Source organism: Falco peregrinus, chromosome 8 (assembly GCF_023634155.1).
Source record: "Falco peregrinus isolate bFalPer1 chromosome 8, bFalPer1.pri, whole genome shotgun sequence".
Taxonomy (NCBI): Eukaryota; Metazoa; Chordata; class Aves; order Falconiformes; family Falconidae; genus Falco; species Falco peregrinus.
In genome coordinates, this window is record NC_073728.1 from 46,768,870 (window position 1) to 47,054,342 (window position 285,473).

The 285,473-nt window shown below is 45.2% G+C and overlaps 3 protein-coding genes, 2 long non-coding RNA genes and 1 other non-coding gene across 10 annotated transcripts; 5 read left to right on the forward strand and 1 right to left on the reverse strand.

Moving 5' to 3' along the window:
- Positions 1–27,407: 27,407 nt before the first annotated feature.
- On the forward strand, positions 27,408–41,642 carry LOC114010774 (uncharacterized). The gene is made up of 3 exons (XR_003552419.2): positions 27,408–27,513; positions 39,207–39,380; positions 40,027–41,642. It is a non-coding gene; the product is annotated as an uncharacterized LOC114010774 (long non-coding RNA).
- On the reverse strand, positions 35,771–38,704 carry LOC129785100 (uncharacterized). Its single transcript, XR_008748629.1, has 3 exons — positions 37,823–38,704; positions 36,171–36,384; positions 35,771–35,995 (listed from the first exon to the last, which is right to left on the reverse strand). It is a non-coding gene; the product is annotated as an uncharacterized LOC129785100 (long non-coding RNA).
- A 785-nt stretch (positions 41,643–42,427) lies between the features above and the next one.
- On the forward strand, positions 42,428–64,623 carry HSPA9 (heat shock protein family A (Hsp70) member 9). The gene is made up of 17 exons (XM_055812297.1): positions 42,428–42,601; positions 43,778–43,836; positions 45,219–45,306; positions 45,418–45,599; positions 46,092–46,216; positions 47,751–47,824; positions 47,909–48,015; positions 48,818–48,980; positions 49,649–49,741; positions 51,415–51,624; positions 54,005–54,232; positions 55,033–55,137; positions 56,193–56,310; positions 58,756–58,850; positions 61,089–61,181; positions 62,893–63,033; positions 63,843–64,623. Exons 1-17 carry the CDS (start codon positions 42,515–42,517, stop codon positions 63,900–63,902), a joined length of 2,028 nt encoding a protein of 675 aa, XP_055668272.1. The 5' UTR covers positions 42,428–42,514; the 3' UTR covers positions 63,903–64,623.
- LOC114010776 (small nucleolar RNA SNORD63) lies at positions 54,470–54,538 on the forward strand. The gene has a single exon (XR_003552421.1). It is a non-coding gene; the product is annotated as a small nucleolar RNA SNORD63 (small nucleolar RNA).
- A 5,400-nt stretch (positions 64,624–70,023) lies between the features above and the next one.
- ETF1 (eukaryotic translation termination factor 1) lies at positions 70,024–98,468 on the forward strand. Of its 2 annotated transcripts, none has more exons than XM_055812380.1 (10): positions 70,024–70,121; positions 85,537–85,712; positions 86,539–86,678; positions 90,050–90,188; positions 91,144–91,334; positions 91,854–91,983; positions 92,750–92,905; positions 93,446–93,510; positions 94,724–94,871; positions 96,338–98,468. In XM_055812380.1, exons 2-10 carry the CDS (start codon positions 85,550–85,552, stop codon positions 96,418–96,420), a joined length of 1,215 nt encoding a protein of 404 aa, XP_055668355.1. In that variant the 5' UTR covers positions 70,024–70,121; positions 85,537–85,549; the 3' UTR covers positions 96,421–98,468. The 2 variants fall into 2 exon arrangements, with proteins under 2 accessions (XP_055668355.1, XP_055668354.1); XM_055812379.1 differs by lacking the exon at positions 70,024–70,121 and adding an exon at positions 70,226–70,368.
- A 15,652-nt stretch (positions 98,469–114,120) lies between these two features.
- FBXW11 (F-box and WD repeat domain containing 11) lies at positions 114,121–188,751 on the forward strand. Of its 4 annotated transcripts, XM_055811847.1 has the most exons (15): positions 114,121–114,253; positions 122,816–122,895; positions 131,207–131,308; positions 152,882–152,944; positions 154,012–154,237; positions 162,573–162,759; positions 163,592–163,682; positions 175,863–176,000; positions 176,588–176,706; positions 177,730–177,979; positions 179,101–179,219; positions 179,836–179,946; positions 180,950–181,028; positions 182,576–182,764; positions 186,256–188,751. In XM_055811847.1, exons 3-14 carry the CDS (start codon positions 131,258–131,260, stop codon positions 182,735–182,737), a joined length of 1,596 nt encoding a protein of 531 aa, XP_055667822.1. In that variant the 5' UTR covers positions 114,121–114,253; positions 122,816–122,895; positions 131,207–131,257; the 3' UTR covers positions 182,738–182,764; positions 186,256–188,751. The 4 variants fall into 4 exon arrangements, with proteins under 4 accessions (XP_055667822.1, XP_055667825.1, XP_055667823.1 ...); XM_055811850.1 differs by lacking the exon at positions 131,207–131,308; XM_055811846.1 differs by lacking the exon at positions 122,816–122,895 and having other exon boundaries at positions 114,146–114,253.
- The last annotated feature ends 96,722 nt before the right edge of the window (positions 188,752–285,473 follow it).

A 285,473-nucleotide genomic window follows, 5' to 3' on the forward strand; every position in this document is an offset into this window, starting at 1 on the left:
CCCAGGTTGGGATGAACCCATTTGTTTCCTACATTGGCATCCAAAAGGGAGGGCTGGAGAAGCATCTTCCATCCAAGTAGCCTAGGCATCAGTTTTATTTGATCGATAAGGCTGTGTAGCAAGAATGGCAGGATTCAATCTGTCCAGAAGTACTTCTCTTAAAAATGTCAGATGATGCTTCGAGCCCCCGCAGAGCTGAGAGTGTGGTTTTCCTTCTGCAAACCAAAATCAAACCTCCCCGTTCCCCTTTATCCCCACTAATAAGCCCAGAGGAATCACTGGGAACCTGGTAATAGATCATCTTTTCCCTGTGAAGGGAGGAAGGAATGTTCTGCCCCCTCCCGCCACCCCACCCCAGGCCAGCCTCTGTGCTCTCCACATTTCTGTCCATGTGAAATGATGAAGGACACATCCCTGCTCCGACAGCCTGCTTCTGCAGGGCCAGCAAAGCAATCCTGGGCAAAAAATCGGGACGTTTTGTTGTGCCCACTGGGAGTGAAGCAGGACAACATGATTGACACCCACCAGTGTGTCCCACGATCCTTTATGAGTGTGTTGGTCTCATCTGAGTGCAACATTTTTTCGCATGGCTAGTAATATCCTCGGTGACCTGACCCCAATTCTGTCTGAAACTTCTAAAAATGTATTTTATTGGAGTTTTGGGGGAGGTTTATCAGGCTGGTAAAACGATTCCATCCGTCTCTGAAATCCATGTCCCAGCCTTGGGGGACCAGGGATATCGCCGCCTGAAGTGCGGATGGTCTGTCCCTGCCGGGAAAGCCCAGGTGGTCCCACTGCTACCGGGCTGTGCCTCCCCCGAAAGCTGCTGCAGCCTCATTTCCCGAGGGATCTGGTGCTGGAGCAGGCTGCCCAGCTTTACCGCCCAGCTGGCCGCAGCCAGGTCTCAGTGCGAACCACTTCTTGGGTGTTCCCGGCACCGCTGCTGCTGGTCGTGTCCTTGAGTCATCAGTACAGACTATTCTTGTAGCTCATGTGGTGCTTCTCCTGGAACTTTCTCACATGAACATCTCCCTTCTTTCCATGTTCCCAGCAGTCCCTGTCTGCTCGGACCTCTGCAGCACCACAGACCCCATACTCTGTTAGCGTCAGCCTTGAGAGGCAACAAAAAATCAGGTATGTCTGCTTCTCCCCGTTTCCAGCTTGGAGCCCAGGGATGCGCCGGGTGATTTGCAAACTGAACTGAAGGGATTTGGTGGTTCTGGTCCCCAAGAGCTGATGTGTGGGCCATCAGCTGGTGGGGTGCTGGAAGCCCCCGAGGAGCAGCCCTTGGCTGGCCGCAGGCAAGGTTTTGCAGGTAGGGTGATGAGTTTCTGTGGGGACTGGCTTGGCCACGAGCTGTGGGGACCCCATGTGATGCAGGAAAGGTGCCTGGGAGAAGGTGGAGCAGGGCAGCAGGGACAGAGCAGCTCCAAGCTGAGTGTCCATGGTGGATGGCATAAACACCATCGGTTTTCAGATTCTGCCCCAGATCTCTGGTTCCTCCATTTTTCAGTGCCCTGCAGAGGAACCCACCCCATCCACTTAACCAGGTGCCACGTTGGGCCACCCATCTCCACCACCACGGCCAGATGGGCCCAGGCAGCACCCTCGAGAAGCACAGCTCCTAAGAGCACAGGAAGGCAGCCTGGGCAGCCAGCTCATCCCTCTCTCCAGTACATCCCAGGAGAGGGGCGAGGAGCTGGGCTGGAGCCGGGTGCCAAGCTGGGGGCGGCGTGGGGGAGCGGAAGCACAGCTCACCTCAGTCCCCTGACTCACGGCGTGTCCCCGCAATGCCGTGGGGCTCAGCGTGACAGCTCGGCTGCCTGCGGTCGTCTATAGCAACTGAACCACCTTGGAAGGCTGCGCTGCCTGTGTGGGCTTGAAATTATGTGGTTGTTTTTGTTCCCTCTCAGAAAAAAAAAGACAATCTGATTTGTATGTAACTCTGAATAAATTCCTTGTTAACCTTTACAGCCATCTGGAGGGAGAGTCACTCCTTGCTGCAGAGCGCACCGTGGCTGTAGGAAGGAGCAATGCTTCTGCCGGCAGATTTTGCAGGAGCTGGTGTGGAGGGAGCTGGAGGCACCATGCCGGGTGAGAGCCAAGAGCCCCAGCTGGGCCCGGGCAGAGCCGGGAGGTGGAGGATGCTGGGGTTCAGTGTCCTGCATTGTCAGGAGCCAGCTGGTGTTTTGGGCTGCCCCTTTCACTCCCAGCCCTGGGTGCAGGGGAGTGGGAATAGCTTCTCACTGTTTTCGGTAGGAATAGAGACAGAAAAACCCTTTCCGAGAAGCCCCAGGCTGATGGCATGCTGGGGAGTCTCCATTTACTGTTTGGGTCATGCTGCCCCAATGCCACACTCCCTGTGTGCCCCAGCCCTGCTGAAGACCTGAGTCCTGGGGTGTGCATTTGAGAGTTGAGGGTGTAGGTCTGCTCCAGGTACTCAGAGCAGCATCTCTCATGTCACACGGGAAGAGCTGGATCAGACCTGAAGGTCCATCCGATCCATCCACGGTCCTCAGGAGCATGATTGAACTTGCCAAAGACATCTCCCTCCTCACACTTCTCTGCCTTGGAGCAGTCCCTGGGGAAGCCTGCTGTGAACCCGCAGGGCATTAATTTGCCCCAAGGGCTTCTTGCAGAGTCTCACCTCTGCTGGCCCCGTGCCTGGCAGTTGTTACCTACCACCCTTCCTATTCTGTTGACTTTCTGGACACAACAAGACTTGAAAATTTATTGCCTCTCAGCTGGAACTGCAGCATCCAGCCAGGTCATGACTTTGTGCACAAGTGTGGTGCATCCCTTGCCGAGTATGTTTGGAGCCGCCTCCTCCTGCGGTCAGCTCAGTGCCTGCATTCTCCCCCCATGTAGATGACAGCTATTGAAATCCTTCGTCCGAATTCCTCCTGGTGGGGCTTGCATCCTGGGTGCAGCGTTGTCCCTGGGACACAGGCTGAACCAGCAGCTCCTAACAATGACCCTACAGCAGACCCAGAGGACTCAGAAGTATCTGGATTCAGACACTTTCTGGGAGTTTCTATAGCTCCTCAAGCTTCCTTCATTATTCATATCTGACTAAGGCAAGAGGAAAAGACTGCTCCTCCCTGGCGTTTTGGGGTAGCAAGGAGCTGGGAGGGGAGCAGAGGGCCCTGCAAAGGAAAGCTGCCCATGCCGTCCCTACAGGGATTCTCTGCTGCGTGGATTTCCAGCAGCTCCTCTGGGATGTACATGCATCGGGTTGGATTCAGGTCTGCCCAAAGAACTCAAAGTGCTTCCAATGCAACACAGTCACCATAACCTCCTTTAGAGCAGACCCCCGAGGTGCGGGTCAGTGGGCACTAGGGTCTCTGGTCTCTGGTGTGGTGGCCCTTACCCTCAGGTGGGCTCCCTTAGCCCCTCATGCTTGGCTGCATCCCTGCCCGCTCCCCCGGCAGCGCTGCTCAGCAAGGAGGGGTAAGCAGAAGGGAGAGGGGATGCCAGGCATCCATCCGCCTGCCAAAGGCAGCCCCGTGGCAGCCCGGACAATAGGACGAATTGCAGTTCCCACAGATGAGAAAGAGAAGGGGGAGCGCTAGCCAAATAAACACAATGCAACTTTATTTTCTTTCTTTCTCTGCTCCTTTTAAAATTTATAAATATTTTGAAAACTTTCCAAAGGGAGGGAAAAAACAGCAAGTTACACATCAGTGACTCAATGCAGTGTCACTCTGTTCATTAAGAAAGAAGGAAATCACATCATTACTGGAATTAATAAAGAAAAATCTCTTGGTTGACTAGGAGAGGGGGAGCAGGATGCACTTCAAACGGGTTGGGTACAACAACAGCATGGCTGGTTTCCAGCCATGCTGAGCTCTGTCTGAAGGTCTTAATTATAAGCAGCTCAAAAAAAGCCGACAAGAAAAGGAATTTACAACACAAAAGAAATAAATTAGATCTCAGATGCCTCTATACATATTTAATCATTGGGATGCTGATGAAGGGGAATCTTAAACATTAGCTGCCACAATCGAGCTTTGCTCACGGAGGGCTCTGGGGCAGGCACCGTGCCTGGATGCTGGCAAGTCTGGCTGGTGGAGAGGATGCTGCTGTGGTGCATGGCTCTCGAGGCACAGCTGGCAGCCAGAGAGGAGAAAATCCTAACCTTTGCAGCTTGGAATTCATCTGGAACAATGGTGGGATCGGGCACCTCCTTGGAGTGCTCCTCAAGCACGATGACGTGGCCTTCACAGATGCTGAAGGTCAGTGATGTGCTCGCAAAGTCCAAGAGCACCGAAAGCCCCGCAGGCAGGGCACCCGGAGATGTTGGCTGAGTCCCCGGCTGCCGCAAGGCACAGCGGATCATTGCAACCCTCTCCCATTTTTAAGCCAGTCTCACTAAGTCCTCTCTGAACTAATTTAATTCATTTTGCCATCTTAGCTCTGATAACCGCAAAGATTATTCGCCTTTACCTCACAGCAAATTCTGACTCTCCTGAACCTTCTTTTCATTTATTGATCTCCTGCAACCTCCTGGGTAACCGTTTCCACTGTATCTTTTTAAGGCTGAGTTTAGATATTATCTCTCTCTGGTTCTGTTTGTGTTTGCATAGCGCATCCTCATTAATTAGGATGTCTTGTTGGACAGAGTGTAGTCTTCGGGGAGTTCCTCGAGTGATTTGTTTACAGATGTCAAGTTAGCAATAAATGGGGAGAAATAATTGACCTTTCCTGTAAGACTTTGCTAATCCTGTTTCTTCTTAACTGTTTCCAATTTTTAGTGTACTGCGGTGTTTTTCTTAATCAATTGTTCAGACTGTGAGAACATTAAGGGAGATGCGATCAGGAACACATCGCGGTGATGCAATTTTAATGATTCATTCTCTGTTTCTCATTAATTCATTGCATTTCATGTTTCTTCAAGTGCTGACTTTGGAAGTTTTCAAGACTTTAAATAGTTGAGGTTTTTTAAAAAACAATTACAGTAGCCTTTGTGGATGAGTTGTGTTGCGGTAGGGCTGTGGGCAGGATCGGCTTAGCGGGCAGAAGGCGGGTGCGGAGCAAAAAGCTCGTCCCAGCCTCCGGGACCTGTCATTGTGCCTTTAGATTCCAGCTAACATGCAAGCAGAACAGTCAGCAGAACATTTCTATTAAAAACTGTTACTTTTAAACAAGTTAATTTCCCCCATGAACCAAGCCACTGTGAAGGGAAATCCCACGTGGCAGGCCAAGTATAATTGTGATACTCTCATTAGAAGTGCTCAGACTGATTTTTTTTTTTTTTTAACTGAAGAATTCAAACTTTTGGAAGTTAAGTGACTTGGAAGAGATCTAGCTTTTGTTTTAAAGGAAATTGTTCTGTTGTTATATTGCATTTCAGAAATTATAGAAATGTTTCAGATTTTTGAAAACAAAACCTGGGGAAAGAGAACATTGCATTTCATGAAAAATTAAAAGATTGAGGCTTTTCTACATCAATTATTTTGAGTGATAACATCCTTGTTAAATCAGCTGCGCTAACATCTAATGCTGCTAATATGCAACTGCAGGTCCTTACTCCTGATCCTTGACAATTGCTGAAACAATGATTAAGTGTTCTGCAAGAAAATCCTTTCTCCAACTAATTCCCTAATTAGAAATTCAGAGATTGACTTAAACTTATCAGATACAGTCTATCCAGTGCAAAAGCATCTCTCCTACCAGCTGCGATAACCCGCAGCCAAGTGGTTTCTGCTGGGGTGGGGACAGATGTGACGTGAGATCAGGTAACGTGTGCCCCTAATCTGCCTTTACACAGGCTCTGATGTCATGCTAAAAACACTGTTAGACCCATCAGTTTATAAATTACAGGTTCATTAGAACAAGCTGTTATCTTGTTTCACACTAAGCTGTCAATTTAAGGCAACATTGCAAATTACGTGTTATCTCCGGGCTGTAATTGCCTTCGGGATGCTCTGCGTTATTATTTTGCAGCATGGGATACAGCAGCAGTGTCCTCTGCCAGGAGCACTGGGATGAGGAAGTGTGATGAATTTTCCAGTCCCAGCACTCAAATCACCACCAGTGACTTTGGGCATCCTGGGTGCAGGTCATGCAGGAGCAGAAAGACACGTGCACATCTAAAACATTCAGTCTTTTTAACCCAGCTATGCCCTCCATAAGGAATATTTAAATGAAAAGCCAAGCCAGTGGAGTAAGTGGCAGCATGTGCCATTCATCAGGTGGAAGGAGACTCTGGATGTTTAGTTTAGAATTAAAAAGTCATGTTTGTAATTTAAAAAAAATAAATAAATCTCCATGCATTTCAGGCAGCCTCTTGCCAACGGCATTCTTGCCCCCTTGGGTTTTTAAGCAAGCCTTGGAAAGATGAGCTGGTGGCTGAGCCTTTGTAGCCAGGAGGCAAATCTAGTTTTCTTGCTCTCATTCAGAAGCTTTGGGCTTATGAGGTGCAATTTTTTGAACGCCGCTGCCCAGAGCGCAGCAGCATTGCCCAGACAGGGACCAGGCTGGCATGTCCAGTGTGCAAAGCCCCTCACTTGGACTCACTTCCCAAAGCACTTCCTTAACTGGTCCGCACTGGGCAGCAGTGCAGGTGTGTGCCTATTTGCAAACTCCAAGTCCATCAAAAGCCAGTCTCCCCGGGGCTGAGCACCAGGCTGCTCTGCACCGGGGCAGAGGCTGCTCATCGTGCTGCAGCCTGCAGGCAGCAGTCCCTCCAGCTACGGCTTTAGCCAGGGGGAGACAGATGCTAATTAGTTGCCGGGCATTTTATTTGATTTTATTTTATATTTTATTTCATTTCATTTCATTTCATTTTCCCTTCTTCCTTCTTCCTTCTCCCTTTCCCTTTTCCCTTTTATTTTAAGACATGCCCCCATCCCAGGTGCAGGGACTTCCCATGCAGCGTGCACACAAAACCAGGGCTCTGACAGCACCTCCACAGTGGCTGTGCCCTGTCCCCAAGGGCAAGGCAGCCTCCTGGGAGATGACAGCACAGCTCTTCCAGTGGGCCTTGTGCACCAGCAATGGTTATCTTCCTCCGTCCTGGGAAAACCTTCTGATCTGGGAATATTTCTTGTCTGTTCAGGTTGGCTGTCACCACGTGCATTTGTGATAGCACTCTCCCCCTCTGCCGAAAATCACTGTGAGGAGGGATAGACGGAGAGACACATCACTGCATGCCTACTCAGAGGGACAGATGGCATCATCGTCACAGAGATTTACGCTCATTAGGACCAAAAAAAAAAAAGCTAAACGTGTTTAAACTGAGGCCATTTCCAGCTGTCAGGATAATGGAGCGTGCTGGAAGGACTGCGAATTCCTCTGTCTTTCTCCAGTTGCTCATGGCTTCGTCATGCTGCTTCCCTTCAGCAGCAACAAAACTCCCCCTTGCCAGAACACAGCCTGGAAAGGATCTCCTGCTCCCTCCCCAATTAAACAGCATGCTCACACTCCCATCCAGGAGGGTGAGTTTAATTATAAGCTAAAAACAGATCCATCTAGTTGGGTGAGTGTGGGGTTGGCTTTTTTTTCCCCAAACTGATGGGGTTTGGTCATTTTTCTCTTAATTTTAGGTGCAAAGAAATAAAAATGATTAGACTCTGGCATGAGTGAAGGCTACTGCAAACTGTACCACACCGAGCTGCCTCACTGGCTTTGGAGGTAGAGAGTAAACGAAAAGGGTGATGAAACCCCAGTCCCATGTCTCCATCCCTTCCCTTCTGTTAATTCTCACCCTTCCATCGTGGTGTCATGGTGAGCCATCAGGTTCCCATGGGCTTTGCCTGGAAGAGCACAGTGGGAGCCATCCCCCTTCAATTCTGGGTTCATTCAGGGTTATTTTTATACATTTCTAGTTCATACCTGTTAATGGGTTACACTCCTCCCTCCCCTGTTGGTCCATGCGGTTAGTCGTACCACGGTTATTTAGGTTTGTTTGAACTTATCTCTGTACAATATGATTTCTTTGATGGATGAGAAAGTCATGCAATTGCACAAAGCTAAGCAATGCCTAAGCTAAAAGAAGTCAGTAATAATATAACTAAAATAAACCCAAACCAACAGGACAGATAACAGACACCAGCTCGGGCAAGCTGCGCTAGTCATCTGAATGGTGCAGGCATAGCAAAAGTTCCTGGAATACTTTTTCAAAAGTTATTAAAGCTAAAATAAGTATATTTTAAGCTAAAATAAGTTCAAAATCAGACCAGACCTGAAAGCTCCTGAAGCTGGTATGACTAATTTCTTACCAGCGGAGCGGCTGGGGCAGGGGGCTGCGCTTCCTGGGGAGGTGCAGCGAGGTGCTCACCACCCCCAGGCAGGAGCCAGGAGCTCCACACAGGAGCACGGCAGAGGGGCAGAGGGCTCAGACCCAGCCGGTGCGAGCCGGAGAGCCGCCAGCTTGAAATGAAAATGAAATGGGAAAAGCTGTTCTTCACAGGGCTGCAGGCGTCGTCCCCGTGCATGCACCAACGCAGCTGAGGCCTCAGGTCTACCCAGCTGTTCTCACCGCTTGGCAACTCCTTCGTGATGCTGCAGGCTCCACTCCCGAAGGGTTATTCCCGCCTGAGGACTTCAGTGCCTACTTGCCAGCCAAAAAAAGAATTTCCGGGCCTGTTGAGGAGAAGGATGTTGACTGAAAGAGGCCGTTAAGCACTGCAGGTGGAGGGGTCACTCCATCCATCCCTGGCTCCGCAGCAGGATTGACTGCGCTGTTACATGGTGGAGAACCACGATCTCTGCATAGATTTAACCGCCTGACAAATGGAGGGCCCGAGTAAAGGTATCTGAGTTTAAAGCTTGTTTTATGAGATTGACCATACAATAAATCAAATAGCGCTGAGCTCAGCAGCCTTCCCCAAGCAACTGCAACTAATGACTACCTCCAGAATTGATACAAGTGCAGCACGGTTTGATGTCTGCAAGGCTGTAAAACCAGAATCTGCAGAAGTAAAAACTGCAGCGAGCTGGCGGTGGGAGCCAGCTCTTTGCCAAGAACTGTTAGCAGACCTGGGAAAAGTGCCTGAAACTCTGGGGCATGCACGGTCAGAGAGAGAGAGAGGCAGATGGGCCATCCTGGGTGATGTTTGACTGAAAAGTATTGGGAGTGGATGTGGGGAAGGCACAGCTCTGTCCTCGTGATAACTGTGCTCCACAGCTTCTGGTCCCCAGCCAGCCCCACCTGAGAGATCATTTGAGTTTGACTTGCTTGTGGGTCGTCTGCTGATTGGAAATAACTTTTTCTGCTGGTAGTGGTGGTGGTAGGAAAGGTACTAACCCCCTCCCACATCAAAATGTCGACTGGCTTTGGGGGGAATGGGGTTGTGTTGGGGCTTTTGGGGGGTGGTGATTCCTGTGAGCGGTGTCTGTTACGCACATGGCGATGGGCACCGTCTGCATCCTGTAAATGACTCTCAGTTGTTTTCCTCTTCCCCTGTCACTGTAAGGGTTTGTAGGATAAGAGAATGAGAAAAAAAAAAAAAAAAAGGGCCAATTTCTGCTCTAATCCTGTCTCTGCTGCCGATCCCATGTGTGGGTGGGGATACCTCTCCATCGGTTTGGTTCCTGCAGCCTTGCACCCCCCTAAGCAACCTGTAACATCTGCTGTTTCATGGTCTAATCGCATTACAGGGGCAATCTAACACCATGCTCCAGGTCGCAAGTTAATCTCCTCTTCCCCCTCCAAGGAAAGCCTGGCACAGCAGCCATGCGCGATGGAGACTGCGCTTCTCAGGAGCCAGGGTGGACCATTGCCCAGGACCGGACACCCCTCTGGCAAACCAGTGCCCTCACCCAGCATGGCAGCGACCCCCTGAGCTGTAACATCACGATGAGTGAGGCCTGGCCAAAGGAACAGAGAATCCCTCAGGCAGAAACAAACTTTGCAAACCCAGCTACCCTCCATGCCCCAGCGGCGGGCACGGCAGGGCTCCTCCTTGGGTCACATACCGCTTCTTCATTAAGGAAAAACATCTAAAACTCACACAGTATCTTCCATGATACTATGATATCTCTATTCGAGATCTAGCAGACTTGCCCTTCCTTTTCCAATCTAAATTTGCTCATTTATTCAGCTTCTGGGTGCTGACAATCCCTTGTGCCAGTGACTCGTGCCGGAGCAGAGGGAGGCTGTCCAGCACGGCTAGTCCTCGGCCACGAGCCCTGACCCCACTGGTGCAGGAGAATTTGTGCTGCTTTGATTTGTGCTGTGCCTGGCTGGGAGATGTTCTCACCATCCCTCTGTGTCATGGGCAGAAATAGTAATTGGGTGGTTGGCAGGCAATCATCACGCATTTCACTTTTTTAATAAGCACTTGCAAGAGAAATGATCCGTTCATCTTCCCAAGCTTTCCATGAGGAGACATAAAGCTGTAGAAAGCTTGCAAGGCCCTTCAGCCAAATGCCTGAGCAGGAATGCTGCAGGAGTGGGCCTCCTTCACCAGTGAGCAGGAGGAACCAAAGCAAACCAAACCAGCATGGCACATGGCACAGGGACCGGTTCAGCCCAGCGCCGAGGGGCAAATACCGCAGTGAGCTCCTCAGTTCTGAATGTTACCTGCATGTTACTGGAGGGGTGATTTGGGTAACTGGGTCTTAAAAAGCAAGATAATACTGCCTCTGGTTTTAAGAACAGTCAGTAATAATTGTATTAACAGAATAGGTGCTGATGATTTACTAAAAGATGTGAAGATCCCCTGGTTATACTATGGTTTTAGGGTCACAGCTTATTGTACCTTCAGGTTGAGAGTGTGCAGCATGTTAATTCTCTGTGGGCGTGACAGGACCACTTCAGTGATGTTTTGATTCAGCTCTCAGAGAAGCACTGTGATTTCAGAAGGTCCTTGATTACATCTAACTCGAAGCCAAGATCTTTCCAGCTCCTTGTTCTCATGCGCTTTGCTGCCCTTGCGGCACATCCCTGGCTGACCGATGACCCCAACACCAGCTCCATGGCACAAGTTGGACTCTAAGCTATCGTAAGGCTAAGAAAAAAGATATTTTTTTCCTAGAAGAGTCATATATAACCTTTGAGAGGTAGCCTGGCTTTTGGATTGCATCTGCCCCTGCATTCCTTGATGTAACAGTGCATGAAAATTAGAAGCTGAAGACATAAGCAAAGCTGAAGCACAGAAGCAAAGCTGAACTCTGAATCGTGCAGTCACTCAGAGACAGCTTTCCTCTGGGCCCTCTGCATGGTACTGCCTTCCCACCTTGCTTTTCCTCACAGCAAAAATGAAAACCAGGGCACATTTTTATGATCTTATCTCACTGCACAGAGCTTTGGTAGAAGTGACAAATGGGTCTTGTTCTTCTCCTCCAAGGCTGGATCTGAGATTGCCAGGGGCATCACTGTGCATGGCTTGCTTTCCTCACCCATCCTTCCAGCTTTTGTTTTTCTCCTAAGATCCACCCCAGCCCTTTGGTGAGCTTGTCCTGTTTGCCCAGGAGAGGACCAGAGAAGTGGGGTGGAATTTGTGGTTCCAAACAGCATGACCCAGAGAGGAAAATCTGCCTGCCCTTGCCCTTGCCCCTGCCCCTTTCCTTTTGCTGAGCTCCCCCCTGAGATGCTGAAGATCTGGCCACAAGTCCCTGCTATGCCACAAGACCTCGGGAAACCACTGAAAACCAGCATTACATCCATACACACATATGCACACTGCTGAGCAAGCCAGGGATGTTCAGACTCAAGCCTATTTATTTGCTTATAAATGGATGCAGTCATGGCCACGCTGCTTGAGGTGCTTCACAGCTTTTCATTCAAACACATGAAAAAGCACTTGAAGGAGAAGGGATGTGACACAGTGACGGAAAGCAGGGCATGTGGTCTAGGAAACAAAATGCAGTTACAAATAATTTGGGGCTCCCCACCCATTTGGCCACAGTTCACTGGCGAAGGGAAGGCAGCTTTCTCCAGCAAAAATGCACAGGGTGACAGGCAAGCACTGGTGCTGTCAGAAATCCTTTGGCAGGAGCAATGGCAGGGAAAGTTGGTGGACCAGGGGGCATCTCTGCAGCGGAGTGTTGCTCTGAGAGCAGAGTGGGCTACGGCGCTGGCAAACATTAGCTTGCAAGGAAGCAACTGCAGCAAAGCTGTGGCCACATGGACTTTGCAACGCTCTGGCAAGGACAGCGCATCTCTGGGGTCCTCGGAAGTGTTTCCATCTGATGTGCTAATGCTCAGCGACGCCTCTGCGCTCCCCTTCCCTGCCAGTGGTATTCTGCTAGCATAGCTCAGCCAGCACGGGGACCTCATGTGCCTTGTCATCAGATCTCTGCTTGCTGTGTAGATACGGCCACGTACCTAACACAGTTAAATGGGCACAAAACGTGAGCAGGGAGCAATGGCAGGTCACACTTCAAAGGTCAGTTTTGTTTGCTTGTAAAGTCTCAGTATCTATTCACCCCTTTTTGCAGGAACACAGTAATCCCACACATGCATTGGCACAAAGGGAATGGAAACCAATTATTTATTATTTTTTTTATTGCACAAATCAAGACTGACGTAGAAAATGCAGAAGGAGACAAAACACTGAGCAGTCCCCAAGATTTTGGGGCCGGTATTTTCGAAGGAGCCTCATGGAGCTGCAATGCCATGCTCTACTGGCACACATCCCCCCAGGCACACTTTAAAATCCTGGCCTTAAAACTCAGCTTGAACAAAGTGCTGCTGTTAGTACTTTTAGTAACGGCAATAAAGATATTTTTTATTGTTGTTTCTTATAGGATTTCACAGCGTGTCCCTATTGTTATTTTGAGGTCACTCCTCAGATCCAGCTGCTACAGCTGCAATAATTGAAGAGGCCAACACGGAGCATGTTCTGCACAGCATTGGGATGGCTGTAGCCGTCTCTAAAAAGCTGTGCTGGAGCAGAGAAAGATGCTCACATTCCCTTGATGTGGAAGCCCTGGGAGGGCCCTCGGCTGCTTCCAGAGGATGACTGAGCTCTTGGGAAGGAGCTACAAGGCTTCTCCAGCAGAAAGCCAGGAGCGTACAGGTGCGTGGCAATACCAGCCCTCCCAGTTGGCTCTCAGTCCCTGCCATGCCCCCCACCCACCCCACGGTGGGATGGGGAGCTGATGGTGGCTTCGCAGTGTTCATCCCACCCAGGCACTCAGCGGCTCAGCTCCTTTGCCGGAGAGGTCAGGGCACTGCGTGAGCTGCTGCTTTAACATTCCTGAACATAAATCCTCCCTCTAATACACCGACAATTGATGTGCACGCTGTTCCTCTTGTAGCTTTGCAACGACGCCCATCTGCTGGGGTGGCACTGTGCCCACGGGGGTGTAATGCCAGTAACACGGCTGAGGTGCCAGCTAAACAAGCACGGAGGGGAACAGCCTGCGCAACACGGAGAGCCAACAGATCCTCCTGTTTGCAAACAGTGCCAACTTTGGGCAACTCGCTTCACTGCAGAGCGTGCATCTGGAGCGGCTCGCAGGCACTACCCCCCTGGCACGCACCTCGGAGCTGCTGCTCTTCTGTCCGGCTGCCTCCGTGCCTGCTTTTCTGCACGTGGGCGGCGAGCTGGGAGGGGAAAAAATATGTTGCTCGCTTTTCAGACCAAGGGCAAATGATAACTCACTGGAGCAGTGCTTCACAGGCAGTTTTTGCCAAGAGCTGGCTCATCGGATGTTCCCTGTGCTTTACCTCCCTTGTTTCCAGCTAGGTTGCCCATTCTTAGTATTCACTTTCACCAAGAGTTTTTCATGTCTGGAAAAAGGGAAAGGCAGTTCCCGCTATCGCAGGGGGTGAATTCATTGCCCAACGTACAGGCTTTGCATTAAAAGGTGGCCTTCACCGGGAAGCACATAGGGAAACCACTATATTTAAAATGTAAGCCTTGATGGGAGAGTTGCTCAGGTCCTCGTGTGGAGAGCAGCCCCCTGCCCACGGCCAGGGCAGTTTCAAGATCAGAAGGGCTGGCTGATGCTGTTTTGGGGGAGACTTGAGTTTCCCAGTGTGCGGATACCCTCTGCCAGACCTTTCAAGTTCCAGATAATTGGAAGGGATCATCTTGCTGACAGTGCTTGTTCACGGCCTGATGCTCTTCGCTGTCAGCCAAGAGATGGTAGGAGTCAGAGCGAGGATTTGTTTGATATTAGGTATCTGTCCCAAATCATTATTTTCTGCATTTGCACTTATCGTGACTTCTCGGAAAGAGGTAGCGCTATGCAGACATAACGATGTTCAGATCATAGCTGGACTTGGGGAAATACTTGTCATCATGAAATCTATTTTATACGGGTACCAGTTAGTCTGGTCTTGTAGCTGAAAGGCATGAAGGATGAGTAGGAAAGCAACTGTAACTAATGGAAGCTTTTCTCAAATGTATGTAGTCATAGGAGTTAATGAAAAAAGGAAAAGAGCTGGCTCTTGAACTCTCCATCAGGAGAAGTGAAGTGTAACACTATGCAGAAAAAGAAGCTATCATTTTCAGATTCCTTTCCAGCAATTATTTTGTATTTTCAAGTCTCTCCGAGCTCCCAGATCAGCTTAGGAAACTGTATTTTCTGAATATTTCCTGGAAAGACCCAACACTGCTGCAAGAAACCCCGCTCTCACCACATTCCTACTCTTCCTTGCAGAAGCAGCAAGTGCAGGGGAGGATTAGCTGAAGTCCTGTCCTGCTGGATGCTTATCCCAAATGAACTATTTTATCACCCTAAGCCTGGCTCTCGCACCTCTCCCTGTGGTATCTGGCTGCCACTCCTGCCATAAGCAGCTCAGCTACCAATTCAAACCGCTCTTATTTATTGCCTTCAGGAGTGTAAGTTCGAGCGGCTTAACTTAATTGCACTGGGAAAGTTTGTAGGAAAGGCTCCTCTATGAAAGCAAATGGAGGAAAGTAAGCAGCACCGAAAAAACTCTTGATTTATGTGAAAAGTTAGAGCCGGATTAAATATTTCTGGTTCTTTGTAAGAGATGACTATGTGTTGTACAGTGGATTTTGAGGTCTTGCAAAGACCTCCCTGCTCCTCAGTCTGGGCAGCGAGTTTGGAGAATTACTTTTTCTGCATCCGTGGATTAATCGGCACTTAATCGAGGCTCTGTCCTCGGCGGGTCGCTTGGCACATGGACCGAGCACACAGCTTGCAGCCTGAGAGTCTCTCCACTGCTTCCCAGATCCTCTAGACCCAGACCATGTTGCTGGTGTCATACTGATCATTTAGTTAGCATCTGTTTCAGACATTCAAACAGAAAATGCCTCACAAGATGCATTTATTTGATTAATGCAAAATATGTCCTCCAAATTCGGAATTCAGGCAGCCCAACTGGAGCTTTGTAGCAACCCCCCATGCCAAGACAAGCCTTGGGAGTCCACGCTTTCCCAGGCTGGAGGCAAAGCACGGTTTTCTCTGGGATGCAGGGAGAAGAGCACACAACCCACTCAGCACCCAGGGCAGGCTGTGTGCCCCACACGCCCGAAAACCCAAGGCTGCTGCCAGCTGGGGAACCGCAGCCCAAGCAGAGCTCTTGGCACATCCCAACCCTCCAGTTTGTGGCAGGGCAAGGATAAAAGGAGCTTTCTTGAATTTGGCTCTTTTATTCTAGTTACATAAAGCTATTACCCAGCTTCAAGAGAGCTGGCCAATACCCTGCTGGCTTCAGCTTGCGTCTACCCTGACAGATAAGAGCAAAGCTGCCTGCTTCCATCAGACAGCAACCAATCTGGGTACAGCAGGTGCTTAAAATATCTGCAGGAAGAAAAATCAATTAAAGAAATGAAGGGCTGCTGGGGGAGGCCAGGTGGTTAAGGACTGGAGGAGGGTGAGGACAGGAGCTGGAAGGGTTTTTATGGGTGGGGGATGCTTGGGCAGGGTAGGAAGAAGTGGGATGGGATACGATACAGGTTAGGGAAGAGCTGTGAGGTGATGCTGTGCTCTAGGATTGCTGGCTCTGCATGAGGGAGCCATCTCCCTGCTCCTATGTGTAAGCTAAGCCCATGGGCTTTTTCTGTCCCTTTTATCTCCCCTTGATCCTCACTTGAGGTCTGTGTTTGCCCCTGGCTGCCTGGGCTGCTGGTGGGGGAGTAGGGAGATCTACAAGGACTTTCTACCTGTTTTAAGCAAGCTGGTTTTTAACAGGAAATCTCCTTGGGTAAATTCTGGACCTGATAACAGTTAATAGCAAAACTTTATTGACCCTAGAGGAACTAGGATTGTCCCTAATTAGTCTTTGATAAGCCTGTTATTTTTTTCTTCTGGGTCTCTGGAGCCAAGGACCCTGATGGCGCAGCAGGGCTCGCTCATCCTTGGTACCAGGTTTGCTGTACCTCTGCTGGGGCTGCCCAGTGCGTGTCCCCAAGCTGCAGCAGGCACACTGAGTGAGGCCTCGAGCAGTCGGGTCACTGCTGCCCTCCCCGAGCTGCTGCATGTGCCTGGGAAATCCCTGCAGTGGTGCCGGGAGCACCGTGTGCCCTTGGTGCCGCAGCGAAGGTGCACCCCAGCCATCTCGGATCTGTAACTGCTTCATCCCATCCCTGGTGTTTCTGCCTTCCTTGCCAATATGGGTTTTAACCTGCCCCCTTGTTTGCAGTTGCAGCAGCTCTAAAATCAAGGTGTTTGCAGTTGCAGCAGCTCTAAAATCAAGGTTATTGCTGGCTGGGAGGTGAGTGGCAGCAGGAGCCATGGGAAAGTGATGGGTGAGGCAGTTTTGGGGACAGGCAGGGCTCCGGTTGTGTATCACCTTCCTTCGCTCCTTTTTTTTTTTTTAGCGCTGCTGAAAGAGCCAGGCTGAACAAAGCTGGGGTTTTACTGTTGAGGGGGTTTTAATGCTTCTTCCTTTTTTTAATCAATAAGACAGCTTTCAAACAGGCAGCCAGTTTCCCAGCTGGTTTCTTCTGGGCTTCCCAGTGACTGCAATAGCTGTCAGACAATTTTAGTCCTGCATTTTGTGTAACTGAGCCCACATCCCAGTGTATCTACCAGAAAGCGTGCTAGATTCTGGCTGTATATGTTGTATATGTTATATTCTGGCTGGGTTTTGTTTTCTGGCTCTCAAACTTGTGGAGATGCCCATTGAAATCAATAGCGGCAGCAACAGTGGCTTTGCTGTGGATTTCATGGTTCTGGTATTTCCCATGTGCATCTCCTGTAAATTATGGTCTGGGAAGCAACAATGTACCTTTGTGGGTCTCGATGTGAAAATCTCAGTTGGCATTGCTAGGGGGGGAAATCCACAAAATGTTGCTAGCCCTGAAATGAAGGGGGAAGTCCTGGCAGCGTGACCCCCCTGCAGGTCGGAGCTGGTGAACGAGACCCGGATTTTATTTAGATTTAAACATTCTGAGATTTGAGACTCTTGTTTGAGGGGGCAGCTGGGTGATCATTATTGAATGGTCAGCATCAGAAGCTGCCATCAAAAGCGTTGGTCTCCCTGGACCGCTGCCAGTGGTGGGTTGGCGGGGGGCTGCGCTTTGCCTGTCCTCGCCTGTAGGTAGTTATTTACACCAAGGCAAAGTGGGAGGTAAATTACCCCCAGGCATGAGCTGTGTTGGTGTAAGTGACTGCAGAGGTGCAAAGCAGTCACTGGTCTGGGGCCTGCTCCACCGGCAGCTGTGCCCATCCCCCTGCCACTGCCTCTCTGGGGCTCTGGCTGGCTGCAGAGCTGGGGCATTGATCCTGCATCTCGGTGTGCTGGTGGCCCAGCACAGGGGGATGAGTCTGAAGGACTTGCTGTTGCATGGAGCTGTTCAGAATGATGTTGATGACCTGCTACAGCCTGCCCAGCAGCACAACCAGCAGATCTATAATGACCAGGAATAAACATTTTGGTAAAATGCTGGCGTGAGCCTTAAGGACATTTCAGCCCTTTCCCTTTGGGAGATTTTAAGCAGACTGTTTGCCCCGGCAGCAGTTGATGCCACGCCAACCTGACTAAACAAACAGCTGAATCCAGTCCAGATCTCCTTCACAGAACCATCCATCTCTTTTTCTTTTTTTTTTTTTTCCCAAATCTCTGCACTTTCTCCATGCTCTGAAGCAATGCTCATACATCTGGGGGCGGGGGGGCAGCACACCCAGGCTGCAGCCAGGCTCCAGGCCACACAGCGAGGGGCATCTGAAGCAAGACCCCACCCAGTGGCTTCATGCAGAGCCAAAATTCAGCCCACCAAGCACCAGGTGGGAGTTGTCGCCTTTACCTCCCAGCAGTGCCCGGCGGGGTGTGCTGCCCAAAGTCCTGGCTGGGTGTTTTGCTGGGGGTTTTCCTCTGTGTAGGAGGATGTACTGCTCATCACAGCATTGCCTGCATCAGGTCATGGCCTCGTTGGGACCTCATGTGCCCAGGAGTGATGCCCAGAGCTCACCAGCCAGCCCCATTTGTTTAGGGAGCAATCCCTGTGCCGTTTTCTCCCTGCCGGGCAGGCCCCTGACACACTCATCAGTGGATTAATGAATTGACTGCAGCAAATATTTATCTCGCTTTCACATCTGCATGTTCGTACCAAAATAACTTTTATTTATTGCAGCCAGTCTGGGATATCCTGCTGAGGGCTGAGATGGGCTGCAGGAGCTGAGCCTGATTAAACGAACCCTGTGCTGTGGGGTGCTGCCTTCGGCTGGAGCTGCGGGGGGGGGGCAGGTGCTGGAGAGCTGTGGAGCAGCATCCTCCCTCTCCTCCCCCTAACAAGGGGTTAACCCCCAGTCTCACTGACCAGTGAGTGCCCTGCAGCTGTCTTGCTGGTGATTTCAGACTGATCTCGGAGACGCTCAGGTTGGCCTGAGCCCCTGCTGTGGTGCAGGGCAGCACTGGAGCCATCCGCTGGGACAGGACGTGCTCCAGGCTGCGGCGCTGGGAGGGTGAAGCTGCACGTGAACAGCAGGACTTCAGTGGGACATCACCCACACACCACTGAAGTATCTTCTGGCTGTTGTCAGGACCTCTCTGGACTGGAAGAATAAGCATGCTCAAACATTCCGCTGTCATCAGGTGCCTCTGAAACATGTGAAGATGTGTTCTTCGTTGACAGATCTATGTTAAACTGGCCAGGAGACTGAAACCAGGACATCCCCACAACACCTCCCCCATGGCCTGGCCAGTGCAGGTGCTGGACACCCTCTTGCTGCGCCCTGCTCCATCTCCGGGTTTTCCTTGCAGGGCACCTTTAGACATTTCCATCCAGATACACTCCTGACAGCGTCATTCAACATGTAGCTGGAGCACAACGCTTTTGCCATCAGCCATGGATCTGCAGGTCCTTGATGTCTCCTGTGTCTCGTGCCCATTGGAGGCAGCTGCCTTGGCCATCTGGCTCTTGGCTGGTGGCCCCGAGCTGTGACGAGCTGCAGCCTTTGGGCTCTAGGTGTAGGTGAAGCAGATCACAGCAATTGTGATGGATCTTGGTGGCCTGGAGAGCAGAGCAGCCTCCTGTCCTGCCCTGGCTGCCTGTGCTTGTAGAGCTATGGGGGGCAAACGGGCTGGTCACTTTGGGAGAGACCATAACAGCGTGAGGAAAGTTTACTTTCCAGTGTCTTGTTGATTTTTAGGCTTTTGAGTAAGAACTCTCCCTGACACCAGCAGGGACATCAGAGGCATCTTCAAAAGGGGGAAAATAGATATCGCCTGCTATTACGCTTAAGAGAAAAAACTATGGATGCCAAAGATGCCTAATGCTCACTCTGGCCACTTTAAAGCCTCTGAGATGGCAACGTCATTAGCTACACAGCAGGACAAGCATTATCTCTGTATTCCAGTTTCCCCAGTTGAGTCATCCCAAACCACAGAAGCACCAGAAGATGATCCCAGGAGGGTATTTCTGTCGCTCATCCCTGCAGCAAGAGGTGGCGGGCACAGCTGGCTGAGATGTGGGCTTTCCTTGTCCCGCTCCCATCACCAGCACAGAGCATGAAGGACACTAATGCCCTGTAGTCACAAGAATTACTTGGGTTTTTTTCCCAAATTCAAATGCATTTTAGAGACTTTCCACTGCAAATCACAATCATATTAAGGATTGTTTTTCATCAGTACCCACACCGGCTGCTTTGGAGGCTTACAGCATGTAAACCAACCAGCTGCCCGTGAGAACGCGCCCCGCAATTTTGGGTTCTGGTGTGTAGCATTACAGGACATGTTTAAAGCCATTAGACTGAGGTTTCCAAAGGACTCTAAAGCGATTGATTTCCCCAAACCCCTGCAACTGCAAATGGAAATTCTGTGCCAGCTTCCTTTCAGCCAGCATTTTCCCAGAGAGTCTAAATGTGGATCTCAGATGTACTTGAGGAAGGTGGGACTCGCAGTTCTCTCGTTAGCCGCTGTGCCGAGATCTCTTTCCTCCTTAGCGGTAGCTGAAGGACACGGGCTGCTAGCAGCGACATGCTGTTCTGCTCAGGCATGCCATGCTGTAGTTTTTCCTGTGATTCAGGATGTCTGAGCATGTTTTTCCTGTTGGCTCCCTCCATGCATCCTTCATCTTTTTTTTTTTATATATTTTTATTTGACTGAAGGTAAAATCTGGCACCTCCAGCCAAGCTCAGAAGCGCTGGGATCTGGGGCAGGATAAGGCTCCAGCTCCATTTGCACGCTCACAGGAGGGTCAGGCTGGGAGGACGCGCTTGGCAGTCGGGGTTACACAGCGTGATGGTGGAGCTCCTTCTTGAGAGCCTCCACCTCTGGGCACCGCACCAAGCTGTGCGCAACACCACAACCAGCACGAGGCCAGGGCTCAGCCTGGTCCCGGCTGGTGGGCGTCTGGCCCCAGGGCAGAGCCTCGCACAGGGACACGTGGCCACAGTCCTTCCCTGCGGGTGGTAGCAGTCACACAACCCCCGTGACACCCTGTCAGTTAATGTGCACTGGGGTGACATGGCGAGGGGTCTTGCTGCTGTTTGTCAGAGCTTCTTGCAGGGCTGCACCTTGGGTGGTGGCACCAGGAGTTTATGCTCTTGCTGCCAGGGATCCGTCTCCCCTTGCCTTGGGATGTCCCCAGGCGTCATGATGGCTGGTACATCCCAGGCATTGGTTGGTCTGTCTGTCCAGCTCCCCCCATTTCCCTCCCCGGTGGGTCTCTAGAAGTGAATGTTCTACAATGAGAGCTGGTAATCAGGCAGATGATGCACTGGGAAGGGATCTGGGGAGCCTGTGTGCTTTTCCCTACTTGAGCAGTGACCTGATACCTGCATTACTGTTGGTATCTCCCTCCTGCTCTAGTTTCTCACATCCCTGCGTGCCCCTGCCCAGATAACATACACTGCAGAGCTGTGGTGTTTTTCCAGGGTTGGATGTTAACGTTAGTGAGGAAGGACCTGATGCCAGGAGCTCACTGGCCTTCCCAAGCACATGCAGCAGGTGAGGACCAGGACAGAACAGCCTGGAGCCTTCGGGTGGCATCCCTGCCCACCCATTCTGCTCTCAGCATTCCTGGTGCCTACCTGGAGGTGAGCAGCCAGGTGGCACCAGATGATCGCAACACATGAAGCCCGGGGTGGCTGTGGAAGGGGTGGGTGTCCCAGTGTGTGGCACAGAGGGGCCACCAGTGACCTGCATGTGGCACCCCGACCCACTTGGCTTTGAGCCCGAGCAGCAGCAGTGGGGCTTTGGATCTCTCCTCGTGCTGACAGCAATCGTTCCCGTCTCATGGCAGTGAACTCCAATAGTAGTCGCAGTGCTTTGCCTTGCCGGTGCTGGAGCAGACAGGCACTTTCACCTCGGCGGCAGAGAAATGAGGGCAGAGAGGAGGTGCTGACTGGGGGAACTGGTGCGAGGCTGCAGGCAGCTCTCCTGCTCCCGCCTGCCATGTGTCCCCTGCAGCCGCTTGTGCTATAGGCTTGGGAACGTTTCCCCAGCTCAGCCCAGAAACGCTAAAACAGGCTCTGCCTGTGCTTGCCCGAGGCCAAGCTTGCGCTCGTGAGACTCACACACCACGGAAGGCAAACCCCCCAGAATAAGGCCAAGGAGCACTGTCCCCAGCCCGTGTCAGGGAACACTGAAACAGCACTGGCTGAGAAGAAAAATTAGGCAGGATGAAAAGAAGAAACATAATCATGTCAATGCAAATTTGGGCTGAAATGATGTGAGTGAAATCCCCAAAGATGCGATGCCAACAAAAATAAAACCCAACAGAACATCAGAAAACCAAATTGCAACAAATAACATAAAGGCGGGGCAGAGGGGAGAAGAAGAAAAAGACTAATAATGTGGAACAGGCAGAAGAAAACGCAGGCAAGTGGCATCAAACCAGGTGGTGCAAATCCCCAACGCCAGCCAGTCACCAGGGAAAAACCCAGAGGAGACGACGAGTAACGTGAGGCAGAGCCAGGGCAAAGCGATGCTGTGCAGAGCAGAGACGGGGCTGTGTGGAGGCACAACATGCTGGGAGGGACTTGCAAACCAAACAGCGATTCAAGGGCAGGAACAAACTCATCTGAAGAGCAGAAGGTAAACTGCAAAGCCAAGCGATGTCATGCCGAGCACAAACAGGCAGGGCTCCTGGAAATGCAGCTGTTTGAGGTGGATCGATGTTTGGTGACAAAGAAAGTGGAGCTGGGATGGGTGCTGGGGACAGGCTCTGTGCAGGCTGGAGCAACATGACTCCCAGGATAGGGCTCGTGAGGTGCCATTGCCACCCACCGGCATTCCCTGTGGCACTTGAGGGAGCTCAGCCACCCCATTCTGCAGATGGAGAAACTGAGGCATGGGGAGGGCAGGCAGCATGACTTTCAGGTGCCCTCCTTGATGTTCTCCCAACCCTGCTGTCATCCCAGGGCTGGGATGGGAGCAGGAGCACCACCCAGGTGTAGCCCTAATGTCACTGTCCTGTCCCTGCCTCCCTGCTCCCTCAACTCTCCTCTAAACCTCCGCTTGGCTCTTGCTACAACTGAAAAGCAAATTATAGAGCAAACCTCAATTTCTACTTCTGCCCTGATGAGAAGCACCAGTAAGCACCTGGCCTGAGGTCAGGCAGCGCTGGGGAGGTGGGAAGGGCAGCGTGGACATCGGAGCCAGCCCCAGCCGTTCCTTCCCACAGTGCTCGTGCGGCGCAGGCAGCCCTCCCCAGCACAAAGCCCTCAATGTTAAATTCATGCTGCATGCCTTACAATAAATGGAGCTGCAGAGACAATAGCAACCCTGGTACATTTAGTTCATAAATAACTTTAAAATATCAGTATTGTGGAAGGGAAATCTCTGTCATTTCGCTGCAGTACTTTTCCATCAACGCTGCGCACTGCCTGCCCTGCATCTCGCGGCTGGGCAGGAGGGATGCACGGGCAGGAGCAAGGCAGGGCTTGCACAGGTAGGGCCAGGCTGTTTGTCTGCCGCCAGGGAGGACATGGCCCCATCTTCCAGCAACTTCATCTGACCTTTTGTACTTGGGTTTGTGCTGGGTTAGTTTTGTTCTATCACCCTGTAACAAGATGGGGAGAAACCCTCATCCCACCAGTGAGAGAGGATTTGGGCTTTAATGAGGGCCTGTCTCAAAGCAGCAAATATATCGGTTTTCCTTTTAATTTCTCCAGGAAATCTTTGCTCTTGAAGGCTGAGTGAAGCGTGAGAGCTGAGAAGTCACCTGGGAGGGATGTGAACTGATACGGACAAAGCCCAAGGGAAGCCGTTCCTCCTGTCCATTTCCTTCCTACGCTCTCACCAGCCTGTTCCTGGGGGCTTGGGGTCAAGGACCAAACCTGCCCTGTCCCCATCCCATCCCCTGCCTCTCGACCTCCTCGCAGTGGGGACAGACTCAAAGCAGTGCTACCAACGCCATTAGTCATGCGGGGAACGTCACCCTGCAGCGGGATTCATCCCTCCTCTGTAAATAACTCCTTCCTGCAACCTCAGTTGGAGGATTATTTATATCTGGCATAAGTCGTCCTCAGCAGGAGAGTGATGGGAGGCCACAACGCTCTGGAGAACACCTTGGCATGGGGGACGTTGCCATCCATGGGGAGATGTGATGGGGTGGCTCCGGGCTGGAAGCCCCCCTGGCTAGCCCTTGGCTCCGGGCTCGGGGGCACCAGGGCTGAGCCCGCCTGGGATCAGCGCCCGAAAGGAAAAGCCTCTCGAGCAGCCAGGCTTCGCCGAGCCTTAACCCAGGTTAAAGGGGGGGCTGGGGGCTGCATAAGCATGCCGAAGGATGCCTCCAGCGCTGGCACTCCCAGCTCCCCCCACCACCTGCTGTTCGGGGGCTGCTGCTCAGATCTCTGCCGGGGTTTGGGGTCAGCGCTGCCTCTCGGTGCCAGGGTTTCATCCCTGTGGGTCCCTCGGCACCCAGGGGTGTTGCTCTTTCAGACACCACAGGACATGTAGCTGTTCCACCAGCCAGGGAGGGGTCCAGTGGGGTAGCATTTAACAACTAGAATTTACTTCCCTTGCCTTTAAGTGTTGTGCATTGAAGCTTTTATACACCGGTGGCTTCTGCAAATTAAAAAAAATAAGCAGGAGAAAAGGAATAAATATTTAAACGGTAAGAAGCTCATTTAGCCTCTCACAAACATCTATATCCCGGAGCAGTTTCTCAGTGAGCAATTTGCGTTTCATTACTGGGAGAGTGGACATGTGCTAGGAAAATCCATCCTTTGTTTATACCTCCAGTGACCGAGGCGCTAAGCAGCCTTCCTATCTTTTTACAGCAGCCTTCCAGCAAATCAACCCGCTCCATGGCCCATTAAAGCCTTTAATCAGCCACCTTGGTGACTTGCAGCAGCCGAAACACAAACCAACCCCACGAAGGCAGTAGGAGGGCCCAGTGCTGGGCTTTCAGGAGCAAATCCTGCTTTCAGCGGGGTTTGGTGTGGTGGGAGCCCCAGCAGTGCCTCAGTGCCCCAGGTGCTGCCTCGTCTCTGCGTGTGGGGGTGAAGATGCCCCCCAGGAGGTGGGAAGGCATGTCCCCTGTGGAGCCGTGCTGGGACCAGGTATGGAGGGGGCTGTGGACAGGCTTCTCCCGGGAATGAACCCCGTGGTGCAGAACTTGGGCACGTCCCGCTGATGCCACTGGTAGGGCTGGAGGTCAGACAGGAGCAGGCAGTTTCACAGGGCTTGCATCCCTTCTACTGGTTCCCAGCTCCCAAGTGGAGAGCAATGGAGAGGCTCAGGCTGGCAGGGAGGGGACCCAGCTCAAATCCTGCCCAAGCCCAGGCCACTGTGGGGGAAGCTGGAGCCTGACCCTGTTTGTCTTCTGCAGCGAGGATGGGAGAGGTGGGAGCAGCAGGTGGCTGGTGCCCAGCTCAAGCCTGGCTGCGCTTGTCCCCAGCCCACACCCAGCAGCGCAGCAGGTAAGCAACTAAGAGCTAGCTCACACCGATGCTTTACACTGTGATTTCTCCCAGAGCCCGGATCCTCTGCCCCGAACGAGCGGTCTAATTAGAGGCTATGCTATGAGGGCTGCCCACATACAGCTACAGACCCTACGTGCAGCTCCAGACCTGCAGAGGGGCCGGCTGGGTTTAATCAGCCCTCCATGCCGAAGGATTAGCAGCAGCAATCTTGCTTCCAGCCAACCTCCAGATGATACAACATAATAAGACTTGTAACAGCCTCTTGGAAGAAAGAAAGTTATAGTTCCCACAGCAACTGTAACTCAGCCGTATTACACACACATATATATTAAGGCATAAATTTAACAACATATATTTTAATGCAAAATACCAGCAATGCACATGGGGACAAATAACAGTGGTTGGGGGATCCATAACATTTGGCTCTCCCCACTTCCCACCACTTGCATCTCACCAGCAGCGGCACGGCGAGGAAGACGAAGCCATCCCGGTGGCAGACCCTCTTGCTCCTGCTCCCGCGTGCTGGCAGAAGGAGCAGCACAGGGACACGCAGACAGACCTGTCTGCACGCACAGACACCCCCAGCCCTGCACATATAGCTGGTCACCCACGCGCACGGATGTGGCACGAAGTATAGAAAAGCTATAGAATGTAATAGTGCATCTCACGGGGCACCAACAAATGTGCTTGGATGAGGCAAGGATTTCTCCTGTTGCTCATCCGGCTGAATGCAGAATGAGATCCTTTCAACAGATTTCTGGGGGTTTTTCAACTATCTGGCGGAATTGCACAACAGGGATATAATTCTCTATTACATTTTATGAAATGGCTCCAACCCGTGTCGTTTTAGCTCATTTTGCTAGCCATCTTCTGGACGCCGACAGCAAAGCATGCGCGGTGCTTTCCCTGCTAATGCCACACAGGTTGCTCCTGATGGCTTGCTGGGGATAATTGCAGATGCAGTAAGAGAAAACATGGTGTGGGCAAGTGCCAGTCTGATCGCTGCCTCTCCAGGCCCCTTGGAAATGGAGGTCCCCTGCTCTGGTCCCCTGCAAATGGAGTGGTGTGGCCAGCAGCACCCATCCTGCCCACACCATCGCTGCTTTCCCTCCCAGCCAGCTGAAACCCACTGTGGAGGAAGCAATTCCAGCTGGGGAAGGAGCGGGCATTAACGCATGCCATAGAAGTGCCTGAGAGGCTCTGAGCACGAGGGTCCTGGTGTGGCACAGCTGCCCGGTGCTCCTGGGGCAGGTGGGTGCTAAGGAGGTGGGAATAACCTCACTGGTGACCTTCCTCCTTAGCGTGGGAAATGCATTTAAGCTGAACCCCTTGCTCTTTGCTTGAGCTATGGGGTGGCTTTGCTATGTGCCTCAGCAGCCCTGCTTTGTGGGCATGGTCCCCAGGCTTGTCCTTTGTCCTGCTCACAGTGATAACACTGTGGTCGGTGTTATGAGCGGGCTGGCTCTGCTCACTTCCAACAGGTACCATGGGTCTGCACCCCTGGGGGGCTCTGCTGCTCCCTGGAGCAGGGAGACGCCTGCTTCCTCTGCGTGTAGTGTTTTATGCCTATGTCTTAACTCGACATGGCTTTATATCATCTTGAGACTGCAATAACAGCAGCTGAACTATTGGCTGCAGTTATGGCTGATGTTGCCTGAGTGTCTATGGTATAAGCACCTACATTTGCACTTAAATTAGCTTGCTTAATTGCATCATCCCCTATATAGCTGCCTTGTGGGGAGGGCTGGTCTGTGCCACGATGCTTTGCTGCACTGCCACGTCCCCTCTCCTGAGATCCAGCAGGGAGGCAGAGCTGGGACCTCTGCAAGTCTGAATCTTGCACTGCCTGATTTTAAAATATAAATAGATATGTATGTGCATTGTTTACAAAGCAAACCCAGCTAATCTCTCTATCTAGCTAGGGCTTTAGGATGTCCTTCCAGCAGGGATTTGTAGAGTTTGCTACAGTTATTTCCTAAGAATGCATTACCCAGGGTTTCGGATGAATAATGTAGGTCCTTGTTCGGCAAGTTACTTACAAATGTTGAACCTTAAACCACTGAAGTCAATGGATCTACTTGTGTGCTTAAAGTTAGCCACAAGCTTAAGTGCTCCAGTAAATCAGGGCCTTATAGCCTAATCTGGCATTCCTAATGTCTGCTGATATAAATAGCAAATGGTATTGACCCAAGGGTATGTTTGCCTTGGTCAATGCTGTATCCTGCGAGACAAATGCTGATGGTGGCGGCAGCAACACCAAAACGCCTGTGTGGCTCCACTCCAGGTGTCCTCGGCGGATATGTGGCACAGCCCCCTCCCAACAAACACCAGGTAAATTCAGAAGTGCCAATGCTTCCTGTCCCGGGGCTGTGCTTTGCAATCCGGGGGGGGGCTTTTCATTTTAAACCCCTGCTCTGAGGAAGGGGAGGGAGTCCCCTTCCTCCTGGAGGTGACGGATACGTGTGCTGAGCGCCCTTCCAGGAGCTGTGAGTTGACCGAAGGGTTTGCTGCTGACGGGAAGGGGACGGGAAAACTTGAGGGCAACTGCTGGAGTGGGCGCTGCCAGCTGCCCACGGCCAGGAGTGGGCTGACCCGGGGTCCCCTGGCAAGCCCTCTGTGCTGCCTGCCCCTCTTCCTCTGCCATGAAAGACGACGGGGCTCTCCAGGAAGGGGTTTGGTGGCAGAGCTGGGCAGGCGTGCTGCAGAGCCCTTTGGAAAAGCTTGCAGGAGTAAAATCCCAGCTCTGCTCCCTGCAAAGCCTTGAGAGGAGGGTGCCCTGGCGGTTGGGTGCCCCCGACTGCCACTGGCCCCACTTTGGCTGGTCCTGGAGCACATTACTGGGATGGCTTTAACATGTGCTGAGCCATCCCAGCCGCCCCAGCAGCTTCGCCCCGAAGGCTGAGCTGAAGAAATAGCAAGCACAATAGATCTCTGTTGGATGCTCCTGGCTCAGTGCCCTCGGCAGAGCTGGAGCTGCGGCTCTTCCCAGGCCAGTGGGAGCGTGATGTGAACTACTTCGGTCTTGTCAAAAGTGATTTTGATTTATGTTTTTTCCCCCCATTTCTGTTTTTGGCTTGTGTGCGTGCAGCATGTGTGCTCCCGATGTGGTGGCACGGGCAGAGGGACCCATCTCAGAGCACAGCCCATGGGCACAGAGCAGAGGTGATGTTTCAGCAGAGATCTAATCAGCAGTTCTAATTAACCCTGATTTCCTCTCACCTGCAGGACTCAGCTACTGGTCAGGCTGCATTACAGAGCTAAAACATCAAGGGGGACACACAGGCAGGGGATCCGTCACAGTAGAAGCACCCTGGGATGCTCACAGCCCTCCTCACCTCTCCGCTTCCTGCTCCTCCAGCCCAGCTGCAGGGACACTGGTGGGCACAGGAGAGCAGGTGGCGAGGGAGAGGAGAGCTAATTAAACTCTTCTCTAACCTCTGCCATGCTTTGGCTGGCAGGGAGCTACTCCAAGGGGAATCGAGAGTCGTGGTAAAGTAGAAAAATGAGGGCATGGGGTAGAGGGGCAATAAGGCATAAAATCACAGCTGGGCAGAAGAGGATGAAAAACACTTGCAAGCTGTGAGCTTTGCTCTCTTGTTTTTTTATTCCCTGAGCAGCCCTGGGAAGGGATGCTCCCAGGACACAGCCAGCCCAGCCTTCCTGGCACAGCTTGTCCAGTACAAGAAGCAAGAATCAAAGACACATCTTTATCTCACGCCTGTTGGGAAGTGGCTGGGGGAAGTGGCATGGAGTTTGGGAGGCCCTTTGGACAACGTAGAGCAGGAGAATGCAAAGCCAAGCTTGAAGCATATAAACCCATGGTTATGCTGGTGGAAAAGGAGTTGCAGGCGTGGTGCAAAGCAGAGGGAGATTCTGAGCTGCCTTGGAGAGGCAGGTGGGCTCTGGCTGTGGCACTGGGAGCCTGCGGGTAAAAGTCTTCATCCCCCATCACATTCCCTTCCCTGCTCTGCAGAGTCGCTCGTGCTTCCCATGATGGCTTGGACAAATTCTTGTGAGCGAGCCAGCAGCTCTCCTCTTGTCTCTTGTAATTACTGTCCCAGTATTCTCCTTGAGAGAGACCATCTGCTACTCCTCCATCACCAGTCATCTTCTCATCTCCCTGGCGTAGCCCTTTCCCCGGAGAATGTGGGTAATCGTGCTGATGGTGCATCTCCCGAGGTCCCGTGCTGCTCGTTATGCTCAATCAGATCAAAGGCAGACGCTCCATCGGCTGATGGACCAGCCATGTGCACAGGGGGCTCTGCTGCCCACCCCCGGCCTTGGACAGGACACGCTGGTCAAGAAATGAGAAGCCAGGGTGGTGCTCCTTGCTGTGGGCAATGGGACTGGGTCAGCCCATAACCCTCACCCCCATCTCTCCATGCCTCACACAGCTGCTGAGCAGAGCAAGGCTGCAGCTGCAGGGGAACCCCAGGACCTTTTCAGAAGTCATGTGGGGGGGCAACGTCCACAGGGAGCCAAGGGCTGGGTTAGGACAGGCGGAACGATGGGAGCACTGGGGCAGCCTAGGAGCACTGGGGTGACACTGGGTGCTGTTTGGGGGTCTACCAGCTGAAACGAATGGTTTGGGGGTCAGTAACAAGATGCATGTCAGAGAGATTTGCTGCTCCCAGGAGCAGCAGGGCCAGGCTTCCAGTTGATGCCCCAGCAGCGGTGCGGGCGGGAAGCGGCACAGTGCTCGGCTGCACTGTGGTGCCCGGTGCTTTTAGTCTCTTGCTTTTAATCAACAGCAAATGAGTCTCTGGGGGCCTATTCTCTCGCTGCAGGATACCAGAAACTTTCATTGAAGTCAATAGAAGTTACTTGTACCCTTAGGCAGAAGACTGTGGTCTTGGGAAGTTGCTAGGGAGCTGTGATTTATGCTGCGTGTCGCAGACTCGACCAAAGCTAGCGCCTGCCTCTTGGTATAATTCAAAACTAAATGCACGCTTATATAAAAAATACAGTAAAACCATCACATTTTATTAGGGGAGGGCGCGCGATAAATTTTTACATCGAAGCTTCCAGCAGCCAAAGATGAAAAGCGTCTTCAGAAAAATCACTGCCATGGAGATAGGCTTTCATCCTGCCGTATCAGGTGGCTCGTTTGTATTTTTAAGGAATCTTATTAGAGCATTAAATGATCTGTAAAGGGTAAAACATCATTTTTTTTCAGTGGCTCTGGTGCTGGCCAAGCTTCGAGCCACTATGGAGCAGGGGGTGGTGGGCATGCAGCTCCAGGCACATGCTGAGCCCATTGAGGCTCACTGTGCTCCACAAAGCCCTGCTCCCACCCTGCCTTCAGAGCCAGGCACTCGTTGTTTATTCGTGCTGGCAAACATCCTCCTAAAAGCCCCTATAAAACTGATTTTCTGTCTGTTAATCAAAATTATTGTCTACAAAAATATATGTGCACCTCCTCCAGAATTTATCCCGAAGCTTTAGATGTGTATTCATACGGCTGTGCCTGCGGATGAGCCAGGTGCCGCCTGTGAGCCTCCTCCGCCCAGCTTGCCTGTGGCTTTGCATCGGCATGTACGTGATCCCGTGTGCTGAGCACCACGTGCTGAGTCCTTGCAGCAGCCTCCAACCCTCTGGGCTGGAAAACGCAGCTCCTGGCTTTTGCTCCTGTGCTCTCCCCCCAGTCCTGCTGTCCTTGCTTCATTCACTTTCATCCAAGAGCTCATGCCACTCTCCCCTCGTGAAAGCGTCTGCTTGCCCATCTGCAAGGCTTTGAGAAGGGCTTCCCTGGCTCCAAGCGGCCCTTCTGCTCCAGCTCCGGCTCTCCCCTCCCAAATCCCACACCGTGACTTTGTAAGGCAACTGTATGTTGCAAATGAATGATTTTTAAAGACCACCAAGCACATAACATCAGAAATTCTTAAACTGTTGCAAGGCCAGAAATAAAATCTACGCTTGAAATCATGGAAGTATTTCAACGCAACGTTTCAGGTTTAAAACTGCTTGAGAGTTGGTGAGGACAGTTTAAGCGTTTACAAGCTATGAGGCTTACTGTATGAAGGAAGAAATAAAATGATTGGGACAGCAAGAGATGAGCAATTTTGCAGACATTTGTCCCTTCTTTTGGCAGCATTTCAAGGACATCTGGCACCACCTGGACTTGAGCAGCTCCGTGAGTGCAGCAGCTCTGCAGAGGAGCTGGGGGACCTACTGTAGCAAGACGATGCACTGAGGGGTCGCCCCGGCGGCAGGGATCAGCCCTGGTGCAAGGAAACCCTTTGCAATGAGCCCCAAAGCTCCCAGTCATCACAGTGCAGAGTGTGTGGTTGCTGCATCTCCAGCAACCCGGGGCCACGGGCTGGGCCAGGAGGGGCATGTGGAGGGAGTCGATCCGCAAACCTCTGTGATATCTCTGTTATTCTCCACATACCAGTTCCCAGCAGCATGTGGTTAATTCCCATGAAAGCTTCCAATTCATTATTTCATAAGAAGATTGGTTTTCACAAATGAGCGGCTTTTAAAAATGTCTGAGTGTACATAATCAGAGCCTTCTGAACTTAGCCAAGGCTGAACGTAAAATAAAGGTGTGCGGTTACTTTGCTTGCACACCTACTATAATTTTAAAAGAGGAGTAATTCACAGAAAATTATCCCCATCCCTGCACAAGAAGGACTTGCAAAATTTGTGAAGTGCTCAATATTTTTTATGAAGTGTTTCTAACCCTCTTTTTTTTGTGAAGAAGAGCTTGGCAGGGGAGAAGCTTACCTGTTCATAAATTAGCAGGCAAATTGAAGAGGATGTATAGTCTTTTTTTTTTTTTTCTCATTACATATAACCCAGCTCATACTTTTAAAATATTTTTGGGTGGTAGCACTGCAACGGTGCTCCAGGAGGGGAGACTTGGGTGCCGGCGTGAGGCTATGGCTGGCCGAGCACCAAACCCGGCCGTGCCCCCCTCGCCTCCATTGCACCGCCTGGGTCCCTGCCCTGCATTTGCAACACCCACAGGAGAAGCTTCGCTGTATCATTAGTTGCTGAAGTGCTGACTGATGGAGCCTGGGAGCATGCAGCAAGGGCAGGATCATTTTATACATGGCCTGGATCCTGTATTTTTCCACTGGCTTTTGCTCCCCGGGTCTGTGGCACTTGGCCAGGCCATGAGCAGCCCAGCTGTGGCAGCCTTTGCCCTCCAGATGTGCTGCTGGGTTTCACACTGCCTGGTCACCCGTGCTGCTCATCACAAAGCTCTGTTATCCAGCATTTTATCCTCTCATTAAAAAGGGGGAGTAGCTGCAAAAAGGAACCTCAATTAAGAAAGGTGAAAGTTAAAACATCAAGAAAAGCTTTTAATTGAAGAGCAGCCCTGCAGGGAAATGCAAAGGCGAGTTGCCTGTTTGATAGTTTTACAGACGGTGATAATGTCACACTTTTTGGAGAAAGGAGAGGGAAGAAAAGCTAGCTGGGGTGCTCAGGAGCTTTGAAGAAGTAGGACGCATGCAAAAGGAATGAGAGGGATGGGAGAAAGCACCGTGGTGCATTGCCTGCTGGCTCCCCAGCACAGCCCACCTCCTGGGGATGGCCCCGTCCCTGGGACCCAGCACCTCCATCCCCCTGGCCAGCACCCTGGTCCTGGGTGCAGCAGTGCTCCTCAGAGCTGCCTGGCTCAGCCAGACTCAGAGAAGCCCCATTTGCCCCACCGAGTGTGTGCGACTCCCCAGGCTATGGAAAAGTTTCCCCTATTTAACTCCAAACGTCAAGGAAAACCAGGCTTTCCCATAATGGGAGGGGGCAGTGCCGGCCCGCAGCCCCCACCGCTTTGCCGTGCCTGCCCGGCAGCAGGGACCCGCGGGAGCAGGGCTGCTGCTACAGCCCTGCAGCTCTTTTCTGCCCTATCTTCATTTGACCTCCTTCTTCTTCACTTCCCTCTCTTTTATAATTCTAGTGGCATTTTATTGTTGCCCCCATCCTGCCCCTGGGGGCTTGCCCCGGGTGAAGAGATGCAGCCAGCAGCAAGCTCGGCACAGAAGCATCTTCCACATCTCTGTAGTTTATGACCTGGAGGAACAATTAAAGGAAGGTTTGAATCCTCCCTCTACATCCTTAGAGAAACCACCCCCAAAACTTCCCTTTGCAAACGGAGTAGGAATAACTCAGATAATTCAGTCTTTTACCATTACAGGGTTTTGGTGAGCTCAGATTTTTGCTTGCAAGGATTCACTGCTAATAAATCCTGGTGGGCTCACAGCATTCCCTCTCTGGCATCCCAGCTCCCTGATTGCCGCTCCCAGGAGAAGTTGCCCTCCACAGGACAGGGTTGCAATGCCTCTTGCCCACCAACGCAGAACTCCCAGGAAGATCAACACTGTATTATTTTGTCTGGGCTGTGGTCACCAGCAATGAATTTCTCTGGTTAGGAGCACACTGGCACTACCCCAGCCCTGTGCTCGCTTGCTCACGCGCAGAGCACAAAGCCAGCATGGGCTACCGGGTGGAAAGCATCGCGAGGAGCGCAAGGTATGGCTCAACCCCAACTCAATCAGTCTGAGAACATAAATACTCCCAGGGGAGGGAGTTACAGCCGTGAAGGTCCTGTAGCTCTTGAGATTCACTTAGGTTTTATCTCGCCTCCAAATCAGTGGGAAGCATCAGCTGCCATTCTTGTTAGAAAGATGCTTCTCTGAAGCACACCTTGCAGTGAGGAGGTGGGAACCTTGGGGCTGCTGAAATCGAGAGGGTTGCTCCTTTTGGCAGCACCTACGCCCAGGGCTGCATTTTCATTAATATCCAAAAGAACTGGTTTGCAAGCAGGAGCGTCAATAAAAACGGGATGTTTTACCAATCTGATCACATACTGAGAACCATGAGATTGGTGAGGATTAACACTGTGAGGAATAACACTGAAATCACAGAAATCTCAGGGCAGGATGGGAGCCAAATCCAATGCCGAATTTGTAGCAAGTCAACTATTAAGTCATCTTTTCCCTAAAAGCCTTTTCTAGGTTTCACGCTCATTAAATCAAGGGAGGAGACCTTCACATCTCACCAAAACTAACCAGGCTGGCTCAGTTCTCAAATTCTGGCTGGCACACTCTTGAAACGAGATGCTGAGGAACAATCTGCAGCTGGGGAGTTATTAGCAAAAATTATTCGGTGAGTAGTTTGGAACAAGGAATAAACTTGAGAAACTTCAGCACTTGTTGGCTCATCACAGGGAAAAAGAAGAGAGAGAACTCAGTGCCTGAATTATTTGTGATGAGTTAATTATGCTGGCAAAGGATGATGGAAGACAGGAACAGCAGTCAAAATTTTCTGCCTTTTTCCACCTACGCGATTTTCTTAGATCCACTCAAAATTAATGTGGTGTTCAATATTAGACCCTCTCAGGCGCCAGGTGACTCTTAGCCTAAACATTTTTTGATTTACTACTCTGTCCGGTAGCACTGTGCCTTATGTTTTTTGATCTCTCCAAGATGTAAATCAGGTGGGAAGTGAAAGGCTTTGATAATCCAAGGTCCTGCTTCTGCAGGGGAGAGGACAGCTCTCCCTAGATGACCCTAAACACCTCCAAGATGGCAAAGAGCTTTCACCTTGCAGGAGCAGCCTAGAAATAATGCAATCGTGAAATCAGAAAGCAAAATGCAAAGCCCAGGAGGTGGTGGGAGAGGAAGATGTGGCACAAAGACCATGAGCTGAGAGCTCCTGGGGACATTTGGGGCTGGGAGACGTGAGGCCAGGAGAAGCATCTCCCATCACGGTTGAGTTTGGTGAACCAAACCTCCCCACAGCCCTCAGCAGGATTGTCCGTGCTCAGCCCCTCAGGGCTGGCCCTGGGGGGTCTCTTCCCAGGTAGCTGCAGGATTTACACAGCTATAATTTTTCATCCCACTAAAAACTGGAGATCTTTCAGGAAAGCTGCCTTCCCATGAGACTTCCCACTGAATCTCATACATCCCAGGGGGTTGCAGAGCACCCAGCAAGCTCCAGTGTGTGTGGGCTACGCTAAATCCAGAAGCACACAGGGTATTGCCCACGGGGGGTGCGTCACCTGCTCTTGTGCACACAGAAGCTACCATCTGAGCAGAGATGAAAACCCTGCTGGGATCAGTGCACCTTTAATTAATGGCAATTTTGTGGAAAATACTCTATGTCCAAAATGACCCTGTGAAGAATTGAGGCATGCTCTCTCGCTCTGGTTTTTTAATCACATGTATCGGGATTTATTGAGACATCCAGGCTGTGTTCTCTGAGCTTTAGGAGGCTCTTTCTAGTAAAAATCCATGGATTTTAATGCATTTGGTAATGGAATTCCAATGGAATTTTGGAACTGGAAAGAAGCCACTAGCGAGACTCTTCGGGGCATCACTCTTGGCACCTAAAGAAAAAAAATGGAGACGGAAAAACTTAATGAAAATATATATTTGTATAAACAATCAATGAAGATCGTGTTTGTGCGTTAAACAACCACCTTGAAATTGGTCTGTCTCAAAGGACTGAGCAATTGCAGACTACCTTAGCATGAATGATTTATGACATTCATGAACTTGGCAACTGCATCAGTTTTCCTAAACCTGGCAGCAAACACCACCTGCATATTAAGTGAAGATTTATGATTTATAAAACTCACCTCATTATGCAGAGGAACATGAATTGTCTTATGTGTGCAGTCTATAACTCCCGGGACAGATGAAAAGGCAGCTATGACACACAATTTATGTGTTCTTGCTGCTGAAGTTGGTGAGGGAAAAACAGGGAGAATAACTAGGTCTTTGAGTCGCCTATCTTCAAAGCTGTCCACATCCCACATCCCTCTCTCTCCCCACAGAATGATGCTGTGGCTAAAATTGCCTGCTCTCTTGGAGGGGAAAAAAAAAAAAAAAAGTCTTTCAAAGATTAATAGTGGAGGTCATTTGAATCAATGTGCTAAATTATGCCCTCCCTCCAAAAAACACAGGACTAGGAAGCATCCGAGATGCCTCTATGGAAATAACACGCTTGGTGCTGAGCTCATTGCTCATATTTTTCCCCACCTTGTCCTTTTCTGATTTCTCTCACCCAAGGACGCAGGATCCCGGCTTCAAGGAGTGAAGATTTTGGTCTCAAAATGTGGCATGGTTAGGTGTGGATCTCACGTCCTCCAGAAAGGACTGAGGCAGAGAGCACAGGAGCCCAGGGTACAGCTGGTTTCCCTCCTTTTGGGTCAGGAGAGCATTGAAAGGCTTGAAAACAGGCAGGGCTGATGGACTGAAAAACAAGTGACATGATCCAAGGAGAAAACGCTACAGGGCAGAATTTACCCCAATCTATCACATGAATTTCAGCAAATTGTGCTTTGTGTGTCTCATTTCCTCATTTGCTTAAAAAAAACCCCACACACCCAGAGAGCAGATGCTGGTACAGTTTGGTAAGTCGTGCTGTTGGAGTGCCCTGGGGCTCTCTGCTTACTGCTGAGAGCAGAAGTCCCAGCCCAGGGCTTGCCCTGCATGCCCAGGGCACCAGAGGACACAGACACCGTTGCTGCCTTGGCTTGGGTAGGGCTCCCACAGGGTGGGTAGCGGTGTCTGTGTCGTCCCCAGGCTCCTGGATGCGTGCCCATGGAGGGCTGGGACCCCCGCAGGGACAGCAGTGGGGGGGGGGAATTGCTCCTGGGGCGAGGAGCGATGCCTGCTCACCCCCCCGGCCGCAGGCTGCTCCTGGACCTAACTGGTGGGTCACAGGCAGGACACAGGGGTGCCATGGGAGCATCGGGCCCCCTAAGCCCTCCTGCTATGCAGCAGGAACGCTATGCGTGGGTGTATCTGCTACGGCCGGGCAGGACCTTCCCCGCGTCCCGCCAGAGCCATCTCCTTCTGAAGGAAGGGATGCCACCTGCAAGCAGCAGTTTAGAGCAGTAGTTTGAGCTGGCCCCTCAGCCATGCAGCGTGTTGCTAATTACACCCAGGGGTTTTGGCTTCTGCAGGAGAAAATCATGTGCAAAGACTTTGGGTTTGTAATTGGCTGCAGTGCTATTTAAATCAATTTAAGCTGCCTCCATGCCTGGCCTGGTCACTGGTGTCCACCTTGTGCTGTAGCTGTCTGTGGAGGGAAGGGGCTTTGGGGAGCGAGCTGGGGAAAGCCAGCCTGGCAAAAGGCAAAGGTAGGGAGAGCCCTCTGCGACGTGGGTCCCTGCAGCCCCCCAGCTGAGCACCCCCTGCCCCTAAGTAAGCGGGGGCTGAGGGAGCTCCAGGAGATCAAGAGGTGGGTGTCTTGGCTGTGTCCTCCTTCAGCCAGGAAGGGTTTGGCTTGTGCCAAATGTGTCTGTACCCTGGCATGCTGATGAGGCTTGGCTCAGCAGGAGGTAAGGAGCTGAGGCTGGAGGCAGTCAGGATATATTCTCCTGCTGCTGCTTGGGGGGGACATGATGCACTGTCTATTTTCTGCAGTAAAAGCCTGCATTGAAGCTCTTCAAAATACACACTGGTGCTACTGGAAAGGAGGGAGTGAGGGATGTGAATGATTTTGTTTTTCCTCCCTCATTGTCTTATTGCCAAGGTAGCAGAGAAGGAGCATTTCTTCTGTTTAAGCACAAATCAGGAATTCATCTCTTCCATATGTTACCCTTTTGTTTCACACCTATCTTGTGAGGCTGATTTCAAACTGAAATTGTTGTAACTGTATGTATTAAATAAATTGCAGGCTCTACCTGGGCTGGGTGTGTTGGCAGCAGCTGATCCAACAGGAGCTTCTTGGCACAGGCTCTGCCAGGCAGGGAAGCGTCTTTCTCTCCTGGCTCTGTATTCAGTGAGCACAAAGCAAAGTGTGTTTGCACCAGAGGAGCTGCACGAGGTTCACAGCGCTGTAGTCCTCAAAGGAAAGGACGTGTATTTAGGAAGCAACAGAGAAAATAACAAGTATGTATCGACGGAGTGATTTATACTGTTTTCAGAATAACAACCTGTATTCTTTATCAAAAGACAAAGATGTTGCCTTGGGACTTAGGTGCTGGCTGGGGAGTTTTACATCCTCCGAGCTGCATTGGGAATGGAAAGCGATGGTTCTCGGCTGGTGGGTACAAATCCAGAGAGCAGGTTAAACTAGCATGGGTAAAAGGACAGTGGGCAATTGGTGCTGCAAGGAACTGGCTTGGAGGAAATAGTGTGGAAACATACCCTCATAATGGCCTGGAGGAGGGAGTACAGACCACTTAAGTTTCCACGGGCTGTAAATTTGGTGACTCTGCAAATACTAGAGAGCAAAAAGAGCAGAGAGGCTGGGGAGACAGGAAGCTAGCAGCGAGGGAGAGGCATGTGTGCTGCAGGGGAGCGATCCTTCCAAAGCCGTTTAATTAAGGGAGAAATGAGGGAAGCAGAAATGGGGAAGCACATTTGGGTCTCAAGCGGGGATGCTGCAGGGTATATGGGAGAGAAGATGAGCCTATTCCAAGACATCAGGCCAGAGCAGAGGACCGGTGTGTACTGGAAAACCCCTCTGTGAGCCAGGGTGAGAGGATGAATCCAGCCCTGCTCAGCAAAGGGCAGAGGGGAGACTTGTGTCAATGCACATACAGCATGAACCCCTCACAGACGGGTCCCCAGGGGCTTCCCCTGGCTGTGAGGGCAGCTGGCTGATCCTGTCAGCCTTCCCACCATGGCACGGCTTGGCTACAGGTGACCTTCAAGCCTGTGTGTCCTCTTGGCAGAGCTGAGACCAGCCTTCAGAGCTGCAGCATCCTTCCCAAAATGACTCTCCCTTTGTACCTTAGCTGCTTCAGATCAGGGTAAAAAAATCTGCAGAGTACAGCATTTGGAAGTTTTCATTTATAATACGCTAATTGCCCTCATTATTATGGTTCCTGGAGGCACCTCAGATCCTTATTACAGCAGCTGCAATTGTGTAGGGGTGAGATGTGCTTTGCTGCTCCCTCTGGTTGCCTGCATCCTCGGCTGAGTGACAGGTCTCTGCTACATGCACTGTAGGAAGAAGGTCTGATAAGCTTCTGGCAGACTCTCAGGCAGCCTTCACAACTGTCCTGTGGCTGGTTTATTGTTTCTGTGTTGCCTTCTGATTTATTTCGTGATGCTTTACAGGCTGGTGCTTGTTGCTGGCCCCACTGGAATCATGGGGGTGAAATTGGGACACCTGGAAGGATGCTGTCAGCCAGCTCTGTTGAATGCCCACCTCAAACCTTAATGTTCCTGCTACAATCCCCCCTGAGATGATTACCTAGCCAAGCACCTGGCTGGCAGTTCACTGCAACAGTGGTACATATGAACTACTAAATACCCAAGCCAAAGAGAAACGCCTGCATCACTTCCCCTCCCCCCCTTCCCCCCCCCCCCCCCCCCCCCCCCCGCAAATGGGAGGGTTTATTTTTGCCCTGCTGCCCTCTTTTCATTATTCCTGTACGCTGCAGCCTGCCTTTCCCCTGGCCAACCCTTCACTAAGCATTTGGGGATAACCCCAAATCCAAATACAACTTTCTCCACCCACACACCAAGCGCGATGGGGCTTGGTTTGTGATTCACCCTGACTCAGGGTGCAGACTGATGCTATGCTGTGTTTGATCCATCACTGCTTTTTCTACTAGACTCCATTTCGGTGAGCAGTAAAGTGACTGAAGTGCAGCTGTTTTGGCAGCTGCCTCAATGAGCCTTTTCACACCGGGTCACCTAAAGTCATGCCATCATCGCTCAGGGTAACTCCAAGGCATCTAGGAGCCAGAGAGCAGGACTGCCCTTAGATCCCTGCCAGTGGGAAATAATGAAGGTGGAGAAGCTAACACAGAGCTCCCCAAAGCTCTTGTCATGCTGCCGGCAGCCTCAGCCTGCCTCAGCACTGGCAGATGCCTCTGATATGCTGCTTCCACTGAAAACTGTGTGTAACTTCTTGCGTTTTTCCCATTTACAGTGATGTCCTTCTGAGACGGATGCCTACAGAGCTGACAAATGCAGCCAAGTGGCTTGAAGCTTTGTAGGAAAGGAGATACCCCTGATCTTCTCCTACGGGAGTCAAGCGAATGCTCTGCTGCTGATCCCTGTGGGAGTAGGGACAGGACATCCACGTGGAGCCCTGCATTTGCACTGCCAAAGGGCTGCCTCACTGCGAAACCAGCCTCTGCAGTGCTTCAAAGCAGCCTCACGTCTGGCAACAGTTAACAGGAAGGAAGCTAATTGGGTCCCCAAAGGGCAGCTCCTTCACACCGTTTCTGTGTCACTGTTGCAGGCAGCTGCTGCCTGGTCCTCACTGCGGATTGTCCAAGATGAATTGTATCACCTTGCCCTGCAGTCCCCCCGCTACCAGCCCCTCACAGTTTTTCCCCTTTCCCTAGGAAGGCTCGAGGGCAGGGAGGTACAGGCTCGGGAGCTGATCCTGCCTGATGCAGTGCATCCTCCAGGTCACTTGAAGCCAGTGAGCTGAAAGCTCTGGATCTCTTTCAGGGGTTTCTCAGTATGCCAGCTCACTGCCCGAGCACCAAGGGCTACGGCCATGCATTTCGCCAGCACAGTTGGCTACATAGCACAATTTAGGGAGCAGAGGGGAACAGAACATGAGGCAGATAGCTTCTGACGGATCAATGTGCGTAGGAGCAGGGAGGAAAGCTGCAGTAGGTACAAAGGGCATTGCAAATGGTGCACTTGAGGGGAACAACTAACTGTAAGTTGAATCCCAAAGCCGTGGCTCTTAGTGAGCAGACGGTGAGCACCTCACCTTTTGGGAGTGGGGACTGAACTTGTCTGCTGGCCTTGCACCCGGGGGTTCTGAGGGCCCTTGCTGCCTGCGTTCCGCTGTGCTCTGACACCCGCAGTCAGCCAGAGCCCAGGTGCTGTGCCCAGGGCTGCTGCAGGTCACATCTGGCTCCTTAGAAGCAGCCAGAGGGGGATGTTTCGACCTTCAGAGCAGGAGGATTTCCTCGGTCTCTGCTGGAAGCAGAAACTGCTGAAGCACTTGCCTGTTGCTTTGTCGGAGTGGCCGGTGCAGCAGCGCAGGGTGAAGGGCCTGCTGCTGCGGGACGGGGCAGCCTGGCCTCCCCGCCTGAGACGGGGGACAGGGGGGCAGCGCGGGGAAGGCAGGGCTCCCCGAGAGCCACCTCCGAACGCGTCAGTGGTTTAATCGCAGCCCTGCCCGTAGCCGGGACTTGTCAGCCCTGTGAATGAAGCTGTCATTCTCCCGAGCTGGTGACTCACAGGAGCAGCCGGAAAACAGCGCTAGCACGGCTGGCTGCTGCCCCTTTCTGGCGACAGGGGAGGGTGGCACTTGTGCGTCCCCCTCCTGCCTTGTTGCCGGGTCGGGGTGGGCACCCCAGGGCTCCGCATTTACACAAGCAGCGATGCCTGCGGGATGAAGGCAGCCTTGGGGACGGCGCAGGGCCTGGCCCTGGCGGGGGGGTTAGCAGGGGTGTGCGCTAGCCCTGGCTCGGCTGTACCGGCTGGTGGGCACTGGGCCCCAGCCACGGGTCCTGGTCCTGCAAAATGGACCTTCTCAGGTGGCCACAAGCAGGTGGAGCCGTGCCCTGCCCTGCCTGGCCCCGGACCCCGTGGGGCCGTGGGAAGGGCAGCCGCGGCCCGTGGGCGGCCTCGGGCAGCTGGTGCCGGGCGAAGTGACCAGCTCCACGGGCAGCCCCGGGCACAGGCAGCGCCTCAGCGTGTTAGTGCCGCACCGGCGCTGGGCCCCGCGGGTTTAGTGTCTGGGGGCGCGTAGCCGGTCGTGCCTGTGGGGAACGACATGAAACTGCCGTGAGGGGCGAAGAGCCGAGGGCGCAGGCAGCCAGAGGCCTGCTAGTACAGCCCCGGTACAGCCCTGCTCACGGCTGCGCCTTGCCCCGCCCGGGAGCGGCGCTCGCCACCGCCTGCAGGGGAAGGGCCCGGGGTGCGCCTCAGCCGAAGGGCCAGGCGCGGCGCCCCGCTTGCCCCGCCCCGCTTGCCCCGCCCCCGCCGCCCCGCTTGCCCCGCCCCGCTTGCCCCGCCCCCGCCCCTGCCGCCCCCCGGAGCGCACGCGCGCCGCAGCGCTGACGCAAGCCGCGGCAATCGCCCTGCGCTTTATCCTGTCCGACCTTGAGTGCGCGGCTGCCGCAGGCCCCGGGCTGCCCCGTGCCGCGCCGGGCTGCCCCGCGCCTTTCGGGCGCCCGCGTCTCGCCCCTCTCCCCGCCGGCCGCCGCAGCGAGCTCTCTCGCCGCCTTTGAAAGGCAGCGTGCAGCCGTGTCCCCGTGCCGGTAGCTGAGCGGAGCGCCGAAATCGAGCGGCAGGGCCGGGCGATCGGCGGGGCGGCCCGCGGCGGGGGTCCTGCGGCGCGATCTGCCCTCCCCCCCCCGCGGCCCACGTGGGTGGAGGTTTCCAGAAGAGCCGCGGCCCCACGCTCCCCCTGTTCTGCCTGCCTGCCGGCCCGGCCCGCCGCCGCCATGCTCAGCGCCCGCCGCGCCGCCGCCCGCCTCCCTCTGCTCCTGCCGCGGGGCGCCCCCGCCGCCGCCCCCCCCGGGCTGGCGCAGGTGCGTGAGGGGCCGGGGCAAGGCCCGGCGGGGCCGCGGCCCTGAGGGGACGGGGCAAGGCCCGCCGGGGCAAGGCCCTGAGGGGACGGGGGAGGCCCGTCGGTTATGCCCGGGGAGGAGGCCGTGGGGACACCGGGGAGGCGAAGAGGGGGCTATGGGGATGGCGGGGGGGGGGCACTGTCAACCTGCGAGTTCCCGCTGCGGCGGGGACGAGCCCGGGCCCGTTGGGCTGTGCCAGGTACTGAGTAGCTATTAAGAAAGTGTTTAATGGCGGTGCAGGGCGCAGCAGCACCCCGTGGGTGAGGAGAGGGTGGCACAGCGGGGACGCGTGCCGTATGCCTGGGTCTGTTTTCAGGGAAGCATGTAGTAAAATTGTTTAGTTCCTGAGCCTCCGTGTGAAAACGATAGCGGAGATCAGGCTGGGGAAGGCACGTGAAGGCAATTTATGAGCATGCACAGAGACCAAACCGGTGCTGGTGGTGGTCATCGGCACACGGCAGAGCAGTCTCTGTTGGCCTGCTCTGGCCAGGCCCTTGCACCCTTATCTGCTCATGGAGTGTGGCTAGGCCAAGTGTCTTGGAAGAATCGGCGAAATACTCGTGTCTTGTTGTGGTTCTGTCTGTATTAAGATGTTTTGTTAAAAACTCATTCGTAAAACAGAAACATGGATAATGCTTTTGGAGTTCTCAAAGATCCTGATTTGCACACACAAGGTTGTGGCCACTGCAGAAAGCTTAGAAGAGTTGCTGCAAAATCTCCATTGCAGATTCTTCAAGGGATGTAGTGGATTATTTGTTGCTGACCACACACAAAGCTTTGAGAAATGGGGTTAATGTTTATCTGCTGCTGTTCTTTGAAAGCTGAAGGTTCAGAGTTAATTTACTGAAATGTCTTTTACCTGGTAGGATAGCCATTGACTATTTAGTCTGAGGCAAATAGCTCAGTTCTGGTAATACAGATTAGGGTTCTGCCTGATGGATATTTGTAGTAACTGGGTTTTTTTGGGGCAGTCCAAATCTTTCTCAGTTTCTTCCTGAATTTGCACTTCAGTTATTAAAAATTAAATATTGTGGTATGACCCTGTCGCTTCAGAAGTTGTCTTCCTTTGAAAGTCGCAGCTTAAAGATCACTTAATATTTAAAACTGAATTTTCATTAGAATATATTTATTTTATAGACATTCTGGAATGGCCTCAGTCAAAATGTTCTCAGAGCAGCATCCAGCAGAAAATATGCGTAAGTATTTCCTTGTTTTTTTCATGTTTGGTCATTTGATATTTATATTTATTCTTCTCCTGATAACAGTACTGGTTATTTGAGTCGGAGATGGAAGAATGGAGCAAAACCAGCAAGATTAGACTAGAATCTTTGTGTATAACTTTTCTAAGGCTAGTTCTTTATCTCCTGTTTTTTTCCAGGGGAACTTTTAAGAACTGTTCTTCCTCCCTTCTCCCACCACCACCAGCATTCAGAATGTGAATTGTTGACATTTGTTTGGTTAAAAAAGCAGCCCCGAGAAAACAAACAAACAAAAAAATACCCAAACGCTGATGGAACAAGTTGTTTTACACTAGCATGAAACAAGCATGATACATGGCTCTGTTTCACTACAGTTAAAATTTATTTCAAACAGCTGATGCATTTTAATCAGTTGTTTTTCTTGTTGCAAGTTAATGGGAAGAGAGTATCAGTTAGTTGTGTAACACTGTCAGATGTTTTGTGGCTGATGCTGATTCAGGACACAGAATGGGAAATCTGTTTGTGTTAGGAAAACTGCCTCGTTCTGGTTAGTACAGAGAAGCTGAGCAGTTACACATTTTCAAGATCACTGCTTTGTTATTTGAACTGGAATTAGAGTGACTTAGCATCTTGGGGAGTGAGAAGGTGACATCCTGGTAATAAATGTGGTGTTGCTCCACCTTCATCCAAGCACATAGCTTTGTTTATAAGACAAAATTATGATTAAAGAATTCTCTCTAGCCTTGCAAGGGGTAATATGCTCTTCCTAGAAAGGAGAAGGAGGGTCAGATTTGTCTTGTGTAAGAAGCACCCCCATTTTTCAGACTTAATTTAATTTGTTGCTCCTCAGGATCAGAAAGGTGGTTATTTTTTGCTGTGGCTCAGAGAACCTGCATTGGTTGAGTATTTTGTTGTCTTTGTGCATTTTTCTCTTCATGCTAAACAATGATAAATAAACCAATACAATTTATTATTAGCATTCTTAACTCCAGCTGGATGTTTTCAAATGAGTTCAGACATCAAAAGTAACCCAAAACAAGTCCTGTCTGTGTAGGGACAGAATTAGTTACAAGTTTGTTTTCTCAACATCCCTAAAGATTTTGACATATGTGGTAAAGATTACTCTTGTGAAGAATAATATTTTATATGTTTATTTAAACAAGCAAGGATATACCTATGAGCAATCTGATTGAAAACAGAGGCACAAGATTCAGTTCTTGTGTAACAGAGAACACCTTAGGTCAAAATACAGTGTCTATTTACTTCAACATCTAGTGAAAAATCACTTTGGCTTGTCTTCAGGGTAGAAAGTGGGGGTTTTTTTACTATCTGGTTACTTTCCTTTAGTACTAATGTTTTCCCCATAATATGCTCTCCAGCTCAGAAGCAATTAAAGGTGCTGTTATTGGAATTGATTTGGGTACAACAAACTCCTGCGTGGCAGTTATGGAAGGAAAGCAAGCGAAAGTAAGTAAGAAGTGTATACCAGCTTGTGGTTACGTTAGAAGTTGAATGTCCAAATTAGTGTTCTCAGAGGCAATCTTTTTTGATGGCACCCTGTTAACATTTTTTATATAGGTGCTGGAGAACTCTGAAGGTGCCAGGACAACACCTTCAGTTGTTGCATTTACAGCCGATGGCGAGCGCTTGGTTGGAATGCCAGCAAAGCGGCAGGCGGTAACTAACCCACACAACACCTTTTACGCTACCAAGCGTCTCATCGGGCGGCGCTTTGATGACTCTGAAGTGAAGAAGGATATGTAAGTGAGGGTGGAGAGCAATTCAGCTACTAGCAGAAATGTGTAAAATATAATGCTGTATAACATGACCTGTTCTGTCTTAAAACATAACTTTCTTCTGGGTAAAGTAGTTATGCCCCCATGTCTCAAAGTTTCAATGCTTATATTGTGAGGGTCAAGCTGTATTTTGCTGTGTTAGTTGCTGATTTTAAGGTTTTCAGAAAGGAAGAAAAAAAGCCTTGCTGACGCTGTGCGGAGTGGTCAGTGAAGACTTCCCTTTCTTGAGGGTATTTACAATCAAAGCTGTATGATCATATCTCGGACTTGGGACTAAATGATGGAGCTGGTGTAAAGCAGCATTAATAGTTCATTGGTACTTTTGGGAGTCTCGGGATCTGAGGCTGCTGCTGGCAGGTTCACTATTCTGTGTCTAGAATATGCACGTGTTCATCTGCTGATACTAATTGTAGGGGGAGTATGTGAAATTGAGTGTGGAATTCTTCTGTTTTTTAGTAAGAATGTTCCATTTAAAATTGTCCGTGCTTCCAATGGTGACGCCTGGGTAGAGGCTCATGGGAAACTCTATTCTCCAAGCCAGATCGGTGCCTTTGTACTAATGAAGATGAAGGAAACTGCAGGTTGGTACAGTTGGGTCTTTGCCGTCTGCACACACAGGTGTGGCCTTGGTGCTGGGCCTTGGTAAATGGAAGTGCTGCAGCCATAAAGGTACCTTTTTGGTACGGGAATCCTTGTACAGCAGGCCAGATCATGGAAGGGGTGCAGTGATGGGGGCTGTTACAAAGCTTCAAGGAAGATCAGTGCCTACCTCGATTTTGGGTCTTTGGCAAGATGTTAGTGCTTTACTTAAAACATACTCTTACCAAAATTGAATACTGATTGAGTTGATACTCAGTTTTAATTGAACTGGATGCAGACTTGCTCAGAAGGGGGAGCTCCTTTTCCTTGTAAGCTGCAGGCCTTGTGCCGCCCTGCCTGTGGCTGAGCACAGGCTGTGGCAGCCAGGGGTTTCAGTGGCTTTGCTTTGAATTCAGCTGCTAGTTATGTAGCAAGAAAGGGGTTCAAGGGACCCGATTGTGGGGCTGAGTGAATAGCTTCTGAGCCAGTGATGCCTTTAAACCTTCACCAGGGGAAAACATCCATTGGCCTGGAGAATATTTTTTTTTTTTCTCCTTTTCAATTCCTAACGTGGTTTCTGGGGATACTGTATATAATATGTGGAGATAATAGTCAGTAGCTGCCTTCTGCAGCCTCGTTTGGTAAATGTGCGTCCAGTGGTAAGTGTTTGGAGGGCAGGACTGAAGCTTCCATCGAAATGTATTTTTTAATTTTTTTTCCCAGTGATAGATCCTGGATACTTGGTAAAAGGTACACTGAAGAGTAAAATAACAAGTATGTGGTACATGAGCATCATGTGATGAATCTGACTTTCTGCAAAGCAGGGGTTTGTTTCCTGTAGGTCTGTTGGCTTTGGCCTGGATGAATTCAACTATGGAATGATCTGGCTTTGCAGACAACGCAGAGTAATGCAGTGTGTAAAGTCTGGGCAGGACTAATGCATAGGCATAAATTCTGTATGCAGTCTCACTGCATCATGCACGTTCTTAGTTTTTAGCAAGTCTGTGTCTATTTGATGACATCCTTCTTGTTTTTTTGAGGGAAGCTTATGACTTTAAATTAGGGTGCAATACATATTTTTTTCCTGACTTGCTGTCTTAAATTCTTATAAAGTTAGTATATGTCCATTATTTGTACCATATAAATGTTACTGACAGCAGACTAAACAGGATGAAAATGAGTAAGTTTTAAGTGCATCAGATGTTGAATACTACAAAGAAATGGAAAACAGCTTGTCTCACGCACTAAAAAGACAAGCTCTCAGATGAATTCTCACTCACTGGCAGCATCCAGTCACTGATTGAATTGTGGAGATGCTTTGCTGTTCTGTCAGAGTCTACAGACTATCCCATGTTATATGGAATTACATGTTTTCTGCACAGCTCCCTCTGCACCTTTCCAGAAAGCAGCAGGTTCTTGGGCAGCAAGCCTATCTTCTGTTTTTAGTTCAGGAAAAATACTTCAAACTACATAGTAATTTTGTGGCATTTGTATCTTACAAGGACAACTTTGTGTTTTGTCTCCTTTTTCCTCCAGAAAATTACCTGGGACATTCGGCGAAGAATGCTGTGATCACAGTCCCTGCTTACTTCAACGATTCCCAGAGACAGGTATTCACCAAGCTGTAAGATTTTCGGGCTTATAAATTGCATTTAGTTTCTCGCAGCAGTCAGCATTCCTCTTTTTTTCCTCAGGCTACAAAGGATGCTGGGCAGATCGCTGGCTTGAATGTTTTGAGGGTGATTAATGAACCAACAGCAGCTGCACTTGCCTATGGTCTGGACAAGTCTGAAGACAAAGTGTAAGTGCCTGTTCATAACACATACCCTCTCTTAAATAAGCATGCTGCAATTTGCTTTGTAAATGTCTCTCTTGCTTTCTATTTTTTAAATCATTGGTTGGAATTCTGCCACAAAGTAGACTCGCAGCTGTGAGTCAGTGCTGTGTAGTGTCACCTCTGTTTTATGCCAGCCATGCTTGTTAAAGACGGTGAGTTCATAACTTGCAGCTACAACTTAATTATGAAAGTGGAGTGGCAATTATCTTACCCGCTGGTAGCAGTGATATGTGTGGCTAAGGGTAACGTGGTGAGAGGATGTCACCGTTGGTGCTGAAGAGGTCCGCTGAGGTTTGGTGCCTCTTGGCCACACCTTCCATCTTTCCTGACTGCATTCAGCCTTCTGTCACTGTCAAGGGTGGTTATATAGGTGCAGGTATTTTGTTACAGAGTTTGTATTTCTGGTGTACATTATAGTGCTGTGAAAGCCTCACATCTTGAAAAACATGTTTCGTAATGATTCTGGTGTCCCTGTCCTTCTCAGTGGATGAGAGTGTGTTTCCTTGAAGAAGGAGGAACTGCCCTCTCTGAAATAGCAGGCAAGGTTAAATGTTGTGCAGCACATCTTTCGGAGACTTCTACATGGACTTCGGAGTGCTCAAGGAATGCGTATACTGTGTAATTTGTTGACTGCTGTCTTTAGAGAGACTTACAACTTTTGTGGACAGCAACATGAATTCTGCGCGCTTACCTTCTGAGGACAGTGATTTTTTTGAGCCACACAACTTTGTCTAGAAACTAATGTTTTCTGCATCTGTTCTTCCAGTATTGCAGTCTATGATTTGGGTGGTGGCACTTTTGATATTTCCATTTTGGAAATCCAGAAGGGAGTCTTTGAGGTGAAGTCCACTAATGGTGACACGTTCTTGGGTGGAGAAGATTTTGATCAAGCTTTGCTACAGTATATTGTTAAAGAGTTCAAGAGAGAGGTAAGGTATCTCATCAGAACTCAATCTTGTGTTACGCTGTTTTTCAGCCTTGCTTAATTTCTCTAGAAGAATGTATTTTTCCTAAACTATTAGGACTTGGTTTGTAAACTATGACACAGTTGAAATTTAAGTGTGTTAGACACCTGTTAGCCAGGCTTTCAGTTCTTATGCTTGTTTTCTTGAGGTAGAATATTCTCCTGGAAGACATAAAATAGCTGGGCTTCTGCCTTTTTTTTTTCCGTCTAGTGTAGAAGGATTATCCTATACATAGTCTGCTTGCTTTAATAATAAAAATCTGTGGTTCAGTTGAATATGTCAGCATAGATTCTTAGAATACACAGTTAAGACTGTTGGAAACTACATTGTCATTCTAACTCCTTTGCTAAATCAGTCCCGCCTTTATATTCTGTGATATAGCACCTTTTCCAAGCTTTATCTGTAACTTACTGTATAATCACTTCCAGAGCAGAGAGGGCTAGCAGATGTTTTTGAAATGCTAAATACATTTGCCAGAAGTGAGAAAGATCAGCAGAAGTGCACATATCAGGCTGTATTTCTACAAACATCTTTACAGTCAGGGGTGGTAGGAGGGTGAACTGCGGTGAAGAAAAGCTCCCCGTGACTCCTGTGCAAACGCTGAGTGTTAACCCATATTGTTTATCACTTAGATGGGTGTTGACCTGACTAAAGACAACATGGCCCTTCAGCGGGTGAGAGAAGCTTCAGAAAAAGCAAAGTGTGAGCTTTCGTCGTCTGTACAGGTAGGTGGCTGGGTTCAAAGCAGTCCAGTAAAACATTTTGATACACGTGAGTTTTGCATTATTATTATTTACAAAGCTCTATGAAACTGCTGCTTTTTTCCTTGGGGTGGCAGAACAAGCTTCTGAGTAACCAAATGGCATCACTTTAACAGAAAGTCCTTTAGCAGAGTAGACTGTTAAGGAGCATGTTTAGTTGTTGGAAGCTGAGAATGTTAGTGGGTGCTGGTCTTTGCTTTTCTTCTGGCACCATGTTTTCTGACCTTGCAGGGATTGTGAACTTGTTGCCAGCTTAAATGTATTTCAGAAGTACAGTGGGCATCACGGAATTTAGCTGCAGCTAGTACTGCTGGGTTACTGGAAGCGCTTGCAGTTTTGTGCAGGCAGTTCTAAAACCTTGCTGCTACTCATTCCTGAAACAGCTAATTTGTCCAGTAAGAAATAATTTCTATAAAGAACCTGTACTTACTTGCCTATAGAAGCATTGTCTAGGCAATGGGCAACATATACTCTTTTTTGCATCCTCTTTGTATATTAATGTGTTCAAGCATGTCCTTTATTCACTACTGAATAAGGAGCTGGAGAAGCAGCAAGTTGGGGGTGTAATAGTCTTGCCTAAGTGAAATTAGGGTCAATTATATAGTAATTGAAATGGGGACTCTGCCAATTTCTAGGCTCTGAATAAACTTTTTTTTTGATGGTGGTCTTTTTGTTGGCCAGTAGGGAGCTCATAGCAAGGAGTTTAGCCAGTCACAATGGATTCATAGTTCTGCCAGAGACATAGCAGGCTCTGTTTTACTAGCTCAAGAGTTGGCAAATGCAGTCTGTTCATACCAGGAAAAACTGAATTCCTTAACTCTTTAGTAGTGAATGGAAAACAGCTTGCTTTTGGCCCTGTTTTCCCCTGGTATTTTTGACCATGCTATTAATAAAGTGAACGCACACCTCTAGTCAGTAACACAGGTTTAGCTCTTGCTGTGTAAACTTAATCTCTAGATCTTAAAGCATTAATGTTTTTAATTGCTTTGATTTGTAGTGTCTTTTGATGTCAGCATGACTCAGTGCTTGAACAAGATGGTTTAGTGCAAGATTCACTGTAAAAATACAACATGTAAACTTGTAAGATCGTTCACAAATAGCCATGAAAAGTGGGGTTTATGGTCCCTGGCACTGATGAACTTTGGCAGTGGAGTTTTTGAGCATGAGTTGTTCACATTTGGGAAATGGTCCCGAGTTATTTCCTTCAAGTAGTTTACCTTCTGTGAAATGTTAGTCGTTTGGCAAAATCTTGCAGAACTTTGAAGATAGGCTTTCTTCTGTGTTGGGGTAAGGGAAGAGGATTAAGGTGGTCACTTCTAATGTTTCAGTTCTTACCTCGTGGCTGTGATAGAAATTAAATTGTTTCTTTTATTCATAAAAGATCTCAAAATAACACAGTATTAAAATTGGAACTTAACAGTTGTAACAATGGGATATGTAACAAAATAATTTTCCTGTCCTTGTCTGAAATGTCAAACAAAAGTGTGCCTGCTGCAATTACAGACGGGGCTGCAGAGTGAACAGGCATGTAATGCTTTGGTACAGGCAGAAAAGAATCTATAACTTGATCTAAAACCTGTATGTAGCTGCCTTATTTTCCATTCCTGTTTTTTATTCTGTGTCTGTTTGTGCTGCAGACTGATATTAACTTGCCATACCTTACTATGGATGCCTCTGGACCAAAGCACTTGAACATGAAGCTGAGTCGCTCTCAGTTTGAGGGCATTGTGGCTGATCTGATCAAGAGGACAGTAGCACCATGCCAGAAAGCCATGCAGGATGCTGAGGTCAGCAAGAGTGACATCGGTGAAGTCATCCTCGTCGGTGGCATGACCAGAATGCCGAAGGTATGAGATAAGTCCCTGTTACAGGCAAAGCTGGCAGAGCTACTCAGTGTGTTCTGTTAAGGGTGGTCTGTAACAGGAAAGTTGGGAGTCTGGTAACTTCAGAGCTCCAACAGCTGAAAGTTGCCAGGAGCAGAAATGCTAAGTAGTCATGTGAAAGCAGTGGCAAGGGGCTTTCTCATCCTGTTGAATTAGCTCAGCTTGGATCTGGGGGCTGTAGCTGAGTGGCACTTTACAAAGAGAAGTGGGAGGTATCAGGAGTTGAAAATTCAACATAAAATCATGTTTTCTGGTGTGGACTGAACATAAGCGGCATTGTTCAGATACACAGTGTTTTCTCTTGTTGTGAACTTGTGATAAAGGTACCCTTGAATGGCAAGAATCTATCAGTAATCTGGGCCTTCCAGTGGATTTCTTCACCTCTGTAGAGCAATTATAGCTAGCTCTGAAAAAAGTGCACAAGCGGAATGGCTCTGTTATCTGCTGGTAACTTGACTACTTGTTTGGGGCTGGGTGTTGTCAAGCATATTTAATGGGCTGTTCCAAACGCTCATTACCTAATACCTGGCCCTTGTATTCTGTGGTGATAAGCACCAACAGGTAACTTGGAAGCTTGCTCTGCTGACATGCACAGTCTTGCAGGTAAGGCGCTGTCTGCTGGCAATTTACTGTTCTTGTTCATAGCAGTGCATACTACTGCTTAGGTCCCCTGAAGGCAGAGCTGAACATGTATGTACATAGCTGTCTTCAAGAGTAGAGCTTGTCCTTTTCTTACGGAGATCATCAAAATCTCATTCCATAGGGATCAGTCACGCTTGGACCATTAGTTTGCTGCTAAGATTTGTGATTTGCAGGTCCGTTCTCGGATAGTAGGTGTGTACGTGATCCTACTTGGGATTGCTTTGAGGTTTGGTCGTGGGGTCCTTTTCCTTGCTGTGTTAAATGAGCCTGGTGGCTGGAGGTGATACTAGTGTGTGCAGAACATCCCCCAGGCAGGGAGATCGGAGCAACAAGACAAACAGAAGGTGTTGCTCTGGCCAGAGCTCAAATGGAGTAGCTGTGCTATACCTTCCCAACCTCCCTGCTGTTCCAGCTGGATAAAGGAATAATGCTGTGGTTAGCTACGTATAAGTGATGGGGAACACTTCTAGAAGTGGGGAAGCCATTATTGAAACATAATGCATTCTTTGGGAGTGCAAGGCAGTACTTAAATATTGAGTTTATTTTTTAATTGTTACTTTTTTGCTTCCTATTTATAAGTGCCCACATCTGTGGCTTTAAGCTTACAGAATGCTTTCCTGAATGCCTTTAGTTACAAGTTTGGCTCAGATCAGTGCCACTATGTTGCACAAAGCATAGAACCTTCTCTCATGTACTGTCTTTTGGTTCACCCTGCTAGGAGGGAAGGTGCCTTTTTTTGAGCACTCACATGGGCAGTGCTCCAGGAAATGTACACTGGGTGGTTAGAAGTAATGCTTCTTTTGTATTGTAAAATATGCCTCCACAGGGAAAGACTTGTACTTAATTATGTGTTCATACATAAAGTGTCTTCCTCTGTAATGAATGCTCCCGGCAGATGTCTCTTGGCTGAAGTGCAGAGGAGTTGGACATTTGCTTACAGCAGTTTTCCAGGCACATGCTCACCTGTGCTGCTGCGTGCCTGACAGGTGTACTCAGGAGGAAAGCTGTGACTGGGAACCAAGTCCCACACCCTTCTCTTGTGAGGCAGAGGAGTGAACTGCTGAGCTTTGCTTCATGCATACCTTACTGCATTCTCGTCTGGGTATTTCAGCAGCAAATCTGTTGCAATCACGAGCACATCCTTCCAAAAGGGCAGAGCGGTGAGAAGCTGAGTAAAGCGGCTCAGACTGTCTGCTGAGATGGCAAATCTATTTCTCAGGTGAAACAGCCCATTAAGTAGAGTTTGAAAATACTGTACTTGATACAGTCCCCACCCCTGCCTTATTACACATGAACAAGGTGAACTGTCCTGCTCTGGATTTTTTGTGCTCTGCCTCCATAGCTGTGCTGTCCTGGGGAGCAGTGCTTGACTCCTGCTTGATAAGCATGAGTGATCCCTTCTGAATACAGCTTGGCCATGTGAAAAGACTGATGCTGACTTGCAGCTGGCAAACTTGGCTGCAAGAAAGTCTCCAGAGAAAGGGATATCTAGACTGAATGCATTTAATAGGGTCCATGGAAGATAGGAAGTTAAGGAGCCGTCACAGGCCTGAAGTTTGGTACTTCTGTCATGCCACAGGGTTACACGGCAGCAGGAGCATAAAGATACAGACCTCTAGCCAAGGCTGGCATGTTCTTTTGGCCACAGCACTGGGTGTTAATGGTTCACTCTGCATATGAGCTGTGCTTTCTCTCCATTCAGGTGCAGCAGACTGTACAGGATTTGTTTGGCCGTGCTCCTAGCAAAGCAGTTAATCCTGATGAAGCAGTTGCTATTGGTGCAGCAATTCAAGGTGGCGTGTTAGCTGGTGATGTTACTGATGTGCTGCTGCTGGATGTAACTCCCCTCTCCTTGGGGATTGAGACACTGGGAGGTGTCTTCACGAAGCTCATCAACAGGAATACTACCATACCAACTAAGAAGAGCCAGGTACAAATTGACTCTGGATGGGTGGGTCTTTGGTGGTGGTCTCAAACACCCAGTGAGGGCTACCCAAAGCATCCCAGTAGATAGTTTTGTCTCCTCCTCATCTGGCAAGGAGATGCAGCGTGTCAGCCACCGAGTATCTCTCTTGATTATTAGCATGCCCAAGGGGGGAGGTGAGTTGAGTTAATGTGTGCCAGGATACCCCAGAATGTTTGTGGCCTCATCAGGATTGCAGTGTGTGTGCTGTGATGTTAACTGTCAACACATCATTCTGAAGAATTATGTGGAGACCTTCTGTAACTGAGCACCATGCTTGTTTGAGACCACCTTTCTTGGTCTCCATGCCTTGGAAGGAATAATTTATGGGGTTTTTTCCTGAGCTGTAGAGCCCTAGTAGACTTGGGTGTGATCCTTTCTTTCACTGTGCGTTGTCTGGGTCTGCTAGTGTGTGCTCTTACTGATAACACTTGTTCTGTCTGGGGTGTGGGGCTGGGGCAGGAGCCCTGCTGCTTCAGGAGGAAAAGTTTTGGTTATGTGGCTGGCTGCCACTGGAGCCTGCTGCTGGTATGGCATTACCACTTTTTGTGAGCTCATGTGCATACAGGACAAGATGCCAGTGAGCTTGGCTGTTGGCTAGTCTTGGAGCCTCAGTCTTTCGTCAGAGGAACCGGGGGATCAACAAGTTTTAATGATTCTTTACCTCTTCAGTTATTCCTTTCCTTGTTGTTTAGTCGGCTTGTAACTGCATCAGTTCATGTGTTGCAACTTCCTAGTGATACAGTAACTTTGTTCCTTTTCCACAGGTGTTTTCTACAGCTGCTGATGGGCAAACACAAGTGGAGATTAAAGTATGCCAGGGAGAGAGAGAGATGGCTAGTGACAACAAACTTCTTGGCCAATTCACATTGGTACGTCTGCTACTCAGTATTCATGACCTTAGACTTGACCTTCTTTGAGAAGGTCAAAGCCTTCTCCATTTCAGTTGACCCCTGAAAGCAGCGTTGAAGGGGGAGTCATCTTACAGAAGACATTTGACCCTATTTGTAGTAAAAAAGGAGTCTCTAAAGGCACAGCCTTATTCTGGGACAGCCTTTCAGTGGCAGGGGCGCAACTAGCATTTAAGACAGAGCTTAGTTTCTAAGTGGCCCTATGTGGCACAGGGGCTACTATGGCTTTAGAGCCTGGTTACCTAAAAGGGTGCACTCTACTTCTGGGTGCAAAGAGTTAAAAAGATTTCTGTAGTACTAGGCCTTCGCAGCAGATAACCTGAATGCTGGCTTTTCCTTTGGTCTTGCAAAGACGACACTTGGAGCAGGCTCCATGATACCTGCAGTCCCTAGGGTAACCCATTTCTAGCCCAGTACTGGTTTTCTGTGAGTGCTTGTGGAACCCCCCTGCTTACTGGAGAACAGAGAACAGCTGCCTAACCAGCTCCCTGTGCAGAATTGGTTTGGTCAGTGTTGGCAAAGTTTGGCCCTGTTATAACTGTCCAAACCTCCTGTTGGTAGGAGGAGCCCCACAGAAAGGAAGGGCTTTGCCTTTCTTTTGTATTTCAGAAGGAAGCTGTACTGCCTGTCACTCGTAAAAAACGTTTGCCTCTGAGGTAGTCACTGGAGTTTAGTTATGTCATGAACTGAGGAAAGAAAGCATCCTGCCATGTCCATGGAAGAGGGACTTGTTTAGCAATAAATCAGAACCCATGTCACCTTGAAACCAAACTTGGGGACTGTCTCATGGTTTCTGTTTATTTGTTTAGGGTAGAAATTTGTGTCCTGTCAAAATTTGTCAAGGTGCTACTGATTAACCACATGATGCCAACAGGTCTTTAGAGGATTCTGCTCTGAGGGTTAGTTAATAGTTGATTCAACTGACAGATCACTAAGATAACATGGCAACAGCAGAGCCTCACACCTTGAGTTTATGTCCACGTGGGAGCTGATGGCAAAGCACTTCTCGTTCTCAGGTTGGGATTCCCCCAGCACCGCGTGGAGTGCCCCAGATTGAGGTCACTTTTGACATCGATGCTAACGGTATCGTTCACGTGTCAGCCAAGGATAAAGGCACCGGACGCGAACAGCAAAGTAAGTGCTCTGGGGCGCTGCCTAGGATCGAGGAGGAAAGGTGTGGAGCAGGGCTGGGCCCCACATGTGTTGGGCTGGGGGTAACACTAAGTGACTCCGAAGGTAACGGAGTGCTGTCTTGAGCATCCCACAGTCCAGGGTGAGGACTGTGCAGCATGTTACTCGATTAAGGGTAAGGATGACACAAATAATCTGTTGCCAGCGTAACATGCAGTTGAAGTAATCTTAGCCTAAATGCCTCTGGAAAGCAGGGCAAAAGGTTACTGAAAAATGAAGTAGGGAAAAGGAGACAACTGACCTGTAGGTTCATTTTAAGGAAGTAAAGCTTCTGTAAATACACAGCACTCAGCAGCTGCCCTCTCTGTTAGCCTGCTGACAGAGACCGCCACCAACGGATGCCCTCTCCTTGCCCATTAGGCATAGATGAAGCATCTGCCTATGCCAAGGGCAAGAAAGTCCTTACTGGCAAAGGTTTACCATGTTCCAAGTCATTTTGCACTGTATGACAGTCCTTTCTTGGTCTTGCCATCTGCTGTGATTGCTATAGCAATATTTTAGCAGTGCAACTGTTTCCTGGGGTTTCCTATATGTCTTGGCTGTGCCTCAGTCCCCAGAGAAGTGTTGGGCATACCGGTGTCTGTGGAGCAGTGCTCCTGCTGCTTTACAGGGGTGTCCTGTGTCACTGAGGAGCTTGGAGCAGTGACATTCTGCCCAGTGTTACCCTGAAGGGACAGAAATCGGGGGAGTGGGAATCCAGCACCTTGTAGGAGTTGTTCTTGAGCTGTGTTTTTGTGGGCATGCTGTTCCTTTGGGAGTGCCCTCTGCTAAAACTTTAAAAGGTTGCTGTCTGAGGCTGCCTGCATGAAGGTATCAGCTTTTAAGGGAGAAATTGAATTAGGGAGATTTCTGTTGAATCCAAGGCATGTCACGTACAGCCAAACAGATCGGTCCTCTGCTGAGACTCTGTTTTCTTTCTAAGTGCTCTGTTAGAAAGGTCTTGGAATTGAAGTATTTTGAAGCAGCAGGTATTTTGCAGAGCCACCTTTGTTCATTTTCATCCATTTAGGCTGGAAACGTCTCTAAATAGCAGGAGGCTTGGGGGACTTCAAGCTGTCAGTGTTTTTTTTCTCTGTAGTGCAATGAAATGTTAGGCCTGGTGTTTTGGGGTAATTAACAACATGGTTGACATTTTCTAAAGCTCTGTTGTGGGCTCAGACGATTAATTTGAAGCATTTGTAGATTCCCCTGATACAAAACAGATCTCTCTTGTGCCTCTAACTGGGAAGCCTCTATACTGCCCTTCGGTTGTTTCTTGGAGGCAGCTACTTGAGCAATCAAATACATGCTCCAGTTATGAAAATATTGTTAACTTTGTATTGGCAACTTGAAAATATATATATATATATATATACACACACTCTTCATAATCATGTTACTTGGCTTTTGGCAGAAATTTGTTATCAAAACCATGCTGCTTGTTACTTTGATTTCCTGGTAGATTTTCTATGTGTGGCAGCCTTCACCCTCTGAGTAAGTGTTTCCTGATAATAGACAACCAGAAATTTTTAGCTGCCCATCTGTATACCTACCTAATTATAAAGCTGAACTGCTCATCCCACATCTGCACCCAAAGGACACGTGTCTGTATGTGTGTCTTCTGTTCAGGGTTTTGTACCATTGACAAATATTACATATAAAACTTACTTCTAGCAAGGATCTTAGTATATCCTTTTTTGGACTTTACAATATCCTTGATGTTGGACCTCTGTTTCACGGTGAAATTATGCTTTACTGCAGAAATTGGATTAAGTCCAGGCTCTACTTCTTTCACTTTTTTTATCACTAATGGAAGATAAAAAGGGGTGTGTGTGTGTGACACATTTACGAGCATGCCCATGGAGTCACACTATGTTCACTTTGTAAGGGCAGTGTGAGGAGCTGGGTGGGGAAAGTTGTCTTATCCTACCAGCCCGGGCTTCTTTCCAACAGTGAAAGGAATCTCTGTGCCCTGGTAAAACAATTCCTTCTGTTTGGATTTTTTTCTTTTTTGGTTGGGTTTTTTTTTTCCTGTTGGCTTTGGGTTTGTTTGGATTGTTTGGGAGTTTTTTAGTTTTATGGTTTAAAACTTGAATATTCCTTTGGTCTGGGGACTTTGTGTGCACGTGCACTTTTCAAGAGGAGTAACTGAAGAAAGGTCAAGTGACTTGCAGACCAGTGGACAGGAAGTGTCTGGCAGAGCTGGGGAGTTCATAGATCTAAGATGTCAGGCTTTTATCTTGCAGCAGCATCACTGCCTCTTCAAAGACTGGCTGTCTTTGTACTGGCCACAGGGTCTTCACAGGTGCAGAGTTCTGAGCAAGGCTCCTGCCATTGAGAGGGTTTGAGAAATAATACTCTCCTCAAAGATAGAGCACATTATTTATCAATGCTTCTTCTCTAATGCAGTTGTTATCCAGTCTTCTGGTGGCCTTAGCAAAGATGAAATTGAGAACATGGTGAAGAATGCAGAGAAATATGCAGAGGAAGACAGACGAAGGAAGGTAATGTGATCGTTACAGCATCTTCCAGCTAGTAGTGTACCTGCTGGTTATCGCTGTTCTGTGCTAATAACTGTGCCCACCTTTGGAGGAGCTGTAGCTCTGGCCTATATAATCTTGAGCTGCTTGCTTGTGCAATTAGCTGAATATCTGCTTGCTTTCTTATATTCGGTTTACACTCCAGAGTTGCAAGGAGGTGTATGTAGAGGCATTTGGATCTTGGGTTTGGGTTGAATAACTTAACGCTGTGCAACTGGCATTCTGATTCCTCCCTGAAGAATTTCTGGGACGTGGAGGCAGCAGTAAGCAAATTCACCTGCTTGTAACTCATAACAAACAAGCTTTGCAGCTCTAGTTATGTCTTTTGCCATCAGTGCTCTGTCCTGTCCACATGCCTGTTACTTGGCTGTTTATTTAAAGCCAGACTACTACAGCTGGGCTCTCAAAGTGATGTTCCATTTAAGTGGAGGCAGTATGGGGATATTTAAGCTGCTTTCTCCGAGTTTATTTTAAAGCTTAATTAATAGAACCTGCCAAGCAAAGCTGCACCTTGGCCTTTTTTTTTTTTTTCAGAAGTGGGAAGCTGCTTTCTGTAGTGCTTCAAGTCTCACTGTGGCATCCTGAATGCTGTATCAGAGCACAGGGTTTGCCCTCGGTGCAGGTGACGCCATCAGGAGGTGTTTGAAAGCCTCACTGACTTTGTCAAGAAAAGAATGACACTTGCCATGGTTGAGTGACTGAACCTGTAATATAGGATTAATGGTTGGAACTAATTGGTTTAATGAGGGTAATACTAATGAATTACGCCACTAAATATAGAGAATTGATTTTTTTTTTCTTCTTTAAGCAGACAGTGCAGGCCTACTCTGGGATATGGCACCAGCATATGTTTAGTGATTTGCTGAAACCGGCACAATGAACTGATCTACTTTGTGTTCTAGTGTGTAGAAACCACTCTCAGGTGTTCAAGTAGCACTGTAAATCCTCACCCTCAGTAGTAAAGGGATCAGAAGAGGACTGAAGTGGAAAACACATGGAATAAATTCATGTGAAGCAGTATTGCCTTACCTCAGAACCTCTAAAGCCACAAAGTGTTGGTTTATTATCATATGTAGTTTAGATGGGACTTCAGAAAGTCCCGCTGTTTAAGTAACCACAGCATTGACATGAAGTGTAGGTGGTGGCCTAGCATTTGAAGAGGCTGCACTGCAAACTTTTTCCTCTTGCCTTATTTTGACTTTGTATCTTAAATTGGCGAGTAAGTTCTTCCCTGCTGTAATCCTGAAGTGGACTTACCTCAGTCCAGTGACCCCATCGGGTGAAGGTGATCAGGTTATTTTAACTATCACTTCTCTGGACTTGTGTAACTGTAACTGTCAAAATTCCCTTGTTATACCTTTCTGATCATGGTTTTACTGCTGTGGAAATATCACAAATGCACAGTTGCCACTCTGCAGGACTTGGCATCATGTGAACTTTGACATCCCACAAATGGTGAAGATGTAGTGTAGAAACAAAATTATTTTTCATCGGCTTTCCACTGCAAGTGGTTAGTCTCCTGAGAATATTACCACGCCCTTGTTCAGGTAGACAGTTTTTTCAGATGGAGAGAGTTGGATATACCAGAGACTGCTGCTGGTGGAATAGTTCATGTTGACACTGGGACTGAATTAAGTCTCAGCAAGACTGCTCTGTACTTACAGCCTACCTTGTTCCCTGTTGGCTGTCTTGGCAACAGTAACTTAAGGAACTGATATGTCTTACCTAGCACAGTGGGATTTTTCCACTGTTGAGATGTTACAAGCATTTGTAATTCAGGGATGTGAGTAAAACAACCCATTATTTTAGTTGTCTTGAGGGCCCTTGTTGCTGAAGGAGCTGAAAGCTCTGTTGCCTTCCTGAGGAGCAGGGCAGAGCGCGCTGTGCTGTCTGCAGTTGCTGGCTCTTTCAGTGTGCCAACAGTCATGCTGCATTGGTTGCTTCTACTTCCAGGGAAGTGAGTTTGAGTGTGAAAGTGTGAGGACTGACTTGCATAGACTCAGTGTTCAGGCTTTCTGGTGCCAGAATGCATCTAGCAATGGTTTTCCTGCATTTCCTCTTGCCCCCTTGCCAGTAAGAAGGACGCTGGGTGGGAACCAGAGCAGAGTTTGGCAGTTTGAGGAAAGAAATGTCAGCTCATATGTACACAACTTGTATCGCCAGTGATGTGTGCAGTAGGTCCTTATGAGCTCTCTTACCCAGGAACGTGTGGAAGCGGTGAACATGGCTGAAGGCATCATCCATGACACAGAGTCGAAGATGGAGGAGTTCAAGGATCAGTTGCCAGCAGATGAGGTAGGTTGTTTCTGATCCTGTAACAGTAAAGGAGGTAAGATTACTTACTGAATCATTGCTTAAATTCTCACTTAACTCGCAGCTGGCTTTGACCAGTGGCACCAACTCTGTGCATATTTCCATACTGTGCAAAGATGGCAGTCATTGACTGACGGTTTTTGCACTTGATGAGTGCATGAGTGTGGCTGATAGGAGGATATAAGGACATAGAAGAATATGGTTTAGATAATAGCAAATACCCTATTTCAGAGTGCAGGTTCAGTGTCATTGAAGATCTGAGAGCCTGAAAAGCCCTTAACGAAAGGCTTCTGCATGAATTATGTCCTTGGCTTGGGCTCGTGGTGATTTGACAAGAACTGTACTGTGGCATGTGTGAGAGAAGAGTTTTGCTTGAATCCAGAGATTACTAACAGTGCCCACCAGTGGACTAGCAGAGGGACGAAGGCAAAGTTGCTGTGCAGTCCCTGCAATACATGCAGGGCAACCCAAGAACGTGGAGACAGTGAAGATTACTGTACCCACTTAACTCCAGTTTTTCTTCTATCTTTGGAGTGAAGTGGATATTTGGTATCAAAAGAGTGCTTTTCACCCCACTTCTAAGTGGCAGTTTAAGTTCTGTGTTATGAACTTCAAAAGTCAAGTTTAAAATGGAGCACAGAGTCTTCAAGACAGCAAACTCTTGGAAGCAGAATCAGAGGGCTCTTAGGGGCTCTGTGAGGTGTTTGAGGGAACAAGATTATAGTTTACTGGTAAGTAGCCTTTGATCAGTTTAAATGCTGTTTTTCAGCCCGGCTCCTCTCTGGGATACTGGCTGACTCTGTGTTTGGGATTGTGATTACTAGTTTTCTCTCGCAGGAGCACAGAGCCTAAATCCCTGTTACCTGCAGGGACTGTTCCCGGTAACATTTGGGTGAGGGGGAATACCAAGGGGAAGTGGGTGGCAGTGCTTGGAAGAAGCCCTGTGCTGTCTGAGTGGGGCTGGTGGCCTGACACAGGCGGCGTTGATCGCTTTCCCCTTCCTGCGGGTCTGAATGAGAACTCTGCCCACGTTTTGACGGCGAACGCTGCTGAGCAAGCACTGCCGGCACAGCTGTCCCCCAGTAACCTTGCTTCTCCAGGCCTGCCTCTCCAGCAGCGTGCCAGTCTGACAGAGAAATGCCAGACTGGGAGGAGGGTTTGACAGATGGCTACAGGGGCTGGGATGAGACCGTATTGCTTTGGTTTGCCTCTCTGCTCCTTCTCCCACATGCCACTAAGGGATTAAACAGGGTGGTGAACAGCCTTACTTGTTGGCTTTCTGACAGTGCCTTAACTATAGATGAAAACCAGCTTTCTTTTCCCTTCATCCTGGCTCCTGGGGTGACGGACTCACTGGCGAGGTGTGCCAGGGAGAGCAGCTCTCATCCTTGGCAGCCTGTTCAGGCTCTGCAGGGCTTTCTGTCCTTGGCGCCTCTGAGAGACGCAAACAAGGGGACAGATTAATGCCAACTGTGGCACATTTAGTGAAGTGGACAGGTGCCCGTTGGGAGCTGAACACAGTCCTAGTCCCTGCAGACCGTGTGGCTTGGTCTGAGATCTAACTTCATGGCTTCTGGCAAAAGAAAGGTGGTTTTGCTGTGGCAAATAGGTGGGTGAAATGACAGAAAAGACATTCTCTGTGAACAAAGTGCAGGATTTAATCTTTTTTTTATTTTTTTGTGACTTACTGCAGTGCAACAAATTAAAGGAAGAAATTGCTAAAATGAGGGAACTTCTGGCTCGTAAAGATACTGAAACAGGAGAAAACATCAGACAGGCAGCAACCAGCCTGCAGCAGGCTTCCCTGAAACTCTTTGAAATGGCATACAAGAAGGTAGGTTCATGGTTGCTTCCGTTTTGTAGCCCTTGGATGGGGAGGGGTGAGTCAGGACACCAGACGTTCTGTAAGAGCTGTGCTCGGAGGTAGCGCTGAGTCTCAGTGCAGCTCCTTCTGAGTGACACTTGCTGATGGGGCAGCTGTAGAAAGGCAGAGTTGAAGGCCTGAAATCTTGGCCATCCTACTGTAGGTAGCCCACCTCCCAAGCTCTATGTTACGTTACTGTACAGTGTTGCGTGGAAAATGCTGGAACTTCTTAGTAAGGAGCATCAAGAGCAGCACAGGCAGGGCTTTCCCCTAGGTGTGTAGAGTGCCTAAAGAAGTGACGTCTGGATTTATTGTAAGGATTCTTGTTAAACAGGTTGCCTGTTCAGTCTGCCTGAAATTACAGTAGTAAGGCCATTGCCACTGGGACTCCTTCCCAGTGAAAGGCCCACCCATTTGAGCCCTGGCAGAGACGTCCTGTGCAGGGAGGTGTCTCAGGATGGAAGTGGCACACGCTGCCCAGGTGACCTTGGTGGTGCTGAGCTGTCCTGTTTGTGGAAAGCTACTTTTCTGATGTCGAACTGAAAATGTTCAGTGCTGCAATGTAAGCTCGTTACATCCACAAGGAAAGCGTAAATAATGGGAAGATAATTTCCTCCCTGTTAGTAGCAGTCATGCAGAGATGAAGATGGTTTCCATTCTCCAGTGGACAGTTACCCTTTTCACTGAAGGAAGGGTTTCTTCAGTCTAGAAGCAACCTAAGCAGCCAGCTAGGAAAAAAATGTCTAGGACATACAACTAATAAGCCGACTTTTTTGCAGATGGCCTCTGAAAGAGAGGGTTCTGGAAGTCCAGGGGATCAGAAGGAAGAGAAGCAATAAGAAGTCTCTGTCTTGCCTTGACTAAAGTATGAAGAAAGAGATCGATTTTCTTGACGCTTGGGAGAGAAGGGACCTTCCTGAGCAGCAGTGGGCAGAATTCAGACTTACTGTGTTTTTGCAGTATTCTATATATAAAATTCTTTAATGTATAAACTTAGTGATGCGTCTGCTAGATAAATTGCCACTTGATGAAAGTTAATTCATGCCAGATGAAGTTAGGTGTTTGGCCCCCTGGTATTCAACTGAGGCACCTGGGGACTCTGATGATTTATTTCTGATACTTGACACAATGGTGTACTAAATCTGATGTCAAAGTTTGGAAACCATGTCACTAAATTTAAGAGGTGGAGATGGAAGTCCTGCTGGAACTGGGAGAGAGGAGCACCTGTATGGACCCTCCTTGTGGATCTGAGTACTTGCGAGAAGGTAATAAAGCCTGCGAGCGGCAGTGATGAGGCTGGTTACATTGCTAGAGAGCATTCAGATCTGCGGCTAGGTTAGTACCCTTGTTCTGAAGGAGGGGGGTTACTTCAAATTTAGCTGTAACATTATTTCTTACAAAAGAGGCTATGTGGAAGTTAAATACTTTGCTTGTCTGAGCCTTCTGCTCCATCCTGTGTCTGTTCTCTGCTTATGGTAAAGCATTTCCTTGATAATAAAACTGTTATTGGATCCATTCTGGATTTTTTTAAAATAAAAACAGAAAAGTGTCTAACATGGAGTTCTTGGTATCCTGGCCTTTGATGGAGAACATGAGCATGTTGACGGCCTGTGAGAGCTCCTGGGGGCGAACGGCCAGCCAGCTGTAGTGAGAGCAGCTTTCTGGAATTTGTGCTTCTGTCACATGTAGAAAGAAGGTACCTGGTGTCAGACCAGCGTCCATCGCTTCTAGGAGTACCACTGCTGCACTCGCACAACCTGCAAGTCCTGCTGCAATCCGCAGTAGCGGTGGGACTTCACCTTCAGGCACTTTGTGCGTGGTCTCAGCCTTCTGAGACAGGCTGTAGATGCAGAGCAGCAGTTGCCTGCTGCTGCTTCCAACAACCGTGTCTTCCAGGGAACTGCACTCTCCTTGCCACGATAAATTTTATCTGTTTCTCCTCTTTCCCTTCTGTTTGTGTAATGGACTGGAAAGAAAATGCAAAGTCTAGGGCTGCTTTGTCCTGACTGCTCAGGAATTTAGGAGGGAGGAAAGGATTCTTCCTAGGCAGTTTCCTAAGTAGGAGAAGCTATTAGGGAGGCTACAAGCCCTTGTTCATCAACTTTTCCTTAAGTTGGGGATAGAAGGGACCAAGAGCATCTGCTTCAGCCACGGAGCTCTCCCCAGCAGTCCTGGCAAGGACTGGAAGCAGCTTCCACTTCAGAGTACATCAGCCTAGACTGGGGAAGCGGACAGAGGGGCGGGAAGAAACTTTAGAGGGTGGTCAAGCTGTGCAGCGAGAGGAAGCTTGAAGCATTTTGACCTGGGTGTAAAGTCAAATTTTTTCATTTTAATAAATGAGGAAGGGGCCTGGTGCAGCTGTAGGAGCAGGTAAGAGGTAATGCCTTAGGAGCCTGGAGCATGCTTGGTGTGCTGCGGTGGGGTAGGCAGGCATGCAGGGGGGTCTTAACAGAAACTCGGGGTGTTAAGCAGCCTTACTTCTGGTGGACTGAGGGCTTCCAACCCAAATTTTAGTGCTTTTCTTTCAGCAGGAGTGTTGGTGGGATCTCAGGATCCGAACTCTGGTTGCTACAGGGAGGGTGGTGTAACAGCATGCCAGCCTGTGCAGCTTTCATCTGGCTGGTTCTTCCACAAGCAGCCAAGTGACATGAACAAACTGGTTGTGTGTGGGTCTGTGTCCTGGTTGGTTATGTTTTTTTTAAGTGGCAGTGCTTTATTTGTCACAGGCAGGTAATGGCAGGCCGAGGTGTACGGAGATGCTGTGGCTAGTGTGGTTCCTGGAAGTTCTGAGGAATGCGTGGCTAAGGACATGCACGTTCACAGCAGCTGCTGCTCCCAAGAACTGTTTGTGCCATCTGGGTGTGTTTTCTGTGCAAAGCTGTGTGCTTCGTTCTGTCACAGCATAACCCTACTCCTCTCTGTATGTGAGTTTGGTAATGGCAGGGAGCATTTGGCTGGGCATCTCCTGGGAATAATTTCCTTTACAAAACTTGCTTGTAGAGGTGACTTCTGTCCTGAATTTCCCTCTGCTGCTGCTCCTGTCAAAAGTGGTCCCCTGTATGAAATGAGTTTGAACAAGAGAAGGAATTTCCCAGCAAAGCAAGCTGGGTATTTCAGGTGCTGAAAGGAAATGTCCTTAAGTGAAACACTGGAAATCATCCTCTGTGGAAGCTTTTCCTGTCCCTGAAACCACAGCCAGATGTTCTGCAGCAGAGCTGGGGCAGCCTAGGACAGCACTGCTGCGCGTGGGGGCTGCTGCTCGCGTGCTCTTGCCTCTGTTCTGGGCTCGCTGTGCCGTCAGGGCCAAGGCGATGGATCATCATCTCGCAGCCTCCAGGGTCCTGAATCATTGATCAGGGTTGGCCTTTGCTTCTTCAATGAATTATTTTCCCTGTCACGGTTTAAATACATCTTTCATAGATGTTCTTTATTTTTTAATGCACTGTTCTTAGCTCCTCCTTTATAAGCTAAATTATTGAACTGGGGAGGGAGAAGTGAAATCAGGTGATGTGTGTCATGCTGAAAACAGTTTCTTGCTGTGAAAAACTGCCAGGAAGGCAGGAGATGCAGCAGCTGGGCTGTTGTGTTGTGAAAAGGAGTGACTCCTGTCCAGCAGAGTTAGCTGCTGCTGTCCCACCGCTAGGAAGGTATCTGTCAGCACCTGGAGAAAGGAGGTTTTGGGGTTCATTGCCTGCTGTCACTGTCCTTGTAGGCTGATACTCATTTAGGAAGCCTGTAGCCCCAGCAGTGCAGTAGCTCTGGAATAAATTGCTGGTCTGTAGGATAGTAATTAAGAAGTTTTGCACATGTTCTTTGGGGGAAAAAGGTGACCAAGCCATGTTTGTGCTGCGTGCTTCCACCTGTATGCGTCCTCTCGCCATGTCCTCTGCAGATGGGAGCAGGTCTGTGCAAGTCGCGGCCTCCCTGGGCTCTGGAAGTCAGACTGCCTCAAACCCACAACATTCCCTAACACAAACAGGACTGGGATAGTAGATTCCAGCATCACTGCTCCTGCCTGACTGTAATGGGGGAGGGAAGGCCGACATGTCAGTCGGGTGCAGGGTATCTGCAATGGCTTCTTTTCCTTTCCTGAAAGAGTTTTCCCCCAGCCCAGAGCACTGCAGCATGCCATGTTAGGGGAGCGTGGCTGGTGAGGACTGGGACCTACTGGGCTTCCTGGGGGATCGCAGCACTGCACAGGAGGAAAGTGAGATGGAGCCTCTCCCCATCCTCCGCCAGACAGTGGCTGTCAGTGCACTGCGAAGGCACGGCTCCTTTTTAAAACCCCTCTCCAAGTAGCACGGCAGCGTATTGAAGAAGTTCTCTCCAATTCAGTGGCTGTGTCCCCGTCGCTGCTCTCGGCTCCCTCCTCATTCCCACGGAGCTGTGCCGGCTGTTGGAGACAGGCGCTGCTCGGCATCTGTGTCAGCCAGCCAGCGGGAGAGCTGCGGGGGGAACTGATGGCAGCGTCTGTCGCATCGGGAAGGCTGGAGCAGAAAGTGCCATGGCAAAGTGGGTGCGTCGCACTGGGAGACAGTAACTGGGATGCTTAGCAGGTGCTTTCTGGAGTCCAGTCCCTGGGTTGAATTGGAAGGGCAGGATTGCCAGGGAAGCACGGTGTGACTTGTGTGTACGCTGTCCCTGTCCTATCAGGCACATAAACTTCCACCTCAGCAGATCATCTCCTAAAGCCTGGCATAATCCAGTGTCTTACTGTACCGAGGAGGATTATAAAGGGCTGTGTGGGACCAGATGCATGTGGAAAAAATATCTAAGTGTTGAAATTGGTATTTGCTCAGCCTCAGGAAAACAGAACTTTAAATCCAACCAGGTAGTTCAGAAATTCACGGCATCTCCCTGGCATGACCCTGTTGATAGAAAAAAGCAGCTTCAGGCTGAGTCCCAGACCAGTCTCTGCTCAGGTGACCGTGCTGCCCAGCTGTGCCCAGCTCCCAGCAGGGCTTCACTGCTGCCTTACTGGGGCGTGCTGGGCCGGGGAGCCAAGAGGCAGTGCAGGAGGGAGAGGAGGCTGCAGTGGGCTTGGGGGGCAGGGCACAGCTTGGAGGCCAGGCTGCCCTGGGCAGGGCAGTGGTGACAAGGTTGATGGCAAACACCAGGGCTGGTATGTCCCAGGGAGGCAGACTGGGGCTGGAGGGACACCTCGTCCATGAACCCCCACAGCATCCAGCTGGTGCCTGCACAACATCACCAGGAGAGCATCACCTCGGGGGTGGGGCGGGAGGGGGCAACCTCCCTGCTACCGCTTCATAAAAGAAAAAAGTAAATGGCTTCAGCATCGTTTCATGCCCCGGTCCCAGCCAGTCCTGCTTCAGGCACTGCCAGAGGCAGAACCAGCAGGCACTCCCCGGGCCATGGCGCTCCCAGCCCCGCTGCCTGGCGCCTTTGGGGCCAAAAAAGCCGGTTGTGGCCTTCAATACGCTGCCGTGCTACTTGGAGAGGGGTTTTAAAAAGGAGCCGTGCCTTCGCAGTGCACTGACAGCCACTGTCTGGCAAAGGATGGGGAGAGGCTCCATCTCACTTTCCTCCTGTGCAGTGCTGCGATCCCCCAGGAAGCCCAGTAGGTCCCAGTTCTCACCAGGCCCGGGCGGGGAGGCTGGGGCTGTGTTTGCTGTTTATCTGCAGTTCTTGAACCCGTGCTCAGACACGCAGAGGTGGGTCGCCCCCCACTGCCCCGCTGTCCTGCCGAGTGGCAGCACCAAGGGGGGGCCTGCCAGCCTGTCACCCCGGAGCGGGGCTGCCGGGCCAAACCCCCTCAAATGGTGCGTTAATAGGAGAGGCCCCAGCCCCGGGGTGCTGCAGGGGCACACGGGGAGCCCTGCTGCCCCAGCCAAGCCACTGCTGTGCCGGGCACGGGCTGGCGTGAGCCCCCCCGCTCGCCCGGGCCCCGGGGGGCGCTGCAGGAGGTTGCCCCCCGCCGAGCCAAGCTGCGGCCCTACAGGGCACGGGGCCCCCACCCGCCGGGCAGCCCGGTGCTGGCTTATCTCCCCGGTGCAGGACAGGGCCGCAGGGGCACCACCCCCCCGCCAGCCGGGTCCCCTCCACCCCGCGCCCCAGGTCTCTGGCCGCCCCTGAACCCGGCCGCTCTCGCCGCCCGCCTCGGGACGTGGGGACCCGGAGCAGCGCCCCGAGCACAGGCTGAGGCCTCTGCAGACAAGGCCGGCAGGAAGGTGACTTTTCCAGGGAAAGGATAACCCTGCGGCTCCGTAAGTGCACCCTCGCCCCCCGCCCAGCTCGGCTCCCCCCGGCGTGACCCGGACGGGCCGGGGGGGCCTGGGTGGCTCCGAGAACGCCCCGGCCGTGCTGAGGGGCGGCGGCCGCCCGGGGACCGGAGATCCCGCCCGTGAGGGCCCGTCTGGCGCTGCTGGGAGCGGCTGGCCCGGGGGCACAGGTTCCGCTGCCCGCCCCGGCGGGCTGCCGGGGGCACAGCGGGTGGCATGGGCTGTAACAGAGGTGGCCCGCTGCCCGGGGGGGCGCACAGGCGGTCTGGAGGGTGACACCGCCCGGTAGGTGGGTGTGACACAGACGCCAACCGCAGGGCCCGGGGAAGGGGGGGATGGTCCGGCGGGGGGGGGGGGGGGGGGGGGGGCGGGCCCTGAGACGCTGCGGGCAGCCAGGGCCGCCGCAAACCCTGCCCCGGGCCACGCCGCGGCCGCGGGCCCTTTAAGCGCGCCCGGGCTCTGCCTCGCAGCTCTCGCGAGATCCGCCGTGCCGCCCCGCCCCGGCCCCGCCGAGCGCCGCGGCCGGGCCGGGGCGGGCCGCGGACTACGCGACCCATAGCGCCCCGCGCGGAGCGGCGGCCAATAGCGGCGTGGAAAGAGGGCGGTGAGGGGCCGTCAGCCGTCCTATGGTGTGGCGCTCCGCTCCCGCGCGGGCGGGGCGGACGGCCGCCCCCCGCCCCGGTCCCCCGGAAGTGATGTCACAGGCCCCATGTGAGCCGATTGCAACACATGCAGCGCGGAGAGGGGGAGCGCGAGCAGCCGGTGTCCGACGTCAGCGCCGCCGCCAGCCGCGCGCCGCCGGGGGGGACCGGGCCTGAGGTGAGGGAGCGGCGGGCGGGCGGCGGCGGCGGCGGGGCCGGGCCGGGCCGGGCCGCGCCGGGGCGGGGGTTTAACCGCTGTGTCTGTGCCGCCGGCCCGCCGCAGGCCGCCGCAGCCGCAGCAGGAGGAGGAGGAGGAGGAGGAGGAGGAGGAGGGAGAAGATGGCGGACGATCCCAGCGCTGCCGACCGCAACGTGGAGATCTGGAAGATCAAGAAGCTCATCAAGAGCCTGGAGGCGGCCCGCGGGTGAGCGGCGGGGCCTGCGCCGCCTCAGGGGCGGCCGCGGCGGGAGGGCGGGCCGGTGGGCAGCGGGGCCGGCCGCCCCGGCGGTGTTGGGGCGGGGAGGGGGGTCCCGGCCGGAGCGGGGGCCCTGCCGCCCGGGCCTGCCGCCGCGGGGGCGGAGGGAGGCGAGGCGAGGCGCAGCCCCGTCCCGGCGGCCCCGTCCCCGGTGCCCTTTTGTCTGGCCGCGTGGTGAGGCGGAGGGTCCCTGTGGCCACCTGGGGCCCGGGGCTGGCGGAGCAAAGTGGGGCTGGGGTCCTGCGGGGAGGGCCGCGTCCCCCCCGGGGGCACCGGGAAGTCTTCGGCGCGGAAAGGAAGTGTGGCCGTGCGGGAGCGGGACAGCGCCCGCCGCTGAGCTGCCCGCTGGCCTCGGCCCGGTGGCGGCCCGGCAGCCGCTGCCCCCCGCCCCCGCAGCGGGTGAGCTGCCCCCGGCCGCCGCTGCGGGGGTGTCACAGGTGTGTGCACCCGGCCCCGCGCTGGCTGCCGAGCTCCACGTGGGCCCGGTCTGGCCGTGCCCCCGGCCGCCCCGTGCCAGCTGGCACCGGGGAGCGGTGGATTCCAGCGGGAGTAGACTGCTCCGCTGCCCCCCGTGCAGGCTTGGGCCCCTCCCAAGGGACCAGCTGGCCCGGGGAAGGCACCAGGGTGAGGGCAGGGAGGCAGGGGCCGAGGCAGCCCTTCCTGCTTTACTTCTCATATTGACACCTATTTGCTCTTTCTCACCCCTTCACCTTCCAGCGAAAGCGCTCTGCCCCATTTCCCTGAAAGCACGCTCTTCCGGAGCTTGGATAGTGTTCCCTTTAAAGTCTCTAATCCTGCTTATATCAGCCTTGCACTTTGATTTCTTTTTTTCCCCACTAGAAGTTAGACTTCTGGATGTTCTTACAGCCAACAGTGACATGGTGCCTGTTTCCATGGCTAACTCAGCAGCTGCTTGTTGCACTGGTCAGGAACCCACTCTGGCTTGAGTAACAGAAAGAGCTACAGGTTCTAGAGCTGTGAAATAGCGAAGAAGGTGTGTGTCTCGGTGTGCAATGCAATAAAATAAAAATGAAGGGTGACTCCTTAGCTACCCTTGCGGCTCCAGTTTCCATAGGTTCATCTGAACCACTGTTACTCTAGCTGGGGCACCGCTGGCACCATTCTGTGTCCACCCAAAAGGCAGGTTGCCTTTGGACAGCTTGCGTAAGCAGAGCTGCCGTCTTGTTCTTTCTTTAGTGCTCGTGCTTGTTCTTGTGTGTAGAGTAGGCCAGGGGAATCGTTCAGCTGAAAAGTAACCCAGGCAGGATGGCAATGAGGAGGAGAACACAAGCCACAGGTCTCCCTAAATTTTTTTTAAAATCTGATTTATAATGTTGCTGGGCAAGGGATGAGGTTGTGGGAAAACAAAGTGGGGAGCCAGGGTTGTCCTTCCCTGCAGCAGAGTGGACTTTGACTGCCAAAGCTGATCATTTGGCTGTGCCTTCGCACAGCCTTGACAGCATGTGTTGTACTTATGGGGAGGTCCCAGCAAGCATGGGAGCGCGTAAATGACTTCTGCTGTGAAGCTGAAAGGGCTTTGGGAGCTACAGGCACCCATTGCAGCTTGTAAAAACAGCTATTGGTCTCTGCAACAGAGCCAAGGGAGGCTGGGGTGTGTTTTGGAAATGTACAGTTAGCATTTTGGCGCTCTCTGATTCAAAATGTGGTAGCGTAAGCATGTCTACCTTTAGCGGCAGCAGCTCTTATGTTGCTTGGAACAGATGAATGTTGTAGAGGACAAGATTAAAACTGGTATTGGAGAGCTCCTGGGGGAGCTGAGGCTGAAGGGCTAGCTTGGAGCGGGTGGCTGTTAGGGGTAACAGCTTCCTGGGGCCACAGCCCAACTGTCTTCCCTCTTTTCCCTATCGGTGATCCCTGGCACATCTCTACTTTGTGGTAAAGGTGCTGCAAGCGCAAGAAAGTGCTTGTAGGAGGTTTAGTTGAGCCCTCTGGATCCAGCATCTCTCCTAGTTGTCGTGATACTGCTGTTCCTTAATACGTGTGCTAGCTGCTTAAACCGCCACCTGACGAAGGCCGCTGATGCTAGCAATCCTTCAGTAAGCAAGCTTATGCTGGTTATGTGTAAATGTGTGTTGTGCTTCCATGGAGTCCTAGCTAAAACTATCCTACTGAGTTTGGGCCTAGTAAGGGGAAGAGATGCTACAGCTTTTGCCACCAGAAGCTTTCGGCTTCAGGCACAAGAGGTGTGAGGCAGTGAAACAGGCTTTTCCGCCCTTTGGGAGAGTCACTTCCTCTTCCTGTGAAGTAGGAAGACCTGTTCTGGGGTGGGTTAGGGGGCAAAGCCTTTAAATAGGGTGATGTAGAGAGCTAGGGACTCCTTGGCGTCTCCACCTTCCCTTACTCATATACTCCTAACAGTGACCCAGCAGCAGTGTCCCAGTTTCGTGTGCTGGTTGTTCCTGCAGTGGATCAAAGGGACGGGAAACAGAGGAAGCTGGAGCTAGGCGTTCGATTCATATGTGGTGGTTGGGGCACTTCTGCTGTTACCCAGCTATTTTGGTAAAATCTCAATGAAATCTGCAGAATGTTATCAAAATGTTAAGCAAGCAGGAGAGCAAGGAAGTTCTTTTATCGTGTCTGGGATAGGTGAGGTAAGTGGCAGTATTTGCTCAGAAAACCGAGGGAGAAGGATCACAGCTTCAGCTTCACCAGAAGGTGATGGGTTAGAGGCCAGCGAGGGTAAGGCTGCTTCTGAAACTTTAAGGTAACATTCTAGCAAGGAAGTCCTGTGTTATTTTTCCGGCCTTGCTTAGGGAAGCTGGCTTTCTCACTCATCTGGGAAATAAAAAAAATGCAACCTAATTATTGAAACTCTCAAACCCACCTCAAAACCCTGTGTTTGCTGGCAGGGAGTAGAAGGAGTTTTTGTCAGTATCTTGCTGCTTAAAGCCGAAGTGTCTGTTATCTCCTCCTAGCTCTTCCAAAGTTGAGTTGCAAACTGTCTGATACTGTACAAAGCGAATGAGTTGGTCTTTCTGATTTAGTGAGAAAGGAAGGGGGGGGGGGGGGTATGTGGTATCTGCAGAGTATGTATGTATGAGAGCAAATGGGGCATGAGTTCTGCACTACAGGCAATTAACCTTTCTAGCCAGAAGAAGATGAGGGTAAAAGGCTGCTGGTGAGCCAGCCCTTGTGAGAAGTCTAGCCTTGTCATTCATCTCTGGTAGCTTGGAGTGCTCAGACTTTCATCAAGCCTTTCTGCTTCTCCCTTACAAAGCGATTCTGCTTCCAGGCCACCGTTAGTTTTTGTAAAAGAGAGACTTGGTGCTAGACTGTGCCCCCTAGAAGTTGCAGCCATGTCTTTTGATGTGGATGTTGCAGCAGCTCAAGTACAAGTGGTATGAGCCACTATGTTTTTCCCTTGTCCTCTCTCTTGGGGCTTTTCTGCTGTTGCTTCGTGCAGTTTTCCAGTGTCAGTGTTAAACTGACAATCACTCTTTGTTCCTTTGGTCTTTGCAGTTCTGAATAGTTAGCAGGGCTATGGTCAGTTTTTTCTGCTAATCTAAGCTGTAAATGCTTGGCAAAATTGAGTATCAGCAACCACTAGCAGTCTCCTTGCAGGCTTAGGCCTGAGATGTCACATCTCAATCACATTTGGAAAACTTCTGAAAGTCTTGGATACAAGGGTTTTCGTCCTGCAAACAGCTTTGCTCGGAAACTATTTACCAATACCTCTCACCTCCGCTGCCAGATGGACTTTCTGACCCTGAGAGCACAGCAAGTGCTGATGCAGGGTGTGGACCTGCATTAATAATGGTCAAACCTTCATGAACCTGCTCCCTTGAGACATCATCTCTCCTGCCTTGGACTTGCTCTTTCAGAGCAGTACCCCTTATTAGTTATTTTACTGAAACAGGCAAAGAGAATGATGTCTTTGAGGGCTCTGTCTGCAAGGACAACTAAGGCTGACAAATAGAGTGTGTTGAAGAACTTTTTTTTTTTTTTTTTTTTCAAACTAAGTATTTGGAAGGTAGGGGGGAACAGGGCATATGCAGGCTTCTCAGCAAATGCAGAAACTAAGTCTTAACAAGTAACTTACTCTGGTTGTGACTGGAAGAAATGTATCAAAGCAGGAGAATGGAGAAACGGCAGGAGAAGGGAAGTCTTGGTGTCTCCGGAGCCATGGGAAAGCAAAGCAGTGCAGTTTCCTGCTAGGGTTTGGATTCTGCCAAGTTGAGACCTCAATCTGCTATATGGGAGAAACCAAACGTGTCACCGGGAAGGACAGAGGCCTGAAAATCTGTGGGAATTCCTGTGAAGCGAAACGTATACTAGTTCTTCTTGAAGGGTAGAAGAGCTGACCTGTTGCTTGGACATAAATGATTTGCCCAGCTTGTGTTGCAGAAAGCATCATTTGGAACAGGGTTCTCCTGCAGTTCATCTGGAGCCTTGCTGGTCCTGGCAGAAGAGCCCAACTTTAGAATTAGCCTCAAACTGCTACTCTTTCCCAGCCTGGTGCGACAGGGATGGGAGGCCACTTGCGTGAAGGTGGGTGGTAGGCTGTGCATCTCCACACCTTGTTCTGGGGTCTCCTGGGATGATGCCACTTTGGTGACCAGGCAAGTTGGCAAGGCTGAGACCTGTTGGACAACCTGGTGGTTCTGGAGAGCAAGAAGGTCTTGTCCTGTTCTGCTGTTAGGGTGGTGGCCTTTCCAAAAGGGACCTGAAAGCCCACCTTGTGAGTCGACACTACAGCTGTGAATGCTGCGGCAGCGCTAGCTGCTGGGATGCACTTAGGGAATAACTGTGGTCAGTCACAAGCAGATGTCATGTGCAGGTTTGCCTTATTCCTGATTCATCTTGAACAAAGTGCTGGGAAGCTGGCGGTGCGGGGTTGTACTGTGCTGCGTCTGTGAGCTGTATTTCTCTCCTGAATTAGGCAGTGCAAGTAGTCACTGGGAGCATCTGCAGCACTTGACTGTAGATGGCTTTTCTACTGATAGCAGGCACTGTACAGCTTCGTTGTGCTGAAGTTGTAACTGTGCTGGAGTAACTGTTGAACAGTTGAATGTGCTGGAATAGTTGATTCTTTATTCTGGTGTGAATTCTGCTGCTGCACCATATACGCCTGTAAGATACAGTACACCATATATAGTGGTGTACTGTGTCTTACTCGAGCGTAACAATACCACCGTGTCTAGGCAAGCACCAGTATAGCTATCTTGTCTTTAAATGATGTCATACATCAGGAGGAGGATTTGGTGTGGCCTTTCATCACTTTGATTTCTGGATATGCTGCCAGAGATGTGTTGGTTCAGAGGCTCCCTGCCCTGCTCCCAGGCTGGCAGCAGATCTCTTTCCCTACTTTCTTTATCGGGGTCTGTCATTGTGGCTGTGCTTCTGATCTGGGCTCTGGGAAACAGTTTAACCGTTGATACAGGATCTGTTTCTGCAGAACCGAAGGTTTCACCTTAGGACATGGACTATGATGGAGACCTTGAACCGGGCCTGGGTGAGCTGGTCGATCTGTGAAGGGCAGTGCTGCGGCAAGGTACTACTTGGCTTTCCAACTTGTGCTGTGTTAATTGGGTTGCAGGGCTGACATGTCGTGCTAGTGCCAGTCATGGGATAGCCCTGAGGATCTTTTTCCAGCAAGCTGCTGTCTCCAGTGGACCTACCTTTGCTAAAAGTCTTTTGCTTCGCCTGGAATCCGGGCTGGGCCAGCCTTGGGGTAAATAGCTTGTCTTTTACTCTGTGGGGAATGAGAGGCAGATGAGTGGGGCAAGGACTGGAACAGTAGCATCTGCGGGGTGGCACGTGGAATGTTACTGACAAGGAATTCTGTGCTTTGGCTTTATGATCTGTCATTAAAGTGTGGAGTGTTCAGGGAAGAGGTTACGATTTCAGTTCTTACCTAAACCAAATTGCTTCCTCGAAGTAGTGCTTTCTTAGCCCCCTTGTTTTAAGGGTAATTTCTAAAGGAGGTCCATTTCTGTTACAGAGGCAAAGGCTATAATATTAGTACTGCCTTTTGCTTCTGGTAGTGTGAGGAGGAGGAGATGCTGGGAGAGAGGCTGGAATAGAAATAGTAGTCCAGGGCAGAAGTGGTGTCTGAGGGCTCTGTGGCAGGTAATCACATAGGATGTACTGCAGCTGCTTACCTGCTGCTTTCCTGCGCTGACTGTTCGAGTCTCTTCAGGCTGCCAGCCTCCATAGTGCTGGGTTAGAAGCTGAATATTGAGTTCATGTGAGTGGGGCTGATCAGACCTCTCCGGACTAAGGCAGTGTTTAAGAGTTTGTCTTTCAGTGCTGTCAAGGGTGGGTGGTGTGAGAAAGCTGCCCTCTCTCTGCGCCAGGTGAGAAGACAGCCAAAGCCGGGGGAGAACATCCAAAGGGTTGTTGACATCCTGCTGGTTGCCTGTGTCTAATTCTTGTAAAACATTTCCTGGGCTTTCTCATCTGCCTGCTCTACCTGTTCCTTTTGAATTATAGCAACAATTAGGAAGTGCTGTTTTGAGAGTACACACTAGCAAGTGGCAGAAAATGACCTGATCTGGGAGAGTGGTTACATGTCAGACAGGAACTCTAGTAAGTGGTTTATAGCCCTTGGTAGTTCAGCAGCCTGATACCCGCTTTCACAACTGTGTGAATCATTAGTGAACAGTGTGATTCATACACAGATCATCATTCACATAGAGCTAATGAATGAGCCCCTGACTGCTGAAGATAAATGACGTGGTGGAAGACAGGAATGAGCATTTCAAAAGAGGACAGACTTTTTTGGCTTTGTGGCAATTGGATTTCTTTTTTGCCCCTGTTAGCTACCGATTCCCACGTAGCTCTGAGGCATTAACATCTTAACAAGCAAATCTGGATTTGTTGGTTCAGTCCCTCAGTGTACATCTTGTACCCAACTGGCCCATTAGCATAATGCAACAAGTCTTTTAAACTTGGAGCATTAATAATTGGAGAGGGAGGAGGGAGAGCAGGGGAGCTGTCGCAAAACTAAGCCGGTGAGTCACAAATGTCTGAAGTGCAGAAATGTCTGTTCCACTTACCAGTAATTGGGCATCCGGGCTTTCTGCATGAGGTCAGATGCAGCCAATAAGGCCTGTTCAAAACATGCCTTCACAATTATGTTTTGTGATGTGTTGCCTTTGATCCAAGGATTTCGGAGTGGCATTAATTCACCTTCCCTGTGGGGTGTGCTGTGTCCACTGGTGCTGATTCACTGCTCTTCAGCAACAGGGGATGAAGTCAGCCAGGATCTGCTCCTGGAGCTGCAGAACTGAGTTGGGATCTGGGTGCTGGTGTTGCCTGAGCAGCAGCCGCAGTGTCGGAGCTGGGGACAGGTGGAAGCTCAGAGCATGGAGCTGCTGCCCTTGGCCTCTGCGCAGGTGGTGCCTGGTGGACCAATGGGCAAGGGCTTGCTGTTACCTGCTACTTGTGCAGCCTTCAGACATGCGATACCTGGCCAAATTCTCTGTGGTGTGGAGGAATAGAGGTCTGTGACCTGATTCTTCTTTCACCTCCTTTCTGTCCCTGGGGAGTGATGCATGCTGAGCTCAGGAGGCATATCCTGGCAGCAGGCCCGTGACTGCTGAAGTGGGGAGAGCACTACCTTGTCTGACCCTTGGTGAGACACTAGCCAGGCTTGCCTCTGCTCCTTTGCTGAAGCAGCCATTTGCTGCCTCCCTCTGGGAAGCTTTCCCTTGCTGCTGAAGCAGGGGGTGCACTGAGGAAAGCAGGCTCACTTCTCTTTTCCAGGGTGGGTTCATGCTCTGCTCCCTAGCTTGCACTTGGTAAGCTTGCTTGGCACCTGGGGCTTTGAGAAGGTCAGTGGGTTAGAGTAAGAGGGCAGAATACCTTTCCAGGACAATCTTAATGTCTGTTCAAACTGTGTCTGGTTACACAAAATGCTTTCTGCCGCATTTGCCAGCGTTACAGGAAGATGATGTACAAGATTCCTGTCCAGGGCTCTGGGACAGAACTACAGCGTGAGAGCTTGGCATTGTGTGAGCCATGGTGGCAATAGCTGCATGGCCTCATGCTGTGCAGCAAAGTGATTTTCCTTTGTCCAGGGTGGAGGTGGCATTCAAAGACTTGACGGGGAATTAGCTGTCTGGAGTGTTTCTTGGACTCGGGGGAGGGGGGCTGGCTTTCTCCAATTAATGCTTATGCTGAAAAGTATTCTTGGGGAAAGAATTACTTGGTCTTCTGGCTCTGCAGTCCTCCCTTCCTATCCACCCTGCCCCCACCTTGTGCTTTTTTCTGGGCTTCTGAGGTGGCACTGGATCCAGAGAGGTCATCTCTCTGCTATACTTTTGCTTGGGAACCGGTCTCTTCCACATCTTCATACCCTTCTTTGCATGACCTGGAAACATTTGAGGAGCAACTTGTATTGATGTTGCCTTTTAATAGATGATCCAGAGTTCTGGCGTGTGCTGTGGTGAAATGCAGAATGCCTCTGAGGTGGGAGTTGTGAGGTTCTTGCTGAAACAGTGCTGTAAAATGTACTGCCAACTGCATAGCTTTCAGCTCAACTTTGCGTTAAACTTCAAAGGAGCTAATGGTAGATCCCATTGCCAAGCTAACTGGTGGTGTGTGGTCTGTCTAGGTATCCATGCAGCACTTGTCTCCTGCTCCAGCTGTGCTTTGAGCCCATCATCTGAACAGGGAGTGGGATTTCATCTATTTCTGATGGAGACATCACAAAAAGCTGTTGCTTCTCAAGCGGCAATTATATTGAGGCATGTTGGCTTGTGTTTCTTGCAAAGCATTCAACCAATATTCTCACAGGCAATGCAGTCTTTGGGTAAGCTTCCAGATGACATTGCCTCTGGAAAGTTCTGAAGGGATCCTAGACTCTTAAGATTGTCTCTGCTGTTTCTTAGCAGGCTGACAGGATTTCCAGGAAAAGTTACGTAGCTTTTGCATCTGCTGTCTTCTCTCTAGATTTGGCATCTCAAGTGGACTTGAGCCATTTCCTATTTGATGAAGGCTTTGTCTTATTAAAGGACCTTAAGTCTCTAAAGGGCATGGCTGTGACCTGTTTATGTACTTCACAAGCATAATTCATAAGTTGTAAGAGCATATGCTTAGAACTTCCCTACGGCAAGGTCAGTGCTGTTGCATACAGAGCTTGTATGAATAGGGAGTGTCTAATGGCCTGTGTTTTGTAAGAGAACCTGAACCAGCAGTTTTGTGCTTGCCTATACCAAAGGACACTTACTTTTTATAGTGCTTGATTCAACATCTCTGCTCAGATACAGGATCAAAAAAATGCTCATATATTCTTTACTTGCGTCACTGCTTGTGTGGACTGTGCTCTCCTCTTAGTCCTTCGCTGAAGTACCATATGCCTGCAGTGCTGTGTGGATATTTGCTCAAAGGTAGCTCTCTTCTCCTGGACCTGTGGTATGTGCCTGGTGAAACTCTGCCTTAGGCTAAATAGATATTGCTGGCATCCATCTTGCAGCTGGCTGTGGATGTGTCAGTGATGGAACTGGTCTAGCCATCATATAACTTCAGCAGTCTTGGCTGTCCAGGCAGCTTGGGCTCCTCGGTACATGTAATGCCTGCCCAGTAATCTGCAGTCCTCTTGGATGGAGACCAACAGATGTTACCTTGGGCAGGTAACATCGCTTGAAGCAGTATGTGGCAACAGTTATTTCATAGAAAGCTTCCTAGCTGTGGTACGTGGTTAAGATCAGATTATCTGAAAGCATGTTTGCTCCGTGCTCCTGCCAGTCTCTGGCACAATCACATATAGGCCTTGTGCTGCCCTTGGTTCCTGGGGAAAGCAAAATGCTCATGAAGCTAGTGCACTGTAAAAATATGCTCATTTTGAGTCCGAGGGAATGACTGACCTTCCTTGCCTCTGCATCTCCACATTACACAGTATGCTATTCGTGTAAAATGTTTCATTGTGGAACAACTACAGTTCAGCTGCTGTTTGTGAAGTCTCCTCTGATACCACAGGGTAGGCCAGTAACTGCTATTTATATGGCATGTCTGTTAAATTAACGCTCTCCTTTGCCAGCACATATCCCAGATTCCAGGAGACAGGTTGAGTGACTGTTACTCCTCAGACTTCTGGTTGGGATTGCTCTTGGCTGCCAAGTCAAGCGTAGCTACAGTCAGTGCTCGCTGGTTTGGTTTTGTGTGGTACGTGGCCATGCAGGTAGCCGTTTTACTGACATAGTGCTGTGTAAGATGGTAGAAGTCTTTTAGAAAACCATTAGACCAGTTTCTAGTTTCAGCTGAAAGCTGAAGGTCTGAGGATCTGCTCAGCTGTTCCCTTCTGATGGGCAAAAGAGTAGAAACCGAATCCCTGTGGATGAAGATGGTCACCCAGAACAGGAGGCTTAACTGCCAGCTGTAATGAAAACCAGCCATGGGGTGTACTTGGCAGCTTATCTCAAATGTGACACACAGCTCGCTTTGTGCACTGCCCTTCTGCTGTGGTGGTTTCCTCATGCTGAACCATAAAATGTGTCCGCAGTGGGCACCGCTCCTGGTGCCAGACATGGCTTGGGACTCCAAACAGCAGTCCAGCTGGTGTGTCTTCTGTGAAATCCTTGCTCTTGCTTCTGGAAAGAACCCAGTGGTTCTCTTCTTGGTCTGCAGGTACCACAGCTGTTGTAAGGCACAGTGAGATCTGTCAGATGATACCTGTTAGGCAGTGCAGGAAGATCTTGCAGGGAAAATGAGCTGCTTGGATGCCGTAATACCTGTTTGCAGGATTACTGGCAAAACTTTCCCCTTCAGCTTTTCAGGGCTAGGTTAGTGATGATTCAGCACCGCACGCACTGCCACTCGCTGTGATAACTTGTTAACATTTGCTCTTGGGCCTCTCTGTGACTGGGAAAGCTGTTTAGTTTGTGGTACAGTTCTCTAAAATTCAAACTGTAGTAACACTGAAGTTTTAATAATAGAACAGGCTGTCCTATCCACCTCAATTTTCTAAAGAAATTGCTGTCTTGAGGGTGCAAAATGTGTTTGTGTGTGTTTGTCCACCCATTCCCCCCAACAGCTGTCTGGCAGGTTGTTGGAGCTCACCTGCAGTGGTTTAGGAGCAAAGTTGGAGCCCTGATCATCATCTTCTATCCTAGAGATACCTAATGCTGTACCTTCCAGGCCATGCTAAAGCTGATCTAATTGCCAATTACTGGCAGGGCTGGCACAGCATGAGTAGTTACCGTAGTACCCACAGTGAAGTGTTTCTACCTTTCCAGAGGTCGGTGCTTAATTGCCCCCTTGTTTCTTTGTAGTGTGTGAACAGGTGCCCTTAATGCTTTCGTTTCCTCCTCTCCAGTCCCTTGTGCAGTGCCACATGTTGTGCTGGCCTGTGGTCCAGGATGCCAGTTACTTGCAAAGCAAATAATCTGGGAGCGTTTCGGGTCCTGATGCACATACTTGCGTTACAGTGGCAGCTATTTGGCTGCTGTGCAGGCACTCCTTAGCCCAGAATAGGGACAGCAACTGTCTCTAGTTGCTTAAAACTCCCCGGCTCAGTTCAGTCTGAAAGCATTAGCTTTCAGCTGATCTAGTGTAATTTGTCTTGGGTACACTAAAACGAGGGAGGGAGCCTCTTGCCAGTGCTGCATTTTGAAATCGGGATCCTTCTGAGCGGAATATAATCCAGAGTGCTTCAGGTCCATCCTTCCTGCAGGAGCGCTGGGGATGATTCAGGGAAGAACCAGCTCATTGCACGTTCGATCACGAGCTGCCAGTGTGTGAGCACTGCCTTAATCTAGATTGATTACTTAATTGTTCACTGTAACAATTCTGTAATGAAGTTCTGCCTGGCAGTGTGCTTGCTAGGGGATGCATAGTTGGCCGCGGCCTGCCAGGCAGCAAATGTCCCGTGTGCTTCGTGCATGGCAGAGCCTGTTGGTTTTAGAGGTCTGCTGTTTGGAAAGGCCCCTTTTGGGAGATTGTAGTCAGCGTGATTTGCCCTACCTTGTTCCCAGATTAAATGTACTCTAGAGCCTGGCATGGAATTTTGCAGAAATACCCATTGTCTTGTGCGGGTGCAGTGGCTGCAAAGACCGTTAGGAAACCTGGAAATTTTATTACTATACGGAATAACCTTTTTTTTTTTCCTAGGTGTTTTTGACCAGCAACTTTCTTGGAAACACTGCTACGCTTTGTCTCATTGTGGTGAATTTAGCAGATGCAACCACAAGTTGTTTTATTGTTTTAGACCTTGCCGTCCTGCAGTAAGGTCACATACAGGTACAAGATTGCTTTGAGAGGGGAAAACCACTCTTCTGCGGTAGGGTGACAAGGTCTTAGTGGTGTGTGAGGCAGTTCTGTAGCCATCCTGGTCATTTGGGTGTGGATCTGCTTCAGCTGGTGTCATGCTGGTCTCAACCTCTCTGGGACGTGTTCTAGTTTAGTGATCAGATACTGACAGTGTGCTTGTTTAAGGAAGAGGAAGATGAGCAGGGGGTGCTGACTGTTAACCTTCAATTAGCTGGCTGCCTAATTAACTACTTGGTTGGGTGGATTAGCTGTACCCAGCAGGCAGCAGCATGCTGGCAGGGGCTGCCCCCCTTGGGGTGCTGGGTGCCTGCGGACACAGGGTGACGAGTTGGCTGACTCCTTGTGCTCCTGGCTTGTTGCGAGGTGCTCCAGCTGCTGCTGCTCCTGTGGCAAGCTGCACGCTTGCTATTTTGCTGGATTCTGCAGGAATCAGTTAGTGCCTGAAATAGCTTTGGTGGACTAAATAGTGGTGAAAGCACGTCAAACCCAAGAAATGCACTTGCTGTTGGTAATGGAAGGTGCTTTTGGATGTAAGTCCGGGCTGGGATTTGCTGAAGGGTTGGACCAAGCACAGTACTGCACTGTGCGTGTTAAACTAGCTTGAGACTTAAATGAAGGAGAACACATCATCTAAGAGACCCTTTTCATTCATTTGTTAGCAGTAATAAATCATGAGGGCTTGTGAAGTCTTCTGTGTTACCTCGGGTAGGGTGCTTTGGGCAGGGTGGTCCTAAGGAGCAGTGATTTGACTGGCACACGTGACTCTGCCTTGTGGATAAGATTCTGTGTGTAATACAAATAATCGCCGGTGACGGTGGCCTCTTCACAGTGTGGGTTTAGTACAGTCCAGCTGGCTCACAGTACGCAGAGCTGCACCCTGGGCAGCGGGTGCTAACGCCAGTGTTTCTGGGGCAGTGGAACATAACGCGAGGCCAGGGCTGGGATTCGAGGGGTGGCTTGTATTGCAAAAGTAAAGTGCTCTTTTACTGAAGAACCCACCCTTCCTCCTTGCTATTCCCCCGTGCTCCCCTGGCTTGCTGCCTGCTCTTCCCCCTCCGTCCTCAATGCAGGAAAAACTGCATGGAACATCTTCCTAGCAGGAGAGCTATGGAGTGACCAAGAGGCACAACAGTCCCACCTCCCACCTGTCTGTCACATTGAGAAGGCCTTAGTTCATGCAGCAAGCTGGGCGTGATGTGCAGACCTTTCTCATCTCTGGGAAGTGTGAGAATCTCTTCTTTCAGGGGGAGAAATGAACTGCGTGAGCTTGCCTCGAATGCTACTTTCAGAAAAGTCGGGAAGAGTTGCTTTCATTCTGATCAGCCTCTTGCTCAAAGGAGCCTGCTGGGAATGATAGGCCATTATATCTCCCCTAAGGCTTGTGCCATTCACTGGGGTAGCTAACGGCTTTAATTGAGTGGTATATGGAGTATTCTTGGCTGGTGTGACCTGGAAGTCTGATAGCTGTCAGCATGGCTCAAAGCTCCTTCTGGGAATAATGTGTGCAAGTGTCTCTTTGCGACTTTCTTGATTAGTGTGTATGGGGATCTTGGATATTAAAACCAATTAGTTGTCTTTAAGGTCAGGGACTTACTTGACCTACCAGCATCTGTTTCAACTTGTCCTGAATTGAAGATCTTTGGAAGAGGGCTGTACAACTTTTGTAAAGAGGCTAATGAAGTGATGCTTTTTAAAGCACTTCCCTGCTGTCTCTGTAGCCCAAACACTTCAGGCAGGACGCTAGTGCATGACAAGCTGAAACAGCAGCGCACAGGTACCGTGTTAGTCTTCTCCTACTGTAAGAAATGTAAAAGAGCAAAACCCTTTAAAAAAAAAAAAAAATTATGGCTGAAAAAGCACTTTAGTTCTCTGACTCGGCATCCTGAGTAGAGGCTTTTTTCACTGAGCTTAGCTGGTTTGCCCTTGAGAGGGCTAGAGGACATGATGAGGTATTTGATTTTTATGTCATTACTCTAATGTGAAGTATGAGGTCTGGGTTAAATTTGAGACAATGCAGAAGCAACACTTCAGACATCTGGGATACTTCAGTGGCAAATGGGAGGTACCTGCTGGGAGGCAGACAGGAACTTCCCAATTTTCGTTTTGGCTTTGGATGGATTTGAACCACAAGGCTGCTCTGGGGATTAAGACCTCTGCCGGATCCACCCAAAAGCCTTAGGAAGAACGAATATCAAACTTACTTCCCCCCTGCCATTTAATTTAAGCCTGTTCTGTGATTTGTAGGGTCTTATCTCCTGACTCAGTGCCTGGGGTTGGTGCTTCTGAACTAGCTGTCATGTGCTTAAGCGTGCTTTATTTAAAGCAGCTGCTAGAGGGTGAGCTTCTCTATAAAGCAAAGTGCTAGTGGGAAATTAGGAAGGACTAACTGCTACAAAAGGATCATTCCAGTTCAGTTTTCTATATTAATCGGAGGAGAACAAAGTGTTAAACCAGCACTTGGGCTGGCTAGTGCTCCAGCTGTCTGAGAACAAATGAAATGGGCTTTAAAATATCCTTAAAGTATGTGGCTGCATTGTTTTAGAAAATCTCTGCTAGGGACTGCTTACATGCCTTTAGCTTGAAACCCTTAGCCTGTACATACATTCTTTTCTTCTCAGAGTAGTATCCCATGTTAAATGAGCAGCTTTTGGAGGACTTGGTAGTGGCTAACCTGAATACTTCATTATAGAGTCAAATCCTCCAAAGAGTTTTGTTTTCTTTTCTTTCCCATTATGATCCAGCAGAAGGGAAATTACACCAACAACACTGACGTGAAGCCTCCTTGTGGGGAGGGAGGAGAGGCAACCGTGTGCACGGGATACGGTATGAATACACTTGTTGCTTTGGCCGGTGGCTGCTCACAACCCCTCTTTTTTCCTTTCCTAGCAATGGTACCAGCATGATATCGTTGATCATTCCCCCCAAAGACCAGATTTCGCGAGTGGCAAAAATGTTAGCGGATGAGTTTGGCACCGCCTCCAACATTAAGTCTCGAGTGAATCGCCTTTCAGTACTGGGAGCCATTACATCTGTACAGCAAAGACTGAAACTCTATAACAAAGGTAACTTCTAGCTTGTATGGATGCTGGCAAATTTCCCTTACTTGGAAGCAGCCTTATGTTCCTGCATTATGCAGTTTTCTGCTAATCAAATCTGTTGGCCTGTGCTGCTGTTTTGCACTGATATTCCAGGTATGTTGCCCATGGACGGTTACTTCAGGGGTAGACCTTGGGATTTCAGTAGTAAGGTGGTCCTTGTCTTTAATAAGCAGGGTCATGATTTTGTCCTTGGCAGTGCTGGCTCTTCTAAACTTGGCCAATCTTCTAAGAGCTATTCCACAATAGTGTATTTGCATTAAACTAGTGGGTTTCCATCAAGTGGAAACTTAGGTATGCTTTATGCATGCCACTGTGCCGCTACCATCATTTTGAGAGGAAATAGTTCCAGGCCATCTAAAATAAGTACTGGGAAAGAGTTCATTGTTACTGTCTTTATACTGGCAAGTGGCCTTCATTGAGATGGTCAATCTATAAATCGTTGTGTAAGAACTAGGAAAGCGTCACAGGGCTGTTCAGCCTTTTTCTGGATTCTCTGAGCTTGCCAGCTCATGGGTTTAACAGACAGGCACATGTTCTTGCAGCCCTGTTGCAGGCCTTCCCGTTAGTGTTACCTTTAGCTTCTGGCTCTAAGCTGTTCACTATAGGTGCACTAAGTTAGTTTTCCATTGTAGAGATCTGGGAGGGTACGAGGTGGGGAAAATGGAAAGAAATTGAAGTTCCCAAGCTTTTTACAACTCTGTCTTAAGTCTCGGGCCCTTGCAGTTAGTTTTTGATGGGTCCAGCTTGCAATATTTCTTAGTGATCTAAAATTGCATTATGTCCTTTGTAGTACCTCCAAATGGTCTGGTTGTTTACTGTGGAACAATTGTGACAGAAGAAGGAAAAGAGAAGAAAGTCAACATTGACTTTGAACCTTTCAAACCAATCAATACATCGTTGTATTTGTGCGACAACAAATTCCACACAGAGGTAAGAAGACTCCTATTGCCTGCTGGTCTTGCAGTAGTCAAAATCAGACTGCTTTGCTAGGCTCACTGGAACAATCCTTGGTGTGCTTGAGTCCACAGTCTGTAGGACAGCAGGCTTTCATTAAGACATCCTGCTGGTGAAGCCACTGGGTGGCTTGTGACTGGCCAGTATTCAGAAATGTGTGAGATTTGCTGAATTCAGAAATGTGTGAGATATTGTCCAGCTCCTGCTACAGCTAACTGGCCCAGCTAGTAACTGCTGAGTTTGTATAACCCACAGGCGTAAGCTTTTCTCTGTAACTGGAGGCAGTGGGTTTTCTTAACCTTAGAGGCCCATAGATCTTATTCCAAGCTAGGCCTTAAAGTAATGCCAAGATAATATTAGTGTTGCCAGTCTTGATATCACATGTGTTAACTGAGGCCCGTGATGGAGAACTGGCATGTGCCTAATCTGTCTGCACTAAAGTGGGATTATTTTTATCCAACATCTGCTTATCTTAGTTAAATGAATGGTTTGAGGCATATATAAAGTAATGCGGATTAAACTAGTCTTGACTGCACAAAGTCAGTTTATTGCGTCTTAAGTCTGATTTGGATCTGCTGGCAGTTGCAGAGGTCTCAATATTTGTAGTAATTACTGCCTGCCTTTCACGTCCATGGTGTTCAACTGTGATAAACGTGTAGACTGAGACTTGGTTGCCTGTCATCAAACCCGTATGACATGGGCTTGACAGGCCCTTCAGTGATGTAGTTCCTTGGGGGGGTTTTTGAGATCTTGCAGACGACTGGGTTTCAAAGGGTAGGGAGGGGTACGGGAAGGAAAGGTACGCTTGTTGAACAGGTGAGGCATATCCCTATTATTCTGTCTCCCCAAAAAGGATGAAATCCCAATACATCTTTGACCTACCTGGAATAACACAACTGTACTGCAGGTAGAACTCTTGGGTTCTGCTGAGCCCACGTGCCCATAGGCAATTGAGAGCAAAAGGTAAACAAGAGAATTCGGGAGAGAGCCAGAGGTGCAAAGCCCAGGGAGGTGTTTGTCCCTGCAGTTGTTGGCAGTGGGTGAGCGGCGGTGAGTTGCCTTTGCCCTGTCAGGAAAGGGATTCATTTGGTCTTGTCTGCAGCTACTGCCTCAGGGCACTGATTCAATATTAAAAAAATGATAATAATAACAAAAAAAAAAGTTGCTGCCCAGTGGACTGTTCTCAGGAGGCAGCTGTAGATACGCTCTTGCTGGTGTGTAGCATTGCTCAGCGAGAGTGGAAATAACTTGAGGAATTTGTGGTAATTGCTGCTACTGGTGATGTGATTACTGACAGTACCTTTCCCTGTAGGCTGTTTGCTCTCCTGTGTCTTTCGAGTATGTGATTATTTTACTTGGTATTGTCTGCACTGCAGAATCAAATCTAGCTGTAAAACCCTGCTGTATACTGTCTTGAGCAACGAGATGATGTTAGCGCTGAAGTCTTGATTTGTCTGTCTCATTTGGTTGCGGAGCCATGCTTTTAACCCACTGGTTCCCCCCAGCATGCAGCTAGAACTCTACAGACAGAGCATCTGGCTTGGTACAGACCAACAGATCTCCTGGGAAAGTGAGGGCATGTCAAGGAGCAGAAAAAGGACGCGATCTTCTCCTTCAGGCTGAAGCTGCAAAGAGGAAACTCAGCCCAGGCTGAAGGCATAGAATAAAAGCAATAGTCCCTTTGTTGTGCTTGACAGGTCAAACAGTGGAATTGCTGACATAGAACTTACGAAGGGGAAGCTGAGGGAATCAGTGATCATTGGATACTTTATTAAAATAAGAGGGAATCAAGAACATCAGAGCTGTAGTCATCTGCTGCCTGGCAAGAGTATCTGATAAGATTTCCTCTAGATATTTTATTGCCTGTGTGAAACCAAAGCAACTTCCCAAGAGGGGTATGAACCCTGATGTGTGTCTGAAGGGTAGGATTTACAATGACTTATTTTGATACCTTGGCTGGAGCATTCGTTCCAGTCACACGATTTGCTTGGCTCTGTCCCAGTTAAATAGATTGCAATGTAATATGCCACTTCCTCCTCTCATTCATCCCACTGCTGAAGAATTAATACAGAATATTTATTTTGGCCAGTAGATTCCATTAAACCTTAGTGTCTGTTTCTTTTAAGCTTGAAAGCTGTAGACTTGGTTGTGTGGATTTTGGATAAAGATGACTGATGGGTTTTATCCTTTCCATTCAGGCTAATAATGAAGCTGGCAGGCATGCAGGCAGTTAAAGGTCCTGTGCAGTAAACCAACACCATCACTCTTCCAGTATTAAACTGGTGACTTAAAACAATCCGGAATTTGACAAGCTTTCCATGCTGCTGATGTGTTTTTGCCAGCCAGAGACAGAATTCTTGCTATTACTGTTACTGGGCATGAATTCTGTGAACAAGAGTGTGTGTATATGTCTGCGTGCATGCTGAATGTTCCTGCCTGCTTGGGCTGTCCTTGAGGGAACAGTAGCTGACAGATTCCCTCAAAAAAGGAGTGCAGAGTTTGGGTACTTGTGGATGTCCCAAACCACCAGGACCAGGACTGAGCAGCAAATTAGACAAAAGTAACTCAAAAGCCTTGATGCCAAGCAGTGCTTTAGTTGCTAGTCAACTGAAATGACCTTACAGGATTAATGTAGCTGCCTTCTTTAAAGGGAAGAAAAGTGAAGGATAGCTTCATTTTCCAGCAGATGTTATGGCTGACTTCTCTGTAGCCTGTTATGCACAGGATGATTATTGCTGCTGTTGCTTAATTCTGCTTTGTAAGGCTGAATTTGTCATAGCCACTATAGGTGTCATCATTCTACCTTTGGGACTTGAATTCAGCAGGTGCAGCAAACCAGTATTTGTGATAGTTGGCAAGTTGAAAATCTGTATCGGTGCTTTGTAGTATAAAGCTGAACTGACAAATAGCCCAATCGGTGAACTAAGCAAGTTCTGCTTTCCTGGCTGGAATACTAGGAAGCTTAACTCTTCCAGTTTTGCCAGCTGGAGAGGTGATGCAGCCTCGGAGAGGTGTGATCTGTTTCACTTAACATTTTCCAGAGCCAGTCTTTACTGTGTTGTTGTTATATCTGCTTGTGATGTCATATGATGAACTGGTAATGCTGTGAAAATAGTTATCAAGCTTAAACATCAGTTGCCTTTCTGCTCTTGGAGTAATGTGCAAGATAGTGATCTGGGACAGTCTCAATTCCTGAATCTGCTGCTCTTCTAGTTTATTTATTTGTGAAAAATAGCAATGACCACCTATGTAACTAAAACTGAGGTGTATTGTTTCTGGTAACTGTTCTGAACCAGTGTCCTTAATAAACTGGTGCTTATTGCTGACAGCATCGTTTTCTGTTCCAGGCTCTTACAGCGCTGCTTTCTGACGACAGCAAGTTTGGCTTTATTGTAATAGATGGTAGCGGTGCACTCTTTGGAACTCTTCAAGGAAACACAAGAGAAGTCCTGCACAAATTCACTGTGGATCTTCCAAAGAAGCATGGTAATGCACTAGTCTGTCTCTGGACTGTTTGTAGCAGAGTGTCGTTGGGTGAGATGCGAGGGTAAAAGCAGGGAACTTGGCCTGTAGGTGTTCAGCTCTGCTCAGTTCTTTGCTCCCTTGAAATCTGACAGCAAAGCCTCTAGTCTGAGCCTTCTGTCAAAATTAATGCATCACTGTAATACGCAGTTGATCTTCTTAAAGTGGTGCTTTTTATTTCTTGGTGCATTTGACCCTTTACTTGGTGCAGCCTTAACTAAATATTACTACTAGCACAAGTAGTAATATTCACTTAGTAGTGTCTTTAAAATTTGCATCTGATGGTGTTGCATGCACCACACCGAAAAGCAAGCAGCTGTTCCTTCCAAGAAGCACAGAAGCCTAATGGAGCAAGCAAAATTCTAGTTCCACGGTATGACGCTGTGTTGTAGTGAGCCGCTGATGAATTCAGCAAATTGTCTGTTAGCTACTCCTGGCATACCATCCTTCTTTGTAGCTTAGGATGGGACAAAATGAAATAGAAATGTCTCCCCCACCAAGTTTTTGCAGCAGACTGCTGGGATGCATTGCATCAGCAAGAAGAGTATGTGAGGCAGTGTAGCAAAGGAAACTGCTTTTAATAAAGGTACGGGACATAAAAATTTGCACAGATGTTCAAAATTCCTGTAGAGAGTTGTGAGTCTGTATGGGGGGGGGGGGGGGGGGGGGGGAAGGAAAAAGCCCAACATATTTTCCTCTATGGGGTGCATGGAGAAAAATCTCTTGCTGTGAATGAGCCCTCTTTATTCACGTCATGTTTCAATGAGTGCCCCTGGCTCTGCTTGTGGCAAACTAATTCTGAAAGCTGCATCTGCCCTTGGCTTCGGTTATTCAGGGCCCAGTTGGGACCACATGCTAATAATGTTCCTGAAATGAAATTACTTCCAAATTGCTACCTCGCATCTGTTCTCTCGTAAAGGTAGAGGAGGTCAGTCTGCCTTGCGTTTTGCTCGTTTGAGAATGGAAAAACGACACAACTATGTAAGGAAGGTAGCAGAGACGGCTGTGCAACTGTTCATTTCTGGCGACAAGGTGAACGTGGCTGGTCTCGTCTTAGCTGGATCAGCTGACTTCAAAACTGAATTAAGTCAATCTGACATGTTTGATCAGGTGAGTGGCCTTTTCTGAGCAAAGCCCAAATGTTTAAGCTTTCAGTAGTAACATGGTGATTTTAGCAGTAACTCTGGTATAAGGTGCATCTCAGGAGGAATGTAAGTGGTGTCTGGAGTGACTTGATCAAAACTAAAAATCTGATGTATCCTAAAGAGCTTTCCCTTTTGTAAAACCTACTGCACGAAGGTAGGATCTCCTTTCCTTAATAACGGTGCTAAGAAGAAATGTGTCCTCCCTGGTTTGGAACTGGCATTCACGTTCTTTATGTTGCCAAATCTGAAGTAGAAACTTTATTGAAATTAAACTCCACTGAACCCAAGCTTTGTTGCCTGAAAATTGTGCGTCAGTATTAAGCATTCAGAGGTCCCTCTGACTCAGAACATCTGCTTGCAAGTGAAGAAAAATAGATTAATGCTGTGACTCTTGCCAGGTACTTATTCTTGTGGCGTTATGAAGTAGTCCTTACGGCAGTGCTGTGTAATAGACTTTTTGGTGTCTCCTCTTTCTCTTGTGTAGCGGTTGCAATCCAAAGTGCTCAAACTAGTTGACATTTCATATGGAGGAGAAAATGGATTCAATCAAGCAATTGAGTTGTCAACTGAGGTCCTCTCCAATGTGAAATTCATTCAAGAGAAAAAACTAATAGGTATGTTGACTACATGTTCAGCCTTTCCCGGAGTCAGATGTGCCTGACTGAATGTGCTGATCTTGCTTTAGACCTCCTGGCAGTGCCTTTGTGTGCTACCTCAGCCCTGCAATGCTTTCAGAGTTGGGCAGAGCGTGACTTGTCGTGATACTTTGTGACCTGGGCACCTTCTCAAATGCTGCAGGAGGTAAATGAGACTTTAAGGAGTGGGGTTTTTTACCACCAAACTTCTCTGATCTTCTCTGTTCCTTCATCAGAGGTCACCTCAGTTTCAGGCCTTCTCATGACATTTGGGTAGGAAGGGAAAAAATACCTCCTCAGGTTGTCTGCACCTTCAGCAAAATGAGAGTAAAGATTTATTTTGTTTTAAGATAGCAGTAAAAATGATCCGTTGTTTGATTGTCAGCAGACTAATGTTACTAATTAGAGAGCACTGGAGGGCAACAGTAACAATAGCTGCTTTCCTCTGAAAAGACTGAAGTTCAATAGGGCCTGCTGGTGGGTCAGTCCAATTGACTGTCTCATAGCAAGGTAAGCCTTTCAATGGAGAGAGATTCCTGACAGAGCAGTGTTTGGTGGAGTTGATTTTCTACCAACAAATATTCTAAATTACATGGTTTTACATGTTACCATATCCCTTGCTTCCTTCAGTGGCATTGCAGTCTCCTTGTCCAGTTGCTTCTTGCATTGAAATCAGGCTTGTTTAAAAATCCATGTGGCACGATCACTGTTCATGACAATCTCTTTTGTTGTATCCTGGCTGCAGGACGATACTTCGACGAAATCAGTCAGGACACGGGAAAGTACTGTTTTGGCGTTGAAGATACACTAAAAGCTTTGGAAATGGGAGCAGTAGAGATACTGATAGTCTATGAAAATCTGGATATAATGAGATACGTTCTCCACTGCCAAGGCACAGAGGGTAGGTAGCACTTCTGTGAAACTGAAAAGGTCCATGAGGGTTTAACACCTAAGCTGTCTCACTTGGATAGATTACACCGGAGGAACTCCCTAAGCAGATCTTTAAGGACTTTTGGTCAAGGAGATGTTATGTAGGCAGGTCACTAACTTGCAGTATCCCAGCTAGGCGTGGCAATTTGTCACAGAGCTAGCTACCATGAATCCTGCCTTTCAGTTGGGTAAGTAGAAATGTGATACCAGTGCATCACAGAGGGGAGACTGGCTTGTTCCTTACAGCCACAAACGTAATTCTTACTGACTGCAGACAAACCATATGCCTACAGCAGGACCTCTGCCTTTTTTTGTGTTGACACTACAGTTGCTCTCTACTGGTGTGCCCTGGCTGGTTTCTCATAGAGCTTCAGCTAGGAAGAAAGGCAGTGTCAATGATCAGACCTTTTGTGTTGTAATTACTGGCTGCTGTCAGTTTCTTGCTGTCCTTAACCTGTGTCTGGTAGTCTTGTCCAACCTAATTTTTTTTTCCCCCTCCTATCCTTCTCAGAGGAGAAGATCCTGTATTTGACACCAGAGCAAGAGAAGGATAAATCCCACTTCACAGATAAAGAGGTATTTCAGCTTTGGTCACGTAGCTTTATTCTCTGTGTACTGGTGCAGCACTGCGAACATCTGAGCTTAGTTTGTCACAAGCATGTGAGCACAATGACCTTTCTGGCACTCGGGTGGGACTTGAAGTCAGCAGCTCTTCCTGTTCACCTTCAGTGTAACCCCTGGATTCTAGACTTGCTTTTCTCCAGTCTTCCCTGCTGCCAATTCCAAGGTTGTATAAATGAGCTGAAGTGACAGGCAATATGGAATCTTTCACCACCATCAAACCATCTGCTGGAAGAATTTGGTAGCCACCATGCAATATGCAACCTAAGGTCCCAAACCCATTTACTCCCTACTTACTGTGGGCTGATTTGGTCAATTTGAAGCAGCTGTGAGGCTCCAGACTATGACACGGAGTGAAGCGCAGGGGAGTGTTTGCTTCTAGATATGTTTGAAATGTGGATCTTTGTGTGCTGCCTGTGAGTTTCTTGCCTGCGCAGGTCAGACCCCCCAGCAGGGTTGGGGGTATCTATTACTTGCAGAGTGAGCTGGGCAGAAAATTCTGTCCCTTGCAAAAGGGGTGGTCGTGTCTGCCTCATGTTAGGGCTGCCAGGGGAGCCGTGCCAGCCGCTTTCCCTCCTGGTGCAGTAATTGCTAATTCCTTCTGCGCAGGGAAGGTTTACAATGTTATCTGCAACGATGTAGTGTTTCTATGCCAATAATCACTTGACCTTCTACTTGGGAAACTATGGGTTTTGCATAGGTCAGTGTTTCCTAGAGTATACACGCCTGGTTGGATGAGTGGCCGTGGGCTGTTCGCAGCGTATAAAGCAAATTTAAAGAAACAGTGAAAGCCAGGAACATAGTGTGAGGTAACACCTGGCCAGAGAAATGAAGAAGGCATTTTCCTTCCTGCTTCTGCACTAACTTCCATAGTATGGATGCCCAAAGCAAGGCCTGTCCGTATTTAATTTCTTAGCACCAGGGGCCATCTGCTTGTACCAGCAGTGATCTGGCACAGGTGTGTCGGGAGCGCCCACCGCCCAGACCCTGCCTCTTGGGTGCTCCAGCATGCAGCCCATGAAAGCTGGTGTCTCTCGGGACTAAAAAGGCAGTGGTGATGTTTAAGCCAAAGATAACTTTTGGTATGAATTTTATCAAGACTTTACATGCAGTGACTAATGCTTTTTATTGTTTGTTTGTTTGTTTTTCCCCTCAACTGTCTATATAGACTGGCCAGGAACATGAACTGATAGAAAGTATGCCCCTTCTGGAGTGGTTCGCAAACAACTACAAGAAATTCGGAGCAACATTGGAAATTGTTACAGACAAATCACAGGAAGGATCCCAATTTGTGAAAGGATTTGGAGGAATTGGAGGTAAACTCCAGGAGAATGTTTGTTGCTTTTAATGGTTGATTTGATAATTGTTGCTGACACAAATGGGATTGATTAGTCTTACTCCTCTTAGTCAGGACACCAGCTCAAAATACTGTCCTGTTCATCAGGGATCTCCAGGTGAATTCAGTCCTTATTCAGCAAGATGATGCTGCATGTTAGGCAGCTGCTGCTTTGACTGTGTTCCTCGGATCCCCCTGTCCTCCAGGGCGCTCCCAGGTTGGACTGTCCTTTCTTTCCAACGGCTGAATTTCAGAAGGGCTGAGAGCCGCTGCGCTGTCTCTGCGCAGTTGTTGTTTTGTGGCAGGCTGTGCCCCGCTGTGTAGAAGTGGTGTATGACAAACACCAGCCCAGTTTCTGAAGCAGTTGGATGTCTGTTACTCATCTCTCAGAACCTCCCTGTACTTTGCTCCCTGGTCTTCCGCTTCTTTTCAAAATAAAAGTGTATTTTTAGCCCAACTTCATGGAGAAATGAGGCTTCCGAAATCCTTCTGTCCTTCTCTTGAGCTCACTGACCAGTTTTGACTAAGTCTGGCAGAGGTGCAGGTAGCTTTTGCACTTGTCTAACAAAAATCATTAGCAGGGTGGAGCAAAACCACCTGCCGTGCACCTTACTTTCCCCAGACCGGGGGTTCCAGGGCAAAGCTGTTGCTTGTTTGCTGATAAGCCAGCCGTTGCCATGTGCTGTGTTTAGGTTGATGGATGTAAAACATAGATGAGTGTATGGTAAAGTGGAATTTCTAGGGGCCGGAGAACACCAGTTAGAAGGAAACAAGCTTGAATTGTTTGGCTACATAAGGAGCAACAGGTTTCTAAACTTTCAGGGTCTGTACCCATCCTGCCAGATCCAGCCTCCTTACATGGTGGGGTATACTCTTTGCTACCATGCTCCGGTCCTCATAGACCTGAAAGGAAATACTCCTTGAATACCTTTCACTTAAGTAAATGCTTCTGCGGATAAAGGTTTCCCAGAAGCCCAGGTTGGTATTTGGGGTGAGAAGAATCCAGCAAGACAGCCCCTGAATACTGCTCTTATTCCATTGGAGAAGTTATTTCAGTGCCAGCTGTCATCTTAGTTTAACCGACAGGACTTTTGTAGAGTTATATTAGGACAAATGATCTGTTACTGGTATTTTTTTGGAGGTACAGGCCTCCTAGAATAGGCTTAGCTTTTCCAGAAGAAAGCTGGCCTATGCTGGGCAGGTAGGTTTTTCTTCCTTCTGGCAATAAATCATGCCAGGCTGTAACAGGGATGTGGTGTTTTCACTCTAGCTGCATGTCTGCTGTCAGTCACCACTTTGAGCCTAACTGGCAATACAAGTACTAAGTCAGTTTCTGAAATTTTAATTGAGAAACTCTTGATGTGCAGACAGGGCTCAGTAAACTGTTTAAAATGCCTTTCTAGCTCTTTGAAATTTGAAGAAGCTAAAGCGTGTTGTTTTTACCAGGTATCTTGCGGTACCGAGTGGACTTCCAGGGAATGGAATACCAAGGAGGAGACGATGAATTTTTTGACCTTGATGACTACTAGGTAGTCGACCTGGGTCCGGCAAAACGTGCCTCGCCCCTCCAGCATCCAACCCAAGGAGCAAACTCATGGTGGAAAACACAACAGATCCCTGCCTTAGAATTGGAACATTTCCAGAACTTGATCCACAAGCATTGGATTTAAAAAAGCAAAACCCTACACTTTGATTTGTCATAGTGTCAGTACAGCAGCAAACTACTAAGTTCCTATATGCCACTTTGGACTAATTTAAAAAGAATCCCAGTTTTTACTTTTACTCAATGGTGAAATTGGTTGCTCTTGTATTTTATGAAAATGATTTTTTTAACCTTCATGATACATTAACTGCTGTAAACCTCTTCCTTCAAAAATTAATAGAAGTAAGATCCTACTGGTTTGTTTCTTTTTACTTTGATTGGAGAAATCAATTGCTGCATTTTGCAGCGGCGTGACCCATTTACATGGCATTCTCAGCTTAGACTGCAGACTAAGAAATATAATGAAATGGGAGCCATTCATTCTCTTCAAAAGAATGAGAAGGCACTTACCTAGAGTGCTAGCTTATAATGTGTGGCATGCAAATTCAGATGGTTTGGGGAGGCTTACCAGCCAAACGTGCTTTAATCTATTTGCAGAAGCACTGTTCTTACAAACTAGGAAATGCACTTCATTGATTGCGATGAAAATGCTGCTGAAGTCTTGGGCTTAATTTGGATTTGAGCAGTGCAGCCTTCAGAATTATTTTTTTTTTTTTCAGTCTTGACAAAAAATAAACACGCGATTTAAGTGAAGTAAGGTACACTTTGCTTTGTTTTGTTCCTCAGTAAGGTTTTCTTTTTGCTTTATGACTTTGTAAGGTTTCCTTGATTATGTGAATTTGAACCCACAGTTCTTTAATGGAAGCGGGTGTTTTACAGGAATAATTAGTACGTAGAGTCCTTGCCTGAAACCTTAGTGCTGGTGCATGTGGAGCATTTGATACTAGTCTGCTGAACGTTAGCACAACCCACCGGGGCCATCCACCCCCAGCACCGAGGCGCTCGGTTGTACTGGCTCACAGGCATCCCGGCAATCTGACGCTGAACTCTTAACGTGCCCTTAACGGGTTAAAACTTCTGGTCACATCAAGAAACAAGAAAGCTTTTTGTCAGGCCTGCTATATAGAATGCATTTCAACCTACTAGAAACGGCTAAGGGTTTTTCAGCTGGTCTTGCAGGCAGAGGGTGAAGTGGACATTGGCACAAGATGATGCACAAGTCTTGCTTCTTTTTGGGGGTCACGGGGTTCTCCGACGGGTGTTCTGACACGGTGATGCCTGGCAGTTCTGGTCTTGCTGGCTCTCATCCTGGTGCATTGGTCAAAAGCAGCTTCCATTCCAAGCTGCATACCTGCCTGTTTTTCCAATAATCCTGTTTCACTTGAATGGGGGGGGGGGGGAGGGGGGCTTGTCTTAAAATTTCTGCCACACTGTTCTTTGAGGTCCAAAATTACTGTCATTGTAAGCAATATCATTTGCAACCCTTGTTTCTAACCGGGCAGATGGCTTTGCTGTCGTTTTCACATCAACGCTGGAATCTCTCACGGAAGGTGTGACTGGGTCCACCGCAGATTTGCGCAAACCAAGGTTTGAGCACATTTGTGGTCTTCACAGCGGTATGTTCTGGATTTTGCCATTGTAAATGGGTCTAATGTGACATGACAAGACCAGAAAAATTGGATGTAAATTTACATTTTTGAATATACTGCTTGTTGTTTCACATGATACATTAGGGTATGCAGCTCCTTTTTGTAGTTTTTATTTTTACTATTTAAGTTTGGAAATGATGCCAAATTTTTGTATTTCTTTAATCAATGTGTTCTCTTCAGTGATATATATTGCATTATATATTGATGTGTATATCAATATATACTGATATGTATTACACTTACACATACAAACACATTAAACGGGGGTGAAAAATCCTAGCCTTCGCATACTATATAGCCTCTGCAGAGAGATCCCAAGCAGTGATATCTTGGTGTTGTGATGTACAGAAATGGAGAAGAGTATTAAACCATATTTAAGAATATAGTACGGACTCCTGATTTATTTTCTCTAGTCCAGGAAACACCTGCTTCACTCTCGGCTCGCTGCCAGCTTCAGGGCAGTATTTGAGTTTTAAGGTAGCTCTTTCATAGTTGGGCTTCAGCGTCGTGTTTCTGCATCATTACTGAGCTGCTCTTTTAAGCTGTAGCAGAAATCTGACTTCAGAAGGGGGGAGGAATCCCACCAGCCCGAGCTCAAAGCAAGCTGTGCTGGGAGGGTTACCGGGGTGGTCTTCTGAACAGCCCAGGCAGATGAAAAATACCCTGCAGATGCAGGAACCTGCCCTTGATATTCCAGTCACAGAACACCTGGGCATTTTCTTTTGAAGAAGCCCTTTCTACCCTGCCTCAGCGTGGGACAAATGCGGATCCGAAGCATGGCTGCTACGTGGCCTTGCCGCCTTGCGTTCCCTGCGCCCAAGCTGTGATGTGTCGGTGCCTGGAGAGGACCTGCCTCCTCCCCTAGCTGGGAAGGGATATCTCAAAGACATCCTCAATATCAGGAATTGTAACAGATGCTTTAAATCACCTGTCAGCTGGCCCTGCCTAGCGGTGCTTCTCCGGCTGGAGCTCAGCATTCACCTCATGCTGCAGTACCCGAAGGGAGCAGGATCTGCGCCGCGGAGCTGTAGCTGTCTGCCCGGTGTTGTCACACTGTTGCTCGTGCAGCAAGAGGTGTTCCTGGGAGCTTCAGCAGGCTTCAGGTTTTGTACTCGCTGCCTTGCACTGTCTTGGATCTGCAGCTATAACAGATGGGGGAAGTGTGGCTCACGTGCCTCTGGTCCCTTCGTAGCAGAAGTTTTGGAGATGTGATGTTTCTGCTGGAGCAGAAATAAAAGTGATGCGTAAAACAGCTTTGCTGCATGCATCTCATGCTGTCTACAGCCTAAGTACGGAAAACTGATCACTGTTCAGCTCGTGGTGCAGATAAAAGCATCAAGCTGAGATCAGCACAAAATATATATTAAAAAAAATAATCCCATCAGTCTGTACGTGTCTCAGGAGCAGGAGAAGCTATTGCTTGCAGAAGGCTGCCCATGCAGTCTCACCATTTGCTGTAACCAGGCATGTGGATGTATATACTGTTTTAAAAAAAAACCACCCAGAAATATTTCTCAGTTAACCCTCTACTGGCAGCAACAGCAAACCTGGTTTTTGCTTTTCCCTTTTTCCAAGGGGCAGGGAGGAGCAGTGAAGCCTGGCTGCTGCTGCATCTAGTTCAGCGTCACAAATGCTCTGCGCCAGACACGCTTGGAAGCTGCTCTGCCCTCACGTATTAATCTTGGTTGCTTCTCGTGTCTCTCTCACGTTTCAGTGAGAACACACAAATGCATCTAGTCTGCAGAGCAGCCGCAGGAGGTGGGTGCTGGGGTTCCCTCCAGCTGCCTTGCCACAGAGGTGCTCGCCTCCAGCTCCTCCCAGAGTTATAGAAAGGTGAGGCCACTGGAGAGGAACGGTGAAATGATCTTCCTTACAGCTGCTGAAATAAGGTCGCTGGGTCCCTTCAACCCTTCAGAAGGCAGTTTCTGTTGCAGGCTTGCTCGTGGCTCGGTCGCGGGGGTCAGTGTGGGCTCTTGGATTGTCTCGTATTTGCAAGCGCTGATTTACAGTCATTTTTTTTCACATCAAACATTGCAGAGCATCAGGTGGGTGGGTTCTTCCCAGTGTATAAACAGGAGTGTCCCCTTGCAGTGCTCTCATCCAAAAGACTCGACCACCTTCGGCGCACTGAATTGCTGCGACGTGGGATTTGGAAGGGAGTTTGGCAGGGCCGAGTTCGCGCTTTCGGGCACGAGGGATCAGAAGATGCAGGTTTGTATCTGAAAGCTCGGCAGGGTGGCCTTCCGCGGGCCTGCTGTACAAAGTTATTTCCCTAGAAGGGATCTGATCTTGGATAGCTGGAATCAAGACGATAAATAAAAGTGTCATCTCCAGTATGTTGTGTGGAGCTGCCTCTGTGCTTCTCGTGTCCCCTGAGGGTCCCGTCCCTGTGCGGCTCCACCTGCTCCATTTCACACCTGCACTTGGAAGCAATGGTGTCACTTCCATGCGTGAACATGCACATGCAAACATGAACATGCACGGAAGCACAGAGCATGAACATGTGCCGCCACAGCCGGCTGCGAGGAGGCTCGCAGGAGCAGTTGTAGCAGGTCATCGGCTTTGCTTGCTGGCTGAATACATATTTTTTTTCTCTCATGCCAAAAGTCTTCAGCTGTTCTAAATGCTTCAACCGCATGTGCCTCATGTCCTCAGTAATACCTGCTCAATTCTTATTTTCTGTGTACTGAAGTCCATACCGCTCTTGCTGCATTCCCCAGCGCGGTTTTAAGTTGGCACCACGTGCTCAGATATTCAGCTAATGCTCTTTTTAAACGCTACTTTCTGTATAGCTGTAATTAAAGACAGAATTTGCCCTTTATAACTTGTTATTTTGGGCGCTGGAGCCCAGCCTGCACTGTTGTTGCTAGCAGGCTACAAATGCCATTGTCCTGGGAAGCCGAGCACAGCCGGCGGCACTGAAAGGCAGCTCTGGAATTTCACTCGGCTATTTTTAGTCAGTGGTGAAAAATTGCACTTCCACCACTTTTGAATCTTTGTCAGGGCTTAAATAAATCGAAGGGCAAATCCTGACTTCTTGCAAACGAGCAGGATGAGGAGGTGACCTTAAGGTGCTGGCGGAGGCTGAGCTGGTGCAAAGGTGATGTGTGGGTGTGGGGAGGGACCCCAGCTGCCCGGCGGGGGGATGGGGCTGTGAGGGCAGGAGGGCATCGCTGCACCAGCCTGTCCTGCTTTATGCAGGTGGTCCATGGCCATCGCTCTGCTGGGGTGGCTCCTCACTCTTCTCCCTGTGCCCCTTTTGGGGCTGTCCTGCCATTTTCCTCTGCCTCCCCGGGCGTCACCCTTAGCTCTGCCGCAGCCATGTCGCTCCATGGTGGTGCTGTGTGCAGGGCTGCGCACCGCAGAGCCGCGGTGCTGGGCACCCTGGATGTAGCAGGTCTTTGAAAGCTGGGACCTGGAGGCAGGAGATCCAGAAGGATGCTGTAAGTCCAGGAGGCTGAACATCAAGCTGCCGTGTGTTGCGCTATTCCCTTCAACCCCAACCAGCTTCGTAGCTTGTAAGACAAAAAAAGTTTCTAACCCACAGTTTCTTTTTTTTAATGCCAGAGCAGGAGTTTTCTCAGAAGCTGCTTCACCTGTTTGGCTACCAAGCTTCCACATCGGCACAGAAACCTTCTCTGGCAATGGGATCCTCACAGCTGAGTTTCCTTGCCTTGGTGATTCCTGGTGTGTGCTTGGAGAGTCCCAGAGCCTCTCCCTGTGCTGGGACTGCACGATGGTTTAAAAGAGACCCTGGCTTGGCTTGGCTGAGGCTCCCAGTAGCCTCCAGTTACCTGTGAGCTGCTCTGCACCTGGGCCAGGCTCCAACAGCCCCGTGGAGGTATGAGGGTGCTGAGAACACCAGCTCCTGGCAGGACACGTGCAGTGACCCTGGGCACGCATGGGCTGTGCAGCTGCCAGGCAGCTCTGGGACACCCTGCAGTGTCCCTGGGGAGGGGACCCGTGGCTGGCCCCAGTGGCAGCTGTGGGCAGGACTGACCCTGCCCACGCTGCGGGGTGCACCGAGCTGGGCACCCCGGGCCAGCCTGCAGCCAGCTCCTGCCCTGCCCTGCCCTGGCTGGGGGCTGGGGGCTGCCTCAGCGGCTGGAGGGTGCTGCTGGGTGGGCAGCCCCGGCACCACAGCGGAGAGGGCTGCATGGTGGGGAGGTGGTGGCGGGAGCCAGCGGGGATGGCGGTGACTTGCTGTGCTTTCCTACGCTGCGGCTGGCTGCTGTTACTGGTGCTGAGGCTCCCCCCGTGCCGCTCAGCCCACCCTGATGTGCTCACCCCTGTCCCCATGCCCAAACCCACCCCGAGGCACGGCCAAGGGGGGGCTGTCCCAGCCCATGAAGCCTCGAGCTCTGAATGGGGCTGATGGTTTCCATCTTCGCGGTGGTTCCCATCGTGGTGCATTGCTCACAGAGGTGCTGACCCCTCTCCTGGCTGCTCCTCCGGGGTTATCTTCCCCTTTTTGGGATTCACCTGGGTTTGGAGCTGGGGGGGGCTGCTCTGAGCATCTATACAGGGGCCCTGTGCTATGCTGGGAAGGAGCTGCGTCCCCACTGCGCCACGGGAAGCTTGCCCTGGCACCGGGCATGGTGCGGGGCAGCCCCTGGCAAGCAGGCTGCAGGCAGAGCCGCTTTACCCAGGCTCACAAAACCCCTTTGCTTCCCTCGAGCTGATCTCTTGGAAGCTGCTTGCAGGCCAGGTTGCTGTAATTTAGTAGAAAAGCTCCTGAATGCTCCCGTGGTGCTGCTCACACTTCTTGAACCCTCCTGGGAATACTGGGGCCACACCAGGCAGCCACACTGGAACGCTCCCCTGTTAAGCTCAGCAAAGGGTGTTTAACCGCTTGGTTGGGTGCAAGGAATCGCACTTGCCAGGTGTCACCTCCTGCCCACGTCTCCTGTGCGAGCACTTCTCCCCGCATGCAGCCCTGTAAGAGCTCTGTCACATCTCCCCACCATCTTTGTCTCTCTAGACTAAACAAAGCAGCTCCCGTGGTCCTTCCCCCTGATCCTTCCCCAGGATCCTTCCCCAGGATCCTTCCCCGAGATCCTTCTCCATTGTCCTTCCCCAGGATCCTTCCCCGGGATCCTACCTCGGGATCCTTCTCTGTGGTCCTTCCCCTGGATCCTTCCCCAGAATCCTTCCCCGAGATCCTTCCCCAGGATCCTTCCCCGGGATCCTTCCCCAGGATCAGGCTGTGCCCACGCCTCTGCCCTGGCTGTGTGCCTGCACCAGCACCTCTCGCTGCCCGACATCCCACATGCTTCCCAGCCACCAGTGGGTTTGGGACCAGTTTGGGGTTGCACAGGAGGACTTTGACCGGGTGGGCTGGTGTGTGGGAAGGACATGCAGAGCACAGCCCTCGGGGTCACCCCCAGTGGGGCAGTCCCGCGTAGTCGCATCTAAATTTACCCGAAGTAGCAGAGAAGTTTGTATTGTTTGAGGACAGGAGGAGACGGAGGCAGGCAGCTTGCCCAAAACCTGAAAGTGTGCGGAAAAACTATTCCTAGTGAGGAAAACGGAAAATACAGAGGAAATGGGTGGCAAAAGAGAGAGGGATGGCCGCTCTCACCTGAGTGCCATCCTTCAGGAATACCGGGCGGCTTTGACTGGTCGCAGACATCCACAGTGGAGGGGACAGCGGTCGCGGGGCCTCCAGCTGCACTGGCTGCTGCGGGGTGAGGTGGAGGTGCCCCCCGCCTGGCGCCAGAGGGGACCCCACGGTCCTTGTTGCTGGGTGCTCCACAGGTGCCTGCCTTTCAGCACAGCACACGGCCCCGTGGCTCCCAGGTTGCTCCTCCGGGTAAGACCTGGGCACTGCTCAGAGAAACCGGAGCTGTTCTGAGGCCGGGAAACATCCATGGTCATGTTAGAAAAAAAGCATTTTCTAAACAAATGCCATTCCACAGGTCACAAACTAAATGCTGCCTCCAGGGAGGGGAGAAGTGATGCTCCCCGGTGCTATTAGGGCTTCGATGCCTTTCCCAAGGACTGTTTGGCCAGGATAGACCCAACCCCACGTACACCAGCACCATCCAGCCATGCCCCCGAACCAGACACTTACTACCGCGATATCGGCACCTACTGTGAGCTTCCTAAATGTGGAGCCCCCGCAAACTGGCTGGCCAGCGGTCCCTGCTCTGCAGTTCTCTCCACCACTACCCCCCCCTCACTGGCCTGGTGCTCTGTGGGGCATCGCCATCCCTGCGGCTTTGCTGGACACCAACGGGTTGAAGCCACTTGGGTCAGAAAATAGGAAGGGAAAAGTTTACTTAGAGATTGTCTCTGTTTAAAGGAAGAGGGGTTTTATCTATTTTAAGTAGTGGTTTGCAGGGTTTGCTTAGTGCTTAGCTTACACAGCAGCATTCTGGTGGTGGCCGCAGGAGCCCACCGTGGGGGCAGGTGGTGGGGATGGGCAGAGGGACCACCTCGTGTTCCTGGAGCCAGGGTTCATTAAGAAGAAACTTCATCCCTACCATGCCTGTGCGGCGTGCCTGAGAAAGCTCCCACTGACTCCTTGCCTGCAGATAACGAGCCAACAGGGCGGGTTTCATGCTTCGCACAGGAGAGAGCACGGGGGCTTCCCGCGCAGACGGCAGAGGTGCAGCAGCGGGCGCTGGAGGCCGAAGCCAACCGCCTTCACTCAGGCACCACCTGGGAGCCAAGAACGTCCTTCTGGAGGGCAGGGAGGGAAGGGGATGCTCTGAACCCGCGCCACGGGTGGCAGTGGCCGTCGGGACTGTGGCTGCCGGGACGCCTCGCGTACCTCTGCGCTGGGGTTTCTGCCACCATTCCCCCTGTTTTGTCGCACACCGAGGTGCCCTGCCTCTTCCTCGCTGCTCTGCCTTTCCACTTAACCTGCTGATTTTATTATGCCACGATGGATTTTGGTTGCATCCATGGCCAAGCAAATCTCAAACACCTGCCTCCCGTGTCCTCTGTGCATCTCGGCTGTGACCGAGGTCTGCACGATTTTCCAGAGCACATTTAGGGATGACAGAGCTGCGGGGGGGATGGGACACGACACACATGACTGTCTTTCTGTAGATCCACCTTTGCACTTCTTCCTTGAGATGAGCCTTGCTGTGCTTCTGCCCGTTTGGTTTCATGCCTGGGTCACACTTGTTTGCTCCGGGAGCAGTGTTCCGGGGGTGGAAGGCGGCACTGGGGGGGACGTGCTGGCTCTGGTGCCAGGAGCGCTGGGACCCAAAAGTCCATCAGGTGATGCTCTGCATGGGAAGGGCAGCTCCCACCGGGCTTCTCAGACAGCTCCTTGGCTTTTGTGTAACATCTGACTTCCCTCAAGTGTATCCGAGCTTCTTCGTGAGGAACGCTGGGGCTGGGTTTGGGGGGATGCGCAGGGGAGGTGGGTGGAGATGGTACCAGGACAAGCTCCTCTGCTGTAAACATAGCTGAGGATAACAAATTAAATACAAATCATTCTCCTGACTTTTTCCTTGCTGATGTAGAGATCCTCTCACCCCGTGGGCACAGAGCCAGTGTGCACTGCCCTGATGCTGTGGTTTGAGGGGTGCCCCTGTGCCCCGTCACCCACCGTCTCATCCCCCGCGGTACAGGCTGCCAGGGAAATCAAAGAGCTGCCGTAAATATGTAAAAGTACAGCCGAGGCTTGGAAAGAACTGCTATTCCTAAGCCTCCATCTGCACAGAGCTACGTTTCCTCTGGTGTCTGCCTGGAGAGGGGGCGTGGGGGTCCTCAGGGCTCTGTGTTGCTGTAGCTCCAGGGGCTCCCGAGCAGGTTTCTGCAGCCCTGGCAGTGCTGCCTGGGGCAGACACCCCGACTGGGTCTGAGGGGAACCCCAGTGCACTAATCCTTCCCAAAATCCGCACAGTTGTAATGTGGGGTAAAAAATAGCCTGGCAATAAATTCTAATTAAGACCAACAAAAGGGCTGGGGCTTTCCCTTTCACTTGCAGAACCAACGGGTGGTTTAATCCCTCGCTGCCCAGTGCTGGGAATAGAAAAGACGTCACGTGTGAATTGCTTTTGTTCTCCTGTTCTTACTAACGGGGCGACAGAGCTACTCACAGTACCTTGCTGCTTCGCTTAGGTAGGTGGATGTGCCTGAAGGATGCGGAGTGGCGAAGCAGGTCTGTTAGTGTGTTCATAGGGTTATTGTCATCTCCCAATTAATTATTGGCTTCAAGAAGTTGTCTTACAGTCGGCAGGACGGCAGCTGCCCAAATGTCCCCTCCTCCCGTGCAGGATCGCCACTGCCTGCTTCCACACGTAGGAGCTCTTGTCCTGCTCTTGCAGTCAAACTCTTGCTCTGGGTAAGCTGCCTGCTCCCCAGCAGCCCGCTGGCAACTCTCCTGGCTTGCCGATGGGTCTGTAGATTTAATTAAACAGTGAGGACTGAGCTCAGCAGCGGATTCACCATATACGATCCAGTTCTCAAGGGCAACAACCACATCACTGCACGAACCCAAAGCGCAGCTGGGGGTGCAGCGGCCGCTTGCTGGCCTGACGGTCCAGCAGCCCTGCCGATGCGGCGAGGAGAGCTCGTTGCACCAGTGGGGGATGTGGTCCAGTTCAAGACGAGCCAAAACAAGGGGAGGCCAAGAGGAGTCCTTAGGGTCTGTGTGTGGCTGGTAGTGACTGCACCACCGTGCTTACTGCACTACAGCCCACTGCGGGACTGACACCCCCAGGCTGAGCCTCAGTAAAGGTCTGGTTCTGTTTGTGCATCGTGCAGTGACAGCAGAATAGAGGGTGATGTGCCAGGCGAGGGATGGAGGAACATATTTTGTCCCACCTCAAAATACAGGTGAGAGCCCTGGGAAGGCTGCAGGGCAAGGCTGGCTCTGAGGTTAAAGTAGGGATTTCAGTGCTGGGTTTTGTTCTCTGCATCCACCACAGGGTGAAAATACATTTCACTTTCCTAAACGTCCACAACGCACTGAAGGCATCACGAGAAAATAAAAGATGTTGCTGGAATAACCTGACGGCGTGTCTACAGAGAGTGTATTTGCCAGTGAGGATGGAAACACATGTATTGCAGACAGCCAAGACATGGAATTAATAATTAGAAGGGTGCATAAGGTTTGGGTTTATTTTGTTGCTTTCTGTTTTCTTTTATATTGGGACACCAGCGCTCTGGAACAGCACTTTGATGGCCCCAGGGTGTCTGTGAATGCTGCCAGTGAGTCAGGGGAGAAGCCAGAGTGGGAGCCGAGGGTCCCCCTGGGATGTCTCTCTGCTTGGGGTCCCCCCGCTGAGGCCAGAGGGGTTTCTGACAGGGAAGGGCAGGTGCACTGTGGCTGGGGGACACCAAGCCAGACAGTGCAGTTTCCACCCCAAAAGTGTGATTATTTTGAACAAAATGGTGTCAAAAAGCTTAATTAAGGGGGTGCGACAGTGTACAGTAGTCCTGGGGCTTGGCAGCTCTGGTGAGCCAGCCAGTTCCAACTATCATTTATTAAAAATTTTGGGGTTTCTTTCCTTAATAATCCAAATCTGACATTCTCTAAACTATTCCCACCTTGCAGATATCCTTCTGAATTGTATGAGCTTGCAAAGTTTTATGTAGTTTCGTGACAGGCAATTTCATTCCACGTTCAGGACCCAGTGCCATCGTACTGGGCAGTATTATATTACAGGCTTCACCTGTCTGCATGTGAAAAGAGCAACGATGTGCTGTTCTCTTACACGTGGGAAATGGTTCCTGGGGTTTTTGGGAGGCTTGAGGAGCAGTGCAACTTGTCCGACCTGGATGAGCAGTGGTCTGTGAGCAGAAGACAAGGTCAGTGGAGGAAAACGAGGGAAAGCAGCGATCCTGCGGGGTGCAGAGGGCCAAACGTTAAACCACGCTGTGGAAGGGGATCTTCTGGCTCTCTGATCTTTAGATCACAAGATCACGTCAATCACATAGAATGTGCCAGCTGAAGCAGTGCAACCCATGAGCTGTGCAAGCAGCAGGGGGTCGCTGGGGGGTGAGCTGAGCCCTGAGCCACAAAATGGGGGCACAGCAGCCGGCAGCCCTGCCTGCCCTGCCCGCACCCGCTGTCCTCCTCCCTCCATTCCTTGTCTCCAAACCTTTTATCAAACGAACAAAACCACAGGAAAGTAAGATCGGGGTGCTGGATCCCACGCTTGGGACCCTGTGCCCTGCAGAAGCTCCGTCCTGCCTGTGGGCGCCCTGTGCCCCGTCACCCCACAGTGGCAGTGCTGGGAGCCCCCTGCCCCGTGCCCGCAGCCCCCTCAGCCGTGGGGGGGGCAGTCCTGGCCCCCCAGACAGCCCTGGACCCCTGGACAGCCCTGTGGGTTTTGCTGCTCCACATCCTGTACGGTCCTACGGAAGGCAGCACCTCCTCCTGCACCCCAGGACATGGGGGCTTTGCACTGATTTTTTTTTTCTTCTTTACAGATATTGGTATTCTGAGCCCCCCTACTCCTGACCTTGTTCTTTCAGGTGCCATAGCGGGGCTGGACGAGGACCAGCTGACTCTCCCCAGGTAGCTGCAGTCAGTGCATCTCTTACGGGGCAGGGGTAAGAATCGTTGTGGATCTGCTCCATTTTTTCCAGATCTTCAAAAAAAAAAATTATGAAACCTAGTGTCAACCCCATTTTGGCTACAAAGTATTTCTTTGAAGCAAGAATAAATGTTTACATACTGGAGGTGCAGTCATCCCTGCCCTAAGAAGAATGTTGATTTATATCTAGCTGTAAGTTCAATAATTATTCTCCCAGCAGCAGCATATGAAATGAACATGCCCTCGCTTTCCTCACGCTGCAACTTGTTAGTGGCCATTGAGTAACCTCTGCTCCCTATCCCAACAGCCAAAGAAATGAGCGTAAGATCCCAAGATGAGGGGTTTGGTGAGTAGACTGTGTGAGGCTGGGGATTTCGGGAAGGCATCTGAAGTTTGGGAAATGAATACCCACGGAGCTGCCGGAAGGTGTGAGCAGCTAGCTCCCGCCAGCTCTGCAGCAAATCCCAAAGACTGTGTGGTTTTACTACTGCCTCTTTTTTTTTTTTTTTCCCCACCTGTGTGCAGCCCTGCCGGATTGGCAGTGGGGCTGGGGGCAGCCTGTGGGCATGGAGGAGCCTGTCGGGGATGTACCCATGGCCAGTTGCTTTTATCCATCTCCCATGGGAGTTAAACATCAAGGAGGAGCTCTGAAATAGGGAACAAGCTGGCAGCATGATTGCCGTCCCACTGGGCTATCCAAGGCCTAAAAATATTGCAAAAAATGGACATAGGCTCAGAAATAATTCACTTTACAGAAAAGATGCAGGGAGGAAAAAATTCAAATTGTGTTGTAACTGGGAAATATTTCTATATTGTGTCGGTCCTAATATCCTGCTCCAGGTGCTTTGTGGTGCTGGTCCACAGCAGCAGGAGCCACTGACAGACCTACCCTGTGGAGTGGAAGGGGATCAGTGAGCAAATCCTTCCCTGGAGCTGGGCAGGTTCCAGGGCCAGTGGGGGGCTGCCGGGGGGCTCCCCTGCACTGCCGGCCCACTGCCGGTGTGGTTTTCCCTCCCCACCTGTCTCTGCTGGGAAACACCTGCTGGAAGAGGAAACTGGGACATCATGCAATGAACATACAGAAAATGTGGATTTAAATGACCGCCGGGTTTCGGTAGAGGTCCCGCTCAGGGGTGGGGGGTTGGGTGGGGGCTGCATCCTGGCACATCCGGGGCTCATCGGGGCAGCCTCTCACCCCCTCGCAGTGCAGACACGCTGGCTCGGATGCCCACAGCTCTCGGGTGTCAGGATCCACCATACAAGCTTCCCAGGGCTTTTTAAACAATTGCTTTTGCTTTGATTGACATCAGCCTCAATGAATTCTTGCCCTGTTGCACAACGCGGAGGTGTCTCCAGTTCGTTGGCGCTGGGGCTTTCCCTCTTCCACTTCCCCCTCATCCTTATCCTCATGGGAAAACTGGCAGAGCCAGTCCTCTTAGGCTGAAACTGCCCCACCGCCCTGGTGTTCTTCTGCCTGAACAAGGTCATCATTAGGGCTTAATTACCAGCCTTGGCCCTGCCTGGCTGATGTGCAGATGGGTGACAGGGATCTGTCAACGAAGGGCTATACGCACGGAGGAGCTGCTGATACGGCGGTGTGTTAACCCCAGCTCAGTGCACACGCCCAGAGACGGGCTCCTCAAATTATTGCAGTCACATAGTTCAGGTAGCTGTGGGAGTACAGCGCTTGGCTTCATCAGGTTCCAAGATTTTTGTATATCAGAATAAATTTATCAAAAATCTGTTTTTTCATCCACCTTACTAGACCTTGCCTTGGACACGTCGCTCAGTCCCCATGAGCTCTTAAGTCATGAGTTGCTCAGAGATGATTTTACTTTAATTTACAGATACAAGGATCGATATCCCCTGCTCTTGCTTTTCTTGGTGTTCTGCACTGAAGCCAAAAACCTTAATTTTTTAATAATGCTTTCCTTAATTACTTTCAACATTCTTTTCTTTCTTTCCTATCATACAAATCGTTATTTCCAAGTGATTAAAAGCAGAATACAGGAACTCAAGTTCCATCTGACAGCTCATGTCACAGTTTCAAAGACCCACGCCTGCTCCTGTAACATCCATCGTTGCGATGCATTAACCATTCAGAGTGCCAGAATGAGATCACTGATTTACTCTTTCTTCAAATAAATGGAGGAGGTTTTGCCTGGTTTTCTCTTCTACTTTTCCTTTCCCTTTCCCTATGTCTTGGGCAATCCTTCCTGTAGCCAGAAAACCAGACTGACCGTACAACTGTACTTTGGAAAGTGCCACATGAAACAGTATTGTGCTGGTCAGCAAATTTCTCCCCAGCATATATTTAGACTGAGACATGCTGATTTTTTACTTTGGTGTCACAAACAAATATCTGCTGCCTTGTTTGATCTCCAGAGCAAGCATCTGATTACAGGGAGAGCAGAAGCAAGTTGGATTTTGTCCCACCTTATTCTCAGTGACACCTTTGTGAGCTTGTCGAGGTCGGTGGCGTTACACAATGTAGAGGACAGGGTATAATTTGACCTGAGTCCTTTGTTACCGGTCATGATGCGAAGGTAGAAAGAATTCAGCTCAGCTGTCAGCCCGGGTGCCCAGGTTTGACAGGAAAAGCCCTTGGGTGTTTGTCCACATGGTAATGGAGTGTGTCTGGGTAAGGGTCGGCAGGTGCTGGCACAGCCCAAGCTGATGTTTGCACCGGTGCGTGAGTTTGGGCTTTGTGGTCCCAGTTAGAGGGGCTCTGGGGCAAGGGCATGTTTAGTATTCACTTTGTCCAGAAGAATGTGAATGGGGCAGCTTTTGGAGCACATTGGGATTTCAGCCCCAGACTCTGAGCAGCAGCAGCTGTTTGATGGGGAGAGGGACCCGCTGCTCTTGGTTTATTTTTTTAAATTCTATAAAAAGAGTTTAGACCTTGTGATAAGCATTCTTCTAAGCATTTTTGAATGAAGAGAAATACATTTCTGCTGACATAAATGTCCTGCAAAGCAGGTGTGCTGTCAATAAGAAAGGATTTTGCACCATTTCCATTTGTTCATACTCCATTTCTTAACCATTTGGCAGAGATTTAAACAGGTAACAGAAAAAAATGCTTAGCATGAAGATACTGAGTCCATTTTCATCGCAAGCACAGAAGCCCTAGCACTGTGCTGTTACACCAGATTGCTGCTCATGACAGTTTTGCTTCCAATTCCCAATGCCTACAAATGCATTTGGTCCCTGCTGCATCATCAGACTGCAGCCTGTGTGCCCTTGGTCACCCACAGCACCTGAGCTCGCAGTGTCGCCGATCCTGCAATCCCTCCTGGCGCTCGCCCCAGCTGGCTGCTGGCAGCCATCGCCTGCGGGTGCTCGGTGCCTCCTGGCGCTGGTGGCAGCGGAGGAGGGTGGCAAGTTGCGGTTTGCCAGCAGGATACTGACCCTAAAGGTTGAAAAAGCTATTCATTGCTAAGGGTTGTGACCTGCTAGCTGGGAATGCCACTGCCTTACCCACGTGTTTCCACGTTTCCTTGTGAGTACAGCATATCTCCTTTGCAAGCTTTTTTATTCAGCCCTTTCTGTCTTCATTTAACCTAGACCAAAAGTTTCCTCCAGCCAGGACCTTTTGTTTACTTCCTGGATGCTGCACCTGCTGTTGCTCAGCATTTGGTAAATCATCCATTTCAGCATATCCATGATGGGGTGGCTCTTCACCTTGTGCAGGGCTGGCCCGCTGAGCAGCTGGAGCAGCAGTGCAGGCAGAAACAGGTACAACTCCGCTCCAGAGCAGCGACACGATTGCCTGAGCAGGTGATGCCAGCAAGACAGGTCCGGAGGCACATGACTGGACAGAATGGGGCTTATTAAATAGAACTGTTTATTAAATAAACAGTACAGCCTGCAGAAATCAGCACGTGATTCTGCATATCATAATGCTTTCCTAATTAAGTAGAGTTTGCAGAAGCTGGTATTTTTCATGGGTTCTATTTTCATTTCTTAATGCTACTTAAGGAAAAAAAACACTAGGAAAAAACCAACACCGCTTAGCACTTCGGCAATTCTAAAAACCCCTTTGCTAACAAGTTTCTGCGTATTCACAATTTTATGAAGAAGAAAAAGGTAAAAATAAAACGCTGTTGGTGCTTTATTTTGTTAAACAGATGAAGTCGCATTCTCCAGCCCCGAGTCCCTACAGACTGATTTGGAGCACTGTGACGCAGAGTCCCAGGTGGCAATGCCTCCTCCCTGTCACACCGCAAAGCTCAGACAGGGAAGTTTCTTATTTCCCAAGGTACCATCACGTGCTGCAACGTTTCTTGGGGTTTCAGCTGTGATTTTGGACTGAGTCATACCCAGCTCTGCTGCCAAGAAGAAACTCGGTCAGAGGTGCTGTAGCAGCTTGCAGCAATTAGCTACAAAACCAACAAAAGTACCGGTCTTTATGAAAACGTTACTTTTCCTAAACCCTAATATAAATATTACTGTGACATTGACAGGTCTGCCAGAGTAGTGCCCGACTTTTTCAGTAGTTTTGAGTTTGGCTCTCCTTCCTCCCCAAGTGTTTCTGATTTTTTAATTAAAAGAACATAGTCCTCAGGTGTGGCACAAACACAGGGGCCAGTTTAGTCTCCAGGTAAGTCAAAAGGATTTGAGAAGTTTCCTCATGCATGCTTTGTAGCTGGTGAAGGGACTGTGCTAGGGTCCGGCTGCCACAAGGTTTCATCTTCCCTCCACTGGTCTTGGTACCAAAAGCAGCAAGACAAAATCAAGCCAATTCCTGGTTCAATACTAGGATATTACAATTGTCTGGGTCAGTATGAATGTATTGAGAACAGGATAATCTATTTAAATGTGGTGATTTGCCAAGCAAGTCAGGAGAGCGAAAGGCAGGAGGCCAGCAGAGCAAGCCAAGGCAGCAGAGCACGGGGCGAGTGTATGGTGGGTTCTCCAGCGCTCCCGATTCCCCGGTGCCTGCGCCAGCCCCCAGCAGGCTCCGTGAGAAGCAGAGCTCGCTCTCTTGGACCCTGCAGCCGCCGAGGAACCCTAGGCAGCGTGGCGAGAGAACCCCCCGCCGTCCTCGGCCTCTGCTGGAGGGGGGCTGCCCCCGTCCCTGGGTCAAGGCGCCGCTCTGCCCTGACGGAGGCGGGGCAGATGCAGCGCCGGTGCCGCTCCCGCCAGTGACGGGCCCCAAGCGACACCCGGGCCCCTCGGCCACTGTTGCTCAGGCCGGTGCTGCCAGACAGCGAGCCCCGGGTCTGCGAGGCCCCGGGCCGCCCTTGTGCGGCCCCGCGGCAAACCGGCCCAGTAAGGCCCAGCCCGGAGAACTGGGCCCCCGGGCGCTCCCGGCAGCACCCGGGATACCCCGCGTCCCGCGCAGGGGCTGCCGGGAGCCGCCCGCAGCCAATGGCAGCGCGGGGCCGCGAGGGCCGCCGGGAGCTGTGGTCGGTTAGCAGGGGCGGCGGGGCGGGGGGCGTCTCACTGCTTCTGGGCGCCGTGACGTTACGGAGGACGCAGCGTGCGTGCGTCGGCGCATGCGTGCGTGCGTGCGGCCGGCGCGGGGGGGGGGGGCGGGCGGGCGAGCGGCGGCAGCGGGGCCTGGCGGGCGCGGGGAGGCGGCGGGGGCGGGCGGGGCGCCGCGGCGGAGCTGCCCGCCGCTATGGAGCCCGACTCGGTGATCGAGGACAAGACCATCGAGCTGATGGTGAGTGACCCCCGCCTCCCGCGCAGCCCCCTCCCCACAGCCCGCCCCCCCTCCCCCCCCCGCCCGCCGGCAGGCCCCGCTGCCGCGCCCGGGCCTGCGGGTCCGGCCCTGCCGCCAAGGTGAGCTGGGGGGGCCGGGCCCGGCCCACCCGGCCGGTGGTGCCCACGCCCCGCGGGGGGCCCCGCACTGCTCCCCCCTCCGCCGTGGCCGCCGTCGGTCCTCCTGCTGCAGGCCGAGCCGCGGCGAGCGCTTTAATTTCAATAAAAATAAAATAAATTAAAAAAGCCCACCCCAAACCTCCCCTCCCAGGAGGCAGAGGCGGCCTGGGGGGCGCGGCGGGTCGCGCCCGGTGCGCGGGCAATGCGGGCACGCTGCAAAAACCGAAAGCGAAATGCGGCGGGGCTGGGGCCGGGGCTCCTGCCGCCCCCGGGCAGCGCCGTGCTCCCGGCAGAGCCCCCCTCGGGCATCCCGGGCCCGCCCCGCTGGCGCTTGCGGGGGGCTGGCGGGCCCGGGGGGGGGGGGGCGTATTTAAACTCCCGGCGTGAGGCTGCGGGGGTCCGGTAGCGGCGGTGCCGCTGGTGTCGGTGCTGGGGCAGGGCCCGGCTCCCCGGGGCAGCACCGGTGCTGGGGCTCCGGTCCAGCGCACAAGGTATTATCTAACTAGACCTAATTGGTGTTATTTGTTATAACCCCGAATTAACGCTTACGCCGCTAAATAAGGGTTAGTGCAGTGGCGGCCAGATAGAAGCAATAGAAAGAGGAGGGTTTTTCTGTTTAATATAAGCAAATCTTGGGTCTCTGTGGCCAAATATTAGGGGGCCATAGTTTTGCTGCCTTTAGGGATCATTAACATAAAGTAAAAAAATTAGGAGCTGAGAAAGGAAGATAATCAGTAAATATCTTGTGAATTTATTTGTCATAATTTTCTTTTGCATACAGCGTTTCATGTAGTACTGCAGAATTGAGCAATAAAATGAAAAAATATGCATTTAAGGGTCTTCAAAGGTGAGCTGGGTTCAGTGGAGACATTAAATGGGGTTTTTTAGCCAGTAGAGTTCTTGCTAAGCTACTGGATTTGGAAAATACGAACTTTCTTGGAGTGTTGTCTGCTCTCAAAAGGAAAAATGAAAAAAAGAAAAAGGAAAAGTGGGGGAAGCCCAGAAAACCTTTGATTCTGCCTGTATTTGTTTCTGATCACTGAGGCCAGTAGCTTAAAAGCTGTTCTTAGCGAGACTCCTTTCCTGATCCCTATCGATTCAGTGATCTTGCACTTAACCGTGGGTGACATCAGAACTCTTTCCGCGTTAGTGGACTGCAGCATCGAGGATAAAGGCTGGGGGCAGCTGTGCAGGTATCCGTTACAGGACGAGTCATCTACAGAAAAGATGTCTGCTGAATTTCCAAAGTGTAAAGTGAGTTCTAGTGACTTTTTTTCCTACCTGGAACAGAGGATTACTAATACTCCTCAGCCTAGGGTTATGCGAAGTGCTAAAATAGCATTTGAGGCTGGAAGGTATGTTTACCTCGCTCCACTTTCTTGCTTGTCTTTTTGTAAATGCTCTTCTGTTTAGAAGTGTCTTCTATTTGAGGCCAAATCATTAGCAAGTGGATGCAAATGTAACTTTTGCTGGTAACTGTTGTACCCTTGGAAATGTGCTAATCAGTGCAAATATCGATGGGTTATTAAGTTTTTTTATTACCTAGTAGGAGGTTTAAGAAACAAATTTCTTCCACTTGTATGACATATCTTACTAAATGTTTATATTTATCAATAAACTATTAATTCTGTAGTTTCCAGTAGGAAATGATACTCTTTAAAATGTAGTTGGTAGTTGAATTTAGTTTTAAGCTTATAAAGGCTTGCATAGAAGCACTTGTGTTTAAATGTTTCACTAAAATAATTGAAAGTCATTCCTAGATGAAGACATGACTTGGAGATTTGCCTTCTCGTGTGTTGTAGAAGATAAGATTCTTCAGATTGGTTTAAATACACAAAGCAGAAGCTGTATTGACTGGGTTTCAGTCAGCAATTTCAGTATTCCATGCAAACTCTTGTATCGGTTGTTAATGCTGGTGGCAAACATGCCTAAACCAGGGATCATCTTGGCGTGTCAGGCTTGGTGGGATACTTTTCTTTTTAAGAATGTTATTGTTTACTAAACCCAGGATGTTTTATGCCTCTCTTTGATACAGGAGACTGTGTTTGATGCGCTTTGGGTACTCGATCACTACCCTCCCATGCCAAGGATGAATCTGTAGTAAACACAGGAGCAAATTTGTGATGCAAAAGTTCTGAGGAGCAAATACAATGTAATTCTGAAGTGGCTGATAAACAAGAGATAATGTATCAACATGTTAATTGCACGGAAGTTTCAGAACACCATGTTCTAGCCTTCAACTGTGCCTTCACTGTCTAGATGGTTTGCATTTATTTAAAGAAAAATCAGTCACTGAAATAATGCTGTTCTATTTTTAAAGCTGGAATCTAAGAGAAATATTTCAAGGTTTCAGAGTGAACTTTCATTTGCTGTATGAAGTTTTAGCGAGTGTTCTGAAGTCACTGTATCTTTTAGGACAGCTTAAGGCTTTACATGTCTTATTCTAGTTTTGCAAATCATATTGTCTAGCCATTTTAACGGTGATGAGCAGTTGATTTGGTGCTGACTGTTCATGGCTTTCATTTGCAGACGGTCTCTTAACTCTACAGGCAAGGTACCTGTTTCCTATAGAGGTGATTTCAAGAGGTGTGAGGCCTCAGAGTTTAACTTGTGTTGACTGCGGGAGGTCCGGATTTAGGCTAACAGCAGATCTGACAGGGTTGTTTTTAGTTCAGATACCTTCATACTTATGCTGTCTCAGTTAAATGCTTTGCGTGAGTGGGCAAACTATTAGAAAATGAGTAGTAAGGAAGTAATCCAGAACAGATGGAGGGCTAGCCAAAATGATTGAAAGGGCTCTTTCTTCCCCTGGTTTTGATTTTCTCTGTGAAATTAGATAACTGTAACCTTTTTAAAGAACCAAACTTTTTTCTTTCTTAAGGTGAAGTACCAACAACAATGCCTTGTGAAGTAGGTTGTTTTTTTTTTTTACCTAGAGATTCTGCGTTGCATATAAAATCTGTGGTGTTCAGCCACATCAAAATGGTTCTGTGCGTTTGCCTTCGATACCTTGTGTTTCTCATTTTTTCAGGAAGCTTCATTGAACCATACTTTTGTTTTACCAGCAGGCTTTCAAAGTAGGGGGTAGTTAGCTGCTTAGTTTGTATTAAAGTGGTTGTGAAAGTAAACATAAGTATGGCAAATAATGGTTTTTGTACCGGTTAAAAAGTTACACATTTGTGGAGTGAACTCCATGCAGCATAAGATGTGGATAGTAAAAAAAAAAAAAAAAGTGTTGCTCCCAGACTGTTGTGCCCACCAGACACCTATGGGACATGGTTACTGAAGCAGGAAGCCAACTGTGTGTAAATTCTCACGCTTACTGAGCTTACAATCATCAGCCTTTCCACTGTGTCTTTGATGCACGTGCTGCTCTCCAAACACAGATCCCCCTGCTGCAGAGTTGGCAGTTTAAATTCAGTGTAACACTTCTCCATGGTAGTAGCATGAAAGGGTTATGGAAAGACCATGCGTAGGAATAAAACTGAGAAGCACTTGTTTACACTGTATCATCATTTGTATCTTAAAGTCATATTTATATATATATGGAAAATATTCTTCCTAATACACTACCTTCACCATCTAGAATGTCTCTCTCATAAAAGTGTCCAGTGTTTAAGTGCTTCTGTAAATAATAAATGAAGAACTATAATTTAACATCTTGCCAAAAGTCTTTCAGTTTCTCCTGGCAGAACTTTGATGTGAGATGAAGGTCTTCAAATTAAAAAGGTAATAGTCTCAGAATAAAGTATTTCATGCAGGCATGCCTTGCCAGCAGCAACTTCTTCTGTAAATCATGCCAGCAGTACCTGAAGTTCCTTGGGTTACTGCAACTGGAGATGGCTGTGCCCCCAAACTATTTAAAGCTTTACAGTGCAAAATAAATCTTAGGATTCTGTTTGGAAACTAAAATACAGCTGCTGTATATATATCTCAGTAAGGCTGTTCTGGCTTTTTTTCTTCCCTGTCTCAGTCATTGCAAGCCAAGTAGGCAGTTACATTTTTGTGCATTTTTTTCTGCATGTTCTTAGAGGAATCCTTCAAAGAGTTTACTTCTGTAGCAATAGAGATACAGATGGACTAGTTGGTGATCATCTCTGCATCTGAAACAAAGGAGGGATTGTTCTAGCTAAAATGTGATTGGTTCTTAAAGGCTGTGAGTAGATGAGAGTTAGTAAGACATTTGTAAACCTGTGTGTAAACTAGTTGTGCTTTATTTGACCAGATAACAATCTATCTGCAATTATCCTTTTAATCTTCAGTAGCTAAATTAGCAGGTTTGAGAGCTGTGTGTCAGACATTAAAGCATGCAGTTGATGGCATGCTGGACAGTTGCATATGTGGGGCGGGAGGCGGGGAAATGGCTAGAGCAGATATCTGAAGAGGTGGTGGTTAGATGGCTGTTGGGAAGGCACAGATGAACCTTCGGGGCAGGGGATGCAAGATCTGTGCTGCTACATAGGCTATCAGAGTGACAGTCACATTTCAGAGAGTGCTTGTTAAGAGGAAGGATGCAAAAATAAAGAGAATAGATTGCTGGACTTCGGCAGCAGTGCAGAAAACGGGAAGGAAGAGCTTAAGAAAATTAGTTCAAGCAAGGCAACTGCATTTAGAGCCAGCAGAGTGATGATGAAATGAGAGAGGCGGACAAAGAAGTGTGGAAAGTGGTATCTTTTGGGAAGGGTTGGATGAAACAATAGACTGACTGGGGAAATGGGGTGGCAAAGGGAAGAAGGAGAATATGAAGTTGCAGAAGAGAGGTTGTAAAGAAAAAGTTATCTGAAGTTTGTGATAATTATAGCAGCAGCCATCAGTTTTTACAAGTAAAGGAAAACTGCAGATGCTTTATATGTAGAGAAAATTCAGAAACTGAATTGCTTTTAGCTCTTAATAGAAAGATGTTATGGTTTCATGGGGAGGCTAAAAACTGGTGTTTCACCAAAGGCTTTTTAAATCTCACTTGAGATTCAGAGATGGGTTTTTTTGCTTCACAATGCAGTTAAATTTTCTACCACTGCTATATTTTCCAGACTTTGCAACAATGCTGAGCAAGTAAGATGCAGCAGAAAGTTCCCTTGCTGCCTGAAACACGAATTTAGCTTCCTGTGTGTGAGCACTGCCGGGTAGTTTTCAGGGTGGTGCGTTGCCTGTGAGCTGTGGTGTGGAACCTGGGGCTCCCGAATTGTGCTTGTAAATCCAGCGTCCAGGTGTCACTGTGGAATGAGATCACATCTCCGCAGGCATGCTGGTATGCGTGCCAGCTGCCCTTTCTGAAGTGCTGTGGGGTTGCTCCTTTAAAAAGTTGTAAAGCACATGTATGCCATTTCTGCATTTCAGACTGTGCTGACTGTATCCCTTAGAGTTGTTGAACGGTGCTGAAAATTTGGGTCACCGATGAGCGTTGCAAGCAGCATCTCAGCAAAACAAGCTGCCTTGTTACAGGATGTACCCTTAGAGAGACTTGGGAACATTCTTTGAAGGATGATGTACCTTTTCATTTCATGTGTGTTTTCTAAAACACCTTCGCTACTTGTTAAATCCACTTGATGTATGTCTTTTGATGCGTTACATTTTATTGCTGTGAAGTTTAGAGGTCACTGTTGCTTTGGCATTTTCAGTTTCATCTTCCTGTGCTGCTCTGAGTGCTTGTGCAGCAGTGTGCAAAGTGAGATTGCTGATGGGTTTAAAATGAAATGGATGTTGCAGCAAACGTGCCAGAATGATGTGTGGGAGTTAAGAGACCATGGTCATAAGAGGGCTGCTCTGTGACAAGTAATTTTTTTTTTTGTTGCAAAGGAGAAAGTAAATTGAAGGGAAATGAGAATATTTACTGAGTTGTTTAAATTAATGCTGATTAATAACAATACTTACATTCCAGCTTTTTTCTCTGGTGATGTCTTCTTTATACTAAGGCCACTGTTTATGTTGTTATATAATCTGATTTCTCGGTTTGATTTTCATGGTACTGCTAGTACTTAATTATTTGCAGAAAATCCACTTTTTCTGGAAAATCCCTTCCTTCCCCAGTTTATTGGTGTATTCATGAGCTCAGTGGTGTGACATCTGACAGCCTACTCTGTTTTCCTGTGCTACTTCCACGCGTTTCCCAGTGCGAGTAGTGCACAACAGAGACCAGATAATGCAAAAATAACACAATGCCATTTGTATTTTAATAAAAAAAAGCACTGACTCTTTTTGGAAACTTAATTTGCTTCTCATGCAGGCTAAATTAACAATGGGGAGCGTTTGAAGGCATGTTGTTTCTTCATTGCTTTGTTAATCCAGGTCCCCTCAGGACTTACATCTCTGTACTTCTACCCCAGGGAATTACAATTGTTATTGGAGATCAAAGAGTAGTTCAGCTTCCTGGGCCCATTTTTTGTATGAATACAGTCAGAAATTTTTAAGATGTAGGTAGGTACCTACTTGTTAGGAATAAGGACTGATGTGCTTTGTGGGTAAACGCATAAGCTTTTCGGGTCAACTTTTAGCTGTGGCAATGCTGCAAGATTTTGTTTTGCACATTGACTCAGAGGAGAACCACAGTCATATATTCAGTGTTAGGAGCTGCGGGGCTGCATTCTGAGTTTCATCCTGTTGAAGAGTTCTTGAATACAGAATTTTGGTACAAAAGAAGTTACGACAACTTCCATTGTTTGCCTTTTCATGAGGCGTGTGTTTGTATTTCAGGATGGCTTGCACAATGTGATGTGTTCAAATCTTCCATCCTTTTCAGTCAAGCCAGTTTAAAGATTTCGGACAAAAATACTTACAGCTCTTTGAAAATCTATACTCAGAATCTATTTGCAAAGCTCATTGTTACAATTATAGCTTGTATTTGAAAGACAATCTTTTAGGCAATACTATTTGGGCAGGGAAGGACTAGCCAGGGAAACTTGATATTCAGGCTGTCTCCATCACACCAACGCTTCTTGAGACAAAAATCAGACCTGTGCTATAACGCAAATACTTTTAAGGAATGCCTTCATGGTGTAGTGCCTCTCCTTCCAACACCCCGCTGGCTCTGTTGTGACTTAGCAGATCAGTACATTTATATACTTTTGATAGCTGGCTTCTTACTAAGCTATATTGTACTCTTGAAATTCTGAGTCATATGCCTTGACATCTTATCGCATTACTTGGCAGCCTTAAAAAAATCATAAATTGGACATGGTATCAAGCTGACAGTGCTGCTTTGTCCTTGAAATGTCACCCTATAATTGAGTATTGCTTTACCAGTGGTAGAAAAACAGAAAATCGCCCCACAATGAAGACGCTCCTTTCTTTGGGTAGCTCTGGTCAGTCAGGGTCATGACTGTCCTCATCAAGAGTTTCTTGGCACAGCTGGGAACAGTGGCAGTTTCTCCCACCCTTCTCTGAGCTGCTGGTGCTTTGAGACATGGGGCACAGTTGTGGAGGCTGAAGAATGCTTGGTTCTGCTCTCCAGAGGGCTTGCGCAGCAGAGGAAAGGGTGAGAGACAGCGGTGGCACGGTCTTCTGTGTGTGTTGCAGCATTGTGTTCTAGAAAACATTGCTGTTGCTTCTGGCTCCTGTTAGAGGAAACTTTGTAGGCCTTATCTCAAGCTTTCTGAAGATCTGACTGGAAGGCACGCAGTCTGGTTTCTCTAGGGTATACTTTCTGTTGCACACATAGTGTGGGTTTTCTGCAGACTCCATCTTCTCTTAGGTTTATTGTTAAAGCTGCTTTAAATTAGTCACTCTACGTGTACTGCTGAAGGTACTGGATAAAGGCCTTTTATCATCTTGCTCAGTAAGAGGTGACTTTTTCTTGAGTAGCACACCTTGGCTGGCTTACTTCTAATTCTTTTCCAGAGGCACAGTGATACTGAACAGTGCAGTTATTCAGATCATAAGTGTCTTGAAGACTCTATCTTTGTGCTGCAGACGTGTAAGGCAAGTCAGGTCATCTTGAATCTGGAAACAGGGAAATAATCGTTGCAATAAAATGCTCTAGAGCACCTATATGGCAAGTTAGGAGAACTTGGACTGTTTTGAAAACCTGTGTATTACTGTTCTGGCAGTTAATGGAGCAGGCTTGTGAGGTGAAAGCTGGTGGCTGAAGCTTTAGGATTCGCTTTGTTAATTTGCAGTGTAGGTTCTTCTCATCTTCCTTAATCTTTGCAAAGCAAGCTGTAGTCCCAAAACTCTTGTTGTCCATTGGGTGATTCAGGGTAGGGGAAAGAGCAAGTTCTTGTCCTTAAATCCGTTTCTTTGTCTTAGATCCACCAATCCGATGACCCTGCTAACGTAGTTGTTACCGGACTGGTAAGGTGCCTAGGCTGCCTTGTCTCTCTAACAGCATTAGGAGTACGTAATTGGGATTTCATTCAAGAAAGAAGTAGATACACCAAGCTGAAGATGATTGGCTGCTCTCTTTTAACAGACAAGTCTGAGAAGGAAAACCCATTCGAATCCCCTTTCATTCTGGATTGGTGGATCTGAAGCCCAGAAACAAAGTTTCAGGTAAGAAGTCACCCTGTACTATATCTTGCTGCTTCTGCTTAGATGAGTTTGTCCGCAAATTCAGTATCTTGCTTTAACTGCTTAATGTCCCTAAGGTGTTAGAACACACCAAGTTAGCTGCTGAGCTTAGAGTAAGAAAGGGCATATTCAGTAAATACATGGGCTGTTTATTAGGAAATTGCAAGTGTACTGGGAAAAACAGACCTAGGAGCATAAGCTAAACTTGCTTTCTGTGGAGCTGGAAAGCAGTATCTACAGGGGCAGGGGCACGGGCACTGAGCAAATGGCTTATAAATCCTGCTTCTGAAAGGAGAAAGCAGCCTTACCAATGACTTTGTTGAATTTCTCAGTCAAATTCAGGAAAGTAATAGCTATCTGCTCTGATTTCTAGCTGTGTCCTCTGGTGAGTTCATCAAAAATTGAGAGAACTTGTCTAGTTGTTTGTAGTACAGATTCCAGTAGCTTTATCCTGCTGAAATGCCATTTGAAATTCTGTTGTGGGAAGCACTTGGAGTCAGCCTTTGAAATCCTTCAAGAGATTTCAACGTAAAGTTCTGTTCCTAGTTGTTTTCAAAGCGTAGCTGAGCCAGTTGTAAGGCACAGTTTTCCAGAGGCATTTTAAAGTTACAGCAGATTTATTTCAGAGTAGGGGAGTATGGTTGTATTTTGAATGATGTTCATCTGAGCTTTCGAGGTGGCTGTAAAAGGCTGTAACATGTTACCCTAGAGACAAGTTTGGAAGGTATTTGTGTGGCTTAGGAAGGAAAGCTGGGTTCCTGGCTGGTAAGAAAATACAGTAATGTGAGTTAAATACCTGGTGTGAACGGGAGACCTGCACTTCTCTCCTAATGCCCAGCTTTATTGTAAGTTAGTGCTTTAAGGAACTTGGCAACTTATTTCTAAAGTTAGTACAAAGCAGTATACCTCCATTTCTTTTGATATTAATAGCAATAACACTAAGCTGCTTGAGTGTTCTCTTTTGTAGACAGCTATTAAAGTGAATGTTAAGGCCTCAATATTTACTGTAGAAGAAAGTGCTGTAGATCTTATGTATTGTTTTAGCTGTCTTTGTTTTGCTAGCATGGTATTTTGTGCAAAAATTATACTTGAATTTAATTGAGTACATATAATAAATTGTTTGTGTACAGGGTACTGTTGGTTCCTGGTTTGATTTTTTTTTTGAGTACTTGAGTTTTATTTGGTTAGGGTGGAGACGTCTTGGGCATGCTTTTTTAGCATAATTCTTAAAAAAACCCACCAAAGGGCAAATCTAATGGAAATGCTCATTAACCTTAGTCTGACACATTTCTTGCAGTCTCATCCAATACCAAATTGAATTTGTCCCACGTGCTCATCAGCCCCCCCTTGGAGTTAACACTGCAAAACAACATCTTCCTGTGGAATATTTGCCGTTCAGGCTGTGCCTTTTTCTAAAATAAGAGAATGGGGAGGCAGAAGTGAACTTGGCATCTTTAATGATGGAAACTGAAAAGAGGAAATAATTTAAAGTACACGGGGGGCGGGAAGAGGAAGCATAAATGTGTGCTCCTGGTGATTAAGATCACTGATATTATGATACGTGATATTGCTTAACTTCTTGAAACCTGGAACAGTCCTATCAAAGACGGTATTAAAACTAAGTTGAACTGGAGTGCAAGTGTATGCAGATTGGAGGCTTAGTTCTTGCCAAGGTTTTGAATCTTATATTTCTAAAAGTCAGATGTAAGTCAGCTATCAAAGGCTACGTAAATATTCCTCTGCAGCATTTGATGTACAAACCCTGAATGCGAAGCTAGCTTTTTGTTGTGTGCTGAGACCAGTCTTCATATGCATTTAAACTCATAAAGTTAAGGTGCACGCTGCCTTGTCTATGCTAGATTTTTAGATGGGGTTAATATTATTTTTAGATTGTGTTAGGCCTCACCCTTGAAAATACAGAAAAGAGTCTAAGACAACTTTTAGCATCTTAGAATGTGACTGAAACTTAGACGTCTGTTTAACTTATTTTCTACTATTTCAATAGGGAGTGCTAAGTCTCTTTTCAGCATTTCTCTTTTCCCCCCCCCCAGTTACGATTTACTACGAGCAGGTGTGCTGCTGTCTGTAGATGTCCGTAACACCTTAGTTCCTACTGTGTGAGCATAGGAAAGCTATTTTTATTTTGAAATGGCCTTTTTAATGTGACATAGGATATGTTAATGCAGAAAGGACTATCATAGTTCTGGAGTCTTGAAACTGTGGGAATTGGGGTGTATGTACATAAAGGAAGCAAGGGCTAATCTAAATACTGTGTGTTTCGGAAAAAATTACTTCAGTTAACACTGACTTATGTAAATGTATTAGGATTTTTTTCCTAGTCCTTTGTATCTTCCTGAAAACAATCTAGAGCATTTCATGAGTCTTATCCCAATTAATAAATTATAATGGAGTAAGATTGTTTTATATTCAAAGAAAGCATTTAATCTTTTCTCCGCTGAACTCATATTCCTTTTGTAGCATTCATTTTGTTGTAGCAAACGCATACTTTGATCTTCAGGAGCAGAGTGAGACTGCGTTATCGATCACCCTTCTGTGAATTCATTGTCCTATCTAGAAGAACGGTGTGGTAATGAGGAGAATTTATCTGATAAATTATTTTACCCTTGCCTTGCTTAAAATTTCCTGAATCCTCACTTAGAATTTTTCCTCAAATGCAAGAAGCTTATGTGCAGATCTTGAATGGCTATTGGAAGGTTGTAACATGGAGTGATTTTTATGTTGAATGGCAATTGTTTAGGTAAATGTTTTTTTTTTTTTTTTTTTTTAATGGAAGTGCAACTTAGCTATTGGTAACCTATTCTTTTAGAGTGATCTGATAGCAATAAATGAATAATCAAAACCACTTCACAAGTTAAAATGAGTTTGGTGTCCTGTGGATGCTTATTTTTGAGAAATTGACATTTGCATTTGTAGTTCATCAAAGGACAGCAATGTGAGAGTAAATTGCATCTAAGACAACTTTCTTGACCTGAGAATGTGGCCATTCTTAAATCAAAGTAGAACACTGGAATGCATAGGTAAAACTTCATGGATTTTGGAAATATGTTACATGAATAGTACTTAAACAGCCTTCCAAATCAGACACTCAGGACTGGATGTGAGATTGCATTTTGGACGTGGAAAAAAGGTAGTGATGTGATGGCACCGGTTCCAACAAACTTGTATGAAGCATGTGAATACACTGCACCTCTCAAGGGACAACTTGGTTTTGAAGTGAGAACAGGAACAATACAAAGTACTACTATTGGTCTGATGTTAATTGTTTCTTTGTTTTTGAGTACCTCAGCAAAGATCTTAAAGGTTGTACCAAAATGTGCAGCACAGTCAATGTGTTACCGTGCCAAGCCAGGCTGTCACTTGTGGAACACGCGTATTTGTGTTACGTGCATGCCCCCACACTTTATTTCTGATTAAGTGTTCACGCTTAAGAGTATACTTTGAAATTTTTACTTTTCCACCTCTTGCGAATATTCAGACTACTTCTGATATCTAGTGGGTTCATCACTGCTCTGCTTGTCGCTATATTGAATAAATCACTTAAGGTAAAAACACCAGGTAAGATCTGGATGATATCCCAGCTAGCAAAAGGGGATGGAGTTTGAGTAGTTGGCAACTATTCGTTGCCAAGTGTAAAATAATACTGAAGGCCTTTGAACAGTGTAACTGCTTTATATTTATTTTAATATCTTGTTGTGATTAATGGTGATGTTTGAGAAACTAAGATCTGAGCTTGATATTAAATTTGACTTGGGAGCATATAGCTTTCATAAACAGTCATACTGCCCTTAAGTCTGCTTTTCAGAATACCCCTTTTCACAGCATTAAATCTGAGTTACAGGGGAATGTCTGTTGGTCCCAGCCATAGAGAGGGTTTTAAGTAACAGCAGTTACCCCATGAATCTATCAATTTTAGGTGTTAATGGAAATAAAGAAATACCAGTTCTGTTGGTCCAGAACTAAATCGAAGTAAACTAAACCCTAAGTTACCAGTGTTGACTAGCATGTGAGTTTCTTGTAGCTAAAAACCTGAAGAGAATTCAGAATAAAGGTTGAAGTTTTTGGTTGTACCTTTATTTGCCAGTCCAAATCTCTGTGTAGCCCTGTGGACATCCAGAACGTGAACTAACCTTACTGAGGAGCTGGTTTGTTCTCACAAGAAAATTGGGAAAAGTATTTCAGACTTTAGAATTTGTAGACTTGGATGATTTGTTAGGTTATGTTCAATTTTGTTTTGTAATAAACTGCATAAGAAAGAAGTTGGTGCAGGAGGAGTGAATTAATATAATTAGTCATGCTCCTTGAAAAAAATGGAATAAATTAGCCCCTTCGTTTTACTGTATTCTTCTTCGAAACTACAAAATATCTCCCCTTGCCAATCTTTTTTGGACTCTGTCAAGAGACTGATTTTCAAAAGCAAGCATACTTTTGCCTTAAGAGCAGAATTTCCCAAACTGTAAACATACCAATAAATTTTGATTCCTTACATTATCTTGAATAAATAAAATGAATGCAGTGAAAAATTACAAGGTCATAATTTTAATACTTTATAAAACTTCCAGCAATAAGGCTTGGTTATGTAAATGCTGGCGTTCTTAATTTTGACATTGCAGGATTTCTGTTTCTGGGTATCAAAGCTGTATGTATTTGGTCCACCAGGAACACAGGTGATAGTCCATATTAATTTCTTGAGCATTTCAGTGGGCTTTATCGGATAAATGGGTATTATTTTTTTTTTTTAAGGGGTAAGAAAGCATGAGGATTTCTGTGTGATGTAACTCTGAATTTCGGAGGCACTGAAATGAAGGTTTCTGGACATTTTACAGTGTGTTAACAAAATAGCAGTGCTTTACACCTATGAGAAGTCCCAAGTGAATGAAAACTTCGGATTGTTCAGGGGCTGGTGGGGTTTTGGAGTTAGTTTTTTGTTTGGGCTTTTTTGGGTTTTTTGGTCCTTCTATCCTAAAAGTTACCACCTACAAAGTTAGTTATTGGAAAAACACTGCTGTGTCCTTTAATATAAGAAGTTCTTAGCATCTGAGGTTTAAAGACATGGAAGCATATTCCTTTTTTTATGAAACTACTGAGAATTTATAGCTGTGAACGCAAATGCAAGCATTTGCATAGGTTTCTTAAATTTGAGATTGAACATTGAAATCGATATCTTGAAATTTAATTCCTGAGGCTGGACTACCAAAGCAGTTCTTTTTGCATAGAATTAAAATAAAATCCTAGAATAATAAAATTAATGTATTAATCTTTCTAAACATAAGGCAGCTAAAAGAGCAGGGTGAGGGTTTCTCTGTTTGTCTTTTATTCTTTAGCATCATTTGCTCCTTGTCCTGAAGCTGTAAAGCCCCTCTTTTACCTGCTTGCTCTTCCCTGCAAGTAGGGTGTTCAGAGGAACATGCAGCTATCTTGAGTAGGTTAAAACTCTGCATTGTAAATTAGTTTGTTCCTTAAAATTTAAGTTTTGATTGGTCTTATCTTTACCTGTATGGTTCTGTTGTCTGCTGGTGGGATTGACGCTGGTTTATGTGTGCATTTAATATTAGACCGACTGGCCAGTGTCATTTTCCCTTTCCCAAACTTTATTAAATAGTGCTGTATCGCCCTGGGATCCTGATGAAAGGCAAATGGAAAGTGAAGGAAGGCCTAAGTTCAGGCTCTTGTTATGCAAGAATTAAATCTTTAGTACGCTATTACACTTTTATTTGATGGTTCCTATGCAAGCAGGGTCAAGAAATAACATGTCAACGAAGCACACAAATATTTGCACATTCCTGTTTCAGTGTGAAGTAGAATGCAATATTTAATTTGTAGTGTTGTGCAATATCATTGCTACAGCTAAGTGTCCAGTGATTTTTACAAATCCTTTATTCTGGGTTCTGTAATACTGTGAAAACGTTTTTGTGTGTCTTAAACTTGGCATGGAAATGGCCTCTGTGTCTAATGTATTTTGAACTAAATTAAAAAATTCTTCTCAAGTTACCCATATTTCTCTTTAAGTGCTTAGAATTCAGCTTATTTAGTTGGAGTAGTTCTTGAAAGAAAACAGTCTAATAACCTAAACTTGTGATTTTTAGCTTATAATTTGCAGGCTCCTGTAGGTGTAGATTCATTATATATGTTATACGGAATGTTTTATACATTATCTGAAAAATCTTAGGAGAGGAGTTTGTTGTGTTTCTTGATCAGTGACTTTTACTGAGTCATGTGAGCAGAATTAAAAATTTTAACAAGTCTGTATAGTTAAAAATGCAAAAAAATATTTGGGCTTTAATAAATACCTGCAGTCATGCTCTGAACTTCGATGGTTCAGTGTTGCGGAGACACCATTCAGGTGTTGTGCCACGTAGGATTAAATAACAAAACAGATTAGAAAGGAGTTTTCTTGAATTCCCTATGCTTTTTTGAAGCAGAGCTGTAAGCGGTCTGTATAAGATCTTCCATATTCAGTGTTGTGATCAGTGGGTTTGAATAGTGCATCCTGCCTTTCTTTAAAAATACGAAAATCTTCTTTTTGGTGGCTTGTTGGAATTAAGGTAGTTCCCCTGATGTCACTGGTTGACTATTTTAGAACGATTCTGGGAACTAAATTTCAAGTGTTTGTGTGAGGACATGTCAACGTAAATTATTGCAAAGTGATTCTAGATATACTGGATTAACTACTTGATAGCTAAATAAAAAATCAGTTCTCTAAACTTTAAGAAAATTTTAATAATAGAAAACTGATTTATTTTGATATTGAAGGAAGAATAATACAATATAACATAAATACGTTTATTTTTATATCTGTACATAAGGTATATGCACCCACTCATCACATGACGAGTGTGTAGTACAGAACATCCATATGGAATGGCAAACTTCCTGCTGGATAAGAGGACTCAGAATTCCAGTATGTCTTGGTGTTGCTAGGGTCATGCTTGTCTTGTTTTTGCTTTAATTTCTCTCCCTAGCATGGAGATGAAAATATTAGGCTTTCTTCTGTTCATAAGATATAAAATGAAAAAAATAGTTTTTAACCTCTTCAGTTGCTGTGGCTCCCCCCTTCCCCTCCTTACTGGCACAAACCACTTTCCCTGAGTCTTCACCTCTGGTTATTCCACTTTCAACTTTGGTCTGTGTGGGATTTTTCTTTTAAAGATTTGGTGTGTTTTATAACTAAATTGGAAGTCTGTGTGAAAGATTCTGAAAGCTAAGTTGGTGCCAAATTTTAGAGCTGGGTTTGTGCACTGCTTGATAATGAGAAATTGAATCCTTTTCCCTAACTTGATCTCATGGTTATGTAGTGTATGTACTATTCTGTCCTTAAAAGGAACTGTGAAGTAATATTATGGAGCTATAAAAGGTTTGGGTAGTCTGCATCAAATTTCTTCAGCTTCAGAAAAGAAACAAAAAAGACTTCCAAACTTTTCCTAACTCCTAGTGTCAGCTATGTGGAGTCTGGTAGTTAGGCTTGGTTGGTGCTGTGAGCAATAAATGGAGTTAGGGTATAATTTGGCTTTAGGATACCCTTGACTGGTAATACAAACATTTTACCCATAACCTGTTGAATCAGGATACTGTGCATCTTGACTAAGCAGAACTTGGTCTTGCAGTTTGGCCTTAGCTAGGTGTTGTTCCTCTTTAAAATGCTTACATTTTTTGGTTGTCAGTATCTCAGTACATAGACCGTAACATCAGAAGTTAATGTCGGTTTTGCTGTTGACATATTAAGCACAAATAGAGAAAGCTGAGACAATTCGGGGTGCCAAACCTTAATTACTGAGGCTCCGCCAGGTTGTATTCTAAAGACTTGCCACCCTAATGTTTCAAAGCTCCTGCACTTCTGCTCCCCAAGGGTGACCACGAAGGTGAAAACCTCACAAGCAATTACTGCCAGGCCAGATTGCTGAGTAAGGCATCTTCCCCGGTGCAGCAGAACTTCAGGCGGTAGCAGCCTGTGGATGCATTGCTGAACAGGTGGACCCAAACTGTAACAACTCTAATACTACTGGTAGTAAGTTAAAATGTTCAGCTGGGCACGGAAAGTGCCAGGCGGTTGCAAATGAGGAAAATCAGCTCGTTATCCTTGATAGGATGGAGGGATGGCTTATTTTCTGAAAAGGATCTTCAGTTGTTATTTTACCCTTGGCTGCTAACCTTGTGACTAATGTAGAAATAACATAGATAAGTACCCACGTTAACATACTAATGAGTTGCCTGCCTTGAGTGATTTGTTGTGGCATCTAACTGCTTCTTCTCTTCCTTCCTTTTTGTCACCCTGCAGTGTTCTGTGCCAAGGTCTTTGTGGCTAGGCTGCTCCAACCTGGTAGAGAGCATGTGCGCACTGAGATGCCTGCAGAGCATGCCCAGTGTCAGATGTCTCCAGGTGCCTTTCTTCTTTCTTGTTGTAAATGTTATGCGTATGCTGTTGAACTGTGTTAAACTCTCAGGACTCTGTTTAATCAAATTGTTAAGTCTGCTAAATGTTTTTTGTGCATCCTTTTCTGAAATCTTCTACTTAACTGCATTGTAGGAGTGAATCATAAGAGGGCTTTCTGTACAGTAGGCTCTTGCGGGGGGTGGTGAGCTTTTGTGTTTTATTGCCTGTTTACTGAAGTTGTGATATAAGTAGCATAGTTGTGCATGTTGCCTGCTACATTTTGCTTTCTCATTTAATTTAAAAAATAACATAATGAGCTTTGCCATTTCTCTTAATTGCAATGAACTGACTAGCCTGTAATATTTGTGTGATTTAATTTAGAAAGGATAAACTTTTTATTTTCTGCTAAGCATCATTCTGATTATAGCCTTACATTACAGTTGTTGCGCATGTTTGAATGCAGAAGAGTTAGCATGGAGTCCTGGAGCTCTTTGGGTTACTCTGCCAACTTAGCTTCTTAACTGTTAAAAATGGAAGAACAAGGGATGGGGGGCTTACTCTGCATAGAAGAGCACTAAATGTCAAGTTCTCTCTTGTTTTTCTTCTAGTAAGCTGTTGAAGCTGAGCCTGCGTAATTTATAGAGGGGGGAATTGCTGCTGTTTCTTCACTGGTTTGGGAGGGACTTATAACGTTAAAAAAGGAGATTTTGATACCGGTTAACAATTTTGAACTCTCAGGATATTCAGTTTGGAAGGAAAATACAGAACGTGTTGTAACTGTGTGGCACTTCCTAAGGTGTTTCTGCATGTAACAATTTTAGTACAACATAACTATTCTTTAATATTAGTGTCTTTTATAACACAATAGCATTATTTAGTGGTTCAGTCTTTCACATGTGCAAACTGAATACTTAAACTGATTTTCTGAATGAAAACTTAAACAAATTGAGTTTTGTTTGCTGTCAGTCCGTTTGGGTTCAGACACTCAGAAAACATGAATGTCTTGCCTTAAGAAAGCTCTTGCCTGCAAAATGTGGCCACTTGAGTTCCAGCAAATTTTGACTTTCAGAATTAAAAATTTCTTCAAAATTTCTGTTCACATACAAACATGTTATTCTGTTTGAATGCTTTGTGTTTCCAATCTTGAAATACTATTCAATGGGGAAAAGAACCCATGACCAAGATAAATGTATAGATGGATAATACAGTTTTATAGTAATTGGCATTGCCTCATGGCCAAATAATGGTTATAGTAGATGCTTATAGTCGTGATAGGGCAAAGTCATGGAGGTTTGGTGTCTGCCTTGGGAATATTTACAAGCTACTTCTAGTATAAGATTTTCCTGCTCTCTTTCCCTGATCCTCAGCATTCGCCCCCTCACTGGAAAAGGAAAATAAAACTTTTTTCAGTGGGAATTCTGAATTTTTTTTTTTCTCCTGGGACTTAACTTGCGAGTGTCCAAAGACCATCTCTGAATGTTTCAGCAAGGTATCATAGTTGCTTTAAAGATGGACAGTGATGTTGGGACTAGGTTGGATAGAGTCTTGTGGGATGGGCCAGTAATCATTTCAAGGCTTATTAATGAACCCTGTGAGGGATGTGAATTTCAAGTGTGCTGTTATGAGGCTGTTCTTCAGTGCAGATCTAGGGCTGCAGTCCGTACTTTATTGCTTAATTTTTTTTACCTTCTCTACCCAACTTTTGAATTTGTGACTTATGTCTAACTGTATTGAACAGTTTGAGAACTATTTCAGGACAGGAGCAGTTTTTCTGTTAATAACTGCCTTTTAAGTGGTAGATGTAGATCTTGATTTCATGGCCTGCCAGCCTTGGGGAGGGCTAGCTGCTGGAGCCACACACAGGGAATTTCAGGCTGTGGGGCTCCATAACAAGCTCAGGTTCCCTACTGCAAGCAAGGCATGCATTTCTGCAAATACCTGTTTTGAGAATTGCAGGGACTCCTTGATGATGAATCTGAGAACTTTGACTGCCCCAAGTTTCTTAAAATGAGCTCTTTGGAAATTTCTCATCAGTTAGCACATCACAGCAAATGAAGTGGTTCTTTCCCCAACTGAGGAAACAGTATTTCGAAGAGAAAAATCTATGTATTCTATTGAAATAATAAAGCCTTTTGTTATGAACACTGTTTTTTCTTTCTGTTACAGTATCTGTCAGTAGGTGCATAGTAGTTTAACTGTAAATGGAACAAGTGAAAGCTCAGACCAGGCTGCATGGTAGGTTAATCGATGCAGAGTGCATTGCATGGCAAAATTCTGTTGATAATATTGATTACAGCATAAAATACAAAGCAGCGTGTTCATGAATGTTCTGCTTTATACACAAGATTTTTGGAAACCTGTTACCACACAGATGTGGTGTCATGTATAATTAAAAACCATAGCTAATGTAGCTGTGATGTCAGGATGCGTCACTTTGAGAGATTTCTCAACCCTATGTTGTTTTCAGGAATTGTTACAGATCTGTCAGCTTTCACAAAGACCACATTTGAAGTACTAGTTAGTTTGTGTAGGCTTTTTGCTCCCTGTACCTGTAGGAATTTTAACAAACCCAGAACATTTTTAACTATATAATAACAGGTAACAGGGTTAACAAATTTTAGTAATAAAGTACCTCACTGCAAGGGCAACCGTGGTGGTCAAGCTGGTGGGATTGCTCTGAAGCTGTGGGGAGCTCGGTGTGTGGAAAGTAACAATCCAGGCAGTTGTACTCCAGGAGTGACTGAGAAGGGATTTCACCAGGGTGTTTGGCCGCTCTGTGTTGCAGGGCTGCTTGTGCTTTTCTGCTGGCTGTTGCCCTCCTGGTGGGTTGTTTAGAGAATAAGAGGTTTAACTGTCCTAAGCAGATACCTGTGGGGGGGTGCTGCTTGATGAGGTGTGGAGAGCACCTTGTTCATTTAAATTTTATTCCAAAATAAAGGTGCTTTTAGTGTTGTTTTTTTAAGTGGTTATTGTAGAACTGCAACCAGGTGTAAGAGGTTTTGAATCTTTTAGAAGCATCTGTGGGAGGGTGTGGGGTTTTTTTTTGGGTGGTGGTTTTTTTTTTTTTTTTATTATTTAAAGTAAGTAAGGTTCTCCTTTCAGGCTGGTGACTCAGTGATGCCCAAAGGGGAACTTGGAAGTGAAAGTGGCACCAGCTGCCTTTCCCATTTTTTATTTTTGGTACCATGACTTGCCCTTCATTGTTTCCTGAGCTGTAAGCCCCTGTGTAAAAACAGGTGGGGCATTTACACCAGAAGGTCTTCGTTTTTAGCACACATTCGATTAGTGTAATGATGATTGATAGGATGTTTAAGAAAGGATGTTTAAGGGAAATATAGAAGCCCTGTGGTGATTCACAGAAGTTATCTGGCAGTTGTATCTGTTAACTGTGCGTGTTGTATGTGACCAGAAAGAGGGGAAAAATCTCTAGTCTTAAATTTGGAGCCTTGTAGAATTTCTTCAGAAAGCTCTTAGTCTTGGTACTTCATCAAACATTTAGGCTTCGAGAGTAATCTACCATCAGTCTAAAAGAAGAAAGCAGAGGTTAGGTTTACTCTTGCCTTTCCATAATGCTGTTAGCAATCAGAAAACCTGACTAGGCTTTTTTAAAATCAAGCTGTAACATTTAAGCAAATATCCTCTGGTGCCAGTGGATTGGAGGTAGTGTTCCAATTCTCCAAAACCAGTCTGTGCTTTTTCTCACACAGTAAAATATCTTCATAGTTCCTGTAGTTTACTGGAGAAGTTTTTACTTTCTGCATTCTGTGAGCTGTTAGCAAATGGAGAAGAGAAATTATTAAAAAATATTTGTTCCCATTTGTGGTACTTGATGTTTGCTATCATCTATTCTGATTTTCAGTGTAATTAATATTATTTGGAAATAAAGTCCTTGACACTTATCACTTGTTATTATTGTACTGAAAAGCATAAGTTAAATGCCAGTTCATAGTACTTGAAACTACTACAGATTGAGACCTTTTTTACCTACTTAATTATCTTCAATAATGCTTTTGTACCAAAGAGTTTACCATTATGAACACACCTGGATTCAGATAGCTACTGTTTTTCATCCTCTTTGATATGGATTTGACTGCAAAATTAAAAGCATACTGGTCTCTTATTTAGGTGTTTAGAGAAACTGGTTCTGTAATTAGTTGTGTAATGTAACCATATGGATACATCACCTTCCATAGCTTCATCCTCGTGAAGCATTGCAGTGGTTTCAAATGTATTTTGTCATACTGATTTGAGAGATGGCTCCAACAGTGCTGTCACACAAGGAGAAATGTCCAGTGTTCTCAGTTCTGTAATTAAACATCCCCAGTGTGAATTGAAGGCTAATCATTAAGCAACAGAAGATAAGTGCTCAAACATTGCTTTGAATGATTGCATAATGTACGGTGTGATGAAATAACACTTGGGGAATAAATTATTAGTTCAGTGTAATGAAATTAAGCTAGTAACCAAATACTACTTGACTAACTTTCTTCCCTCTATTCAGTCACACTTTTCCTTGACCTTTTTTTTTTAAGAGATAGTTTTATCCCTCTTTAAAATTCTGCTTATTTTTTTCTTGCTTATTTAGACCTCCCCAATATGTCGTGGGATTTTTTTTCCTACATCTTCCCATTTACTTGTCCTTAAAATTTTCAGCTTAATTGTATGTAGCTCTTAAATGTTTGTCCTGCTCTTCCTTTTATGTTCACACGTAGGATATGTAGCTTGGAAGCTTAACAGAGCGCTGGTTTGCTGGAGGAACAATGAACTTCTCACTTACAGAGCTTCCAGCGTGAGAAGCAGAGGCCAGATCTTACAATTCACGCAGTGGCTTTCTCAGTTGAAGCTATGCTGCCTCCTCCTAGCCCGTTTGCTCAGCGGTCTGTAGGCTTGTGATAGTGCACTTCACTTTGCCTGTCCTTTATTCTTGACTTCTGCCCGGTGGGATGCCCAGCTCTATAGGTTTTCCTTGATCTGCATTTTCATTCTTACACCACATGTCCCGGTGATGGACAAGCAGCAGGAAGGTGACATTGACTTGGTTCCTGCCAGTATCATTCCTGCTTGTAGATTAAGACAGGAGTGTATTGATTTACTCTCCATAACTGGAAGCTATCTTCACAAAAACGTGGTCTTAAAAGCCTTTTACATTGGCTAATTCATAATTTATTACCATTCAGAAGAACTTATTATTTGCCAGTGGCAAGTGGAGTTCTAGTGCATTAAGTTTTTAATATTTATTTCTTACAATAGCATTCCCTGCAAAGGAAATGATTTGTTAGTGGTGAGGAATCTCAGTGCTGTCACATCTGGGCTGAGGCACAGAGAAGGAAGTTTATCTTTCTATTTATTGATAAGATACAATTTAGCATTAACTTTCTTAAGCTTCTATTTGTTATTCTTTACTAACTTTGAGCTTCTGTTGGTTGATATTTCTATTTGCATACCAGAAGGAAGTACAACAATGGAAACTATAGTTGGAAAAAATTGTATTTGAAAACTAAGAATTCTGATTCATTGACATGAAAACTTCATCATCCTTTTTTCACAGTACAGATTCTGTATTAAAATGACAATGAGCGCAGAAGATGCATTCTGCTAAAACCTTTTCTTATGGTGCATGAAATCACAAGTCGGGAAATGATGAATAGCCTGTCGCTGTGTGTAGTCTGCATCCTTTTGAAAATGTTATTCTTCTATGCAGCTGTTAAAATGAGTTGTCATAGCCAGACAACTGCTTTGCTTCTTCTGTTAGGTTTGAAGTAATTTACAAATACTTCGTTGACATGTTGTCTGGTTTTTTGCCTCAAAACAGTGGCGCTGTTACCATTTCTTTTTGGAAGCAGTCCAACAGGTCCATTAAAAAGAAATGGATATTTGATTCCTTTTCTTTAAGGGAACAGAATGTTCTCTCAAAGACCTGAAATATTTGTGCTTGTCCCTCTGTTTTAAACAGACTTCTTTCTAAGACAGCTTTAAAGCTGAGCATAGCATTGTAGAAGCAATGAAAGAGATCCATGCAGTAGGCCTGTTGCCTTTTTGTGCAGTGAGATGCCCTGAATTACCTAATCTCTAGATCTGATGCGAAACTTTCCAGTTTTCCCTCCGTTAATCGGTAGCAGTGCTTCCAGTGTTGTTGCTTCTTCTGGCCAAAGCTGGAGGCTCCTCTCATAATTAATGAAGTTGATTTTGTTTTCAGCAGGTTTTCATAATAGCTTTTTTTCCCCAGTTCTTAGCGTGTGTGTGTGGCAGACTGCGGACTGATGTGACAGCTGGATTTGGTGTTAGTTGCATATATTGCAAATATTTTGCAAAGAGTAACATTGCATTTTACCTTTCTTGGTGCTCCAGTGCTCAGCCATCCTGGTCACCTTCAGCAGATACACTCCAGTATCCCACTGCAGTTCTTGTACTGGGGGGCCCGAAGCTGGGCTCGCTGCTCTGGCTGTGGGCTCCTGAGCACCCAGTATGGCTCTGCTTGTGGCTTGGGGTGCTGCTTCCTGATGGTGTGCCCATGGCTTTTTGCTAGGGCTAGACATCAGTAGGAGAAGTAAATATAATATGGAGGGATTGTTTTTTTTCTAAGCATGATTTATTATCTGAAGGAAAGTGTTATGATAAGCACTTTTTTCAGTCATCCATTGTATATCTGTGTGCTTTCGTTTTTATGACTTTAATTATTAACTAAGCCTGTTCTTTCTCAGGGGCACGAAGAGAGACCTTTTCTTTATGGTCAATTCATATTGTTTATTTTTAAGTAGAAGAGAGTGATTACTTAGTAGATTACTTCAGATGTTCAGCCAGTGAGCTAGTATTGAGCTACGAACCAGAGCTCTTCCTCTTCAGTTTCCTTAGCTGAGGAGCAGAAGCATGTTCCCTGATGTCAGAAGACTAGCAAATGGGGTAAATACCTGTAAGTTTTGGTTCCTAATTATCCCCAGACACGATGTACATCAGTCATTTGTAGCTGCCTATGACTTCGGCCGAGCAAGTCCGTCTGTATTCCTTCTGGTCTGTGGTAAGCACGCAGCACGTGGCAGCTGCGGGCCGGGAGGTGCACGCAGGCTGTGAAAACCACTGCACACGTTGGGGTCACTGCAGTGGCCTCTCTGGGCTGGGGCTGTGTGAGTGCTGCCAGCGCTAACTTTCCTGCTTGTGGGTAGAGGGGTTTGCTAGTAGAAAGAGCTTTGTATCTATGAGTGCTTTTTTTGGATTCTTGTTTTCAGCAGTTTTTAGAGAGCACTAAGGATCATATGCTTCATCCCCGGGCTGCAAGTTTGCTTGAACAGAAGCCTGAACAGAAGCGGTTCTCTTTCTAAACAGCTTTTTCGAGTTATTTCACTTGTGGCTGTTAGTTGGTGTGCGATTCTCTCACCTTTGTCTTCTCTTCAGAAGTTGTTGGTGTTCAAAAGTTAGTAATTTACTCAGTAATCTTTATGACAGAGATTAGGTGGGAGTGGTGATACGACTCCCTCTTGGATATTTTGCTAAGCTGCTGTCTGCTGTAGAAGGCACTTGTGAATGCAGAAAAAGTAATGTGAGCTTAGAGATCCAGTCCTTACTCCCCTGGGTGTACTCCTAGTTATTCTGGCTTTCGCTAGTGTCTCTCTCTTGTACCATGTAGAGATCACAGTCTATTGTCTCTCAGACTGGGAAGGGTATGTCCCAAAGGATGCAAGTATGTTTCTTCACGATGGACTCATTTATCAACACAAGATACTAGACCTTGCCTCAGTAAATCCACAGCCCGTTGCTTATAGCTGCAACAGATGAGCATAATTTCGAACATGGATTTCTGTTCCTCATAAAAGCTAACACAATCACATCAAGCTTAATACATTTCGCAAGTAGTGGGCAGGAGCTGTTATTCCTGATACCTCTTATGATGTATCTGCAGGAGAGTATGTCTTTGAGTGGAGAGATGTTGTTAGCCACTGCTTTGTATTTATGTTTTTTCAACCTCTTTTGGAGAAGAGGGGGGGTTTGCTATCTGATCCTGTTATGGTGCAAAGGAATTTGCTAGGTAATGTGCCTGGTGCTCTGCCTGCCTTCTGGTAGTGCCATGCTTGTGCTGGGAGGGAGTGAAGTCTTTCTTTGGAGAGGGAAGAAAATGCAAGGCAGTCTATTCCTGGTATATTTGATATAGTCCTCTTCCTTGCAGGTGTTTGGTCTGTTTCCCATGGAAGAATTTTCCAGGAAACAGAAAAATATAATGAAAAATTTCTCACTAATGTTGAAATTACATTTGTGTGGTGTCTTTACATAGCACTGTTAAACTTCTTATCAGAAACAATGCTGGCAGGAGGATTGGATCTCTTGCTTGTGGGGAATTAAGGAGCATTTTTGATACCAGTGTTAGTAGTGATTTTGCTGGTCCTAGTGGTTCCACTGTAGGAGTCATCATCATAAGGGCATTTATTCTTTCAGTGTGAAAAGTTCCTGGGGTGCTTAGCAGGCAGGCCATTCCTAGGTTTCCCTGGGCCTCCCGTATTTGCATCTGATAAGTTATGTGAGTCTTCAAGGCTGTGGCATATGAGAGTCTTCACAAATGTGATTTGGGTTTTGTGATCCTTTGAAATGGTGGTAGAATCCAAATCAATCAGAGGAGTCGGCATCGAGGGTGGGATGGCTGTCTACAAACTCAACACCAGAACTGAGCAAATTTTACCAAATCCATCTGTCAGGTATGGAAGAGTGGTACAGCAGAGAAAGAAGGAACTATGACCAAACCCTTGTACTACTTTGCATAATATTTCTATGGCAAAGTAGCCGTATTTGCAAAGCCCCACTAGGGAAAGGCGTTACTTTGTGGCACAGGATGGCCTCCCAGTGCTTTGGACAGGTGGATTTTACATATACTTCAAAAGTTAGAGTTGACATTGTTGCCGTAGAGAAATAATACAGGTTGTCTCCATCCCAGCCTTTCCACTTACTTTGCAAGTATTGAATTCTGTTCAGTGGCATTGCATTGGTGTTTTTAGAAACTCTCAGCTGTTGAAGCCAAACTCTTCACATTTTAATTGTTAAATGTTTTTTGCATTCCTCAATTCACTTGTGATTTTGATGCAATTATTAAGCTAGGCTTTAGGGATGATCCAAGCTACGCTTCTAACCTATTGAGGTTTTTTGGCATCCATTCTACTTTTTTATATTATTTTTGAATAAACAAACTGCTAAATATTTACTATAAAGCATATGAATGCAAACATCTTTTGAATGCACACTTGAACTTTTAAAATCATAGTACTTCTGTCTGCATTTGAACATACTTGAACTAGAGAATTTATTCAAGGCATATAATACTGAAAAAATATTTACAGTAATGTTACAGGAATCCATGTACAGTTCTGTACAGTTGAGCTCAGGTTGTTGGAGCAAATGTCATCTGAAAGTCTCATGCTTATATCTGAGTACATGTTTTGGGAAAAATGATAAGAATTAGGTCAAATGCCTTTAAATTCAGTACCTGAATAGTAAAAATTCAGGATGCTTGCTGCTAAGTGATTGTCATCACTCTACAGTAGAGACTTTTATCTTGTCCTGCATTATCTCTTCAGTTCTTTTTGAGCCCAGCAAACTTCAAAGTTATCCTTCAGTGCAGTTTGTCAGAAGCAAAAGCCCTTTCAGATTCCAGATCAAGCCACAGAAACCATAGCTGGAACTTTGTATAATTCTGTCCTTTTGTTCAGAAGTAAAAGAAACATACAGCAGTTTTCCCGTTGAAGTGACATCAAACCCAGCTGTCTTCAGGAAGTAAGGAGGTGGTTGCTGGCATGCTGCGGTGGTCACAGCTTTGGTTTTAAATCTTCCTTGCACAATATGTTGGTTTCAGCTGTCCACTGCCTTCTCGATCTGCTGCCCCCATGCAACAGCTTACCACCTCTCAGTTATGCTGCTACAAGATGGTGTGCTGTAACGTAAAGTAAGTCACTGATGTGATACAGAATAAAAATAATCTTCCAAAAAGAGGAACCTGGGACATCGGGCAGCTGTTCCTCCTGTTCTCAAATCCTTTTCTGTAGAGTCTTATAATGATGTACTTTTTGTGTTAATCAACTGTAGCTTGAAGTCACAGGGGGAGAAGTAGTGCTGACCTGATAGGTCAGAAGCATTTAGACATCCATTATATAAATCATGTGAAATCTAAATTATGCAATTGCACATTCCTTTTAATACCTAGATAAAATCAGCACTCAAATGCAGAATGTCTGCCTAACCCCAGGCAAGGCTGAGTGAGTATTTGAAAAAAATGATTTGCGCATGGTTTTTTTTAACATCTCTTATTACTGAAGGCTTCTTTCTTTAGCTGAGGTTAGTCTGCAGCCTTTTTTGAGATAAGGTTTTCTCCAGGTTTTTGGTTGCTTGGATATCGGCAATTACAAAAACACACTGAAATTGTGTGTAAGCAAAAGATTGTGTTTCAGGCAATTAATGAGTGATTAGGATTTCCTGAATAGTTATGATGGACTGATAACAGTTTCATGAGTTGCCAAGTCTGGAATATGTTACCGTACGTCTTTGGAGGAAAAAAAAAAAAACCAGACTCACAACAGCATGGGATTCTTCTTGGAGTAGCTGACTGGTTTAAGGCTTTAGTTTTGTTGAATATTTTGTTGTGGTGGCTACGTTATTCTGTATTTCTTTTGTGTGCAAATGCTTTCAATTTTGCAAAACACAAATAATTGAGGGCTATTGCAATTTTATTATTTCAGACTCCTCAGTGTTTTTGAGTAACCTTTTGAAAACCTTTACAGAAAAAGTTTGTATAGAAACCTCTTTCAGAATATTTTAAAGTTTTGCTGATCCTTGGGGAAGAGCAAAAAAAGCCACAGAATGAGAATAAATTCTGATGTAGTTCTGGTGGCCAGGGAAAGCAAGAAGGGATGTAGAGAAACTAGTGCCAGAACCTGGCCTTCAAAAAATTAGGGAAAAAAATACATAAGATGTGCTTGGATGAAAGTATTGAACATGTAACTGAAGCTTGCAGCTTATTTTGGTTCTCCAGTCATCTTGTCATATTATTTAATGCAAGTGAGTTCATAGCTGTGGATTTGTAGTTGTTTAGAGTTACTTACTTTTAATTATCAAAGCATACATAACTGAAGAATATGTGGTATTTGTGTTTGTTGCTCAGCCAGTTCTCTCAAGCTGGAAGTACGTCTGCTGCTTCCATTCCTTCTGTCCCATTTTATTGTTTTACTGGAGAGTTTAAGACTGCAGATCTTTTCTAGATCTTAGGGAAATAATCAGGTAATAAGCACCAATGCATGTGTTAAGCATTAGTGGATATCAGGAAAAAAAAAATAAGGCTTTGGAAAGAATGGCTTATTGATCTGGGTCTTTAACTGGCTGCAGTGTCTGTATTTCTGATGCCTATCAATGTCCTGTCTCATACAGCTTTTTAGCCACCTTTGTGTTGGGTGAGGGTTGTGCCAGTCTTCTGGCTGGCATGTCAAGGTAACTACATTTGGACAGAGCTGGTTTCACATGGAGCTAGTAGCAGAGATCTGAACCTAAATTCCCTCTGGGAATCTAGGAATAACCCTTGAATTATTTTACCTTTACACCAGGCAGCCAAGTTGCAGATGTAGTTAATCTCAACATAGGCTAATTTATTTTTGATGAATCTGAAGTCATCTAATTACTAGCTTAGTCTGAAATTTGCTTGTGAGATGTTACTTATCCTACCTTTAATCTGAAATACTTAACAGGCTTATTAATTGTGTAGGGGAGGGTAATGTGTTTTCTGCCTTATTTACACATGAACATAATGCAGAAAAAAAAATGTACAACTTACAGCTTTTGTATGCAGCGTTGTACAGTGTGAAGCGTAATTTGAATTTTGCCTTGCACCTGACTCGGGGTGTCCACACACTGCAAATGCTTTTGGAAATGGTACTCCATTTGAACTACTTGGCTGGTAGGAGGTGTGTGTAAGCTGGTTCAGGACTTTGAAACATGAATGCTAATGTAGAAATAGTGTGTTGCGGGGATGCATCAGTCAGCTTGAAAAAGTCTTGGCTGCTTATGGAGTCCTTGAAATCAGCTGCTGTTGGCGTGCTTAAATTCCTCGATTAAAGTGGTTATGATGGAGGTGCTAATCTGAGCAGTCAGCAGTGAAATGCAACATTCTAAATTGTTTTCCTTTTATAAGTCCTATAAATGAATAGATGAGTGGATCTGAAGAGGTTTCTTTGCATCTGCTCTGGCATAAAAGTTGCTATAATCTTGAGCCAGTATTTTCCCCTCAAGTTTTTATTTGGGATTTTTTTGTTTATATAGGAAATAAAAACTAAAGGGGCTCTTTACTAGGTATTGAGACAGTTTCTAAGGTAGTAAATGCTACTTAATGTTTTCGTAATAATAATAATAATAATAAAAGCTTGACGTCTAGTCCTGCTAACTGCGTAACAACATCCAGTTATTTAAGGTAGCTTTTGGTGTAGTTGTAGATGCACATGGTCTGAACAAATACGTAGTGTGGGGCAAGTGCCCGTGATGCAGTGGAAGCTCTGAAAACATGTTGCGTTTACTTCAGTAGTTTCAGTGACTTCACTGTATAGATCATGTGATTGGAAGTTTCCCTTGAGTTTTAAACATACAGAAAAACTGTTTTACTTCGTGATGGATTAAGATTAGAGTGCACATAGGTTCTGCCTGAATAGGTTTATTTGGAGGATCAATTAGGTGAACCATTAGTGCTATTGTCAGTGCAAAAGCAATAATAGGAGTTGTAGCTGAGAACTTGAGGTAATTTCTCTTAATTAAAACAGACCAAACCAAACCCAGTACCTTGCTCCTAGTGTCTGTGTATCTTTCTACAGCCAGTTCGTCATAGCTATATTTCTGATGTAAACATTTTACTGTTAAAATTATCATTTGCAGGCAGAAAGGGTTTGTCTTGGGGTATTCATACTCTAGAGTTGTGAAAGCTAATTCGGAAGTGTTTTAGGAAAGTGATTGCAACCATTTGCAGTGCTAGGAACGATAAGCCTGATGACTGCTTTAATATACTATTTAAGTATTGAGATTTTTCTGCTCTGAGCAAGAATGTGGACCGCTAATCTACTGCACACATCCAGTATCTGCCAAGAAAGGCTGAGTGACCATATAGTTCAAGGCATGAACTGAGGCAGCTGAAAAGCAACACTTGTAAGCTGAAGGTATAATTAAACCTCCTGTTAGGCTGGGAAAGGGCTGCAGAGTCCAGCTGGTTGGAAAATAAAGCCAGTTTTCATCTGAAGTAAAACGTGATCAGTAAGCCTCAGGTGGAGCATTGCAGTAAGACTTGCTGGGTTACCCCTTAACTGCTGGCTGCTCTTCCACATCCTAAGATTTTGTTGTTGTTATTATTATTGATTTGTATTTTTTCAACTACCAGCATAAGCTGAACAAGTAGTCACTGTGGAAAATGTTACAGCAAGGCTTAATGTAGCCCCCAGACCTCGCCTAGCTGTATTTAAAACTGCATTTGCCATTTTTTTAGTAAGCTGATTCTGCATAAAATGGTACTTTTGAGGGGCAGGTGTAGAGAAAGTGATTAAATATGTATATATTTGGGACTCAACATATTTATATTCAGCAAAATAATTTGCATGATGCGCAAGTTTAGCAAGCCTTCGTGGTTGGGTACTCGGAATGGTGCAGGGATGAGTCATCAAACTGCTACAATTACACAATTCGGTACTCATTGTCCTTGTAAATACAACATATTAATATAGGATGGATACAGGCAGTTTTGGATTACTGACTCTTTATTCCAGACGTTCAGAATATTAAATGAGAGTTAGGGTGTCTTTGAAATGGTTACGCAAGGAATACGTTAGACGTGATCCCGCAGTACCTGTTGAGGTAAGCCTGCCCCTAAGAAGTAATAAGCTATTACGTACTTACAAAAACCCCAAGACATGGACGACTTGAATTGGCTGAAAGATCAAAAGCATCCTCCCCATCTAATTTTAGAAACTACACCTGCTGCTGAAAACACTGGATGTCTCTTGGGATTGCAATAGTTATATTTTTTTTCTAGTGATGCCAGTTTGCTCAGTGGAAATACAGACATGCTGGAAAATAGCTGGTAACTTGGACAAAAGTAGCACTTTTTTGTTTGTTTTTTACTGCAACCTACTTTTTTTTTTAAGGTTTAATCAGTAAATTATATATATATATTTAATTTTTTTTTTTAAAATTTATGAGAACCTGTATTACACTATTTCTGAAGTTCTAAAAGCCAGCAGAGTGATTTTGCTGTTACGGTTCTTACTTCGTTGGCAATTACGCTTTGCAGGTTGGGGTATGAATTAAGAAATTAACTGCTCTGCCAGGCTTCAGAATGCAGTTTTATGCATATTAAAAGGATGTGTCATCACCAAAAGCTCTGTGGTGGAGTCAGAGCCCTTGCTTAGTGTTTCATGGAATTGGATCAGAAGAATAATTCTAAACTGTTGATCATGTTTTTAAATGAAATTACGTACAAACAAGTTACGTAGTGTAGTCCTATCTGGACACAGCCCATACTGATCTGACTTCTGAGATTAATTTCCTGTTAAGCCAGACATACTGAATATTAAAAGGTATGCAGTTACTTATTTACAGATCAGCAAATAAATTTTGTAATGAGGTTAAGGTGAAGACATACTTTAGAAACAAAGTGAAATCAGTGGTACTAATTGCCAGTCATCAAAGCATTAGTGATTAAACAAGATAACTTGTTTAGTACCTGCTTGTAGTCTTCTGAACCCATAGAAATAACTGTTCTGGAACATTTAGGTGAAGATTTTGTTTCTCTGAGCAGTGACAGGAGCAGGAGAATGTTGGTTTTGGGGGATTTACTGCTCTGGACAAAACTTCCTGATGGGCCCTTGAGAGGTGTCAGACTGGGTATGTGAAAGCATTGGGTATCTTTTAAAAAAGTTCGTATCTACAGCTTGTGGTCAAACTACAGCATTTCTTTTTAGAGACTTGAAACACAAACTAGGTAACTGTGTGCTGGTACTGAATTTACCCCATCTTCCTGTACGCTTTTTGGTGGTTAGTCAAAGGCCAATTAAAAATGATGCCTTATTTTCAGCCTAAGGGTTTCTTTTCTAATTTTGCCTTCAGCTGTTGGATCTTGGTAGACTCTTTTAGTATTTCAAGTCTATTTTTGTTTGAACTTTCAGCAATAACTGCACTAAAATAAAACCTGGCAACTGGCAGAGTAGCTAGCTAGGTAAGAAATGGAGCATATTGAGTTTAATTTGTGCAGATCCCAAGTGCTTATATAAATCAGCTAATTTAAGCTGAAACTAGCAGTTACTAACACAGATGTCAAATATAGACAAGTCCGTGGTCAGCAGAGTTAACTTTCAAGTTAGAATCATAGAATATCTCAAGTTGGAAGGGATCTGTAAGAATCATTGAGTGGGGTTCCTTGCTCGTAGGAAGCTTGTAGGACTACCTAAAACTAAATCAAGTTTAACTGGATGAACCTTAGAGCTTTCTTTTCCAATGCTTTATAGTGACTGTGGACAGCGGATCGAGTTTATCTACCATCAGATATTTTCAGAGTCTTTATTTGGAAAATCATTCGGCCGTGGGCTCTCTTTTCTACTTTTCTGAAGGGATTTTTTTCTTTTTCTTTTTCTTTTTTTTTTTTTTTTTTTTTTTGCATAAAGGTATCACTTGATTATCTCTCTAAATTAAAAAAAAAGATGTGTTTTATCTTAGTACATAATTAATGGAGAAATATTGCAAGGAACCATTTCGTACAGGCAATCTGAGTGAGGTTAAACCCGTAAGCTGGAGCTGGTTGTTGCTGGTGCTGTCTTCTCTGTGGAGCCAGACGTCTGATTTGAATAACCGTCCATACCTTCTTACACAGATTCCTTTGACATGGAATCTTTTATGTTGTTCCTCTGTATATAGCCTATGGCTATGCTTCTGAAGAAATTTTTTTGAAGTGATGAGTCTTTGCAGTGGTTAGGATGCTTTGTCAGTGACCACCTATTTCTGACCCGGCATTTGGAAGCACTGTAGTATTTTTTGTATTTCTTTGCAGATGTGTATCTACAGATTTTGAGGGGTGTGATATGTAAGGGGTTTGGTGCATCTTGTGCAGTTTAAGTAGTGATTTTCCAACTTCATTTAGCTCTTGTGCTACAGTATATTAAGGCTCTCGGTAGTTAAAAGAAGAAAATCCTCTCATATTCCTGATCAAGTGTCAAGTTGTTGTTATTAAACGCTATTTAACAGGTTCCTGGATTGGAAAATAGTGACCATGACATCCTAAGGAGAGGCTTGCATTCATTTTGAAATGCTTTAAACCACCCGGGGTTTTTTGTCTGTACTAAAAGCAGGAAGCCATGAGGGACACACGCTCATTGCTTTCAGATGGTAAAGGTGGTTCCCCAGCTTTTTCCTTACTGATGTGGTCCAGTCGCCACCCAGGATGGTGGATTCCTCTCCTCCTCTGGGTGAATGTGTAATTAATGCCTTCAGGAATCCTTGTGCTGGCAGAGCTGGCTTCAGAAGGCAATGTGAGTTCACGGAGCTCAAGCATAATCTGCTTGGTTTGACTTCAAGATATCCAAGTATGTGTTAATTATTTTTTAAAATTGTTTCTTCAGCTTCTCTAAGGTCAGATGTAGATGTGATTTGTTAAAGGAGATCAGAGTCTGTTTAGCTGAACTGTTTTGATTAGTTTTGCTTGTTTTGTAATTTTAAGTGAAATTTCCTGGTATGCTTTTCAGTGAGTAGGGAATTTTGTCAAAAATCAGATTTTAAAGACATAGCTCAGTCTTTAACTCAGATCAGAATTACTGGTGTAGTCTCAAGGGTAGTGGGAAAATAGTAGTTCTTGTTTTCTATCACTTTCCCTTTCGTTTTAGCCAAAAATACAATAATTGAAGACTGCCTTTTTTTTTTTTTTCCCCAAGGTAACACAGCTACTGTCTAGTTTTGTCCATCCATTCTTTGTATCCTGGGAGTCCATTCTTGGATAGGGAAAAGTTTCTCATCAAAGAAACTTAGCAATGTTCTCTGCCTTGCTAGGTACTATTCCTGCAACTCGTGTGTCTTGTCCCAGTTCCCAGGATTACTGCTATCACCTCTGTAATTGCTCTCTAGATACTGGCACTAAAACTGGGTTAAAGAACAAAGCTGCACCATGCAGTTTCTCTTCGGAGTCAATTAAGTGACTGAAGGCACTCCCAAGTCCTGAAGCATGGTGCAAACCCAAGTGTTACCTGCTTTATAGCTAAGACAAATTTGGTAGGAATCTGGTTAGCCCGTGGAGGATAGATTTCTGCTAGAAAAGACGCAGCTTTTTTTCATATCTGTCATGAGTGAGATGAGCCTTGCAGGCTGAGTGCCGTTCAACTACAGAAAAACTTAAGTGCTTTTGCACCAAATGTTGTACAATCCTATATACATGGAACTATTACGCTTGAGGTGCCGGTTTTAGTTGCTACCAAGTAGCTAAGGATCTTCACTGAAACAGATTCATGAAGTTTTATAATACCTACAAAATATTTTGCCTTTGAGGATCATTCATGGTTGTTCTTTTTTATTAATTTGGAAGCTTTTCATAATCTCCAAAGGAAATGAGCTTTTTGTAATTATGCTTGTCAGTTCCTCTTTCTCCCCAAGTAACTGTTGAACCTGTTTGCCATGTTCATCTGCATCTCAGAAATCCCAAAGACTTGCGGTATTGTGGAGCAGAAAGACTAAAGAAGGCTTGAAGTTACTGCAGAACTAGGCAAGGAATATGAGATGCAAATCTTCAGGAAACAAGCTTTTAAAACTAAAACTACAACTTGTAGAGCAATTTGTAAATTTTACTGCCATTGCTGGTTTTACTGTTAGTGAAAATAAAAGACAGAGGCTTTTCTTGGTGTAACTTTATTCAGTTGGGTTATAACAACTATAAGGCAATGGAAAACATCTCTGCTTAGACCCATTGTTATCACTTCGCTGTTGCTGCCATTCTCAGTAGGGGATGGAGAGCGCTTACTCCAGGCTGACTAATTAAGGAATGACAGCTGGTTGGAAATAATCATTCTACTCTCGCAAGAGCTGTGAGCAACTTAACAAGAATTTCTGGAAAAAATGAACTTATAAACAGGATTAATTGACCATATTTAGAGGCTGTGCTTCCACTGTGAGAAGCTGCTAGGCTCTTGTGTTGTGGGGGTGAAAAATCAGCCATGTTCTTTCAGAGCCTGCGAGCGCAGGTCGCTCGTATTGCCGGGGCTGACGGCCCTGCTAGGGTAACTGGAATGAGAGGTCACAGTTTGCAGGTCTTGATGCTGTTCAGCAGCAGAGCTGCAGGGAAATGAAGTCAAGTCCATGTTAACGCCACCAAAAAGCTATTTGGGGAACCTGCAGAGGTGGGGTGGGCAGCACGGTAGTTTTATATAGAGGGTGGGTGAGGTTAACAACAAGGTACATGTGGAGAGAAGGGACCAGCAGGACGAAGGGAAGAGTTGGACTTGGGGATGCCTATCTATCTTCTTGCACAAGAGCTGGAGGCCTTCCTGAGCAAGGACTAGTGACACCAGCTGTTAGGAATTTTGAAATTATTCTTTTGCCAAGTGCTGTGGATGTACAGGACAGATTAGAGTTGTCTAATTGCTTTTTCCAGGACATGATCCTCACCTGGCCATCTTTTAGTCTTCAGCTAGTAGGCTTAAGTGCTTTAGAGACACATTATAGCCTAGGATGTATGTAATCAGGGGAATGACCCAAAAATTGTTTAAGACAGAAATAGAGCAAATTTATTTGGAAGAGAAGATATAATAGGGAAAACAAACTATATATTTGGGAGCAGAAGGGGAAAGAATGAAGGAAGGATTAAAATCTCAAGCTCTAAAATATGGTAAGAAAATTGGACTGAGTTTAGGATGGGAAAAGAGGGAAAACACCATAAATGAGGTGGTAGTAGATACCATTAAACTAACACAACTGCCTACTTCCTGGTTAAATGCATAAATACAGAGTTAAATTTCCAGCCTAAAAGTCAGTCTGTGTAGTCTGCCCTCATGTTCACAGCCCAGATGTTGAGAGGGTATGGAAATACCAGCAACAGTACTGCCTGTGCCAGGTCACCCATTTGTGGATCTAAGACACTGTCATCTTAGCCAGGAGTGGGCTCTGATGCTCTGAAAGAAGAGGGACAAGCGGCAAGGGGTAGGAGAAGTGCAGTCCCTCCTACTTCTCCCTTGTATCAGTGGACATGCCACGGATGGAGCATGTCCCTAAAGCCTGCCACCCAGTCTTCTTTACCTAGGCAGCAACAGAGCCACGGTAGAACTGAATAGGTGTGCACCAAAGACAAAACTTTGCTCTGTAATCTGCTTAGCGTGGAAGTTTGCTCAGTTTGGTGAAGTTTGTGTTATTGCCCGTTTTGCGTTACAGTGCTGCTCTGCAAGTTTTATTATGGATTCCTAGAATGAAAAAATGTGACATTTAGGAGTTAGTTCTTATCCTGCATCCCAGGGAAAGCTAGCGATGATCTCTGAAGGTACTTCCCAACCAAGGAGCAGAAGAAAACAGTGGTAGAGTCCTGCCATGACCTACCGAAGGGAAGTTAGATTGGAGCTAAGTTGGTATCACGTGAGATTTCTGTGAATATGCTGACCCAAGCCATCAACGTTTGATATTCTCAGTGAGAGGTCCTGTTCCTTGCTCTTAGCTCACAGGATCGATGCATATATTTAGCCTTCAGCTGCAAAAGGGATGACATGCTCTTACTCATTTAAGGACATACTAATTGAAAACAGTTAACAACATATAATCACTGTAATGAGTATTTCTACACATTCAAATTTAAAATAAAATGAAGAAAAGCCCTGCATAATTCTCTGGAGTCATGTTTGCTTTCCAGAATAATGTAACTGGTGTGGGCCAGTTGGGTACCAGTGAGTCTGTGGCTGATGTGTGCTCCTTCTCGTGGCACCGTGTGGCAGGAGAGCATCGTTCGCCCACCATGTGCACATAAGTGGTAGCGCTGGTTGTGAACAGTCTGTAGTTATGAATAACTAGAATGGCAATTGAGGAAGTATGATTTTGAAAATGTGGAATGTGGCGTTTACTTTTCCAGTGTTACTGTTCTGTGTATGTCCAGAAACACTAAAATACATGTATCTGTGGAGTAACACAAAACCTTTGCTGCCTCTGGCCATCTCCTGGGCTTGTGTTTTGTCATTGTCATGTGTGTTGTAACTAGATATACTTAAGTTCTTCCATCACCCAGTGGACATAGTTTTTATAATGTAATCTTTTGTCCACATGATATGTGGTTTTTCATACCTTACTGCAAGGCAGAAAAGGTTTCAAGGTAAACTTCAGACAAAGCAGTGTAGTCAAGTGGTGGAGGAAGGCTTGCCTGAAGGGGTAATACTGGTAATCTTGGGGGTTTTCTGGGTTTGGTGTGGTACATCCCTTACACGAGGAGGAGAGGAAGCAGTGAATGCTTTTGAGTGGAATTGTGTTTTTTGAATGGGGATGGATGTAGTTGTTAAGGAGTTAATCCATAATCTGTGACGGCAAGAGTAAAGGAATTGTGTGACTTATTCCATCATGTGTTTCACTTGAGTGCGTTGTTCCTCTTTCTACTGAGACAGCTGGTAAGAGGGGAGAAGGCTGAAATAAATGCAATGTTTTAAGACATTTAAGGGCTTTTCACAATAGCCCTCTGCCAGTTTGTTGGTGTCTCCTGGGGGCGAATGATAGGGAGGACAGGGTTGGTGGGAAGCTAAATGAGCGGTAATTGCCTAGGTGTGGGGTACCAATGAGTAGGTGGAAATAGATGGTAATTGTGTTATGGACAGCAAAAGGGAGCAGAGAGTTAAGAAAAGGAAAAGGGAAGAATTAAGTTAAGAGTTTGAAAAACGGAGGTAAGCTGTAAAAGAAACATTTGCAGCTGAATGTTTGTAGAAATTCTTACATCTCTTGTTCTCGAACAAAAGGGAAGAAAACAGTAGGGAGGAGCAGTTATAATGTGGGGAGAACACTGTAATTAAGTCAGGGTAAAGAAAGATGGTGACTGCCAAGGGTTATAGGACACAGACTGTGGCAGGGTATTACAAAGACGTTCTGCAAGAACCGTCCCTCCTCCTTGTGGTAAGCTAGAGCTAGGAAACAAAACCAACATATTCTGTTGCATGAAGTAGTGTATAGTGATTTTTTTTCTTTTTCTTTTTCTTTTTTTTTTTTTTTAACTAGATGTATGCAATTTAACTTTGGCAGAAAGTGCTGGTTGATTACTTTGACAGGTTTAATTACTTTGGCTTGAGTAGGATGAAAGTGAATTTATTTCCCAGTGAGAAAAGCGTTGAAAGGCTGCATGAAAACCTGTCAAGGGAAACTGAAGAGGGGTTGGGGAGTTATCTTTACAGTAAATGGAATTGATAAACATGTCAGTTAAAAGGGGAATTTATTCAAAATACCCAGGTTTTTTTGGCCAGAAATCTTTGATAATTCTATTCACTGGGAAAGTGAATTTTATCTGTTAAGTTGATTTGCTTTTTCATAATGCTTGTAGAGCAAGGAATTACCATAGAATAAAGAAATTGAAGTTCGTTTGGTTTTTTTTTCCCCTAGAACACGTCAGTAATGGAGGATCAGAATGAAGATGAGTCTCCAAAGAAAAATACCCTATGGCAGGTAGGGCTAACAGTTGCGTGGAAAGAGAGTTGGCATGATTTTGTACATTCCTGCTTTTGAGAAACTTCCAAATCTTGCATCTGCATAATCGTCCTTGTATGTAGTTGATTGTATCATCCTAAAATTATCTCAGCCTTCAAGTGAAGGATAATGCCAATGAATAATACTTGAGAAATTACTAGATCTTCTCAGATTTTGTAGTTTGTGCTGACCTTGGAAGGCCAATTCTGCATCAAAGGATACCTGAGATACAGTTCAACCTTTCTGAGCATGTGACTGTCCTTTAAAAGGGAAATTTCAGCACCTTCACGTGGCAAGCACTTGCAACCCATTTGCTTTGAAGAAGTTTGGGAATATTTCAGAGCTGACAGTTGTTCCCCAACAGCTCTCTTGGTCTCCTGAAGGGCTCAGAAGAGCCTGGCATAAATCGTTGGTTCTATTTACTAATTAGTAATGAGTCCTGGAGTGGTGTTCTTGTAGCATCCTTATCTGTAGGTAAAGCTCCCAGGATTTTAATGGTGTTTTTATGTGTGTGTCCCAAACATTGACATGAGCTGTGTTTCCAAAACAAAGCAAGCCCTTGATACTGTGTAATTGTCCGTTTTCATTTATGGCCAGGCAGTTTGACACTGACATAAAGGTCTTGAATTTTTGTGTTAATTAGAATATTAATATCCAATGTCAGCATGTCTGTAAATGTGTATTATTTTAACTGCTGGAACCCGAGTAAATAATTTGAAGAGGGAGACTGCAATATGCAGCAGAAATCACTGGTTTAATCTGGAAAAGTTTCTTCTGAAAAGAGTTAAGTTCCTTGCTGTTTAAATGGTAAGAGGTGTAAGAGAATTCAAGTCTTTCAGTGTAAGAAGTGAGTTACAATTACCAGCAAAGTCCTTTCATTGATCTTTTATCTATGGAAGATGAAGTTTATATGGTGTAACTTGTAGCTTTGAGAATGTTTTGATTATTTGCTTGCATCTTCTCACATACTCTTCCTTGAGAGAGTTCTTTATAAAGCTGTTTCTGTTTTTTATGTTTAAATACTAATACTCCTTTTCTAAACACAGATAAGTAATGGAACTTCATCTGTGATTGTCTCAAGAAAAAGACCATCGGAAGGAAACTACGAAAAGGAAAAAGACTTGTGTATTAAATATTTTGACCAGTGGTCTGAATCAGATCAAGTTGAATTTGTGGAACATCTTATTTCACGAATGTGTCACTATCAGCATGGACATATTAACTCTTACTTGAAGCCCATGTTACAACGGGACTTCATCACTGCGTTACCAGGTAAACTAATCCTTATTTTACAAGAGGTGCTTTTATAAATATTTTTTTTTAATTCTTTGGGTGTATGCAGCTTTTCAGAATGTCCTTCAGGTTGAGATTGTCTTGTATAAATAAAGTGAAGCTTCCTAATTAAAAGAAGGGCAGGAGGGTAGCTGAAATCATTCCCTTCTGTGATTAATTGAATTGGCCACTGGATGCCAGTGTTGTTCCATGTAAAAGTAGTTTGAGTAGCATATCCGGAAGACTAGTTTGTGTGTAATTTGAAACTTGAGTTGTTGCTAAAGTTGTATCTCTGCAAGCTCTGGTCTAAATTCCATTTTCATATGGACACCATAGGTGTAGAAAAATACTATAAAGGTGTTTTCATTCATTCATTACATTTTAGTTTTGTTCTGAGTTTCCTAAATCTTAAATAAAAAGCTGCCTGCTTAGATGAGTGAATCTGGTTTGTCTGGTCTTGTTACTGACTCGAGAGCGAAAGCACTTGTGGATTTTTATTCTGTAGTCCAGCCATGATTCCTTCTTTCAGTTGCTTGGAACAACTTTTGTTGTTTTTTACAATGTAAATACTGGGAACTGTTCCCATGCCCAGCCCTTTTTGAAGGTGATGTGGTGTGTGAGGAATATCTGTATAAATTGACCCAGGAACTTAATCTGAGCTGATTGAAATCAATCTCCTCTTGAACTAATGTCACATTAAAAGATAACAGCGCAGTACTACCTTTTAAAAAGATAGTCTCACTTCTTTTAAGCAAAATTCTTTTGTTGTACATGGAAATAGTCTTTGCTTGCTACTATCCTTACTGATTTTACACCTGTGAGGATGCAGGAAAAATGGAAAACGTTTGTGGTATCTGGCTTCTTTTCGCTTCAGTGGAAAAAAGTGATAATTCTGCTGTGCTGTTCCGTAAGTGGGTGGCAAAACGTTTAGTTTGCAGGATCTGTCCTTACAAGTTGGGCAGTGGTTGGGCTTTTTACTGCACATCACAATTGTGGAGTATGGCTAATACTGTATCAGCTGTTGCAAGTCCCGTTGATGAGAGTGACTCAGAAGCCTCATCGATGAGCCTATGCTCATTGTTTTTCCACATCTGTCAACAGTGTTTCCTCTAGCATGTGAAAAACAACTGTCAAAAGACAGTGGTACGTGGTGGACAGCGTAATTGCGAGAGTGACTTAAGTCACTACTGTGCTTTTGATTCTCTTAATTATCTTTAAGATGTTGATCTTAACACTCCTTGCATGGTCTCATGCAACTTCTGCTTCTTCCTTAATCAAATTGCAACTCTGACCCTTGAGCACTACCTCATCACCTTTTATTAGGAAAGAAAGTCCCTTCCATATCTGTTTTGTGTGTTAGAACTATAGGAGCGCTATACACTGTGTCAGGCAAGTAAAACCCTGCCAGGCTTCTTCTGAAATGTGTTTCTAAAATAATGAAAGCCTGTGCAGTTGGATGATCTAAGTGACTGTTTCGTATCTGATGTTAGTCAGTTTTATAGAGTTGACATCCCACATTTGGGTTTCATTTTCATACAAAGTGATATTTACACATTGAGCTTTGAAATCCCTGTGGATTTTAATTGTTTTAATTTCTTATTGAAATTCAACCAAACCTTCATCTGGTACCTATAATCAATAACAGATGTAACTTTTCAGCATTTTCTATAAAACTGCAAAAGCTCTTGTAGAGGCATAAGAATTGAGCATATTTTTCTTTGGAAAATGAACCAATAAATGCTAGATGCATTTTACTGTAGAAAATTGATAGGTTTTAGTACCTGTTGGAGAAACTGTTTATGAAACTGAATGCTTATATCTTTTAATGTAAAATAGGTATGTGCAGCTATTTCAGATCTTAATGCGTCTTAAACTTAGTCCTGTATGTTGTCTGAAATGCTTAGATAGGCCCACTGTAATTACCTGTGCTTTGGACCTGTTTCTACTGTGTTAAGTAGGATAAATATTTTACTTGATTTTTTTTTTTTCTAATGCAAACAATTTAAATCTGTGCACTTTTGCAAGCAGTAAAAATCTTAAAATAGACTTGGTGGCAAAGCATTTGTGTATTTGTGCTCAGTATGCAACTTTCAAGGCTCCGTGTGGTCACAGAAGAAGAGATTGCCGTATTTTAACATCAGGAAACACTTGAGTTTCTGACTTTGTAAAAATCTGGTTTTAACTGTGGCCAGTGTAATACAGAACTGTGAAAATTATGCATCTTAATAAAGGGCTTCTGCCTGGTAATTTGCAGTTGATCCTTAAAACTCAATGGTTTCATAATGAACAAGCTGTGTGTGTAAAGTGTGCAGTCCCAGACCGATGCGCATACGTGTATATGCTCTGGCTGTTGTGGAGATGTGGTAGCTCATTGCAGTTAACTTTTATGGAAAACCTGGATTTAGTTCAGGTAAAGGTTAATGAGCATTTGGTACTAGGATTACACCACAGGCAGGAGCCTGAAAAAGCCTTGGGTTAGTGAAGTGAATAAAAACAAGCGGAGCACTTGTCACTTGGATTTTGTCTCTCCAGACACTGAGTCTGATAGTTCTGTAGATAGGCAGTCAAGTCTAGATCTTCTCAGGAACATTCCTGACCTGTAGAAAACAAAACTGACCTTAGGAAGGAAGATTTTCCTGGTACTTTATTTGGAGAGTTACTGTCCTTGGGAACATGTTCTAGCCCTGTCTCTAAATGTTTGGTCTGATGTTACAGTGAAATGATTTTTTTAAAACTGGATTTTGAGAGGGACCTGGGTGTTAGCCTGGTACTTCTGAATTCTGCACATGCCACAGAAAGGCACCAAACACATTGCAATACCCTGTCCTGTTTGCACTCTGGAGCAGTCTCCGTCACACCGTTCCCCCAGGCGGAGCAGAGGCTTTGCTGCGGGGGGTGACTTTTGTACCTCCTCTGTCTGAGGAAATGGCATTAATGCCCCGGTGCCTCTGCCAGCTCTTCACCTCTGCTTCACATCAGCTTGTTGACAGCCAGAAATGGCAACAGTGATCTCTCCAAGAAAGGCTTAGCTTTTGGATGAATTGGTGGTGGCACCTTGGTCATTCAGGTTGCATTTCTAGACTTGAAGCTTGAGAGGAGGCTTTGGAGCCAGGTTTTCACAACTGTTTGTCAGAGGGTTGTTACTGCTTTTTCAAAGGCAGTTTTGTGAAAGATTGAACAATTGCAAAATGTTCCTGCTTTGTTGTGTCTCATTTTTCTTAATATGGAGTACTATCTTTTTGAAAAATAATAATTCATAAGGAAAAGAAAACAAAGCAGTTGAATGCAAGTTGCTGAGTACACACATTGTATTACATGGACGCATTCATTTCTGTATAGGAAATCATTAAAACCATGGACTTCAACAATCCTGTGGTTGCCTTGTGCTAAAAGGTCTTAAGATGGGGAAAGCAAGCCCTGGTGTATGTTGTCTTGTGATCCAAATACCTTTTTATGGTTTCAAAATTGTAATACAAATCAAATTCTTCAATGCTACTTAAATGACATGTACATTCTTACTCGCACAAAGGATTTAAAATACGATGTGGATTTCTAGTAATGGAATATGCTGTATATTAAACTCCTAAAGTGTTTGTGCTTGATTCAAAAACTATCGAAAAACAAGTGATACGGTAGTCCTAACTCTGAAAAGCATTGCAAGTTCCGCTCTCAAGCTGACCCGTTCAGTGTCTTCTGAAAGATACTAGAGGTACGGTGGAATAGGTGGGAAAACCTCAAACCCACCAAGAGCCAACCACAGAACCATGCACTGGCTGCCTTCAAAGGATGCCTTGCAATGTAGCCTTTTTATTAGGTTGGTTATTGGTAACTTTACAGCTCCTGGGAGCTCTCATCCCTCTTTCGGGAGAGGCTGATTTAGTTTGCTGCCAGGAGATGGCAGTAACAGATAAACTTTTAAAATATTATTTTGTGCGTGAATATAGTTTGAAGATCTTCTGTTTGTCAGTTTCTCCCTTGGGAATTGTTCATAATTTTTACATTTCAGAAACTGCTCAGAACTATAAGTGAGGTGTTTTGCAAGCCAGCATGGCTACTTTGTCCCATAACCTTTCTTTAAATACATGGTTGAAGTAAGTCCAGGGTTATGGTTTGCTTAGTGCTTTATGGCTAAAAGCACTTAAGCATTCCTTGTCTAAGAAGGTTTGTATACATGTGATGATTATTTTACTTATGCCAGTTGGGCAAAATTATGCCTCCCATCTTTGGAATGAGAAAAGTATCCAGCAGGTGGGTACCTGTTCAGCATGGATCCTGTTGTCCCATCTTTACTGGAGAGCAGTAGCAGTTTTGACCAAAAATGTGCTTAAGGGCAGCTGTTCTGTGACTGTACAGGCAGTTTATTGGATGAACTATGCATCATTCATTTGCTCATTCACCTACAACCTTTCAGATGCATGAGTAAAGAATTCTACACCTTAAAAGTGCAGACACTGAAAGATTTGCCTGTCATCAGTGTATCTTGTACTACCGGCTTGTTTGGAGCCCAGGCTGGAATGTGTTTTTTCTTCTAACAAAGGGGAACTAAGGTCAGCTGAAAAGTTTAGTTTGATGTGTGCCCCAGCTCTTCTGCCATGCCACTGCCCATTAAAAACTCCTTTCACATCATCTTTGTATCTCTGGGAGAGCTGGAAGCTGGTGCACTTGTCATTCAGCCACATTTTGCAGAAATACTGTTGGCATCAGGGTGTTTTCCTCTCTTTTTAATAATTTCTGGGTCTGCTGGTTTAACTGTAACCTACTTTGGTTTTTATTCCCAGTTTCTTCTAACGTCTTCCAAACTTTGCAGTCATTCATTTTTGTATTTAATTAGTAACTTTGAAACATAGTAGCCAGATGCTGGTTGACCTGAATTATCAATTTTGTCATTTCCTAGCAGTATCGTTGCTTTTGTTAGCCAGTGATTTGACTAAATATCCATGTGTGGGGTAAACATTAATACACCTTTAGCCCTGACCTATGGTGCACATGCTGGGAGGATAGTGCAGGCGCTGCTCTGGAGAGGGAGCGGAGGGCAATCTAACCTCAGGTGTTGTATGACGGCTGTTGAAAGAAAAATGACACAGTGAAGTGGGAGCCTTAAACACCTTTTATACAGGAACCTCAGCGTGCTGCTCTACTAATACAGAGTTTGTAATTACGATGGTTAATTGCCATATCATCTGTGCTGTTTGCTTTGGGAACTGCAATGATTTATGTAGAAAGTTCTTCCTCTTCAAAACGTAATGTGCTCTGTGCTGGCAAAATATGAGGAGGACTATTGTGTAATTACAGCATTGTAGATGTACTAGACAGTCACTTGCTCTGTATAGACTGATCTTACATTGTTGAATGTGACTATTTTGTACTGAACTGTAAAATAACTGTTAGATCTGTTCCTGTTTAAAACATGGCATGTGCCTTGTTCACACCTGTAACCTTCAAAATCCAAGAAGTGCTTACTGACCAGACTCATTTATTTTCTTTATTTTTATCTGGCTGTCCTCCGTTTTGCACAATGAATTAGTTTGTCTCCATGATACCCAAGGATTCATGATTTTAAACAAACTCTTGAAAATGACCTTGCAATGATTGGATTTTCTGGAAAAACCTTGAACTGTTTCGAATCACATCGCAGTAAGATAAATATATCCTAAGTAAACAGTATTTAGAATCTGAGAGTTATTTACTGGAAAGGTTGGGATGGGGCAGACTGGAAGACCTCTTAACAATGTATTTAAATGCCCTGGTGCTTTCTTCAAAGCAGTGATGTAGGAGATGGTGCAGTTCAAAGCTGCTCTGAGACATGGTGTAGCTGGGAGAGAATGTGCTGGTTTGGAAGTGGCTGGATTTGAGACCCACCAGCTATTTGGACCTTCATTTCAGTTATTTGAATCTGTTATTATGACTGGTATTGAAAAATTTGCGTTAACCCAATTTACATTGTAGGAGCTTTCACCATTTTTTAAAGCCTTTTTATAGTTCTCTAGATTATGTAGAAGAAATGAACAAATGCTCTTCAACTACATGTATTGGTTTCTCCTTTCTACTGCTGTTCATTTTTAGGAAGGCCATGCCAAATTTAGCTTGCAGTAGGGGTCTATATGAGCACACTTTCTTAATTCTTAAAAAAATTAACAGTAGTTTCTTTGATTTTTGAGGACTATTTCAAGCCTAAAGTAGGCTGTTATGAGATAAAGTGGAAAATTAAAAAGGTCATAGTCTCCTAGATTGAAAGAGTATCTCTTTTTTTCATGCTTGGCCAACTGGCATACATTATTCACAAAAATAAAGTTATTCTAGATCTCTGGTTTAGTGGAGCTTTTGGGAAAGCAAAATTGCAGGTCCTTTGAGATAAGTTAACAGATTACCAGTGATTTTTTTGTGGGACCGATGACACTGTAGTCGGAACATAAACAAGAAAAGTGTAGTTGCTATTTTAAATTTAGTGCAGGTATGTTATCTGAGTGGTTTCTGTGTAGGTATCTTTAATCAACTACAATCACATTTTTAAATCTAACACCCTCAGTGGGAGACAAGATCTAGGCAAAGACCTTAAGGGAACACATGCAGCATTCCACCTGTTCTATGTCTTGATAGATCTGTGGTGGCAGCTTACTGTATTCATCATCTTTATTGATGTACTTATGCTTTCTACCAGCTTCGGCTTCAGTACCTGGTGCTTTTGGATAAGTATTACGTGACATTTATGAAATGATACATTGCAGCACATGGCCTTACGTAGACCTGGATCAATGGGCAGGACCCCAATTCTGCTGTATTTGAACTTCTGCTGGCATGTTGAGTGCGTTTAATATGCAAAACTAACCTTGCCATGATATCAAAGGATCACAGGGGTTAATAAGCTGCTTCTGGTAGCTAGGTTCTTCACGATGAAAGTCAGCGTTACCCCAGTCCACTCGTAACTATTGCTTGGTGACCAGCACACCTTGTCCTGCAGGTGAAGTTAAAGAGTATGGCAGTCACCATGGTGATGCTGTTTCTGCAATGTCTGAGTACTGCCAAAGGGCTTTCATTTGCAGTAATGTTGTTTTCCTTGGGAGTTCTCTTGTAGTACATTGTAGAGCTCATTCTTTGGCCTGGTAAAGCTGGCATTGTCACATTAGCAGGACATGGACACACATCACTCCCTTGCTGTAAAAGGTAGTGCGCCCTGAGTGTCGGAGAGCAGCAGACACAGGAAAGATGCTAAGATAATATCTGTTCATATGCCTGTTGTAAATACATTGGGAAATCTTTTGTGAAGCTGAACTAAATTTACTTTGCACTGGAATTTACAGTGCAGAAGCTGAGCTGTCACCACCTCTCATTATTTGAAGGTTACTTGACTCCTGCTGATCCTGGGCTTTTCTTAGCTGATTCTCATACTAGAAGCAATTGTAGCCATCGGTCCCAAAACAAATGCTGTATTGAATGTTATAGTCTGATTTACTCAACTTGAAGATGTTTCAAGAAATTTGTCCCTCTTGAAGTTTTCTCTAGCTGAAGGGAAGCCTCAAACCCACCAGCTTCTGGTAGGTTTGTCCTGCTGTCTCCCAAGTGCAGCAAACCATGAGTGAGGCTAACTGCCTTAAATGTTAAAGCAGCATTTGTGATTGACAAATTACTGTCAAACTCATTGATTTCTCCTTCCTACACTGGGCTGCAGGGCATGGTGTCTCTGGCGTATGCTCTACCACCAGTCCTGAACAAAATTCAGGAGTGGACTTGGCATCTGCAGATTATAGGCAGGGCTTAAATAGAAAATATGTCCTTGCATTTGATGCAAGAAAGTTTTTGCAGAATCCTTGCTTATGCTTCTGCTGGATATGTCTGTATTTGTTCCTGTGGAGTCTCCTCTTCTGCTGAGTTGAACTACCTATTGTTATATGTAGGGGTACAGTAAAATAATCTATATTTTAATTTTTTATTACTGCTGCTTAATAAAATATCAGCTTGAAGATGATCATCTTTTTTGGATCATGTAGCGCAGTACATTATGTGCTCAAAAAGTCCAGGTTCTGTGTGCCCAGAAAAAGCAAAATGCTTTCTGCTACTTGCATACTGTGGTGAATTTTGGCTTGTGCTTGTTCTGACTCAATGGAAGATGGGACAGTCCATTAGGCAGACTGCTGGGAAAGGAGTAAAGCATTAGAGATATTTCGGTGTATCTGTTTGGATTCATTTGTAACTGGTGCTTTTACGTATGGTGACTTAATCATCGTGTTGCTCTAGTGCCTTAAAGCTGTGTTGGCTTTCTCTGAATGTATATTGCAAAGCTTGTTTTGTAGTTTACTCTGAAGTGATTGATGTTTTGATTGCCTTTATTTCTTTGTAGAGCAAGGCTTAGATCACATAGCAGAAAACATCCTTTCCTATCTTGATGCCAGATCACTCTGTGCAGCAGAGCTGGTATGTAAGGAATGGCAGAGAGTCATCTCTGAGGGAATGCTATGGAAAAAATTGATTGAAAGAATGGTACGCACAGACCCGCTATGGAAGGGACTGTCAGAAAGAAGGGGTTGGTAAGTACCTTGACAATAATTAAATTCACCTTGTACAGTGTTCTCCTTTACAAATTTCCCTAATGGTGAGCTCTGCCAAAAGTAAGTTTATAGTAAATTCTTATCGCAGAGATGCTTATCTCTTCTGTGGACTGGTTGGGGTAGCTACAGGAGAGCTGTCAGCTCCTGCTTGCACTTCGGCTTTGTCCCGTCCTTGTGTGCCCTGATGTCTTTTAACACTTGCTTTCTTACGGTAAGTCTGTCTGCAAATTTTTAATTTCCGTTTTGCAGGGAGAACAAACAATTAGAGTCAGCTTACAGAAACTAGCAACAATGTTTTGCAGGGCTTTTTCTGAAGTAAAGTATTTCCAATTAAACTTTTTTTTTTTTTAAAGTTTAAAATAGCTGATAGGGCTGCAGAAGCCTCTCTCGAAGAGAAACCATTTAAGTTTGTGGCAACGGAGTTTTTCTGTCCTTTGGGAATACCTGAAGAGATGAGGTGGTGTTCTGCTTTAGAAACCTGTTTTTCTGTGCTCTCTGGTGGTGTGCCTACGAAAACGCAAGGCATATTGTAAGGAGCAGGAGAACGCCACCCTGCTGGCTAAAGCCTTATGAAGCAGTGAACCCTGATTTGGAAAACTATAAGGAAAACACTCATTTTCTTTTTAAGTCTTTGATATTTTCAATACAGCTGTCAAATTGTAAGAATTCTGAGTATTGCCATTACAACTCTTGTGACTTTACAAGTACTTTATAAGAATGTCATAAGGCTTTGTTCTGTGCAGATTTTTAATTCCTTCAAGGTTTGAATTCTTTGTGGTACATTGAAAAATATGTTTCTGGTTCTTTCTAGGGATCAGTACCTGTTTAAAAACAGACCAACAGATGGCCCCCCAAATTCATTTTACAGGTCCTTATACCCAAAGATAATACAGGATATAGAGGTATGTTTTCTGATACATAATACCCGCGGGAGAAATAATGTTGAATATTGATAGTGTTTCAAAGGTGCTGCATGTTGGGGCAATGAAGTGTATCATATGTATCTGTATCACTACATATGTATCACTACTACTTTTTGAGCTCTGGCTCTTCAGACAATGTCAAAAGCACTCTCAGCCACTTACAGCCACAGTATGTGCATTAAGTGTTAACTTTTTGCATTTGAAGATTTTTGGAACTCTTCTGGGACTATGGATTTTGATCAAATAGCTATTTTAGGACACATTACTCCAAGACAGTTCCACCTATTGCTGAATGTTCTGATACATTGGTTACACTCGCTTAGAAGGTGATCTGAAGGTTAATGCCTTAAACATTTAAAATCATTAATTAATTTAAATTTAATTTATTTGTTTGATTAATTTATTTAAATAATTTAAAACACTGCTTATCTAGTAACAGTATATCTAAAGGGGTGACTGTTGCAAATACAGCTTTCTTCACTGCATGGGGTTTTCTTTTCCCCATCCTGTGCTTTGATGAGAACATTAATTAGTCCTACAGTGATAGACTGTGCAGGAGTATCAGTAGTAAAGAAACTGCAAAAATTACTATTCTTTTCTTTGATATTTTGCTTATCTTGCTTAAGATTTACAAAGTTGGGCTTGCTCCCTCATTTTAAAATGTTTCTGATAAATCAGGATCACCTTAGTGTTCTGCCTACCAGCAGAAAATCTGTCTTGCTCAGTTTGCTGTGTAACCACCACAAAACACTTAAGTTGTACCACAGATTGTGATGGATTTATTTTAACCACGTGATGGATGTGAAATTATTGGTCTGAAATTCATTAGTGGGGAAACACATGTTTTGGTGTTTAAGACAGATGTGAACTAATGGAATCATTCTGCTATGGCAAATGTGAATTTGTGTTGCTTGGCACTCAGTAAACAGAATTATTCGGAACGCTTAACCTATCTGTAAAATGTATCTGCTGGAAAACATAACCCAATCTTCAAGTATTTTTTTATAACCCTTGCTACACAATTTATAAATATTAAAAGAACTAGGTATGAAATATAGTCTAGGCTTGTAAGCTGAATGTTACACATTATGTTATTTGAAGGGAGATGTCTTCTCCCTGTAAGGAATGACGGAGTGATATTGCAATGAAAAGAAGCCCAGGGGATTAAGGAGAATTCTTAATGTGATATTTTCCTGCTTTCCGCAAAATCCTGGTATAGTTCAGTAAAGAAAATGTGCAAAAAGCAGTGTGAAAACCTTTGTGTAGAACACTGAAAAAGTTCAGCATTATTATAACTCACATTTTTAAAGTTACTTTTCTGAAACTCATTTTTTAGGTGTAAGTGGAATGTTTGATTAGGAATTCTTAGAATTAGAGATGGGAATATTCCTTAGAGATGTTCTAAGGACTTCCTGAGGCCTTTTGAACTGTCATAACCTGCCATTTTGTACTTGCTTTAGATGCTGTACATTTGCTAGCACAGAAATGAAGCTGCAGAACTGGACAGTTCTTGGTAGTATGAAATAAGTAGGACAAAACCAAATCCCTCATTCTTCTGTCATCACCAATGTCAATACTAAATGTAAAAAATTTTCAGTCTTTAAATATCTGGGGGTGGGGAAAGGGTGTGCCACTAAAAATGTATTGTAGTAATGAACATGTTTCTTAAAAAAACCTAAATTTCATTAAATTAACAATAAATATATTAAACCAAGACAACAGAAAAACTTGCACTGCATGGCTTGAAAAGGAAGGGCTCATCTATTCAAAATGGATATAAAATGCATTGGTGTTTGGAGGTCAAGAAACAGGGGTTTATAGTACTCTTTTTGAACCCTGATTTTCTTTCAGAGTTTCAACTTACAGATTTTTAATTTTCATTATATAATGCTGAGATGGATGATGTGATCAATGTAGAATATGCAGAGTAACGGGTTATTTCATGACAAGCTTTGAGATGGAGCTGGGACAGTGGAGTGTGCTATATGTAAAACGTGCCATGCCACTAGTATTTAAAAATAGTAACATGAGTAATGAGCGTGGGAAAAGTTGTCTTTTCTGTAGCGTACAAGGAGTAAACTGTGAGCTGTTACCATAGCTTCTGCCCATTCCAAACTGCCTGGCAATCCAGCTACTTTTACATATGATTCCCATAGTTCCTATCTGATGCTTATATCCCTAACAACATTAAATATCACTGGGGCATGCAGGGAACTCCAGTGTGGCTCACTCAGGTGGAGGGAGGCAAGAACAGAGAAGCAGAATTGGGGCTGTTTGGGGAAAATTTCCTGTAATTCCGTGCTTGTGTCTATAAACCTGTGAGAAACTTTTAATCGTTAGTGGTTGTCAATCACTTGGGGTAGAAATTCAGGTATTGGCAACCAACCTTGATGCTGTCCATGGCCCGTGGATGCTTTGGTAGAGCAGTAAAGCTGAAAGGAGCCAGGACCTGTCAGCTGTGGGCTCTTGCCTCTGAACCTCACTTTAGCAAAAGTAAGTGTCAGCCTCTGTTTGCCCAAATTCAGGCAACAAACGTGTCCTTGTCCAGTCTCCTAGAGCGGTGAAGTTTCTCTTTGAAAACTAATGGCTACTTCCAGAATCATCACTGCTCAGTTTATACAGGCAGCGCATTTCCCACTCCTGGTTCCTCGAAATTGCTGAACTGGAGGGGGAGGCAGAAGGACGGGAGTAGTATGCCACGTCAAATTTTTCCCTGTTTACATATTTCATTCAAGCCTTCTGAAATATTGCTGTTTTCCACATTTCCAACCTGGAGTGAGGTTAGTGTTTGTTAATAGTCAAGGGTCCGATAGTTCTTCCACTTCCAAAAGTCTGTTATAATTTTTCTAATAAATCACCCTTTAAAGCACTTTTCACAAATTGCTTCCCTAAAGAACTGTCAAAAGAAGCTTTTAACACTGTTTAAAAATGTAGATAGTGAGTAACAATAACAACAAAACTTAGCTATAAGATTAGGAGCATTTCTTAGATTTTTCCTCCCCTTATACTGTTTTTAAGCCTTAAGTCATGCTTTCCCTCAGTTTCATACTTTCCCCATTCCCTCATTTTTCAAAGCAATGTGCAGAAGCTCTTAAATGAGACTTTCATCTTAACTGTGATGATGAATTTTGTATCTCTGAATACCAAAATGTTTTTTCTTCAAATATTTGCCTGGACCTTTAATAAGATCTTTCTGTTTCTGTCAGAGTGTCAGAGTTTAGGGAGCTATCAATGAGCCAAAGGCTACCATATTAGCATTTATATAATTATATAAATATTTTTATAAGACATTTATCTTGTGTCCAAAGGGCTTGATTTAATACAGTAAAACGTATTTGATGTAGTACAAAAAATTTTGTCATTCAGTATTTTACCTGCGGAGCACAAAGATTAACCAAATTTTGCTAGACTGTTTCTAATGATAAGAATTATTAATTTACTGCAGCTGGTACTAAATTGGATTGTGGATAGAGATAAGCTTAAAGGAGAGTGTGCTCTCTCCTTTGGGTTGACTGACAGAATTTGAAAAATAATCCAAAACCTGAATTAGCAATTGGAAGGAAAGATGAGGAATTATAAATAGCAAATTTGAATTCTTTCCCTTGGGCTCTATTTGCATTTTGGGTCAAAAGTCCGTGCAACCACCAAGTGTCGTTAGCTGCAAGGTAATACAGGCAATGATTTGGCAAAGTGAGGTCCCCTTGCCTCTCTGAAGATTTGTTAGTGTTTGTTTCATGCCAAACACATTCTAGGAACATAATGTCACTTTTGAAATCATTGGATTTGAAAATAAGAGGACATCTAGAGATCTGAAACCAAGTTCTTGGAAAGAGAGGTAGTTACTCTCCACCTCCTGTGAAGCCAAATATTTAATTAGGTTTCATTTCACAAGAGGTGGTCCAGTAAACATCAATGTCTCAGAGTCAGATGTTGAATTGCCAAGCTTCCCTAGGAGCTTTAATAAAGGAAAAACCTGTTTTGGGGCTTATCCTGGAAGACTGACCATGGGTTTGCAAGACCATGCTTGCGGAGGTGGTCTGGGTGGTGCTGGGTGTCCTGTGCCTGGGCGCAGGCCCCAAGCCTGCTGGGGAAGGTCAGCTGGTTTAATGGGACTGTGTTTAATCGGCATGTTGCCAGGATGGGAAGTTTAATACTGCTGATCCCAGAACCCCGAGTCCCTGGATTTTTTCCATATTATTTGTGAAATTTGGCCAACTATTCTGTTTTCCCCTCAGGATTAGCCCAAGTATCTATTTCTTGTGATGAGTCTCAAAGACTTATTTTGTAAATGTTCCCCTTATCTTCAAACACATGGCAAGTGCCCTCATCTTGTTTCCATGGAGACTTAGGTCCACCTAATTAAGACAAGAATTAGAATGTTATTTTGCTGAAGATGTTAGGAAAATGGCACCAGGCCATCAGATTAACACCATGTGTTCTTCTGAATTTTGAAAAAGTTCAGATTTTAGGACTGGAACTGAAATTTCAAAGCCTTGGGAAAATTTGAAAAGGGGAGAATGTCAGCGCTCACCTTAAGTCACCGCCAGCATTGGGAGATCTCTGTTTATGAAAGTTGCAGTTTATAATTTCTGAGGGAATTGGGTACTGTTCTAATTCTGATGCTGGAGAAACTTCTGTGTGCGTGTGTGTGAAGAATCTGGTCAGCATTATATGCCTTGAAATCTTTTCAGCCAGCCTTTGAAATCTCTACTTCACAGGCACTTTCCAAAAGGCATTTCTTAAAAATGAAATTGGCCAAGGAAAGGAGAGGCTTTTGAGTGGCAGGGACAAAGTTCTTGTGGTGCATGACACCAGATTTTGGCTCTTGTGTCTGAGCAGGGCAGAAGATGCCGTTTAGATGCCTCTAGCGTGGGACAGATCCCTGGGTTGGTTTTTGTTGACTTTGCCAATGTCACTCCTACTCTTTTCCACAAATGGGCAAACCAAGACTGCAGCTTTTCTGTTGCAGTTTGAAAGAGGGATTTATTATTCCTGTTTGAGTACTTGAATTCCCCTGTGCTCTGATGGGGGCTGATAACTATCTGTTTAGATAGAACTTTGTATTTTTATGGTGTTGTGCATAAACTTTGTTATTGTCTTCAATGGAACCTAAGAGGTGCAATAATTTTGTTTTTTCAGCAGCGTTGTTCACTGTCAGGTATTGTGTGTAGTCCAGATGTGTGTGTCATTGAGGTGCCTCCAAGGACCGCTCTCTGTGTTCGTTGCTGTTGGCTTGTGTTTTTAAGGTGTCTTTTCCAGATCTGGCAGTAACATCAGTACTTCTCCTCTATCGCTTTGGTGTAAGCAGGAGTCCATTTAAAGTTAATGTATGTTGATGTTGCATCTGTAACCTCAAAGCGTGACATTTTAGTCTTGAGTGTGTTAGAACAGGTTGGTGGAAGTTGGTGGAAATAGGGATCCTTTAACAGAAAACCAGCGAGACCCATCAGCGGGTGGTACTGTGATCGTTGCAGCTGCAGAGATGAAAAAGTTCTCTTCATCAGAAGCTGCCCTTGAATCTCTTTTGGGATCTTGTGCTTTGCGGGCTGGGTTTGCAGAGGTGCTTGATAGAGAAGGCAGACTTTGGGGGAGGAGGAACTGCTTTGTGCATCTGCATCCTCCTGTTACAGGTTCTCCTGAGTTAGGAGGATTCTTTACTCCCTCCCTGGGGAAACAGAACAACTGTACTGGTCAGATCGAAGAGTGGCTAGCACAGCATCCAGCAGCAGATGTGTGGGGCAGAGACCGTGGGGACATGATGCAGCTACGCTTCAGTTCCGTGGGGGTAATCGAAGTCTGTCACGCCCCTCCTCTGCGTGTGTTCTGCCTCCCTCAGCAGGTCAGGCACTCCCACCATCCTGGGCAGTAAGGTGGTCCTGATGTTGAACTGCTGCTCCGGAGGCCTGAAACTTCAGTTGGTTGTCTTTTTTTTTATCTGATTTGTCTAAGCTCTCTCTGGTGTACGCCACCGTTCTGGCACTGAGGGAACATGCTGTCTTGTCTTCGTGCTTAATGAAATGGTCTGCATTGTACCGTCAGCTTTCTCCCAAAGTGGTTCCCTATGGGCCCTGTATGTCAGTGGCCTTTAACCCAGTTTCTACAGGTAGTCTTCTCTTCCTCTGTAAAGACATTAGCATATTCCACTGTCCAGATTTATCTTGCTCAGCATTATAAGGTTGATCTGTTCTTTTTAAATGTGGCTTTAAAAAGGGTTCAGCAAAGCTGCAGCGGGACTTGGGCATAGTTTTACTTGGTGGACCTTTGAGCAACTTCTCACATGCTGGATCAGCTGCATGCAGAAAGAGACAACACTTCATCAATTTATATTGTCCACATTTGGATCTTATCTAAGCAGCTGTAAATATTAGGAACTTAGTTTTTAGGTCTCGGATTCTGCCAAGAAATCATGATTTAATTGTAACACTTAATAGGAAAAGCTTCCTATTCCTTTTTCTCTAGAGTTGTTTAGGTTTTTTGGACTTCACTCTTCATGGCTTTTCTTCTGGTCTTGGAGTTCATACTAAAAGTGGTATTTTACCCCAAACTGATCTGAAAGCCCATGTAGTGTTCAGATGTGTGGTGGCTCTCAGTAGTACACTCCTGGCTTTTTGGTCTCACTTTAATTTCAGACTGTTCTTCAAAACGTAGCCTGGGTATCCTGTGATTTTTATAAATCAAGCCAGAAAACCACTTTTCACTTACTGAAAGTTTCCCCACCCATTCCTGTAGTCTTTCTGTCCCCGCCCCGCCCCCCCCCCCCCCCCTTTTTTTTTTGTATGTGTGTTAAAGTGGTCCTTCCTGCTTGTATTAAACAAATGCATGCTGCAATTTACATATATACATACGTAAGAATAAAAATAAGCATATGTTATATGTTAGTGGGGTGTAATGAATCTCCATTTCTCTATTTGTTAGACTTGCTTCTTTTTTTTCATTATGTTATTTTTTTATTTTTTCATTATGTTCTTTTTCATGAGTTTTATTCTGCCTGACTCTTCTGTTGGCAAGAAATTAGGTAAATACCAAAACCCAGGTGATTGCTGTTTGGAATTAATCTTTTCTTAGGTTTACTTCCTTGCATTTATTTACTATGTTACTGTTTCCTACCTCTTGCCATGTAATATGGCAACAACTTCTTCCATGTAACTTTTTGTTTCCTCTGGGCTTTCACTTAGCTTTAATTGTGAATAATCTAAAATATGAAGAAATCTTGGTAGCGGAAAGCAGATTCTTTTGATGAGCAGTAGTGTATAAATTTTAACTTAAACAGTAAAGAGCTGTCATAGGAGGGAGATGGTGTCATGTAGCTCCCAGTTGTATAGCTGCTGCCTTCTACATTTCAAAGCATTTTGGGAGTAAAATCCAAATCTAGTCACTCTGCTGAGTCCTCTGGTGTAGCATGAGTCATGTTGGTATGGTTTTTTCATGGAACAAGGTAAGAAAATTAATAGGGAAAGGCAATATGCTTAATGATAAAAGTGGGATAATAATTGGCAAGATGTGGTGGTGGATGGTTTGCAGCACTTGGTGTTCTCTCTTCTAATAGCAGTGCCAATTTACGTTCAGGATGTTGGTACGGACATTGTATACCCTGCTGCTCACTTCCAAGACATATTTACTGGTTCAGGTTTGAACATTGTTGAATCATTTGACAATATGCTCAAGTCTTAGTGAATGTATAATTAGGTATACCATGTCTGCAGCCAAAACTCATCAGCTACTCCACTGAGATGTCTTACTGACCACGTAATTTTCTTGTTCATCACTTTAATTATGCAGCTGGTCTGAGGAGTTGTTTTACGAAGGGGATGTTGGATACAGTGCAAGTGCTTTTTCTGCCATACTGCTTTGGCGCTCCTATTGCTGTTCATGTACAATACTTGCCCAGTGCGCCTCTTGTCCCTGTGGTCTGTGAGCTTTTAGCTGTCTTTGCTGCTACATGCCTACCACCAGTGCTTAGTTCCTTAACAACAGTGGTTTGTAGAAGTGATGAGACTTGCAGGAAAGATGGTGATGCTCTTTGCTTGCAGGGTTTTTAGTCCTCAGGGCTGCTTTAGAAGGAGGCTTTGCTGCTGGCACGTTTTGTCATCTGTTGCTGTGAGCCAGTCATCCCTGTGTGTCAGAAATCTTGCGGTTCATGCTGTTGTGGTAATGACAGGACAGCTAGCGCTCTGCAGATTCCTTTTGAGGACCAGTTCAAGCCTTCTAGGTAATAAGTATCATGTAGCCTTTCTTCTTTAGGCTGGTATAGAGACTACAAAAGCTCTTTGGCCCTCACTAACAGCAGCGAGGAGACCCAGCAGTGAATTCTAGTCTCAAGCCAGGATCTAGGGAATCCTTCTTCAAGAGCTTAATGCTGTTTTTACCCCCCTAAAAAAAACCCCACAGTTGCAGCATCTTCAGAGAGTCTGAGAGGTGAAATACCTCAGAAATGCAGGGAGCCTGGTGCCATGACCAAGCTGTCATTTTGTCTTTGCTTATCAAACTCTCTTAACTTCATAATGAATGAAATATTAAGCCCTCACTACCCTGGTGACATAAGTTCCTTTGCTTCTGCCTTTCCTCTGCCACAGTCAGGAGGGATTTTCTTTTTTTCTTTGAAGAAAGCATGTGAAGAACAAGGGCTTGGATTTTAACTGCCCCTGGTGTAAATGCCTAATGCTTCAGCAGAAATCCCTACGTACGTAACAAATGTGTATGTTCCTTTTCCTTTTTTTCTGCCTCATTTATCCTGAAGAACTGTGTATTCAGAGGGAACAAACTCCTTGGTTTATGGGATTAAGATAAACCCATTTACTCTGTAATAACATTCACAAGGATAAAAATGCAATTTTTAGCCAAATTGCTGAACACAGTGTACATTATCGAATGGGGGAAAAAACCCTGTTCCTAGTAGATTATCCTTAATGCTTCCAATGTATAGTTAATGTTCCAACTGTTAATCCAGATGAAATGCATCTTTTTTAACTGTGCATCTTTGTACCAGCAAATGTATTCTGGCATGATCAAGGCTTGGCTATACCTCTGTATCTTGGACTATTTTCTGTGTACTTTTCTCTCTAAATGCCTTTTTTTATCCATTTATGCATTTCTTCAGCTGCCAAATGGCTCTCCTACTGTGGCAGATGCTTTGGCTTCATACTTGGTCTTTATTCCTTGTATGTCCAGATTTTGTTGGTTATACAGCATTTGTCAGCTACTTGCTGCTGTTGCTCTAGTGAGCTTTCAGGAAAGTGTGAGAAACTTTTTCTCTTTGTGTGTGAACTAACGCAAGAGTGTTCTGCAACATCCTGCTTTTCATTGTGAAACCCATGTTTAGAGGCCGTTATCAGAGACTTGGAGGGGATCTGTAGAAAATACAGGAGTGGGTTTTTGCGTGTATTGGTATTAGGTTTGGCGTCATAAACATGCGAATCACCTGTGGGTCACTTCATCATTACCCCTTGATGCCTGTAACAGTCTGTAACACAGCGATTTCTTCCTTGCCCCTTCTACGTGCATGCATACCTACCCAACGTGTACACAGTCTATGGAGATACCTCCTGGAAGGTGGTTGCAGTTGAAGACTTTTACTAACTGCCCTATTCAGTAACTACCAGAAGTTTCCTATAGCAAGAAGCTTTAATGTGGTTTCCAGTATTGTATTAAACATGTTCCTTTTCAGAGGGTCCTCCAGGTTGCCCACCCACTCAGCCGTATTTAGTCATCTAAAATAATGTTATTTCTCTATATGTCCACATCTGTTTTCACTCTATTGCCAATTGAAATGCTGCTGTATATTCTCTGTGTATTGTGGCTACCTTCCCAGCGTATTCAAAATTTACGCAGTGTAAGGGGATTTTACAAGTTCTCGAAAAACATGAAGTATTTTCCCACAGTAGCCACGCCGTATAATGTCTAAACGAAATGACATCTATTCACAGAATTAAAATGTGCACCTGCATATGACTTTACACTTTAGAGTGCCATCACATAGATATACATGATAATTTTTTTTCTTTTATTTGAAGCCAGCGTTTTCTTATGGGGAACTTAAGTAGCTTCCTATAGTGAACCTCCAAGAATTAAGCCCAGCTAGTGTCCCCAGTGGCTGGTGGCCATACTTCACTGACTGCTGTTTGGTTTGGGAGACTGTTACAAGCAAAACTTCTGATTTGTGATGGTCTTAATGTATTCTGTAACTATTGGTAGTCGCTGTCGCGGGAAGCCAAAGCATGAAGGTGCTCAAGTGGTGTTTGAGCAGTCAGCAGCTAATCTGGCATGTGTTCTGTACCACTGCTGATTTCAGACCTTTCCAAAAACGTTGCTTTAGGAAAACTCTCCTGTAAGACTTCTTAGAAATGAATATCTGAACATATATGGCTTCTAAAACTATTTAAATTTGCTAACTCAAATCTGTGATGTTTGTCCTGTGTCTTCAGCGTTAGTATTACATTTTTAAACACCTTGCCTTCCGATCAGCTGTTACATTGGTTCATGAATGTCTACAGTCCTCCCCTGTTTCTGAGGGTCATCTCTGCAGTGACGAAGGAGTTAACGAGTTGCAGTTCTGCCCTTCTAGCACAGATGATAAATCTCGGATAAAGCTTGAGAACTGCCTGTCCTTCTTCCTGAAAACCTCCATCCCGTGCTGAGCAAGTACCACAGCGAGCAGTCTGCTACCTTCAAGGCAGGAGTCCAGGGCTGAACCAGGACGGTGTCAGATTGGACCGTTTTAAGCCCAGTTCCCAGTCTGACAACCAGCAGTGCGCTAGCTGGCCGGGAAAGTTGATCCCAGACTGATGGATGACTTGCTATCTTAATTTCATTAGCTTCCCCACCAAACTGGAAGAGATTGAGGGAGGATGAATAGCTTGTCAGCAGGCTCCTCTAGAAGCATCTCTTAGTACTTATGATCTAGACAAATTCCTGTGGCACATCAGGTTTGTATTATGACTATGTATAGTTCTCTCCAAATTGCCTAATGGGAGACAAATGAAGGAGCAAATGCATGGAATACAAAGCGGTAGGGTTAGTTTTCCCTTGGAGGTGTTTTCCTAGAATTGGGACGTCATAGTGACACTGCACTTTTGCCTTTAATAAGTGTTTCGGTTGTTTTCCAGTCTTGGAGGAGCTGCAGAGGTGCCTGCTATTGCTTTGAAAGTTAGGCTTTGGTTATAAATAGGGTTTTCCAAGTGAGCTGGCAGTCAGCCAGCCTCTCCCCAGGTTTCCACATGGTATTTTGGGGGGATCCCAGGGAAACCGCTAAATTAACGGCCTGTTCTGGTGCCTGCCCTGGAGGATGGAGAGCGTCCCAGCTTGTGTAGGTACTGCCCGGGGGTTCTGTGCATAGATTTTGTTATGATTGTTGTTACAAACTTCTTGTCCAAAATCCTGTATTTCTTTGAGACTGATGTTGGTTGTCTTAAAAGTAATTAAGCTGATTAAAGCATGGTAATCATCCCGATTCTGCTACACAATCGTTTGCAGCTTTTTAAGGTGTGTTAGGTCTCTTTTCTTAAATGTACCTCTCAGAATGAAAATATTGAGAATTACACTTCCACAGAGTTTGAGGCAGGGGGCAGGGGAAATAAGTTTTGATTATTTGGAACCTTACAGTCCCTGTTTGGTTTTATTTTGATCAGGGTGCTTAGAGGAGGCTTTTGTATCTCAAAGTCCCTTTCTAAGAGGTGTGACGGTTAACAGGTGAAGTGGCTGGGTAGGGGAAGGGAAGGTCCCGGAACCCCTTAACCTCCCTGTTGGACTCAGCAGTTCTGTAATGTTCGTTAGTCGGGTGAGGCTGAATGTTGGCACCATATGAGCTCCTGGTTTAATCTTTGCTGCTTGTGTCAGATGATCGTGTAAATTGGGGTGTGGGGGTGGGGAACTGGATTGTTATGAAATGTGTGCCTCTAACGGCTCCTTGGGAAATTCTCAGTGAGGTTAGCTGGCCATAATTTTCACCAGCAAACACAACCTTTGCCATGACAAATTACAGAAGTCCCGATTCATCGTGTTTTGTGTATTTTTATTGGGGGGGGGAGAAAAGATACGTTTAAGTCTTATATACTTCAAATTTAAGGACGACATATGTAGAAGTGGAAAGATTGCTCTGTGTGTGTTGGAGTTGTCAAGCATGCAGCCTCATGCCTAACCCCTGCTTGTTTCCCCTCTTGTTAGACTATAGAATCTAACTGGCGATGTGGGCGGCATAATTTGCAAAGGATTCAGTGCCGCTCTGAAAACAGCAAAGGTGTCTACTGTTTACAGTATGATGATGAAAAGATTATCAGTGGCCTACGAGACAACTCCATTAAGGTAAATGCTTTTTTTTTTTTTTTTTAAGTCTTTTCCTAGAGATAAGTGGGTAATTCTGCCTCGGAAAGCTAGCTGCTTGTGTTTCCTTGATTTCTCTTGTCTCATCATGGGACAGTATTTATCTGTGCAGGGTCAGTGTCTTCTGTAGCCTGGCAAAGTTCTCACCTGCACTTTGCCCTGGAAACTTTGGGGATTCCCAACTCCCAGCCAGAGATCAATGCTATTGACCACAAAGAAATGCTTGGGAAATCGGAGTGCACATAACGTGAATGAAGACTGTGTGTGCCACTGCCCCTAGCCGTGTCGTTGCTGGTAGTGTGCTTTCATGCTAGCACGTTGCTTTCATGCTAATTATCCGTGCCATTTTTTTATTTGCAAACCAGGCTTTTATCTTTTCATGACCATTAATTATTTTGCGGTTCTGTCAAAAACTTCTGTTAAGACTTCCTGAAGCTGGAAGGGAGGACGGGCCAACTGATCGGCCAGGCTAACTGCCCACGGATTCCTCCTGCTCTTTCTAGTTTTCTTCCTTCTTGGATCCGTGTTTTTGATCTTGATAAACTGTTTTTTCTTCTTGCTTTTAACAGATTTGGGACAAAACAAGCTTGGAATGTTTGAAAGTATTAACAGGACATACTGGCTCGGTTCTTTGTCTGCAGTATGATGAAAGAGTCATTGTAACTGGATCTTCAGATTCTACAGTGAGGTAAGTTTTTGCACAAAAACAATTTGAGTATCAGAGCTGGGAATATTTACAATGATCTCTAAATATCAGAAAACATCTCTAATGTGAATGTGATACTGCTATTCCAAAATGAAGATACTCATACTTGGCAAAGCATCACATTCAATAAATTTTTTTTCCAAATCTGTCTCATTTTGTTAGTGTTAAGAATTTTGAAGGAGTATGATCTGAGTGATTCAAGGCGTATCCTGAAGTTGTAGAATGGCTGATGGCCAACTAGGCAATAATTTCTTCATTTAGGGTTTCTTGTACTGCCTTCTGACATCTCTTAATTATGGCCCTTATGAAAGGTTATTTGGTATATATTGAGCACTTGTCTGACTGGAATTTTGATGATACTGAGTTTAAATTCTTGTGTGAATTCAGTAGTCAGTAGATGCCAATGTAAAGGCACTCTGGTACAGATCAGTGGAAGGGCCTTGTCGCTTCCTGGTATCTTGCACTGCTATGCCAACGTCAGTGTCTATAAAACTTTTCAAAAGTTAAGAGCTCATCTTGACACCCTTCAGGTACTATAAATTAAGTAGTGACTTTTCACTTCATGTAAGCTAGTAGGTAGCCCTGGAGGGTGCTGTATCCCAGTTGCTACTGGTGTGTGTGAAATCTGAATGAATGATGTAAATCTGAAAAAAACCCAAACCCCAAACCGGATAGTATTTGTTTTGGCCTGTTCCATCAATTTGTACATCATACAAGCTTCAGTCATCCTGGAAGAGTTGTAGAGTTGTTAAGCGGCTCTTTCTTTTAGCAGTGGTCCCAGCGTAGGCATTTCCTGGTCTAATTGTTGCTGCTGTTAATTTTTGCTTGTCAGTCTGAGACGTGAACTAGGATACTACCCCAGTGCCTGCCTTCCCCAAGCCCTAAGAGATGTTAGGCACCTAGAGGGGTTGTCATTAGAGATAGTGACAGACTTGTGCATGTTTACGCTTTACACCATGCATAGCCATCATCCTTCATTTGGAATAAAATTCTTTTCTTTTGCAGAGTTTGGGATGTAAATACAGGTGAAGTTCTGAACACGTTGATTCATCACAACGAGGCAGTGCTTCATTTAAGGTTCAGCAACGGCTTAATGGTGACATGCTCGAAGGACAGATCAATTGCTGTTTGGGATATGGCATCACCTACTGACATCACCCTGCGCCGTGTCTTAGTTGGCCATCGTGCTGCTGTTAACGTGGTAGACTTCGATGACAAGTATATTGTGTCAGCGTCAGGTGACAGGACCATTAAAGTACGTTGGCAGAGCGCTACCCTAGGGCTGCATGCCTACCGAGCCAGAAAAGCTTCTGAGCAGTTCTGTGTCTTTCTTCAGCATTCAGCTGGCTGCTTCCTCTTGCTAGCTGTTAATGTCTTTATGTGCATAACTAGGCTTGTAACATTTTTGTGGCTTCTGTCGTACAATTGCAAAAAAGTAAAGCCCATTCGCTGTTTGAGCTCTAGTCTCAAGGTATGGGTTGGTTTGTTAAATATGGCAACATTTTGTGCCTTTTTCCAAGTGGTATTTTCTATTTCAATTGGCAGTCCTGTTCCAGACATGAAATTTATCAGCAGTTGCCTTTCCTTGCCATGCCTTCCCAGCAGCTCCACCAGGCTTTGCCATGTTTGAAGAATTAAGAGCCTCTATTTGAAGATTATTACATACCAGAAGATTTGAGTTACCCAGAGCTTATTAATATAATAAAGGTGTTTCCACCCTTCCCTCTCTAGAACCAGAGCTACCTTGGACTGTGCCAAAAAGCTCTTGGCAGTTTAATGTCCAAATACCTGCCAGAGATCCCGCTGCACTCCGTGTTGGAAAATGAGCCACTGGATACTCCACGTTACAACTTCAATTACAGTTCATTAAAAATGGGCAAAGTTGATTGAATCATTTAATATTAAGAAAGAAGCAGCAACCAAACTTTTATGGGCCACAGTTCTGGCCGCCTTGTACTAGTGGATTGCTACCGATTTCTTTGGTAATGTGGTGTTCTTGCGTATGTGATAACTTCCGATTTTAAAAATGATTACTTACTGATATGCAAGCGTAATCAAGATTCTGAAATCATTTAGGGCCATCTCTACCACCTGCAAATTTTATATACAACCGCCCCCAACTTTTCTCATTGATTCGAAGTGCGGCAGCAGTGCCCGTGGCTCTTGTCACCGCAAGGTCCCCACAGCGCCCGCCTTCCGTTAATGCCGGGTAACTGCTCTTTGCCCACAAAAATACCCTCCCAGTTTTTGTTCCACTGTCCAGCAAAGGTCAGCCTCAGACCTCTTCTGTTTATGGATTCATAATGGCTTCTACTGAAATACAAAAACCTTGTTTGGGCGTAATTCTCAAAAGAGCATTTATCTTGTGTTTCACAGGTCTGGAGTACAAGTACATGTGAATTTGTTCGTACTCTGAACGGGCACAAGCGTGGCATTGCGTGCCTCCAGTACAGGGATCGACTAGTTGTCAGTGGATCTTCAGACAATACCATCCGGTGGGTGCCCACAAACTGCTGTTGGTGTGTAACACTGTACATTTCGTGTGGAAAATAGGGTTTCCCCAACCTTTGATGCTGTCCTGCACTATTGCGTGTGAAAACGTGCTTGGTACACCTTGCTATTGGAGCAGATGATGTATGAATGGAACTTAACTCAGTGTGAGAGTGTATCACATCGCTGTGCAAAAGTAGGGCACTGAGGTTTATGACAGAGATAAACAAAACTTCTCTATTGCTGTGGTTTATCACCTTGTCTTCTGCTTGAAGAGATGGGGAAGACATTGGTCACTGGTTTTCTTAACTGCTTTCTGAACCTCTAATCATGGATTTATGCAGAATAGAAAAAAGCCTGCTGAAGTTTCCCAAGATAACACATATCCAGCCTTTACATGCATGTAGTATCAAAATTAATTTTGCTATACTGCAGCTGCAACCCAGATTTATCTCTGAATTGCATGCAAGGAACATCTCGTGGTTCTCAGGCCTTTTGAAGCAAATTATGTGGTATCTCCCACAGAAAACCACTCTAGCATGCTTAAATTGCCGTGCGTGAGGCTAAGGGGCAGTGCTGAACCTGAAGTACTCAAAAGACTTTCTCCTCTGTTCTCTTAAGACTATGGGACATTGAATGCGGTGCCTGTTTAAGAGTATTAGAAGGCCATGAAGAACTTGTTCGATGCATCAGGTTCGACAATAAGAGGATTGTTAGTGGAGCCTACGATGGGTATGTTTTTGGAAGTAATTTAAAAAAAACCTTTTGCCTTTCTTAACAAAGCATCATGCGAAAGCCATTGAGCTTTGTGTGAGGGTTCTCTTCTGATGGATCAATATTTACCTGAGCAGCTTCTGCTTCGAGCATTTCAGCGCAGCAGGCTGCAGTTTTAAGTTGCCAAGAAACTGCTTTTCTGGTGCTCTTTAGCACACTCCTAAACTGTGTTATCACTCAAGTTTGACTTTCCATAGAAAGTAAACTTTTGTTTGGCTGAAGTGACATCCCTTTGTTTCTTCACTAAGGAATTGCTCCTTGCCCCATCCTGTGTACTTAGTAGTTCAGGCTTTCTATTTTTGTAAGACAGCACCCTGAAAATGTTTATTGTGAGTGTAAATGTATCTTGTGGGGCTCTGAGAAGTCTTTGGTGCCCATTTCGGTTGGGTTGAGGGCAGGAGCCCCCACCGTTAGCGCTTCTGACTTGCTCGGTCTTTTCAGTGTGTAGTGGATCCATGACAGCTTACAATGTCCAAATTCTCCATTTCTTTGTCTGCCTGATTTATACCTGTGGTGAGCAGTAGAGTGACTGAAAACAATTTTGGAGCTGTGTTTGTCTCAGGCCTTTTGTTAGGGTTCAGTGTCACACCGGGGTTGGCAGTCCCAGCCTAATTCCCACGGGATTTTTGCACCTTGCCAGTAGTGCTGTGAGTTTTTGAGATATTCTGCAGTTCCAGCTGGCTTGCACATGCGTGGTCAGTTTGTCTTTCATAGAACCAGCCCACTTGGTCCAGCTCAAAGACATCACCGTATTTGCTGCTAAAAAAGAAATACAAAACTATCTGTGTCTTCACGAGACTTAGCGTTAGTATTTTAGTGAAAATAAATTCTAATATTTTGCTTGATCCTGATGAGCTACCTGTAGGGAAGATCTGGCGTGCTTTCTATTGCTTTAGATGCTTTTCCTATGCCTATACTTGAAACAATGCTTTCCTAATGAGCTTCTTACTTTACTTTGTAGCAAAATTAAAGTTTGGGACTTGCAAGCTGCTCTTGACCCTCGTGCCCCAGCAAGTACATTATGCTTGCGTACGTTAGTGGTATGTAAAATTAATTCATTTGGGGTTATCTGAAATTTTTATTTGCAGGTGAGAGGCATTATTAGAGTGGGATAGGTGAGAAACTCGGGATGTTTTATAAAGCCTAGGCTGCTGCTTATTATAAGAATAAAGAAGAATTTATATGTTGGTATATCCTGAATTATTTGGATCTGAGCTTAAAAGAAAGACTGAGGTTTTTCTAGTTTGAGATTCTTGGATACTCTAAAAAAAAAAAAAAAGTATCAGAATGACACTGTATCAAATTATTTCAGTTATTGGTGTGTTCCCCTAATGTAGGGCTGGCTTTAAATTTCCCCTTATTAAAAAGAGGGGAGGAATCTTGTGAGCCTTTCCCAAACTCTTCTCCTAACCCTTCAGTTTGGAAGGAAGAGATGTGAAGAGGGAAGGGAGGTTGAGACTGATTACCACAAGAACTCTAATCGCTTCAGAGAACTCTCAGATTTAAGGCTGTTGCTTAAGTTGGGGGCTTTTTTTGTAATAAGGATTTTGGTTTATGACAGTAGGGCTTATTAAAAATAGATTGGGGAAGTGAGTTCATTGTTCTTTTCACTGAAACGTGTGTGAAATTCTGCTTCAGGAGTCAGTTTGGCAAAGTAGTAGCAACCTAAAGTTAAGGACTGTTGTGATGGAAACTGGTGTATTCAGCATGTGCTTGGCCTTTCCAACACCTAAAGAAGTGCTTACGTGGCTAGAAATGCTTCTTATTTTCCTTTCTGTTCAGTAGTCTTTGCAATGAGATGAGATTTAACTGTCCTTTTCCATGTGAATTCGGTGTATTCAGTTTCCCAGTAGAAGCGGGCTCTTTCCCTGCCGTGGGCATACTGCAGCTCCGGCCACGGCTGGGAGATCAGCCTGAAGTTTTGGTTAGTTCTCTAACGAAGGCAGCCTACTCAGTTTAAACGTAGTAAAAATGGATAAGCAGGGCAAGCAGGAAGAACCCTTTCTGGGCCTCTAAGTGCCATTTTGAGATTTCTTGGAGTTGCCAGGGTGTGCACTCCGCTTCCCTTTCCTACGGCAGCGTTTGAACAGTTGCCTTGCCTGGTGAGCCAGCCGGAGCCGTGCCGGTCCGTGCGGCAGCGAGTCCCAGGCCGGGGCTGGGATGTGGGATGTGCGCTGGGGCTGTACCGAGGTGGAGGTAGCGGCAGCCTTGAATGCAAATGTAATTTTTGAAAAAAAAAAAGGAGACGGAGCCCTGGCAGATTGCCTGTGCCAGCCCATCTTCTACATTGCTGCTTCTCGATTGATAGGCTGCTTTTGGCTGGAATAATCCCAGCCTCCACGGCTGGCCGCTCTGGGGGAGGCGCAGGGTTCACAAGCACTGGGTTTGGAAGCAGTGTGTTTTGCTGAAAAAGCCTATCTACAAAACCAGCTTTTCTTGAGCTCGAGTGTGATTGTAACTGAGGGTTTCTTAACCAGCACTGCAGAGCTGGAACACATCAGCCTGTGCCCAGATACACGTGTGAGTGCAGAGGTGATGAAATGTTGCTCTCTTCTTACCTTGCTAACCAATTCTGTGTTGCTCACAGGAACATTCAGGACGTGTCTTTAGACTTCAGTTTGACGAATTTCAGATCATTAGTAGTTCCCATGACGATACAATTCTGATTTGGGATTTCTTAAACGTGCCACCCAGTGCCCAGAACGAGACCCGCTCTCCATCTAGAACATACACTTACATCTCCAGATAACAGTCTGCACTTTACTACCCTCAGAAGGTAAGTCTCCCTCTTACCGAATGTATTACAAATGTCTGAAATTATCATTCTGCCTGCAGGTTGGCTCAGTCAGAACAGCAAGGGGATGTTTTTCTTAAAGTAAAACCTATTTATGCCACTTCTTTTACCATCTAACCTTGGTATGGTCATGCTTCAGCTTATAAAACTTGTCGTGTTATCTTACCCCCTTCTGTAACTCCTCCTGTTTGTAATTGGGTACTTCAGGTATTTTATGGAAAGTGACTAGCTATTCACAACTTTCTTGGAAATTGAGGAGACTTGGTGTGTTGCACAGGTAGTCCAGATATCGTGTGAAATCGAAGCCTTTTAGAGCCCTTGGTGCATCTGCTCACTATGTGAAGCTTTGTGACGAGCATTGTATTGCATCCCTAGTAAACTGAACGCGCATGTGATCTTTGGGCAAATGCTTATCTGAAATGAGCAGTTTTGTGATAATCACAAGAGTTGGGAAAGCTTTCAGAGCTAAAGATTACGTTGTGTTAGGCAACGTGACAACTCAGAGCTGTCGGAAGCGGTGCATGTGAACTTTGCCTATTTTGTTTCCCTTTTTCTGCAAGTCAGCTTCATTTAATTCTTGAAGCGCTATGGGTAAAAGCTCTGCTGTAGATCTGTTTGTTAGGACGGGGGATTCTTTTCCTTGTGTCATCTATATTACTGCCAACAATTGCACTTCAAACTATAAATAGCTGTGAATGTCGGGAAACGGCCTTACCAGGGCAGTCGCCCCTTTCTCCAGTGCCCCCTCTCTGCTGGTGCTGAGACTGGATGCGTCCAAGGAAGTGGAGACACCGCAGCGTTAAAAAGAGGCGTTAAAAAACAACATTGCCCCAACAGGAAGGATTTATTTTATTTGAAGTAGAAAATTAATAGTTTGCTTAAACATTGTGGGAAAAGTTTTCTGTGTCTTCACGTGAGCATGGATTTCCATTATCTCTCTCTCTGTGTTTATCCCTGCTGTGGCAATGAGTTCCTCAGGTTTTTCTACCCCTTCTGTAGGCTCGTTCCTGGCTGGGAAATAACCTTTCCTTGTGAAGACACACTTTGCTTCTTTGAGATGCTGGTTCTTAAAAATTAGTTTTCTTGCACCTGTAAGCGTTCCTCAGGAAGGTGTTGGCTGCCTTTCCTACTAACTGAACTACTCATTTAAAAAAAAAAAAAAAAAAAAAAAAGCCAGGATAGCGTCCTCTCGGGATATGACACTTGGCTTGTTCTGTTTCGCAGAGGGTCACAGCAGAAAGCTGGTCATCGCTAGGCTGAGTGGCCTGTCCGTCCTCCTGAACCTGTATTTATTTAATATAATCAGGCCCACGGTTAAGGAAAGAAGCCTTACGCTATGCTGATGAGGTAGCATGCAGAATGAGCAGTTAATGGGACTTTCCCTTAAACCTGCATTTTAAGAATGCTGCAAGGGGCGGTAGTAAAACTGATGGACTTCCTTGTCCTGCCTGCAGCGGGACAACGGAAATCTGAGGAGGTGGGACTTGGTGTTTGTGCAGGGTGGGGAAGTGACTGAAAGACACAACTTGCTGGGAGGTAAATCCTGAAATTCCCCAAAGAGCCAGGTCCTACAGCACTGCTTACCTGTGCTTCCCACTTCAAAATTACTTAGATCCAGGATGACATGCTTGCATCCTCGTTGTGGGGACTTGATGCTGTCAGTGACGGTAACGTCCCTAGGGATTTCCTGCTCCTTTTAAGACAGAGAACACTGCCGTTGGCTTCTGTGCCACCTGGGTCCATGCCTAAATGAACTTTAGCTGTGGGAACTCCAAGGCTTATTGAAGTTGAACGGTTTTCCATCTCTATGGAAAGCATTTTTTTCCTCCTTTCCGAGTAATTCTTTCCTTTTTCTTTCCTTGCCTTCTCAAACAGATAGAATAGGATCTGTGCGAAAACAACAGTAGTTTTAGGAACAGTCTCCATCTACCTTCCAGTCCATGTACCAGTGCTTTCTTCTGTTAACTTATAATTTGAGATTGACATTCTTTTTTTGATTTGGTGGGTTTTTTTAAATACAGAAATATGTTTGGCAGGCTTCTTTTATTAGTTTTGATTCATGGAAAAGCTATACATAATGTGTCTTAAGCGCAAAAGAAATTAGGAGTTGAATGAAATTTGTATCGGTTCGCTTGAGCAGCAGTGTCACTTTTTTTTTGCTTGCCACATGTGGCCCACAAGACCCGCTGTCACTGAGATTTGTCAGTGAAATATGAAATGCCTTTGGCAGTGTTCTTGCGTTCAAATTCTGCACACTTGGACAGTTTTGCACAGCTTATGACTGACTTGTCCCGTGACGCACAACGGAAACCATGCAGATCTCCACATCCTGGGAGCTGTCGGGGTTGGTAATGACAGTCCCTTAATTGTTTCCTACGTAGGGGAGATGCTGCGATGTCACTTTTTGACAGGTTTGTCTGACTTCAGAGTCCAAAAACCATACATCTACATGAAATTATGGTCAGACAGCTAATATTTCATTATGACATTTAATGAAACAGTTTTATATGCTTTCAAATGTTATAGTTTTCTGAATTTTGAAGCAGCCCTGTACACTCTTTTTTTTACAAGGCTTGCAATGTTATGCCTCTTCAAAGCGGATCATTTTTGACAGTCCTGGCAGTTGGCTGCGAGAGTTTTATTGCTTTCTGTTGAATTCCTGTTGTTTATTGTAACATGATAAAAATTGTTACCATATGATGGTCTAATATTCTTATATTAAGCACTAGGCCTTGGGCTGGGGGAAGGGAAGTCAAGGGGAAGTACCTGAAGGTGTTTTAACCTTTCATGGGAATTTCGTATCAGAAGAGGGTGGCTCTCCGTAGTCCGCAATAATGGCTTGGGGAAGTGGCAGGTAAAATCAAAGTTCAAATTCAATTACACTAAGAGCTTGCGCTGTCTCCAGGCTAATTATGGAGTCACGTGGCTGGAAAAAGTAACCAGAAGACAAAACCGCTTGAGTTCTTTGTCTGCCTTGTTAAAGCCCCTGTATTAAAGCACCTGAACTCGCATCTTGTGCAAAACTTGCTCCTCTGAAGGGTGGAGAAGAAAGGAGAATTTTCTCGCAGTTGTAGGCAGGTCACTGTTGCAGGAAAGAGCGTTCAGTGTGTAGCGAGACGCTGGTGGTTCACCCGCTGGTCCCCAGGAGGGCTGTTGATTCTTACTGCGTGTGAGAAAACAGCCACCCCCAAGGACTAGCACCGCTGAGAATCTGAACTCCGAGCATACTCTACAGCGAAGACAGTGTCCTGTGGAGGTGCATCTCCTCAAAGGAAGGGCTGCTAGCACTGAGGGAAGTAAGTGAGGGCGAGCACCCCCGTGAACGTGTTGCGTAAGCAGTGCGCTCCTCGCGGGTGTGTTGTCCTTTTAGTGTCAGCCTGGAGTGCACAAGGTGGTGTGAGCCTAACCTCCTCCAGATGTTGCTTTTTGATTTGTATCTTCCGACAGTTCAGCTTGTCTTTTGTCTTTTTCAGGGTTTCACAGTCTTGAACTACTGGATTTTTGGCTACTACATGCCTGAAGATGTTGATTGACAGCTAAAGTCAGAATGGGTTCTAGATGCTGTGTAGATGCAAAGCAGCACAATTCTATATCTAAATTTCTTAATCTTTCCTGCTCTCAGTGGTCGTCTTTGAATTTGCTACAAATTCACTGACTTCGAGTAGATGAATTTCAGAAGCCCATCCTTCCCTGCAATGAGAAATCCAAAGCTTCACATGTAAATTGTCCGTAGAAACTGAACTCTGATGGCTTGTTTTTCAGAAATAAATCAGAAGTCAAGAAAGGACTTGGCCTAATTTATATTGCTTTGCACTTTTGTCTGACTTTAAAGAAAAAACCTTCTCCAATGAAATTTGGGTGCCAAACACATACCCAGAATGTACAGAGCTTTGCTTTCAAAGTCACCATTGTCCTTTAGACTTCATGACAGATTCAGAGCCTGTTTTGTTTGATAGGAGTGTACGTTGGACTCTTAGAAATATTTCTGAATTGCTCAGTAATATTTTTGGATTACAGTTTACTTGTTTCTGCACCAATAATTTCTTTTAAATTAAAGATTACCTGTAATTCAGGCTAGGTTATCTAAACTAGTTGTCTAGCACTGTCTTTTCCTTTTAACTGTGCTCTGTACTACAGCCGTCCCACGCTTCCTAATGTTTGGTATAGTAAAACCTTTCCATGTGTGCTTGCCTCATTTCAAATACTGTATAAGCATGTAGATATAATGTACATAACAGTGTAACCTCCGGGTGCTAGGAGTCAGGATTTCCTGACACTACACACTAATACAAAATGTGGTAGCACTTGGCAGCAGGATGTTCTAACTACTGGCACTGTAGGGGTTAATATGAGTTACCTAGACATTTTCTCTGCAAAAGGAGGTTTTCAGTATTCATTAGGATTTTTTTTTTTAATGGGAACTACATATTTTAAAATGTAATTTCTAAACTTTTTAAAAATTAAAAAAAATGTTTAATTTATGTTCTGTATCTTATATTTTTGTGCCGCAGTATTTACAGGTGTCTTTCTTTGAACACCAGTAGGTCCTCACAGACGCCTGCTGATGTCCTTCTTTTAGCATTAGTTTGGCTGCTCAGTGGAGAAGATGCCATGGGCCAAAGTTAAATTTATTTATGTTTGATTTGTAACACTTCCTTATGGTGGAGTGGAGGTCCCTTCAAGTCAATGCTCTGGTTACGACGCTGATTACCGTGCTAGTTTCCTTTCCTGTACCGGTCACCTGTGACCATGTTGCGATGTCCTGGTCACGGTTCCTCTTCGTTAGCATGCTTGTCTTCTTACATTGTCATAGACTCCCCTCTTAATTTATGTGGTCATATAAATGCTACTGCATTTTTCTTATGTCGGAGTAAGACATAGATAAATGCAAACATGAATATTTTATCTGCGTTAGCGGTGTGTGACTACGCCTGTTGGTGGCTTTTCTTTTGTGCTTCAGTCAAGCTCAGCGTGAAATCCACCTGTTTTCCTGGGGAAGATGCGTGTGCCGCCACAGAAATGTGTTGTCATTCCTTCAATCGTTTGTACATTGTATATTTTTTGTCCTCTGGCAGCAGTTTCTTGGGTTTGCATTTTTCCCTTTTACAGTCAGCAAGGTTAGGGGATGTCGGACTGCCGCGGGATCGCTGCCGGCGGGACAGCCCTGGTCAGATGCATCGTTTCTGTCAAGCGAATTCTGAGAGAGCGTGTGTCAAGGTGTTACCGAGCCGTTACACAAGTGCGACTTAAGGTTTTGTCCTCTTCACCCTTCACACTGGGAGAGGTGTTGGGGTCAGTGTTTAAGTTAACTCCTGTTTACGTATTAACTACAACGATATTTATTTCATCGAGATGACCGAACACGATGAAGTACAGAAGATGAAATACATGCTCCTAAGCGTCCATAAGATCACTTTTTGGTAAGCTTGACAGTAGTTCGTGAAAGTGTCTTACTTTACCCTTCTCATCTAATAGCTTTAATATTAAAATGTTTAAAAAGGAAAAAAATCTGTCGCAGCCCTGAAGAAAAAGGTATTTGTTTCTGAAGAAGAGTCCTTTTTTTAAATGCATGTGTAAGATTTAAACTCCTGTTTTTCCTTGGGAGATAATGGTATTTGAACATGCAGTCTAAACTTCTTTGTGCTTTGTGTAACATAGCAGTGGACTTTTGTGATTGGCACCCAAGGAACTTGACTCCTGGGATTAATGGTAGTGATCCTGGCTGCACTCTGGACTTTGTTTTGCTAACCATAACTGAGCAACTGTACATTACTGCTATATTAATGTTTCAAAGCACTGGGATAGTCTAATTCTAACTTGTAATTATGTTTGCCAATTATCTGTTTGGAAAGTTGGTGTATGAACAGCTTCTTGAAACTGTTAAATTGTACAGATATCGTTCATGATCTAAAGCTTTGTACTGTGGAATGTGCTTAATAAAAAAAAAAGTTTGAACTTAATTTGTCAAATAAATAGATAAGTAATGTCATCTAACCAGGCGTTGGTATTACGCATTAGTTAACGCAAGCTGAGCCGCAGCCATGCTGATGTGGAGCGGGTGTCGGTAAGTGTTCGTTACCCTGCGGGCCGTGTTGGCTGCCTGCGGCTACTGGGTGCCTTTCCCCAGCCGCTTTTCAGCACCCAGCGTACGGCGTGTGGCTACCGGGCCAGAGCCCTCCGAGCCCAAAAGGCATCTGCAGTGGCGCAGCTCCCCGCCTTGGCGGGGCCGGTGGTTCCCGGTGCTGCTTTGCCCATCTCCGCACTGCAGCACGTGTGTCGGCAGGACGGGAGAAATGGGGCTCACCCGTCTCGGAGGCACTTGGCTGCAGCACTTCCGTGCCACAGGTCAGCAGAAACGTCACAAGAATAGTGTTTTTCTTACTTTGTCAAGAATGCAGATAGAATTTTTAAAATACTACCTGTTTCCCTGGTTGCGAAAGCAGCCTGTGCTCATGCCCAGAGCCCCGCGCAGGGAAGGGGCTGTGCCGTGCTAGCTCTGCCTCAGGAAAGGCTTTTTCTTGGGTTTTCTTTTGCTAATGTGCAGTGGCTAGTGAGAACGAATGATGGAAAGTTCTTGTCTTTGCCTCTAACCCCTGGTCTTCCGTCTAGTTTTATTTGTAAGTTCAGTTCACTTTTAAACAATTTGAGAAGCTGCTGTCCTGGGGGGTTCACGAGTTGCTCCTGTTTGTTTCTGAAAGTTCAGACCAGCCGTGCCTGATGGTGCAGACTCTCTGCTGCTGCTCATGCCGTCGGCGCAGGGGGACCGGCCAGGGTCCTGCGGGCTTCTCGGGGTCAGGTACAAGCGCGGCAGGGGGTGAAAATGCCTTGTTACATCACGTGCTTCGGCCTCTCAGTGGTGGAGCCGGCTTTGTGTGCCCACCATGGGGCTCTCCAGCAACCTTCTCTGGAAAGCGTTATTTTTTTGTGAGGTCTGTGTTGGGAGCACTAACCAGAAATGTTTGTAAAGGTGCTATGGACCCTGTGCTGAGGATATGAACAAAGTTCTGGCCGAGTATTAGTAAATTCGGTCTTCAAAATGTCTAGTGTAGGTTCCTTTTCATTCTTCGTGGCCCACTCTGACACTGGATAATAATTTTCAAAGCAACGCTGCTGCTGCTCAGATGGAGCTGCACTTCAGTGAGAGGAAAGCAAGTAAAATCTGTCATTTGTGCTGGAAGTGCACTGGGAGAAGTGAAGCCTCGCTGAACTGCTCAAAGGGGATGTGAATGTCTTGCTGAACATCATTATCCAAATAAGCCATGACAGCCCTGTGATACATCTGCTAAAATCTGCGGTATAAACTTTGAGGTCAAACTTTAAAATTCCATCTCACCTGGGTGGCCTTTGGGTTTTGTTGTTTTGTTGGGTTTTTTCCTTGCAGTTGTAGCCTATTTAAGAGTCATCTGTTAATTCCTTCCAGAGCACTTCCCTGTGAAGCCGTGGGCTCCTCGGCCGGGGCTCCCACCATTCTGGTGCGCTGGGGCCCTTTTGACTTTCACCGAGGGTTGGGAGCGATCTGCGGTGCTGGGTGTGACGCGAGTGATGCTTGACAGGCCGAGCGAGCGGGCAGGGATGTCTGCTCTGGGGTCTGGCCCTGGTTATGGAGGGGCCATGGAGCGTTCTCACCTGGCGCAGTGTGAGGTGGCCCTGGCCACTGACCACGTGGTGGTGGCGTGGTTGAACCCCAGGCAGCAGCTAAGCCCCACACAGCCGCTCGCTCGCTGCCCCCACAGCGGGAGGGGGGAGAGAATCAGAATAGTAAAAGTGAGAAAACGTGTGGGTTGAGATAAAGACAGCTTAATAGATAAGGCAAAGTTTGTTAGTTCATGTTTGTTCATTTAAAAAAAAAAAGAAAAATAAGGAGTTTGCCTGCTGAGGGGGAGCCATGAACAGGTGCTCAGCCATCCCCAGGCCAGCAGGGCTCCATCACACGTAGGTCGCTTGGGAAGACAAATACCATCATTCCATTTCCCCCCGTTCCTCCTCCTTCCCCCAGCTTTATATGCTGACCATGATGCCATACGGTGTGGAATAGCCCTTGGGCCAGCTGGGGTCAGCTGTCCCGGCTGTGCCCCCTTCCAGCTCCTGCTGCCCCCCCCCCCCCCTCGCTGCTGGGGTGGCTGTGGGGAGCAGAAGCAGCTTTGGCTCTGTGTGAGCGCTGCTCAGCGCTAAGGAAGACACCCCTGTGCTAACAGCGCTGTTCCCAGCACAGATCCCGAACAGCCCCGTACTGGTGCTGGGAAGGAGACGCACTGGGCTCCAGCCAGCGCGGGCTGGGGTGGCCCCAGTTGCATCACGGGGGTCTCTGCCCTGTGCTGGCACCTGGCGCTCGTGGGGAGCGGGGCCCCCCGCGCCGCTGCTGACCGCGGTGGCCAGCAGCTGGGAAGGGTTTGCGTTTGGAGCTGAGGCGAAGGGCACCGAGGGGTTCGCGCCCCCGCGCTGGGGGTGACGCTGTTCTCTGCCAGCTGCGTCCCTGTCCTGCTTGTGTGGCCATTCGCCCTCTGCGCGGCAGCGGGTTTGCCTGTGTGGGCACAGCCGTGGGCACCCTTTGTTGAGAGGATCAGAGGGGAAAAGCGCTCAGCGGAGAACTGAGTGTTATTTTTGTGAGATTCCTTTTAAAACTCTCATCCCAAGAGATGTTGAAGTGGGCCAGGCTGTTGTCCCCGAGCTGTGACTGAGCAGGCAGGTCTGGTGTTGGTGGCTCCCGGGCTCTGCTTTTCCCACGGGAGAGCAGTTCTCCGCCTCCTCTGTTGCCCCCGGGAGGCAGCTGCCGCCCAACACTGCTGGGGCTGGTGCCATCACCGTGGGTGCCGGCGCGGGGTCCCTCCTGGCTTGCCCTGTGCCAGCACTGCCATGTCACCTCCTCTCGAGTCCAGCTCTGCTCAGCCTGGGTGGCTGTCGAGGTCAGAGCTGTGTTGATGAGCTTAATTGGGTAAAAATGTACTTCAGTCTAATTAATCGATGGAAAGCATAACCGAAGGAGGCGGCAGGAGGGCGAGCAGCAGGTGGATGCCCGTGGCGGAGTTGGGGTGTTTAGGCTGGATGCGCCACCCTGTCTGGGGCTTCTCAGCAGTGCAGGACTGGGCGTGCAGGGCTGAGCTTTTGCTGGACTTGCTGCCCCCCTCCTCTGCTGCAGCACGATTTTTATCCCCAGATGCCTGTTCTTCATTTGCCTCTGCTCCTCACCGCTTCCAGAAGCTTTTTTTTTTTTTTTTTCCCCTGAGCAGCTGTGAGACGGAGAAGACCCGAGTGGGAAGTGACAGCCGGACTGTCGGGGTCGTGGGAAGGAGGTTGATGGGGGCCTGGTGGGAAAACTTGCAAAGCCAGGATGGCTGGCAGAGACCAGCGTGTGCAGGGAGCGCTTGGATGCGGAGGAACAGCTCGCCTTCCCGTCCTCGGTGAGTCCGGCTGTGTTTCTGTGGAGGCTGTGCCAGGTCTGCGGTGCGGCGGGGGGGTTCAGGTGTTTGTTCTTGCCTGGCTCAGCTGTGGGGGCTGCCCAGCACAGTCCTGCAGCTGGGCAGACACCAAACTTCTTTACTGGGCTGGAACTGGGAGCTTTAAATCTGGTCTGAAGGTAACAAGGCTGTCCACTGAGCATGAGTACTGCTCGTGAGTCCGTGCCCCCCGCCCACCCCCGAAGCAGCTGGGGGCTGTGGGGGGATGCTCTTGCTCTGCTGCAGCTCTGCACCTCCAAACCCTGCTGAGGGCCACCCGTGTCAGAGGCTGTGCGCTGTTGGATGCTCCAGCCTTAATTACAGAGATAAGAAAATGTCAGATGATAGATTAAAAGATAGCAGCAACGCAGGTATGTAACGGGATGCAGCACTGAAACCCCAGCAAGCGGCACAGAGCAGTTTTGGGGAGCAGCGAGGGGATGTGATGGGTGTCCTCCAAAAGCCATGGCTCAACATGGCCCAGCTCCTAGAAAGGATCTCAGATCTGTTGTATTCGAAACTGTTCTGGGTGTCAGGTGGAAACAATCGCGGAGGTGCTCGGAGCAAGGGTGGCTCAGGGCCAGCAGTGTGCTGGTGAAGGGGAAGGAGGTGGCAGCATGTGTCCCCTCCCACCCGTGCCCACAGTCCAGAGCTGCTGGCAGCAAAATGTTGTTTTACCCTCAACTCCTTCCTGACTGAGACAGCAGGTGGCTGTAGGGCCTCAACAGGCCCCGGGATGGCAACAGGAAGGCTGCTGTGGCGGGCCTGCCCGCTCGTGACGTGCTCTGAGGGCTTAGGAGGCTGTAGGGGACCAGGACCTTGCCTGGCCGCTCTGCAGCGCTCTGCTCCAGCGAAGGCTTTGGTGTCCCTGTGCTTTGATCTGGTTTCCAAGTGTGGGTGCTTCCTGCCAGCTGCATGGGGCTGTTAATCATGTCAGGAAATGTCTTATCCTGGCCCCTTTCCCCATTTCCATCGCAGGAGCTTTCCTGCCTCTTCTCCAAGGGATGTCCCTTTTGTCTCCGTGGGTCAGGGTTTCCCTCTGTCTTTCTGAGCTCCTTCACCCCCGAAACCCACCCTGCCTGTGCCCCCGGCATGCCCTCACCCCCAGCACAGCGCTACCTCCTGCCCCAATGCCCTCTCGCACCTTTAGGCACCAAACTTAGGGGGCCAAGTTCTGCCCCACTGTGCTGGGGATGGCAGCACAGCTGTGCATCCCTGGTGGCCACAGCTCAGAGGTTGTGGGTCCCTGCGCTTGGTGCCCACCTGGGCCCCAGGGGTGGGTGCTGCCAGCCCTGCCCGTGCCCCTGCCTGTGGGAGGCAGCCACTGCCCTTCCCTCCAAGAGCTGCTCAGCTGCACTGCGGAGTCGCTGCTTGCACAAGCCAAAAGTCTCCGGGAGGATCGGAAACAGCAACTTTCCCTTCTGGAGAAGCATGAGGGGTGTATATTTTTGGAGGTTTATTCTTGGTACTTGCTGGAAAGGCTCCATGAACAGCAGCTGCCATGTGTGCCAACAAGAGGAGAAGATGGATGGGGGCGAGTGCCCACTCCGGGGAGACGTTTTCCCTCTGGAGGAGGAGAACAAGCTGTAAAACGTTCCCGCTGCCTGTTTATGGATCCACTGCGCAGGCGGTTGTTGCTTGGCTCCGGCACGCTCGTGCGAGATGTGTCAGCGCGGGAACGGCTTCCCTTGCACCCAGCAGCGTGAGCGGGGCGGCCGGGCTGCCGCGTGCCAGAGACGGCCCCAGCCCCGGCGAGTGGGGTGGCGGGGCAGCCCCTGGCTGGGTGGCCCCATTTTTTATCTGCAGACAGGTCTTGGGCTGAAGTAGAAACAGCTTTCCTCATCTGAATGATTTAAAGAATTGCAGTTTCATCTTTTCCTTGGCACAGGCCAGTGCAAATAGAGAGATGCGTTTGTATCTCTTGACTGTTTTTTTTCCACAGTCAAAAATTTTGTGTTTTCTTTTCTTCCGTTTTTCCTTTGAAGCAGCCCTTTGAAGGTTTTATTTTTAATTTCTGAACACATCATGCTCAGAAGAAAAGCTTGCTTTTTTTCTGTAATTCTTCCACCAAGGCGAGCTGTCGATTCCATGTTGGAGGAGCAGGGGAGCGGGGGACCAGGCGCTTTGACTTTGCCAGATGAGTGTCTTGGCCGGGCGGGCAATGGGCAAAGCGGTGCTGGGCCCTTCGGCCGGAGCAGATCACGGGGTGCCTGTGGAACCCGGAGCAAAGGCTGCTCCTGAGCTGGCGCATCCCTCCAGCAGAGCCTGTGCTGAAAGGAAAGCTGCCTTTTCCACAGCCAAATCTCTTCCTTGAAGAGAAGAGACGAAGGTAAACCGAGGCACCAGGCCCCTGCACCCAACACCAGCAGCGCTCTGGGGCGTGCGGAGCAGGGGAGGGCTGGGTTCCTCCCTGCTGCTGGCACTCACGGCTCCGGCTGCGCAGCCACCGTCTGCCCAGTGTCACGTACAACAGCCTCTGGCCACCCACGGGTACTGAGACACGTCCTCACCCCATCTGGGGCACCCTGATGGCTCGCTTGGAATAAAGAGCTGCGAACAAAAGAGGTGCGTTGTGCCCAGCCATGGTGTGGCTTTTTGGGTTCTGTCTCCCATTGCCATCAGATTTACTTTCTCTGTGTTCCGTTAAGTGATTCTTTCAGCTTGAATCTTTGCGTTTCTTGTTACAAACATCAGCTTCTCTAGAGCATCTCTGGGAAGCAGGTGTTGAGCTGTGGGATGCGCAGCACTCAGCCTTGGATTTTTCCCAGGCAGTGGCTGGTCCTGGGTGTGGCGGAGCCTCCTCAGACTCAAGGTTTTGGGATGCTCTGAGCAGCAGCTCTTTTAAACAGTAGCAGGAGCTTTGCAGGTCTCAAATGGGCTTGGCTGCCGGCTTCCCCAGCTCTTGGTGGCAAGGTTTGCCTGCGCTAATTTGGGAATCATTGAGCAGCCCATTGTACCAGTTCATTAAATCTTGCAAATGGGAATGTTTTTGAAGGAGGGGTGTGTTCATGATTAAAAAAAAAAAAGGAAGAAAGGCTCAAGTAATCCAGTCTCTTAAGGTTTCATAAGCCATTCAGTCCCTTAGGGTTTCATGAGCATGTGAACTTGTTTATGTTTTGAAGGAGCGAGCTGCTATTCACAAGAGGTGGGAAAGAAAGTGCTGTGAACACTCATGCTTTGTTTTTTAATGACAGAACAGTCTGTCTAAGAAGCCCCACGTGGCTGTTAATTGTGTGGTGCAATTTCTTCAGGGAGGGCTGCAGCGAGCAGCCACCAGGCTTGTTCTCCTCTCTGCCTCTCAGCAGGGTCAACCCCTGCAGCGGTTACTCCTCAGCAAGCAGCTGCTGGGGCTTCGACTGGGAGCTCTGAAGGGATTTGTCTCTGGGCTGGTTGTTGCCTTCTCAGGGTAAGGGCTGATGCATGCCATGCCCCGTCACCTGGCACCCGGCCAGAGGAGCTGATCCTGGGCTCCATCTTACCTGCATCCATGGGAAGATGCTTTGCCAGTTGCCACCTGACCCCTCCTGTGCTCCCTGCCATGCTCACTGTCCTGCAGGTGAAGAGTAACAGGGTCAAAAGGTCACAAAAGGATTCAAAATTATATCTTCTGTGGTTTTTTTTTTTTATCCCCATTGATTTTTAATAGCTTTCCTGAAATGAATCGGTTGCTGAGGAAGTTAAGTGACGGGAAATATGTTTCTCTAATATGGTTGGCAAAATCCTCGTGTATTTTATAAAAAAAAACCCAAGCAAACAAAAAACGGACAAAAGATGTAGAGAGGTTTCACAGTCTGAATCTTTCCTTTGGAAGGAGATCCTGGGACTTGTGTCTTTCTGCACCTTTCAGCCTTGTCCTGAGAGAGGCTGTTTCCCATGGGAGCCACCTGCTAAGTGTGGGAAGCAAGTTACGGGACTGAGTTCTCGGCACTTTTCCAAGAGAGTGAGGCCAGATTCATGCCCTCAGCATCTGTGTTTTTACAACACCAACCACAATATCCCATTGGATCAAGATCAAAGCCTTAGTCCTTCTTTTCAAGGTGGGTAACAGCCTGGGCTATGGATTCCTGGCAGCCAAAAGCTTCCAGCCTGAATTAAACAATGGGCACCGCTGGCAGCGTGGATGGGCACAGCACGTCCCTGCAGGACACAGACCCTCCTCTGCCCTGCGAGCCAGGGGATGCCCAGGAGTGTCACAGCACTCTCCAAACTAGGCAGCTGCAACAAGGTCTTTTACCATCTCATACCAGCACACTCTTCATACAGCCCCTCTGCTGCCTTCTCCTCGCCTCATCCAGGGTGTGTGTTCTCTCTCTGCTTCTTCCTCTCTCACCTTCCCTTCCTTGGCTGCCTCTCTTCATCGGCTCTCAACCACCTAACTTAACCAGCCACAGCTGCACCTTATCTACATCGGCCAACCCGCCGCCCCTGAAGCCAACCCACAGTTGTATATTGTCAATGCTAACTAACCCAGCTTCATTCCTCTACACAGGAGCACAGGGGCGTCCTGGACACTGTTCCACCCTTCCCGAGTGCCACAGCAAGCCTCGGAACCAACTTCTCCGAAGGAAAGAGCATAGGCATCATACAAACAAAGGTTCAGGAAGGATCCACTTCTCCACCTCACTCCAACGGTGCTTTTCCTAAAAATCCCAGGCCAGACCCAACCTCTGGGAATGCAGCCCTCCCTTGCACGTGCTGCTCCACCGGCAGAGGCGGAGGGAAAAAGCGCCATGAGCCAGACATTAGCCGCATTGCTTAGAGCACCGTTGAAACAGACTGTGGCCATCACTGCCATTTAAAACCCACCCTTGGGGATGCTAAAATTGCATTTTGGTTGCTCTGTCGTGGCTTGATGGGTTTTTCTTGTGATGCAGGCTCAGCCTGCCGAGCCAGCGGCCGTGCTCTGTGTCACTGGCAGGTTTTATGGCCACCCTGTGCAGCACCCGCGTTCCTGCTGCTCACCATGCCACTGCTCTGGAGGGGATGCGCTGGAGCATTAGTCGGCTTTTCCAAGCTCCGGCTTTTCCCTGGATACTTTAAAAGCATTTGCGCTATGGTCTGTGGTACTGAAACAGGATGCGAGTCAGTTGTTAATCACGTACACACCAGGAAAAAGTACTGCTATGGGAGGCAGCGTCTTCATGGGAGTGCTGTCTGCCTTCTACAGAAATGCTTTTTGTTTTCCAATATAACCAGAATTCAGGATATTAAGATGACAAAAATCAGCAGTGATTACCCGAACCTATAGCTAATGTCTTGAAGACCTGATTGGGGCTGAGTCCAGATACTGTAGGAGGATGACGGACTTAGTTAAATCTTGATGGATTTGATCTAGAACTCTCTTGATTTAGTTGTCTGAGCTCACGCAGTTTCCCTCGGTGTTTCCACTATCAGTAAATAATGTGGTATGCGCCCACTGAAAGCTGTCAGCGCTGGCTGGAATAGGTAATTTTTATCCTTATTTTCCTTTCATTTTAGCATTTAGATTATCTTTAATATTCTAAATAGTAATTTAACAAGCCAAAATTACAACTGATCCAAAGAGAGATTCCACAGAATTTTCAACATAGTTTATGCAGCTCTGCCCAACATAATTGGATGTATCCAATTAGGCATTAGAAATTAACACCTTTTGTCTGTTTGGTAATGACTTAACGCTGCTCCGCTGCCTTGCCTAAGCACCACCAGCGCTGTGGGAACAGTATTTAGTTACAGCTGCATCTGGAAAGGTTTGGAGTTCGACCACCCTCTCTCACCATATCATCTTTCCTACTGTCTGATCGCGCTGTAAACCCGGAGCAGCCCTCCTGGCCAGGTAATCCAGCCGTGTCAGAGGAATGCAGGTTCTTCTTGTCTGTGGGATTTCTGGTATCAGCACCACGAAGCTTCTTGCCAGCAGATGAACCCAATGATCTTGCAGGTCTTTCTTGTCTAAACACAGCGTCCCTGATGAGTTTTACATGTGCCTGCACTCCTCACCGTGCAGCGTGCTTGTCTGCGCTGCGGCGGCTCCTCGGAGGTGGTGTGGGGGGAACTGGTTGAGAAAAGACGCTTGGAAAACTCAACGCACGCATCATCGACTCCAAATCCCCGGGGCTGGTTTGGCAAGTGATAGGCAAAGACATCCTGCCGGCTCCTCCCCAGCGCTTGTAGGCATCCGTTTATCTCGGCACATGCTCCTGGCTAGCTCGCAAACCCTTGTCACACTTTACAGCAGATGCCACGAGACTCAGGCTGTGAAAGGAAAAGTCCAAACCACCAGCATCTGGATCGAAACACACACTTTTCCCTCCTGAACAGGATTGTGCTGAGTGAGGAAGAGAGGCGCGGGGAAGTGGCCAAGGTGGTGTTGCCCCAAACCTCTGCTTCCCCTTGGGCGGGAGGGAAAATGGCTTCCTGGGTTTGCACGTGGACCTTCAGGTTTGGGGGCACAGGCACAGATGGGCAGGTCGCTCTTGGTGCACGGTCTGGCCATGATCTGCCCAGGACCCTTTGCACCCCCTAATCCCTGTCCTGCTGCTCCTTGGCTCAGCACCCATCCCTCCTTGCAGCTCCTCTCCGTTTGATCCTGGCCTGCAGACAACGGAGGAGTGCAGGGGGGCACGGGGAGGGGAAGATCAGCACAGCGGCAGGGGGAGGGGCAGCCGTAGGGTCTGCCACAAGTGACGCTGCAGGGGGGAAGTTTGCTTTGCAGAGATGCCTCATCCATCCTGGTGTTCTTAGAGAAACCAGCCTGGATCTTGCTCAGCACCTCCCGGATAAAGACAGCCATGGTGACCGGCGGGGGGGGGGGAGCCCTTTTCCTTGTAAGCTAAATCTAATCTGGGGGGCACCCATCCAGCAGTCCCAGGGTGACCAAAGCAGGATGGATGTACAACAGCGGGGCCGTAAGGTCCAAAGCCATCACTGACCGCCCCCGTGCTCACCGGTCCGGGCTGCAGGGACCGGCGTTGTGCGCGTGGGGCTCGCAGCCTCTGCGGAGCGGAGCGTGTCGGTTGGTGGGGGCTGCATGGCCAACGCTGGGCCTCGGCTGCAGCTGTGCTGAGAGTGAGGTGCAAGACTTGCTGACACCATGCTGTTGGGTCTGTTTTCAGCAAGAAGTGAGCTGTTGTGCTGAGCAAGGGAAGGGTGGAGAAAGCTGCTGCCTCCTGGAATGATGGCACTGGTGGCAGATGTGACAGTGGAGAGCTGCAAATGCTGTCCCTGGGCTCTGCGTGAGCCTGCACTCTGGGCTGTGTGGGGCTGAACCGGCCCTCCCCATCTGCCCACATCTTACTTGGGAAGTGGGAGTCAGCCGAAGTCGGTGGAAGGGCAGCGGCGGAGAGGGAAGGGACTCTCCAGCCCTCCTCTGCCCTGCTGCCATTTTGGCTGTAGGCCCTGGTAGCCGTTGGCTGGGGAGCCCACCCAGGCACAGGGCGGGAGAGGGGCCACACTCTGGTGTCCGTCCTGTGGGAGCCCGGGCTGTCCCCCCAGGGAGGAGGTAACCCCTGCAGGGACGGACAAGCTGCCCGCAGCTGCCAGCCAAGGGCGCAGCTTTGCCAGGACCTGGCTCTCCTCCCTGGGGCGCCCAGACACCGCGGGCAGCAGCCCCAGCAGTCGTGCCTCCCCCCGAGAGAGCCAGCGTGGGGGGTGTTCAACAGGAGCCTGAGCCATCACACCCGTCTCTGCTTGGCTGAGATGATGGGAAGCTGCTGAACACCAAACCCTCCTCCGGTGACATGGGCGATGCTCCTGTGTCCATGGGCTGCTCCGTGGGCAGCACTGAACCCACTAGGAGCTGCGCACTGCCATGGACACCATCGGGCTGAGTGTGAAGCACCGGAGGGCCCTGAAGAGGAACCTTCTCTTCGTGATGGTTCCTGCCTCTGTGTCTGGCCGATGGACGTGCCTCAGGAGTGAAGTTCAGACCAAAAGCCAAGCGTCCCCGAGCCACCTGAGCGCAGCCACCGCCGTTTGCCGGTCCGGAGAGACCCTGCTGAGGACAGATGATGCTTTGCTCGCTAATCGCATTTCAGGACATATAATCCTTACTTCACACTTTTTCCCAGACAATATCTTTCCATATAATCTTAATGATTCCTGCTGCAATAACAAATAGGCAGCCCTGAGAATAACTTCACACTTAATTGCTCGTGCCAAGAATCTCACCACTTGGCCCTTCTTTGGGTGTTTTCCCTCCAATCCATCTGCACAAACAGAAGTGGGCCAGTTCTGTGCCTCAGGAATGAGGAGATAAAAAGGCAATAATTTATTTTTCCACCAAAGCTAGAAGTATTTTATAGAATTTGCTAAAGTTTTTGTTTCAGGAAATTTCATCATGTCTCCAGGAAAAAAAAGCGTCTAATTGGCCTCAGATTTTCTAACTCCCTTTTCATTTTTGTAATATGAGGAGGTCTAGGTCATCTCAAGGTCACTGCAGTTAGTGTTGCTTTAGTGCACCTCTGTGGATACCTCGTTTCTGCAGCAGTTTTTCCTTTAAAAACAGCCCTAGCCTGCTGCTGTAACAGCCACTTTCTTTGGCAACAATTTGCATTCCTTTAGCATATGGAAATATTTTTTAAAACACATACCAGTGTATGCTGCTTATAGGTGAAACTCTCCATCAGAAATGGAGCAAATGCTTCTAAGCTATCTGAATGTTGTAAAATTAAAAAAAAAAAAAAGAAAAAAAAAAAAGAAGAAGAATAAATCCCTCAGCTTTTAACTGAAATGGGAAGCTGCCCATTTCCCATTATCTAGACTGGAATCCTAGTTAATGTCAAAATAGAATGCTGGTGGTTATCAAATCAATAAAAATGTTTTGCTTGGGAAAAATTTAATTTTACCACCCTCCCAAGACTTCCTGCTGTCTTGACATGTCGGTTTACATAGCTTCAGCTGGTGAGTTCATTCCAGCCTGGGTTTAGTTTGATTTTTCTGATCTATCTCAGCAAAGCTGTGGACTCCAAATCTTTTACCTTAGGAAAAATTGTTATGTGGTACCTTGAAAATGGAGCAAATGCTGAGTCTGTATATGCTGTAGAAACACAGGTGTTTTTTTTTTTAAATGAAAGCGTGGGCACCTGAATGACCAGAGTTTTCTGAACAGATAAAGCCAAAAAAGGATGGGAGAAAGGAGGTGCTATCCCTGTTCGGCGCTAAGGAGCTGCACCACGGAGGAACGGCGCAGGTTACGTCTCGGATGAAGCCTGTACCCGATCAGTGCACTGCATTAACCTCTGTGCCGATGCTTTCTACAGCAAGGCTTTCCTTCAGACGTGAGCATCTCAGGCTGGGTTACCGGCTGTTTCAGCCGCACATTTAAAGCCAAGCTGATGCGTACTACATGTACCCCCATGTTGCCTCCAGCTGGTTTTGTCTCTTCATGCTGCTGGTGTCAAAAACTGGCAAAAATTAGCAAATTGCCAAATGAAAGGCTCAAATGCAAGTGAAAAGGGGAGGGGAGAGCCTGGGCAAGCATAGTGAGGGCAAATATGCCGCCACAAAGGTGTGATAGGCAGTATGATCTTTTGAATTTTCTAGTAATGCTGAGGAAGAACAAGCTGCCCGGCTCTGGGAGGGGAGGGAGAATAGCAGTGGGGTCCTTAGTGGCCTGCCACAGCAACAGCCTGGCACATCATCCCAAGCATTGGAAAGGCTTGGTGGAAAGATGGACCGGCTCAAAGGACAGGGCATGGCAGCAGGCAGCTGCCAGGTAGTTGGGTTAGCTTCACCGTGGCATACATTTCCCGAATTTATGGGGGCAGTTGGTGGACTAAGAGGCCGGGAAAGCACCTGGTGATATGATGCTAGGGAGCTTAATTATAAGCAGGACTTGGAAAAAGATTGGTGTGGAAGTGATTGTGTTCCCATGGAAGATTTTTTTTGTTTTTAGATAAGCATGTGGTCAAGCAGAGTGCCAGCATGGATCCTGGTACAGAGGTATCTGTGTATTTGTTAAAAAAAAAAAAAAGGGGGGGGGGGGGGAGAGAGAGAGAGGGAGAGAGAGAGGGAGAGAGTGCTTGCACAGCAGTTTGAATCTCTTGCTGCAGATGCACTGGTCCTCACTTACCCCCAGCTCTGACTTCAGGTCACACCCAGAGCAGTCTTTCTGGAAACGTGACAGAGGCACAGGTTTGGGAGGGAGGTGAGTGTGCATCGTTCATCTCGAAAAAATACTGTATTTTCACTAGCAGCATCCTTACTGCTCTGTGAAAAAACAACTGTGTGCCCACTGCCAGTGATGCCTTAAGAGAAAGCTGTAGTGGCCTGAAAGGCAAGAGAGGGCAAACTTTGCTTTGCTAAGGCTCACGTTTCAGCAAACGGAAAGGCTGTAAATGCCTGCACTGCTTGCCTTGACAGGGGTTGGAAAGAAAATTGGAATGGAGGGAGAAAAATCATATATTCAGAGCAAAGGCAGCAATGAAAGCAATACCAAAATTTGCCCTGCCTGGCCAGCCCGGCAAATAGTGATGCTGAAGAATGAATTAACTTTTCCCTCAAAGCCATGCTTGCAGGGCCTGGCTCGCCGCAGAGGGGCTGCAGCAGGCACCGGGTGAGCAGGTGCTTGAGTGAATTTGCACACCGTGACAGGCACGTAATGCTGGCACATGCAAACGTGCTCGCTCACCTGCCCTCCCCGGAGCACCGGGCACTTTGAAGTTACTTTGGGAGATCTCAGGGAGCAGAACGTGGCCTTCCAGAACACAGGGGGTGGAGGAAAGATGCATCTTGGCTTATTTCTGTAAGACAAATATTCCTGTTACTGGGCAAGAAAATAGACGAGAGGTCCTCCTGAGTGTTCCTCTTGGTGTATTTGCTGGGATCCATGCAGTCCCTAAACACGGATAGTTGCAGTTTTGAGTCTGTATATATGGAACGGTTTCTTGCTTGTACTGTGTTTGTCTCTGCCACGCTGCCACTTCTGAATATGCACATATCTGAGGTCTTTTTACTTTGCAGAATCCTTGGGGAAAATAGGAAGCCTGCAGGCATTCGCATGGGAAGCGTTGCACGTTAGATATGATGGGGCCTCGTTTAACGCAAGTGCAGGATGTAAAGGTGTGGACAAAATGCCCTAAATTGCTTGGTGACATTTTGTTGCAATGACAAGCAGTGCCGTCAAACAAGTACAACATGTGCAGCTTGCTTGCTTGTTTGGGTTTTTTTTCCCCTGTGGTTCTTTTGGAATCCATAGTTGTTTTGCATGGATGCAAGAGGGAAAATGAATGTAGAGACTGTATTTGGCTAATTAACCTTAGAGCAACATAATTTCTTGGGAGCAATGCCTCAAAGCAGATTTAGGGCAGAACTTCCTTACACTTTTCTCTTTTCTGGGTCACATTTTGCTTATTTTCCAGCTGCTGTTAATCTGAGATGTACCTGCATCAGTAATAATGTGTTTGGGTTCTCTGTGTGCTTTGGTAGCTTTCTACAGGTGAAATTCTTTTATTAAGCCTGGCTTAGTCAGATTATTTCCTTGGTATAAACTCAGCCATGACACTATTTCAGACAGCAGTCAAAGCGGCGTGGTAAACATCCCAGCCATGAAACGGAGCTGGAGCGGGGGCTGAGGTTCTGAGCAGCCAGCATGAGTGCGGGCTGGCGGGGAGCCCCCCCTCATTCGGAGATGTGGGCTCTGGTTCAGTTCTCATCTGCTTGTTCATGACTTTACATGAATCATTTCACTCGGCCACGATAGGACCTTGATCTTGCTTAGGGGCCCTTATTCCACAACCATATACAAAGGAAAATTTTGTAGCTGTTATTCCAGGGCTTAAGTTCTCTCTCTCACAACCAGACACATGGCCTAATATCTGTTGGCAAGCTGGGAATACAAAATGAAACACCATTATATATGATCTATTTACAGCTGTATATGTGCTGGTGCTGATCCATCTGTGTTTCAGGCCATGTGCCACTTGGGGTATAGTGGGAGGGAAGCCCATTTAGAAAACAAGTTTGCAGAGCAATGCATTTCCACTGATGGTCTTGGATAAGATCTTTTGCCCTCAAGGTTTCATTTTTCTCCTGCATCTGATGACCACTGTGAGACAATAGCAAGCCTGAAGCCAGGTTATTAGCTTTGACTGGTTGGTTCCAACAGAGTTCAGTCTCATTTAGGGACCAAGTTGGATGGCTGGGTTTGCAAAAGGGCTCTGTACATCTGCTGTCACATATTTTTGAAAATCTGGGCCATGTATGGGGCTGAATTTAAGCAAAGCTTCTGAAAATTGTGCCTCACTTGTGGTTGCTGAGAGGTCTGAACCCTGCAGGTCAATGAAGTCAAGCGTCCTTCCAGGTGGTATGGGACCCTCTTACCCAGGTGGTTTTCTGGTGGGCACATCATGGTTTGTTTGCACCTTCTGCTTCACCCTTCCCGTGTTTTGCCATATTAGGCAAGTAATAGGACTGGCAAAGAAGCCAGTAACAAATACCCTGGTTTTTTCTGTTGATGAGTTTCCTGCAAATACCTATTTCTAAAAGTCTGCTAGTCAGAACTGGCTGAACACTGCATACAAATGTATTTCAGCTTGCAGAGTGCTGGTGAATTATTTGCCGTGACTAGCCTTTGGCTATTTACTGTGAGTTATGCAGAGTGAGTGATTAATCATGTACATTGGGTGCTTTTGTTTTGTTTTGCTTTTTCACTCCATGACCGGATAACTGAAACAAGAGGAGTGAAATGAGGAAATTCAAGTTGCCACATAAAGACTTCCAGCATGAATGCTAGAGCCAACACACATTCATGTGAGAGCTGGCGAGACTTTTACTTCTTCCACTACCTCTATGACATTTTGGCAATTCCTGAGCCCATTGCTGAGCTTTTAACTTGTCCCATGTGACACAATCCAAATATGCTGGGCCATGCTCCTTCTCAGTTACTGCAGTGATAGAACAGGCATCCAGATGATATTCTTCTTTGAGGAAAATCAACATTTTCTTTGTGCAGGAACTTCGTGGACTGGATACGTGTCCTTTTTGCTCAGCCAGTAGTGCTGCGGTGCGGTGTGAGAAGAGCATCAGCATTCATGTGAGCAACAAGGCCATCAGAGTTCAAGGTAAATGGGGACACAACCCTAAGGCAAGTTTTATTTCAGCTTATTCTGAGATAGTTCAAGGTCACCTGTGCCAAACCAGTGGCTTTAATTCTCGATCTTTGTGGAGAGTTCAGCACAAATCCAGCCTTATTCCCCGTAATAAAAATCCCCAGCAGGAGCAGGATCATGTGGGTTAGGAGGTGCATGTGGTGTTGTATGGGCTGACAGCATGACAACTCTTCTCAGCTGAGACCCTCTGCTTGTCCCGGTCACATACAAGCTGATCCCTGATCTGCTATGGCTGAGTTTGGAGTAAGCAAAGTGGCTTGTCCAAGGGGAACATTTGGGTACTGGGTGGGGACTGGTTTGAACTGAAATGTTTCTTCTGCGTATAATATGAAAATTACTGATTTAAAGCACGTGGTGGAGTGACCTCAAGCCCACAGCTGGGTAAAACTAGCAGACATATACAGCTGAAGTTGCTGTTGCCATCTTTGGGTTTATATTCCCTGAATAACCAGGTTTTTTTACTTATGTGTATACCTGTTTGTTACCTAGCTCCTTCTCAGCAGCAGCCCAGAACCCATTGCTTGTAAATAGTTTGTAAGCACCTTCAAAAAGAACTTCTTCCAAAGGTATGCCCTCCAACATTGCCTGGGGATAAAGACTCCCTGCCTTCTGGAGGAGATGGGGCTTTTTTTTGTCCTCATTTTAAACTCATAGGCAAAGATTTTGAAAAATGTCATATGATTTTGGAAACCACAGTGGTTGAAGATTAATTCAGAGGCACAGTTGAACTACTGTGCAACCCAGGTATTGAATTTCAAGCAGCTCAAGCCATACCCCAGAATAAAAATGTTTAAAATTATCAGTTGTTTTTGAATTTTTTACTTGTGATATCTTCAATTAACTTCTTATACTTTCATTCATAGAATAAGCCCCATACTCAACTGCAGCTGTGATCCTGGGCAGCAGGGGCAGCAGCTACAAACCTGAAGATGGAAAGAGACAGTCAGTGCTTTGGCAAGCCTGGAACCCACAGGGAAGGCAAAGAGAGAGTAAGAAAAGGAGCAGAGAAGCTGGCACATGCAAGTTCATTTAATTGCCCTCTAGTTCTTTAGGTACGTTTGGGTCAATTTATACCTGGATCTTTGACCACATTTTTAATCTAGGCTAGTTTGTTGCACGCTTTCATTGCACAGTTGTGAATTGTGTGGAGGTGCGTTTTACGCTTGCTTCTTTCTAACACTTGTAATGCTCTGTCTTGACTTTTGAGTGGTTAGGGAGATTTGGACTACTTGTCTGGGTTGTTTCCTTGATAGGGAGGAAGAGTGATATTTGATATTTTCAAAATCTCTCTTATTCATAAGTTATTTACATCCTTGGACAGGATTTTGATGGCAAAGCTGATGCTAATAGCAGGTGCAGATCTATTTTCAGAGCTACAGCAAGATCAGCACCGTCTCGCAGCACCTCCAGCCAACAGCAGTCGATTCTCTGCCCAGAGCATCCCATGACGCTGCGATTCAGAGTCCTAACTCTTCCCCAGCACAAAACGGGGCCCCACTGTAGAGAACATGAGCTTGGCACGCAACTTGGAAATCATTTTTCTCCCATATATTCAGCCACCTGGCTCAGCTGTCCATTAAGTAGGTTGTTCTCCTTACTTATTTTTGGTGTCTGTCCAGCGGGGGTTGTCTGGCTGACAGAGGGAGTGAAGGGGTCCGCATTTGTTTATTGCACACGAAAGGAGTGGCTGGCCTTCGGCAGAGCAGGCACATCTCCCCTCTCCACAGGGAAGCCACTCACTCACTCATAAAGAGCACAAGTGCAGGTATGGTACACAAGTGTCCTGTCCCTGTGGCGCACCTCCCTGAAAGCAGCTTTATTTGAAAGCTCCCACACTTTTACAAGGAAATGAAAAGTTGTGTAAAATTCCAAAGGAAGCAGAATGTATTAGATTTTTCTTCAAAATGAAAAAAAACTTCATAGCTTACTGATACCTTTTTGGCTAGTACTGCACCAGTGCCTTACCATATTGGCTGATGCACATCCATCGCCGTTGTTACATCTGATATGATCAAGAACACAAGCCTTTCTTTTGGGAAATGGGCTTTCTTTGTTAACTTGCCTTCTCCCTTTTGGCTTGGCTGTGAAATCGTGTCATAAAATTACACACGCAAAAATAAGATCTAAAATTTCATTTGTTGCCCAAAATAAGGAATTCAGTGGTGTTGCTATGAAATGGAAGGGGCTGGTAGCTGTGAAAATATACTGTGACTATTTTAAGCAGCTGGTGAAATGCAAGTGTTTACCAGGATGGACCATTTTATAATGCTCTAGTTTCTCCAGTTTGGCCCCAAAGACAATCAGAAATAGAACAAAATATTAAATTAGAAATGTATTCTTAAGGTAAGTATAAAGAATAAAACTGGCAAGATGATATCTGGCACCTCCAAGGAGTATATCCTATCCCTTGTCTAATTCCAGTGATTTGCGTGAAGCGAAGTTCCTTATGCTGGGGATTGCACAACTTTTGTGGTGTTACATGCAATTACCTTTTACTGCCTAGACAAACTGTCAGAGCATTAACCTGAGGTTTTCCATGTAGTGTTCCAGATGCATGTCCGCCTTGAAAAGGCCCATAATTCAGCTTATTTATAGCTGAATAAAAAACAATGCCTCCAAATAGAAGTCAAAGTTCAGAGGGATTGGCTAGTACAGCATTTTAAAGCCTAGTTCTCAGCAGGTTATAGGGCTGGAGAGAGGCCATAATAGGATATTGAAATGTTTTTCTTTTTCAGACTTGGCAATAAATTCCTTGACATCCCGTTATAATTTTATGAGCTGGTTGAGAATGTCGTATTGCATTAGCTCCTGACAAGCCTCCACGCAGGGAGGAGCACAAGCCTGCATCTGTTGTTCACCTATGTGCAACGCCGGAGATAAGCAGGTAGGTTTTTGACTCATCTGCTGGTGTGGAAGGAGGTAATTGCAGCAGCCTATGAAGTGCCTAGCTGGTGTGTCATTTCAGTGCCACAGGAGGCTATCTCGCGTCCTTTGAAAAGCCTGGTCTGAATCCTGAGTGCCAGGGCCAGTTCACACATGGAAACACAGGCGTGGAAGCCAGAACCAAAGGAATGAATATGTGAGCAGGAGCTTGCTGTCCAGGCTACATCAGTTGTCCCACGTGTGGACTCATATCACACGGTATTGCAGCCCATGGTGATGTATAAACAGACCCACTGCAACATCTCACCTGTATGAACTGATTTTGCATCTGTTTGGTTAAAAAAGCATTAGCAGCCCAGCACCTATACATTCTCTGAGTGGTTTATGTGCTGCTTCCCTTCATGCAAAGTAAACAAGTAAATGGGCTGAAGGGAATTTTCTATGTGGTAGTTATATACATAACAAAAATGCACATATGACCTGTCATCTGTTTCTTTTTCCCAATGAACTGCAAAATCAACACAAATATGTTTATATGAACAGGCCAGAAAAACAGCTGGTCCGTCAAATAAAAAGGGGCATGCTTGGCTCTGCTAGGCCAAGTGTTCAACTGGATCCCATGTATTTATAAAGTGAGAAAGTAGAGCATATTTGAAAATGCAGGTGTATAAATATTTCTGCCAGACCTGTTGGAGTATTTGAAGTCTCCCTCAAGCCGCTGCTCTGACTCACCACTTCCCAGCATGCGGGGAATGCTGCCTCGTGGGCAGCCGCGGTCCAGACCCTGGAGGCAACGCTGGCCATGGCCCTGGGGCCAGGGCTGCATCGCCCCACGGGGACTTGGCCCAAGGAGCACTGGAGGACACCTCTAGGTCTGACCTCATCCCCGCTGCAGCAGTCCGAAGGAGGTGGGACCAAGTGAAGGCTGGGGTGGAAGCTCCATCCAGGGTGGAAGCAGTAGGTTGACTCTGTGGAGGTGCTTCAGGCAGATGTGGAGCTGAGCGTTTGTTTCCTTGGCCTGCCATCCACGGAAGAAGGCTGCAGCTTAACTGCCAACATGGAAAAACCGTCTCAGTTCTTAAGTCTAAACTTCAAAGACGGTCATTATATTTAATGTTACAAACCCCCCTAATAATCCCGCGGAGGGAGAGCAGAGCAACAACGTTGGCACGCTGACACAAAGTGCAGACTCAGTGCAAATATTATATTAGACACTTCCCAGCTATGACTTCCTCTGGGGTGCTGTCACTGCTGCACATGGAAAAGTAAATCCTTTCATAATAAAACACATGCGTGCACGTATACAGCCACACGCCCAGGCATACACCTGCACAGCCATAACCCAACGGCTCATAACGCAGGCTTCCTCAGCAAAGCTCCTGCAAGATCTGTCTGCTGGGGAGTGATCCTCTGGTTTATCTATGCTGCAGCCAGCCAACACAGGCTAATATGCTTATACAAAACAAGTTTTCCAATATTTCATCTCCTTTTCTGTATGTAGCTAGCATCCACAACTGAGTAAACCAAATTATTAGTAGCTTTTCCTCAATTATAGCCTTTTTTTTCTTGTTAAGCGAGCCTTCTACATGGAAAGTTTGACCAAGTAATGAAGAACTTTTTGAGCCAAAGGGACAGAAGTATAGTATCTATGGTAGACTCTGAAATCACAGGAATGTTTAATAGCCTGAAGCTCCAAAGCCAGCTGAGCAACGTCAGACAAGCAGAATCAGCCATGTCTTCAAAGAACAAGAACAAAAGGCAATTTTTGTGCCTGGCTAAATTTTGCAACCAAGCTCATAGAGGAAGAAAGGGAACCCAAAAATTGGTTGTAAAATTAATTGTATTCCACAGTTAACAAAAAATATTTTCAGCTACAAAGCTGATGATAAACTTTCATGCCAGCACCAGAAGTGTTACATTTACCAAACTGGTACCAGTTTTCCTTCAGGAGCCCCGTGAGCATTGCCTGCCTGGTGATCACACTGCCTCAATCCTGTCACTAAAAGGCCAATCTTGACCTTTTTCAGTATTCTGAGCGTCAATTTAAGTATGCATGCAAATGTTTCCTGGCTGAAGGCCTGAGAAGGAGCTTCAGCTCTGAAAAAAAAGATAATGCTGACGACATGATATCTAGCTTTATGGAAACCTGTGGCACAACTCCTGCTTCTTTCAAAAGGAGCTGGGCTGTGCCTGTGGCATTTAGGCTACATGGTCTGTAAATTGCCGTAGACTGAACATTGATTTAGAAATCTGAGAATATTGTTTCTTTAGTTCATGGTGAAGGAGCTCCCTAGTGAGAACAGTGAGATATTTCAGCTGGGATAAAAAAAGGCAGGAATTTTACCTTACTTGTCAATAAACATGAGCTGAAGAAATCACCCATGGGTGTTATACAACTAGAATTTCCTGCCTTAGGGTTTGTTTTCAATATATTATTAGAATTTTCTGATTTTGGTAAACTCTGTAGAAGAGCTCATCCAACTTCCACTGATTCTCAACAATGGCATAATAAAATCCTGAACTGGATCTGTTCCCAAAAGTCCTGCCAGTTACGCCTCTCCCTCGCTCATCATGACGCTGATGAAAGCCACTAGATGTCACTGCTATATTGCACTAATAAAGTTAAAATAATATTTTTCTGGCAATAAATGTCCTGACTCATAAGGAAGTTGGGTTATAAAAGCCATGGATAGTTTGGATTCCTTCCAGTTAAAAAACAAAACAAAACGTTTTTCCCCCCCCTTTTTTTTTTTTACTAAAAATATTGGATCCGAGTTCAAAACAGTCATTTAACAAATAACATTGACTTGTATTTTATTTTAAAAGGAAAAATACTTTGAAGTTAATACCAAGTAAAGAAACATGGTCTGTGGCTCTGTGAACTGAAATGATGGGAAAAAATTATATCTGAAGGTCTACAGTGCTAAAGACGAGGCTTGACTAAATGCAGGGTTGGGGACATTCAGGAATACTCATATTCTCTTGCTCAACCAGAAAGCGAGGCAAAAGGCCAGTGAAATAATAGTAATGGCAGTAATAATATTGTATATTTATATGGTGCCTTTCATCTCCCAGGCTTCCCCGCTGCAGTGTCTAGCTGACTGCAGATACAATAATCACTTCACTCACCACCGAGCAGGAGCCACCCTTGGCAAGGCCGTGGCAGCTGTCAAACAGCACATTAGGAATCGCTGCTCCAATTCAAGAGATCATGTGGGTATTTCTGAGGCAGGTAAAGCGTATTTTAATGGGCCAGCCCTGTATTTGCTCACACTGCTGGGGCTAATTCAAATCCTCTCGTACGGTTCTCTCTTCTGGAGGGGGTGTTTTGGCTTTGTTTTGTTTGTTTTAAGACTTTGATTATTGAAAAATTGTCAGGTGAGCTCAACTTTTTAACCCTTCTTGGGAAGAAGTTTAATGTGTCTTAATTGGCCACCTGATCATCCCTTACTATTACCTAACTGAATCCTTATGTTTTTCTTTTGATGCCACCTAGGCAAGACCCAGCCAGATCTGACTTACACTGCCACAGGTAATGAACGTGCTGAACTCTTGATGGTGGAAGATGCAGAGAATGTCCTAAATTCTAGTAAGAAAATGCTCAGCTGACGTAGGGCCTCCCTCCTCTATCTAGGTAAGATCATTTCTGAAGATGAAAAAGGCAAGGCTATTTTGAGATGGGAGGGGAGAGGTATTTTCACCCCATGTGAATCTTCTGCCTTTTGTCTACCAGTGAATGATCTGGACACCTTCATGCAATTTGGTAACCGGTGTTTTGGTACAGATGTGAGAGCACGTTATTAGGAGGGCAGCCATTTGGAGCAGTGCAGGAGCCTGTCTCCACCCATCCTTGATTTTCTTTTATCGCAGTAGAATTATCTGAAGTTATTGGCATTTTACAAAGGAGCATTTTCCAGTCTAAGGAACCTCAGTGCAGCTGCAGCCTGGAGTGGAGCCCCATGCCTCTGTCTGGGGGACATGAATACCGTGGGGGGGGGGCTCATGGGCCTTTTGCTCACAGTAAACATAACTGCTCAGTGAGTCCTTGCCCAGAAAGCTGGAGAAGAACCATTCTGTACTACTGGGTACACGGGATCACTGAGGGAAAGCAATTAGGTTCCTTGTCAGGACTTGAGTAGTTTTAGCTTGTGTCTTCTGTGTAACGTGGGTGGGCTATGGTGTGAAACGAGTGTAAACCATGTTTTGGCTTTTGTCCACACAGGAGGAGCTAGTTAACTGACCTGGAACTAGCATCAAAGGTAGGTGAGATGGTTCTTGAAGTGGCTGAAGCTGGGCTGGACACAACATCTGTGAAAAAGCCCACTGCATGGCAGCTTTGCAGAGAAAGTGCCTACTGTGTGCCTGGTCTTCTCCAATGATGCCTCTCTTTTAATGTTAGGATAACTTAAGTGGATAAATCTATGGTTTGGAAAGCACTTTGGGACTAATGGTGCTGTATCACTGTGGGCTTCTATTAAATACCTGGTATCCAGCAAAAAACTTCATCCAAAGATACTCACCGACACGTACTGTAACTAAAACTGGAGGGAAAGCTAACCGGCTTCTCTCCTGATGGATAGTACTATGGAGTTTGTATGTTCTATGTCTAGGTAAACTCCCAGACGGAGAAGGAATGAGATGGAGAAACAAGGCAAAGGCAAGAATAACTCACTTCCCTGGCTCAAGTTACCGACAAAGGCATGAAAGCCTCAGCCTGTAGTATAAATTATGACCTATCAACTCAACCAGAGTCATAATAAGAAGGGAGGAATCAGATGAGTAAGGCAATAGGGGAAAAGCAAATACTGTGAGTAATGGCAACAGGAGGTTACTTCCCTAGAAGTTGTCTAACCACATTAGATAGCACAGCTTAGTGACTGAGTCTGGGCCCAATGTCTAGAGAATAAATCAAATGGATTTTTTGTTGTTGATAAAACATTTTCTCCACAGCAGATGGATTTAATATTTCCTGGATCCATACTGTTCAAGACTTGGAGTGGGGAAGCTTTTCCAGGATTGCACTATTGATGGCTTCGTTTCCAAGGGATGCAAACTCTGAGAGTTCTCCTTAGGACTTGTTGCTATAAACTGTTAAGTGAGGATTTTTGTCTTGCTTTTCTTTGTTTCCTCCATCCATTTGTTGACTTAAGTGTTTGCTCCTGATCCACTTCGCTTCTCTTGGACCAGTTAATTCCTCCCACTCCTACTGGCTTCCCTCCCCTGCTCCTCCTTCACTGTCACTTCCGCACCTCTCAGCTGTTCAGGTTGTGGGGACTAGCCTAGATTTTGCCAGGCTGACAGTGGTAGCAGGCAGTGCTGGTGTCAGTGTACCACTGAGCTCCCCCTCACTCAGTGTGCCAGCTCCCCTCCTCTCCATCTAGCTCCCCAGTTACCCTTGGCCCAGAGCAGTATGAATGGTGGAGCATTCCCGAAGCGCAGTGCAAGGAAGCAGAACGATTCTGAAGTGCCATGTTCTCTTGGCTGAATGGCAAAGCCGAGGTGTGTACCATCTCCTACGACACAGGTTATTGTTCTTTTAAAGTGATGTAACCTTCCAGGGTATTTTTCTGAACAGTACCTCCCAAAATAAGTCTCTTTAAACTAGGTTCTGTGCATAAATAAATCCAGCTGCTGCATAAATACATGCAGCTGCCACCAGATCATGTACATTCATAGGAATCAAATGGTATAAAGTGGTACACTGCCAGTTCTTCAGCTGAGTTGTGTGATCTGACCAGGGCTCTTGAATGAAAGAGATGGAATGCATCTGGACTAACTCACCACCAAAATGCTTTTTCACATGTGAATTTTTGTTCTGCCATATCTTATCTTCCAGCTGTGTCAGATGGTACTGGATTTGCAACAAACTCAAGCCATATAAACCTTCCAGTTCTCTACATACGTTGTAAGGAAATCTCCCTTCCACACTGTCAGGCTGTCAGTTTGGTCTGGCTGACCAGTTTACACTCCAACCAAACCTGAAATGCAGACTGCCTAGGACAAAGAAGGTTGTTTGGCAAGCGTAATGGAGATGTATAGTAGACCAGCCACTACAGAAACCTACCAGTATATATATATATCTATTTGATTTCAGATAGACGAAATTTTAATTCTCAGACAATTGTGGGGCCTGGGACAACCCGCCTGGGACAACCCATGGCTGGCTGTGTGCATGAGAGCTGCCCCACTCTCCCGAAGAGAAGTGCACCGTTCCCGCTACGGTGAGCTCTTATTTGGCAAGCAGAAATGGCAGGAGGACTGAGTGGCTGGGAAGAAAGGCCAGCTTTGAATGTGAAGAAAATACCTTTCCAAAATGGTCTGTGAATGGCTGTAAATCCTTTAAAGCCCATCCTTACCTATGAAATATACTGACTACACATAAGTCAAGAGGGGAGCAGCCTCTTTACAGACCAAGTACCCCAGCAGTTCCCGTAGGACATATAGTGCCCCCGCCTTGCTGAGCCAAATCTTGGATTATACTTTTTCCATTAAAAAACCTGATATACAAGAACCAGGTTTTTCCTACCATGCTTTTTGCTGCCTCTCAACTATATGAAGGGGGGTCACTGCAACGTTTTTTTGAGTAACAGAAAAAGATAGCTGTTAGTGGGTTTTTTTGTTGTTTTGGGGTTGTTTTTTTTTTTGAAAAGCACCTAATTCATTAAGAGTAGCTGAATTTGATTTCTTACTCATCCTGTAAATCCTTCTTCTTTATCTGTCTCTAGCCCACTTCCTCTTACTTCAGCACTTTCTGCAATGTATATGTGGTACTCACAAGACAGTGTTATTCCACAATGACTAAGTTGTCCTGAAGTGTGTTATGGTTTAATAACAACAGGAATTAGGTTTGCTGCTACCAAAACCATTTTATTATGACACATCCAAAGACATAAAACCCTCTTGTGCAATAATAAGGGGAAAAAAACTCTTTCCATCCACTTGTACAAAAGAAGCCTCAAGAGATTAGTACTATAATAAGAAGAAAACAAAGATGATTCAGCTTAGAAAAATGTACTTAATATGTCTAAAGAAAACTGCAAGTACTTAATCAGACAGAGAGATTTGGGAAGCAGTATTATTGAACATGACCTGTGAGTTATAGGGAGACAGCAAATCAGATATTAAATAGATAATTATGCTTTTTGCTGAGATGGCACCATCTCAGCAACCTTATGGGATTTGGGATATTGTATTTAGTTGTGTGTCCCCTAGTTGGATGGAAGACATAAGTGAGTTGGTGGGGATTAAGTAGCCATGAAAATAATCAGGTGAGGGAGACAAAAACACGTGGGTGAAATCATTAAAAAGAAAGCAAGTACTGAGAGTTTGACTAAATGATGGCACAAGGAAGGGTGAAGTTCAAATATATGAAAGCCTTAAGTGGGATGAGGAACCACACAATGAAGCATGAAATGGGAACTTAAGGGTGAGAGGAAAGAAAATTTTAGATTTACTGGCAAGAGAGGACTGTGGAACCTCTTAAGACTCATAATGGCTACCCCATCCTTTCATTTTATTTAAAATAAATGCATGAAAGTACTAGGAAATACCAGACTAAACAATGTGAGTAACTTTGGGCAGGAATGGGAAGAAGGGCTAAGAAAGCAAAAATGAGGTCAGTCTGTTGCATATCTGATTCCAGGGCTGATTCAGTCTCATCTCACTAATGTACTTTGGGGTCATCTTGTCTGAACTTCAGTGGATCAAAAGGCTGGGTCAAGTTTAGCGAAGCTTATCTGAGTTCTCTTGCAGAAGTGTTGTGAACTTTTTAATTGGGGCAGATACGGGGTGGTTGCTTCTAGAAGGTTTCTTATTTACCCAAAAGTTTCAAGCAGAGGACGTAACTGTTCTCTTCTCATCAGTCCTTCCAGTCTTAGGCAACTAAGAGCTATACCCTCAGGGTTACTGCTGGTACTGAGTTAAGGTTATCTTACTGAGTTAACCAAGGTAAACCAGAAACGTACCCTTACAGATGTGAGCACAGTGTTTCTTCTGTTTTGGCACTGCACCTGCTCTGGCTAGATATCAGAGATGAAATGACAATCTGGAGTTAGATATTATTGGTAATAAAAAGTTATGGAATCTTTTCAGACCTTACAGTGAAAGGTTCACTTTGGTTCACGTCTTCGTCTCTCCAGCCTATTTGCGCAGCTTTCTGTATTACACAGGGTATCAGATAAAAAATAAAAACACTAATACTTGAGACGTTTTCTGGTTGGTTGTGACCTCTGTTTCACCTAAGTAGGAGCCACAGAGATAATACAGTCGAGTTTTCAGAGCCTACGGAGCACGGGAACTGAGCCACACGACCTGCAAGTCTCCCGCTCAGTGGCTTTCGTACAGGCCAACAGTGGAGCAGACGGGAAGTGAGAGTTCACTGAGAACCACCACCTCCTCATCCCTGCGCCTCGCCACAGGATGCCAGCCTGAATTCCTGACATATTAGCATTTGAGCCATAGGCAACTGCCAATGGCTCTCTAGTTAAGCCAGGCCAAACAAAAAGTTCCGCTTGAATGTTAAAATTAGAAATAAGATATTACTCAGTTGGACATCACAATAATAGCAGTTGCTCGCACTTGCTGGGAATCATTCTAACAGGTTTCGGACTAACTCACTCCCCTTCTTCCTGGAGGCTGTGGGTACAGAACCCTATTTTGACCTCTCACAACTCTCTTCTCATGCAGTTGCCGTAGTATTGCACAGTGCAGCCTGTAACTATGAAAGAGCAATGCCTTGTTTTCTTGGACTTTGTCAGAAACAAGAAGTAGTTTTGTTTTTACTTAAAAGCCTTTTAATAGTGCTTTGATAATGCACTGAATCTCTCAGTTGGGTAGTTGGATCTATTACTAATATCTGTTTGGGGACAAGGCTGAAAAGAAAGGGGACAAGGAGCCTGGGGGAAACCAACCGGCAGAGGCTGGTGTCCTGTGGAGTTGTCTAGTGTAACAAACAAACGACTTGGAGAAGAGTAAGTCCTGAAGTTTAATATTGTTCATAGCACAAAAAGGCTCTCTGTTCTTTAACTCTCATCAGCACAATGAAAAAGTTCTCTGTGAATGAAAATCACCTCTGTCCACACACGCAGGACTTTAAAGAAGAGGCAGACAGATGGGCAGGCACACACCCGCAGTGTGCCTGTTGCCTTGTTCTGTTTTCTTGCTCTACCTGGTTTTCAGAGTCCTTTGTTTCTCTAGCATTGGTTACCACCTACCTAACATGACAGGTCTTTGATGTTGAAAGAATGAGACTCTGCAGTTTGAGGTAAAAAGCCAGCCTTGAAGCTGAGACTAATGACTTTGTGTTGTAGATGGCCTTGTCTCAGTGGGAGAACAGTGACATGCACTAAAAGCAAAATTTATTCTTCCAGAGTTCAAGTCTTTTAGTTCAGGTTAATAAAAAAAAGGGTGGTGCACCCCAGCAGAGCTTGATTTCTCCGTCACTGTGGAACAATGAGCAGTTAAAGCTACATTATCATCTGAACCTGTCTTGGCCAGGGCTCTCTGCAGCTGCAGATTTGAGAGCAACGTTAGAACTGGCTATACCAGATACGACTGCAGTGGGAGTTTATGGGGTGGGGAGGGGTGATTGTTAACTTGAATTGCATACTTCTGGGTTATTTTTTCTTTTATTATTGGTAATGAAATGTTCTTTTCTTGCTAAACCTTAGGACTGCTCCAGTCAGCCGCATGGGTGTGTAGTGGGGACTGTGCTGCCTGCCCACCGTGATAATAGCTCTCTCATGCCATGGCTGGCATGCTTCTGTGCATGCATGATCATCATTTTTTTTTGCCATTGGGTGAGACTTCTACATCAAAGAGGTTTAGAAGCAGAACCTCCAATGTGTTTGAGGTTTGCCCATCACTGCATGATACTTCCCAAGAGCATATTTCCTCATTAAAAAGTAGCCAGACTTGTTCCTGACTGCATTATGGTTAGTTTTGATTCAAGGCTGCCTCCAGAATCAATGGGAGTGTGCTCTTGGAAAGTACTGTACAGAGATGGGGAAACCTCAAACATTTTGGAGGTTCAGCTTGGAAACCTCTTTGGTTTGGAAGTCCACCAAAAGCATGTCATGAGATGGTTAGAAGGCTGGGTGGGGTTTACATCTGAGGATAGAGTGCAAAAGTGAGAATTGTTTAGCTTGGAAGAAGAAAGGGTTGGAGAGTATGTGAGTGAGGTGTTTAAGAAAGATACCATGAAAACTAATCCACTCCTCAAATTAACATTGCTCCCTAATATGAGAGCAAGGGGTCAGTTAGCAAAAATGAAACAGGGATAATATTTTATCATGGACCATTTAATTAGACCATTTAGAAGTACTAACAGCCAAAGGCTGTGGACAAGCAATTGGTACAAACAGCACAATTTAGGAGAGGTGGCATTGATTTTGAGACTTCGCTGTGTGCCACTAAGCAAAGTTTTGTCTCCTCTACATGCCTCCGTCTCCTCTGTAAGTCTTGCCTGTGAAGGTTATAAATAAATTAGACGGAAGAATCAGTCCTAATTGTGTGCTTTTTAAGCAGTTCATTCAACAGGGCTTCGACCTTGGTGGTGCATTTTAGGCTTTTCCTCAGCATCTGATCTAGCACAGGTATTTGTGTAGCTTTGATAAAAACAGTCAGGGCAGTTTGGGCCTTTAATGATGACATTGGGTGTCTGATGGGATTTTTGAAAGTACCTGCCTGACAAAATCCTGTTAGGAATCCAGTATCCAGCTTCTTTTGAAAAGTCTACCAGATAGGTGTTTTCAACCCAAGACATACACAAATAATTCTGGTCATCTTCTACTGCACCTCCCAGTAATACAACAGGTATACCAGTGCCACCCCCTCTTAAGGGTACCTTGTGGTGTTAGGTAAGTCAATCTGTAGAATGCTTAGATAGCAGAAAAGAAATAAAGCTTAGAAAGATTGGATTCTGGACAAACTTAGGAAAGAAATCTTCCTGGGTTTGGAGAGTGGCTCTTCATCCATACCCTCCAGACTAGAGGTGGCATGATAGTTTACTCCAAGAACGTTTCTGGGGAAAGTACCTTGCTGCTGAGTACATCGCCTGTCAATTTCTCTAAGTCGCGCCCCCCCCCGCCCCCACCCCCATTCTGTTCCCTTCAGAAAGCTCATGATGCACTTAAATCATAGGAAGGGAATGTATGACCAATTAAACATAAATTTAAAAAACCTAAACCACAGATTACAATATATAGTACAAATCCAAAAAGGAGCTGAAAATACAAATCAAACTGAATAGACTGGGGTTGAGGGGTTAGTCCCTGAAGCAGCAGTGGGAGATAAGCTGAATCAGGATACAAGCTACAAACCAGAGGTCATCTGTCTCCACTGGGGTGGTGAACAAAACAAAGCAGTGTAACCAGGCAGTTTTGTGATGCCTACAGCTTGGGACTATTAATCGTGGTCCAGATCTGTATTGACCTTTTCAGGGCTGGGAGAGAAGGAAGGAGAATTTTGTGCAGGTATGAGACTGTCCTAAGGGTAAGAGGAAGGAGGTTATGAGAGACTGAATTCTTAATCACCTCCATCTTCCAGCCTGGAGCTGCTTGTCAGTCTGTGACCCAGGTGAGGCAGGGCGTAGGGTAGACACCACCAGCATGGGGAGGACAGTGCCAGGCAGCAATCTGCTCTGCTGGCACTGCAAACTCCATTGTGCCTGCCCTGCTGAGAAGCCTTCAGTTGCTCATGAAGATAATATTGCTATCACCTGCAGATGTTTCTCTTAGAAACTATCAAGCCCCTATTAGACTTTGAGGACCTAGAGCCGGGCTTCAGAAAGGCAGCTGACAGGGAAAATGCGGTGGCACTTGGCTTATCAGAAAAGAAAGCAGTAAGGACAGTTTTAAAGTCTCCAAGGGCTGGAATACCACAGCACGTGGGTAATGGGTACAGCGACTGATCCCTTCCCTGGAACAGGTATGAGCTGTGATTTCCTGAGACAGGGTTAATGTAAAGCCCCTGTGATTAATGTAACTCACCACTGGATGTCATTGTTTCTCTATAGGAAAGCATCAGGGACGCTTTTATTTGGCAGTAAAATTGTTTTTATTGTCTTTTTTTTTTTTTTTCCTCCTCCAAATAAAGAGCCTCACATATGGGATATTCAGGTGTTTGGCACCTTTTCCACTTGGCTGCAGCAAGCTCAGGAACCAGATTACGCTTCTTGTTTTCCTAGGGTGGGGAAGGTTTACAGCCTTGTGATGAATACGGTCTATCCTCAAATTTACAGCTATCAGGCCAGATCGTCAGCTGGTGTAAATTGTACTGCTCTGTTGAGTCAAAGCAGCAATGCCAATTTAAACAGGCTGAGGATCTAGTCCCACTCAACTACAGCCAATCCTTCCTGCTTCCTCATACATCCTCATGTCCCTGTGTCCCACCTCTTTCTTAGTGCTCTCTTACAGCAGACCTAATCCTTTGTTCCCCTTTCTATCTCAGTCCACTGTTTGAAAATTTCATCATAATTTTGCTATCTTTCATTTTTTTCACATTCTTTCTGCTTTTGTTTGCATTGTCTTTATAATGCCCCTTCCAGATACAAATCTTGAAAGACAGACTTAGAGAGAAGCGGTCAACTGGAAAAGGAAACAAGTCATATAAACTTAGCCCAGAATCTTGTCCAGCTTAACATCTACCTTGGATTTTTGGTTGTTCTGCATTTGCTTCTCACCCTATCTCAGTGTTGATTTTCCATACCCATCCCTACATTTTTTAAAAATCTCAAAATAATTGTTTGGGCAGGTATAACAGTAACATGGAAATGAAACAAACAGCATGGGATTTTACTTTGTTAGTTCCTGACGTGGGCACAGAGGAGGTCTGGGAGGAGGTTAATTTTAATTTAATCAGCAGCTAATCTGCTAATAAGGCTACCATGCTTGCTGTCAGTTGCTGCTGTTGCAGATGCTCTGTGCCATTCTCCAGTACAGAGGGTAGATTTGTGTTCTGGAGGCGAAGGAACTGAATGGCGCTGTTGACAGAGCATTACAGAATGGGTTCTGTTTTCTTCTGTATGAGCTAGCATCCTTCTGCCAAAGTTCAGTATCAGTAGGAGGCTCCCAAGCTTGATGGCTTACAGTGCTCTTACCATCTTTCAATGGCATTTCCTTACCTAGAATGAAAAGTTAATTAAACCAGTTAATTATTCATGTAGCAACAAACAAGGAAAATGTCTTTCAGCATCACACCGATAAAACAGACCAATTCTTTTTACTTTCTTTCCATCTACCTTACGTCCATCAGCTTGGGTAGAATATTATCTGAAGGATCTTTAAGATCGCTTTTCTGATCATAGGTGTGAGGGCCTGCAGGTGAATGACAGCCTGATCAGTCATTTGGGTTTTAATAAATCTGCCTGCCCACCCTGCACATACACAGTGATAGATGTAATGCCGCTTTACATTGTGCATTATCTTTTGCAGAAAAGGTGTACCCCAAGGGCCAGGGTTGCATGTGTTGAAGTTAGTGATGAATGTGATTGTGCCCTTCTTTCTATACCAAATCAGTTGGTGGTTCTGCTAGTAAAAGCACTGAACTGGGGCTAGAGAAAGTAATTCAAACATCTTATTTCACTCAGGGTTCTGGAAGAGATGGAAGAGACCATTGCTGCTGGAAAAGAAGGCATAGAAAATAGCAAAGCAGTTCCATAAGACAGCCTTCATCCAATTCATGATAGATTTTTGGTGTAAGTGAAGATAATTTGTAACTAAACAGAGAGATGATGGAGCTGTTTGTGGGCTACAAGGATTTAGGAGATCTGTGATGTAATGAAACCATGCCCCTTCAGAGTGTGAGAATAGATCTTGCTCTGTTGAAAAATAGTTAAATTCCTAGTTTCCCTGCCAAAAAAAAAAAAAGAAAAAAAAAAAGAAAGAAAGAAAAAAGAAAAAGACTTGGCATCCCACAGAGAGCCTTTCAGGATTAGATAAACCAAAATCTTATTGAGTTTTAAGGTCAAAGTGTGTTACAATATCAAATGTATATGTAATAACACCACTTTCTTACCATTTAAATAGGTAGTTTGTGGGAGTTTGAGATATTACTGCGTTAAAAACAAATTTAAGAATAGTCAAAACTTTTATTCCTGTTACCTTACCTAGTCATCAGGGCTGCAGCAGAGAGGGGTGTATTCTGCTCAGATTTCACAATGGTAATTAATTTTTTATCTATTTTATAATTTTCATGTTTTATATGGAAAAATGGTGTCTCCGATATTGAGACGACTAGTGAACAAGGCACTCCCCAGTGCTGTTTGGTATGTCTGATGGAGTAGTAACTTCTGAATACTTGATGGCTAATGTAAAGGACTAAAATCTCTACCTCAGAGTGCCTCTCAGAGGTCACCTTGCTTAACAAAAGAGCACTATGAGCAGTTGATGCTCTTGGGGTGATGTGCTACATCCACCTGTACTGGACATCTGAAGAAAATTCATGGTGAGAACCTCTAGGATGTCTGACTTTGAGTACAGTAGGTTTGGGTTTATTGTTTATTTATCAGCACACCACAGGGAATATTTGAAATAGCTTTGCAGACCTGAAATCACTAGTGAAATATGTTCTAAAATAGATACAGGAGGGTCTGGATAAGATGAATCATATTTTCAGAAAAAGAAAATCTAAACAGATTCAGCAATATGAAGCCATCTGAGGCTGTTCAATGAGGAATTAATTTAACTGAAAGCAGGACCTGTATTATAAAGGTTTTTCTTGGTCTCTGACATGTGATTTTCAGTTCTGATGCCAAAACTAGTTATTCTACACTGAGAGAGTTCATTTCCTTATTTATTTTGCCAGCTGCTCTCTTTTCTCATCTGCATATATTCTTTGGTTATTACGTCAGTACCTTTTGATGTAATGTGTTCAGATCCTTGCTCATTAGGCTGTTTAGTGATTGTAATGTAATAAATGGTAAGAGTGCTGAAGATGGAAGACAGAAGATATTAAAAACACAATAGAACATAATCTGGTTTTCATCATGGAAGACAATTTGCATCTCAGCTTCACCACTGCTTAGGTTACATACTCAGAGATATTTGTATAAATATTCACACAAATTTATTTATTTATAAAAATATCTCAGCTGAAAACAGTAAGACAGCTTGTGTGGATACAGTTCAAAGTTATTACTTTTTTCCCTGCAGTTTCTGGCTTGTCAACAAACACCACCACTATCAACAAAAGTTGTTCTCTCTGTCCCAGATTGCTTTATGGGTCAGAGTCCTCGAGGAAGCAGTTTTTCAGGACACTAAAACAAAAAGAATGAAACTTTTATTTATTCACATTTGGGCTGAACATTATCATTGTTTGTTTTGATACCAGTTCAAAATTTTATATCTGCAATGATTCTTCCCCTGTTCCTAACCATGTTGGCATGGCAAATCATGCTTAGCATTACTGCTCAACAATTGGTATATTGGAAAACTGAAGTTCCTGCAGCATGTAACATACAGCTACAAGTATCATAGGTAATGGGTTCACTGCTGAGGGGTTTCAGCAGAATGTAAATGGTTTAGATACTTAACTGCAGTGAAATAAATAAGGGTTAGGCTTCTTTGTAAATCGCAGCTATTGTGCCTGTACATTCAATTTGATGACTCACTGCTGTAATCCATCTGCCCAGGCTGGAACGTGGCAGCCGCTCTGCACTAACAACTCAACACAGCGGTTTATTTTTCTGAAGAGGAGATGTGAGGAATAATTTGTCCAATTGAAACTGCAAGGTGAGTCACAAAGGTGATGACAAGGATTAACTTCCTGCAGCTTGGTCTTATGACTGCAGAAACATTTTAGTAAGTCTTGCAGGAGACAACTTCACACAGAGCTGGAACACATCTGGATAGCTGTCCATCAGGAATGCCCTTTGAGTAAAGCTAGCAGCGTGGGCTTTTTCTCTCTGAGTATAAAGATGAAACTTTAAAGGCTTTTGTCTGCGGCTGTGAATGTTTTCAAATGACTGGCCAGGATTGAGAGCTCTCATCGATGACTTCGAAAGCAGGCTGGTGTTCATTTAAACACTATTTGTTTAGTGTTCCTTTCTGCTCCTCCTAAGTACAAAAGAGGAGTTCATTTCTTAAATACTTGTGGTCTTTCAATAGGAGTGTGATACCCAGCTCCTTTGGGTGCCTTGAAAAATGTCCCTTTACAGTCCTGCTGAAACTAGTTGAAAGTCCTGCTGTGCTAGTTGAAAGCAATTTGTCTCATTTCACATCCTGAATTCTCATGTAGCACAGCTACCCTTGCACTAGTAACCAGCTCCAGAAGCGACAGTCCTTACTGAGTGCTTTAAGAGAATGCCTGATGGCAGGAATATGCTGACAAAGGGAGTCTCGGGTTGTTTGGGTAACAAATTAAAACTTCTACTTGTTTCCCCAAATTGTAGCTGTGACCTGGATGTTTCGCAGCTGCTACACCATTAACTAGAAGTTCATAGTATTGCCAACAAAAGATATGAAAGAAATAATTTTCAAGTGGTAGATTTGACTTATCTTCTTGTTCTAGGGGCTCTAAAGTGGATTTCAATCATGTTCAGTCACAGCCACCTCAAACTCAATTGCCCAAATTAAGCCTATTCCCAACTGCCTAAAACTGTTCTTGTGTCAGGAGGTCCATGTAACACTTCTCAGAGCTCTGACCTAGAAAATTTGCCCTCTTGAGCTGCTCTTTTTATTTTTTTCCCAATATCTAAAAATCTAATTCCTTAAAGCAAGTATTCAGTAAAAGAATCAGTGACCGGCTCTCCTGCACAGCATGTGCCACGGAAGGAGAGGCCAGAACAAACCAAGCAAGATGTTAACTTAGACAAAACTGAAAGCAGCCTAAAATATGTTAAAAAGTAAAGATCATTGTGCCACTCTCAGGGCTTAAATACAGATTTTGATAATGACCTTAAAGGGCAGTGATGGATTTCTCTTAGATGAAAAAGCAGCAGACATGCAATGTTCTCTCTGGCTTCTTTGGAAAAGCATTTAGGAGCTCTCATGTTATATAAAGAAATAGGAGAAGCAATTAGCACTGAAGCCAAACTGCAACTCTTAGTCTGAATAGTACTCCACACAAACAGACCTGCTGAACCCCATGGTTTTATTCAAGTAATGAAGTGTTGCTCAGTGTAATTGAGGATTGCCAGCATGGGACCCTGAAAGTATAATAACAGCTTTCATCATGTAGGATCTTCAAGCATGATGCAGGCTACAAATCAAGTTCTCTGTGCTCTCTCCTTTCAAAACAAAACCAGACACATTTTCTGCTCTTGTAGGCCTTGTCTCCCATTTAGAAAATGTACTTTTTAGCTGGGCCAAAGAGGAACTGCTCTGCTGCCAGTAGTTAATATTGTAACACTAAGGAGGGTACTTTCCACAGTTTTTATCATCCTCTCAGCTTATTTATAGCTTCAGTGAAGGTTATCCTATTAGCTCTTGCTGCAGAGGCTGTCTTGTGGCCTTGGGCTCCCTGGAGCTGTTCTGCAGAGCCCACTGACAGCACAAAAAGTACAGCTGTGACCATGAATGTGAAGACCAGCAGTGAAGTACTTTTTCATGGACGAGGCCTATTTTTCTTTCCCATGTGATTCTAGGCTACGATGCTACCCTGATTTGTCATTTTGGGTCTCCTAGGTTACCTTGATGACAAATAAACTGCAGGTGCTTGGAAGGGCCACTGTGTCAGGTGGGGTTGATGTAAATGTCTGATGTACTCGCAAGTTTTATCCTTTTGTCAAATCTGTTACATACATGGCTGAATGTGCTATTGCACTGTGTATGTTGAGAAGCAACAGACCTGAATAGCATATATGAGAAACGATGCACAAAGCCTGAGTTTATATACTCCTTTTTGGGCCAAATACTTTACTGAGAGGGATTATTGTGAGTTTTAACTTCTGCAGCTGTTTCTCTGTGTTCATAAAAATTCAAAGTTCAGTCTCAAGTTACACCAGGGTAAACCAGATGTACTTCATGTTTCAGGTACTACCCATGGAGAATTACTCTCAGTTCACAGCAGCAAAAGCATTGTGCAACCGGGATGAATTTGTCTTTCGGTGTGGCTCCTTGTCCTTATCTCTAGTCCAAACCTCCTCTGACTATAAGATCTTCTGTGACACTAATTCCTCCCAGTATTGCCATTTTTTACAGTTCAATCATAAATCTGCTGGAGCTGGATTTGTATTAAGATGAAACCCATCAGTTGTCACACTTTGTTCTTGCCTGCCTGGGGGAAAACCCTGTTTGGGTTGGATGCCTTTCCTGCTTCCTTCTTCTAACAAAATAGATGGGTGCTGGGGAGAGGAGGTAATGCTCGGGGAACTAAAGGAGTTGTGAGATAGGAGAGGGGGACAAGAGGAAAGGAAACCAGTCTTAATGGATGATAAAATATCCTTGCCCCTCTTTGAACAGGTTGTTCTGCTGTATGTTCCTCTCAGCAGCAAAGCCAGGAGGGACAGTCTGGAGGAAGAGTTTCTTAGCTTCAGGGGAACAGTGGCTCAAGGAGAACAGAAGCACAAAGGCAAAATATTGGTAAAAGAGGGAAGACAATCATGCAACTGTGAATTTTGGGGACAGCTCGCGGTTTGGTCTCCTCATGCCAAACCATAATCTTTACTTTGTTCCAGTGAGAGTTTCTGTGAGTCTGGGAGTGCTGCTAACTGACTATCAAAATAGAGAGGAAACTCAGAAGGAAGTTTAAATATCCGAGGGCCTACCCTATTTGTAAAATGCCTTTTCTTGTTTGAGCTCATGCTGCTGGCCAGGCAGGAGCCACAGGGTGGCTTGTGCTGGTGGGGGAGCAATCAGGGCAGCCCCAGACTGGAGCATTTCAGGCTGTTTTTATCACTCTGACACACCAGTGCATGGTTTGCATGAAGGGGCATAGTGTTATTTTTGTTACTTCCTTGTTATTTTCCCCTTAAGAACAGTCAGGAACACTGAGTCCATTGGGAGGCATCACCCCTCCGCGTTCTGAGGGGAGCCAGCTCTGTCCTGAGGGGGCTCTCCCCCTCCACTCTCTCAAAGAATTGCAACTGAAGACCAGCCAGCCAAAATCACCTCAGCCAGCGCGCCCGGCCTGTACAGCCCGTGCTCCGCTAACGCCACTGCGCTGGGCAAGGGCTTGGAATGAACCATTGTGCGGGAAGGGACAGGCAAAGTCGCTGGTTCTGGCGAAGCAGCTGGCTTAAATAACCGGTCTGCTTAATCCCTCCGGCTCGCCGTGGTATTAAGCGTGAGTGATAGCAAGGGCATTTCTGTAGTGCCGGCTCTGCTATCTTCCCCCCTCTCCCAGAGCCAATGGTATGTTCCAGCGTAGCGGGTACAGGTGCTGGTAGGGCTGCACGGAACGTTCTGGAGAAGGCGCGTGGCCCCGCGCGGTCGTGCGGGCGGGAGCGGCGGCGGGCAGTGAGGGGGCGCGGCGGCCGCCGTCTGGGGCACGCTCGCCGGCTCCGAGCTGTGGGTTTTTTTGTGTGGGTTCTCCCCTCCCCCCCCTACTGTGTGAAGTGGGGTGCCCCCCACCCCTTCAGCAGGATCTAGGAGGGCTTTGCTTGAGGCTCTAAGTTTCTTAAGCTCTTCTAGCTCGGTCTGTGTGGCTTCTCTAGGAATGCTATCGGGCTGTCGTTTTAAGCAATCAGATTTCAAGGGCTGAGTGTTAATTTCCAACTGAGAATGTTGCCGTTTGGCTGTAGGAGTGTTCCCAAGGCCAGCCTGCATGGGAGAGAAGCAGCTCCCCTTGCGTTGGTTGCAGCCGGGATTTGTCTGGAGTTGGTGAATGCTCCAAGAGGTTTAGGCCTAATGTTTTGTTGAAAATAAACAGTGACAGAAGTGGGTTTAACTGTATCTGGTTTATGACCTGTTGTGGGTGGGTCAAAGGAAGGCACGCAGTGGTCACAGCTATATGCAAAACTATGAAAAGATACAAAATTATGTTGTTACCACAATGTAAAAAATCACTAATTCCCATTAGTTTATACCTATATATATAATTCATATATACTTGAATACATTGTTTACAGTCTGGATTAATTTCTAATAAGGAAAGCATGAAAGTGATGCTTCTGATAATACTGGCTGGGACAAGGCATTAAGGAGATTTGGTCTGAATTGATTAGTAAAGTAGGTTAATTAGATTAGGTGTTTTTCATAATTAAACTTTGATTTCATGTGGCTTATTTTGTCATGAGTTTTTGCTTGTTTGTGGTGTTTTGGGGTTTTTTTCTTGCTTTATCCATGGTTTAGTCTTTCAAGGTAGGCTTGTACAAAGAAGATGAACTTAGAAAGGTTTCTTTAGAAATCTGTAAAAATGCTTATGTTAAAAGCTCAGGTGCTTTTTGGAGCAGTAGAATAATGGACCCTTAAGAATTGTTCCACTTATGTAAGAGTATATACATTAAGCCCACTACAGTAAGCAATATAAGATTCAGTATATGTGTTGTAAATAGTACCTAAGTCCTCAGAGTCTTTGTGAGATTTCTGCTCCTTGCTATTCCTGGGGGTGGGCACCCTACCACAGTCCCAGAGTGATAGGAGAGGTAAGCTGGTTCACATCCCACCTGTATGTCCTCCAGCGATACTGAGGATGCAAGAACTTGGCCAAGAGATTCAGTTCAGTGTGAGATTACCAGGTGATTGCTGAGCATGGCAGTGTCTCCTGCACCATTTTCAGAGACTGAAGCCATTTAAAGGATGGTCTGGACTTGAGCTTCTTTTAGAAAAAAAAGCCCTCCCTATACTTGAAATTTATTGATTGCATTAGAATTGTTTGTGAAAGATGGAATATTGTAAGACTTAAATATGGCTCTTGTGTTGACCCTGAGTAGCTGTAGCACGTACAACCTCAGACTGCCCTGTGCATACCCATCATCAGCTTATATATGCTCTAACAACACTGGAAACATTGTGGAGTGGCAGATTTTGATGTTTCTGTTTATAATTTTAATCAACTGTCAAACAGGGAATAATGGAGTCCTCTGTCATGCTGATAGTCTGCTCATGTCTTGTGCCACAAGAATATTTTCTGTGGCTTCTGGCAGGAAGCTTACTACAGAGCATGAAGTGCTGTGTGGTTTGATAACTTTTCTGGGCACCTTCTTGCACTAAATAACTGTCTGTGTGGTTGCCTGGAATAGATGACTCAAATGATCCTGCCCCTTCCTAAGCTGGAGTACCAGGTGAAGTCCGGAGTTGAGGGCATCTGAGTGTACAGCAAAAAAGCCTTGCTTAGGCAGTAGGAAATGTTGATTAAATATTTAGAAGAGATCACGTGAAGAGTATTCTTTGCTTATGGTCAGGTTACTGAATCAACCCAGAGCCTGCAATGATGTATGCACTTAACTTTGTTCTGACGTGGATGTAAGTGGCCTTTTAGCAGGTGAAGAGGTGTTTCTACATGTTTTGGGTGGGATTGATTTGTGTGTTGGGCTTTTTTTTTTGTTTGTGTGGTTGTTTTTGTTCCAGATCCTTGGTTCTTCATGAGTTAGCCTGTGGGGGCTTATTTATAGGAAATACAGATGTTTCCTAAGACCTGTCTTGGGTAGGAAATATAATTTCTAGGTCCCAGAAGTGCCTTGCCAGTTAGTCATCCTTGTGAGACAGGGTGCTGAAAGAGGTGACAGCAGAGTGGTTTCCATGGCTATTGCCAGGATTTGAAGGTCCTAGATGACCATGTCAGAAGAGTTTCCTACAACATTTATTAAAAATTTTACAAAAAAGGAATCTGTGGAGGTGGTTGACTAAATTTGTTTTTGCAGTGAAATACTTGCTGCCTGTGTTTTCATAACAACCCCTCCTCCCCAATTTTATCTATCTCCTGGTTTTGGAGAAGTAAATGTTCAGGTGCTAATGGCCTCTAATTTTTTAAAAATTTAATTATACATGGAATTCATTAATAAAGACTCTTGTTAGTCTTACTTGGTCATGTTTTACTTTTCTAGCGCTTGGGATGTCACTATTACTGTAGCTCTTCAGAGTGGTTCTTGTCTAGTCTGAAGTTCTGAAAGGAAGTTTGTTTATCTCCCGGTGCTTTTGAAACAATGGTTCAGGGTAGTGAGGAACTGTTGGGTTGGGAGCTGGTGTCCCTCCATAATGGTGGAATGATTTACCTCTCTAGTGTGATTAAAATGGGAAACCAGTGTCACGGGGGAGCAGACTTCAATGGCGATGGTTCTAGCTGAAGACCAATGAAGTGCTTGGGGAAGCAGTTTGAGAATGAAGTAATTTTATGATAGTGTTACAGCATGACATTAATGAACAGCATGAGCTTGACATACAGTAGTAGAAAGAAGATTGATACGTAACACCGTTATGTATTACAAGTTTAAGGATATGTCAAAATAGTGTTTTCTGGCAGGAAGAAACGCAAAGATCTCCTGTAGTTCATGGTGTAACTAAAATGATAATGTTCATAGCAGAAAACTGTGAGGCAATAAACAGTTTTTGTAGGGCGTTAAATGAGGAAGCAAAGTTATGAACTCTAGCCCTAGGAATATGGCTCCTGCTGGAGAAGCACAATATAAATGAAAACTTCAAAGTAACTGTATAAGTTTCTGTTTTCAAATGTGTCTGAAAGTTCAGGGTTGCTGATGCCTTGGATTTTTCATTGAAAATATTTAAGGTGGCATGTTTTTAAGGAAGAAATAGTTGAAGGCAAGCAGCTGAGGGAGAGAGATATTATGAAGTGAGTGGAAAAGGGATGTGACAATTGAACATGTTTAGGGGTTGGTTGGTTTTTCTGTCTCCCTGGAGCACAAAGCTTGCAACTTGAGTCTTTGTAAGCATATAAAACTCTTGTCCCTCTTAGAAAAAAAAAAAAAATTGAAATAATTGTATATGCTGTGTGTAGTCCTAATAAATTTTGTGATGTAAATTTTTATGTGTATACAATTTTCTAGACTGTAAATGCTTTCTGATTATATCTGCCCAAGTGTGTATAACACCAGAAATTACTGTTCTTTATATGCAGTGAAGATTGTGTTATCTTATACTTATTGATAGCAAATTAGCATTATTGTGTGCAAATTTAGTATAGTTACCCAATTTATGGGTAATAACTTCTGCCTGGATAGACTCAATACAGATCCTGTTTTCATAGAAATTACACACGCCTTCCCTTTTTATTTCTGTTTTCTCTCAGGCAGAAGTCCTTTCCTGTTTTATTTTATACCAGGTGCTGTTTCCTCCTCGTGTCAGTGTGACATTGGGCTTACAGCAATCCTTTGCGTTTACCCTGTTTCCCGATGTTTGTATGTTCATGAAAGTCTTTATTGCTGTCTGCATTTGGCATGTTTTCAAGAAGGAAACCCTTAATGCTCTCTGGGCTTCTGCTTAAAGGAATAAGCAGATATAAGGCCTGCCTTAGTATTTCTTTTGCTTCTTGCCTTTGCTGATATGCTTTACACCTGAAACAATGCCCTGTCTGAACTTAGGTGTTTCAGCCACTTTCAATTCTCACCTCTTCATTTTTTGCCGCCTTTTAGTCCAAGTGGCTTCTGGGATGTCAACAAAACCTGCTATTTTTTAAATGTTTTCTGATATAATGTTTCATTTCCCCATCTTGGCAACTATTTCTGCTTTGTTGCCTTCATCCCTTCTATGAACTTGACACCTTTGTAATTCAATCTCCCCGTCAATGTCATGCTGTACTCACGTCTGGAGCATGCCAATTACATTACGTTTCTCCCTTAGAACATGTGCTTCTAATTCACTGTATTGTCACATAACAACTCCAAGCATTGCCACGGATCATGTTTACGGTTCAATCCTTCCTTGACTGCTGCAAGGAAGAGGAAATAGTAAGGTGTAGTTCATTCACCTTTCCTCCATTACTGGTGTGGGATGCTTCAGTGAACTGAAGGAGGTTGTATGACAAATATTTTTTTTGCTGATGACCTTTACTGGGAAAAACAGTGTTGCAGCTAGGAGTCTTTAATAATGGGATCATATGTGCTACCTTGTTTGGGTGCAAAAACGTAATCCCGAGTTGAAGGTTGTATACTTTTAATGCTGACTTCTGCCATTACTTATAGCATTATGTTCTACTGTTTGCACCAGTCAGCTGCTGCAAAACAGCTGGCCATGCTGTATGGCTGCTGCTGTAAGCTGCTTTTTTGATAAGGGGAAAGAAAGTGCAAAAGATGAGGCTGCCTCTCTTGCCCTTGTTCTTAATGCAAGTTGTTCCACATATACCAGGGTTAGCAAATCTAGGGTCTTAAGGATTTGTTTCCAGTAGCTGAGATCCCAGGTATGTGATAGTGGACTGTGAGCGGTATGTAATAAAGGCTGCAGTGTGAGTTCATCCCTCTGTCATGTAAATAATCTCCCTCTTCTATTTGGCCATGTTTTCATGACTTGCAGGACAACCAGTTTCAAATAAACTTGTTAGAGATGTAGTAATGAATGGCACAGGTTGTTGGGTGGAGTAAACAGAATTTGTGGTTGCTTAGACCTTGTTTCCCTGAGAAAACAAGCCTAAAATCAAATGTCTCCCAGTGTGGGAGGACATTTGAAAATTATCTGCATAAGGAATTTCCAGTTCCCTAATTGTGGCATTTTCCATGTCTCTCAACCACTTAAAAGCTCCTTCTGTAACCACTAGCTCTGTGGCTGTGGCATGCCAGCTGGTATTCCTGGCCAGCACTGCTGCTCTGGCTGATGTGGAGGTCCAGTTTCATTCGCACAGCAGTATTACCCATCCTTGACAGCCCGTGGAATGATCTTGGATCTGGAAGCCTCTCTTGACTTTGGAACTTTAGGCAATACCTCTGGAGAGCAGAGGCCAAATACATGTCACAGTTGAGTCAGTGTGATTGCTAATGTCTTGAATAACAGCTTCCTTGAGGTCACTCCGGTTTCCATGATCTAAAAATTGAGAGTAATTCAGGGGGTGTGAGACCTGACCACAAAGGCCACAAAACATATCGGGTAAATACTAGAGAGCTGGTCAGCCTGTTCTTCATGAGTAATAGCACATAATAATACATATTGCACATTAATAGCACGCATTTCTGTAGCTTAAGATATCCATGAATGTGGCAGCTACCCAGGCTTTCTTCAGAGTTAGAAGGTATCAAGGTTCTTCCATGAAATGCTGTCCCATTAAAACTTATGGCAGTGTTGGATGTACCTTATAGGAGGTTTGTTTTTTTTTTATAATTAGTACTTTGTCCTTTGGCAGTCGATTGCTTTCAGCCTGGGGACTCTGCCTGTTAGGCTTAAGAGACTTCCCAGGTGTTTGTGTAATAATATGGTTATGAGAAGGCATATCGGTTTTTGAGAGTGGATCTTTTCTTACTGCAGTAATAAATCTTGAAAGAGCAAACAATGCTGATTTTCATGCAACCAGATTAATGTTTGGAAATAAGAAAATAATTGCTGGCATGCCTGTCTTTTTTGATCATGTACAGTGTTCAGCTTAGGTAATGACAGGCTTATCTCTGTATTTGAAAGCCAATGCCATGTTGCATTTACAGCTTAATACAAATAATCAGAATTCTTTTGTGCTTCAGTGAGTGAGTGTAATTGCTGGCAGATGTGTGCTAGGTTAGCATTCCCAAATTGCTCACCACTCATGGAGTTCCCCTGAACCCACGCCACAGCACGAGCCTCTGATTCGGCAACAGGAGGGTGAAGGCTGCACCGCTGTAATATGAACAGGCAGCAGAGGCAAGACTTCCGCTCCCTAGAAAAGCCAACACTGCAATACCCCTAATGCCTCACAATGCTGGCAGGCAGCCTAGATGTTTCTTATGGAAAAATGCAGCTTTGACAATTTCTTCTATGACTTGATCATCCAGATGTTAGTCTGATTTACTCTCGATGCCATGCTGGTGTATTTTTGGTAGTTCAGTAAAGTTTACAGCCTGTCATTCTGTTGTACCACAAACCCTTTCCAGTTCTGTGATGTTGCATCTTACATTAAAGTGTGGCTGTAAGAAAATCCTGTAATTTTCATTTAAAACACTCACAGGAAGAGGTCTGATTCATTGGCTTGAGTAAAGACATTGCTTCCCCACCATCTACTTGATATAAGAGAAGACTGAAGAAATCTGTTTTCATGCACAAGATATCTAGCATAAGTACTGTAAAAATGCTTCATTTGAGTTGAATGCTGTCAGATCCCTGTGAATGCTTTGACAAAATTGGGTGCTATAATTTTTGCATGTCTAAAACTGATCAAACATCTTTTCCCTATCCTTCGTTCCTTGTGAGCCTTCCAGCTCTTGACAAGAGCAGAATTAGGAGTGCCCGAGTACTAACACTGAAAAGGAGGACTAGGTTTATGGGGCTAAGACAGCTTAACCATTTCCTGAACTGCCCACAGTGCCACAGAGCAGCCTGTATCTCTGGACACACACACAAAAAATGAAAATAAAAATAAAAATCTCCAAAACTTTAATACTCAAGACTGCGATTTGAACATGAGCTCACAGGAAGCACAGGCAATAGAGGCAAAACTACATCACGAGTCTGGTTTTGAGGGTGATGGCATTCTTGTCAGGCTGGGTTTGTATGAAGTCAATATATAACTACTGCTGGCTCATTTCTAAGACAGTTGGTGAAAGTACTCTCAGACAGGATGATTTCACAAGTGAAAGTGGTGGTCTGTGACCGAGCTGTGGAAGCTCTTTCCTGCTTAGTTTGCAGCTTCCTTGGAAGAAGTCATGTCAAAGCTGGGCTGAGTCTCATTCCTTTAGAAACTTTCCCTGGGATACATGTACGGAGAAATGATCACTATTTGAATTTTTCAGAGCAATGCCTTGAGCAAAAAATGTGCTTGGCTTCTGCAGTAATAACAAGATTAGCTGGATTAATAGTACAGTTTTAGGAGACAGGGTAATGGATATACGCCTCAACCAAGGAAGGATCCTTATGTGTCAATCTTTATATATAAAAGCTGGAAGAGTAGTAAAGAACTTGCATGACATATTTGTGTTAAGGATGAAAAGAGATAATGCTGAGCTTAGAGATAAATTGGATGTAGCTCTTGTCAGTATACCAGTGTATCAGGCTGGCTCTGAAAGCTCAGCTTTTCTGTGAGGAATTGCTGGCGTGTAATATTGGCCCATGGCGATGCAAATAACCCAAAGAAATACAGAAGGATTCTGTAATTTTTCATACAAAATGGAGGATTTTCTTTAGTATGAAGAGCAGCACACCTTCATTCAGCTGCTGAAGCTGAACCCCTCAATGTTAAGTACAAGCCTGAAACAAATTTTTGAGGTTGAATTGTAAACTGCAGGAAATGCTTCTAATCACAGTGATGCTCTCTGGTTGAGACAGACACAATGTGAAATTTGCTGCTGTAAATAAAGTTCTTTCACACTTGTTTTCATAAGGATGATGTTGGAGACAAAGCTCAACCTCAGCATCAGTTTGGAAAAAAGTAACTGCAGTGCTTAGCTGCTGCGAGCAATCTTAGCTTATTTACAATTGATAGCTGTTTCCCAGCTTTGTTACATCACCTCCATGGGTGTTGCAAGATTGATGTAGGAAATTTTGTGCAAATACATTCAATCAAGAAACCTTGTGTCACCATTAGCTCTTAAAGGTGTTCATTACAATGTAGCATAATTGGCAAGGTCACCATGGAACAAACCTCTGTGATTCATAAGTTACAAATACGAAGTCTTTAGGAAAGTTGAAGTGCTCTACAGGTCATGGTTATTTTTCCCACCAGAGATGCCTTGCCTCACAAGATTCCTTTATGTCACTATATATTGCTGAAGTAAATAAAGAAGTTCGTGTCCATTCAGCAGAGTAGAATGTTTGATATGGTTTTGGGGGGTTTGCTTCAAAAGAGGCAAATTGAAGAAGCAAAAAATAAAATATGAATACTTAATTTAAAATGAATGGGAGTGTTAAGTCTTGCTGGAAAGAATGCCTTTAATCAACTGACAGTTATAGAGAGCTGGGATTTATTTCTATTGTAGCAGTGCCTTGAAATCCCCCAAATGTGTTGCCATTGTGCAGGTGGTAGTATACAATGTACAGGATGAAACCAGTACTTGCCTGGGAGAGCCTACTGCCTAACTGGAAAAGAGCAGGAGAACAGAGGTCATGGTATTAACGCTTGAAAAGTAGGAAGCTGAGGCCTGGAGGTAAACGAATTAGCCAAAGTCTAACAGAAAGTTTGTAGTCAGCAAGAGAACTGGAAGCATCTCTCCTGCATCTCGGGCAAGGCTTTGGCCAAAAGCTCATTCTCCCCTTGATAAATGCATTTTGATTGCTAGTAGAAAAAAACATAACTTGTCATTTACATAAGATATATTTTTCATTCTTTTTAGGAACTGAATAAACCAGAATTTAATATTGAGAGCACAGAAATTCATCCCATGCTCTTGCAAAATATTCCTTCAGCCCTCATAAATTCAGTTTCTGTCTTCCTGTAAATCATTCTTTGAGTTAGTAGTCAGTAGGAATGGGGTGAGAAATGTACCACCACCTTCTTCAGATTGTAAAAGAAACAGCTGCTACTGAGTTTCTACTTGGGGATTGTTTTACATACACAAAACTGAAACTCTACATTGCTGACTGTGGTGAGCAGTTTAGCATCAGACAGGAAACTGGTTGTATATAATAATGCTTCTGCCTCCTCCAGCCTCCCTGTCTCTGCCAAACTAACCCCAAAACAACAAGGAAGTTTTGTAAGCTCTGTTGCTGTCCTTAACATTTCTTTGTAACCCTGACTGTGTGTTTGGACCTTAAGAATTCTTTAATATAGGTATGTGCTAATGTATAACCATACAGATATTGAAGATTTTTATTTATTACTTGGTAGAGAATTAATTGAATGCTGCAAGATAATGTTGAAATTTCTGGATTCCATCAAGAATAGGAGCTGAATGCAGAGTATGTACTGCAGAAGCCCATGGAGAAAGCTGGGACAGTGAGAATTCATAGTATTGCGATGATGCCAGCCAGCTCCTTAGATACCATGATATCTAACCATCTGTTCAGAACTTAGTTCCTTTCCTTTTGAAATTCCAGGCACTAATTATCAAGCAGATCTGCTCATTTCTGCTGAAAATTCTATATTAATAATTTGCTTTTATCTTGAAACCACCTTCTCACAAAGAAACATCGCCTTTTGACCAGCTCGAGGGTTGATTGGGAAATGCATACAAAAACCTATCTGTATTAAAACTTGTGGAAACTTGAAACTTTTATGGGTATGAGATCTGTTGAAAATGTGTGGCTGCTTCTACTTCATATCATATAAGTGAGATTTTTTTTTTAAAGTAATGACTTCTATTTCTGATGGCTAATGCAAATAGCTATGTTGTAGTTTTGGCCAAGTTTGTCAGAGACCTCAGACTTACAGAGTCTGAAATTTAGATGTATATAAGAAGGTTCAAATACTTCTGTACAGTATTCCTAGAAAAACAGACTTAGCAAAGCCAGTATGAAATTTTAGTCTTAAATATAAGTGCTGCTGGTAGTGCTGCCTGTAATTAAGCTTGCCTCACATTTCCCATTATAAGACCCTGTTTTCAGTGGCATATAACTTTGCCAGATTTTAACTGTTTGGGCTAAAACTTTCCATGCTGCATGTCTGCCTCAGATGAATTGTTTGGAAAGCTTCAACAAAAAATGGTTTCACCATTTCTGGGAATGAAATTAAGAGAAAAATATTTTTTTACCCATGCAAACTTAATTCTGGCATTTCCTAAGTTTTGAGTGCTTGGGTCTGTAGCCTTAGTGTTTTTGTATATGTATGTTTACATTTCTTTCAGAAAAGGAAAGTTTATAAAATAATACCTACATGGATACATTTGGATAGCTAGAGAACTTACAACTCAACATGAAAGCTCTAAATGATTTACTTAGGTTGGAAACAATCCAATTATATTGATTTATTGTATATCCTTGGGCAAATTGCTTGAGGTTTAATTTCAACAGGCTCGTCTTTTGTAAGGGACTGGACTATGGATTAGTTTTAAGATTGGCCTCTTAACTTTTATTTCGGTTCTTAGATACCAAGTATAGCTAATGCTCTACTCCACCACAGTTCGCTGCCAGGCTGAATTAAGGTTTTTGGGGCATTTTGTTTTGTTGGAATACACACCAATATCACCCGAATCTATTTCAGTAGCAGGCTTGATCTTTAGCTGTTTGACGTGAAGTTGTCTTCTGCACTGCCCTGTGGATCTCCAGATACTCAGACCATCTGTAAACCTAATTTTAGTTGGATCTCTGATGATTTCTACTAGCCAAAACTTGACTTGCTATTCCCAAAGTCTCTTGTTTCTTCAGAGAAAGAAGTTAAAGGAAATATCCCAAAGCTTGGACTTAAAATGGGAAGGAAAGAGAAACTATAATAGGTGCTCAAAATGCTTTGGAAGAAGATGTTTTTTTTTTTTCTAGATGCATATAAAACAGAGGCGAGGATAGGTGAGATATCAGCCACCATTACTGCGTGTACAATAGTGCAGTTTTGTCCTGCTGTCTGCAAACTCCTTAAACAAGGAGGGATGAACTCTCTTGCTTTTGGAAAGCAGCTTAGTTGTTGCTTCTGCTTATTGTGCTGGCTGGAATTAATTCTTTTGCTTATGCTGCCCCTGCATTGAGCTGTTCCCTGTAGCTGTGTCCTTCAGTCCTAGCCTCTACTTAGTGTATCTGCTGGGAATAAGCCTGCAAGAGATTTTTTGGATTTAGGGGTTTTAGCAGTATAGCCAGTGCCTTGTGGTCCAGCTCTGACTTTACTGGGTGCTTTGTTATACGTAAGATCCCTACCAGAGCAGGCACTGCGCAGACATGGTAAAGCAACATAGTTGCTGCCTAAAGGTCAAAATACCAGACTTGATGGGTGGGAGAGTGATGGAGAACTGCTTGAACAGGCCTTGAATTGGTCTGTGAGCCTTCAGTCAAAGGTAGAGTAGAAGTGGACACCTACTGCTACACATTAGAGGCCGTGTCAGATGAGTGGAGGCATCACTTTATCTTTGCATGACTTTAAATTGTCTCTCCTTGGCCTGAGCTAGTGTAGGGATACACAGCCAGTTTAGCATGACTGGGTCACATGTTGCTCCCTGTTGGATGACAGAAGAGGATGCGAGCCAGTAGAGAAGATACTTGGGAAACTACAAACCTGATAGTATTTGTCTATGAGCTGACGTGAGTGGGAACAAGACAAGGGACCATACTAGACGGGAGCATAGGACCATATTCTGTTTCCATTAAGGCATCAGGTCTGCAGATGGAGGGTGGACAAGGCACTGCTGCTTTGATCCTCTTTTCTGTTCACCTTCAACCGAACACTTGGCAAGCAGTCTCCATGAAACGGAGCACACTGTGGGCCACGTGTGTTGGTGGAGCTACAGTGGAGCTGGAAACCTTGCCAGAGCCTCCAAGGCCCCATTACATGCTTGTAATTGCTCTTTTTCCATCCCAGATTTGTTTTTTTCCCCTTTCACCCCCATCTCTGTTGGTTGCTCCTGACTGTAACTGAGAACCATTGTAGTCCTGCAATCAAAACTCTGCTTTCTGTTCCTGCACCATCTTCCCTTGCTGGCAGAACTGAAGCAAAAGAAGGAAGCAATTACAGCTCTTCTCTAAATGCAGGTCAGGTCCGGGGAGAGAGAATCAAGCTGGTACACAGGATTTGAGGGAAATGCTGTTGGTATCTGTCCTCAAAGAAGGAAGCTATTGGGAAATACCGCTCATATCAAAAGCAGACCCATGCTTCAGAATTAGCCATGTGATGCCAGGGTCCTCAAACTGCTGTCCCATAGGCAGATTATTTAGATACATGGCTACTGGTGATGGAAATTTTAGGATATATTCATGTTTCCCAGCTTTTACCATAGATGCTTATTTATTGGTTTTTTTTTTGCCGTTGTTCACTTATCCAACATATTTCAGAGAATTGTGTCTTCCACCAAAGCAAATTTTGTAGTTAGGGCTTGGTTGGATTCCTTCATGTTTTAAATCCAGAGTTTTTCTGGCTTACATTCAGGAAATGGCAAAAATCCCAGGAGTATTTTGTATCGTGGCTCCTAGGAACCACAGCAGACTTCTGGGACCATTTCCATTAGGCTGGACTATGGAAGAAGAGTCTTTGAAGTCATTACGGTTTAGGGAGGGATGCAAAGGGTGAAGATAGCGAGACACAGAAGTGAAAAGCCTTATTCAGTGCTATGATAATTGGTCACAGCAGGGATGGCACCCTCCCCACCACCCTGCTTGTGGTGTGGACTGGAGAGACCTAGCTGGCGCACAGAGGGTGTTTTTAGGAAAGCATTGGGTGGATAGTTGTTCAACTTAATGAATTTGAAAAAAACCACAGTTGGTTTGTTTTTTTGGGAAAACAAAAAATAGTTTGGAGAACGCAGGTGTATGTGTGTATGTCTTCATCCTGCTGAGCAAGAGTGATGCTTAGGCTTCTGGGTGGTGGTTTGGAAAGTGTTCAGTTAGTACCACTGTCAAATGATCTAATTATGTGTGGACACAGTCATTTTAGTGGTACCCTCAAGGTAACCTCTATTTTTGTTGCGTATTTGACTTTAATTACTGGATAGATATTTTTTTTTTTAAAGAAAGAAGTTTCTGGTTGAAGTATTCATAAAGTAACTAAGATGGATTTGTTTTGTTTGTTTTTTTGTTTTTTTTTTTTTTTTTAAGAGGAGAGTTGTTGGGGAATTACAGGTGTGTAAATGATATCATTTGTTGTGTTAACATTATTGCTGCCAGAGGTTTTTAGTTGTGCTGCCTGGGAAATTCTTTTTGGGGAAAAAACCCCAACTGGTGTCAGCTTGATACATTTTTCTGTGTTATTGGCAAGAGGTGTGACAACACTGGAATAATTTTCTGTCTCTGTGCTGCAGGCCCAAGGCAAGACTTTCTTCCTTTCACAGTTTCTTGTGTACCTAGCTCTAAGTAAAATTAACTCTAAATTTAGTTTGATCGAAAGAATATGCATCTCTATAAACTGCCTTAACTCCCTTCTTGGGCTAATAACGACTGCCCTCAGACAGTATTGGTGCAGTCTTCCCTCTTCTACTGGTGGCCATTTTCTGTTCAAAGGAGGAGAAAAAAAGAAGACTTTGCTCCAGCCTATCAAGGAGGGAATTACCAGAGGACTATAAACTGCATTCCCACTTCAAAGGCTTCGGAGCTAACTTGGATTGGACTCCAGTCTTGAATGCTCTCCTGTGGAAGGGCTCTATCCAGCAGCTAACAAGCTTGGCCCCGTTATGTCTCTGAACTTGGTCCCTCAAAGATAGGAGTGGTGGTATATACCAAAGGGGAAGCTGTTTGCATAGCATTTCTCTTGAATGTTGTCTCTGTCTCACTCTGTTCCTAAACCACGTGTGCATTCTTTCAAATTAAATTTCAATGGATGTGGTATTTTCCTTTACTTCCTCTCCTGAAGGGGTGTTGACGTGCTATTGAACAGCTGCTTTGTTCTGCTGCAGAGATGGGCGCCCTTTCAGAGTGGCTGAAATGACTCCAGCCAGCCTACAATCTGCATCAAACTGTTGGGATTGCTCAGGACCTAGTTCACGGAGGAGCAGAATGTCCGTTGGCAGGTGATCTGGAAAGGTACTTTGTTGTGTACATGGGGCTGCCCATCCAGCATGTGTCTGTTACCACCATTGGAACCCATCATACGGCTTTTGTTCTCAAAATACTGAGATAGTTCCATACCTTTACTTATTGAAACTCAAACACTTAACTAAAACCCTGTTGTACCGAATAAAAGCTTTAAGGTGGTTTTTTATTTTTTTTAGATTTTAAGAAAACAGGCTTTCTTCAAGAATATTTCTTGGAGTGAGTATGACAGGAAAGTCAGCTTCATATCAGTTGTATGTACCAGCGGTCTGCATATGTTGTAGTTCTTGCTTTCCTTTCCCAGCTGCTCAGTGGGCTTTTTTTACATACTTTGTACATTCAGCACAAGAATGATCTTTCACTCTTTATTTCTACAGTCATCTAAGTCTGGAGTACTGCCATAATGTGAATGACATCCGTAATCTTGACAGGCTTCCAATTAATGTCCTGCTTCTGCAGTTGAATCTTTCTGGGAGTGTTTCTGTTAATCACACAACATCCTTTGGGGAAACTGGCTACTCAGAGTTTATTAATGGAGGTGTTGACAATATTCTATCAAAGCAATGATTTAATACTAAATAAAATGTTCCTTTATTAAAATTTTAAGTAATGTCATGTTTTGAGTTTTATCTTCTACTTAAGTGCTACTGCAATCTTTTTCATGAACACCATACCAAAAATATAACACAAGAAGGAAGGCACTGCAGAAGCTGTTGAAGATAGAAGTTGGGTATGATATGCTAATTTCCTGAGAGGATTCTCCTTCAGTATATGGAGAAGTAATATCAACATTCATCTGTTTTCATTGTGACATAACTTCTAAATATTTTTGTTGCTTTATTCAGTTTACTAGTTGTTGAACTGTTTTGGATTATGCTCCCAGAAGGCAGGGGGGAGCCCTGAATTAAAATATATGAAGAAAAAACCTATTGATCTAAACAAACAAAAAAAAGGAATCGATAAAGAAGATTATTCTGCTTGTTTAACATAAGATACAGCACAGTTCTTTCTGATGGGAAAACCTTATGCTTATAAGGGTTTTAGAGAAACTCTTCCTTGCTGCTTGCTGTTGTGAACTGGTGTGAAGGGTACCAACAGTGGTTTTGAAAGGCTGCACTGGTGAGATCTGGGCTGCTTTGGTAGAAGTCCTGCTTTCAGGATCTTTGTTTCCTGATGCCTTTAGCTTCTCTTCTCGATTTCTCAAGGACTTACACTAGCTGGTCTCAGAAAACTGGGTTTTCTGAAGCAGTCACACTCTGCTTCGTGTATCTAACTGCTTACAGACACTGCCAGAATTCCCATGAGATTGACAATGTTTGCCAGGTGTTGGCTGATGTTGAGATGTAGACCAAACACATGACAATATTTATATTATCTGTCAAGTGGTTCACCATGTTTAATAACACCTGTTAAATGCTTTGGGATGTTGATTACGTGTTCACCAAGGACCTGAGGAGTTTTGCACTGTATACCAGCTGGCTGGCCATGTTTGCGGTGTCCACCATGTGGTATACAGCTCGCATACAGGCAGGTCTTAATTTCTGATGCTACTCTGGACTCTCTAAGATTACTCACGTGGGATTATACCGGTGGTGGGTTTGGTACAAAATCTCCATGAAGACTGTGGTGTCTGTGGGGAGGTTCTCTCTAGGTAGGGGATTTTTTCCCCTTTCAGTAAAGCTAAATAGCTGTTAATTAATCACTGAACTGGAGTATCACTTTTTCTGAAGCGATTGACTGTCCTTTTAATTAAAATATTGAACTCTACCTTGGGACCTGTAAAATTAGATGCGTGTTTTCTACAACCTTGATTAAATTTCTTCAGCTCTTTATACCTCACTTCTTTTCCATATGCATGAGACTCTTAAGACATTCAGGACATAGTTTCTATCTTTATGTGTTTGTACAGTGCCAAGTGTGGTGGAGTCCTGGCTGACGTTACGTTCTCTGGAAGCTATCCTTACTTCAAGTATTTAGCCTCCAAAACATGCTTCCTACTGTAAACTCTGGACTGTCCATCTGGGCTGTGTAGAGAAGCACTGTGCACTGTTGATTGTGTATAAATAGCTTCTGTGCCTTACAGAGCTTGTACAGCAATTTAAGACCTCATGACCCTTTTTATGTAAAGACATAGATAATTACTACAATGTGTAAGGATACTAATGGTGATTTCGGTCACACTGAGCCCGAAGGTAGAAGTTGTCACTCCAGGAAGCAGGAAAGGGGTATGAGGCCTGAGTCAAGTAGAAGAGTGGAAAAACTGTCCTTTTTTTAATAGCTATTATACAGTAAATATCTGGCCACGCATGCTGTAGCTGTGGCAAAAAAAATAATAATATATATAATCCTTGTGCTTATCTTGCAGCTGAATGATAATGTGTGGTGTGAAAGCTTCAGAGATGTTCATCTTTCTGAAGGTGCTGATTGGGGGAGGTTCACTAGACTTCAAGATACTCTAGTATACAGCAGAAGGTGCTCATAGGAAACAAGTTTCCATTAAATATATGGAGAAATATGTAACCTGGAGAATGGCAACGTTGTTCTGAAATCTACCATTCTAGCTTTGTTCTGCTGTAAGAAATGGAGGTGTCCCTTCAAGGTGAATGCAAATTGTACATGTGTCAGTCAATGAAAACTTGTTCTGAAGTTTTCTGGGAGCATCTGCTGGGTATATGGTGTGGCCTTGAATCAATCTTTGTTACATAAGTGGGAAATACGATTTCATTCTTCCATGTTTCTTTTGTTGTATGTAAAGCTGTTTTCAATATCATTACTTCATTCTTAAATTCTTGAGAAAGAGCAAAACAAGTGAACAGTAGCTGTCAGGATCACTCCCCCCCGCCCCCCCCCCCCCCCCGCCCCAAGGGCTTTTTTCTTTAGTGAAAGCTTCTGAAACTAATTCTATTGCAAACACTGGGGCCTGATTTTTCAACTTTCATAGACATGTATTTTTAGGCTAGGAATTTCTTGGGTATAAATCATTGCAAGTGCAATTTATTAGATGCCTGAGGAACGGATTGCACTTAGAAGTTGTGGGACTTCAGTTGTACAGGTGATTAAAATTTGCCTAAAACCTGGCCTACCATGCCATCATTCAGTAGCTGGACAGCAGCCCACCTACCTCCTCACTGAGCAGTAGCTCTTCATAGGAAACAACAGATGTCAGAATTTACCTCTGATCTTTAATTTCTTTTGCAAGTCAGAAGTAATGCTTTGATTGTAAAATACATTGCTTGAAAAGTAGCACAAAATGCTTCACAATACTTAATTCGTTGTGGGAGAAAAAAGTGAGAACAGCGATTATTGTGGTGATAACTCTTGACTGCACTAATTTAATTTTTCTCAGTATTGGACTGAGTCTTGAACTGTTCTTGAGACTGTCTAATATTCTAGTTTGTAGGGAGGAAAAATGTATTGGCTGTGCCAGGGGCAGGAGATGTATAGTTAGGTTTAAAAATGCAGTATCCTTCCTCTCTGTAAACCTGCCTCGGATACCCTGTCCCAGTTTCTTGGATCCCGGTTCAGAGTGTGTTACAAGGTCTTTCTCTGATGCACCCATTTACTTCTTAGAAGTGATTTATTTGGTTTATAAACTATTTTCCCTAACTCCATAAAACTAGGGCTTGACTTGCAGAGTAGTGGTTTTACAGTTTTAGAGCTTGTGCAACATAAAAAAGTGACATTTTTACCATGACATCCTCATACATGAGCTGCAATGCCTTACATAGTGCAACTGCAAGGTTCCTTCTGAAAGTAACAATCCCCAGCTCATACCTATGGAAGAATTAAAGAAAACATCTAGGCATTGCTGGGATCCATTGCATACAAGAAAAACTTTCAACTTTGCTTGTTTTATTTGGGTCTTGAAATGCAGGAGATAGAAGTAAGAGCCAATGGCACTGGGCTATTCCCCGCTCCCACAAGAGCTCTATAAAACTCAGCAGCTCTGAAATGGCAGCAGCATGTTGCAACCCAGCGGCGCTTTTGCTTTGCATGAGCACGCTGTGAGCGATGCTGCCCTGTGCCTCAGCTGGCGGCTGCAGGCAGCTCTGCTCTGTAGGATATTAATGGAAATTTTACCTGCTGCTTGTTGTTTTGTAATTGTGCATGTACTCTGGTGAAGGGAGAACAGGCAGGTTAATTTCTCTCTTACATAGTAGTAGGTATTTGTTTGCTTCCTACCTTCGTCTTACAAGTGAAAGGTTATAATTGTGAGCTGGAAAGTCAGCCTCTGATCTTCAGCTAAAAGCTGGTCATCAAAAATGCTTACGTATGGAATCTGCAATGCTGTGTGCCTGCTGCTGGTAGAAATAAGAGGTGGAAAACTCACTCTGGAAAGTGTTAAACTGATCTCTAGTGCAACAATTTCAGTAGAAATCTGGGTATGTACTCCTGAATCAGTAATGGCATATAAGATGGTGTAATAAAAGGTGCTTACCTCTCCCTACAAACTTTGCTTCTGCTGTTCCCTACAAAGATGCAGCAGCACTGCTAAGAGAATGCATCAGGCTTAGCTAATTACTTTTATTGTGTCAGATATCTGAGTGCAAAAAGGCAAGTGTGTTCCCCAGGAAGCATCACATTGCAGTGGCAGATGAAACAGCTTTTAAAAAAGCAGAAATAGTGCCTGGAATTGATAGATAGAAGACGCAGTCATCTTGACAGACCTCTGGGGCTGCTAACATGAAGAGTATGCTGAACTTTTTTTTCTAATTGCCGATTTTTGAAAAGAATCCTAGGAATATATTACGTAGGCTTACATTGTTGACATAAGAAGAATTTTGTACATTATAAAGAAAAAAGCTTAAACTGCAAAACTGATGAACTCTAGATTTAGAAAATGATTTTTTTTAATTTTAAAAAGAAAAACAATGAGCACTATAAAAATGCAAAGACTAAGAAAAAGCAATCTCATAAGAGTAAGAAATCTCTGCTAGGAAATACTTTTCAGCTCAACTTGAGATGTAATCTCCTTAAGTTAAGGCAGGCCTTTAACATAACATTGTGCAAAAGGTCTTTGCTTTCAAGTTTACTTATAGGCGCTCCTTGTTGAAACTGCTTTGCCTGTTATTTCATCTCAGTCCAAGCAGCAGCTTACTTAGATCATGAAGTGTTTTCAGCCTCAATAATTCATCTTGCCCTCCTCAAGGTCCCACTGTGAGGTCCCACACTCTAGCCATCTCCTGGTTTGCAGAGTGCAATGGGTGCTGCTGATGGGTCTGGTGAGGAGGCTGGGTGCAGCTGGACAGGCTTCCAGAGTGCATGGGTGTTTCCCACCTGTTTGAAGGTTTTGCTTTCCTCCTGGTGGAAATCCCTCGCGTTGCAATGCAATCCAACCCAACCCAGTGCATAACTGTCTGTGCAGCTGAACGCTTTGTCTAATGCTTACATCTTCTTTATGATTCTCAGTAGCTTTATCTTGTCATTTTGAGAAAAACTGCAATGCAAATGGAACTCTTTTTTAGGAGTCAGCAGTTTGTCTTAATGAAACTGTCTTTAACATATCAGACAAGATTTCTGCTACTTGAATATACAAAGTGAAAACAAAATAGGTCATTTGTTTTATCCCGTAAGTGCTTGAAAACTAATACAGTGTCTTAGTCTTTTTTTTGTTCTAAGTAACTTCAGTTTTTCTTGTGTTTCTTCAGGTATTCTGTTTCTGACATGTCTGTTCATTTGTTCTCTTATGTAGTCTTGAAGATTTATATTTTTGAGGAGGAGTTTTCAAAACAGGATATAGTATTTAAGCTGAAATCCATCTGATACTACATACAGTACCATGTCTCTCACACTACCTTTTCATTTATTTGTCAATTTTTTCTGCACTATGGTATTGCTGCTTGATGTTCACATTCTTCTATTATAATTCCACTATTTGTCTCTGTTTGGTGTCAGACATGAGGTATTCCCAGTTTCTGATTTATGCAACTGATAATTCTTGACTCGGGTTTAATCTTGCTTTTTTCCATATTGAGTTGAATTCCTTCCTGCTGGCCCCCCCAGGCACTTTTGTCTCTCCACTTCACATGGTAATCCTCTCCACTGGCTTAGCCTTAGCTGTGTGTTTAAGCAGCATACTACCTATTCCATCATTTGAGTTATTAAAGAAAATAGTAAATAAACCATAGTTAGGATGGGACCAAGCAGAGTGTGGCCCAGTGCAGGAAATAGCAATACCAACTTTGTCAGTTCAATTTTCTTTTTTTTTTTCTTTTTTTTCCACCCAGCTTTTTGTCCTGATAAGCAGTGTCAAAAGATTATTACATCAAGATACTCCTGCTCTTGTCCTTGTTGCCCTGTCTGCTGCTTTTGATAATTTAGGGCGTGAACTACATCTGCTGCTTTTCCTCCATCTATGTAACCTGTCTGTATGCTGTTGAAGGAAATAGACTGCTTTGACATAATTTGCTCTTGAGAAACTCATGTTGGCTATCAGTCATGTCTGTCTCTTGCTTAGAATGTTTGTGTAATGATTTGTTCCAGCATTTTTCCAAGAACTGAAGTGAAAAGGCAATTGCAGCAGCAGTCTGAAGTCTTCAGATGCTAAGTACCCTATGATGTGACACATCTGGGGCGGCTCAGCTGTAACAGTAGATCCATTTATGTTCCCTCTAACTCTTCTTTCCTAATGCTAATGTGAAATTCTACCTGTTTGTCTCTGATGCTGGCTTGTCCAACTCTGCCACTACTACTTTCTCAAACTTGTCACTTGAGTCTTGTGGGCAATATATCTAATTAGCTAAAACATGTTCCAGACAACAAAGTCTCTGGCAAAACGCTGGGACTAATAGGAAACATTTTAGCATGTTTAGCATGAAGTGAACAAAACTTACTGTAATTTTAGCTAGTGCAACTTTTGGCCTCTTGTCACTGTGTATTGTTGTTTTTGTGTTTAAAAGCAAAAGTACAAATAGCAAACAAATTGGTTTGTTAATTAAAAATTGGTTTTTAGAGTTAAATATAAAATAGGCTTTCTTTCAAGGCTCTAGCAGCTCCTGAAACCAGTCAGTGCCGTATTTCTCTGCAGTGGTTGAAATATGTCAGGCAGGTGTTTCAAAAGTCCTTATGCTGCAGGGAAATATACTCTGATGTAATCTGCCTAATTTGACTCTTTGAATTACTTTCAAGAACACTTGCTGTTTGTAATGGAAATAGCTCACCAACCACTTCAGAGAGGACTTTGTAATGTGAGCTGGTAAAACTCTGCGGGTGTAGTGGGTTTTTTATTTTATTTAACATCTTAGGTTTGTTTACTTTAATGTGTTACTGAAAAAGTGACATAAAAGTGGTTTAACAAGTCATTTTTTCAAATGAAAAATGTTTTCTTATTAACAAAGTTAACATCCAATATTCTGCAGTAGAACTACTGACTCCAGGAAACCACATTTTGCTCAGGAGAGTAGGTTTCCGGAGGCTGAAATTCCCCAGAGACTTTTGTTTGTAATTGTACATACCCGAGGCGTTTTGGCATAAGCATCAATTAAAAAAATGGGAAATGGTGTTTTCCTTGCTAATTCTTGGCTACTGAATGGAGGTTACTGAAAGCCCTCTGTTTTACTGAAGCTCTGCTTAAATTTACCCTTTCCCCCCCCAATGTAAGTTTATGAATTAAACTGGGTTTGCCTTCAGAAAAACAGATTCCAAGATGTCAGAGTTCATCAACTGAACTATGGAGTTAAGCAGTTGTACTTGGCAAAAAGTTGTACTTTTTGAGCAAACTGTCATTTTGAGAAGCAGAAAACAATCTGTGATGCTTATTTGAAGATAATGTGCAATACACAATGCCATTGTAGTAGCACACAAACCCATTTAAGCTGGAAAAAAAACAAATAAAACCTGATAATGACCAGCAAGTGCAGCCATCGGTTTCAGGTACTGCTTCATCAGGGCAGTGAAAATCTGTTCCCAGTTTGGTTAGTGTATTAGTGAACTTTATTGGCATGTACACTGTTAAGTCTGTATTTCAGTAGAGATAAAAAGATTAACAAAACAGTGTGTGTCGTTTCAAGGAGACTCTGTTTTACATGATACGTAGTTGTGGGATTTGCAGGGATAGCAGACTTCAGTAGAATTTTTATTTTTTTAATGGGCCCTTATTGTTTTTCATCACTTGTGTTGCTTTGACGCACTCCAAGTTCAAATATACAAATGCTAATGCAATCTTTGAAATGCTGCCTTTGCACCTGCCAAGGTCCAGAGCACTTCTCGTTGGTGTTGTCAGGCTCAGTAGTCAGTTCTAAACATCCATAAGGTGGTTATTTCAGAACTTAAAGCAAGCTCTTGTTTTTCAGTCAGGGCTACCATTTGCCCTTGCCAAGTCTGGAGTTTTAAATCAAAGCCTTTTTTAATTATCCAAGCATCAAAAAAAAAAAAAAATCTGAAAAATAAAGTTGACAGCTGTGAGGTTTTTTCCACATTCGTCTACCACAGAAACTGCTGAATGGATTTTATAAGACTTTCCAAAAATAGCCCCCTCTGTGCTAAGGGCAGGGTTAGCTAAACAGCAGAAAAACTTAGCAAATCTACTACAACTCACTTTGTTTTGACAACTCTTGTCTCTTCCTCATTTACCCGTTGAGGTAATTTATGCAAGCATGTTTTATTTGTACTGGTATTTCAGAGATGGTGGCTCTTCGTGTAAGTATCTGTGTTTACAAAAAGGTTAGTTGCAATTCATTATTTTCCAGTGCGGAGTGTGGTGTTAGTCAGAGGTCAAATCAGTGACTGGAGCAGTCACAACTTGTTGAACATTTTCTAGCTGAAGTTAAAACTTGGAGTGATCCAGAGACTGAAGCAAGTCTGACCAAAAAATGCAAAGTGAACAATGGCAGTTGAAGAAAAGTCTTTGTCAAAAAATATTAAATTCATTTTGTGAAGAAAAAAATAATAATTTGCAAACATGATGCATTGGGAGGGAGGAATGGCTCATATTTCCCGAATCGTTCTGCCAGGTCCCAGTTTGCCCAAATGAAAGACATTTCTGTCCCATTAGTTTAATGGAGAGTTTACAGATGGGTTGCAATGAGAGTCACACTTGTTTTGTATTTCAGTGATATTGTGTGGTGTGTAACAACTGTTTTCACTTGATCATCGTCCCTGTGAACCCTGTGTGCATGCCACAGGATTGCCATGGCCATTCTAATTAGGCGGAATAAAGAGTTAACAGCAAACAGTGCCCCCATTGCGTTCCCTTTGAGCTGTAATGGTTTTATGCTCTATAATATGATCACATAAGTGGGAAGCATAATGAATTAGCTGGTGGTTGTTCCTGCAAGTGTGCATTTTATTACAATAGGCACATCTGGGAGCACCTCATGCTCTGCAGTATCCACAGAAAGGACCTGCATTCCAAACCATAGCTGATTTTGACTTGTAAGTCTGTTTTTATGAGGTGTATGTGTGTGCCTGCCCCAGGAGAGTGAATGCCATTTCCAAACAGGCATTTGGATACCATATGCTTAGAAAACGCTGGATATCACTCAGTAAAAGTGAAGTTCCTCCTCTTGGTAAATGCTGCAGCTCTTAGTGAAAGGTTTATCTCTGTAACGTATTTTGAGAAATGATGAGCGATAGATGAAAAGCTTGAGTTGCTGTCTCGGGTCTGGTCTGAATTTCAAGCTGTTCAATACATCCTGAAACTGAGGTTCATAGCCACCCAAAGTATTGCCTTTCCATGTGTTCAGTCAAAACCACCCTATAATGCCAATGGAAATATTCCCCTGTGGTTCAGGTGATGTGAATTTGGCCTCATGGCTTTGGTGACTGCATGGCAGCCTTAATGTTCCACTTACAAATGAAACTATTAAATTTGTAAAAATACTAAAACTGGCCTTCAATTTAGATTCAGCTTGATTAAGGGCTGTGGTATCTCAAAGCGAAGGTCAAAGTGTGGTTGCTGGCAACACACCAAGCTGGGGAGCAGGAGCTGCTGGGCAGTATTACTTTGACTTGGCAAAGTCTGTGGCAGGTAATAGCTCCTGCCAGCCACCCCTGGAAAGAGTCAACTGTTTTAAAGGGCATAAAGATAGCATGACAAAATTCATGGTGTGAAAGAACCAGATTGTGGATGTAAAATTTGCATCATTAGGACCTGCAGTCTAGGACTTCAGTGCTTATTTTCCCATGGCTGAGTTAATGTGTGAGGCCGAGCACCGAGCAGGTGTGTGATGGGGTGGAGAGACACCTGCCCTAATGCTCAGAGCGGGAAGTGGTTCTGTGGGAGTTAATACTGATGTGCTGGATTTGGGTGTGGGAAGGTCTGTGACATCCTCTAGCCTCATTCTTCTGTCCCTTCTCTGCAGCCGTATTCATCCCCTAAATAACGTGTACTGGCAGCTCTGAAACAACAGTGTTCTCAAGATGCACTAGTATAGCAAAAGGCCGCCTTTTGTGACCCGTGGCGGGGACGGACGCTTCCTGGCTCAAATTCCTGATGGATGCACTGGCTCAAAGGCTACGGTCTCAGGCAAGTCCCTTGGGCTGGGGACAAGGAAACATTGAGGTGGCAGCAGCCTGCGAGAGCGAGCATGAGGAGGATGTTGACCCCATAGGCTGGTCTGTTCCTGCACCTCTGTGGGAAGCATGGGCCAATTCAGGTGCTTTTTCTTAAGTAAGAACTCTAGGGATGTTTTCTTTTTCTTAGATATGGTTAGGCTGGCTTATTGCAACTTACTGTGTTAAGGTACCTGCCTCAGCGACGCCAGCTCTCTCACCTGCAAACCTTCCACTCCTTAATATCACTGCTGATAAAGCAAGAAATGTGATCCAAATCTTAAAGTCCATTAAGACAGAAAGTATCTTGTTCTTTCGTTTGCTGGGGAAAAATGTGATGTGAGAGTACAGTAGCATCTAGCAAGGAAAAAAATGTCTAACTATGCCGTGCTTGCTTGGGGCTGGCAGTAGCATAGCTGATGCATGGGTTGAATAGCTTTCTGTGGTTACCAGACCTGTTGTGCAGGCAAGTTCAAATGTTTTTTGTCTAACAGCTCTGGTTTTGTACGTGTTCTCATGACAGTGGAGACCAATGTTGTATAAAGAAGCAGTAAACCACATGGGCAAATGCAAACATCTATTTATGTGTCAATACATGTTTTTTCAGCCAAAAGGCAAGGAAAAATCCCTGCTGCAGTCCGACTCTCTGACATGAGGAAATACACAGCCACTCCAGGGTTTGCTTGTTCCACCTGGAGGGAGGATCTCCTCTCCAAGTCCACCTTGGTTGCCACTTCAAGTTCAGGAGGAATGAGTTCTTGAGATACTTGCAGTCTGTGTCTGTAGTATAATGCGGAGTGTTGGGGAGTCTTCTAGGTGTCAACATATACGCTGAGAATTTCCATACAGTCAAGGAGCAAGGTGGGAAAAATAGAATTTATCCTTACAAAGAAAAAAAAATCAAAACTTTGAGCGTTGTTATGTTTTTTTCTGGGTGATGACCAAAAGCCTAATGGGTTTGTGTCTTCCACATATTTCTTTGCAAATTGATAGTCAGAGAGCAACTTGGATTCAAAACCATCCTTGCCAAATTACTCTAAGACTGATACATTATTTTTTTTTTAATTGTTTTTTCACTGTTTTGTGGCTTGACAACATGTTGCCATGTTGAATGACTCTTGATTCTGAGTATGAAAATACCATTTTCTGAGCAGTGAGATGATGCCTAGTGACACCAGGGGACTTGTTGCTGTCGGCAGAAGGTTGAAGATTTGCTTGTTCAGTTATTTCAGATAATTTTGTAAGATTTCATGGGAGATGGCTTTCTGGTTCTCTTGCTCCAAGAGGTGACCTTCTTGGGCATCTCTGGCTTCCTGGTAGGCTTATCCAGGATGCTGCTGCATTTGTGCAGGTTGAGATCCTATACACTAGAGCATGTACTGGCCTGCTGCCCAGTTATGACCTTTCCACATATGTCTCGTGCAACAAGAGATCCACACTTAGTGTGCTAAAAAGCTTGCATACAATGACTAACTTGGGCTTGTTCCTTGCTGATGCCCAGACCGCAGCATTCAGTTTGGCAGCTGGGTTGTGCCAGCCAGCGATTGTGTGGCTTCTGGCCAGCGTCCTGGTGTTAGCACTGTACTTGCATCCATAATCCCATTTTTGAAGCACTTTTCATTTTCACAGTCTGTTTGCTCTGGAAAGGATAGTCTGTGCGCGCAGGGGTTTTGTGTAGTTGTTCTATGAAACTGAAATAAGTGTAAAGATTGAGTAGCTTCTCTCATTGGGATGGCTTGCCTCAGGTCTGACTTGAGGCTCAGCTGTGATCAGAACAGAGTTTTCTGCCCTGAAAACAGGGGGCTGGGACAGACACTGGTGTTTTTAGTGGGATTTTCATTGCAGAAAAGGGAGTTGGGTGTACCCACCACCCTCAGCATGAAAAGACCATGGCTGTTGCTAGTGGTGGGGTCTCAGCCTTGTTGTTTTCCATCAAGTGGTAGCTGTTGCTGAGCTCACAGTGAATCTTTTGCTGCTGAAGCAGTAATCAGCCCAATTTTCCAGGGCTCTGGTGTAAAGACAATAGGTCCAGGTCAAGGCAGAGCAAGTGTTTTTGGCTTTCATGAGTTTCACAGTTTTCTCCCATTCTTTGAAGGCCCTGTGTTGAGAAATCACATGCCTGTGTGCCCCTGTTTTGCTTAAAATAAATTTTTATCCCTCAAAGATGCTTGAGAACAAAAGCCAAGAAGCATCTTTGGGTTCAGCAAACAAAAGACAAGTACAGGAAGTAGTTACTGTTTTTCTGAAACTTGTGACTGTAAAGGCTGTAAAGTTTTTTGATGTTTTGAAACCTGATGTGAATTAAGTACTTCTGGTTGCCATTGCTGGGTGAGTTGCCTTTCTTTTAGTTCCCCATCTGTAAAATTTGGATTAATATTTTCCTACCACGTAGAAAAATCATGTTAAAAATGTACAAAGTCCAGATACTGAGGTAGTGGAAACCATATAAATATCTAAGATAAACACACGTTACATCAGGATTGGAAAATGCATTTTATTTCTAGCAATATTCTTTCTGTCCCTATAAACAGGCCTGATAACTTGCAATATTTCAGTGTTGAGAAAACAATCAAGGCAGATTAATAACATTGTAGATGTTTTATTATTGTATGTGGGCAAGATAATATCATTAATATCTGTCTTCCTTTGGCTGGCTTCATGCGGATTTTGCACAGAGCACTACATTAAAAAGAGATTACCCTGCTATGACCCACTGAGTTTCCCTTTCCACCCCAAAAAAATACAAGAGAGAGCCAGTATGCTTTAGTTCAAATATGAATGGATGTGCTTCACCAGTGCTCTGGTATGCTTTGTAGTTTTTAAAATAAAATTAGAATTCAGTGCAAAATGTCTGCTTTGCTACAGTACCAGGACTGTGGTAGCCATGATGGAGGAGAGCACTGGGGCTTGTTCTCCCTTCTGCTGAGACAGCGTGGACTTCCCAGCCCTTTCTGAATGGGGTTTAGTTCCTACACCACATTCTTAGAAAATAAGTGGTCCAAAGCCAGGGGCAGACCGTGGCAGCCTTCCTGTGGGTTTCTAGGGGCTCTGGATCAGGTCCTTTCTGTAAAGAGGTCAGGGTGGCTTTTTTTCATATTTCTATAGCAACTTAAAAAACACAGCAACATAAACTTGGCTATATTAGCATTAAAACCCAGGGAGAGATGTCAGAACTGGAGGGTATGCATTTGAATTCTTGGTCACTGGGATACAGAGGGATTTACTTTGGGCTGAACTTTGTCCTGGTTTCCTAAATATTCATATGCAGAGGTCTCTGGGCAAACCTCCCCTCTAGCTTCTGCAGCAGATGAGGCTTTGCAGGGGAGAGGCAGAGGGAAATAAGTTTCCCTAGCTGAGAGGCTCCAGTGCCTCCCCTTTTCTCACCTGTAAGCAGTGAGTCGGTTCGCTTTGTTTTTACTGGTTGTGCTGTCAAGAGATGCAGGATGGGTGGTGAGGATCATAGCATCTTCCACAGCTGTGGCCATCAAGCCCAAGCTCATCAGTGGCAGTCGGGGGCCAGGCGTGCTGCTTGGAGCTCTGCTGGCTGTGGCGCTTTCTGCGCTATCTGGAAGCTAATTCTTTTGTATTCTCCTAGTAAAATTGCTCCCCGAATAGGCTAGGTCTGGGGTTTCAGCTTTTGGCCTGTGCCAGCTTTCTTCTTAGATACATATTTAGATATCTTATTGTTTGAGCTGGAAACTTTTCAGAAAATACTTTGGGTTTAATTTAAAAATAAATAATCCAGGTTATGAAATTGAAACTTTTGACAAAATATGTAACTTAAAATTGGTTCTATAAATACTTCAGTATTGCTACCGATACTTGCACAACTAAGCATTTTGACAATTTCAAAATTGTTTCAGAAGGAGTCTTAAAGAATTGTAGTTTTGAAAATTTTAGAATAAATATAATTTCAAGGAATTTGAAATTATTGGTAAGAAATTATTCTTATGATCTGAAATGAATTTTCTCCTGATTATTTAGCAAAGTATTGTGTCTTTTTTTAAACTAAGTTTTATGTAGCAGTGTTTAGGGTAGAAGTTGTTTTGTCATCTTCATCTCTTGTGGGACAGGAGGTGTTTCCTGTTGGTTGTGGCCATCATAGCTGGGCAGGTGCTTTCAGTCCCCATGGGCCTGGGTTTAAACTCCCCTGGGCAAACAGTGGCAAGTGCCTGATGCTTGAAGAGGAAAAGTGCTGGTAAGTTCTGCTGAGGAAGTGTGTAGCCAGCTACTAATGCTCACTTTAAAATGAAAAAACAAATTTTAGTAAATCTAACTAAATGGCAGAGATTTTGAGTAAAACCATTCTTTTAGTATTATTCTTTTCCTCAATCTTGGAAAGAATAGGGTTTGGTGTTTTTTTTTTACAATTTTCTGCAGTTAAAAACATCCTCTTAGCTTTTTCCTTTACTGAGCTCCTGCATTTGGCTTCATAGTTTGTGGATGCAGTAAATTCTGCTCCCACTTAGGCCATGTTACATATCCAATTGTCCATGTTTTATGAATCGGGTAAGAGCTGAGATACCTGGATTAACTGCATCTCTAGCCTGGCAGGTTCTGAAAATATTTTTAAGGGGGAGAAATGTGGATTTTGGACCTTTCCTCCAAGGAAAGGTCTGCATTGACGGAGCTTTGTCTTGTGCGGAGAGCAGAGCCCATGACATAGGAGCAACGAGAGCTGAGTGTGCCCTAATTCATAGCACAAGGAATATGAGGTCTGTATCTCTAAAATGCAGGTTCTTAGAAAGAAAACCCCTTTGTTTTCTAGAAACAAGGGCAGCTGGCATTCTCAGTGGTGGCTGATTGAGGCTTGTGTTGCAGGGTTTGGTGGGGCATCTGATGGTTTTGCTTTAAACCCAGCAGTCTGGGACTTGGAGAAAATACTTCATGCACTTTGAGGTGTTTACAGAAGGCAGTCGCAGGAGGAAATCCTTGTCAAAATTTTGTCGTTGAGGTGTACCTGCCTCTGATGGGTAATGCAGTAGTTGTTTAAACACGTAGTGTCACAGCAGGGTGGGTTATGTAGTATAGAGTGTCCAGTGTAATGTATACTCCGCATGTGGACTCATACGTGCTGAGTTCAGAGTAGCAGTGGCCCATCAACAGGAACTGGCTGAAGCCCAAGCCTGGGATACAAGTGCTTCGAGTTATGGGGTGTGCAGTATTCAGATTCAGATGTGACTTTAGACTTGAGCCTATATCTAGAAAAATTAACTGTTAAGAGTATGCCCATGAAGTCCCTTGGGATTCTTCCAGCTGTAAGTGCTAACCATGAGTGGTTCCTAATGTTGCAATCAGGTTTCAATTCCTTCTTCTAATACCATGGAGTACCAAGTGGTGAGGGGTGGGCTTTTGCAGTATGAGAAACTTTGCTGTAGTTCTGAGGAAAATAGAAGAAACCCAGTAATTTTCAATCAGTGCAGTTGAAAGCGTATATTTTGCTATACTGTGACTCTCATAACCTTGATCAGGTTTCTCTGTTCAAGGACCAGTGTGATTATTAAATGACTCAGTGCAGCCTGACGTTGTGTTGACATTTTGTGTCACTCACACCTTTTCTCATCGCTTCCTCTCTGTATCACATTTCAGAAGAGGATTCTAATAAAAGCAAACCCAGATTTCTTTGCACGTGGGTGATGTGAGTTTCCCAGTTTTCACAGGAAATGTGTTTATCCTTGTTAGTGTTGCATTTGTTTGAACGTCCGTTGGGAACATCTCTCAGGGTTTAACTGGCAGTCTTCTTTCAGCTGGAAGAAAACAAATGACACGTGACAAATTTCCTTCAATTATTCTCTTTGCTTCCATGTTAAGAGACCTTGTTATTTGCTACTTCAGATGGAAATCTGCTGGAAGACTTGTCATAAATGTAGACCAGTATTTGTAGAAAGCCTCTATTTTCATTCAGAGGCATTAATTTTCCTGCAGGCATTCATTAAGTTGTATTTCATGTGTAGCTCAGTGGACAGCCTGGTTTTCAGACTGGATGGACGTCAGAAACTGTCCTTAATTTCAAGCAGACTTCAAATGAATTTCTGGGGTCCACAGTTGGAGTGTGCCCCAAACTATTGCAGTTTGGAGGTCCCACATTATATATGACCTGTTCAGAGCTTGTATTTGCCATGTTTGATCATGGATCATTTATTCTCAATGAAATATCTGCAATACTGTGAAATAGTTAGTTACCATAGCTAAGAAAATTAAAAACTCAACTGAAATAACACATAGTTACAGAAATAGTCTGCCTCTCTTTCTTAGAAACTAAGTGGGTTCATCCAGGGAGTAAAATGCATGGAAGTCACAGGTTATGGGAGTAATTTTGATTGCTGATCTCTGGTCAAGCAGAATTGTTTGCTAGGAAACATTAAGTAAGCCTCCTGGTAGAGAGTGTGGATATCAGACTGCTACCAAATTCAGCATCAGCTGTGCAGCTGGTAGCAGCAGTGCAGGAAGATATATCAAATTGGGGAGGTAGATTTTGCAGACAGGAGGCTTGTGTTTCCCTTGTATTACTGTGAATATCCAAGCGAGTTTTGATGATAGAGATGTTTCACCTGGTGGGGAGAGTACCTTAAGGGCTCCTCCAAATGTATTGTCATTTGCATTTTTAAATTTTCCTGAAATAATTTGGGGGGATTGTGAAAAATAGCCAAGTGGGTAGTGGTGAAGTAAGGCTGAAGATGATGATGAATTGACTGATGGCAGATCAGAATAACATCATCTGTTCAAGCAGCTTGGGCAGAAAAGGCAGAGGGCTGAGGATCTGCTATGAAGTGTTTTAGAAGCATACTAAATCAAAGGATTTGAATTTAAAATACCAGGATACAGCAGAAAATGATGGGTTAAATCTGTTTTGAAAAATCATTCCCCAAAACCCATATTTTGTGTCAATTTGATGCAGATTTTTTTTTTTACACAGGACGTTGTGCTACATTTCTGTCTCTTCTTTATGGAGAACAATCACACAGTCTGCACCTTTCTGGGAAGCTGGATTAGGCTCCAGACATGCAGTAATGAGTTCCAGTTTGGAAAGAATCCACTCTGTAGTTCTCAGAAATCAGTATACGTGAAAAACCCCCAAAAGATTCAATGAATTTCACATTTAGGAAGAACATACCACATCTCTGCTGCACTACTCTGGTTCCGTTGATGTTAACTGATTTGTCTTGGCAAGTAAGTGGGGAGAATATGAGAAGGTAGCAAATTGCAAGATTATATGAAAAGCCTATGATTTCACTTTACCAGATAGGTTCTCCTTGTTTCATTTTCTATTATATTACAATAATTAGTCAATAGTCTGATTGCTGTATTTGGGGATTAATGTCACAGACAATTCATCACAAGTGGAACATATATTCTCTTGGATGTACCATATTTCCTTGCTTATAATTACACTGTCATTGTGCACACTAGTCAGAGGAAAAACTCTTCCTTATTAATATATGGTTGAACATAATTGTACCAGATGTAGATTACTGTGGGATTTTTCCATCTGGGATAAATCAATACAGATACCAGTTCAGCTCTTAAAGACAATGGACAGATTGTATGAGGGTATTTTGTACCTGTTAAGGTTGTGCATATCCCTGGTGGTGTTAGTTCACCTAATCTCATTGGTTTTCTCTAGACAAATGGCTTTCCTGTCACTTTTGATATTTTTGCAGTGGATATGGATGAGCCTATTTTAACACTTCAACAAGGAAAAGTCACAAGCCCTAGAATTGTGCACAGAAATTACAATTCTGATCTGTAAAGTACAGCTCTAGAGATCTGCAAAAAAAGGTGAAACCCTTTTGTCAGGCCTCTTGGAATTTATGGCTCTTACTGTGATGTATTTGCCAGCATAATCTCAAAAGACCTCAGTATACAGAGCTCTGAAACTATTATACCTGTCCCTTAACACTAAGCCCACGATACTTAATTGGGGCTCTCAATTCTTCAGAACACCTCATAGCCTGATGTTCAGCTCTTTTCTGGGATTTTCTAATTTTGAGGCAGTTTGTATGGGCAAAATTTCCACACTTTTGATGTAACTGCTGGTAGAAGTCAAGCTATATAACAGGTTTATGGCTGCACAAATCTGGTCCAGTTTTCCAGGAACTGAAATGACTTAGTCCCATGGAAGACAGCAGAAACAGCACAGCTTCACTGATGTCCTTAATGACAATGCTTTTTGAATTGATATACCCTTCACTTGAAAAAGTCTCCTGGATCATGTTCTCCTGGGACATGCATCCATTTCAGGCAGTTGTATCCAGCGTAACAGCAAGATGTGGATTGTGGGATAAGTTTTTCTTCAGTAAAATCAGATTATATTTAAACAATGCATGGTGCCCCTTGGGATAAGAGCAAGGAGAAATCAATATAATATCCGTATAATGATTCTTTCCTTATATATAAACTGTCAGCTTAACACAAAACTGCTAAGACTTATCCTCACCAAGGTATTTGCAGGTTGAAAAGTGTAAAGCTAGGGATCCATTGGAGAAATAAAAGAAGCCCTCCCCTGCTACAGGACTTTAATATGAGTTGAAAGACCCTTAAAGCACTGGGTAACTGGGTTTACCTCCCTTTCTGGATCTGTTCCTGGAGAATTAGGGGTGTATCAGCTGCAGGAGTGCTCTCACTGGCACTGGTGGGAGTACGTGTGAAATGTGGATTTGTGCTTTTGCTTATGTTATTAAACAAAACAACTGTTTACTAAAGCCCCATAGATGGGTTTCTGTACAGCAGCCTCACATTAATCACCTTTGTCAAGAGCATCTTCCTATCAGTAATTCTGTGTAACACACAGAGGCATCTAGTGGAATAACAACATACTGCAGATCTGTGGTGGTGAATGATGGGCTGCTGCTGCTTGTTGGGAAGTGCATTTATTTTTCATAGAATATTAAGAAAAAATAATAGGTTAATAGATGCTTGACACTTAACTGAATTTTAATATTGAAGCTGAATGTTTCTTTGAGAAGATTCCATGCTTTTAGCCGGATTCTCCTGTTTTTCATTGCAGTCCTCCCAGGGTTGGGTGGCCTTTCTTGGATAGTAATGAGCTTTAAGATGTGCCCCACTGCCAAATCCTCATAAACTCCTACCAGCTCTGGGTGGAATCAGCAGTTTTTTCGGTTTGATGCCAGTTAGGACCGTTTCAGTAGGGATGTAGCTTGAGTGGTAGCTGTGGAGTGGGTTTCCTGTGGAGGTACAGCTGTAAGCAGCGTTGTAGTGGGAGTTAGCTTGCAGCCCTCAAGGAACTGAAAGCTGGGAATTGGAGCAAGTACCAATGTTATTCTGGGCCTTGATTTTTAATTTCATCTGTCACTGGGAATTGTAGTTCACAAACCAATTATTTCACAAGCGGGATGAGGGAAGAGCTAGAAGTGGAGACCCATGTTTCACGCTTGCACTTCAGTGATAGACGTTGTGTGGTCAGTAGCCTGACAGGTACAGGGACTGGAGAAGCGTACTGTGTGCCTAGAGCAAAGGGGAAGCCAGTAAGAAAAATGTGACCTGTGATCATCTTTTTGAGCTGCTGCTGGGGTGAAGCAACACGCTGCCTTGTACATAGCTTAAGGTTAGAGCACTATTCCACTCCAAATTATTTCTGCCATATGTCATCTTAATATTTGTATCAGAGAAGGGCCCGAGGGTGAGATAGTCGTGTTTTATACATCAGAGGATTTCCACTGCAAAAGTTAGAAGATGGATCAGTGGGTTGGCATGGCCTTTGAAATACTGAAAGCTCAATTGATGGTAAACATATCGAACTATTTTTGTGTCAACCCATATAAATAAATTCAAGGTCCATAGCAAGTGGGTGTAGTAGAGCTGTGGATGCTGGACTGAGTAGCAATATGTCTTGTAGATTATGTGGAAGTTTTCAAAAGAAGTCAGTTCTGTGCTGCTGTTGGGAGGATTTGCAGTTGAGTTGTGCTTGGGAACCTGCAGTAATCATTTCTTAGGGCTCTCATAGCAGTGGACTAGGTCATAAAATTGTGGAAAAGCAGGAGCTTATTCTTTTTGTGTGTGAGGGTCCCTTTGTTCTGGCAATTTTAAAATTCAGTTTCTAAGGTAAATCTCCAGTATGAGTAAGATAATTACAAGTGTCACATCCTGCTCAGTTCACTCATAAAACCCACTACCATTCACTTCAGTAGTGCAACTTCTGAGAGTAAACTTAGCTACATGATTTCTTGCAATTATTCTTGAAATCAGTTGAAGCTCTGGGTGTAAGGCGTGAGGAATAAGTGTGATAGAGAAGTGATGCCAAGGAGGAGGTCAGGGAGACCCTATTAAGCCAGAAACTTAAACACATGGCCTAGTTTTAGTACTTGAGTAGTCCTGTTGTTTTACTTCAGCACAGATGATCCCAGTGGCCTTGGCAGAACCACTGGTGTGCTTAGAGCAGGAGGCATATAGAAGTGTCTTGCAAGGTGGGTCTACATTAGAAATCCTGTCCCACCAAAAAAACCGCCCCAAAATCACACAAACCTGCTCCTCCGCAACAGCAAAAACCCCACAACCCCAAAGCTGTGTGTGCAGCACCATGGGCATGGGGAGCAAGAACTGGATTTGCTGATCTGAAAGCAAAATCTGTAGGTATTGCTTCCTTTGTCAGGAGACACATGCTCCAGACGAAAATCAGTAACTGTTTATTTTAACAAGCTTCAGAAGAAGATATAGAGCGTTCTCCTTTAGTTTACCACATGCCTGATTTATGCTTTCTGCCTGTTTTCATTATCCCTCCTAAATGTGCGGTGCCCTGAAGTCATTGGTTGGGTGGCCTAACATAATTCACTGCTCCCTAATGCTTGAAATTTCTTCCCTTGCTTTATGCTGGTAGGTATGTTGAAATCATAGATTATATAGTAATGATGAAAATAATAATAGTTAGCTTTATAACCTACTAAGTTTCAAATCATACTGCTCTATTGTACTGCTTGCTAGTGTGATAATTCAAAATGGAGTTAAATACTGATGGTAGCAGTCTGTAGTCTCCTTGCTAAAGGCTCTGCCAGCCTTCACTGGGATTTGTACAATGCCTTCCCATGGTCTTGGTCTCATTTCAATGCCACTGTGGAAATTGATTTTAATTACATTTACATTCAATAACAATTTCAGAAGGGGGTGTAGATGAAATAGAAAAGCCAAAAGAGAGAAGCAAATTAATTTGATGTACTCTGGGGACAAGAGGAGTGATTTATCAGTGGCATGTGGGAAGAGCAGATTAGAGACCTGGCTTAGCCAAAGGAAGTTGGCACAAAGAAAATGGGGGGGCACTGTCTGCTTAGACCATCGTGGGTGAACTGGGAAGGTTAAACACACTGTCCATCAAAACTGTGTGTATTAAAGTGAAGTCAGAGAATTTCCTTTCATGGATCTTTTCAGGACTCAGATAGGCCTTTCACTTGTCCAAATGAACAGTGAGTAACAAATATGAGTAAGGCAGAACTCAAGCAGTAATGTTTCTTGTTATGCTTTCATAACAAAACCCATCAACTTACCTTCTCAGGCTACATCTGTGGGTTGTATTTTATGTGCTCATAGTTAATTTACTTTGATACTTGTCCTTACCTCTGTAAATTCAGTGTTCTGCAAATCCAGCTGACCAGAGTGAACTGTTTTCAGACTTGAGCACTTTTCTGGGGTCTCTGTCAGAGAAGTGCGATCCCCGTTTTGCAGTTCAGATTTGATCTAAAACACATGGATTGTACCACATAACCACTTAGAAATGCCTATTGACCAGCTTGGAACTCTTATCCTGGGTTGGGTCCTCAGCAGGTGTGAGCTGGTACGGCTTTATCACTGTGCAAGGCTGCAGCACCAGGTTACTTGAAATCTTTTAAACCAGTGGCAGAATTCCTACTGTGCTGACTGTAGTTCTGAGTGTGTCGTGATAGTGCATTGCATGGTGTGTGGGCCCTGACTGTACAGCCTGCAGTCCCTGACAGGGGTCTTCTCTGTACATAACAGGACCAAGTTTTCACCCCTTGTGGGAATCTGATTCTGATATATATGTTGACTTACCTTGTGTTATTGAGTTTGCTACTGACTGTATGGAAACCAGATCTGGACCTGGTGAAGGGAAGCTGTGCAAGTGTTTTGAGTGTGCCTTGACAGATACTGTCTTTGTAGAAGACCAAATACTATTAATATTTTTGCTGTAATGCTTTTACACTCAAAATGATTATAGTCTTCTCATCAAAAATTTGCTATCAACCCCTGCGGGTTCACTCATTCTGTTTTGCATTGCCTTTTCTACATCAGCTTTTAATGCTTTGCACTGAGCTCCCATAGCGAGCTCCCCTGAACACCTCAGGGTTTACTCATGCTCTGGATGTGGATGTATTTTGTCTGCAGTAAAAGGTAAGCATTGAATGCTGTGGAAATGGAGATCTCTGCAGTTTGCCTGGGAAATACCGGTGGATTCCCCCCCCCCCCCCCCCCCCCCCATTTTTCATAGCATTTGTGCTTGTGGTTTCATTTCTAAAAGTAGGAGAGGAGTTGTCTAGGAGAATCAAAAAAGCAACTTCCCCTGTCCTCAGACAAGGACCACGTGTCTTTCCAGCCTGAAGATTTGGGAAGTGGGTGGTTCCTGCTTTTCCCACACATGTGGGGCTGGGGATGTGCTGGCAGAGCTGGCTCAAGGCAGATGCCCTGGTTGAGCCTCAGCTCTGCTGGGCTGGTGCAGCAAGGCTCTGCCCCAGTGCCAGTGGGTTGGGGCTGTGGCTCTGGGTGCTGGCACTGGGTCAGTTCCAACCTACCGGCCTTGCAGCTGCTCTGCCTGCAAGGGAAGTGCTGGTGGTTGTGTCTATTCACAGCTGAAACCATCTCACTGATGCAGCTGATATTTCTGAAGGATGAGCTGTGGCAGAAAAAGATAGTGTGTGATTAAGCAGGTGCTTTGCTGCATGGTAGGCAGTTCTGGTGGGGCTACCACCTAATGTGCTTGGAGATGTACCTAGACATCCAAATCGCCTCTCTTCAAGAAGGCCAAATGCTCTTCCAGTTATTGTTCTGGGAAGCTCATGTCACCTGGTGTATAATTAATTTTGATTGGACTTTCAGGGACAGTCATAAGTGTCATCATCCACTTCAGAGGAAAAGCTTTAGGAAAAGGCTGGGGGGGGAGGGAAACTGAATTGATATTTGGAAAAATGTTTAAAATATTTGGTGGGGGGGGAAACCCAAACAATGAACCAACTCTCAGTGAATAGTCATTCCACTCTGCTTCTGGCCAGTCCCAGATGCTTCTCTTCCAGAACGTCTGAGTATGAATGAATCATGACAGGATCCTGGGAACTCTGCAGCCACACTTGTTATTCTGTGCATGGCATCAGGCACCACCTGCAGATGGGAGAGAGTGGAAAACTTTGCAGTTTCCAAACCTCACCTCGTTATACCACAGCGTACAATTAGACCTGTATAGGCAGTTCATAGCTCCCAGGAGAGGGAATAAACCAACAGTGTCGTAGAATTCACAGCATGGCTTGATGTTGGTACTGAAGCTGTCTTGGAAAACTAATATACTGACTGGGTTTATAAGAGGTCATAGCTAGAAGAAAAGGCTTATAAGAGAGAAGGGGAAAAAAAAGAAAAAAGATGAAAACTAGTAAAGTGGGTTTTTTGAAAATATTTTGAAATTAGTCAGAGCAAACCAGCAGCAATATGAAATTAGAGTCAGTTTTGCCGTTTCTGGCATCTCTCTATCTTCCTGTGGACAAAGCATCTGAATCTGCCCAAGGATCTTCTTTTTTAGCATTGACTATCAAATTCTTAGGGTAAAGTTCCCTAAATACAATCAAAAAGGTTTTAGAGGTTGAGTTCTTTTTCCAGAAAAGCCTGAGTAAATCCCTTTGATAAAGAGAATTTGGCCATGAACAGGGAGAAAATGTGCTTTATAGGTGACAACATGAGCATAACAACTGGGATTCCAGCCTTCTGCTCTTCTAATTCATAAATTTTTGTGGAAAAAAAAAAAAAAGGAAGTTTTGTGTATCTGTTGTGCCAGTCTGTTTGCTCTGAATTTGAGTGGATGTAAATGAATTGCGGTGTAGTCATATTTGTCATCTGTTTAAGTGGATTTGAGATGTTTGGCTATCTTATGATTAAATATATGGCACTTCTCTGAATTACATTGGAGAAAGACTTACAGCTTTTTGTCTTGCTGGTCTGATGGGCCTGGTGACTTACAAGTGGGCATTGTTAATAAATGAACATTTAGAAGCACATGAAAGCCTCAAGAAAAACACATCTCCATTTCAGCCCTTCCTCTAGTCTAACTAGAAATTCTAAATAAAACCTTGGAGACAATCTTCTTAATCCAGGTGGTAAAAGGTCTTAGTGCTTTAATGTATAACCACAAATGTTGCTAAAGCTTATAAAAATCTGCTCCTGTTTTAGAATTCAGCTATGGGACTGCCTGCTGGATTGTGTAGATTAATTGTATGAAATTTGAGACATAATGGTTCTTTATTTTAAAAGATCATCAGCTGTTGAGCTCACTGAAGTGTATTAATATATCAATCATATAAACTCAGTGGGTTTTGCAGTAGTTGTGTTATGTAGTAGAGAATATTTAAGTAAAATATCATAATCATTCTGGAATTTGAGCTATGGGCTCTGCCACCTGGTGAGTATATGCCTGTTGCAGGTGAAGTTCTTCCTCATCTTATTTTCCTGGCTGACCTCCTCACCGGGTGAATGTCTTGGCTCTTGGTTTCTCTGTGGTTCTTCGCTACCGTAACAAGTGATAGGACAAGAGGAAACAGGCTTGAGTTTTGTCAGGGGAGGTTTAGGTTGGATATTAGGAAAAATTTCTTCACTGAAAGGGTTGTCAAGAGTTGGAACAGGCTCCCCAGGGAAGTGGTTGAGTCACTGTCTCTGGAGGTGTTTAAGACATGTAGATGTGGTGCTTAGGGACATGGTTTAGCGGTGGACTTGGCAGTGCTGGGTTAACTGTTGTACTCTATCTTAAACGTCTTTTTCAACCTAAATGACTCTGATTCTACTGTGTTACTCCTGTTACTGTCAAGGTCCTCTCCAGGCCCTTCACTTCTGTTTTGTGGGTCTGCATAAAAATAAATTTCTCCATTAAAGGCCATCGTTCTACAATATCATTGTTCTTAGTCCTGTCTACTTTGCTGTCACACACCAACTTAATTGAGTTTTTCTTCATTCTGCTTTCCTTTCAACATGCTGAGAATCACAAAAAACTTGAATCAACTTCATCTTGATAAACTTCTGTAAAATTGTAATTTCCACTACCACAAATTTAGTCCTGCTGGCCAAAAATGGAAAAGCAGAGCTGTCATATTGAGAAAAGCATTGGTATTTAATACTTTGCGTTTCCTTAGAAAATATCAGGAACCACTAAAATTTGCAAAAGAAACCTTGCCAGTGTGATTGTGTCAGGTAGATCAGATTTCAGGATGAGACGTGGTGTTTTTTGTAGGATTGAGGGTCTGGTCCCTCAAAACACTGGATGAGATCTAGGTGACATCATGGTATAGAGGAATCAATGACCTTGAAGGTCTTTTAAAACCTAAATGATTCTATGATAGGCTAAGGTTGTTACCTATCGGTGTCTGCCCAGCTGATGTGTGGGGCATATGCTGCTAAGATGTTAATTCCTCTGTGTTTGATGAAATAGTATTGTATGCATATGTAAATGTGTGTTAAGGCATTACATTTTTCCTTCAAGGCATAATGAAGGCAGATGAGGAAGAATGATAAATGTTAATCATACCATGGAGCTAAAATTTGGCAAGGCATTTCTGCGAAGCAAAGCCCTTGGGCATGTGTTTTAAGTCTGGCCATTTCCAATGGGACTAAACATCTGTTCATTGTTTGTGGAATAGCATCCTGAAAGCCCAGTTTTTGCCTAGAGAAAGGATTTTGCTTGTATATCTTGTGTGCTCTTCAGCAAGAACTTATTAAAAATTGGTCCTGGATGTTCAGTGAGGGAGCAGCCGTGCGAGAGGCAAGCCCAGTCAGTGGTGGGAGTCCTGAGCCAGTGGGTTCCTATGCCTCTGTCTAGACTGAAGAGGTTTGGAAATTTTCAGATTAGTTTTGTATAAGTGTCTGAACTTCTGGATGCTTCTCCTAGCCAGATCAGACCTCTAAAGAGCTTGAAGCTTGTCCATTGCTAACTTCCATATGCATTACATTAAAAACTTAAATTGAAACATTTCTTATTTTAAAAATAGAATAATAAACCAGTAAATCAGAAGGAAAAGCATGCTGAAAAAAACATAGAAAACAGATGAAAAGCAAAAGGGAAGACTGAACTTTGTAAAAAATACCATACATGCCAGATCCTTCAAATATGATTTCCTGCATATTACACTTTAAAAAGCATGATATTACAACATGCTCTCACATGCAGGGGCCAAAAAGCCTCGTTTGATCTTGTGAGTTGAATGGATGTCATTTGACCTATCCATGATCTGATCCTAGACCTAGGACATGTCAGATGATTTTTCCACTCGATGAGCGTCTGCACCACTCCCTTGTCTCTTGACCTAGGACATGTCAGATGATTTTTCCACTCGATGAGCGTCTGCACCACTCCCTTGTCTCTTCCCCACCCTGTTTTTGAGCAGATAGTGCTGACATGCTTCCTGTTATGGGCTGCTGGGTACCGCTCCGGAGCATCCTGGCACCCAAGTGCCTGTGGGTTGGGCAGAGGACTTCAAAAGCAGTTTCTGGCACAGGGAAGAAATATTTTGAAGGGAGTTGGGTGCTTCCCAAAGTGACCTGCTCCAAGCAAGTAGAAAGAAAGCTTACATTATCTATGTAAAAGACCTGGATCCTTTAAGGAGCCTGCCAGAGGTTTATGAAATACTGTGATACTGCTGAGAAATCTTGACAAATGTAGTGACTGCTGATGAAAATAAAAAGCATAAACATGGTGTGGAGGTAATAGCTCAGAGCTGTGTCTGCTTTTAATTGCTCAGAACCTAGAGCATACTTGATGTGTATTTTGCAAATTGTGAAATTTACTTGTTTTGTTACTAGTCAAAGCCAATTGAGCGTGGTGGAAGCTACAGAAGAGAAAAAGGAGGGAAACTTTAAAAATAACATTTGCTTAATATAAAGAAGTCACAGCCATTACTAATGCATCATCTGGAGTTAATGTTTCATACAATTTCTCTCTACATTATGAAAAGTTGTATAATTAGGACAGAGGGAGCTCTGAAAAAAAGATGAGGTAAAAAGCAGATACACATTGCAGTCAGTACAGAAGTAGCACCTCCTAGAGTCCTTGAACACATGATTGTAGAATCACAGAATCATTTAGGTTGGGAAAGATCTTTGAGGTCATCAAGCCCAACTGTTAACCCAGCACTGCCAAGTTTATCACTAAACCCTGTCCCTAAGCACCACATCTGTGTGTTTGTTTAAACACCTCCAGGGATGGTGATTCCACCACCAACCCTGGGCAGCCTGTTCCAAGGCTTGACCACCCTTTCAGTGAAGAAATTTTTCCTAATACCCAACCTAAACCTCCCCTGGTGCAACTTGAGGCTCCTTCCTCTTGTCCTATTGCATGTTACTGGGGAGAAGACACTGACACCACCACCCCCCGCCCACAGCCCCTGTCAGATAGGTGTAGAGAGCAGCAAGATCCCAGAGGTGGCCTCACCAGTGCCGAGCACAGGGGGACGGGCACTGCCCTGGCCCTGCTGGCCACGCTGTCCCGGCTACGAGCCAGGGTGCTGCTGGCCTCCTTGGCCACCCGGGCACGCTGCTGGCTCCTGCCCAGCTGGCCACCAGCCCCCCCAGCCCCTTCCCCGCCGGGCAGCTCCCAGCCCCCTGCCCCAGCCCGCAGCGCTGGGGGGGCTGTCGTGCCCCCGGGGCAGGACCCGGCACTCGGCCTTGTTGAACCTCCTCCAGCTGGGCTGGGCCCCTCGGCCCGGCCTGCCCAGGTCCCTCTGCAGAGCCTGCTGCCCCCGGCACATCAGCTGTCCCCCAGCCTGGTGTCCCTGCAACCCGCCTGGGGGTGCGCCCCGTCCCCTCGCCCAGCCCCTCGGTAAAGATGTTAAAGGGACGGGCCCGGCCCTGAGCCCTGGGAACCCCCCGAGTGCCCGGCGCCAGCGGGATGTGACTCCATTCCCCACCGCTCTCCGGCCCGGCCGCCCAGCCAGCTTTGACCCCAGCGCAGAGCCCCCCGGGCAGCCATGAGCAGCCGGTGGCTGCAGGAGATGCTGTGGGAGACGGTGTCAGAGGCTTCACTAAGGCCCAGGACACACCAGCCACAGCCTCTCCCTCGCCCACCAGGCCGGGCAGCTGCTCGTAGCAGGAGATCGGGGCTGTCAGGCAGGGCCTGATCCCCTGGGTGTCCTGCACGTGCCGTGTGATGGTGCTGGGGATGATCTGCTCCATCACCTTCCCGGCACCGAGGTCGGGCTGACAGGGCTCTGGTTCCCTGGATCCTCCTTCCTGCCCCTCTTGTAGACGGGCGGCATGGTGTCTCCCCCCAGCCTGCCGGCACCTCCCCAGTCTGCCGGGACTGTTGGTAAATGATGGAAACGGCTTGGCGAGCTCCTCTGCCGGCTCCCTCAGTGCCCCCGGGTGGATCCCACCCGGCCCCACAGACTCGCGCGTGTCCAAGCGGAGCAGCAGGTCACTGGCCGTTTCCTCCTGGCCTGGGGGGGCTTCATTCTGCTCCTCGTCCCTGTCCCCCAGCTCCGGGGCTGGGTGCTGAGGGAAGCTGCTCTTACTGTTAAAGGCTGAGGCAAAGGGATGGCTGAGTACCTCAGCCTTTGTGGCAGTGTTCCTTGCCGTATCCAGTAGAGGGTACAGATTATTCATTCTTGGCCCTCCTTTTGCTTCTGATGTATTTGTAAGAAACATTTTTTGTTCTCTTTTACGGCAGTGGCCAGCCTGAGTTCTAGCTGGGCTTTCACCCCCCCCCCAGTCTTCACCCTGCAGACCCTCGTGACACCCTTGCAGCCCTCCCGAGCTGCCTGCCCCTTCTTCCGAAGGTCATAAACTCTCCTTTTGTCCCTCAGTTCCAGCCAAATGATGTAATAAAAGTGTATGTTGAATGAATGAACTCTCTGTAATGAAAGTGGAGAATAACTACATTATTTTTTTACCAATGACTGTCCAGATACGTAATTTGCAGTTAAAAACTGGTTGGTTTTCTGGAGGTTTCTGCTCAAGAGTTCTTTTCCCATAGCAAATAAATGGCAAGGTGGCTGCTCATGACTCTGTGGTTCAGTAGTGTCAGAAAATACCCTTTGCTGGAAATCATTTATGCAAAAGCTCAGGGAAAAAAAAGCAGAGCTGTTTTTCTCCTCTTAGGAACCCGTTTGGCAGTCTTACTGAGATGTGCACTTGGTGCCGGTGTTGCATGACCTGGTATTGGTCCTGCTTGTGGGAACTGTGGGGCAGGGACAGGCCCCCTTGCATCTGCCTCTACTTATAAGCAAGCGGCAGGAGAGTCTGAGCCTTGCAGTGCTGTTGGCTCAACAGTTTGCTTTTTGGTTATGGGGGGGGGGGTTGTGGTTTTTTTTTTTAATCTCTAAATGCACTTGTTAATTTTGCTGCTGTAAATTAATCTGGATAAATCATTTGGGAAAAATTGCCATGTAAGTAAAATTGTATAAACAGCAATGTGCTTTCCTCAGTCTCCCTATTTTGAGTACAAGATTGGGAGAGCAGGTGGCTAAATGGGGTCATGTATGATACTAAGTAGATTAATGAGGTTCTCTAATAAAGTGCAATAAGCAGAAGGCCAGCAGCGGCTCTACCACTTCAGAGTAACAAGGAGTTTTATGAAGGTGAGAGACCCTGTGGCAGACCATCACGCCAGGTGGACCCGCTAGTTCATCTTGCTGTTACCCTGTAGCATTTGTAAATACAGAGCAGCTGATGGGAAAACAGCTTGTGGCTCTTCATACGCCAAGGAAAAGCATAAAAAGAGAAAAGCTAGGCAGCCATTTGTTGGGTATTGGGTGTGGGTCCCCATTCTAGCAGGGCACATGACAGTAGAAAGGGAAATTTTAGATGTTTAAAACTAAACAGTAGTCGGAGATGAGTATTGGGGGAGGTTCTGCTTTCTCTGGTAGTAGTCACAAAGCTCAACACACAAAGGCTTTACTGCTGCGTACCCAGTGGTGTGCTGCTGTCCCCCAGTCACTGAGTCGTGCAGTAGTTGGCTTCTCCCTTTGGTGTTGAACTGCAGCTCTCGATTGCTTCTGCTTCAGCTGGATCCTACAACAGGCTGCCTTTTGGGATGCTCGGTCTTCCTCAGCCCTGCCTGGGGGCATCTGCATCTCATCCTTGTGTGTCTGTATAACAGATAATAACAGCCCTGCTGCATGATGCACTTGGTATTAGTAGGCATCAGGATTTGAAATCCTTTTGTGCCTCCTTTCCCCTAGCAAAGATCTAGTGGTTTCTGGTTCTTTGCTTTGGAAAGCATCTAGTCAGTATTGTTCAGCGCTGCGATCTTTGCCATATTTCAGTGTGCTCAGATGAGAGATGTATGTACACAATTGTGTAGCTGGATTATTTTTGCTAATTGGCGAAAGTGTTCAGAGCAAGAACATGGTGAGGTGCTGTGAGATACTACTGACAGGTGGGATTACAGTGGGGAAGGTGGATGCTCAGGGTTGTGCTTCATGCCTTTTTTGGGTGCTGGTGTCCTGCTTTTGACTTTTTTATTGCTGATGTGGAATTAATATAACCAGGGCAACCATGCTTACCTCTCTACTACTTTTAAATTTGTGCACACACACACACACACGCCCCCCCCATATGTTCCTTATATATCTGTATCATAAACTTAGTGATCATTAGTGTTGCATAGTGAGATGTCAACTTGGGATATTTATTTAGTTTTACCACGGTTTAAATAATAACTGCTAGATCACATTGCTGGTCAAGTGGTCACTCTGAAAAAAGTAGTATTTGTGGGAAAACTGATGCTTTCTTCCCTTTGTAACCAGTATTACCAAAATGATCTAAAAATTACCTGTACCTGGAGAGGCTTTACTGAAATTTTTTTGCCAGTGAACTTCAACATATGGATGACTCCCAACAGTGTGTGTGCACTTGTGTCTGCTGTTTGCTACTAGATTGACAGCTCTCACACAGTGTTCTGTTTCCTTACATGGATGACCAAAACCACCCAGTGCACAGCATCCACAGAAATAACACTTCCTGAGTATGCTTTCCAAATTCAGGACTGTTATTGTAAACTAGATTTCTCAATATTCAGGAAAAATTGTTTCTACCTCTGCAATAATAAGAGCAAACCACAGCGGGTAGTTTGTTTTTGAAGTCTTAGGTAGCTTCCTGCACAACTTTTACCCTTTGCCGACCTTGCTTGTCAACGCTCGTAATTTGTGTCTCTGCTAGGAATCCTCTCCCAATATCTGCTGTATTATATCCACCTTCTTAGGCTTGTGGTGCTTTCAAATAGTACAGCTATGGCTCCCCTCCTTTAAATTACATTTTTCCTTTGTTACTTATGAAAACCTGTTACATTCTACTGCTCCATTCATTGACTAAAGTACCTTTAAAATATGTCAGACCCTCCAACACCTTCTGTTTTTCTTTCCAGTCTTCCTGTTTTAACACAGGGTAACCAAAACTGGCAGAAATCTGAGCAGAGACATGTTCAGAGGAAATCTGTATTTTTTAGTCTTTATATATAGTTGATAAAAAAATAAAATTTCTTCCCTTGTTTGAGAACAACTGAGATGTGAAATTTCTTGCCCTATTTCATCAAGTTTCATTAAAAACATGGGCCATCACTTAATCTTGGATCTTGGACTATGAATGAAATAAATGCTGAGCAGTGCCAGGTCACCTCCTTCTGGCCGGGATACCTGGCACACAACTGGATGCTGTCGTGGCATAACCCAGCAGCGCTTGCTGGGCCGGGAAGCAGCAGCACTGGCACTGTGACCCAGGCTTGCATGCTGCTCCTGCCAAGGGGCTACGCTGTCCTCTCAACTGGGAGTGAAGGTGCAAATGGGCCCAGATCACGTTGCTTTGCAGTTAGTCATCATTTTTGTACTTTGAAAAACATTTGATACATTTGAGTAGTTGTGTTCTTGTGACTTTTAAAAGATGCTTTAGGACACATTAAATAATAGCTTTGAAATAAAAATTGAAGTCTTATTTTTTCAGTTGACAGATGGTGAAATATAATTTTACTTGAAAAATCACAGAAGATTGATTTAAACGTCATGAAGGTGACTTTAAAAATTTTGCTAGTAGGTTTTTCAGTGCAATATTTGTTCCCTTTGCAGTGAAAAACACCCACTTTTTTTCTCTGTTGTATCCATCAGGAAAGTTGAGTTGTTTCAGGTAAGTATAACTTTAAATTCTCTCACTGACTTGCGTAATAATTTTTAGTCTATCAGTTCTTAGGAGTTGCTTTCTTTTGTTATTGAAAATGCATGACTGGTTGAATCTGTTAGTTTTGTTTATTATTGAGAACATAAATCTCAATCAAATTTGTGACACAAACACTGTTGCAAATGTAAAATTCCCTTTTCATGAACACCCTGCAGATGTTCCTGTTTTTTAATCCCCTTAAATATTCCTGCCCACAAAATACTGTGCACAGATTGAGAGACAGATTTACTCACTGTTGTTTGAATGAGTCAGCTGAGGCTCTGTGGAAATGTTTCCTCCTAAACTTGTCTGTGACTGCAGTAAAAGGACAGCTGTAAGCGCGAGGACTCTGTTCTGTCTGCTCCTGTTCTGCATCAGAGGATATTATTTCATGATGAAAAAGGGAATGAAGAGTAGCACTGGCTAGCTAACAAGTGTTGAAAGAGAAGCTGTGTTGTTCATCTTAATAGAATGATCAGAAAATCCCTTCCCCCCCCCCCCCCCCCCCCCCCCATTTATATTATCATTTGAAGGGAAACAGGCTTTTTCAGGTCAAGGGGAGGTGTCACAGTATCTTGTACTAGTGCTGTTTCCTTGCAATAGAAAAACACACATCAACATCCATGACTGCAAGGTGAGCTCTTATTATCGGGAAACTATATAGCAGAGCCAGCTGGCATCACTGCCCCCCCCACCAGGGGCTGCTGGATTTGGGGTACACCAGGGAGAACAGAACCTGTTCTGGAGGTGGGGCCAGGATGGCTTGTGCTATGATTTTATATAGTTACCAGACAGATAAAGCAGTCCTGTCAACACTTTCCACCACTGTCCCATGCTGGTGTTTGCAGTGACAGTACTGAAATCCATGCTTTCACTTTGGAACATGTATCCTTCTTATCACACTATCTAATTTTTTTTCTCATTTGTCAGAAATTCAGAATTTCCTAGAAAATGCCAAAAAAAATTATCTTCCATCCCCTGGATATTGGGCAGGCATTGCTTAGAAAGAAGCCTGTGGCCCGAGTTTTTTGGTCCGGCTAAGCTGTGTTTGAACCAAGACTGGGGAGGTGAAACATGTTACTTAGAGCTATTTTTATGACAGCTTGATTTTGGGACTAGTCCAGCTTCTGAAGCAAGTTGAATTGCTCTAGTTCTGTGCTAGCTCTGCTTGAACTGGAGACTTCCTGGTATGCAAAGACACATCCCTTTAAATTAGAGACTGTGTCCCCATGCTGTGGACTAGCAGAGCTGGTGTACTCATGGTGTGCCAGAGGATGTGTAGGTAGTACAGCCTTCACGCTGTTGCATTTGTCATCCCTCAGTATCTGCAAAACACAGGTCCACAGTCAACACCATGAGATCCCATGGTTCCTCATTAAATTGTTCCCTCAGCTTGGTCCATTCACATGATTTACCACCATTTACAATGACAGTGGCCAAGGGAGGCTCATCCCTGTGAACAAAGTAATGTGCCTGGGACATCTCAGCGATGACTTTTCCATAAAGGAGTGAGGTTTTCTCCTTTTCCTAGGCTATTTCCTTCATACAACAGCTTCATGTAGGGAGATAATTGGGACAGTAAATTCTCTGAACTGTTCCTACAAAGAGAGATGGCTGTTCCTGAGGATGACGCCACAGGTAATGAAAATGTAATCTTCTCTTTTGCTGCCCTCAGTTTTGGTCACAGATCATCTGTTAATTGCTGAATGTCTGAGAACAGGCCCGCTCCTGCCTTTAGAGCCAACCAACCAAGTGCCCACCTATGTCTTTTAGGTTGGCCTGCATTGCTTTCTGGTAAAAAAAGCCCCAAAACGAACCCCAAAACAACAAACCATACCTACTCTGCCATGGCACCACCAGTGTTCTTGCAGAAGCTCAGCCTGACTTTTAAAGTGTCTTTAGAACTTCTTTTTTTTCTTCTTTTAGAGGTCTAAAATGGGTGTTCAAAGGACACAGCAATGGCTGGGAAAACCAAGCTTATTTAGACAGTGGGAATGCTCATTTAGACAGTGGGCATATCTTTCCTGTACTAACAGTGAAAAGCCTCAGATAAGGCTGAAAGCCTTCATGTTAATTAGACAGGAGTTTTCTTAATTTGTTAGTCTTGTTTAAAACTTGTAAATCCAAGAAGCAACAGATGGCTGAGGAAAAATGAGAACAGATTAAGACCTACATCTCTTTGTAATGCCAGGTGCTATGGAAAATACTTCTGAACACAAAACTTAAGCACTTTGTTTGAGCTATCTGACTGTATGTAGTGTCTGTGCTGGAGAGCACAAGAGCACATACATCAACTCTAAATGGATGTGTAATCCCACAACTATTCCCTGCTCTGCAAAGCTCTTAAGCATGTACTTCAGTCTCAAAGAAATCAGTGGGTTTGAAACACATGTTCAAAGTTAAAGGCACATGTTGAAGTGCTTGTTAAATTGCTGTCCCATGCATCTGTAATCGTGTGCATTTTATTCCTGCTTAACCTTTTAGCTTTATATACAAGGCTAGACAGGAAGAAGAAACAATGTTTGAAAATGTGATGTCAAACGTTCTGTCTCTAGCTACCATGAGAACAGTGGGGACTGTCCCCTAAAACAAGTACTGCTTGTTTGCTTGTGCTGCTTTAGTAATTCATCAGTTTGTGTAGTTTTTATTATTGCTTCATGAATTATGCCTTTGCAGAAATTTAAGGTCTAATTCAGAAAGATAAACAACTGTTAGGGTCAGTTAGGAAACCTGTGAATTGTTCAGAACAGTTTCTGGGGCCTGCCAGATTCCCCAAATTTAAAAAATATGGAGAAGGAATTTGAAAACTTCTTATTGCTTCTGTAATAGCAGTTCCTAATGATGCAGTTATTTTTTTATCAGGTTCTCACATGCTACTGAAGGCAGTAAGAGAAGGAAACACGGTCTGTTTTTTTGTTAGTGGGAAGAATGCCTCAAAGAATAAATGTAAATATGAGGAGAACATATTACAGATGGCCAGCATCAGCAAACAGTAGGTGATGATCTCCACTGCCTGAAAAAATAAGAATTAAAACATGCACAAAAGGGACAAACTCAGTACCTTATTGTATAAACAGAAGCTCTCTGACACATTTATGTTCCATGGCTAGAAGCTTTTGAAAAACATTTTTGAAAAAAACAAAGTGTTATGGGGAACATAGGCTAATTTGAGTGGAGAAGTATATTGGGAATTTTTCTTCACCCTCCTTTCAGTGAAGTGGTTCACTCAGTGAGTCACTCTGCCTCAGGTAGGAGATGCAGGGACTGGCTGTGCCACACATTGTGTGATACTGCAAATGGTAAAGTGCTGCCACTGATGCTTCTAGGTGCTCTGTGCTGATTTGCTTTCATAGAAATTAACATGTGAAGCACTTGGGCTCTTTATTAATGTTAGTGATTATTTGAAATAGTTGAGCTTTAGTTGTGGGAGGATATATATTGCAATAACTGACAGTGTAGTTACCGTGATGTAAATATAATGATGGAAAAGTGCAAAATTTAGTTTCTTCAGATAAATGTGACACCTGTTAGCTGTGGAGCAATTCTTGCCATTTGAATGATAGCTGCAGTAGATAGGACCATACTAAAAACATAGTTACTAATACCATCACAGTCCTGGCAGAGCAGTTATCCCACCACCTGACAGATGCTCATCACAGCTGCAACTTCACAGCTCTTCAGCCCCATCTTGAGCAGAGCAGGATGAGCTGGGAGTGCCTGTGTGTAACAGCTATTCAGTTCGCTCTGTTTGTAAATGGAATGCTGCCTGCAGTGTTTGATAGGAGATTTGAAAGTTCGGTGCCTGGAGTTGGTCCCTAAATCAAGCAGTATGTATGTGCTTATCAAGGTGAATTCAGTACCATCACAGGTTTGTTAATGACTGTTAAATTCTGTCGGTTCTGCATGTTAAATACTATTGAACTCATGCAGAACATGTATGTCTTGAGTGTTGTAGAGGAACTTTTACTGAAGGGAAGAAAAGGGGGAAAATACGGACCTTTAGAGATAAAAAAATCTGACCAACCAAATAGACAATCCCGTTCTGTTATTTGTAATGGGTCTCAGAAACTTTAATAATGGGAACGTTAAAAATTTGTAGCTACATCATTTAGTTGTTTGGATTGATGGTTACAGAATAGTTTGTTGTGAGAGGCAGGCTAGCTGTTCTCTATAGTGACCAGGCCCTCTAGCCAGTATATACAGTGAGAAAATCCAGACTACTGCGCGACCAAGCAGTGTTTCATATTTTGTCTTTTCCGCATGCTCCGGCACACCCTAGCTTGAGGTGGGGCTGGAAGCAAAACTTCTGGAATACGTGAGGAAGACCATTCTTGTGGTATTGCCATCCCAGCCAAACCCAGGAAGCATTAGAAAACTTGCCAAAGGAAAAAAAAATAAAAATCAGACTGCTAGGGAGAATTTGCCAGCCTGGTTTCCAAGCCAAGGGGATCTGGAAAAGCATCTGAATGTTTCAGAGGTTATCCAAACCAGACCAGTAGACTTTCACTCACTATTCAGTGTATGCGTACAGCCCTCTGAGCTGTTCTCTCATTGAGGAGGTTCCTTTACTTGGTTGCTTATTAGCAGCTCTGACCCACCAACCATAGTATCTTATTTCCCCATAACTGAAGGAGCCTACTGTCCTGCTGTCCAGCCAACCCCAAACTGCAAGTTAAAAAGTGTTATTCTTGAAAAACGCTAACGGGGGGGAACCCCCAAAAAGCCATTCTGGAAGGTTTTCTAGGAGTGTCTCTGCCCGTTGTCCTCTCCAAATGTCATTTAAAGGCAAGCAGCTCCTGTCCTTTCTTCTTCAGCCTTAACTCCATCCACCACTGACTTGTGGAAGGGTAGCTCAATCCTGTTTCTCCCATGGAAATCCCATTCTCTCTTTGCTTTCCAGAATACCCATCTCATTCCGATTTGCTGCCTTTCCATGTAGGGACATGCCTTTTTGGTCTTCACAGCTCAGCTCTGTTGGTAGCATGTCCTGAGCTCTGTTATTGCTGCGTTCGTTCAGGTGGGATACTGCAGTGTTCCTCAGCAGCGCTTTCCCACCAAAGGTCATTTGCAAAGACTAGTTGTTCTGAGGTCATTGCACCTCGAAAGGACATGTGTTGTTACAAGCCACTATTATTGAGAAGAAAATTAGTCAAAACTGTGCTAAAGTGTGTATTTATAGAGTAATTTGAATTTTGACTTAAATAGTCTTTTGAGACAGTCTTGGCCAAATTGCATGTGTCAGTTTTACAGACCCAGGGTGGTCATAAAGACAAGAATGTTAATGGATTCTTCCTGTCAAATTAGTTTATGACCAAAGGTTTTCTTAATAACCAGGGATGATAGCATTAATCTAAACAAACCTATCCACCCTGGACTGCTCCTGACAAAGTGAATCATGGCAGTGTGCTGGCAGAGGATCTGTGTGTTGTCTTCAGGACAGATCCCATGTCCCCTGACCGAAGAAGAGGTGGGCTTATAAATTACCAAACTGGTGTTTCTGTATCATCTGACACCTTGCAAAGATAGGAGCTAAATAACTCAAGACATGAAGTGTAGCTGGGACGAAGAGTTGGAAACATCTGTAAAACCAAAGCAGTGGAAGTAATTATTGTAAACCCACTTTTCCTGATGAGTCTGCAATGTAAAGAAAACAACCGACCTGATCCAGGAACCCTTGATAGATACAGGGTTTTTTGCTTATACTGGAAGCACCTGGTAGCACATGACCTGTCCTATTTAAAGAGTTTCAATGCTTGAGATATATCATGAAAAAAAAAAGTGGTAAAAAAATACTTTTCTAGAGAGTTTTAGTTATATTTTGTAAGTCAGATAAGTAAAGTAATGTTCAGACAGTAAAAAGTACCACCTCAGCACATTCTGATTACTCAGCACAAGGTATAATTCAGTTGCAGTGAAACCCAACAGAATTTTGTGTTAGGAGATGTGACAAGAAAACATCCGTCAGGACAACTTGTCATCCTGAATGTTTATGGCAGAAGGTCTCCTTCTGTAGCGGAACTGTTTTCAAGATAATTAAATTGGTAAGTTGAATCAGCAAACCTTCTGATTATGTATCAGCTATTTGTTACTGTCAAATCTGAAGGATAATTTCTAGTTACTTGTTTAATCTTTGCGACTGGTGTCATAAGATAGATGGAGCTTTGTCAACAGAGGGAAGTTCATGCCATGCTTCCGAACATGCCTAACTACTTCCCTTATTGCTGCAAAGTCGCATGCTGGCTGTACAGCTAGCAAGCAAGGGTACAGAGAGTTGTGTGAGGATGTGACTGATGGATAGAGAGGGGAGCACACGTGCAATACAGCTGCAGCCACTAAGAAGGTACTTCCATAGCTTCAACTTTGCATTTTGCTTTTCAATTTCTGCTATTTTGCAAAAGGGCCAACAATTTAGCTTTTCTGTCTCACTTGTCCTTCCTATTCATATTGTATATTCTGAAAAATCATCCTTAAAACCTTGAAAAAGTGAAACACTCAGTTTTGATTTGAATAAAATATTGACTATGTTAGGTAAATATTCTTGTAAGATTTTGCTAGGAAGTGCAAGGAGAATTAGGATTTTTGCATCTCTGCCGCCTTTAGCTTGACTACAAAAGGCTATCTTAGTATATGCAAAAAACTAGGTGGTTCCTGTCAATGGTAGATGCAGATTTGCAAAATGTAAGGTTCAGTAGTTTTACAGTGAAGTGAACATGATGGAATAGAAATTATCCCTGCTTTTCTTCTCTCTAGGTAGCTGTGTCCTCTGCTGAGAGCTTTGAGTTTTCTAGAATGAAGATTTTCCTAGTAAGGGACTTTCTCATCTTTTTTTCCCTTTTTACTGTGGTCCTACCAGGAATAGTAAGTGTTCAGCTCTTTTGCTGAAAGACTTTACTTCACTCTAGAAACAATCTATTAGGGCATTTATACCTTTTGCTGGACCCACTGAGGGATGAAAAAACCCCCTCTGCAAGAAGTCGTCTTACAAAAGGCCATTCACACTTTTGTTTGTATTTCTGTTTTCAATGTGACCATGATAGGAAAAAGAACATTTGTTTGCAGCAGCTTTTTAGGAGAATGAGCTGCATATGCAAAACTTTTCCAAAAGAAATAGTGTAAGTATAATGGTATAACTTATTTACCTTTTGTTTTGATTTTTTTTTTTTTTTTAGTGAAAGGGAGAAAGAAATGTACCTGCATTTCTTGATGAATCTGGTGGGAGATAGATGTAAAGGCACTGGAAAAAGGGGAAAAGGAGAAGATAATTCTGAGTATCTGTTATGTCAAAAAAATAAGTGTTTGTAGCTGTTAATGGGCACTTGGTTCGTGATACCAGACATCAGTTGCATCAGTATAAGTGCAGAGTAATGGTCCTGAAGTCCAAAGAATCCCAGCAAGCAAAAAACTGGGCTGAGGTCAAATTCCGGACAGCGGAGCTGCCTTCAGCGCCTGTACAAAGTTAGGCTGGCGATGGCTTAGAAAAGGTTCTGTTGCTGCAGTCAGTGTATGTGCTGCGTATCTCTGAGCTCCATGGGAGTTAAGTGCTTAACTGGAGTTTTCTGCTGTCTACAATGCTGCATCCTTTTAAAAGGCATGGGACGAGCGGTTGGTTACTCTGGCTGGGTAACCTTTAGCAGTCTGTGTTTATTAGCAGGCTAGGTCAGAGCTCCCTCTTCATTATGGAGTGTCTCTTGCTGCATTCCCCTGCTTGTGGGGAAAAAAAAATACATCTTTAGATCTGAATTGGAAATAAATTATCTTCTAGCTTAAGTGGAGGTATGCCAGCAGATGATGTGACCCTATGCTGTTACAAGGCATTGGAGGAAGCCATGAGCTCTCGAATCCATTAGGAATTTTTGAAAATCTTGCTGAAATTTTAAGGCAGAGGGAATATACCTATTTGTTCCTCCTTTCACAGTCTGTATTGGGTTATTCTTTGGTAGTCCCAACACAGGCTAATAAGATTATTATTGTTATTATTATTTTTAAGAGTGCATGTTTTGGGGTTACTGCCAGTCATTATAAGGAGACACTGTGTGTTGGTTTGGCTTGGTATCCTGCTGCTCAGTTGAGTAAAACAGCTGCAATGCTGTCAGCTGGAGTTATTTAAAACCTATTGCAATGTAATAGGATTATCAAATAGCTTACTTTTATCTATGTTTATTAATAATGTAGTCATTTTTTTCCTCTTGAACAAAAATCTGGGAGACCTGTGCTGTTATTGGAAAAATATTCAGTATATGCATACATACTGCAGCAGGGAACTCTTGCCTGTTAGGATGACCACATGTGCTGTCATTGAGGGTACGTTGGGTGTCTGTAAACAAATAACCATAATCAGTAATACAGATACATTGGGCTAGAATCGCAGCACAATTAAAACAAGGAAAGAAGGCATGTGTCTGTGGAATGGGACTCGATTTTCCATACAGACCTGACTTTGCTCAAAGCCAGCAGGTGTGGTGCTTGGGAGCGTGGCTGAACCACGTTGAATGTATGTGAAACCTCTGTCTGCAATTAGTACAGTAGACATGAAAGCTTAGCTTGATGGGCTCACAGGAGTACTTAGATTTGCTGCATAGGAAAGGTGACGCTATCAGAACCTAGAACAATACTAATATTTAAGGCCCATACAGCACATACTGTTTCCTCTTTATTAATAGAAGCTGTATTTTGGCACTATTGAAAGCCACCAAGATATTCTTGGGTTTTAAGGGAATTTGGAAGTGCTTTTGGTGTTCCAAGAAGCTCAATAGGGGTTTGGTTGACTTAAATATGAGAAGTGGAGATAGTCTGCAGACTTGACTTGAAGTTTTGTCTGTTTGTGATGGAAAGACTGAGAGAAAGCATTATGGCTTTATTTCCATTTAATTTTTTGTTGTGGTCCGTGCATGTTCCATGAGCCTTGGGTTTGGAATAGGGCATGTATGAATTCTTCAGAAGAAGACTTTGTTATCCAGATAAAAATGTGCATTTCAGAAACAAAACACATCTGTGTTGTAGCACAGCAAGTTCAAAGCCAGTTGAAGTTTATGGGAAGCAGCTGCAGGTTGTCTTTGCTAATTAGGAACAGAACATACTCGAGGATTTGACACAACAGGTTTACACAGTGTGATTAGGTAAAGAAAGTTAATGTCTGCTTTTAATAACAACAGCAAGTAGCAGAGGTGGCAAAGTATTTTTAATGACATCATTTGCCCAGCTGTTTTACACATGTGTAATGTGGAACGTCATTCCAATTCTGTAACACTTCATCCTTGCTCTTCCACACCTTTGGGATAAGGGATAAAGTTACCTGTCTGGAAGGGAGCAGCCTGGGAATCATTTGTATTTGCAGTTAGTTATCAGCATTGGTCATGTTAAAACACTGGCTAAAGCATACTGCATTAGGTATATATTTTTTTCAATGTGCTAATTACTTCACTGTGAATTCGGCACTTATGCAGAGATCCCTGTGCTCTTGGCCAAGCTTACATCTAGGAATGAAACATTTGCAGCAGCTGCAAAAATGTTTTTACTTATTTAGAGCATTATAATGTTTTATAGCCATGAATAATGATGGGTATATAAATCACTCATTAATTTGTAATGTTAGATGCTTCCCCTTACGGTGTGTGAGAAAATGATGGCACGGAAAGGATACGTGAGGTGGTTATGTTGCATTTGTATGCAGGCACACGTGTTGACTACATCTATAGGGTCTGTGTCAACTCCTATTCAATTCAGTGGGATTTCCACTGGGTGTGCTTTGATTCAGGCTCTTTTTCTCCCTGTCATTCGTAAGGGTGGTACAGCTCTGGAGAAGGTGGTGCTTGGGCTCCTGGTTTTGAAAGAGGGCCTTGCTTTGTGAAGATGCCATGGCAAAGTAAGGGTGGGTTCATAACTGCGTCCAAAGCATTACTGGAACAAATTTAATTGTTTTGTGTGCTATAGAAGAATGATACAAGAATTAAGTCCCTTAGGTTGCATATTTCTCTTTTATAAATCTGAGCAGTTTCTTAGCTCAGTGGGAAAGAAGGGGAATTTTTTTTCAAAATAACTTTGGAGTTTGCCATCTCTTTGGGTCAATGTGTCTTGTGCTCCTCAGCCCAGTAAGCAGTTCAGAAATGCTCTATCTTGCTGGTTTGCTCTGTTTATCACTTGGATCCACTCTCAAATAGCTGTAAAATGTTTGAAAATTTAGGTTTTCATATCTAATGTTCCTTATAACGTATGGACTTACAATATTAGTACATTGACAGATTGTGTATGGCATGCTTTGGGAACATAACGGAGCTGTAACATTTCGTTACAGTGTGAATTAGCCTTCAGTTTGCAAGAAATAATGAAAATGCTAACTTTGATTCAAAATTGTGTTGTGTCTGGAGAGCAATAAGATACTGACTAATATTTAAATGCAAAATGAAACAGATTTATGAGAGATTATGGTATGGGTTGGAGAAAGAGATGTTATTCATTGTAATATAACAGTAAAAATCATCTTGTTTTTCTTTATTACAGTGCAGGGTTAAGGTAGATGATCTAAACCTTGGGGGCCAAAGGGATGTCTGGGAAAGATGTCTTCTTTCTTTTAAGATGATACTTCATAGAGAATTTGCTGAAAGCTTAGGTAATTGGTAAGTGTACAGATAAGTCTAACGCTGCTCCTTTCAGCCAACAGCTCCATTTCATCACAGCTTCCTATGTTCTGTTGTGTTAGTGGGTTTGTATGTACATTTTTATTTAGTTGTGTGTGCAGTAATGGTCGACTTTTGGCATCATTGCAAAAACCCATGGGTATTTTTCAAAATCAGAGGGTTTTCAGAATGGGTCAAATGAAATATAAAATTCCTGCAGGGTTGGAAAGTCTGAAAATTTAATTTGCTTCTGAAAAATTAAATTTTACTTTATACTGGGGGAAAAATATGAAAAG

What these genes read in the sequence shown, in the direction of transcription:
- HSPA9 (XM_055812297.1), top strand. Translation starts at nt 42,515, where the DNA reads ATGCTCAGCGCCCGCCGCGCCGCCGCCCGCCTCCCTCTGCTCCTGCCG. An exon ending in TCTGAAGTGAAGAAGGATAT is followed by an intron (nt 45,600 to 46,091) that starts GTAAGTGAGGGT and finishes TCTGTTTTTTAG; the next exon opens with TAAGAATGTTCCATTTAAAA. An exon ending in TACCAACTAAGAAGAGCCAG is followed by an intron (nt 54,233 to 55,032) that starts GTACAAATTGAC and finishes CCTTTTCCACAG; the next exon opens with GTGTTTTCTACAGCTGCTGA.
- ETF1 (XM_055812379.1), top strand. Translation starts at nt 70,283, where the DNA reads ATGGCGGACGATCCCAGCGCTGCCGACCGCAACGTGGAGATCTGGAAG. An exon ending in ACAACAAATTCCACACAGAG is followed by an intron (nt 86,679 to 90,049) that starts GTAAGAAGACTC and finishes TTTCTGTTCCAG; the next exon opens with GCTCTTACAGCGCTGCTTTC. An exon ending in TCAAGAGAAAAAACTAATAG is followed by an intron (nt 91,984 to 92,749) that starts GTATGTTGACTA and finishes TCCTGGCTGCAG; the next exon opens with GACGATACTTCGACGAAATC.
- FBXW11 (XM_055811846.1), top strand. Translation starts at nt 114,209, where the DNA reads ATGGAGCCCGACTCGGTGATCGAGGACAAGACCATCGAGCTGATG. An exon ending in TCTTCAGACAATACCATCCG is followed by an intron (nt 179,220 to 179,835) that starts GTGGGTGCCCAC and finishes TGTTCTCTTAAG; the next exon opens with ACTATGGGACATTGAATGCG. An exon ending in TATGCTTGCGTACGTTAGTG is followed by an intron (nt 181,029 to 182,575) that starts GTATGTAAAATT and finishes TGTTGCTCACAG; the next exon opens with GAACATTCAGGACGTGTCTT.